Here is a 288,358-nt window from a genome sequence, read left to right as displayed (position 1 = left end):
TCTCTCATGTTTTTTAAGGAGCCCACATCCTTTCCTCCATTTGCTTAGTCACTCGACAAAGGTTATTGGATTTCTGCTATGAGTCAGGCCCTAGAGAAAACAAACGCTAAGCCGGTTTTTAATACCTGGTAGGGATGTAACGTCTTCAACAATAATCATAACGCAGATCTGTAATCCCTGAGTCATACTTTCAAAGTCCAAAGAACTTTGAAAACAGAAAGATTTTTCAGAAGTTTGCAACACTTGTTGGACAGCCAACCTGATGAGACTGATCGGAAGCCATTCATAGACTTTATTCCAATCATTTAAACATATGCCATGCATTCAGACCTATCACTGGAGAATATCAATATGTTAAATTTATAACGTGCTGCCTCAGACTCGATGAGGGCATTACGAGCATGAGAATTCTCAATTCCAAAACACTTCTGGCTGCAAGAGTTTCTGTGTATGAATTACATGCCCGTATAAAGAGAGAGGCTGGTATGGAAACAAAATATTCATTAATATTCACTGAGTATCCAATACCAAGCAAGCACCTTACAGGCACCATCTTACTTAATTAAACCTCGGACAGCTCAGAGAGGTAGGCACTGCAACCCCCATTTTCCAGAGCAGGATACCGGCCCTCCACTAGGTTAAATATCTTGCATTAGGAAGAGGCTTAGCAAAATTCAAGCTCCCGTCTGCTGATACATGTGTACTGGTCTATGTATCAAACTGCCACTCAGGAGCGACTGAGCGTGAAAATGTGTGTCTGAATCTAGCTGGTAACTAACTGATGCTAGATCATAAGAGATATATGAAAAAAGTCATAAAGACATATGGGCTCATATGTCTAGAAAATGTCCTGGAGGGGCACGCAGAGGAGGCAGACAGGCGTATGGCTTCAGAGGTTTAGGGACTACATCATACAGGAGGTGGAATTTGAGCTGATTCTTAAGGAGTGGGCTATCTCTTTGCTCGTAAGCTGATAAGCATGTTCAGTCTTTGCTTCATGGAAAGCAGACTCCTGGACTGGGTTCTGGCACCTGTTTTTGTGTAAGCTTTCCCCCAGGGTTCGTCCCCGTTGTGCTCCATGAAAGGGGGTGAGCTGGGGCTCATGGTTACGCAGAGCCAGCTCCCTCGGGGGTTCAAAGTGACCCTCTGGGTTCGGGGCCCACATGTTGGGCTGGCGGCACAGAATTTGAAGCGTAGCATCCAGGCCACCTGCCAAAGAGGTGATCCTGGGGATCTCATAAAATATATTTTATTTGAGCAAGAGGCTTATTTTTGTCCTTCATGATTGTACATCAAACTCCTTTTATACGTCTTGAAACAATGAAAAGGGTTTGTCTTGGCTTTTCAGGGCTTATAAGAGGCTTGCTTCCTACGGGACTCCCTGAACACTGGCCTTTGCCTCTCTGGGGCATGGAACATGCTTCCACTGCCAGCATCGCCAGGGGCACATCAGTTTACCACCTGGAAGGAGCCAGCGGATGCGAAGGTTTGGCTCATAATCTGGAGCGGCAGAATGCTTTTAGCATATCTGTGCTGGGGTGGAGGTGGTGGGGCTAAGAGAGAGGATACTGCCTTCCTAGCAGATCTGAGCTATTTAGTGAGAAGGAACAAACAGGAAAACTATGACCAGGGAGGACTCAGGCTATAGTCATAGCTGAGAACTGGAAAAGGTTTCCAGCAGCGTGGTACCACTCTGGGGGCATCCCCGACCAGGGCTGTACAGGCTGAAGGACGGAACGCTGGGCTACCTAGAGGGACCACTGGTGGGTGTGTGACCACTGTGTCCTCTTCTATCCAACGAGGGCGAGAGTGATGGGCCAGATAATCATTAAGTTTCCTTCGAAATCCATAATTCCTTGCGTCTGTAATTCTGTTTTAATTTCACACTTACAATATTTCAGTTATAAAGCCAAGGCAGGATATATATACTCAGATAATATACATCAAGACACAAATTTTCACTCTCAGTCACTCCTGAGTGATCTGATACATATATCAGCACGCATCTTATCAATAGATAAGAGCTTGAATCCCAGCTAAGCCCTTTCCTTATGCAAGCTATTTAACCTAGTGGAGTATCCTGCTCTGTGAAATGGGGATTTAGTGCCTACCTCCCTGAGCTGTCCTGACGTTTAAGTGAGATGATGTCTAGAAAGTGATTTGCATATATACGTGCAAATATATATATATATATATACACACACACACACATATACATACATACTTACATACACATTTAGCAGATTTAAGAGGCAACCAGGGAGAGGGTTTTATCAGAGGATAACCAAGTACTGTGCTGTGACAGGACGATCAGAGTGTGAGGGGTTAAAGTGAACTGCAAGCTCTGCTCTGAATTGAGCACTCTGAGCAGCAGCCCTAATCTCTAATGGATTTAATAAGCCCACCCTGTGATGGCAGGTGCATCTGCCAGACTAGGGCAGTCAGCGTTAGGTTTTGGCTGCCAGCCTAAGGATAATTATCACCCAGCCAATGAGAGAAAAGCTCACTGTGTGCACCTGTAATGGGAAAAGCACTAGGCTGTCTAGTTTCCGAGCTGACACAGAGTGGAGCCTCGTTCCACCTGTGGCTTCTCCCGTTCCCACTCCAGGTCTGTTCTGTCCAGTGGTAAATGCTGGTTAATAAAAGCATCTCAGAGGCAACATGGTGCCTTTGCGGAGCAGCAGTCTCTCCTTGGGCCCGAGGCTTTGTCCATATACTGTGCTCTTTCACAGCTGGGGATAGGGTGGATGGGATATAAAATTGGAAGGTGACTCTAAAAGCATGAAAGTGTGTATTACCACATTTAAAAATGTCATTTAAAAACTATGTAAATAACAGCATACTAATTTAACTGCAGGGTCTGAGAAATGTTTAAGCTGATCACAGCCTGGGCATAACGAAGCTTTTCAGGAGCAGCCACTCATTTCCCAGACTCATATGGATCACCTCCATGTGCCAGGCGGTGCTAGAAGCAGGGATTGCTAGATTTCCCCTCTGGGCTTACACCACTAAGAGGAGACGGACATAGAGAGATCATTATAATACCATGTGATTCAACGTGGTAGGTCCTTGGACAGGCACTGGAAACACACGGAAAAAACAAGAGATGGGTTTAGTGAAGTGTGTATGTGTCTATACGTGTGTGTGTAGCATGCAGGCCTTCCTGTGGTGACAGTAAGGATGCATCTAAGACTGGCAGGATAAGTACCCACTCATTAGCTGACAAGGTGGAAATGAAATTCTGCCATTTCAGGGGAAGGTGCAGAATGGCCAAGCCCCAAGATAGACATTGTGGTGGCATGTCTAGAGGAGAGGTTCATTCATTCAGCAAATTGTTATTTATCGCTGCTGTCTACCAGCACCTGTGAGAAGGCTGCCTCTCAGTCCTGATGAACAAGAAGACAGTCTTGGCCCTGAGAGATTTTACATTTTGGTTGGGGAGATAGACCGAAAATAAGTAAACACATTCTTTACAATGCAAATTGTAGTCAAGTTAGTAAACAAACAGAGAATGTGGCTATAAATCAATGTCATGAAGGAAACAGAGACAGAATTGCTGGGGAGAGACATGGACAGGGTCAGCTCCTAGAGCAGATGAGGTTTAAGCGGACATCAGAAAGGTAGGAAGGCATCCACCCACCTCCTGGCCTCATCTGCTCCCAGCTCTCAACTCTCCAATGGTTCCCACAGCTACAGTAAAATTCAGGGCCCAACCAGGCCCCACTGACCTCTCTGACCCCACTTTCTACTGCTCTGCCCCTTACTTGTGGCCCTCTGGGCACACTGTCTCTCTTGCTTTTGCCTGAACTCTCCAAGCGTGTTCCCAGATAGGGGATCAAGTGTCTACTCCGCCTTCTGCTGGAATGCTCTACCCCAGCCGTTCCCAAGATTCACACTCTCAAATCATTCATGTCTTTCCTCAAATGTCATCTCATCAGAGACGCCTGACCAGACCACCCTAGAGTAGACACACCTTGTCCCCTGCTACTGTCACCTTGCTCTGATTTGTTTTCTATAATGCTTCATTACCACTGCCAGGTATCTCAGCATCTATTTCCTTATTTATCTGTTCACTCCCAATATCTTCTGCTGGAAGATAGACTTCATGAACTGTGCATGTTAGACCAGGGCTGGCTTCCTGAGCATGTGACCTGCGCAGCTCAACAGGGCTCCATGCTTAGAGGGCCCCTGTGCTCGGTTTAAGACCCTGCTGCTGCTGCCGCCTTGAAATTCTTAGTAATTTTATCTCTGAGTGTGTGCCACATGTGAAGCCCAGTGTTACAGTGGGGCATGCACAGAGGAGAGGATGAGCAGAGGAGATACTCTGGACAATAGCACATGCACAGTTGTGGTCCAGCAGCAAAGCCCACATGCACAGTTGGCCTGGCCATCTGATGTGCATGCACACACCATGAGGCAGGTCAGGGTGCTCTGGGGCCTTGAGGCCGTGTCTAGGGCCAGAGTGAGGCACAGGTTGCTGACAGAGACAGCAACATGAGCAGCAGAAGCAGCAGTGGTCAGGGATGTAGGAGAGACAAGAGACTCCACTTAGGGGAGCAATTCTGGAACCCGTGGTAGGAGGCTAGTTTGCCCATCCATCTGTGGATTTTGTTCTTAAAGCTTTGCACAAATGTTAATTTTCCATTCCAAGTGCAGGACAGAAATTGCTCATGCTCAGACAGTAAGCTTTGTCAGCAAATAATTACAAAATAAAAAGCAGGTACATTGAAATTGCAATAAAGCATATCAGTGAGTTATTATAATTCTTCAGATTTGGAATCCCTGATTTTGATAGCTGCCGTAATATTACAACACAAATACTCACAAGCTTAGAGATCAAAATTAAATGTAAAGGTGTTGCATGCAATAGAAAAGGACACCGTTTTCATATGAAGCTTCCGATGAACCAATTATTAACAAGGAAGATAATTTTTAATGAATGTTTCCTTCTAATTGAAGATACAGTGATTGAACGCATTAAACAGATACTTAAAATTAAGTCACTTCCACTTTCTTAAACAATATCCATAAAGTCAAAGGAAACATAAAAATACAACAGTGTAAATATACATGTAAAATTAAGTGTAGACTTTCCTGAAACTCATTTGTGTGAAGAGCTAAATCTTTTTAGAAAAATTATTCCACAAGAATCATCAGCTCTACATGTAATAAAATTTGTATTTTAAAACAATTTGCCTGAAATTTATCCCAATTTGTCACAGACTATAAAATACTCTGAACAGCTTATTAACAGGTACACCAGTAGAAAGATCTTTCCCAAAATTAAGCTTTTTCAAACATCATTTAAAATCCCACATTTGCCAACAGTGATTGATGCTCCTTCAATTGTATTTATTGAAATGAATTTGTTAAAAGTATAAATTTTGATGACCTAAGATATTAATTTGTAGGACAGCAATCCAGAAAACCTTATGATCAAGTTATTAATGTTACTTATTACATTATATAAATTTATAACATCAGAAACATTATTTTTCCAATATATAAGTATATGATATTACTCATGTATCATTATTACCCGTTACATTTTATAAGCAATAAAATATATTTAAAGGAAAAAGTTTTGTATTTTAGTACTTTTAACAACACTTTTTTTCTGCCTTTTGAATAAAGCCATTCTTACTTTGCACTTAGCCTCACAAATTAGGTAGCCAGCTTTGAGGCAGGATCCTAGCAAAAAGCAGAATGCAATTACAATGGTTCAAGGGACTTTAATTAAGGGAACACTTACGGAATGAGAAGGAACGCTGAAGGCGCCATAGATTAGCTGTGGTAGGAAAGATGTTGCCACACTGAGAGCTGTAAGAACAAGAAGGGAGAGAAGTGTTATAGATTCCAGTGAGAGCTAGGGCCATGGAGAATTGACAAGTAGGAGCTCATGGTCCAGAGGGATGTTGTCATTACCAGAATCCATGGGCCAAGGTCCTGGGAGTGGGGGAAGAATTACTCTGACTTCTCTCACCTCTCAACATCTAATCTCCTGCTACACCTTCCATTGGCCAAATCCTTACCCAAAGCTAGAAAACCAGGCAGCCTGGGTTGTGAAGTCTACAACTGTCAGGGGGCAGTTTTCTGGACCATGGAGCAGGGCAGAGAAGGACAGAGAAAGCATTGTGTATGTCTGTGTGTGTCTGTGTGTATGTGTGTGTGTATTTAGCACACAGAGGAAGAGGATTTAATCTGCTAAATCTGGGCTACATCCCATGCACCTAGAACAGTGCCTGGCCCATGGTGAGTGTTCAAATACCTGTTGAATGAACAGAAGAACAGACGATTTCATGTCTGCTTTAGTAAGTGTTAACTAGTAGTAGTTCCCTGTAGGTCATCCCTCCTTTCTTTCTCCTGAATGCTTTTCCTACTAATGTGCCTCCTTCCATGAAGCAGTATTCACAGGAGGAACCTCTGAAAATTCAGATGTCAGGAGCACACGTACGCAGCTACCTCTTAAGGAAAGAAGCCCAGTGGGCTCGGCCCTCCCCTGTATGAGCTCCTACGGCCAGGCAGTGCCCTTGTGGTGAACCTTGTTATCTCAGCCTCGACTGACCGGGCCAGCTCAGTATGCGACATGTAGCAAGAAACCTCTGCCTCTGAGGATCCTGGCAGGCTGTCTGCCCAACAGGGTGCTCTGTGCTCAGTCAGTCAGACCCTCCTTTTGGGGAAGGATACCTGCTGAGTGAGCAAAGAGGAAGCAAATCTTTTCTTATCCTTCAGGCTCTACACTAAGGACTAGAAATTGGGCAGAAAACGGCATTCATGGGCACTGCCTCTTTTCATTGGGAGCTCTCTTGGCTGATGAATTTGTGGGACTCTTGTATGGAATTCCATCTTCTCTCATATCGTGGGGGTGGAGGGCACATGTATTAAATGTTTAAGGCTACATTAAAGTTTTATTACTCTATTTTGCTGCTTTGAAAAACCATCTTTGTGCTATAATTCTCCGATCAGTAACATAGCGTTAGCTGTGTGTGTGTGTGTGTGTGTGTGTGTGTGTGTGTGTGTGTGTGTGTGTGTATTAATTCCTGCAACAGAAGGCATTTAGCCTAGTGTTTTACCTCTGGATTTATGAGGCACAACACAGTGGGAAATGTGCAGCCTAAATCTTAACAGCCGGGCAAGTTGAGGTGGGAATATAAAGCACACAAGCAATCAATACGACACTTTTAAATGAGTTTTGTGAATGTGCAGTTGTTTTAAATTATCCTTGGAAGCAGGAGATTAAAGCAAGAGAGTAGAAAGACAATGAAGGCTGAGGAGTGGGCATGCGGTCTCCTAATGAAAGAAGCTGAATGTCCACGTCCCGTCTCCTGTGGCCAGAGAAGGTTAGCTACTACACTGAACCGCGTGCAAGGGCTGATATTTGACTTTTTTGACCTATTCCATTTAAGATAATGACAGCTTCAACAACCTAGTTTTCAAAAAAAGTAAAGAGGAATAATTTCTTATGACTACTTACATACTATTACATAAAAAACACGTTTTCTGAAGAAAAAAGAAAATGCACATATACATATTTGTCTATACATGCACTTTTTGATTCTCAGAATTTTCACATCTGTTTACCGCACCCATCTATTCTTGCATGCTGTCTCCTTTATCGATTAGACCCCTTAGTATGTAAATCCTCGTTGTTTTCAATTCCCAGTCTGGTAATCCCAACACCCCTCCCATATCTGAGTATGGTTCTCATGCTTGTTTTGTCTCTTTAAACTGTTTTCTGACTTTTCATGCCTTGTAACTTTTTTCTTGATAGTTGGCTATGGTATACTGGGTAAAAGGAACTGCTTTTGAAGGAATTCAAAATATTAGAGACAACAAACAAAGGGGAAAGGATGCTGGCTGGCCAAGAAAAAGGATGCTTTTTAACTGCTTTATTTCTTAGATGAGTATTTCCCTATGAACGGGAACAGACATTTTTAAGAATTTGACACATTTTACCAATTTTATTTCTTCAAAAAGTTTATACTAATCTGCTTCCTCACCAACAACATAAAAGATAAACCACTTCCTGGCAATATAACTAACACAGGTGTTATCATAATTACATTTCACAATCTTGATAGGCAAAAATTAAGTGTATAATTTCAATTTGCATTTCTCTGCAAGTTGTATTGCATAGTATTAATGCATTATATTTTTATGTTTATTTTTATGTTTACTGTAATGTGCATTTATTCTTCTGTAAAGTATGGCATTTCATTAATTCTGAGACACTACTGATTTTAAAACATACCATTATTTTATGTACCACCAAGAGAATTTTCAAATATGCCCTCTGCTACTAAACTATATCACAAATACTTATTATTATTTAAAATACTGACTTTAGAGGTGTTAAAATATAGAAAGTGTGCAAACTGGAATCAATAAAATGTGATACGTATTAATGTTCTCATCTTTTTCTGTTAGTCTTCTTTTAATTATTGAATTCGTTGGTGATTTATTATAGCTAATTTTTCCTGTTTATCATTCCAATAACAATTTTAATTATGGTGTTTTTTAAAAATACATAGAAGTTAGTGTTATTATGTATAGAATCTATTCATCTGGGCCTAGCTCAGATCTCAGGGGAGGGCCTGCAAGAGACACCATCTTTTTAGAGCTGCACTTTCTCATCTATAAAATGATGACTTTGGACAAAATTATTCTGAGTTTTCTTTTTGTGCCAACATTTTGGGGGGACTACTGGTGAGTAATAAAATTAACTGATAGAGTTTACCTCCTTTTTGGCCTTGCCTATCTTTACTCAGTAAAAAGAAACATTAAAAGGCAGGGCCCAGTTGAGGAAGCCAGAGAAATAAGTTGCATGTAATCTTTAAACTCGGTATTTAACCCTTGAGGACATGAATGTCATGTAATAAAACTGGACAAAATAACAGAGCAGACAACCATACTCAGGCAACAGGAATAATCTAATTTAATGTCAGCCTTTCACTGGCAGATCTTTTTACCCCAGATAATGTTCTATTTGATTTTGTCCTGACTGGGCACCTAAATCTAACTACTGCCTTGTAGGAAAAGAATCTGAAAGAAGGAACAAGGAATATGGTAGCAGCACAATAACTGTTATTTATTCACTGAATAAATATTTATCGATCACATATTTATTCAGCACTCAGTGTTCCAGACACTGGGTTTGGACCTGTGTGTGGTCCAGGCACAGACTTTCCTCTCTAGGTGGGTGATAGATAAACAAACACACACTCATGCAATGGATTATTTAGGTACTGTGATAGAAATCTTAATTAGGTCTTGTGGGGATATGGGAGAAAGCATTTAATTTTGCAAGGATACCCAAGAGAGGTACAGAATAGCTGAGGCTGGTTCCATATTGAAAAGCAGAAAGTAAGAAGATGCTCATAAAGGATGAGCAAAAGCAGAGGTGCAGGGGCTTGACACCGCCTGGAGGGGCTGCAGGTCTAAAATGCCGCTGGGATGAGGCACAATATAGGACACAGAGGTGGCAGGCACATGACAAATATTAAAGGCAATTTAAACCATGTTTAAAAAAATTATGCTGGAATTTACCCTGTAGTGAGGGCTGTGGGAGGGTTTAAAGCAGTGGAGTGGTGTGGGCAGATTTACATTTTAGAAAGCTCATTCCATTATCTGCATGAAACCTAGATGATGAGAAAAGCTTGGAGAGTGGAGGCAAGGAGACTGGCGAGGAGATGGCTGCCGTGGTCCAGGAGAGAACTAAGCCAAAGCAGCCATAGGAAGGTGGGAAATGTGGCACTTCTGTGAGATGCTGGATCTGTTTTCTGTTGCTGTGGAACACAAGAGCACAACCTTAGCAGCTGAACCTAGCGCCGATTTATTAGCTCACAATTCTGCAGGTCAGAAGTCCGGGCCTGGTGTGGGTATGTTTTCCGGACAGGGTCATACGAAGCTGAAGTGGAATGCCAGCCAGGGCTGCTGTTCTCAGCTGGGGCTCAGGGTCCCCCTCCACCCTCATTTCAGTTGTTGACAGAATTCACTGCCTTGCATTTGGAGGACTGAAGTTCTAGCTTTCCTGCTAGCTGTCAGATGGTAGCTACCGTTAGCTCCCCAAAGACATCCTTCACCATCTGCAGCTCGCAGCGTGGATGTTTGCTTTCCTTAAGTCATCTGGATCAATTGTTTTCAAAAGATTTATGTATTTGGATTGGGTCCATGCAGATAACCTTATTTTCTTAAAATCAACTGTGCCATATTACTAACCTAATGACAAGAGTAAAATTTATCATATTCACAGTCCCAGGGATTGATTATGCATGATTCTTATACGGCGGGAAATCTTGGGGCCATCTTAGAGTTCTGCCTACCACACCTGGTACAAAACAAGCACCAGAACGAAAACGAGACTAGATACAAATTGGTTCCTAATTGCACGGGGGAACCGGGAAGAGAAAAAGACTAGGTGGTTTGTGTGACTGGGTGGTGTGGTTCACTAAGGTGTGGAGTACAAAAGGACAAAAAGGCCTGGGGTTCCACTTTGAACTTCGCAAGGTTGACATGTCTGAGGGCTATGCAGGGGGTCCAGGAGGCTGTATGAATTACAGGAGAGTAGTTGGAAGGAAATACAAGATTTTTAGTCATTGATACAAGATGCTAGGAAAGACATGAAACTGGATGAACTTGGCTTTATTTTAATTGTGTCAACCTCTTTGCACTCCTAGATTATAAATTCCCTAAGGGCCGAGTCCATGTTTTCCATTTCTGTGATTGGGTGCCTTCCATAGAGCATGTACACAAAAATGTAATGGGTGGGTGGATGGATGGATGGATGGGTGGAAGGGTGGATGGATGGATGACTACGCAGGGAAAGTATGCCAAGCACTATAGAGTTTATTGAATCCTCAAAACAATCCCACAGAGTAAGCACTTTTCTTACACAGAAGAGGAAATTGGAGCCCAGAGAGATTTCTTAAAATCCTGGATCACACAAATGGTCAACAGGAGAGATGAACTACAAATCCTGGACATCTGACCTCAGAATCTAAGTTCTTAAACACTAACTGATACAGCTCTTCCCCCAATCCCCCCATCTTGCTGAAGAGAAATACCTCCTAACTGGGGGAAACAGAAAACCCAGTGGGGGGAAAATGGCCTTTGACCCTTGAGACATGAGCTGGACTTTGGCAGCAGAAGCCGGGAAGCCTGAGTAGGGTTGCCAGACTTATCCAATAACAACAGCGGATGCACAATTAAATTTGAATTTCAGATAGAAAGCAACATTTTTTTTAGTGTAAATATGTCTTCATTGGATAGCCTGCTGCAACTGGGACAGAATTTCCACTTTCCCATGTAACTTTTTACCTACATACTTCATAGTTCATGCTATTCATCTCTGTGGGAACACCCTACCCTTTCTTTTTGCCAATCTTAATGGAAAAATCCACCCTTCAAGGTTTATTCATGTTAACTATCAACCCCTTCATACAGATGAGAAAATTGAGGCTTGGATCCCAGTTACACAGCTCATTCATTCACATAACTGGGACTTCAGGGTCTTGTGACAGTGATTTTCATTCTTTTTCCGCTAATGCACACCAAGCCCGATCTTAGGCCTTCCACTTTGACCCTCAATGCATAGATACCTCTCCCTCTTCTCTGCCTCTCAATATGGCTCCTGAATTCAAGTTTACTCTTACTGTTCAAAATATGTAAGCCTTATTTTTCCAACAATACTTAAGTTCTCTTAAAACAGGAATCTGCCTTATGTAACTTTTTCTTTTTCCCCTCTTTGTACATACCCAAGTCACACTGATGAAATTTCCAAAAATCCTGTGTAATGGTCTCAAAAAGCCACTCAGGTCTGAGCAATCTGCAAACTCCTGTGAGTTCTTGCAGGGTGAATTGCCAGTACTTGTGACTAAAATTGGTTTTGTTTTTCATAGAATGCCAGGAATTGCCTGCTTTCAAAATGTGGTCCAGTATTGCTCCTTGTTATCTCTAGGTTAGCGGTTTCTTCCGGGTAGACATTCCCACCCACTAAAGAAATGTCCAGAACAAATAGCCAAGGACTAGACTGATTTATCTAACGGTAATTATTCTCTCATCGTTACTCAGCAACACAGCGCTTGATGACATCTGCAGTGTGCTAGGCATTTTGTCAGGCAGTGGGGATGAAAGATGAGAGAAACATGGTCCTTCTGCTCAAGGAATTCACAGTCTATTAGAAGTGATTCAGCTTTGCACAAATGCCAGAATACAAAGCATAACAGATAAATGTTGTGGAAGTTCAGAGGTGGGAGATATTTACCTCCAGCCTGAAAGGAAAAGAAAGTAGAACTTCGATTTTTAACCTTGATTCTGCTCTAAAATTCATACAGCCGGTCCTGATATATTAATTATGTGGATTGTAGCCTCAGAATAATTACTGTGATTATCTCAAGAATTTTAAAAAGGACTAAATGTTAATGTGAAAAAATGACAAACTCAACGAGAGGCATTAGAGGAAGCTGTTAAGTACAACTGGAAAGGTTAAGAGCGCCCACTCCCTCCCATCTTTAGCTCCTTCTCTGCTCCTGGGAGAAGCAGCATGACTCACTGGCTCCCTTTTGTAATCATTATTCTTTTGCTCACGGCAATCTTACGGAATTAATCTCTCTCCTTCTCCCTCTCTTCCCCCCTCCTCTCCTCCTAACCTTACAGGCATGTCTGTCTCCCATGTCTTATTTATCCTAGTATCCTTCAGCAACCGCCTTTCCTAATTTATCTTTTTGAAACTTTCTCTTTTGTACCTTTGTATCATTCATTCACCACTCATATCAGCCAGGACAAACTGGTCTTTCCGATTGTAATTTGGTAAGTAGTGATCAATGAATGAGTATTGGATTAAATAAGTAAGCTATACAATAATACTACTACCTTGCATTGGAGTATCACTTTCTGGTTTTTTAAATAGTTTTTGTGTGTGTGTGTGTGTGTGTGTGTGTGTCTCTCTCTCTCTTTTTTTAGTTTTGAGATGTAATTGACATACAGCACTGTGTGAGTTTGAAGTGTACAGCATGTGATCTGACTTACATATATTGTGAAATGATTAGCGCAATAAGTGTAATTAACATCCATCATCTCATATAGATACAAAAAAAAAGAAAAAAATGAGTTTTTTTCCTTATGACGAGAACTCTTAAGATTTACTCTTTTAACAACTTTCATATATACCATACAGCAGTGTTAACTATAGTCATCATGTTGTACATTACATCCTTAGTATTTATACTGAAGGTCTATTGATTATTGTATTTCTTCAATACAGACTTAGAACTCAACTCAACCACCTTAAAACTGGACAGATGCCCAGTGTTTCTCAGGATCCTTAAGTTAATTCTACTGAAATCCCTGATCTAGCTCCTCGAAGAGCCAGCTCAAACCTTCCCATGCCTGGCAGGGACAGGCATAACCCTGACCTCCACTCTCCTCCACTGGATTTTGATGGCACCAGGGACAGCCCATCCAACTGCTGCTGTTCTTGATACTCACATCCTCAGTAACTGGACTCTTTCAGAGGAGAGTTGCCAATTATTATGGAAAATAGGCATTGTCCTGTTTGGTCCTATTACAGACCTATAACTATGCCAAACACCCTGAAGGAAGATATGCCCTAATCATCCCTGAACAGGTCCCTTTAGACTTAGACATCCTCCAACTGTTCTTACAAAGATCTCCTTGGATTTATTGTGCCTCCTTACTACATTTAATAGGCTAGGTCACCAGGCTGTAGACATATCAGAACTATTAATTGCACATAAATCTGTCCCAAATGACAGTGTACCCAACTGAAGCAAATAGTAGCTGTAGTAAAATTTATAATTATTAGAACAATAATCAAAATAAAACAGGGTTCTCTCAGATAAGTCCCCCATTAGGACCTTATTCCAAACATTTGGCATGGAAGATTCAGGGATTTAAGATTCTCTAGTCTCTTGATTTTGGAAAAGTCCACCAGTGGCAAGCCTTACTCCAACAAGTCATTCAATCCTTGTTTGTTCTTAATGCCATTTCTAACACTGCTACTGCTCTTTCAGCTACCGTGCCAAACATTGTTACACTCAGGCCTTCCTCCCACATCCCCGCATTCACATTAAACTCCCTTCCTGACTTCCCCCAACGGAAACCCTTGCTCCTATTAGGGACCCAACAGTCCTTGGATGCCATAACTATCCCCTGTGGACACAAGCCTATATACTTCATTGGAGGTACATTGGTTGCCACATAGTTTTTAATTTTTACAGCCCTCATTGATACTGGATCCCAGATCACCTTGGTATTTAGTAAGACTTCAAATTTTAAACAGGGGAATTGCTTAAGTATCAGCAGTGTCACTGGGCATTGAGTCTATGGAAATTAAATCTCTCTCACCCTTACACAGGCACCATTAAACTTAAAAACTCTGTAAAGCATTAACCCCAATGAAATTGCCCAATCCTCTCATAGGTATCAATGCTCTAACTGAAAGAGGTTCACACTGGTTTAGGCCCAAATCCATTGCCCTAACAACTGGTCACACTAAGTGGATCTTGGTGGATCTGCCATGCTCTAATAAAATTGTAAACACCTTAAAATATTATATTAAATAACACATTAATGAATTAAGACTCATTGTTCATGATTTACTTGCAAAAGGAGTCCTCATTCTCATCATTTCTCTCTTTATTAACTCTATCTAGCCTGTCTGTAAGACAAAAATAAAAAAGAATTGTTGGCATGATATATTCAAAGTCATGTAAGAAAACCCCACAACCTAGGATACTTTACTCAACAAGACTATCACTTAGAATAGAAGGACAGATACTAAGAATTTCTCAGACAAGCAAAAACTAAAACAATTCAACAATACTAAATCTACCCTAAAAAAATGGAAAGGTCTTCCCTAAATATGAAAGAAGCAAGAATCTATAGGAAAGGGAAAATCACAATAGGAAAGGCAACTACATAAAAGGATTAAAATTCACCTAAATAAGCCAGTACATAGATTAAAATCAATCAAAAATTTGTGTAAAAGCAATTATAACTGCAATTAACAGAAAAAGGATAAGCATGAAGATGTAAAATATCACATCAAAATCACAAAATGTGGGGGAGGGGAGTATAAAAATTTAGATCTTCCAGAATGTGTTTGAACTTGTATGACTATCAGTTTAAAGCAAGTAGGTATAGTTATGAATCAATATACTTAAAAACTAGGGTAACCACAAATCAAAAACATACAATAGATTCACAAAAACCAAAAAGGAAGGAACACAATCATAATATAAAGGAAACCATCAAACCACGAAAGGAAAAACAAAAAGAAGAAATGAATAGAGAAGAAATGAATAGAGAATAACTATAAAAGCAACTGGAAAACAAGGTTTAAAATGGCAATTAGTACCTGTCTATCTATAATTACTTTAAATATCAATGGACTAAATGCTCCAATCGAAAGACAAAATGACAGATTGGAAAGAAAAAAAAAAGCACCTACAATATGCTGCTTACAAGAGACTCACTTCAGGGCAAAAGACACACACATACTGAAAACGAGGGGACAGAAAAAGATATTTTATGCAGATGGAAATGATAAGAAAGCAGGGGTAGCATTACTCATATCAGATAAAGTAGATTTTAAAACAAAGGCTGGGGTGGGGGAGGATATAGCTCAAGTGATAGAGTGCATGCTCAGCATGCACAAGGTGCTGGGTTCAATCCCTAGTAGCTCCTCAATAAATTAAATAAATAAATAAATAAATAAATAAATAAATAAATAAATAAATAAATCTAATCACCTACCCCCATACATACAAAGAAAAAAAAGGGAAAAAAATAAAAGAAAGACAAAGAATGACATTATATAATGATAAAGGGATAAATACAAGAAGATATTATACTCATTAACAAATATGTATCCAATAGAGGAGCACCTAAATATATAAAACAAATACACAGACTAAAGGGAGAATTGATGAGAATACAATATAATAGTAGGAGGCTTTAACACCTTGGTGACATCAATGGACAGGTTATCAGACAGAAAATCAATAAGGCAACAGAGGTCCAAAATGACACAATAGACCAGTTAGATTGAATTGATATCTACATGACACTACAATGGAAAAAAAAATCACAAACACACACACACAAATTTCTTTTCAAAATGCATGGAAAATTCTCTAGGATAGGCCACATACTAGGTCACAAAACAAGCCTTAACAAATTTAAGAGTACAGAAATTATTTCAAGCATCTCTTCTGACCACAACTAGACATGAACCACAGAAAGAAAAACAGGAAAAGAATGAACATGTGGAGACTAAACAACATGCTACTAAAAAAATGGGTTAACAATGAAATCAAAGAAGTCAGAAAATACCTCAAGACCAACAAAAATGAAAAACACTATCTTACAAAATCCAAGGGATGTAGTAAAAGCAATTGTAAAAGTTCATAGCAATCCAGGTCTTCCTCAAGAAAGGAAAAATCTCAAGCAACCTAATGTATCATCTAAAATAATTAGAAAATAAGAAAAAATAAAACCCAAAGTCAGCAAAAGAAAATAATAATAAAGATCAGAGAGGAAATAAATCAGAGATCAAAAAAATAGGAAAGACCAATGAAACCAAGAGCTGATTTTTTGAAAAGATAAAATCAACAAAACTCTAGCCAGGCTGACCAAGAAGAAGAGAGGACCTAAGTAAACAAAATAAGAAATGAAAGAGGAGAAATAATTGATACCACAAAAATACAAAAAATCATAAGAATACTAGGAACAGTTATATCCAACAATTGGATAACCTAGAAGAAATGGACAAGTTTCTAGAAACATACAGCCTGCCAAAACTGAGTCAAGAAGAAACAGATAATTTGAACAGACTGATCTCTAGAAATGAAATAGAATCTGTAACTTAAAAAAAAAAAAAAAAAAAAAAAAAAAAAAAAAAAAAAACTACCTGCAAACAAAAGTCTAGGACCAGATGACTTCACTGGGAAATTCTACCAAACACACAAAGAACCTATCCTTCTCAAACTATTTCAAAAAACTGAAGAGGAGGAAACACTCCCAAATTTGTTCTATAAAGCCACAATCACCCTGACACCAAAACCAAAGACACTACAAAAAAAGAAAATTACAGGCCAATAACTTTGATAAAAATAAATGCAAGAATCCTCATCAAAATATTAGCAAACTGAATCCAACAATACATCAAAAGGATCATACATCATGATCAAATTGGATTCATTCCAGGGTTGCAATAATGGTTCAACATATGCAAATCAATGCGATACACCACATTAATTAACAAAAGCAAAGGGAAAAAAAACACATGATCATCTCAATAGATGCAGAAAAAGTATTTGACAAAATTCAACATTCATTCATGATTAAAAAAAAAAAACTCTCACCAAAGTGGATATAGAAAGAACACATTTCAACATAATAAAAGTCATTGATAACAAACACACAACCAACATGATACTCGACAGTGAAAAGCTAAAAGCCTTCCTACTAAATTCAGGAACAAGACAAGGATGCCCAGTCTCACCATTTCTATTCAACACAATATTGGAAGTCTTAGCCACAGCAATCAGACAAGAAAAAAGAAGTAAATGCTATCCAAATTGAAGGGAAAGAGGTAAAACTATCACTATTTGCAGGTGACATATTACATAGAGAATTCTAAAGTCTCCACACAAAAATTATTAAGCTAGTAAAGAGCCAGAGAATCTTTTAAAGCCAGGAATTATGTAATGAAAAGGATGGCTTAGAAAACTTGACATGGCAGAGGGCGTAGCAGAAGAGCTAAGGTAGGGGGAATATACAGTTGAAAGAAGACATAAGGGTGGGCTTGTTTCTGCAGTGGACATTCCTTATAACTCCCTTTCACATTTAAAGTAGCACATGCTCACTATAGCAAATTCAGAAAATACAGAAAAGTAAAAGATGAAAAACATCCATGACACCAATACTCCAAGGTAATTATTATTAACATATTTATTTCCAGGTATTTTTCTAGGCATACATGCTCTAGGTAGACTGAGAGATAAAGAATAGATAGATGTATAGATGAATAGATAGATGTATAGATAAATAGAAAGAATTAACAGAATTAACGGATAAAATTGGAAACACATCGCTTGTTGTTTTGAATCCTGGGCCCCCCATCCTTGTCCCCATGATCATATTGAGAATGTTTCTCCCCTGCTGCTAAACATTTCTTTAAATTGCCACATTTCTTGTTGATTGAAATATGATGTAATTTAAGTAATTTGCTAATGGTTGGATATTTTCTTTGGTTCCTATTTTGTTTTTGTACTTGCAAATAGTGCTGCAGGGAACAACCTTGTACTTTAACCTTAGCCTTTGTCTCTGAATATTTCCTCGGGTTTAATTTCTAACAGCGAAATTAATAGTTTAAGGGGTATGAGCATTCTTAAGGTTCTTGATCTGTATTTCTGAATTGCTTTCTGAAAAGGCTGCAAGAGTTTGCATATCCACCAGACTTGGGCAAATGTTCTGCCAGTGGGTTATACATTCTGCATCAGCTTTTAAGTATCCAGCCCTGAGTTGTGTTGATTATGCAGTTTCAAGTTGGATTTCAAATATTTTGACTTGGATCATGTGTAAGATCAGGACAGCTCTTTCTCGAAGCCAAGTTTGTGCAGTGGCCTGGGCATTTGATAAGAAACTATTTATGTTGTGGGAGTAGAAATGGAGGCTGACATCATTGAGCTCATTGCCTGACAGAAAGAAATGCAACTTGGGGAAAGCTCTTTGCGGTAGCAGAATACAAAATTAATGTACGGAAATCTATTGCATTTCTTTACACTAACAATAAAATGTCAGAAAAGAGAAAGTTAAAAAAAAATCTCATTTAAAATTACATCAAAAAATATCTTAATAAACTTAACCAAGCAGCTGAAAGATCTATATGCTGAAAACTATAGTTTCCTTCATCAATGTTTTAAAGATGAGTCAAAGAAATGGAAAGATATTCCATGTTCTTGGATTGGAAGAATAAATACTGTTAAAATGGCCGTGTTGCCCAAAGCAATCATTAGGTTTAATGCAATCTCTGTGAAAATACCCATGACAGTTTTCACAGAACCAGAAGAAATAATCCTAAAATTTGTATGGAACCATAAAGTCCCAGAATTGCCAAAGCAATCCTAAGGAAAAGGAACAAAGATAGAGGCATAACCCTTCTAGACTTCAGACCATACAACAAAGCTATGGTAATCAAAACAGTGTGATATTGGCACAAAAACAGACATATAGATCAATGGAACAGAATAGAATCCAGAAATAAACCCCCGGTCATTTAATCTATGACAAAGGAGGCAAGAATATACAATGGAGAAAAGACAGTGTCTTCAACAAGAGATGTTGGGGAAGCTGACAGCTACATGTAAATCAATGAACTTAGAACACTCCCTTACACTATATACAAAAATAAACTCAAATGCTTTAAATACTTAAATATAAGATATGACATTATAAAAACTCCTAGAAGAGAACATAGACAAAACATTCAGACATAAATCATCACAGTATTTTCTTGGATCAATCTCCCAAAGCAAGAGAAATAAAAGCAAAAATAAACAAATGAGACCTAATCAAACTTAAAAGTTCTTGCACAGCAAAGGAAATCATCAATGAAATGAAAAAACAACCTACAAAATAGGAGAAAATATTTGCAAATGATGTGATTGACAAGGGGTTGATATCCAAAATAAAAAAAACAGCTCAACACAATATTATAAACCGACTATACTTCAATTTTAAAGAAGTTAAAAAAAAAAAAAAAAGACCCAGCTCATACAACTCAGTATCAAAAAAAACCTAATCAAAGAATGGGCAGAAGATCTAAACAGACATTTCTCCTAAGAAGACATACAGATGGCCAATAGGCACATGAAAAGGTGCTCAATATCACTATTAGAGAAATGCAAATTAAAACCTCACACTGGTCAGAATGACCATCATCAAAAAAGTCTACGAATAATAAATGCTGGAGAGGGTGTAGAGAAGAGAACCCTCCTATGCTGTTGGTGGGAATGTAAATTTGTGCAGCCACTAAGGGAAACAGTATAAAGATTTTTTAAAAAACTAAAAAATGGAACTACTATATGATTAAGCAATACCACTCCTGGGTATATACCTGGAAAAGATGAAAACTTAATTTGACAAGATACATGCACCCAAATGTTCATAGCAACACTATTTATGACAGACAAAACAAGGAAAGTAACTATGTGCCCATCAACACTGGCTTAAGAAGATATGGTACACACACACACACAGTGGAATAATACTCAGCCATAAAAAAGAATAAAATATTGCCCTTTGCAGCAACATGGATGGACCTAGAGAATGTTATAGTTAGTGAAACCATTCAGACAGAGAAAGGCAAATATTATATACTATCACTTATATATGGAATCTAAAAATAATACAAATGAATCTATATACAAAACAGAAACAGACTCAACAGACGTAGAAAACAACCTGAGGCTTGCCAAAGGGGAAAGTAGGGGTGGGAATAAATTAGGAGTATGGGCAATTAACAGATACAAATTACTATACATAAACAGATAAGCAACTATATAGCACAAGGAACTATATTTAATATCTTATAATAACCTAGAATGAAAAATAATCTGAAAAAATACATATATATATATATAACTGAATCACTGTGTGGTATATCTGAAACTAACACATACTGTAAATCAACTATACTTCAATTTAAAAAAATAATGGTGCCTTGTGGTCAATTATCAAAGGTACCTAATTAAGGACAGTTTGGTAAATACTATTAAATTTACTGACTCTATTCAGCCAGACACAGGAAAGTTCTTTATAGTTATTGATCTAGATAATGTTTTACTTTATCCCCATTTCTTCAACACCACAGCCACAATTCGTACTTACTTTTGATGAGTCCCAAGGTACATTCACTAGTTTACCTATGGGGTATGTCAATAGACCACCACTGCTCATAATCTATGCAGATGAAATCTTTAAGGCTCACTTTGCTCTCACTCTGCTATGGCATTACACTGACAAGTCCTGAGAGAAGACACTCATGGGGCTATTCACACAAGACATTTGAACTGTTGTCCAGACTTTGACTAACTACAACTGAATCATTGCACCTCAAAAGGTCCACAGGTCCATCACCTCAGATTTTGTGGTACAAACTGGTCTGTGTAAGGTCAATTGATAATGCAAAATTGCATATTTGCAAACAATTTTTGGTATTCTCCACTCCATTACTCTCAAGTCCAAAACCTATCTGACCTAACTGGCTTCTGGTAACAATGCATTTCCCATCTACACATCTTATTAAAATCTATTTACATAGTCACTAGAAAATTAGTTCAATTCAAAGGGTCCACTCCAACAACAGGCCCTCGGGGCTACCCAAAAAGTCATCTGTGATATGCAGAATCATGGCCCCTCAAGGATGTCCTGATCCACAGAACCTGTGAACGTTAGATTATATGACAAAGGGGAATCATTGGTTGCAGATATAATCAAGGTAATAATTCAGCTGACTTTAAAATAGGGAGATTAACCTGAATTATTCCAATGTACCCAGTATAATCACAGAGATCCTTAAAAGTTGAAGAGGGAGCCAGCAGATAAGGTCAGAAGAAGAGACGACAAAAACAGTGCTATGTTCTGGATTTGAAGATATAGGAAGGAGGAAATAAACCAAACCAGAAATTCTCTTATACCTTCTGGAGCCTCTGAACCACATGGGATGTCACATGACTCCATATGGATTTCTGGAGCAAATAGCCACCCTCAATAGCCAAGAGTTACTCCTCTTGCAAGACAACTCTTAGAGGCCTATTGGGCCCTTCTTGATCCAGAACTACATGAAGTGTGGGGTCCTTTGGAATCAACTGCTCATTCAACCTTGGGTCATGGAACTAACATCCCACAAGTACTTAGTACTTATGATGGCTTAGCACTGCCATCATAGCCCTCTTTTTAGAGTGGAAATGGTACTTGTGAATACAGCACAGACTAGGCCCTCAGGAATACTCAGACTATAGTGGATGTGGCTTCCCTTGCCACAGTCCATAGATCCAGGAGAGGTTACCCCTCTCCCAGCCCTGTTGGCAACTTGGGGGGCCCTCTGGGATAAACTGAGTCCAGCACAAAGAGAGTCCATTAATTTTATGGATGGCAGCACAACCATCACATGTAATGGAGCCCACTTGAGAGCTGCTATTTCCCATCCCATTGGTAGGATATTCCTGTTAAAGGATGGGGTCCAATTTTTGGCCCAATTAAGGGATTCAATCATAGTTACTTTGGTACTGGAAGATGCCCTCAATAAGGATAAATCCATTGTTCGTGTTTCAAGGATTCCTGTGCAGTAGTTAACGGTTTTGTTTGGTTTAGTCAGTAAGGCTCAAAATAGACTTTAAATTCAGGGTCCTGGGACTGAGATTCTACTACCCCAGCTCAGTGCCAAACACATGACTTAGGCTCCTTTCTGCCCCTGCTGTCATCCTTACTTGCTTGGAGCAGTCAATTAGTCCACAGCTTCCCAATAAGAAGTTACACCATAACTTCTAGAGGCAGAGGAATACTGCTCTTTGGTCTTATTTATAATTTCTCAAGCATAAAACTTTGCCTTAAGTTTTGGGTCTAGTCCAAGACTCATATCAGGAGCCCCCACCCTCCACCACACCAGGGTTCTTACAGGTGCTGTTCACAAGTCACAGTCAACAGCATAATCACCCCAGGAATGACCACCTCAGCCCAGCAGCCCAGTGCAGCCCAGATGGTGACCTCAGCACAACCAACAGTCCCAGCCTTAACACTGGTGCCAAGGGGTCCTGCTAACACAGTCCCATGTTGAAACCTGCCAAATAAAGATTCTGCTCCCTGATCTTCTCTTCTCCCAAACCTAACCATGGCTCTGCAGCACACCTGTATCCCCTATAACTTCCCAACCTCTTTTTATTCTTTCTTACTTTCTGACTTACTCCTCAGTTCTTGCTTAGCTTAATCCTGTTCCCAACCAACTGATGCCACCTCACCATGGCTATTATGGCCTGCTTAATGAAAGACCCCAGCCACCCTGCTTATGTAAGTCTCTACAACTCCATATCCTCTCCTGCGCGATGTACGGACACCCAGCAAGAAGCTGCTTATTACTGACAGGCCCTTCCTTGCCTGACGTACCCAAGCCCTGATGAATGGCACTGCACAGGGGCTCACCTTTGCTCATTATCTAACCTGCTGCATCAAGGAACTCTCAGATTATTTAGATTTGTGTTTGACCCACTCTTTTCCCTCTTTATGGGATTGCTTCTTGGTCTAAGCAAATTACCTGACCTATCCCCACTGGTGCCCTACAATGTGCCCCTCCCCTTAGGTATTTAACACCTGAATTGGGTTCTCCATCTCCACTAATGCTACACAAAAGCCTAAAACTCTACTCCTCTCCAATGCTTAATAGTTGAGGTCTGGCTATAATAACTGCTCCTATGACCACCCGCACATCACTCCCCACAATGCCCCCTACCACCACATCAGCTCTGATTTCCTCTCATCTGGCAACCCACATTTCATTCTTCACTATTCCCCTGTTGTAATCTCCATTCCCCACTTTCCCAGGCCTGATGGACAATATGCATGTAAGAGTAACAGAGCATGTCACCTGGAGTTAAACTGCCATCAATGCAGGACCTGCTCCCAGGCGCCCCAGCCTAGACAACTGCTGTACCACTAATTTCTGCCCCTTTGCAGATCTGCATTATTCGTCTCAACTACTTGTCATCCCCTCCAGCCACCCTCCAGCCCAGCACTCCCTCAGCCTCACTAGGTGCTTCTGAATTAACCTTCCCTCCACAGATTCCTTACCTTTCCCCGCCTCTACCAGTAATCAACATTACATTCAGCTGTGTCTTCCCCACCCCCTGCTAGGAATATTTGGCCCTCACATGTCTGCTTTCATACAGATCTGCCCCCCAGAAATTCCACGCTGGGCTACTGGTTCTCCTGTGGCACTATTCCTTCTCCCCGGGTCCTAAACTACTCCACCCCTTCTGCCCCATGTGACTTGGCCTGTGCCCTACACACATACAGTACCCAGGTCACTCTACACCGAAACAGAGAATTCACTTCTCTCATGGAGCCTTCCCTCAAAAGGGCCAGCTTTTACCTATCATATTGGACCTTATCACAATCTTTGGTATAACAGGCATAAATTTAGGTGTTTTCAGTTTTGCAACACAGACTCAGAGAGAACACACAAATGCCACAACTCCTAGAAGACCACATACAGCCCAAGCCTTAGATGCAATTAGTGAGAGAAAACTCTCTGGTTGCTATGGTAGCTGATCTACTGGCATCTCAAGGAGCACTGTGTGCCTTGAAGGGACACTCCTATTCCATGTGGGTCAGTGGTACTGGAAAGATCTACAGAAAGTTCAACAGATAAAACAATGAACCAAAATTGTCAATGTTATTACGAAAATACTTTGAGATTCTCTGGACTCCATTGATTTCTTCTCCTGGCTATCTCTTTTGCTGACTCCCCACTATCTTCCAGGGAGCTGTCATAACAATTGCTGGCCTTATTATTTTGGGTTGGCTTGGCAAATTTAGTTTTTTTCCAAGTACATATTTATTTACAGGAAAACTGGGAGGTTGCTGTATTAACCCAGATACCTGGAATTACAATGAACGTAGGTGAGAAACTCCATCCCCCAGTTGACATTTGATTTAGTGCTGCTAAACTCTAAGTCTCATCTCCTGCTGTGTCTGTCGGTGCTGGTACAGTAAGGTCCACACCGTTCCACTCCTGTCCTAAAGCTCATGTGTGCTCTTGCTGCTTCCTTCAAACTTCATGGCGGTGGGTGGGCTCTCCTCCCACTGGCAGTACTTTCCTCTCTACAAAATGCTGGTGTGCCGTCTACACTATCACTTCTGGACCTTCTCCACCAGACCCATCTCCTTCGCTCCTCACCTTGGGACTCCCCTGTCTGCGTGAGTCTTAACCCTTTCTTTGATCATACCAAAGGACTACTCTTCAGGGTTTTGACATCTGAAGCTAAACTTGGAAGGAGGCTTCCCCATTTTATAACAGAGTTGCTCTGACATATTATTACAGTTAGTTTACTGATGAGCAAATTGAAGAACTCTGATATCATCCTAGGTGATTATTAGACCCTACCCCAAAGTTAACACTAATATGATCATAGGTCTTTGAAGCCACATTGTTTACAATAAACTCGAGCCTACAAATCTTTTGGTGTGTGGTAGGATGCCAGCCAGAAGATATCTCTAACTGGAAATGACATCTTATAGTTGTGGCGAGAATTAAGAGGGAAGCTTTTAAACCACCTGAAAGTGTGGGGCGGGTGGGGCTGGGGCTTACTGCTTGGTCCTGAAGTGCTGGTGTTCTCATGCTAGGAGATGGTCTCCCAGGAAATCGTTCCTACTCCTGCTCACTGTGTGGCCAAATTCTTGTGATCAGTTTGTGTGACCATCTATCTCATGGGAAAAAATGCTTCAGCTTTCTTCATCCATGACAATGGTTTTTGGGTGATCAAGGACACAGTAAAACCACAGACTAAGAAAACTCAGATCATGACGACACCCTGGAATATAAGGGTTACCAGACACAGCAGAAGAACCATACTGCGGCGTCTTTGCCGATACAAAATTCCCTAAAGCACATTCATCCCACTTTTCTTCCAGGAGAAGGTCGGTATGCTGAACATGATTGATAAGTCTCTTGGTAGAAAGAGATCATGGCACTTTTTTCAACTGTGACCTTAGAGGAGCTTAAGATGATAAATGAGGTGTGTGTGGGCTCCAGTGTATACCATGAAATAGTAAAATAACAACAGATCTCCTGTCTTGAGTGTCTACTATGTGCCAGGTAGTTCACACACATCATCTTTTAATCCTTACAAGTCTGTGAGGTAATTACTACTGCTGCCCTCATTTTACAGAAAAGGGGACAATTTCAAGGTCATTTAGCTAGCAAAAGACGGAGAAGTTTTCTAGTCCATGTTACTCTCCATATCTGAAGTCATAAACACTGTCTTTCCTTCTTAAGATGTCTGTGATGGGCAAAATGGTGCCCCCTCCCCCACCCCACCCCCAGCAAAATGTGTCCACATCCTGATCTCCAGAACCTGTGAATATGTCACCCTACAAGGCAAAAGGGATTTTGCAGATGTGGTCAAGGAAAGAATCTTGGGTTGGGGAGACTATTTTTAGGATTATCTGGATGTGCCTAACATAATCACAAGGGTCCTTGTAAGAGAGAGGCAAGAGGATCAGAGTCTGAGGAGACATGACTGTGGAAGCAGAGTTTGGAGAGATAAGGCCATAAGCCAAAGAATGAAGGCAGCCTTCAGAGGCTGGAAACGTCAAGGAATGGATTTTCCCCTAGAGCCTCCAGAAGAAACACAGCCCTGCCAACTCCTTGATCTTAGCCCTGTAGACCCATTTCAAACTTCTGACTTTCAGAACTGTAAGAGAATAAATTTGTGTTGTTTTACAATGTTATGTTTCTGGTAATTTATTACAGCAGCAACAGGAAACTGTTACCAAGTCCCACTGTACTGTAACTGTACTCTCTGGTATCACTATTTATCTTGTAGTATATAAATGTGTGTGTGTGTGTGTGTATGTGTGTGTGTGTAATGCTCAACCAAAATTTTTACTCTTATTTTTATCCCTCTATATCTAACAAATCTTAACCTTTTTTTTTTTTGTGCCTATGTTATACTAGGCACTATTCTAGGCACTTTACAAGTAAAGACTCATTTAATTTCCCTAGCAACCTGTGGTAGCGATAGCTTTCCATACAAAATGTGCATTTCCCTACAATAGTGCAGAGTTGTTTCTAGAAATTGGTTGCTCAACAGAGACTACATTTTCTATAGTATTTCATACATCTAGGTATGGCTATACTAGTTTTCGGCACTGAAATCTGAGCAAGGGGAATGTGCTTAGGAAGGATGTACGCCTCCTCCACTCTTCCTTTCTCTGCTGCAGAGACCGGGGAAACTATATATTAAAAATAGGGGGACCATAAAGTAGAAGCAGCCTTGGTCCCTTTTCACCATTGCAATCTTTTAAGAGGAAGAAATAAACTTCTATTATGTAATTTACTGAGACTTGTAGATTTATCTTTTATATCAGCCAGTGTTACTTTCACTATACTACACCCCTATGAAGTATACATTATTAACCTCGTGTTTAATGGTAATGAAATTATGGCTCAGAATAATGAAATAACTTGACCAAAGTAACAAATTTGAAAGTGGAAAAGGCAGAATTTTGACTTCAAAGACCACTGTGCTTCCACAATGCTACATAATATCTTATATAAAACTGTGTTCCTTTAAGGAGCCTCCATGCTGTTTTCCAAAGCAGATGCACAAATTTACATGCCCAACAGCAGTGTAGGAGGGAGGGCTGACTTTTCTCCACGTCCTCTCTAGCATTTATTATTTGTAAACTTTTTGACAATGGCCATTCTGACCCATGTGAGGTGATACTTCATTGTAGTTTTGATTTGTATTTCTCTAATAATTAGAGATGTTGAGCATCTTTTGATGAGCCTGCTGGCCATCTGTATGTCATCTTTGGATAAATATCTATCTAGGTCTCGTGCCCATTTTTTGATTGGGTTGTTTGGTATTGAACTGTATGAGCTGTTTGTATATTTTGGAAATTAATCCCTTGTTGGTCAGATGGTTTGTAAATGTTTTCTCCGTTTCTGTAGGTTGTCTTTTCATTTTATTGATGATTTCCTTTGCTGTGCAAAAGCTTCTAAGTTTGATTAGTTCCCACTTGTTTATTTTTGCTTTTGTTTCCATTACTGTAGGAGATGGATCCAAAAAAAATACGGCTGTGATTTATGTCAAAGACTGTTCTGCCTCTGTTTTCCTCTAAGAGTTTTATAGTATCCAATCTTAACATTTAGGCCTTTAATCCATTTGAGTTTACTTTGGTATATGGTGTTAGAGAATGTTCTAATTTTATTCTTTTTCAGGTAGCTGTCCATCTTTCCCAGCACCACTTATAGAAGAGAGAGTCTTTTCTCCATTGCATATTCTTGCCTCTTTTGTCATAGATTAATTGACCGTAAGTGTATGGGTTTATTTCTGGCTTTCTATGCTGTTCCATTGATCTATGTGTCTGTTTTTTGCCATTATCGTATTCTTTTGATTACTGTAGTTTTGTAGTGTTGTCTGAAGTCAGGGAATGTGATTCCTCCAGCTCTGTTCTTCTTTCTTAAGACTGCTTTGGCTAGTTAGGGTCTTTTGTGTTTCCATACAAATTTAAATTTTTTTTCTTCCAATTCTGTGAAAAATGCCATTGGTAATTTGATAGAGGTTGCATTGAATCTATAGATTGCCTTGGGTAGTACGGTCATTTTAAAATATTGTTTCTTCCAATCCAAGAACACGGTATATCTTACTGTCTGCCATCTTTAATTTCTTTCAACAGCATCGTATAGTTTTCAGAGTACACGTATTTTGCCTCCTTAGATATGTTTATTCCTATGTATTTTATTCTTTTTGTAGCGATGGTAAATGGGATTGTTTCCTTAATTTCTCTGATATTTCATTGCTATCTTATAGAAATGCAACAAATTCCTGTATATTAATTTTGTATCCTGCAACTTTACTGAATTCATAGATGAGCTCCAGTAGTTTTCTGGGGTGCCTTTAGTATTAACTATGTATAATACCATGTCATCTACAAATAGCAACAGTTTTACTTCTTCCTTTTCCATTGGGATCCTATAAAAGGATCCTTTTCTTCTCTGATTGCTGTGGCTGGATTTCCAAAATTATGCAGAATTAAAATGGCAAGAGTGAGCATCCTTGTCTTGTTCCTGATTTTAGAGGGAATGCTTTCAGCTTTTCACCATTGAGTATGATGTTAGCTGTAGGTTTGTCATATGTGGCCTTTATTATATTGATGTATATTACCTCTTTGTCCACTTTATGGGGAGTTTTCATCATAACCAGATGTTGAGTTTTATCAAAAGCTTTTTCTGCATCTATTGAGACGATCATATGGTTTTGATTCTTCAATTTGTTAACGTGGTGTATCACACTGATTGACTCGTGGACATTGAAAAACCCTTGCAACATTGGGATAAATCCCACTTGATCAGGCTGTATGATCTTTTCAATAAATTTTGAAAGTCAATTTCCTAGTATTTTGTTGAGGATTTTTACATCTATGTTCATTGGTGATATTTTCTTGTAATTTTTTTAAATTATTTTTGTGGTATCTTTGTCTGGTTTTGGTATCAGGGTGATGGTGGCCTCAAAAAATGAGTTTAAAAGTGTTCCTTCCTCTGAAATGTTTTGGAATAGTTTCAGAGGGATAGATGTTAAATCTCTAAATGTTTGATAGAATTCACTTGTGAAGCCATTTGGTCCTGGACTTTAAACTTTAAAAACAGAGTTACCTTAGGATCCAGCAATCTCACTCCTGGGCATATATCTGGAAAAATTGTTAACTTGAAAAGATACACACACCCCTAAAGTTCACAGCAGCACTATTTACAATAGGCAAGACATAGAAGCAACCTAAATGTCCATTGACAGATGATTGGATAAAGAAGTTGTGAGATATATATATGTATATATATATAATTTTATATATGTCTCATATTTTATACGTATATAATGGAATACTACTCAGCCATAAAAAAGAATAAAACAATGCCATTTGCAGTAACATGGATGGACCTAGAGATCATCATTCTAAGTAATCCAAGAAGAGAAAGAAAAATACCATATGTTATCACTCATATGTGAAATCTTAAAAGAGACAACATTGTAAAATGACTGTAACTCCATAAAAAAAAGTTTTAAAAAAATTAAAAAATAAAAATACAAAAAAAAAGGACAGTATAAACTCATCTACAAAACAAACAGTCCCACGTAGTAAACAATCTTATGGTTATCTGGGGAAAGGGTCAGTGAGAAGGGATAAATTTGGGAGTTTCAGATTTGCAAATGTTAGCTACTGTATATAAAAATAGATTTTAAAAAACAAGTTTCTTCTGTATAGCTCAGGGAATTATATTCAATATCTTGTAATAACCTTTAATGAAAAAGAATATGAAAACAAATATATGTATGTATATGCATGAATGGGACATTGTGCTACACACCAGAAATTGACACATTGTAACTGACTATACCTCAGTTAAAAAAAAAAAGAATAAAAATAATGTCATTTGCAGCAACATAGTGGACCTAGTGATAGTCATACTAAGTGAAGTAAGCCAGAAAGAGAAAGAAAAATACCATATAATATCACTTATATATGGAGCCTAAAAAAAAGGACACAAGAACTTACAAAACAGAGACAGATTCACAGACATAGAGAACAAACTTATGGTTATAGGGAGTAAGGGGGAGGAGGAGGAATACATTGGGAGTTCGGGATTTGCAGATACTATTACATATAAAATACATAAAGAACAAGGTCCTACTGTATAGCACAGGGAACTCTATTCAGTACTGTAGTAGCCTATAATGACAAAGAATATGAAAAGGAATATACATATAGATATGTGTAACTGAATCACGTTGTCATACACCTGAAACATTGTATATTCTACCATACTTCAACAAAAAAGTAAAAACTTTTTACTTTTGAACTGGTGTTCAATTGTCTGTTGAACAAATCCATTTAGGAAAAAAACTCTGAATCATAGATTTTAGGTCTAGAGGCACTTTAGAAATTATCTTTCCTAAATCTCTTATAGTACTTCAAAGATGAGAAAAGGGAGGCCTAAAGTAAGTGGCCCATGTGAGGAGACACAGCCACCTCCTTGTCTTCATGCAAACACTCCTATGTGTCAGCTTGCTTTTTTACCCCCCAGGAAGTGCTTTTTTTTTTCATTGAAGTAGAGTTGATTTACAATGTTGTGTTAATTTCTCGTGTACAGCATAGTGATTCAGCTATACATAAATGTGTGTATATATATTTCCTTTCATATCCTTTTTCATTACAGGCCATTACAAGCTATTGTAATGTTCCCTGTGCTATACAGTAGGATCTTGTTGTTTACCTGCTTTATAAATAGCAATTAGTATCTACAAATCCCAAACTCCCAATTTATCCCTCCCCACACCCTTTCCCCCTGGTAACCATAAGTTTGTTTTCATCTTGCCTTTTACTCAAAAAATGGTTTTCAAACATTTTTATATAATATCACCCATGACCACTGGAGGTAGAGTCTCCTCTTTAGAATTTTTTAAAAATTAACTATTTTTAAAAAAAACTCTCTGAAGCTATTGCACATCATAAGATATATATTTTTTCTTAGAATATATATACCTTGTTTTATATATGTGTATACATACATATACACATATGTTTTGTTCTAATCTTGGTCTCTAGTTCTATTGAAACTAAGTTATCTTCATGCTATAAAAATAAAAGTGGCAGAGCACTGAACAGATGGAGAGTTAAAAGAATGAGTTGAGGATTCCACATCTTGGCAGTCTGAAAATATGTTCTACTATAGTAAACATATTTTTAGCAAACAAATAATGGCAACCCACATGTTGCTCTCTCCTAGAACTCTCTAGTTTGGCTTATTTGTTCTCTAAGTATAGCTGAACTTCTTTGCAGTGAACGACAACTTCCCCCACTTTTTAAGCCTGAGAGTGAATTTAAGAATGCCAGAGAACTGGGTAAAATTGTAAAACTACAATTATGATTTTTGCATTGGATGAAATGTTTCCAGTGAGATCAAAACACGGGTACAAGAGGGACTGTTCTGATTTCTGTCACTGAGCTCATTTTTTAATTTAACATAGAAATTCTAATATGGAACGATTTCTCCAAAAAGCCATAATTTAATAATGACAGCTCTAGGAAAGGGAGGTCTGAAAATCTGAATATACAATGTACCGGGAGATAATGGCAGTCTCACTCTATTTGTGATTCTCCATGATAAATCTTGATTTCAACTCAGCATCTTAGCATCAAAGAATCTCAGTGCTAGAACGGAACTTGGGGGCATAGAACAAAGGGTCTCCTCAACTGCAATTACCTGAAAATTACCTTACAGCTAAATTTGCATACTAAACATACTATTCATAGTAGTTTTTCTGCAAATACACTTCCAAGCTAAAGATCAATTTTTATTTTTTTATTGAAGTATACTCAGTTTATAATGTGTTAATTTCTGATGTATAACATAGTTATTCAGTTATATATATGTATTCCTTTCCATATTCTTTCTCATTATAGGCTACTACAAGGTACTGAGTTCCCTGTGCTATACAGTAGGACCTTGCTGTTTATGTATTTTATAAATAGTAGTTAGTATCTGCAAATCCTGAACTACTAATTTATCCCTCCACCTCCCCTTTCCTTCCCTGTAACCGTAAGTGTATTTTCTATGTCTGTCTCTGTTTTGTAAATAAGTTCATTCGTGGTTTTTTTTGTTTGTTTTTTTGGTTCCATATATGAGTGATATCATATGGTATTTTTCTTTCTCTTTCTGGCTTACTTCACTTAGTATGATGATCTCCAGGTCCATCCACATTGCTGCAAATGGCATTATTGTATTCTTTATTATTGCTGAGTTATTCCATTGTATAAATATTCCACAACTTCTTTATCCAATCACCTATCGATGGGCATTTAGGTTGCTTCCATGTCTTGGCTCTTGTAAATAGTGCTGCTTTGAACATTGGGGTGCATGTGTCTTTTCAAATTAGTTTCTTTGGATATATGCCCAGGAGTGGGATTGCTGTATCATAGGGTATGTCTAGTTTCGGTTTTTTAAGGAATCTCCATACTGTTTTCCATAATGGCTGCACCAAACTACATTCCTATGAACACCACACAGTCAGCATGAGGGACTGGCTGAATGTATGAAGGGCAGGGACTTAGTGTAAGTTTACAGACCTATACTTACTGGGAACTCCTCCTTCAGGAGTAATTGCAGTTCTGAATGGGGAATAGAGGTCAATGGGTTACCCACACCAGCTGGCATACGTTAGGCACGCCCAGAGCTGGTCAGTATGGCTGTGGCAGCCTTGACCATCTGAAGGCATCACCGACTTACTAATGCTCAATTTGAGGTGGCTGAACACAACTTGTCCCTGTAAGAAGTTGGGGAACACTGGCTGCTCAGGGTCACATAACTAGTTAGCATGCTAGAATCTTCCTCCTCATCAGAACTAACCAAACGGATTGTTCCACCAACTTAGAACTGCTAGTGAGAAGCTGTCATTCTTATCTGTCTGGACTGGGCCAGAATCCCCCTGTTGAGTCAAATTAAGCCAAAGGCACTGCTTCTGGAAATGCCCGTCTTTGTTTCCCTTAAGTTTAAACTTTGCGACCATACTCTTCCTAGAACTCAAAGACTTTGATTTCCTAGAATCTGCCCTAAGGGTGGTAGCAATTACCTTGTCACACAGCCTAATCTACACTGCTTTATATCTGATTTTCATCCTTGATTAAAGTAAACATTCTTGATGAATACTTCAGTTTCTTCTGTCTGTACAGGAATTTCACCTCTATGCAGATTTTCCCAAGGTTTCTGAAGACTAACAAAACAGAACTGTGGTCCTATTTCCTCATTCATGGCTGGGCCCCCAGGGGGTTTGAAATGGCTTTGAATACTTTGTTGTATTTACACAACAAACACTCTGGGTCCATGGGGCTCTCAGTCGGACACATCAAGGGTGTTCTGAGAGGCAAAGCGCAGGGACAAGCAGCATAAGGTTCATCCTTGTTGTAGCATGTAGCAGTACTTCACTCAGTTTCACTGTATGGATGTACCACAGTTTAATTATCCATTCACCAACAGGCATCTTGCTTATTTGCTCACATTTGATGGGCATCAGGACTATTTCCTTGTTTGGCAGCTATGAACATTCATGTACAAGTCTTTGTGTAAGTATATTTTGTTTTTCTTGGATATATACTTGGAAGTGGAATTGCTAGGTCATATGTAAATTTATACTTAATGTTTTAAAAAACTGCCAAATTGTTTTCCATAGTAGCTGTACCATTTTAAATTCCTACCAGCAATGTATGCTAATTTCTCTACATCTTCCCCAGCATTTGGTGTTATCATCATTTTTTTTTTTTTAGCAATTTTGGTAGGGGTATAGTGATATCATTAGTTTTAATTTGTATTTCCCCAGTGGCTAATGATGCTGAACGTGTTTTCATGTGATTATTTAACATTTGTATATTTTCATTGATAAATGTCTGTTTGTGTCTTTTGCCCATTTTTTACCTGGAAATTTTTAAATGTTGAGTTGAGAGTTCCTTATATACTCTTGACAGGAATACTTTGTCCAATAGGTGATTTACAAATATTTTCTTCCAGTTTGTATTTTTGTCTCCATCTTTATTTTAATAAAGTTGTTCACAAAGCAAAAATTTTTAATTTTCATTTTCATGTTGATGAAAATATATTAATTGTTCCTTTTATAGATCATACACTTAGTGTTAAGTCCAAGAGCTCTTCATCTGGTCCCAGGTCCCAAAGACTTCTCCTATGTTTCTTCCTAAAAGTTTTAAAGTTTTGCATTTTCCATTCAGGTCTATGATTCCTTTTGAATTAATTTTCATATAGGTTTTTGTTTTATTTTGTTTTATTTTGCCTTGTTTGCCTATAGATGTCTGCATTAATCAGCTTAGGCTGTTATAACAAAATATCATAGCCTGGTGGCTTAAATAACAGAAATATATTTTCTCACAGTTCTGGAGGCTAGAAGCCTGAGATCAGAGTTGGGTTCTTGGTGAAGGCCCTGTCTCTGGCTTGCCCAGAGCTCCCTTCTTGCTCTATTCTCACACAAGGGAGGGAGGAGAGAGGGAGGGAGAGAGATGAGAAATCTAAGATCTCTCTTCCTCCTTCTTCTTATAAGGACTAGGACCCTATCTTTATGGTCTCATTTAACCACAAATACCACCTAAAAGCCCTGACTTCCAAATGCAGTCACACTGGGGTTAGAGCTTCCACCTATAAATTTGTAGGGAGTGTGGGTGGGATGGACAAAATTCAGTCATAACAACATCCAGTCGCTCCATTCTTGAATTGCTTGTGCACCTTTGTCAAAAACCAGTTGGGCATATGTTGCAGGTCATTTTCTGGGCTCTCTGTTCTGTCCCCTTGATCCATGTGCTTCTCTGCCAGTCTCATACTGCCTTGATTACTGTAACTATGTATTAAGCCTTAACATTGAGAAGTCTTTATTCTTTATTCATACTTTATTTCTATTTTAAAAATTATTTTGGCCATTTTAGTACATTTCTTTTTTCGTATAAATTTTAGGATAAGCTTGTCTATATCTACCAAACCATGCTTTGGTTTCTGTAGGAACTGCATTAAATCTGTAGATCAATTGACTCTTATGGGCTGGCTAAACACATACACAAGCCTAGAGGGAAACGTTAAGGGTGTGTAGAAGCGCGGCCAGAGGGGCAGGAGGACCAGGATTGCGTTTATCAGTGGCAGTCCTGCTCCTGGCTGATGCAGTGGGAGCTGATCATCTATGCCCCTGCTTCTGGATCCTCCTGTGGGTACTTGTCAGCCCACGAGAGTCCCAGAACAACCAATTATCAGCCTTGAATTTGAGTCCTCTTTGTTACTTTTCTGTGTAGCCCTGGAGCAGGGCAACTCTCAACTTTGGGACTGGTCTATCCTCAAGGACAATCTCCAACTCCCATTGACCTTGGGCTACCAAACTACTCAAATGCAGCATAAAGAGAACATGCCTTGGGAAATGGACCCTCTCTATTATTAGCTATGATTTAGACCTAGTCCCTCTGTGGAGCCCTTGGTCCCAATAAGCAGAGCTGGGAAAATGTTCAGGACTCTTTTCCCCTTTAGCTGTAAGTCTAGGCTACTCACTGCCTCGGAGACCACGGAAGGCTCCCTTTCCCTGAGCCCCCCTATTGATACCCTCGTGGTGTCTGCCTGACTTTCTCAGGGCACAGATAACCCTTCCTTAGCCCCACAGGAGAGAGAGTTCCAAAGCCAAACACAGAAGGCAAAAAGGGACAAGCCAAAGACACACCGTGGCATTCAGATTCCAGCACTGTTTTGGGTTTTTTCATCATTTTCCTTAGCACCCAACCCTGCGGCTCTGTTTTCCAGGGACTTGATCCAAATCAGTGCTTCAGTGTTCCACGGAGGTGGAGCTGGGCTGAGGGGGAGGGTAGCCTTGGTCTCTCCCTAGAGGCTGCCTTTCCCCAAGCTCATCCTAACTGTGCTGCTAAATCTGTTTGCCTGTATTGGTGGAGAAATTGAGTTTCATAAATCATCATGCAGCTCACGTGGGCGCTAACATCAGATAAACTGCCTGACAGCCTGGCTGTAACAAATCATTGCTTGTTGCTAGGCTGCTCCTTAGAGCTCTGAGAGAAAGATTCCATGGCGCAATAACAACCAGTTATGTGTCCCAGGGGCAGCCAGAGCCACGGCTTTCGCCTTTCAGTGCCTTTGCTCATGTTGCTGCCTCCTTTTCAGAGAGACCCCTCTATCCATCACCAAACCCAGCTCAGCTGCCTTCTGTGACGTCTCCCTGCCCCCCACCACTGTTCCCGCAGCAAAAGCATCATGAATCATTCCACTTCCGCTGCCCTAACAGCCCTCTTCTATTATTGTACTTCTAGCATGATTGGTTTTGTTCCTTATTAGATAGTAAGCTGTGGGCAGTGGGGAGCCAGGGAATGTTTCTGAGCTGGGCAGAAACCTAACCAGATTTGTGCGTCAATCAGATGACTGATGGTAATGGAGCATGAGATAGTGGGGAGAAAAATCCGAGGCTGAGTCACCCGGGAGGTGGTTCTGACAATGTGAGGGATGATGGGGGTGGATCCAGTGCGGGGGTAGTCAGAATAGAGAATATTGACTTTAATTCCAATGTGTTGGTACGTTTTACCTGAAACATGTGATTTAGATCTCTCCATCAGCAAAACAGGGAGGGGATTGCCGTGGATGGATTAAATGAGATCAGGCATGAACAGCACCTCGCCCGAAGCCTGGCACTTGGTGGGGGCTCAGGAGCTGTGCGTTGCCTCCCTCTGTCCCACTGCAGCAGCCACAGTTCTGGGCTCTCATCATTCTTGGGGCGGGGGTGGGGGAGGGCGAAGAGTGATGTGGAAGCCAACCAGGGCAGAGAACTCATCAGTTCCAGGTGAAAAAGAATGACCTAAATGAAGGCAGATGGATGGATGGCCTTCTCACTTGCAGCTCAGTGGTATAATATATCTACTCATCCAAGATTTGAATTTTAACCATGGACAACAAGAGTCCAAGTTTCTACGCTAGAGAAGGTTGTTAAAATGCACAGAGCAGAGAAGCTCTTTAAGAGACAAGATTCATGGTGGTCTTTTCAAAAGGAAGCAGAAGATTTATTATAAGCACAGGTTCTAACGTGTGTCGTGCCCAGTGCCCTCCCTCCTTAGGACAGGGAGGAGGAGAGATGCCAAGGGCGTTCAGCTGGGTGCTCGCTTTAAGCCCCTCCCTGTGTCCTTCAGTCATGGCTGCTTCAAGCTAGGAAAGGCCAGAGTAGTCATGCTGACCATCAGCAACTTGTGTGTGCTCTCCGAATCTTTGCTTTTCTAAATCTACAGTTTGGGAATAATCAGCCTTTCCTTTCCTACCCCACAGGGTTTTGTCAGGATTGAGGCCAGGGAATAGGAGCTACGACCTGGTGTTACGTATCTACCCTAAACCCACCCATTGGCTACAGAGAGTTCTTTTAGAAACACTCACCTGAGTTGGTGACTTAAACCTTAAAACAGCTTCCTCCTGCCCTTACCAAAGTCCACAATCTTTAGCAGGATTCACAGGCCCCGGCATGCTCTGACCCTCATTTGTCAGCTTCAACTTGTGTTTTGCCTCCCTTTGCTCCCTGTACTCCGGCTGCACTGGCCTTATTCTTAGCTCCCTTAAGATGCCATACTCTCCCAAAAGTTCTAGACCTTTGAACATATTGTTCCCCTGCCTGGAAGACCCTTGCTCTTCATTTTCACTTGGTTAACTCTCATCCTTCTTTTAGAATTCAGATTAAATTAACTTTAGTCATTCAAACCACAAGTGTTTATTAAGTAACTACTGTGTAGATCATGGGGACAGTGACTAGAAAGGGAGATCCCACAGATCTCATATTCTAGCAGTGGGGGGACAGAGAAAACAAGCAAGCAATGAATGAACAAGATAATTTCTTTTGGTGGCTGTTGGAAAGGCAATAAAAGGATAATGGGATAGGGAACTCCTGGCTCCCAGGGGGAGGGGGGGTCAGGTGGTAGAGGGCCATATACCTTGATTAGATCACCCCTTAGTGACCTGAGCCATGACATTGATAAAAAGGATACTCCAGAGAGAGGCAGCAGCAAGTGCAAAGGCCCTGCAGCAGGGACAAGCTTTGTAAAGTCAAGGGGAGGAAAAGGAAGCCTTGTTCATAGAGCCCTGTGATGCAGAGAGAGGAGGATACCACAGGGCAGAGAGGTAGGTGGGCAGATCATCTAGGGCATTATAAGCCATGGGTAAGGAGCTTAGATTTTAAGTATAAAAAGAAACCCTTGGGACATTTTAACTTATATTTTAAAAAGACTACCTTGGATGCTATGTGAAGAATGGGTAGTAGAGACAACAGCGAGAAAGCATGGGATGCAGACCTTTGGAGATGCCTACAGGAGGTAAGGTGGCCAAACTGGTGGCACAGACAAGGGTGGTATTGGTAGAACTGAATAAAATTGGGGTGTATTTTAGAATTAGAGCCTGTAGATTTTGTTCATGGATTGGATAACAGGGGTGAAGAAAACAGAGGTGGCAATATAGAAAGTAAGGGACAAATACCCCTGGGGGGAAATTAAGTCTTCTTGTAGAAGACTTCCCTGATCTCCAGTCCTGGTTAGAGCTTTTTATTGGTTGCTCCTAGAGCAACCTGTAGTTCTCCTTTGTTAAGACTCCTAACATTTTTCGTTGCTCAGTTTTTGTTCAAAAGATTTCCCCCACCAGACCTGAGGGAAGGAACCCACCCGTCTTGTTTCCCCAATGCTTTGCACAGAGCCTGGCATATAATTGTAATTTATAATGTAATGTAGTGTAATGATATTAACACTTTAAGGAGCAATTTTGCTGTGCCAGATAATATTCTGAGTACTTTACATGTATTAACTCATTTGATTTTCACAACAATCCCCTGAGAGGGATACTATTATCACATCCATTTGACACATAGGTAAATTTAGGCACAGGGAGAGTTAAGTAAACTTGCCTAAGGTCACACAGCTAGCAAATACCAATAAATGAATAAAGTTATTTTACAAACAACAGATTACTGATGCTTCGCTCTACCACAGTGAGATACGCTTGTGTTCCCCTCAGCAGTTTGAGGCCAGCCAGACTTAGACCTGGTTATGGGGTCATTATCTGGAAGCAAAGTCAGCAGGCTTTTAACCATCCAGAGGCTAATTGAGAAAAGAAGGCTCTATTATGGAGACAGCATAGCACAGGGGTTGAGAGCACTCACTTCGGGGCCAGGCTGGCTTGGTTTGAAACACATCTCTGCAAATTACTGTGTGAGACTTTAGCCAAATTACTTACAGTCTCTCATGCCTCAATTGGTAAATCTGGGCACTACTAACAGTACTTGCCCTCCTTTGGACTGGATGTGACAATATTTGTAGAATCCTTAAAGTATAGTAGCTGTTACGGGAATGAACTGTAGGTTGTCTATAGGAAATCCCAAGGAATGAGAGTTCTTTGCTGTCTGTTTTCTCCATAGGGCATTCAAATTCTGAATTAAGATGTTAGAATCTAAAAACCAGAGGGGTTAGAGCTGACTAACCTAATTCATCCCCTCTAGATCATATAGATAAGCAAACTGGGGCATGCTGTGAGGATGAGTGGATGAGAGAGGACAAAATCCTGGGAGCCTCTTAGAGAAACATGAAGCCTTCTGTATGTTAGAGCTTTAAAAAAGATGTTACATATAATATCCAGAGCTAGAAAAATCAGGCATCTTTATGATTGAAAAAAAATCTTCCCAATCATTTCTGAGACAATCTCTCAATTTTCTGTGATTTGAGGGTCAAAGAGCAGGGATGATTACAGTGTTCACTTACTTTCTAATTTTGTTCCCCCATCAATCAAAAAAAAGAAAGCTTGAGCATCTTTGATTTTCTTTTCCTTTTATTCTGTCTTTCAGTCCTCTGGTGGAGGTGTTAATGAAAAGTGAATTGGCCAAATCCCAGCTCATCAGGAGGAGACAGAAAAGGGCTAAAAATTCATGGTAATCAGGCCTCAAGTCATCAGGCTTGCCCATACTGAAGCTGACTTAAAAGTAAGGTGTCCGAAAAGGCAGTTCTTCCATTTCTTTAAAGAGCCTTCTCCAAGTTGCATTCCTTTCTGTTGGGCAATGAGCTCGATGACATCAACCTACATTTCTACTCCCACAACATAAATAGTTACTTATCAAATGCCCAGACCACTGCACAAACCTGGCTTCAAGAAAAAACTGTCCTGATCTGACACACGATCCAAGTTAAAATATTTGAAATCCAATTTGAAACTGTGGCCTGGCATAATCGACACAATTCAGGGCTGGATACTTAACAGCTGATGCAGAATGTATAACCCACTGGCAGAACATTTGCCCAGGGCTGGTGGATATGCAAATTCTTGCAGTCTTTCCAGAAAGCAATTTAGAAATACAGATCAAGAACCTTAAGAATGCTCATATCCCCTAACCCAGTAATTTCACTCTTAGAAATTAAACCTGAGGAAATATTCAGAGACAAAGGCTAAGGTTAAAGTACAAGGTTGTTCCCTACAGCACTATTTGCAAGTACAAAAACAAAACAGGAACCAAAGAAAATATCCAACAATAGCAAATTACTTAAATTACATCATATTTCAATCAACCAAATACGTGGCTGTTTAAAGAAATGTTTAATAGCAAGGGAGAAACATTTCCAATATGATCATGGGGGGTAGGGGCAGGGGGGCCCAGGATTCAAAACAACAAGCAATAGGATTCCAATTTTGTCAATCAGTTCTATTTACTTATCCATCCATCCATCCTCTATCTCTCAACCTACCTAGAGGATATACGCCTAGAAAAATGCCTGGAAATGAACATGTTAACAATAATTACCTTGGAGTATTGATCTCATGGAAGTTTTTCATCTTTACACTTTTCTGTATTTTCTGAATTTCCTATAGTGAGCACGTGCTGCTTTAAATGTGAAAGGGAGTTATAAGGAATGTCCACTGCAGAAACAAGCCCACCCTTATGTCTTCTTTCAACTGTAAATCCTCCTAACTATATACTCCCCCTGCCTTCAACAATTCTGCTACACCCTCTGCCACATCAATTTTTAAAAACCATTCCTTATGTTACATAATCCCTTGTTATCCCTTCGCTGCCTATATAATTATATAATGGTGTAACTCCTTAACTTGGCCTTCCAGGTCTTTGGCAATCTGGTAGGAGCATATCATCTGTGCGTTTTTACTCGTATTTTCTTCCTCAAATCCTCAGATGCTTATGGAGTGCCAGCTCTGTGCCAGTTGGCTCCTTGCTTCCCCCTCACCTCCCACCACTCCCCGCATATTAGCCCTGCCCCGGAACAGTCTCAGTTGCTCCTACCTTCGAGTGTCTGCTCCTCGCCCGCTCCGCTGCAGAAGACCCAGGCCTCTTCTTACCCAACCAGGTTCGCTTGCCAGACGTGCAGCAAGTCAAGTGCTGAGACACTGAGGTTGGCAGCAGAGGGTTTTTTTCACAAGGCAGCCAAGCAAGAAGACGGGAGAACAAACATCAAATCAGCCTCTCGAAGGCAAGGGGCTTGGAGTATTTGTGGGATGAGGCTGAGGCGTGGGGAACTTGGGGAAAGGTGATAGGAAATAAGAAAAAGGTGAGTAATCATCGTTCTGCACAGGTACAGCTAAGCTGCAGGCTTCTTCACGTGCCTGTTCTTATAATGGAAGCGTTTGCGTGTTCTGAGGGTGGAGTTTTTGGCCTTGTGACGTCAAAAGGTCACTGAAGGGACACTCCTGTAAGCGCAGTTGGAGAGTTGGTGGTCCTAACCAGTCTTAACTGGCTCAAGCTTGGACTAGACACAGCTGACTCCAAGTTCCTGAAAAACAACTGGGGCAAACTTCTTGTGGTTTAGACTACGTGGCTCTTGGAGGACACGCACTTTTTTTGTAGCAACAATTAACGTGAGTTTGATCGGTGGAGGCCGGTTTCAGATTTAGTGGATCGAACTGATGATTACCCTTGGGTTCACTCCCAGAGACTTCAATTTATCTCCCCAACCAGAGCACATGTTCTAGGGATTTAGGGTAGGTGTCTTAATCTCTTCTTACTTAAGCTTTTCTGTTTGAATAATGAAAGTTCTAGTAATAATGTGTGACCTCCACATCCGCTGTAAAGATCAAAAGACTTAACACATGTTAAATGCTTAGAACAGTGCCTAGCATAATGGAAGAGTTCAAGAAATGTTTCTTATTTGTGTTAGAGACTGTAAATCCTTAAGGTAGGACACTAACTTCATTCCACTTTATAAACTCCCACAGAACCTCGCATCTTGCTTTGTCTTCAGCTGGGTACTCAAAGAATATTTGTTGAGAAAATGTATGGGGCTGAATGACAGTTATGAGAGCCTTTACCGACCACACCTCTCACGCTTCCGGGCACCCTGTGACTATAAACCGTACCCACATCACTCACGCAGTCAGTGCCAATGCCAACCACAGGCACAGCCTGCGCAGAGGCTGTTTAACCTGGCCCCAGGTTTCTTCCGCCCTTAAAGCCCTCTGGGGGTAGACAATGCTTTGGTAGCCTGCTCCCAGGTTTCTGCACTGTTCGTGTTTTTCCATGCAAGTTGCAGTATAGCTACCTAATATTTTCCAATCTCACTAATTTTTCTGGCCCCAGCCTGAAGAAAATCGCATTAAGCCTTTCATTTGAAGCCCACACATTGTACTACCGCAAATGAACGTCAGGTACTGTGAGTGGACGGCAGGGGGACCGCCTACGCAATTCATTTGCAAGTTAGAGGAAAACAAACAAGTGAAGGCAAAATATCACCAATTTATCTGCATAACCGTCGTGCACGAGGGACTGCAATAACATTTTCACGTGTTATCCTGCTGAAAAATGTTAAAAGGCATCAAGAAGCTGTGTGACCACGGTCAAATCAATCTGTCCCCCTAAGCCTTGGCTACTTTCCTCAGGCCACCTCTTCTCTGCCCAGATACCTCTCCTAGCCTGACCCACCTGTCATCTGTCTACTAGAAAACACCAGTTGCATGTGCCAAGTGGAGTTGATTATCTCCTACCCCAAACCCACTCCTGTGTCCCCACCATCCACTCAGCTGCCCGGGGCAGAATCCCTGGGGGACAACCTCACTACCTTCCTTTCCCCTCACGTAAAATTCATCACAAAACCATTTCAGCTCTACCATGCGGCCCTTGTTCTCCAGATAAGCTGCCACGACTTCAGGCCATTTTCACGTCTCACCTACTGTCACCACAACCTCCTAACTGGGCCCCCCCTCAACCCCCTCTCGGCCTTTCTAATCTAGTTTCCTCTTATAGCCCATGATCTTTTCCCAATAAAAGACTTACCTTGTCATTCTCTGGCTTTTAAGCCTTCAAATGGCTCTCCATGAACTCTATCAGATGCCATCTGGCCCCTGTGTCTCTCTCAAGCTCCGTCTCCAATCCATCATTGCCTCCACTGCACACCTGGGACTTCGTACACTGCATGAGAGGTTCTCGAAGGGTGATTCAAGTGCCTGTGGGGTCCCCAAGGCCCTTTCAAGGGGTCTGAGGTCAAAACTATTTTCATAATAATGCTAAGACATTATTTGCTTTATTCACTCTCATTCTCTCATGAGTATTTAGTGATGTGTTTTCCCAAGGCTACACGGCAAGCCATATTGCAATGGATCGAATGCAAAAGCAGGTATGAGGCTCCAGCTGTCTTCTATTAAGCCAGACATTAAAGAGATTTACAAAAATGTAACTCTGTGTCACCTTCTCAATTTCTTTTTTGTTTTGGAAAATGCATCTATTAGTCATAAAAAAAAATGTGTTATTTATGTTAGTACCTAATGGCCTTATTATTATTATTTTAGATTAATAAACATATTTAAAATGTTTAGTTTTAACTCAGTGTTTGACAGTAAATATCAATAGATATTTCCCATAGAAACAAAATCTTTTGGGGAGCTCTCAATAGTTTTAATGCTCTCAAGGGGTCCCAACACCAGAAAGTTTGAGAACTACCAAGCTAGCCCAATGGAACCACCCAGAGTATTCCAGAGCATCACGTTCTCGCTCTCTTTCTCCTTCAGGCTTCTTTTCAGTGACTCTCTTTGACAAGGATATCTTCCCCCGGCATATAACCTTTTCCCTCCTCCTCCCTTGGCCTACCCAGCGCTTCTGCACACTTCAGTACTAACCGTGAGAGCCACCCCTCGGAAAGGACTCCCCTCAGCTCCCCAGAGCAGCTCCAGGGCCAACTTTTACTGAAAGCGTCTTATATCTCAAGCATGACAATAATTACTTTACCTGAATTTTCTCTTCCCCTGAGTTAGGCTGAGGCAGGGACAAGAAGGGCCAGGAAGAGGGAGAGATACCATCAGTTTCAGTCTAGAGCAAAGGAGAGTTTGGCTGAGAGGGGTTTAGAAATCACTCAGGTCACACAGCTAGTAAGTGGCACAGTGGATTTGAATCCATTCTGTTTCCACTTCAGGTTGCCCAGTGGTGCGCTGTTAAATCTTCCATAACTGGTCCTCCAGAGAGCTGAGCCCTGACTGGTAGCATTTGGCAATTTCCCAGGTGTAAATACTCCTATGCTGGCCAGTTTCAAGCTACCAATGTGACATCACTGAGCACAGTGCTGCGGTAGCACGTAGCACAGAGCATTCCCAACGTACAAACATAGTCAACGTGAAAAACTCAAGAGCACAGGTAACAGTAACATGTAGTAACATAATTAGGAATCACAGTGATGAGTTTTGGATATTTTGAGTTTGAGTATATTTGTTTTAAATATAATTAAACATAATTTATTTAATTGTGGCTTTAGACAACCTAATTTTTCACAATGGCTGTGTTTAGCAACCAGCTCACAAAATTCCAGAATTTTTAACAATTGGCTCTTGTACCTTAGAATTAACTGTTCAACACTTGAAAATTTCAGATGCTCAGGCTCTCCTCCAAAACTACAGAGTTGACCTCTCCAGGGCGGGGCACAGGCTTTTGCATTTTTACCAAGCTCCTCAGCCTTCATCAAGCCCAGAGTCATCTGTAAATTCTTTCCTTCACTCACGTATTCAACCCACATTTATTAAGGGCCTGAGTCCTTCAGATGCTGTTTCCAGGTGCCAGGATGATAATACTGAATAAAAGAAAAACAATCTCTGCCTTTGAGGAGATGATGTTCAAGTGAAGGAGACCGTGCGTAAACACAGAAGCAGAAATTATCTGCTCTATGTGCAATTAGCAGTAACTCTTTGAAGAAAATGAAATGGTAAGGAATAGAAAGCAACGCAGGTGCAGTGAGTGGTGAAAGGTCTGAGGCAAGAGTGAGCGGGGTGGGCGTGAGGAGTAGCAAGGGGGGCAGGGTGGGTGGAGCACAGAGGTGAGTGAAAGGATGTGAGATCCAGAGGGAGGTATGGCTGGGCGGGGAGGGCCTTGGGGCCGTGGGGTCCGGCTAAGAGGCTGAGCCCTTCACCAGAGCTCCCAACCCAGCACCTCCACTGGCCCTTCCAGCCAACCCTGGTCTGCCTACTGGTCCACATTCCTACCAGACTGTATGCTCCTTTAGAGCCGGGACAGAGTCTATTTCCCAGAGTTTGGTGCAGAGTCTCATGCATCATACAAACTTCATGAATGTTTGTACTAGAGTAAAAATAGCAACAATCTAGCATTTATCTGGCTCAGCTTCAACCAGTCCAAACCCCTGGGACTGGAAAGCATAAACGTCAGGGATGCAGGCTTTGGCATCAGATGGGCTTGGTTTGAATCTAACTCTTGGACACAAGTTCATTCACTACTGCCCAGTTTCCTCCTCTGTAGGAGTACTAGTATGCACTTCAGAGGATAATCACCTGCAATCATGATTTTTTGTCTTGTGCTTAGCAAAGTGTCCTGGCCATGTTATCTAAAAGCTCCCCTGACACTCCTGGTCCCCACATCCTTGTTATTTTTCTTCATAACACTTATCACTGAGGTTATATTATATAATATTTATGGATTTGTTTATTGTCTCTTCCCTCTACTCTCTATCCCACTGAAATGTATATTCTGTGAGGGCAAGGGCTCGATCTGCTGCATTCATCTCTTTATCCTTGGCACCTAAAACAGTCCCCAGTACCTAGAAGGCCCTCAGTAAATACTTGAGAGATGGAAGGATGGGGATGGGTGGATGGATATGTGAATGAATAGGAATTGATGGATAGTTGAATAAATGGATGGGTTGATGAATAGATGGATAGATGGCAATGGATGGATGGATAGGTGGATAAATAGGAATGGATGGATGGATGGAGATTGGTGGTTGAATGGATTGATGGATGGAAATGGATGGAGATGGATGGATAGATGGATCAAGTTTGATAGTTGGATAGATGGAGGGAGAGCTCAATAAATACTGGTTATTATTAATAACTTCATGCTTTTCAAATACCCTCCTTTGGATTAGAGGACCCATTGGTTGGCTCACTTGTTCTCCAGAATCTTGAAACTGCTTTCTTCTTCCACACGTGGCAACTGCCATGGCCTCCTCCAGCTCCTGGCCTGTCCTCATGTAGTAGTTTCAAGTCCTTTGGGTGACACCATCTTCCCCACTGTGTTCTGGGGAGGTGAGAAATCTCCTTGAGAATTTTCTTTATTATTCTGCCAGGAAATTGTTCAGTCTGTTTCTAGGATCTGACACCCCAGAAGCTTCTCTGCTTCAGACCTGATGAAACCAACCTCAAACTGACAAGTTTCCCGGCAACAATGGGGTAATTGCACTTCAAAGCATATATTTAGCTCTTGTTTTCCATCTGCACAGAAAAGGTGGTTGATTGTTCTGACTTAAGAACAAAATCCTACCTTCAGATTTGTTTGACTTGTGCTCTCCCTTGGGAGAGTGAACATGGGAACAGAACATGGGGCTATGTTCTTGGTTATGGTGATTAGGAGATCAGAGCTTTTGGAATCAAGCAAATCCAGGCGTAAATCCTAGTTCTGCCCCTTATTAGCTCTATGCCTTGGGAAGATATTTAATCTTTCTGAGCCTAAATTTCATCTATAAAATGTGACTTCCTCCATTAATATGTATTTATTCAGCACCTATTAAGTTGTAGGCATTGTGCTAGACTTCAGGGGTACACCAGTGAGCAAAAGCCACACATGGCCTCATGCTCACAATCTTATACTTGATGTGATTGCAAAACCACTAAATAAATAACATTGCAAAGGAGAAGGACAAGGTGTGATAGGAACTTATAATGGGGATGTAACCCAATCTGGACAATCAGAGGTGTAACTGAGGCAATAAGGGTTAGACTAAGTTATGCAAAGAAAAGATGTGGGTAAGTGGGCTGCAAGGAAAGAGGAAAAAGTTTGACCTTTTACTGAGCTATGGTTTAGGACTAGAGATGAAGATTCTGTTTTCATAAGAAGTTTGGTGAGATTTTTGGAATAAACCACACCACTTTGGGGACCGGGTAATCAAATGCACAGAATTTGAGACAAGGCAATGATCCCAGCTTCTGCATGAAATTCTGACGTGTTCCAGTATTGGGAACAGCATTGTGTGAACTTGACTTTGGACCTTGCTATTGGGAGACTGGGCAGCTCTGGAAGAACATGGTAGATGCCAAGTGGGACTAGAGTTGGTTGAACAGTTTGTACACAGTTGTAACCCGAAGTGCTCTCAACGCTTCTTGTTGGGAGTGGAGGTGGTGAGTGCTAACCAAGTGAGGATGAGAATATAATCTTTTATATAAGGTGTTTTCTCATGAGTTTGAGATAGTTAAAGGGATAACACACATCACTAGTACAGTCATAAACAGAAGCAAAAAGTCTAACAGCTCCCCTAGTATTTGACAGTAAACTGATCATCCAGAATATGAATATGTTAACACTTTTTAAAATTTTTTCAGTAGAATTGATGTACAATATTACATAAGTTACAGGTGTAACTTGATTCACAGTTTTCAAAGGTTATACTCCATTTATAGTTATTATAAAACATTGGCTGTATTCCTGGTGTTGTACAATATATCCTTGTAGCTTATTTTATATCTAATAGTTTGCACCTCTTAATCCCCTACTGTTATATTGCTCCTCCCTTCTTCCCTTTCCCAACTGGTAACCACTAGTTTGTTCTCTATATCTGAGTCTGCTTCTTTTTGATTGTTATTTTCACTAGTTTGTTTTATTTGTTAGATTCCACATATAAAGCTATCATATCAAGATAGTATTTGTCTTTCTCTGTCTAACTTATTTCGCTTAACATAATGCCCTTCTAGTCCTTCCATGTTGCTGCAAATGGCAAAATTTCATCCTTTTTCTGGCTAAGTAGTATTCCATTCCACATTCCACATCTTCTTTATCTATTCACTTGTTGATAGACACTTAGATTGCTTCCATACCTTGGCTATTGTAAATAATGATGCTATGAATATTGGGGTGCATGCACCTTTTCAAATTAGTGTTTTCATTTTCTTCAATATATACCTAGGAGTGGAATTGCTGGATCATGTGGTAGTTCTATTTTTAGCTTTTTGAGGAACCTCCATACTGTTTTCCACAGTGGCTGCACCAATTTACATTCCCACCAGCAGTGTATTAGGGTTTCCCTTTTCTCCACATTCTCACCAACATTTGTTATTTGTAGACTTTTTGATGACAGCCATTCTGACAGATGTGAGGCGGTATCTCTTTGCGGTTTTGATTTGCGTTTCTCTGATGATTAGTGATGGTGAATATCTTTTCATGTGCCTGTTGGCCATCTGTATGTCTCCTTTGAAAGAATGTCTATTCATTTCTTCTGTCCATTTTTTACTTGGATTTTTTAATGAGTTATATAAGCTTACATATTTTGGGTATTAACCTGTTATTGGACATATCATTTGCAAATATTTCTTCCATTCAGTAGGTTTTCTTATTGTTTTGTTGATGGTTTCCTTTGCTGTGCAAAAACTTTAAGTTTAATTAGGTCCCATTTGTTTATTTTTCCTTTTGCTTCCTTTGCCTGAGGAGACAGAGCCAAAAAAATATTGCTGCAATTTATGTCAAAGAGTGTTCTGCCTATCTTTTCTTCCAGGAGTTTTATGGTTTCTGGGCTTATATTTAGGTCTGTAATCAATTTAGAGTTTATTTTTGTATATGGTGTGAGAAAATGTCCTAATTTCATTCTTTTACATGTAGCTGTCCAGTTTTCTAGCACCACTTACTGAAGAGACTGTCTTTTCTGCATTGTATATTCTTGCCTCCTTTGTCATAGATTAATTGACTATAAGTGTGTGGGTTTATCTCTGGGCTCTCTATTCGGTTCCATTGATTTATGTGTCCTTCGTTGTGCCAACCATTTCTAATTAATTGTCCATATTTACAAATTGTGAGATTTCCCATAAAATTCAGAAAAATTTTGTAACCGTGGGTCCACATCTCCCAAGAGGACTGAGTGGAGGCAGCTCCCTATAGATGGGCACAGTCTTCCCACAACCTGTCCTCTAGACTCCCTACTTGCCTGCTGTGGACCTTGAGTTTGAGATCATCTTGTTTTAAAGATGAAAGGAACTGCAGTCCACAGAAGTTTCCAGAGGCTGCCAGCTAGTTAAGAACTGCAGAGCTGATATCATAGTTAATATCTGAAAGAGTGCTTCTAAAGGCAGGATAGCAGGCATTTTCACTCAGGTGGGCATTTTCAAGCAATAATTCCAAACATGTGATGAACTGCCTTGTCCTCAAACAGCCTGGCCTCATAGCACTGCTTAATTCACATTTAAATTACACTGGGAACAAATACATTTCACAATGTTCAGCTCCAGGTTGCAGAGAAAAACATACTAATAGAGCTCTGCAATTACGAGCAATTTTTCTCTGATTCCCTCTCTTTCTCTCCCACTCTGGATTAATGATTGCCTTCACAAAGAGTCCACATGAGCTTTCAGAGCCAAAGGAGTAAACAGGAGGACATGCATTAACGTGGCAGGCTGGTTACCTCCCACGCCTGAGGACAGAGCTTTTAGAAATGGAATTTTTCGGATGTGCTGCTCCTACAAATGTCAGGTGAACATAATCTCCAAGGCAGTGGGTGTTGGGGAGAGCGACATTCGCGTTAGCCATGGAGGAAATATCCAGCAGAAGTAAAGAGGGAAGGAAGCATCAACCCAATTCAACTAAGCAGTAGAGGACTTACTGTGTGCCAGGCATTTGAGCACAATGCTGTCACAGGTATTAGTTTATTTCCTTCGCACAACTCACAAGGTTGTGAGCAGGAAAAAAAAAAAAATAAGTGAGGAAGGAAAGACACAGGAAAAAAAGCAAGGATTAAACCCACATTTTAAAATTCTGGGTTCATCTTGGTGATGTCAGGCAGGTCTGGGGTAGAATCACAGCTCCAGTGAACCTGGTGTGTGACTTAAGGTTAATTATTTAACGGTTCTGAGCTTTGTCTGTTTCTTGTCTGTTAAGTGCCATATGCTAGGTGCACGATACACTTATGGTTCTTTTCTTTCAATTAGACTATGTGGGGCTACTAATATTGAATAAAATTTAAAAAGCACTAGGGTTGGTGTTAGAAAATTTGGATTCTAGTCCCTACTCTGTCTGTCCTTCCCTGCTGCGACTCATAAGGGAATTATCTATTTTTTTCAATAATTAGAAAAACAATATTGCACATGGTAATACAATTCAAATTGCATTAAAGGTTATAAAATGAAAAGTGGGTCTTCTCTCCCCATTAAACTGCCATTGCCTTCCTCAGACCCAATGCCTATTAACATTTACTTGAATATCCTTCTAAAAGAGTTTTCTGTTATGAATAGACAACCACACATGCACACACATACACTCAAATGAGAACGTATTTAAAATAAGTCTCGGAGATATTGTGTGTTGGCCCATATCACCTCATTATTTCAATATAGCTGTGCCCATATTAATAGTCATTTAGGTAATTTCCAGTCTTCTGTTAATAATAGCAATAGCTAATATTTATGCATTGATTGGAATGTGCCAGGCACAATTCTAAGTACATTATGTGTATTAACTCATTCAATACAACCATCATGGGTAGAAGCTATAATTATTATCATCTCCATTTCCCATCTGAGGAAAACGATGCCCAGAGGACTTGCCCCACAGACACACAATCAGTGGCAGAAGTAGACAGAACAATGCTGTAATGCACATCTTCGTCCTCATAGTTGTGTGCCTGTTTGTCAGAATACCTGGCAAATGATGGCTCTTAAGAAAAGCAGCAGTGGAATCAAATTGCATTTTTGAGAAATCAATATGATAGCAGGGTGGAGAAAGGACCCATCTATAGCACCTGTCACACTCCACTGTGCATTTTTATTTTCTTTCCTGTCTCCCTTGTTACATTACAATCTTCTTGAAGGTGGGAACTCTGTACCCCAGGGCTTGGCACAGGACCAGGATATTGCTGACACTTAATAATGCTTGTCCATAATTATTGAAAAATAGAGAAGCCTTCAATGGGAGTGGTATTTGGTATTTGGACTGGGTTTCAAAGGGTGCATAAAATTTTGATAGGCAGATAATGGAAGAAAAATTACATACCTTGTGATAAGAAACAACAAAGGGATGACTACATAGGACATTTGAGAGTTGTCCAGGCTGGTTGGGAAAAGGGTGCATGGTGTGACAGGCCCACGGAGGAGACTGCAAAGGAAAGTTGGAGGCAGACGCGGGGGATGATCTTTGTGAGATCTTTTCTAGGTCACGTCCATTAACCTGAAGGATAAAACAGATGAGCATCTATGACTGCACCCACATAGAGCCACAATACCGGTGTCATACAGTTAAATTTTTTGAATCTCAGTTTACAAAATTGCATTTATCTCCACACCACGTTCTTTCCCTCCACTTTTTCACTTCCCAGTGTCAAACGGATGGCAGATTTGTCAATATCAGTAGCCTGAAGAAACATCTTATCAGTGCAGTGGGCATATTTTCAGTTTTCATTTATTTTAATCCTCACCAACTCCCTGAATTCACTGTCTGACATATTTATTTTTCTAAGCTCTGGGCCTGTGGGTCCAGGTTTATAGATGTAGCTTATAGATGTACTATTGAAATTCATTTATATGCAAACATAGCTCTCAGTGGATTTTGTTACATTTCTGTTCATCTTGAATTTCATGAAGTTACATAGACATCTAACATATATTACATTAAATACATGCTAACACTTTTCGACACTTGATTGTTGATTCTAGCTAATGTATGTAATAAAATTCAAATCAGACATTAGTTCTGCTAGCCACTCTTACTGGGCACCAGCACTGCCCAATACAACTGTAACGTGAGCCGTAAATACAACGTAAAATTTTCCAGTAGCCGCATTTTAAAAGTAAAAACACCAAACTAATTTAAATAGTATGTTTCATTTAACCCACTATTTCTAAGACATTATCTCAACCTGTAATAAATATTAAAAATTATGAGATGTTTTACCTTCATTCTTTTCATAAGCAGTCCAGAGTGTACGCTATACTTGCAGGACATCTCGCTCTGGACCAGCCATAGTTCAAGGGCAGAAGTTACATAGGCTAGAAGCTGCTATATTGGATTGTGTGAAAATAGAAGCCATAGGTTCCAGCACTATTAGGAATAACACTATTAGCTTGAAGAATGGTTAGAATGGTTTATATCTTCCCTGCTCCCTTCTAAGCAGTAATAATATAAAGCTTCTTTCTCGCTTATGATTATTTTGGGGAAAGAACTATTAAGTCTCTAGGCATAAAAGATTCCAGCCATGTGATCTCCTCAGGGGAAAGTTTTCCAACACCCCACATAGTGCTTCTCATCCCTGTATCTAAATCAATTGCATTTTGCAATTGTTGATTTGCTTCTTTACCTCCCTTCTGGATTCTAGGGAGGCTCTGAGAAAGCTTTCTTTTCCATATCTCTATAACACAAACAGAGAACAGAAAAGGCTTCAAATATTGAGCCTGTCACTTGCTGGTTTTGGAAACTTTATCAATCTGCAAAAAGGGTATAACAGTATCCACGTCACTAGATTGTCGTGAGGATTAAATAATATAATGTAGAACACTGACATATAGAAAGATTACACAAAATGTTTTCCTCTAATGTGATGTAGAAACATTGGCATGTAGACAGACTGTATAAATATTTGCTATAATCTTAAAATATTTTTTACTAAGCATCACATGCAGCATTAAATCTCCTCCTTCCCCTTTCTAAACGGTCGTATTTGCCACTTAGTAATCCCTTTGCTCATCTGGAAAGAGCAATGATGAATGCAATGTATTTTTCAAGGAGAATTCGCCTGGAAAATAGCCAAGATAGAGTGTTTCCTTTTAGAAATGGAATTACTCCATTAGGGACTTTAGCTAATAAATATTTTTTAAAAACATAATACATAAAAAGGAACATAGCAGAACCACTTAAGTATTTTCTAGTGGCTGAGAATAATAGCTTTGAAAAATTAAAATAACTATTGAAGAGGAGGCACTGAATGAATTTTCTAGGCTCAAAACTCTGGCTTACTACTATGAGATAGATGTTTATGTTTCCTCTTCAGAGATGTGCTTCTAAAAATCAAGTTATAAGAAACCATTCTTTAAAAACACATTTAAGTTGTTCAATAAATATTTATCTAAGAATACATATTTTATGGGGAAAAAAATCACCAGACTAAGAGCCTCTCCTCTCCCCTCAACTGAAAAAACATTCAAAAGCAAGGACATGTATAAATATGTATTCCCCCCCCTCAAAAAATTATGTTCAAATATAAAATGACTCTTTTTTAAAAACTCCCTTAAGGAGAAGTTTCTCAGATTTCAAATCCCACCTGTTTCACCCCTTTCCTTCCACCCCCTCCCCACTTCCCTTTGCTTCCATCTCCCTCCCCACTCCCCTTTCCTTCAATCCTCCCAATATCCAGTACTTCTTTTTTTAATTAGGTCTTTATTTATTTTATGGTGGTACTGGGGATTGAACTTGGGACCTCATGCATGCTAAGCATGAGCTCTACCACTGAGCTATGCCCTCTGCCTCCCTTGCCCCAACACTTCTTGAGGAAAGACTTTTGAGGCAGCCAAAGGTGATTTTCTTTTCACCTGTACCTCCAAGACAGCAGCAGAAATGAGTAAGCAACCTCTTCATAGATGCCTGGAGTTCTTCGGGATGTCCGTCCAGGAAACGTTATGGATACGAACCAGCTCTGCATTGCAGGAACCCCTTAACCACCCCCACCCCCCATCCCGCTATCCCCCCACTCCCGCCACAACTGGCTCATTTCAAAAGGGCAAAGGTGTCCATGTGTAAAATTCTTGTGGGAAATCTTCGCCAGATGTTACTGGCAATGGGTAATGGGTAATGCAATGGGTAATTTTTTTGTTGTTGTCCAGTGAAAAAGAAATGATTACAACTGATTGCATGCAGGAAAAGCTTTATTAAGTCACAGAACTGTTATAATTTTTTTTAGAATACTCAAACATTTTTAAATGACTTAGGAAACAACTGGCATATATTTAGTAAGCAAGTTCCACTTTCACAATTTTCTCTGCTCCCACCCTCAATGTTCAGCTATAGAATATTCCTTTATTTATCATGTTTAGTATCTCTGTCTCACAGTCATTTGTCAAAGCTTTTGTTGCAAAAAACATGTTTCTTCACAATTAAATACACAATGGGAAGATGTGATTAGACATTTACAGGACTTGAAATATTTAGGAATAATACACAATAATAGGATTACAAGAAGGGCAGTGGCATCTTTCAATTCTTTTTGCTATTGCATTCTTTTTTCAAACATTAATCTCTCAAGTCTGTCCAAGTCTTTTCCTTTAAATGCACGGCGCTCCTTTTCCCTCTCCTCTTCCAATGTCAGTATTTTAACAATTTGAGTTCTCTTGCCTGGGAAAAAGAAAAGCTATTAATTCACAAGGGACATTTATTGACTCCTAATTGTTACAACCCAAACCACAGCACAAAGTCAGTCAGGTACAGGTGACACATCACGATGGGATTGGTCCGTGTTGTCGGCACACTGAGGGAGAAGAAGGTCGTCGGGCTTCTCGGATTCGCGACTCACATGATGATGCACTTGCCCAGCAGCTTCTCGGCGGTCTTCGGGATCTGGGATTTCTTCTGGGGAGCCTGGGGGGCGGGCTTCTTCTCGTGGTTCAGCAGCAGGTGGAACAGCTCGTGCACGTTGATATTCATCTTGGCGGAGGTCTCCAGGAAGGCGCAATTCCACTCGGACGCGCGGGCGGCGCCTTCTTTCTCGGTCACCTCCCGGCGGCTCTCATCGCACTTGTTGCCCACCAGCACGATCGGGTACTTTTGCGGGTTGTCACCTTTGAGTTGGCGGATCAGCTCATAGAAGGGCTTCAGCTCGTCGAGGGTTTGCTTCTTAGTGACGGAGTAGACCAGGATGAAGGCGTGACCCCTGGCAATGGCAAGGCGCTGCAGGCCCCGGTAGCGGCGGCCGCCAGTGGTGTCGGTGATGTGCAGCGCGCCCACCTTGTGGCTGCAGCCCAGCACCTGGCGATAGGTATCTTCGATAGTCGGCAGGTACGCCTCACGGAAATTGCCGCGCACCCACCTCTGCACCAGCGCGCTCTTGCCCACGCCGGCGGAGCCGAGCACCACCACGCGGAAATCTCTGCTCCTTCTCTGGGGCAGGCAGGTGCGAATGACGATCACGGTAGGCAGAGGCCGCAGCCGCTTCATCAGTCGTTCCTTGAGGCCGAAGCAGGAGTTGCCCATTGTTGGGTATTGGCGAGGAGATGCGTGCACACCTTCTCTGGCTCTTGGCCAGCAGTGAGGGAAGCCTAGGGGGGAAGAGAGGAAGCGTGAGAGACGGGCGTCTAACCCCTAATGTCGCAGCGCCTGCCTGGCCGCCGCTCCTGGCAGACTCGCGGGGAGTGGGGGTGGGCGGGGCGGGGGAGGGAGGCGGTGCTTGTCTCAGCTCGCTCCCTAACCCCGCCCCCTTTTCCCCTCCCTCCTCTGCGGCGGAGCCAGGCTCACCGCCCACCCCAGGCACCCACGTAAGGCAATGCGGGCGGGGAGGAGGGCAGGCTCGCCTCGCACCTCTGCCGACACCTTACTGTTACTTTCGCAGTGACTACGCACCCATTTTTATTTTTTACGCCACACTACTCCACTCTCTACAGAATGCTGCAATAATGGTCAGCTTGCCAGCCCTTGAAACACACACATGTGAGCGATGTTACCAAACATTTCCTTCTCGAATAAGCCCTTGTCTTCTCTCCTTCGGAATTAAAAATCGTGCACGTCTCTGACATGGATCGATCACTGCGGGCGAAGGTAGGATGCCGCAGACCCTGCGATCCAGGGTGTGGTCACAGGGGCAGCGAAGGGCGCCCAGGGAACCCACAGAGCCCAGGATTCCTGACGCTAACAGAGACCCCTTACCTGCAGCAACTGTCCCTGGATACCCGCTTCCCCGGCAACGTGCCTACAGGTTCCCACCCCGCGATAGCCTAGGCAGGTTCACCCGCTAAGCCTCGCATTCAAGTGCCCGAAAAAAGGCAGAAGACAGTTTTTACCTCTTTCCAAGGTTGGACCCTCGCGGCAAACTCGCTCCTCGCCGAGGTGGTTTTGGCCGCGGCAGCCGCAGCGGCAATTGCGTAACCAAGCTCCGAGCGGCAGCCGGCAACCAGCGCGCTCGGAGGCTCGGGGCGAAATGCTCAAACAGTGGGACTGAGGCTGGTTTGCCAGAGCCAGGGGGCGCAGGCTGGGAGACTCCACTTGCACAGTTCGCAGAGGGGGGACTGGGCTGTGCGGGGCTGGCCGAGCCCAGACATGCCCCCCCGCAGTCCGCCCGGCGTCCCCCGCATGGGTACCCAAAGCCCGTGCAGGGGTGGGGGTGGGAGGCGGTCCTGGGTTCACAGGTGCCCGCCCATTGAGGGGGGTCTGCTTACAGCACTTGCGATGCAGGCATTTCTCACCTACTGCAATCCTCACCACTTCTATGCATTTTGCCCCCTGTAGGGTTAGCCTTTCCCAACCTCACCACCGTCTCTTCACTGCAGAATGGCCAGTTAGCATTCTCCCCACTACCAGTGCTAGGCACTTCACCGCATCTCATCCACTTCTCTCAGTAAACATTTGTCCAGCACAAAATCCAGTTCTGCCTTTCCAGGGAAAGACCAACGAACACTTCTGTTCTAAGAGACTTTAGAACCTGCCTTCTGGTAGGCTTTCCTGTGATAGAGGCATGTTCTTTGTTTCAGGGTTGAGGGGTACCCTCTAAACCCAGCGACATAAAGCAGCCATCACATCCATCACCACTATTTGTACAATATGTCTCATTTAGTCGTCATCACAAAAACCTCACAAGAGAATCAGGACAGGAATGCAGGCAGCCTTCTAGGAGCAGAGAGCGACCCCTGGCTGACAGCCAATAAGAAAACACGGACCGCAGCGCTAGCAACTGGATTTTGCCAACAACCTGAATGAACTTGAAAGCAGATTCTAATCTAGAAACTGCGCATGAGACCTGCTAACACCTTGATTTTAGCCTTAATTAAGCTATCCAGTTGAACCCATCCTGACTTCTGACTTACAGACCTGTGGGTTCTGTAGTTGGTTATTGTTTTAAGCCACAAAATCTGTGGTAATTTGTTACACAGCAAAAGAAAACTAATGCAGCAGGTAAAATTACTTATTCAAGGTTACAGGGATCATAAATGATGGACCTAGGCTGAAACCTAGTTCTCCTATCTCCAAATCTTGTTCTTTTTCTCCTATTATCATTCTGTGTCATTAAGCTGATACACTATATTTTACTCATTAGTGACATTTTTATAGCTTTTTTTTTCTTACCCAAAGGTAGAGATCAAGAGCACATGCTTTAGAGGCAGAAAACTAGGTTTATAATGTTTGTGGGGTTTTTTTTAAAAAAAAACTTTTCCTTCTTTTGAATACATCTTAATATGCCTGTGAGCTGTGGGAGCCTGGAGAAATTATTTTTCTGTAGGAGAAATGATACCTGTGAGAAAGAATCGAGAGGAAGATGCAAAGAGCTACTGCCTGAATCACTAAGTAGAAGGCATACAGAATGCAATAGGCAGTTCGTAAATGACAACTATTGACCTTCACATAATAATAGAGAAGACTGTATACATATAATCCTGGAGCCTCTGAGCATTTTGACAATGGCTTTTCGGAAGTTGGCAACGACTTCTTTAATCCAAGAAGAGCAGATTTCAGTCCGGAAAACATTGCAGGTTCGGGGATAAATAAATTGAGGGCAGAAGAACTTGGGGCAGGGAGGAAGTAGGGTGAGAGTTCCAAACAATAACAAAATCACTGCCCAGCCCTCCTAAGCCACAAGAATCACTCTGCCTATTGAAATTAGAGCAAATAAAAAGCCCTTAGGAATAAGAAAGACTAGGAAAGAGGCTCCTGAAAACACTGATATGGAAGATGAATGAAGCTGCCTTTGGAGACAAGACACTTAAAACAAACAAACAAGAAGAAGAAGAGAAGAAAAAGCTAGGGAGGGGGGTATGGAAATATATATCCCAAAGCTAAAGCCTTTAAATCCCAGACAGATCAAATTAAGAGATTATTACATAGAATACACAAAGAATGATGAAAATATGAAACTATAGCTTTTACATCCAAACCAGGTCTTGTACCTCAAAAGCCAGTATAAAATATTTTACCTTAAAAAGAGCCCTAGCCCAAGGAACAAGCACTGTCCTGGGCCAGAGGATTAAAAAAAATAGGCCAGACAAAAGTTCTGGAGCAAATATTGTCTAGTTAGGGTCCATAGTTTGGAGGTATATCAGGGAGAAAAGACAGTTAATTGAAACCAACACTGAGATGAATCAGATGTTTGGAATTAACTGACAAGGATTTTAAAGCAGCCATCATTAAAATACTTCAACAGGCACTTACAAATTTTCTTGAAGCAAATTAAAAATAAAAACTTTCAGCAAAGAAGTAAAATGTATAAAGAGGATCTAAGTGGAAATTATAGCACCAAGAATTACAATAACAGGAATTTTTAAAACTGCCTGAATGGGCTCAATAGTAGAATGGAGATGCCATTGGATAGAATCAGTGAACTTGAGAATAAAGCAATAAAATTTACTCAACATAAACAATAGAGAGAAAATAGACCAGGGGGAAAAATGAACAGAGCCTCAAAGACCTATAGTACAGTAACCCAAATCCCAACATTCGTATTATCAGAGTCCCAGAAGGAGAGGAGGAGAATGGGTCTAAATGAGTATTGGAAGAAATTTGAAAATTTCCGAAATTTGGTAAAAGACACAAACTTACAATTCCAAGACACAGAGCAAACCCCACCAGGATAATTCCAAGGAAATCCATGCCAACATACATAACTGAGTTCTGAAAACTGAACACACAGAAAAACTCTTGAAAGTAGCTATAAAGAAACAACATATTACCTATCAGAGGAACATTAATTCAGATGATGGCAGATATCTCATTTGAAACCATAGGTGCCAGAGGAAATGGCAGGACATTTTTCAAGTGCTGAAAACTGCAAAGTCTATATCCAATAAAATGGTCCTTGAAGAACAAAGACATGTTCAGATAAAGAAAAGCTAAGAGAATTTGTTGCTAAAAAACCTACCTTAAAGAGTGGCTAAAGGGAGTTTTATAAAAAGAAAGGAAATGATAATTTAGAATATCAGAAAGGGAAGTAGAATATCAGAATAGGGTAAAAATAGGGGTAAATATGATAAACCATCCTTCTTCTTATAAGTTTTTACAGTCATGATGATTGAAACAAAAATCAGAACATATGATACTCAAAGCAATGATATTTAAAATTGGGGAAGGCAAGGGGGCCTAAATAGAAGTAAGGTTTCCATACTTCATTCAAATGATAAAATGATACCAATAGATTATCATGTCATATGCGTATGTTGTAATACCCAAAGTAACAATTTTTTATACAAAGAGATACACTCAAACACACTAAACATAAATCAAGATGGAATCCTATAAAATGTTCCAATAAGCCATGGGGAAGGGGATAAAAGAGAAAGAGAGGAAAATCAGAAAGCAAATAATAAAATTGCATACTTAAGCTCAAATACAGCAAGAATTACCTTAAATGTAAATGGTGTAAATACATCAATCAAAAAAGGCAGATTGGCAGAGAGTATAAAACAAACAAACAAACAAAAAAACAAAGCCAACTCTATGATGTTTGAAGGGAGAAGAAATTCACTTCACATTCAGTGACATAGGTTGGTTGACAATAAGGATGTTTTTATATAGTAACATGGAATATATAGAAACAAAATTGAAAACAGTATTATTTACAATCACTCTACAGAAAAGTAATACTTTGTATATAATTTACAAAACACATAAATAATCTGAATGCTGAAAATTACAGAATGATAATAAGAGAAATCAAAGAAGACCTAAGTAGATGGAGAGACATCATCTGTTCATGGATTAGGAGACTCAACTTAGTAAGGATGTCAGTTCTCTCCAAACTGATCTGTAGGTTTAATACAATTCTTGTCAAAATCCCAGCAAAGGTTTTGTAGGTATAGACAAGTTTATTCCAAAATTTATATAGAAAGGCATAGTACCTTAGCTCAAATACTCTTGAAAAAGAGGAAAAAAGTGAAAAGAATCACTCTTCTTGATAGTAAGGCTTACAATATAGCTGCAATAATCATGGCAACATCATACTGGTGGAGAAGTAGGCATGCAGATCAGTGGAACAGACAGAGAGCCCAGGAATAGGCCTACACAAATACGCCCAACTGATTTTTGACAAAGGTGCAAAAGCAATTCAATGTAGGAAGGATAGTCCTTTTAATAAATGGTGCTAGAGCAAGCTGGATATCCACAGACAAAAACAAACAAGCAAACAAAAAAAGTCATCCTAAATCTCACACCTTGTATAAAAATTAACTTAAAATGATAGTGGACTTAAATGTATCATATAAAATTACAAAACTGTTTTTTTTTAAACAGCATCTTCAGGATTTAAGTCTAAGGAAAGAGTTCTTGATGCCAATAGAACAGTCCATGAAAGAAAAATTTGATAAATTAGACCTCACAAAAATTAAAAACTTTTGTTCTGTGAAAGCTCTTGTAAAGTTAATGGAAAGAAAAGGTATACACTGGGAGAATATATTTACAAGCCACGTATCTGGCGTAGGACTAGTATATATAGAATACATAGAGAATGCTCAAATCTCAACAATTAAAAAGTTCAATTACAAAATGGGCAAAAGACACGAATAGGCATTTTACTGAAGAAAACATACAAATAGCAAATAACCACATGAAAAGTTTTAACATCATTAGCCACTAGAGAAATGCAAATTAAGAGGCCAATGAGATATTGCCACATTTCTGTTAAAAAAGCTAAATTAAAAAGTAGTGGTAACACTAAAAGTTGATGAAGTTGCAGAGCAATTGGCATATTCTGCTGGTGGAATGTAAAATGGTACAGTCACTCTGGAAAAGAGTTCGCAGTTTGTCATAAAACTAAACATGCAACTAAACATACAACCCAGCAATTGTACTCTTGGGTATTTATCCCAGAGAAATGAAAACTTACGTTCACACAAAATGCACATAACTTGATGTGTCAATTTTGTACATAAATATTTATAGCAGCTTAATTCACAGTAGTCAAATACTGAACACAACCCTGCCATCCTTTAGCAAGTGAATGGTTAAACTATGCTACATCTATATTATGGAATGCTACTGAAAAAAAAAAGTATTGATACAGTCATTTTGGATGACTCTCAAAAGAATTATGTGAGTGAAAAAAAGCCAATTACTTGATTCCACTTATGGAACATTCTTGAAATAAAATTATAGAAATGGTGTTAGTAGTAGGGGTTAGAGATGAGGGACTATGCATGGAAGGAAGGTGGGTATGCTTGTAAAAGGGCAGTGTGAGAGATGCTCAGGGTGATGGAACTGTTCTGTATCTCGGCTGCGGTTATAGATATACAAACCTACACATATGATAAAATTCCATGGTGCTCAATACATACACAAATGAGCACAAGTTGAAAGGGGAAATCTGAAAAAGAGCAGTGGATTGTATCCATATTAATATGCTGGTTGTGATATTGAATACAGTTTTCCAAGATGTTATCATCAAGGCAGACTGAGTAAAAGTTACTCAGGATCTCTGTATTATTTCTTACAATTGCATGTGAATCTTCAATTATTTCAAAGTTAATAAAAACATTAATTTTAAGAAGCACTTGCCCAAAAACCAAAAACAACACAACTCTTGTGGCCCCCTGTTGCCTACAGAATTAAAGTGCAAACTATTTAGCTTCAAATTCCTAGCTGCCTGCAAACAGATCCCAAATTCCCTTTCAAATCCTACCTTCCACAAGTCCGCACACAGAAGCTTAATAATTGGATATTCTTGCGAGTTCCGGTGTCTGCTTCTCCACTCAGCTCATCCTCCACACCGATCCCCTCACTCACACACCACAACCCTGCCCTCCTTCAAGGTTCACCTTCAAATGGCACGTCCGGCGGGAAGGAATCCTTCCACTGAGTTCCCACGTACGTTTCCACCTTGTATTGCAGCTTTGCATATACTTGTTTTATATTCTCCACAAAGCTATGAGCTTTCCTCTGATGGAACTTAGACTCATTTATCTCTGATTCCCTCACAGATGCTAGTAAGCACTGGCATGTAGCACTCAGAGATGACCAGGATGGTGTGGGGTAACGGAGATTCCATCAAGAAGGGTAGAGGTCAGTGAAGGAGTTCCCAGATCTGGAGCCAGATGGCTTCTCTCCAGTCCTGGTTTCACCACCTGCTTGTAGTTTGGCCCTTAACTCTATCCTCAGTATCCTCAGCTGACAACAGGGAAATACATGGCAAGTGCTGACATGTTAAAAAGCATCTTCCTCAGTACCTGGCAGTGAGCAGACACTCCCAACGCTGCTGGAGTTTGGAGACCCGGTCTCCAGTAACTGTTCACTGACATACTACTTGTATGGACTTACACAAATGACTTGTTTTCCCCTTACATTCAGTTTCTTCATCTGTAAGAAAAGGGTCAACAGTACATAAGTTTGAAGTGAGATGAATTGACTTATTTTTGTAACATTCAGGCAGGGTATTGCTTGCGGAATGTGAATGAGCTAACATTCATTTGCGTCTTTGCTGTGAGCCTAATATAGTACACGTGTTTATTCATTTGGACCTTACACTATGAGTTTATGAAGTGGAAACTAATACTAAACGAATGCATTTGAGGAGACTAGGCACAGAGAGGTCAACTACGTGGCAGAGGCTAGGAAGTCCGGCTAGTTCCCGGACTCGCGTGCTTCACACCACGCTGCCTCTCTAGTATCATTTTGGGAGTCTGTTTTCTTCCAGTTTCTTTCTGGACTCCTCCCTCATCTTAACCTCTGTAGACAAGTAGTGGCAGTTGTGTTCCCCATCCTTCACAAGGGAATAGTATCTTCTTTACGGTTTTGATTTCCAGGATCAGGGTTGCTTCAGACTCTCTTTCCTTATCCCATTCAGGGATCTCCTCCCACTCCTACAACTTCTGTTCCCAGCCTGACTGCTTTCTCCTGGCACCCTGCTGCTATAAATAGCTCCTTGTTCATAGAGGTATCAGCTCTTACCTCATAAAGAAAGGAGCACACCTGGTGAAACTCCAGCAGCCCCTAGCCCACACATATCCTGCAGCATTTTCCCTTTTCTCCATCCAAAGTTGATGTCTTCACCTGCTTTTTCACCTGTGGTTCTAGGAGCAATTGTATTGACTCACCTGCGATGCTTGTTAAACCTACTAACCCAACTTACACAATGCTACTGTCAAATTTTTTCAATTACAAAAACGCAACCCACAACTACAGAATCGGACCCTATAGGTGACACCTGGGAGGTTGCAGTTTAACAAGCCCCTCAGGTGATTCTGATATGGAAGAAAGCTTGAAACTAACTCCTTTAGAAGCTCCCTTGATCCATCATCCCATCTCTAACCTAACAGAATGCGTGAAGGGGGTCAAAAGGTAAAAAGAAAAAAGAGAAGAAATACAAGAGGAAAAGCAAGACTGGATGAGAAAGTTATGAGTATGGTTTTGGGCATACTGAGTTGGAGAAGCCTGTGGAGACTATTTCTAGTACTCAGCTGGAACTATGGGAATAGAACTCCAGGGAAACATTGGAGCTGGGTAGATAGATTTGATGACTATATTTTCTGAAACAAGAACTGGGAACTATGGTTTGTAGTGGATTTTTGTGCTTCTCCCAGATTCAAGAAAGAAAATTTTAATACCAAAGTGTTGACATTCTTGGGTTATTTCAGTGTTTTAGGCAATTTGCTTAACTTCTTTATCCTCAGTCTTCTCATCTGTGAAATTGGGATAATAGTGCTACCTACTCTATAAAGTTCTTCTGAGTAAATAATGGATATTTAATGAGTAAATAAATATAAAATGCTTGGGACATAGTAAAAACACAGTAAATGTCAGCTATTCCTACTTATGGGGACAATAGGACTAAATATTTAAAAAAAAAAAAGATATGAAGGAAAGATATAGCTCAGTGGCAGAGTGCAGTGCTTAGCATGCACAAGGTCCTGGGTTCAATCCCCAGCACCTCCATTAAAAACATAAGTAAATAATCAAACAAATAAACTTAATTACCTGCCCTCCCCCCAATTTTCTTATTTTAAAAACAGGTATAAAGATTAGAAAGGAAGAAATAAAACTGTCTTTGTTTGATGATTACATGATTGTCTATGTACAAAATCCCAAAGAATTGACAAAATAAAAAACCCACCCAAAATGAATAAGTGACTACAGCAAGGTCACAAGTTACAAGATAAATGTACAAAATCAATTGTTTTCCCTTATACCAACAATGAACATTGGAATTTGATAATAATAACACAGTACCACTTACATTAGCATCAAAAAACTTGAGATACTTAGGTATAAATCTGTCTAAATATATACAAGATCTATATGCATGGAAATAAAAGAAACTCTAATGAAAAAAGTCAAAAAAAGATCTAAATAAATGGAGAGATATTCTGTGTTCATGGATTAGAAGATTCAGTATTGTTAAGATGTCAATTCTTCCCAACTTGATTTATAGATTCAATAAGATCCCAACCAAAATCTGAGCAGTCATTTTGTGGATATCAACAAACTGATTCTAAATTTTATATGGAAAGACAAAACAACAACAACAAACACCCAAATAGCCAACACAAGACATGAAGAACAAGGCTGGAGGACTGAGATTACCCAACTTCAAGACTTACTGTAAAGCTTCAGTGATCAACACAGCATGATACTGGTGTATTCTGCTATTGCTGGATAGAGTATTTTATAAATGTCAATTAGGTCGAGTTGATTAATGGTGCTATGTCAGTTCAATTGCATTATTACTCGTTTTCTGCCTATCAGATCTAACAATTACTGAAGGGGTATTCAAGGTGCTAAATCCATAATAATGGATTTGCCTACTTCTCCTTGCAGTTCTATTAGATTTTGCCTCATGTCTTTTGATGTTCTTTCATTAGGTACAGAGGTGACCAGGATGGTCACACATTAAGGATTGCTATGTCTTCTTAGAGAATTGACTCCTTTATCATTATGTAATGACCCTCTTTATCCCTGATAATTTCCCTTATTCTGAAGTCTAATTTGCCTAAAGTTTATATAGCTTCTTCAGTTTTCTCTTGATTAGCATTACTATTGTACATTAACCTATCTGTGTCTTAATATTTAAAATGGATTTCTTGTAAAATATATATATAATTGCATCATCTTCTTTATATACACAAACAATCCCAGTCTTTTAATTGGTGTATGTAGACCATTCATGCTTAATGTGATTATTGACATATTTGGTTTCACATCTACCATGTTTGTAGTTCTTTTCTGCTCATTGTACTTGTTCTTTGTTTCCCTCTTTTTTTCTGCCTTCTTTGGTTTTAACTGAGCATTTTATATAATTCCATTTTCTCTCTGTTAGCAATATCAACTTACAATATACATTTATAACAAATTCAAGTCTACTTTCAAATAACAATATACCACTTTGCATGCAATGAAGGCATCTTATAACATAGTATTCCCAATTAATCATTCTCATCCCTTATAAATTAATGCCATTCATCTCACTCATCCATACACTACAATCACCTAGTGCATTGCTACTATTATTACTTTGAACAGTTATCTATTAGATCAGTTAAGAAGAAAAATAAAAAATTTTATTTTACCTTTATTTATTCCATCTCTAATGCTCTTCTATTCTTTATTTTAAACCTGAAATCTAAAGAAAAGCTTTAGAGAACATGCTGTCTGGAGAGAACCTTGAAGGGAAAGGAGGATCTTGGGGAAAAGACATTATAGACAGAAGAATGATGCCCAAAGGGCACAGAGCCAAGAAGGCATCTATGGATGAAACAGCAGTTGAATTGGAATCCATCCTAGAAATCATCTGCGGTTTAATTACCTCGTTTCCTAGATGAGTAATTTGCCCAAGGTTACACAGCTAGAAATTTGCAGAACTGGGATTCAAACCCAGGAAGAGTGACTTCAGCATCTATTCTAACCACAAAAGGGTGTTAGGACCTGCTCGAGGTGGCTCAGCCAATCAGACACAGCCAGGACAAGGTCTCTGGTCCCTGTCTCCCAGGCCCTCACCTTCCATTCTCCCACAGGTACACATCCTGAAACATGATTAATGCTCAGAAATCTTACGGGGATTTTAGAGATGGAGTTAATGTAGTCTTCTGGGGGTCAAGGGTAAAACAAGGAATCAGAAATTGTATATTCTCAGGAGGCAGAGAGGATCTGTAGAGTTTCACTAATTACAGCTTTGAATAGGCTGCCAGCATAGTCTTCTTAATGAAATGAGCCAGAATCCTTCTTTGGAAACTTTCCTAGACAATCAGGTCTGTGTAAGTGAGTACTTACACCCCAGACCCAAGAGAACGCACCAACCAAGTGAAGCTACCCTGAGGAGGGGGTGGTGGGCGGACAGTGCCAGACACCACAGTGGGACTGGCAGAGGAGGGCCTGCTTTCTTTCCTAGAGTATTATGTAGCAATTACCAGTAAAAGATTGTGTATCCACATAACAAGAAGAATGGGTGTTAAAAACATAGCGCTAAAAAAAATCCATAGTGCTTACTGTAAAAAAGTAAGAAAATGGGATAAGATATATGGCACCTCATAATTTACATAAATTAAAGATATATGCCCACAAAACAATATTGTACATTGTTTTCAGGAACACATACATTCAAGATACATATTAAACACATTAGAACAGTTGCCTATGGGAGGCAAGGGAAGACAGTGAGCTATACAGGATGAAGATATGCATCTATATGTAATATTTAAATATATAACATAATTTACATATTTACCTTTATCATTCACACATGATCTATATAAGGATATATATAATTTAATATATTGTATATCCTTATATAGATCGTGTGTGTGTGTATGTAACAACCCTGAACACTGCTAAGAGGATTGAGGGCAGCGTCTGTAAATGATTCATTTTAGAAGGCCTCACCCTTCCTGGTATACAGTAGGCAAACAATAAATATTTTTGAATGAATGGCTTCATATTCAACTTGCCCAGTGTCCTGAGCATTACCTGCCAGGCAGAGCAAAGCCCTTTCTTCCCGCAGCTCCCTTGCTCCTGCTCCAAGTTCTCTCTTTGCCACTGTGTTCTGTTAAAGTGGCAGGAAAGAGCTGCCTAGAAAGAGAGGAATAATTATTAAAGAATGAAAATAATTATCCTCATTTTTTTAAAAGCACATTTTACACCCCTTTTAAGTAAAAGAGTTTAGTTTTGCAGCATATTCCCTTTTGATTTTTGCCATGTGCACAGTGTTTCCACTGTAAAATACTCATTGGTTAAACAAAGCATTTCTCTGTACAAGTCAGTAAAGAGAAGTAAGTTTTCACCCCTTTGTGTTACTTCAGCAGGACTCTGAATGCCATTGTGGAACATAATAGTATATGTTCTTCATTTCACTGTTTTAAAACAAAATCGTATTGAATTTGTTAAGTCTGATTTTTTTAAAACGATGTAAACATTTTATAACAGCTTCAGATCCACAGAATTATTGCAAAGATAGTAAAGAGAGTTCCCATATACCCCACAGTCAGTTTCTCCTATTATTAACACCCTATGTTAGTATGGTACATTTGTCACAATTAATGACCCAATGTTGAAACGTGATTATGAACTCAAGTTCGTACTTTATTCAGATTTCTGCTAAGAGGACCTCAGTACTTTTTCTTAAGGCCTTCAGCTGATTGGAAAGGCCCACTCACATTATGGAGAGTAATCTACTTTACTCAAAGTCTACTGATTTAATGTTAATTACATCTAAAAATTATCTTCATAGAAGCATCTAGACTTGTGTTTGACCAAACAGCTGGGTACCATGGCCTGGCTAAGCTGACATATAAAATTAATCATCACAGATAGTACAGAGAGTTCCCATATGTCCCATAGCCAGTTTCCCCTATTAGCAACACTGTACATTACTATGGAACATTTATCACAATAAGTGAATGAAATTGATACATGATTATTAACGCAAGTTCATTTTTTTATTCAGACGTCCCCATTTTCTTTCCTAATGTCCTTTCTATGTCTCAAGATCCCATCCAGTTTACCACATTATATTTAGTCATCATGTCTCCTTAATATCCCCTTGGTTGTGACAGTTTCTCAGACTTTCCCTATTTTTGATGACCCTGACAGTTTTGAGGATTTACCAGTAAAATATTTTGTAGAATGTCTCTCAAGTGGGGCTTGTCTGATGTTTCCCGCATAATTAGACGGGGGTACTGTTTTGGGAGGAAGACCACAGAGGCACGGTATCATTTCCATCACGCCACACAAGGGACACGCCAGCAACATGACTCATTGCTGCTGAAGTTGACCTTGATCACCTGGTTGAGGAGGCGTTTGTCAGGTTTCTTCACTGTACAGTTATTCTTCTTTTTCTCCCTTTCCATCAAGCCTGCTTTTAAATTGTAAGGCTAATTAACAACATTTCAGAGACTGGCCTTAAAAAATGAAACCTCTACAATTAACAAAAGGATTCCTAGAAAAGAGTGAGGTTTCCCTTCCCCTGCACCAACAGTGGGAGAGATGTTTCCTCCTGACTCGTGAAGATTGCACAAAGAATCTGATTTGATAAAGTTTTAAACTGACAAAACACAAGAGAGTCAATTTTGTTTTTCTGTATAATACGGAGATTTTCCAACTGGTTCTGCTCTTTGCTAATACAGTTTTTCCTGGATACATAATGTGAGAATACTGTAACATATCATAGTAATAACATACAAATCAAATGCAGAGATTAAGAAAAGACAATGAGCAGAATGGCCATCATTAAAAAGTCCACAAACAATAAATGCTGGAGAGGGTGTGGAGAAAAGGGAACCCTCCTACACAGTTGGTGGGAATGTAGTTTGGTGCAGTCATTATGGAACCAGTATGGAGATTCCTGAAAAAACTAAAAATAGACTTACTGTATGATCCAGCAATCCCATTCCTGGGCATATATCCAGAAGGAACTCTAATTTGAAAAGATACATGCACCCCAATGTTCACAGCAACACTAAATGCAATAGCCAAGACATGGAAGCAACCTAACTGCCCATTGACAGATGACTTGATAAAGAAGTTGTGGTATATTTATAGAATGGAATACTACTCAGCCATAAAAAGAAATAAAATAATGCCATTTGCAGCAACATGGATGGACCTGAAAAATGTCATTCTAAGTGAAGTAAGCCAGAAAGAGAAAGAAAAATACCACATAGTATCACTCATATGTGGAATCTAAAAAAGAGAAAAAAAAGAGGACACTAACAAAGTAGAAACAGACTTGCAGACATAGTAAATAATCTTATGGTTATGAGGGGAAAAGGGGTGGGAAGGGATAAATTTGGGAGCTTGAGGTTTGCAAATGTTAGCCACTATATAAAAATAAATTTAAAAAAATTTTTTCTGTATAGCATATGGAACTATATTCAATTGTCTTGTAATAACCTTTAATGAAAAAGAATATGAAAACAAATATATGTATGTATATGCATGACTGAGACATTATACTGTACACCAGAAACTGAGGCATTGTAACTGAATAAAAATACTTCAATAGAAAAACAACAACAAAAGACAATGATAATATTGGAGGAAAGAATTTCAACCAGGCAACTTGAAGACAGCTTCATGGACGGTGTGATGTCTGAGTATGGTTGTAAGAGATAGAGGAGGCTGAAGGAACATCGCAGGCACTACCATGAAAAGGAAAGGACAGAGCATAGGGAAGGGAGAGTTCTTGCTTGTGAGCACAGGGTGGGTAGAACTTCTGTGTGAGGCTAAAGGTTTTGCACTTTATCCTGTGAGCACAGGTGTGGAGAACACTGACATTTTGGGGTAAGGAGAAATATGATCAGGTCTGTTTTAGAAAAATAATAGGCTAGTATCTAAAGACAACTGGAAGGACAAGAGTTTGGGGGGGGGAAGGAGTTATAAGACATATGGAAGAACAGTAATTAGAGGAGGTGATACTGGAAATAGAGAAGAGTAGAGAAACTTGGGTGGTGAGGGTGGGGCAGAATAGACAGGATTTGGACCTGTGCCATAGCTAACAGTAGCAGAGACCGGCAGGACGCACACCAACCCCATCTCCTTTTCTTCCCGGGCAAACAGCTGGACTCCGTCCCCCGGCCTCCATTATGTTAGCTGTCACCGTGTGACCGAGTTCCAGACAAATAGAACGTGAAGGTGAAAGTCATGTGTGACCCTTCCAGGCCCATCTCACTCTCTCTTTTTCTCTACTCCCTTCCCCATCAGACAGGGCCTAACGTTCCCCTGAAAAAGCCCTCACTGTGGCCCACAAGCTTGTGGAGGTAGTCTTCTCAGTTCTCCCCAGACAGAGCTAATCTCAAAAATGCCACGGGGAACCTGACCTTCAAGGACAACTTGCCTTTGAGTTGGGAGGTGGCAGGTCTGGGTCTGGGGCCCAGGGCCCGGGTGCTGGAGGAGGGAAAGGGTCCTGCTTCTAACACTCCATAGGTTTGGGGGACTCAGAAATGCTTTTCATCTTAGAGGTGTGCACTGTTCTGTTTGGGGTCCTGGGAGAGGTAAGCTGGAGGGATGGGTGGGGACCCTGAGGCCTGGAGACACAAAGTATCTTATTCAAGGTCACATAGCTGCTTCTCCACCTTAAATGGTTTGCCAGCATGGTGTAGCAGATCATAAATAAAGTCTAGACTTAACTAGAACTCATTAAATCTAAGAAGAGAACTGAAACGGGCATTGTGGCCTCTACTCTATGGACAGGCTGACCCCACTCTCATTTACACATGGAAACTTTGAGGCCCAAACAGAGAAGAAGAGGAAGCTCCCACTCTTCCACAGAACTTACCGTGTGCCTGCAGCCTTCAGAAAGCTTTCCATGTATTGGGGGGAGAGTATAGCTCAAATGATGGAGCACATGTTTAGCATGCACAAGGTCCTGGGTTCCATCCCCAGTACCTCCTCTAAAAATAAATAAATCAATCAACCTAATTACCCTCCCCCCAAAAAAAAGAAAAAAGAAAGCTTTCCACATAGTAATCCATTTCGTCCTCACAGCAGCTCTACGAGGTAAGTATCATCTCCATTTTGCAGATGGAAGAAACAGGCACAGAGTGGACAAGTGACTTCAGAGGGGGTAACTACCCTAGAGTCACACATCTAATAAGTGGTAGAGCCAGGATTCAGATCCCTGCAGTCTCGCTCCAGAGCCGGTGCTCGCAGCCACCATGCTACACCAGCTCGGAAACTAGCGAGCATCCAGGCAGGCAGCACTGAATCTCCTTCCTCACGTGTGCAGGCTTCCCGCCGCCTGCGGGGCAGAGCTCCAGAGCAGTCTGCACTGGTTTGACGTGGACAAAACTCCGTGGTCAGGCCCAGCTTTCCCTCATCCAGCCTCTCTCCATACTGGGTGCCTCAGCACACCTCAACCCTGCCACCCCTGCCCTTTCCGCATCTGTGAGCAGCTCTGTAGCAGAGCGGGGAGCAGGTCCTTAAGAGTCAGAGCTGGGTTTGAATTCTGGCTCTGCAATTTATTGTCGCTAGAATACCCTTGGGCAAGAATATAATATCTTCCTACTAGGGTTATCATGAGGGTTTAATGCAACAATGTAGAAGAAGTGTTTAAACAGTGCCCCACACATAATATGCCCTTTTTAACAGCAGGGGAAAATATTGATATGTGAAATCCCAGTATTTCCAGCTTCAAACACCTTGAAGATGACCAGTCATACCCATAAATGGTGGCAACACCCCTCCAGGCTACGCATTCTGATTTAGGGTATGGAAGATAGCGATAAATAGCCATTGGAGCGTGCAGGACAGAACACTCACAGGGGCCGGGAGTGGTCAGTAAACCTTCCAGAGTAAGCGGCTATGAATTCAGACTCAAAGTGGAATTGATTCATCCAAGTAGAAATGAGTGGGCAAAGTATGGACAGATGCTTAAAAGCAAGAAGCACATAGTATTTTATGGTGGTGAATTTTGTTTAGGAATATGGGCACCACCAGGGGATCAGTGGGGCTCATGTTTGAAAAGGTAGCTTGGGGAAGGATTATAAGGGTCTTGGAATCCAGGCAAGGGAATAGGAGGTTTCTCCCTCCCTCCTTCCCTTTTTCTTACAACAACAATCCTAACAATGGCAACAGCAACGACAAAAACCTCACAGAGCAGAGCAGCCAAGGTACTAATCTGTGCTCTCAGATTAAAATTTAAAACCCAAATCTCAGCATACCACTTGCAGGTGATGGAGGCTGTGGTCACACAGAAGGGTCCTGGCAAGTGTGCTCCTCTTACAACAAAGATCTCCGAGGGCTGCGTGCACTCAGGATGAATCACAGCAATTTGCAGCTTTGTGTTGTTGGAGACATTTCAGTTCTGCTATTAGTCAGTTGGTGCTCAAAGAGTTCTGCCCTCTTCTGATCCAGGATTAAGACAAAAGACTCACCGGGGCCAGAGGAGGTGTAGGTTGGGTATGAACCATCAAGAGCCTCACAGGCGAGGACAGAGCGCACTTGAATGCCAGCAGGGCCCAAAGTCTTGAGTCAGGCAAGGGACCTTCTCCCAAGGTGCTTGATCTTTGTTGAATGTCCTTCTTCAAAATCTTCAGGTTACATTCTGTGTGCAGCTCTTCTTCTGTGTGTTCAACTTTGTTCTTTTATTAGCAGTTATTAACCACAGATCATTTTTCACTTTTATTTCATCGATGTCACATAAATTGTCACATCAACTATTAAGCCATTATGATGTGTAAACAAGCAACTCTGTAAGATCAGTCTGAACAGGGCATTCCTGATTTTTTTTTAATTATTGAAATGTACCTCACATTAAAAAACGTGTAAAAATCATAAGCATACAACTCAATATAATCCATCACCATAACCAATGGGACATTTTTGGCACCCCAAAAGCCAAGTTCAGGTCCCCTTCCCAAAACTACTTTCTCCCTGTTTAATTACTACACAGACTTTCAAAGCTATAGTTAAGTTTTGCTTGGTTTTTTCCCTTATATAAGTGGAATCATACAGTGTATATTCTCTTGTCTTGGGTTTTTGTGCTCAAAATAATGTTTGTGAGATTTGTTCATGTTGTATGTTTCCATGTTTTTTTTAAAATCATAATTGCTGAAGAGTATTTCACTGAATGAGGATACCACGATTTTTATTATGAATGGACCTTTGGGTTGCTTCCAGTTTGGGGCTATTACAAATAATGCTGCAAGGAACATTCTTGTAAATGTCTCTGTACACACATGCTTGTACTTCTGTTGGGTACACACCTAGGAGTGGGGTTGCTGGTCACAGGGTAGGTGTCCATTTCAGTTTGTATGTCCTTGATTATTAATAGATTGAGCAACTTTTCTAAGTATATCAGCTATTTGGATATCCTCTTTTGTAAAGAAGGTATATTGAATTGTTTGTATTACTTACTGATTTGTAAAAAAGTTTTTCATGTATTTAAGACACAAGTCCTTTGTCAATTACGTGCTTTAAAAGTTTCTTCTATTCTGTGGCTTACTTTTTTGCTCTTTTAATGACATCACCAGATAAACAAAAGTTCTTATTTTAATATAAGCCAATTTATCAGTATTTTCCTTTATTGTTGATGATCATTGTGTCATTTAATAAACATTTCTCTCTATCCTCACATTATGAAGATATTTTCTTATTTAAGCTTATAGAAACTTTACATTTAGAGCTACCGTCAGTTGAGAATTGATTTTTATGTATCTTGTGACATAATAATCAACTTTCTTTTCCTTTCCCCATAGTTATCCAATAGGCAACACCATTGATTGGATTATCCATTCCTCACTGGTTTTGTGTCAAGTTATAAGATCAAATGTCCATGGGACATTGTGCTGTACCCCAGAGACTGACACATTGCAACTGATGGAAATTCAATTAAAAAAAACAAAACAAGATCTTACTGTAGCACACACGGAACTGCATTCAATATCTTGTAGTAACTTGTAATGAAAAAGAATATGAAAATGAATAAATGTATGTACATGTATGACTGAAACATTATGCTGTACACCAGAAATTGACACAACACTGTAAACTGACTATTCTTCAATTAAAAAATAATAAAAACAAAACAAAACAAAAGAAAAAAAGATCAAATGTCCAAATAGCTGTGGACTTGTTTGAGGACTCTTTTCTCAGTCTGTTTGTCTATGTTTACACCAACATCACACTGTTTTAATTACTGTAGCATTATAGTAAGTTTTGCTATCTAGTGTGAAAGTTTGTGTTACACTTGCATGGTAGCCCTTTTTATTTCCATACTTATTTTAGAAGCAGCTGGTAAGTTTTTATTAAAAAATACTACTGTGATTTTTATTGGGATTGTAAATGATGGAGTTTACGTTTTACAAAGTTTTTCAATCCATAAACATGGTGTATTTCTCCACTTCTATAGGTCTTAGTTAATTTCTCTCAATATTACATTATTTTCTGTGCAGAGTTCTTGTACGTATTTTGTAAGATTTATTCATAGGTATTTGGTGTTTTTGTTGCTACTGTAAATGGTGTCTGCTTAAAATTTTTATTTTCTATCTTTTATTGCTATAATTGATTTTGTATCTTGACTTTGTATCCAGAAGCCTCGCTAAACTCACTATTTCTGATAATTGTAAATTATTAATTTTTCCTGCATTATTTGTAAGCAATAATAATTTTATTTCTTATGTTCATTATATCTTTTGTTGACTTTCTGTTCTTGTTGTACCTGCTAGGACTTCCTGTAAAATGGTACAAGGAAGTGGTGATACTGGGCATGTTTGCCTTATCCCTAGTCTCAGAGAAAAAGCTTTCAGCATCTCGCTGTTTAGTACAATATTTGGTTTTTTTTTCGCTAGCCCTTATGAAACTAAGGAAATTCTTTTCTATTTCTAGTTTTTAAGCAGTTTTTTCCTCCTCATGAATAGACATTGAATTTATTTAAATATTTCTTCACTTATTGAGATGTCCAGAACATGTATAACTTTCTTAGTGTTAATATGGCGAATTACACTGCTTTGTTTTTTCCAATGTTAAACTAGTCTTGCATTCCTAGAAAATATCCAACTTGATTTTGGTGAAGTGCACTTTTTATATATTGCTGTGCTGAGTTTGCTAATATTTTCTTTAGAATATCGGCACCTACGTTCATGAGTAATATTGGCCTGTGACTTTTGGTATCAAGTTTATAGGACCTCATAAAACAAATTGGGAAGTTGTCCTCTTTATTCTCTGGAATAGTCTTTGTGGAATTAGAATTATTCTTTCTTAAACGTTTGGTATAATTCGCTGGTGAAACCCAACTTTGTGGGAAAGAGATTTGGAAATAAATTTTAAAAAAAATTTATAGGACTAATTCTTATCTTCTATATCTTCTTGTATCAGTAAGTAATGATTTTTAAGGAATTTATACACGGCATGTAAAATTTCAGGTTGACAGGCAAAAATGTTTGTTATCCTCTTGTTAATTTTGTAGCATCTGTTGAGTTTAAGCAAACTGCCCTTCCAGCACCTAGCACAGAGTCTATCAGCTGGTAGCATTCAATAAATTACTTGAGGAATGAATAAATAAATTTGAGTGAAGCAGAAACACATGAAGGCACATTAACCAAATACTACTTACCATCATGTTAAGCTGGAAGGCACACAGTTGAAGAAGACCCTCGTCCATGCCGGAAGCCTGTATCTTTGAGGCCTTGGCCAGTGGTTCTCAAACCCATCAGACACAGCACCATCATTTAAAATATATATGTGTAACTCCCACTTTGCTATCTTGAAAAGAAATTCACAGATAGCCTAAATTTTTAGAAAATAATAGAATATTCTGTCGAATAGAAAATCAATAAATGAAAAGTAATTTATGATAAAAGACTGTGTATTTCAACCTGGAGATGTTCTGGCATGACTAGACCAGAGACATGATGAAGATGGCAGGTGCCAGCTCCTTGCTGTAACGAGTCCTGGTGGATGTAAGAGAAGTAAGACAATACTCAAACAATGTTTATTGTCAACACATCTTCTTTATATTGAACTTTTTGAGATAAAGGCTAAATGAGCATATTTGTGTGTGTATATATATAGGTAGAGTCGGTTTGACTGTGACAGCTACAAACGCAGACGGATACGGGTGTGTTGTATTGTTGACTCAAATGCCAGAAGCGCTGATGTTGACGATGGAACATTTCGAAGTGGTGAACAATTCTTGGTAAAGTTCTGAAACAAACCAAGTGTAGTCTTCTCTCGATTTACACAGGAGTTGCATTCCTGGAAAATTCAGTATGTGTCAAAATCATGTAAAATATCCTTTTAAATGTATGTAAAATGGAGTTAGGTGCTAGGCTCTGGTAACCATAGAGATTTTTACCCACATATACTTCCAACGGGGTGTTTGCAGTTTGCGTGGGGCTGTCTCCCTCAGTGTAGCACTTCAGTGGATTTGTTCCTTGCAGAGTAAATCCCAGTAACACCCCCAAATACGGCAATAATCAATCACCCTACACCCAACAGAGTTTCCACAACCCCCCTTACCGCCCCCCCGCCAGGAAGCACTGCCATCCTTGCTGAGAATCTGTGCCTGGTTTGTCTTCCTGGCTCTCCCCCAAAGTCTGTGACAGCACCATGCAGACACTGGAGGATACAGCAAGCCCCTTAGAAGGATCCTGAACTCGCATCACTCTTTCATCTTCATATTTATCTTTTATTATTTTTTAAGTTTCTTACTATCTTCCCCAGAGGATGTTTTGGTAAGTGGAAAACAGATACCCTTATAAACAAGGTGGGGGGGGGTCTGTGGGGTGAAGAGTGAGAGGAAAACAGGCAGGCAGAATGAAGCTGGGGTGAACCTAGCGGCTAAAACACACAGTCCCAGGGCTTGTGCATCTGCTAAATGTGAGCGGTAACCTGGGTTGTCCATTTAAAGAGGGACCCTCGAACGGTTACACAATTCCATTGCCTAGGAAGTAAAAACAAGGTAAGAACATAGACTCTGGAGAACATAGACTCTGCTTAGCTTTAACGTGGCTCCACCCTTTGTAGCTTTGGGCCCTTGAGTAAAGCACCGTGCACTTTGGTCCCCTTGCCTATAAGCAGGATAATAATCGTAACAATTCCTAGAACACCTAGCACTCGGTCTGCTGGGAGGGTTTGACAAGCTGATGTTCATCACGCGCTTAAAGCAGCACACGGTAGCTAGGTGTTCATGTTATGTGAGCATTTGCCAAACAAACAAGCAAAAACTCTCGCTCAGAGAAAACACAGCTTTTTCTAGCAGTTCCTCTTACTGAATGACAAGGGATTGAACTGCCCAGCTTGGATGCTCAGGGGAAACTCCACGTTCATCAGTTCCAACCTGCTCGTGCTACCGTGCTGGAAACTGCAACCAGAGGAGGGGAATCTAGTGGCCAGACTCACACAGCTAAGTTTGTGGAGGACCCAGGTTCCTGGCTCCTGTCTGCTGTTCTTTCTGGGACTCCGTGGCTGGAACTGGCCTGGGGTGGGGGGGTGCAGGGAATGGGCCCATGATCTCTGCACCTAGTGTGCCCGCAGGTTCCAAAGTCCCCCCTGACTCTTACTCTCCAAACTCCTGTTTGTCCCTAAGTACAGAGAGCAAAGAATGAAACAAGTCAGGTGTGAGTGGTCCATAAACTCAGACACTCAAGGAATATGCAAATTCAAGGTGGATTTCCTTTAAATAAATCTCTAACTTTGGGTAGGAGGTGGGATGGAGTGGTAGAGGGTAAAGGTTTTGGCAAGAATTTAAACCTCACTGTGTCTCGGCATCATCCAAGTAGACCCCTCGCCTCAAATTGTTCTGTGCTTGTTGTTTTCACGAAGCACCTGAGTCTTCCTTCTCCTGGCCCTGCTCAGACCTCATTGTTTTACTGGGGCACGATCACCAGGGGCTCAGATGTGTTCCCGCTCTGGTTCTGACCCCGTGCACTGGAACCTGCATCTGGGACTCCTGCCCCCTTGACCAGTGCTCTCTCTGCCACACCAGGGTGGGAACTGGCTGTGAATTATATAGCTGGACTTGTCTTAATAGCGGACTCTATTAAAGAACAATAGTTTTATCTCATCATGTGATTCAGAGATGGTTGCTAGGGAAACCACTGGGAATATGTTTAATTTGTAAATCCCGTAATTGCCCTAAATTAGAGTAATTCACGCTCTTGCTTCAAATCCATTTGGACTGAGCTGGCTGGGAAGCAGGTGAGGAGGAGACAATGATCACAGGTTGGCTCCCATGGCGACCTGTTCGCACTCCTTGTAAAGTGTTTTTTTACCACCGCTTTGTCAAAAAAGCTACAGGGATTAGAGAGAAAGCCCGAGGGAACATTATGGTGTCCTTCTAGTGGACCCGGAGAGCTGGAAAGCCAAAGAGGGCAGGCCCTCTCTTCTCACTAATTCAAGTGGTCGCAGCAGAGGAGGCGGGGGCAGCACCAGCAGTGATGGAGAGAGATGAAAGGACTCCTGCAAAGACTTTTTATTTTAAAATGGAGTCAGAATCCAAGCATTGTCTTTTGCAGGGGGCTGCTAACTAAAAATGAGCAGAATCAAGCTAGCTGAAAAGTTTTATCATCAGAAAAAAACAGGGTGGTTTAAATGTAGGATCGTAGTGTTCGATTTGGAAGCGGGCCCGGGATTGTCTCTGCCAAGCCCGTTCTTGATCTGCATCTGTATTCAGAGGGTCACCCACACTCTGCTCTTGCACATTTCCAACGACGAGGCGCTCACTCCATCCCATGGCAGCCAATTTTGTTTTTAAAGAGTCCTGATGGTTAGGAAATCTGCCTTACATTGAGTCAAAAAATGGGGTGCAGTGTGGGTGGCCTTTCCCTGCTTGGTGCAGTCGACTGGCTAAGTTCCCAGAGGCTTGTTTGTAAGCTGAGACGCATCCTTCTTCGGTCATGGATGCTCATCACCAACAAGCCGACCTGGCTCTGGGGCCCAGGACTGTCCATACGGCTGGGGACTCCTGCCTTCAGATGGAGGGGAGCAGCAATGGGGAACAAACAGAATGTTCCTGGCTGCAGCGCTCGATTAAGAACAAAGAGAACAGCCTCTGTCTCTCAGGGCCGGGCGATGTTTATCTCATTGTGAGAAAAAAAAACCAAAATCAAAGCACAGACCCTGTTGCCCAGCATAAATGTCAGATGAAATTCTTCCCTCTACAATATCAGAATCAATAGAGGATGACTCAGTGCTTCAGATGTCGCTCAGTCCAGTGGGGTCATTGTGCTCTCTTTCGGAAACAGCATCGTTCCGTGAATGCGGCTGAACGTCACATTAGCGCGTGGCAGCTGCAGCCCCCTGGTGACTCACGCTGGAGTCTGCAATCAGTGAGAACCCCCAGGCTGCTTCTCCTTTGTTGGTGCAACATCACGTGGCTCCCATCCCAGCTCCACTGGGACCGTAGATGTCCTGGGCTCCTTCTAGCTCCTTGTCTGCTTTTGTTGTCAAGTCTATGAGGTCACCTTCAGGATGTTAAAATTCAGGATCCCAGGGATTGCAGCCTCCTGTCTCCTGACTCTTTGGCACCTCTCCTGGTCTTTAAGGTCCCCGGAGGTCACTGTCTGTGGATAATTGATCTCATCAGCACAGTCCCATTCTCCTCAGCTCTAATTCATCCAGACCAGTATGTTTAATGAAATTAAATGTCTAATCTGCCTTTTATCAATGTCTATTCTCTCTTCCAATTCCTTGACAGAAAAGTTGAAGGAAAGGCAAGAGCTGAAGAGTCCTGCTCTTTCTTTGATCTATTTAAGCATCATAATTAGTCTATCTGATCATTTTTACCCGTGTGAGAGGTAATGGTTTAGGGTTTTGGAAAGAGACGTCCAGCCTGAGCATTTATATTTTGCATGGCGCTTTCACATTGTTTAGTACTGCTTGTTTTTGTGCTGCCTACTTGTTTTAACAAAGAGTTCCCAGGTCTAAAAAAATGGACACATTCATTCTATTCTCATTCAGTTCAGTCGCTCTTATGGAAAGTCTAGTTTTATGTGCCACAAAGCCATACCCAAGGTTTGCCTCATTGGAGGGAAAGAATCCAGGAAGAAATACGTGGTCATGAGTGACAACTTCGCAAATTTCAAACTATGAAAGAATGGCAGACGTCACTGTCAAAGGGGCCCTGGGCTCTCCAGGAAGCCCACATCCCAGACAAAAAAAAAAAAAAAAAAAAAAAGGATCCTAGTTTTCTCTCTGAATTCTGCTCAAGAATGACTAGGAAACTACCTACCATGTAAAACTGGGAAGTACAGAAAGGACATACTAGAACGCGGAGGGTGTGGGTAACCTCAGCCTTAGAGTAAGGAGCTGGAATAGGTCTGACTTAGGAAGCAGGGATGGGAAGACAGGCCTGGGCTCCAAGGCGGCACCTATGGGAACCCTATCAGTACTGGACACCGGAAGGCAGAGGAATGCACAAAGACAGCCAGCAGGGAAGAGGGAAAAGGATCCTTATGTAAATCGTGTGTGTGTGTGCACTTTTCCACTTCATAGCTGTGCGTCTCTGGTTAACTCACTTCACTTCTCAGATTCTCAGTTTCTTCATCTTTTAAAGGGGTCTTAAACAGGGATAATAATGCTTCTACGTCCCAGGATTATCTTGAGGCCCAGAAGAGGTCATGGAGAGTATTAGAGTATTACACCACCACTGTCTCCCTCCTCCCTCTAAGGCAGTGTCCCCACCCCTCCCACCCTGCCCTTGGTGTTCTACAGTCTACACAAAATCCACCCTCAGCTCGCTCTTCCACTGCAGTTGATCAGAATGAGGTGAGCAGTTACACCAAAGAGCAGCTAGCTGGCCTCAAAGAAATACAACATGTGAACCGAGTCCCTTGGAACACCTTCCTCTTTTGAGATTTTTCACCGAGAACTGAAGTTTTAATTTCATTTAATTTGATTAAATTGCCACAGCCACACGGAGCTAGTGGCTACTATATTGAACAGTGTAGGCTTATAGATTTACTCTCTGGAGAGGATAAACCAGAAAGCAAAGAGCTAGACAAAAACTGAAAAGATCTTTTTATTGTAGGAAAAATCCACACACCAAAGATGCTGTGGATTCAGAGAAAGGCTAAAGAAATATAAAGGAAAGAAATTATATTGCCTACAGGTATTCAAATACTGGCTGGGAAGTAGAGATGACTGTGAAGGCCAGATAATTTCAGTTCTGACCGTCTAGAACAAAATCCCCTGCTAGTAGAATTCAATAGTGAGGTGTTAGCAAGCACTTCCGGCACTGAGGAGAACTGGATACCACGGAGTCCCACTGCTATAAAGGGAATACAACCTGATAAGACACACCTTTTATTTTATTCCCAGGCTTGCAAGAAGTGATGTGTGACTCTCCCACATCCACACTCACCCTCTCCCAAAGATCTGAACACACAGTGACAAGTACAAGAGAAAAGCAGAGCTGCCCTGCTGGCAAATGCTGACATTAAAACACAATCAAAGTTAAGTAATAAGGTGAAGAGATTAAGTCTGGAATTCTAGTAGAGGGGCTAAAGTTTTCATAAGTAGATAACACCTTCTGGCTCTCAGCAAACGCAAATGCAATTCTGCTCTGGCAAGAAGCTTCCTCAATTTGGGTTTCTAGGATTTTCACAGATTAAGATCAACAAAATATAAGCTCTTAATCAAGTTTAACCAAAAACATAAGAAAGCAAATCACTCTGAGCCAGAGGCAGAAGAAACAAAGCACACCAGATTTAGATCTTCAAGGACTTTAAATATTAGATAATCATATATAAATGTGAAGTAACTATGTATGAAATCCTTAAAGAAGTGAAATATGAAGTCACAGACATAGAACGCACTGGCGAGACCATCAAAAGTTAAATGGTAAGTTTGAAGAAGTTAAATATAATTTTCATAAATGAAAAATATTATTATCAAATAAAATCTGGGGGATGAGAGAAATATCAAATATTATCAATTATCAAATAAATAGGGGATGAGAGAATTACTGAAGTGGAAGATAGAGTTGGAGAAATTAAACAGAATACATCCTAGGGAGAATTAGAAGATGATAAATGAGAAAGATGAATAAATAATGATTATAGCTTCCAGGTAAAGATAGCAAATTGAGCACATACATCTAACTTTTACTCCCTTCCCAAAACCCATTATTTTAAGATTTGTATCTTCTTTTTTAGATTCCACATATAAATGATATCATATGTTTTTCTGTCTGACTTCACTTAGTATGATAAGATAATCTCTAGTTCCATCCATGTTGCTGCAAATGGCATTATTTCATTCTTTTTATGGCTGAGTAATATTCCATTTTGTGTGTGTGTGTGTGCGTGTGTGTGTGTGTGTGTGTGTGTGTGTATGCCACATCTTCTTTATCCAATCATCTATCAGTGGACACTGAGGTTGCTTCCATGTCTTGACAATTGTAAATAATGCTAATGAACATTGGGGTGCATGTGCCTTTTCAAATTATAGCTTTCCCTGGAAACATGCCCAGGAGTGGAACTGCTGGATCATATGTTAAGTCTATTTCTAGTTTTTTAAGTACCTCCATACTGTTCTCCATAGTGGCTGCTCCAATTTATATTCCTACCAACAGCGTAGGAGGGTTCCTTTTTCTCCACACCCTCCCAAGCATTCATTATTTGTAGACTTTTTAATCATGATCATTCTGACTGGTGTAACATGATACCTTATTGTAGTTTTGATTTGCATTTCTCTAATAATTACCCAAAACTCATTATTTTAAAAAAATGATACATGCCCACAAGGATGGGAAGAATATGAGAAAAAAACTATAACAACAAACTTTTGGAAAAGGAAAGGCAGATGAACAAGTGATACCAGACTCATAAGAATTTAGAAAGTCAAATCCTGAATTGGTGATGAGAAAAATCATTGAAATCAACCCAGTTGGAATGGTAAAACAAACACAAGGAAAGTAGAAGGAAGGATATAATACAGAAAAGAGCATACATTCGTATAACAGGGAACAAAGATCCAAAAGAGAGAAACTGCCAAACCCAAAGGGCTTTGAAAAGACGATTAAAAATGGATTAATCTCTGGTGAGACTGAGAAGAAAAGAGAGAAGGTATGAATATATATGAACAAAGGGACATACCTACAGATGGGCAAACTTTTTAAAAAGTGGTAATAGAATACTCTAAACTACTTTATGCCTTTACATTAGAAGAAATGAAAAAATTCCTAAAAATATATTACTTATGAAAGTAACTGAAGAAGAAATGGAAACTCTAAATAGCCTTATACCAGCCTCGATCCCTTTTTTTTTTTAGTGGAGGTACTGGGGATTGAACCCACAACCTCATGCATGCTAAGCACATGCTCTACCACTGAGCTATTCCTCCCCGCTAAATAGGCTTATGATTTTATGATTATTAAATAAAGTGAAAGAGAAGACCAAAATATTTCTGCAAAGACTCAGATGATTTTATCAGCATGTGATTGATTATCTGATTATATGGAAGAGCAAATATTTAGGAAGTGCCAAGACATTTTGAAGGCAAAAAGATGAAAGAACTTGCTTTTCTGGATTGCAAGACTTACTAAAAACCTAAAGTAATTAAAACAGTATGGTTTTGAGGTCAGGATAATCAAATTGGTCAATGGAACAGATTAGGGAAATAGGTCTACATATATTATAGATGAAGACAGTGACGTTGTAGATCACGGGTGGGTCATTCAAAAAATGGGGCTGAGGTCACTGGTCGTGCATACAGGAAAACTTGAAAGATGAGCTTAATTCTCAGATACAAAAATTAATTTCCTATGGATCAAAATTTTAAATATGGAAAGCAAAGCTTTAAAATTTTTAGAAGACATTTCAAATATCTTGATAACCCTGGGATTTATCAAAAGGATTTCTTAAAAGGGACACAAAAAAATACCAACCAAAAAAAGGAAACACTGACAAAACAACCATATTAATATTATCAAAAGATCCTGTAAAGAAAGTGAAAATACCAAGACAATTGTAAGAGATATCACTGACAAGGACATGATCTCCAGACTGTATTTTTTTAAATTCTGCAAATCAATTAGGACAACTCAATAAAAAATGGGGATGGGATACAAATAAGCATTTTATAGACAAGGAAACACAAATGACAAACATGAAATCATTTAATCTAAGGTAAGGGCTGAAGTCACGACTTCCAGCTTCAGCCAAAGGCTGCTGAGGGGGCAACGACACTGCCCCCCACCAGCTCCTCCCTCAGTCCTCCTCTAAGAGTGATTCAACTTTACTCGCTGAGACACAGCCACCGGCAAGGAGAGGCCAAGGTTCACCCAGTAATTGTCAGGGAGGTGAACCCAGGGGCGAGTCACAATTCAGCCTGAGCAGGTCGTGTCTGGGATGCGGGTCCAGCCCAGTGCAGGGGGCAGGCACAGCAGGGGGTCCTGGGGGACCCTGGAAGTCAGTGCTGGCCGACAGCCCACTCCCCCTGTGCGCAGGTGCCCCAGCCCTGAGAGGCCAGACAGAGGGGTTAGAGACCAAAGCCAGGAACTCACCGTCCTTCCCTTTATCTTTTATTTGTTCAGCGGTCATGAGCATGGGGGGACCAGGCATGAATTCCCATCTCTTGGCTCCACGACATTTTGTGGTCTCAATTTGAAATGCTAAAGGGTGATTAAGGCTGGAAGGAAAGGACCACTCATGTGAGTGGAGAAGCTGGGAGCTGGTTCCTGCTGTGCCTCTGCCCAGCCTGTGACCCTGGACACGTTATGGCACCTGCTTTTCTCTTCTATTAAGAGAGGGACTCAGTTCTCACTCAGGGTGTTTCAACCCTCCTACTGGGGCCTTTGAAACTTGCAGGAGAAAGTTTCTGGTTGTCACAGTGACTGGGGAACCAAAATGCCAGTGGTGCCCCTGGTGAGACACCGGCTCTCCCATCCTGGGAGCCCTCTGCGTTTCTTCGTATTGTATGCACGTGTGATGTTCTCTCCTGCCAGCCTGGAGACTGCGGGACTTTGTGAAGCAAGCAAGTCTCCTCCCAGACCCTTCAGGACAGAAGAGTGCTGTTGTCCTAACTTCAGCATCTTGAGGGCTGCAGATGCTCTGTCCTCACTCCTTTCCTGCTTGGGGGCCGAGTCACCCTCACAGTGAGGTCTGGGTGAATTTGGTTGAAGTGGACCACTTGCTCCAGTTCTAGCCGCATTCTCAGAACAGCTCTGCATTCAGGGCCTGCATTCTGTTGGCCTGTGCAAAGCTGAGCAGCGCCCTCCCTGGGACACCTCGGGAATGCACACGACTGACTGCTTTGAGAAAATGCCTCGCCAGGTAAACACCCCATGGCTGTGGCTTGAGAGGATCAGACCACTGCCAGCCCATGTGGGTGACTCTGTGAGTAGTGGATGGAGGGACCCTCTAGGAGAAGGTGGCCCCATACCAGGGTGCACAGCTTGATGAGTGAGAACCAGGTTTCACTGCTCGCCTGCTCCCTTGGACAGGCACTCTTGTGCAGTGCACAAGCTGTACAACTGTACCTAGTAGCCCAAACCTCTTGTTCCCTATCAATCTGGTGACCCACCTTTGGCTTCACTCAGGATGAACTTGCCTTTCAGTGACTACCTTGTGGCTGCCTGAACTGGACTCTAGTTCAAAATAGATGGGTCCAGGTGTCCAGCCCCATGGCCTGAAATTCAAGGCTTTCTATACTCTGCTTCCAATTTGCTTTTATTTTTATTTCCTTAAGTCTTTTTGGGGGGGATAACTAGGTTTATTTGTTTATTTATCTATTTTTTTAATGGAGGGACTAGGTACTGGGGATTGAACTCAGGACTTTGTGTATGCCAAGCACACACTCTACCACTGAGCCATGCCCTCCCTCGCCCCCCAATTTGCTTTCCTATCCACTACACATCAGACTTTCTTATAGGCAGGCTAGCCTAGTTACTACTGCCTCCCAAATAATGCTCATGAAATTTCATCTTCACACTCTCACACTCTTCCTTTATCCTGCCCTGTTATCCAACTACTTGAAGACTCAGCTCATTTTCGCTTCTCTGGGAAGTCCTCTCAGATTGTCCCAGCTCAGAAATCACTGAAAAGCGCCCACTCTACTTCCCACTGGTCACTGTCTACACAGCTCATGTACTGAGAACCTAGAAGATCCCCAAGAAGATCATAAGTTTCTTGGAGGCAGGAACCTATTGAAGGGACCTGGCCCCCACGCTCTCTGGCTTAAGAACCTTGCTTAGTGAACTAAGTCAAACAGAGAAAGACAAATACTGTATGATTTCACTTATATGTGGAATCTAAAAAATAGAACACATGAACAAATTATGGTTAAACAGCAACAGACTCACAAATATAGAGAAAAAACTAGTGGTTACCAGCGGGAAGAGGGATGGAAGGAGGGGCAACGTAGGGGTAGGGGATTAAGAGGCACAAACTATTATGTATAAAACAAGCTACAAAGATGTATTGTACGGCATGGGGAACATAGCCAATATTTTATAGTAATGGAAAATGGAGTATAATCCATAAAAATATTGAATCACTCTGTTGTACACCTGAAACTAATATAATATTGTAAGTCAGACTATACTTCAATAAAAATAAATAAATAAGAATCTCACTGAGCAGTTACCATGGTAACAAATAGCTTTTCCTATTCTCTTGAATCAAAACAAACAAACAAACCACTGAAGAACAAGGAATCTAGCTCCCTGCCTGGGTTAGTAATGAAAACAGCAGGACAAGATTGAGGCCAAATCTGTGAACCTGGTTTAATCAGTTGCCCATGAACTTGGCCTGGGATACGATGGTCCCATCTCACAGAAAGTGCTTCATTCTGGAGATCCTGGTCCACCTGAGCCCTGAGTGCTGGGGCAGGAAGCACTCTGCCTCCGTGAGAGCTGGGAGACCGCAGGGGCTGGAGCTTCTGTAGCAGGAGAAGCAGCCTTGCCTTCCGGGGGTGGGGGAAGCCTCACCTACATGCTATCAGATCTGTGAGTTTAACGTCTATGAGTCAGATCTATGAGTTTAAGAAAGAGATGCTTTAGATGGTCTTCAGAATCTCTAGTGAGTTTGCACCAATCTCAGGCCACTTATAAACTCAAGTCCACCACAATTCAGCAGAGCCAATGTTTCAGAGCATGCCTCGAAAAGGGCATTTTTGCTGAATTTCCCTAGTAACACCGTCATTCCACAGGTCTGACTAGGCCCCTCTGCCCCGATCTGGGCACAGTGCTAGGCTCTGGACACACAGCTGGGAAAAAACCAGACAGACCTCCCTGCTCCCATGAGCTTCAGTCCACTTTTCACACGACCTCAGCACTTCAGCAGGTGTTCAGGCTACTGTGACAGGGAGGTCACAGGAGCCCCTGGGGTAGGGGACCAGCACGCATCTTTCAAACCCCTCTGTTCCAAGTGCGGTCCATGGACCAACAGCATCAGCACGAGCTGGGAGCATGACAGAAATGCAGAATCTCAGGCTCCTCCCAAGACCTTCCAAACCAGAAACTGCACCTTACTAAGCGTCAGGGAGAACCCTGTGTCAGTGAAGGTTTGGAAAGCACTGCTCTAAAATGCCACGTCCCACAAGCTGTCTTGCAAACAAGAGAGAGCTGATGGTCAAATAAGCTTAAGAAGGAGCCTGCCCGTTTCTCCCTCGCAGACTCAGGAGCCGGCACATGAAAGACAGGTGTCCTCAGAAAAGAAACTTGTTTAAAATGCCAGCGCTCCTCAAACTTCCTTGACAGCCCAACTTAGCACCTGCAAACATTCATTGGAACTAGTGTCCTTTGAAACACATCTTGGGAAAAACCATATTGGCCCCCTGGCAGTCACAGATTCAGCTCACTTGGTTTCAACAATCCTGGATGGAAAGAGCCCAGAGCATGGTAACTGGCAGCTTTGAGGCACAAACTTGAATGATGCCCACTGCTCGGCTGGGACTCTGGGCAAATGTCTCAGCTCAGAGGACCTGCTGGGTCAGGGTGCGGGGACCCAGGGACTGCTGGTCACGTGGCTGGGCTGGTCTCCACAAAGCTCATGGGGTAATAAAAACTCTGCGTCTCCGTGAATACTGGCCACCACATGAGAGATGAGGCTTTGAGATAATTTAAGTTGCTGTTAACATGCAGCGTGAGGATGCACACAGGTAACACTGCATTCTAGATGGAACGGGTCATTTGGGGAAACCCAGAAGCCACCATGAGCATCCCCTATTTGTCACTTCAGGAACTGGAGAAGGTCTTGGGCTAAGTATACCCCACAGGGGTCAAGAATCCACGAAGATGATGGTAACAGCTGACGCTCACGGAGAGTTTCTGACTCGCCGAGCCTACCCCGACCCACGTTCCCTTACAACAATGCAGTGAGATAAGTAGTGTGAACCATTTGACACATGAGGAAACCAAGGCACAGACTAGCTTCTCGCTTCAATCCCTTTTATGCTGAATGCAACTTCTGAGATCTAGGTGACAGGTGGTTGGTGGAGACCAAACCTGCCAGATGATGACGTGGTCCCCGGGCCCCCACCATCCCCTCCAGCCAGCCGCCAAGAGCTGAGAGCCTTGTCCAGAGCCCCAGCCGGGCAGTGGCCACGATTCCAATTTGTGCCTCAGCTGAACTTCCAGTTATCACGCTATGGTCTCATTCCGACTGGCAGAGTGGAAACCAAGAAAGTTTAATCTCCTTTGGGAGAATGTCTCTCCCGTCCCCACTTTAGGGGTGCCACTTCAGGTGTGAGGCAGCCCTCCGTGGGCAGGTGTCGTGGTGGCCTGGCGCTGGGAGGGCACGCCTGATTTTCCTGACCCTGCATTTCTGTCATGCCCCGGGCGGAGCCGGTGCTCCTGGGGCCGTCCTGAAAGCAGGGCATGGGCGGGGCGGCAGCTGGGACGGAGCTTGCTTTGGTAAGGCCTGAGCTCCCCCCGCCCCAGCCCCCAGCTGCTGCGTGTCCTCTGGCAAACCTCTTCCCCGGGCCCTCGTCCCTTCTCTTTAATGTTCAGAGTCACAATGCCCCTCCCGCCCCCACACAAAGCTGCTGAGCGTCTCACCTGGTGGGGGTGGCAGTCCCTGGCACTTTCCGCTTCAACTCACTGACCGTTTCTCATGAGGTCCTTCCCGGGGCTCCCTTGGGCTTGTGTCTGCTCCAGGCTGGCAGATCGCATCATGAGAGACCTTGCCTAATCACCCCTCTCTCTCAGGGACACGCAGATCTGCTGCTTCCAAATCACATGTCAGACCCCCAGGGGTGAGGATAAAAACCCTGCTGTGTGTTTAGACAAAACCAGGGACAAACTGTCTTTGCTTCTTGGGCCGACACTTAGAAGTAGTCCCGGGGCCCAGAGGTCAGTCACGCAGCTTGTGACGTTCTCCTCCCTTTGGGGCATGGCATAGTGTGGTGGTGATGGAGTCACCCGGGCACAGCTTGGGAGCTGGCTGTGTAACCCAGGACAAATGACTTAACCTCTCTGAGCTTCAGGTTGCTCATCTGTAAGTGGCGTGGATAGAGGACCTCTGCCACGGGGCTGCTGTGAGGTGCTGGCACCAATCAGTGCTTCCTAAAGGGTGGCTATAATTAATATTGTTACTTAGACACTGGTTACAAGAGGGGATTCTGGGGTATACAAACACAGAATACTTTGAAAATTTGCCTTTTGAAAACAACAGATTTCTCAAGGCATTTTTAAGAAGTAAAATTTAAAAAATGTGGTTTTATAAAGCTGACATTTTACATGAGGTTGGGCACACACAATAGAAAAAATTAACAAGCAGAAATCCAGGGCTTTTCAATCCCAGGACTCCCTCACTCGTGCTGGGCCCCACTGGCCTCTGCCCTTTCCCTCCTGGCAGTAGCCACTGGCATTTTAGTGCAGTGCCCCCTGGAGACTGGCAGGCTCCCCACTTCCCAGGTCAGTGGATGCCAGCTCTCCCCGGGAGCTGACCTGAAGCCCTCTCGCTGTACGCTGTCCCTGTACACCCAGAGCTGGAGGCCAAGCTGGGAAGAACTTTCAGTTTCATCACTAACTTCCAGGTTGCCTCCTGCCCTTAGTGCTGAACTGGAGAAGCAGGACTCACAAGGGCCTCAGGACAGAAGCCTGAAGCAGCGGGTCAGAGAGTCCACCCCTCCGGTGACTTCCTTGACCCTCCCATCTGCAGGTCAGTGTTGGGGAGGCAGCAGGAGAGGGACCACACTTGGCAAGGCCCTACTGTGAGCACGCACTTGCCATGTACTAGCCTTCCCATGACTGCATGGGGTAAAGGACACAGAGGCTGCGATCCCTGAGAGGTGAGCCAAACCAGCAGAGTCGGTGTTTGCCTTTCCAGCAAATAATGCCAATGTCTAGAAAACTCGGGGCAGGAAGAGATGTGTAACTGCTAGAAATGCCAGTGAAGGCATGTACGGAGTGGTTAAGAATGGGCTCTGGAGCCAAACTGAGTTAAACCATGCTCAGTTACTTCCCAGCTGTGTGACCTCAGGGAAATCGTTTAACCTCTCTGTGCACCAGTTTCTTCATTTTTTAAAATGAGGGTAATAATCATACCTAGCTCTTTGGACTGACTTGTGGATAAAGATGAATTGATAAATATTAAGCAATTAAAAATGCTACCTGGCACATAAACATAGTAGGGACTCCATTAATAGTAGTAAACTGTTGTTATTGAATTAAGTCCCATGAAGATAGGAACATTTGTATGTTTTGGTTACTGGTCTGCTTAAGAACAGTCCCTGGTACTTAATAGGTACTCCATAAATATTCTTTGGGTAAATGAATATTAATATTACAATCAGTTAAAACTTGTCTTTTGTCATACAGGCATTATTTATTTTGACCAGCAGAGGGCAGCAGATAGCTATGACTGACAGTAATTCTGGGCAAGGGTGGTTTTAAATGTTAATTTTGACAGCTAACGTGCTGTCCCCTCCTGAGCCAGCTGGTGTGTTGAGAGGTTGCTACTGCACCTGTAGGAGTGGCTCCTACCCCTCCCACTTACCTTTGCACAGGATAGGATGACTGGCAGAAATTCCAACTCACAATAAACCGTGGTCTGATTTTTTTCTCAACTTACTTTCAATTTCCTTCCTCCTTTCCTCTCTCCCTCTCTTCTTTCTCTCCTTCCTCCCCCTTCTCTAATTCTCTCTCTCTCACACACACACTCACTCCTCTGCATCAAACTAATATACTGTACATGTTCCCAAACTGTATCTGTACAGCTGCACCTTGTACTCCAAACCATGAAGTCTAGAGTGCATATCCTTAAACAGTATTCTTCCCAACCAATAAATGCTGCTAAATGTGGTATAAAAGGGCATCTGATTTGATAAAACTGGGCCCAGAGAGGTACTGTAACTTGGCCAAGGACACACAGTAATTAGTTGAAAAGTTAGAGCACTAGCCAGGGCATTCTGCTCTGTCCTTCAGGTCATCACTCACTTCCCCTTGTACCCACAGAGGTCAAGTGGTCCCCATTTGTTGATCCAATCAATGTGGCCATCAGCTCCTGGCCCCAGTTGCTGTTCCCCTGGGCTCTGGACAGAGATGACTGCTTCCCACGGCATCCCCCTGGGACGTCCAGGCGCAGGGGATAGTCAGAAACCTACTTGCTCCTCAGCAAACTCGGCCCCTGCTGACAGCTCTCACATTTCCTCCATGACCCAGTGAGAGTCCGTCTTCCCCAGATGACAGATCCCACCAGCAAAGTCAAAGGAGAGGACCTGGGTAGCCCCTGGGGAGCGGAGCACAGAGGCTCTGCGTCTCACTTCTGGTGTGGCTGGCACTGGACCACATCCCACAGTCAGCTCAGGGCTGCCCCAGCCTCAGCTCATGGGTGGCCCACTGCCACAGCCTCCTCAGTTTGCCTAAGATTCTGCCTTTCCCAACCATTATCCCAAAAAAGCTTATTTGGAAAAAAGTATTTACTTGAGATTCCTACTGAAAAACAAATTTCACATGAATTGATGAATTAAAAAAGGAAACTTATAAAGAAAATTTAGAAATTGGAAAAAAAATGGTGGACCTATTCTATTAGATTAGGGACATTTCCTTAAGCCTTATAGCAAAGGTACAAACTAGAAAGGAAAAGATTTAGATCTGATTAAATAAAAATTAAAGAGCTCCATGCCCCCTAGAAACATCAATAACAAAATTAATTGCAAGCAATCAATTGGGGAAAGTGTGGCTATGAGTATGAGAGACAAAGGATGAATATCCTAAACCAGAATGTCAGAGGAAAATGGATGAATTATCTGAACTGACAACTTAAAATGTAAACTCACAGGAATATAGAATATGTTCAATCTCCCTAGTCATAAAATAAATGTAAAATGCAACTTTCTTTTTGCATCTTGAAGTGGCAAAGGTCAAACCTGCAGAGTATCAGTGATGCTGCGAAGCCACAGGTCCCCATTCTGCTGGGGGCACGTTTCTGGAGGCCACCATAAGCTTACATGTGTGCAAGAGAAACACTTTCTTCCATAGCCTTTAGCACCGTGCCGTGTTTGTTACCTATTGCCCCCTCACCACCTTCCCTACCAGGTCAACATACACCTTGGTGAAAGGGACATTGCTTACCGGTCCATCCCAAGTACTTAGTACACACCTGGCCCATAACAGGGTAACAGACACTTACTGAGCGAGTGTCAGAACTTTTGCCCCAGTAATCTGACCCTTAGAAACTGATCTAAGGCAACCATCAGAGATCTACGACAAGATTTATATACAAGAATGGTAATTACAGCATATCATATCATAGTCAGACTTCACAAACCATTTAAAAGTCCAAAGTAGGGGATTAATAGACAAATGATGATACATCCTTATTAGAGACTACAATAATAAAGTCATTAAAATCATGTTGTAGATGATATAATGGCATGGAAAGAGTTTCTGGATAGAGTGTATTGTGAAAAAAGCAGGTTACAAAACACTGTTTTCTAGAGAATTTCTCCAGGAATCTTCTGTATATAATACCATCCTAATATATATAAAATACATATTCTATATACACATATATTTGATACAGGCATGCACATGCATGCATAGGAAATATGATATATGCATATATATACACATGCGTACATGCATGTAAAAACTTGTGTAAGAACACACTGACATTTTAAGTGTTTATCTCTAATACTTGGTATGATCAATGAAAAGTTAATTTTTCTTTTCTTTACTCTTTTATGTATTTTTCCAAGGTTTTTACAATAAGCCAGTTTTGCTATTGGGATCAGATAAGAACACAACGTAGCACCCACATTCCTCAAGCCGACCCTGGTTCCGGGAAGCTAACAGCCCCGCGATGACCGCCGTGCTCACTGGGGCTCCCTCCCCTTCTCCTCAGACAGCCTTCCAAACCTGCACACGAATCCTTGTCTCACAAGATGCCTTTAGGCGGACCTGGCTAAGATCCATAAATACGATTTGAAATTCCTGCCCATTCTTGGGAACAACTCCCTTTGTGAAGCATTTCACGAGCAAAGGAAAAGTCTTTAAAACAAATACTCAGTTCGTGTGAGTCTTGACCAGCTTCTGGCCTTTCGTGCTGCCTGTGCCGTTTCCATCCGGACAGTGTTTGAGAAACAGGCACTTGCGGTGGAAAGATCCACGTGTTGGGCGCTGTTGTCTGTGGCTCACTTTCAGTCTCTGTGTCCCTGAACTGGCGCGAGCTCATCATGGGAGTGAAGACCGTCCTGACCTTGAGTCCTCCGATGGAAAGAGTTGCTGGATATAGCAGCCACCTGAGGGAGCTCGGAGCCTCAGAGGAGCTCAGGAGAACAATGAAGACCAAAGGGGCCACGGAATCAATAAATGTACAGAATTTATTTACACCAGCATCCCCCAGGCTGTGATGCCAGCACATGTGCCCACAGAGGAGCTAGGACAAGTGCCCTATGTTGCTCTAGGATGTCATAAACACATAGCCTCCTTTACGGTTCTTAGAATCAGGGCTGGTGAGGACTTCAAAGATCACATATTTCAAGGGGGATGGGGTGTAGGCAGTTGCCCTGAGGGCAACGCTATATGCAGAGTTATGACAAGAACCCATTAAAAAGCAGTGATTATCATGGAGCAATTCCAAGGTCTGACTTTTGTCCTAAGAATTTGCTCAGTGATAGCTGTCATCCTCCCTTTGACCAGAAGAGGGCAGACACTTGCCATCGATGGAAGTGGAGAGCAGGCAGATATTTTTTAGGCTGGAATAACATCTCCCAATAAGGTCATTCTGCTCTAATGAGAGTTGCAGCTCAAAACAAAACTCTTAACAATTGTGCTGCAAATACACTACTGAAAATACAGGGAGGTTCGGATACTGAAGAGCTTTTCTTAGTTCCAACTTTGTCATTTCACCTCTCTGAACCTCATGTCTTTACTGTGTAGTCACTATGTGAATGTGAAGAGGTGATAGATAATTAAAGGAAAAATACAAAAATCACTAAGTTCCATATTACAAGACACATACACACAAAGAAAGAAGTTTAACTGCAAGTGTGTGTTTTTGTATGTGTGTTTTGTGTGTGTGCGTGTGCATGCTTGTGTATGAGTGTGTTTGTGTGGATATGTGTGTGCAGAGAGAGCTGGACAAAGGAGAAGTCTATGCTGAGGGAGGAATTCTCCAGCAGTTGAAACCAATCCATTTTGCACTGGGAAAGGTCTTAACCACTTTTATTTACATTTCAAACTGTGCTTATTTTAAAAGTTAAAGATGTGCTTTACCTATGGAATCTGTGTGAGGGAAAAGTGAAATTTCACAGGGATACATGTGAAGTTCTACACTTCAGTTGAAAAATACTGCTGAATACAAAGGAAGGTGTTGGTGATACAGGCATACCTTGGAGATGCTGTGGGTTTGGTTCCAGACCACAGTGGTGAAATGAATATCACAATAAAAGGAGTCATGTGAATTTTTTGGTTTCCCAGTGCCTGTAAAACCTATGTTTACACTATACTGTAGTCTATTCAATGTGCAGTAGCATCGTGTCTTAAAAAAGTATATACCTTAATTAAAATACTTTATTGCTAAAAAATGCTCACCATCATCTAACAGAAGGTTGCCACAGACCTTCAATTTGTAAAAAATGAAACATCTGCCAAGTGCAATAAAACAAGGTATGCCTGTATTAACACTTAATACTCTAAGTGATTTAGTGGTTACATGGTCATGAGAAGCAAAAAAGTAACAGGTGGATAATTTTTCAACTCTAGTCTCACTTTCTTAGGATGTTGAGCCCAGGAGTATTATTTTCTCACTAATCTGTGCCAGCTGGAGCAACACTGCAGTCTGAGTACCATAATCTGGAAGAATGAGGAACTAGAATGGAGCTAACAGGCCAGGAGGGAAGGGTCTGGAAACCACGTCTGGAGGAGGGGCCGAGGAGCCAAGACGGGGGCCTGGAGGAGAACAGTCCTGGGTGGGGCAGAACCTGTGAGAGGGGAGTTCAGTCAGAACAAAAGGGTCGAAGTCGCAAATGGGGTCTGGTCTCAACATTGAAGGGTCTTCTCAATAATCGAGGCCAAGTGCATGGTCATGGAGACAAGAAGCTCTGGACGCTGGACAATTCGAGGAGTTCCTGGAAGACCCCTCCGATATCAGGACAAGAGAAAGGCACCTGCCGGAGCAATCTCAGAAACCAAGTCATCCCTGCACACTGAACTCAGCCAGGCGGCAAAGCGTGATGGCAAGAGAGCAAGCACACCAAAGGCAGGATGGTTCCCACGGCACAAAACGATGGGAGGGCCTTGAAGCACAGGGATGGCGGCACAGGCTCCTGAAGGTCAGGCTGCCCCCGCACATTAGGCCTCACCAACTGCACTAACACCACCCGAGGCTGAAGGGCAGTGAAAGGAGCGGCGTCTGATTGAACCAAGGCAAGGACTCCCAAAGGACGTAGGTTTGCACAGCAGTCAGAGAGATCGGGATGAGCTGAGGGGCATTCTGTGGCTCACTCACCAGCCCTCCCCAGCTGGACTCCCACACGGCGCTCGGCACTTTTTAGGGAGCTCTGTGGATTTTCTTTGGAGGTACAGGGATGATCCCTCAGGCTGTATCATGGTTGAGATGTTATCTCTTTCAAGGGCACCCACTCCTCTGTGCTTTTATGCCTTGCCCGCCTCTTTTGACCTCCATGGTTACCAGACAATGGGAAGGAATAAGGTGTCTGGGATGATGGAGACACAAGCCATCCAGACGCTTTGCTGTAAAAGGCTGCATGGGAGCTGTAGTTCACTGACACTGCCCAGTGTACACCGGTCAGCCCCTTGCAGCTTGGTCAGTTTGAAAGAGCCGACAAAATCAAGTGTCTAGAACTGCCAAGATGAGTATGAGACCCAAGACCAACCTCCTCTCTGACATTTCTGTAGACCTTCTCAAAGTAGCTGCTGGGGACCGGAGGTACGGCTACCAAAGGCTTCTACAGCTCTGAGAGAAGGGCGGTTAAAGGACTCAGACATCAGAGCTGAGGCATCGTCCCAGTTCTGAGAAATGATTAAAACTACCAGACACTATGAGAGAAACCACTTATTTCCTTGTTACATTTTCTTCCCCTAAGGGGAAAATGCAGGAATAACATGGGTTCACCCATAGAAAATGGATCATTTTCTATCAGAAATAGTAATTGTATTTTTTACTTATTTGTTGAATATAATGATAAATTTTATTATTTTTTAAAAGCAGAAAGATGTGGAATTTTATACTTCTTTTCTATAATATTCTTCAAAGCTACTTGAAAAAATTTTAAGACAACTTATAAAACTGGTATACATGGCCAATAATTCTTTTCTCTTGGTTGATGGCCCTTAATAAAGGCTTTTTCTCACCTCTTGAAGGGTTTCTTGAAATTTCCAACTGATTGATTGAAAATAGTTGTGTTCAACCTGCACTGTTGAAACTGAGAACGCCTTCAGCAGAACTCTAACGCTTGTTTCATGATCGTGGAAAAGACAGAACACACAGAGGGACAGGCTACATCTTCTCTCCTTTTGACCTCAAATTTCTCTGACATCCATCTATTATTTCTCTCCTATCTCTGGATGAAACCTTTTACTCTTTCAAAACTAACTGATCAGCTTGTGTCCTTTATTCCAAGTCTCTGACCTTCCTTGGGGCTTATGCTACCAAATCATCATCCTGACTTCATGGCTCTCACCCCTCAAATTTATAAACTCAGTCTAGTTCTCTCCAGACTGAAAAACACAAGCCTTGCCTCTACTCTGGCTCCTCCTGGAGCACCATCCTATGTCTTTCCTTCTTAATGAGACCACTTATTGACTGCATTCTACCTCTAATTTCTGCCTTGGCTGTAAGATCCCACAGGTACAAACCACCGAATCCACCAGGCTTTATTAAATCTTTAAATGCTGTTCAATCTCTCAGGGTATTGAACTTTGTTTCCCCTTGAATCTGGGTGCTCTAGGAAAGTTCTAGTGAAGTCCCTCTTTTGACTCAACTTGCTAGACTTGACTTCTGGTACTTAACAGACTTTTTGGGTAATAGACTCACTTCCCCTCCAGAAGTCCCTAATTGTGTCAAGGCCCTCCCTCCCCTCACCCAGGAGGGCTTGAAATCTGACTCTGCCCTTGCTTCTCAGGAGCTCCACATTCAGAATGCTCAAACCTGTCCAGTTGCATCCTCAAAATACATCCCCTCTTCCCCATGTCCTCGACTACTGCCCTGGTCCCAGCCTTGGTGACCCCTTCGCTGGCTTGTCCAGCCTTTCTGTGCTCCAGTAGTCATTCTGCTCCTCTCGCTTCTCTGCCTAAAACCCCAGGCCAAGTCTGACAGCTCTTCCCGTGGCAGTAAGCACCCATCTTCTGGCTGACAGATGCCTGGGCCTCACCGTCCGCTCCTTCCGCGTGCCGGCCAGGCCTGCTGCCCAGCCCGTCCCAGCATTCCCCACTCCTTGCTTCCTCTGTCACTTCCGCACTGCTGTTCCCTTTGTCCTTTGGCCTCGGTAAAATCTTACTTCTTCTTTAAGGCCTATCTCTGGCCTCTTCTCTAGCTCCTTAGGAGAAACTCTCCCTCCGTCCTCTGGGACAGGAGATCATTCAGCAGGTTTTAAGACTGCGAGGCATGGGCTACATATAATTCCTGGTCGATCAGCAGTGGATGCCAAGTGCACTGGATTACACACCATCACGTTTACCAGGACAGGAAAAGGTCTGAGAGAGCAGCCAAGCCAAAGTATTTCCTCCCATCACTGCTTACCATGGTTTTAGCCAAAATCAGGGAAAAGAAAGGATGGAGAACGGGTGCTGAGGAGGTGGATTAAATGAACTGTGCCCCAAGCTTCCAGACATCAACGTCTGAAAACCAGGACACTCACAAAATTGTTTTTGGACTCCAGAAAGAACACATTTACGTGGCTTTAGAATTTAAAATGCACTTCCATATATGTTAATTGATTTAATTTGCACAGCCGCCCCGTGAAGCAGTTAGTTTATAGAATGCCAGTTTGTAGGTAAGGGAACAGCCAGGTCAGGTAGTTTCAGCAAGGTCACACTACAGAATAAATCACAGACCTCTGCTAGGAAACTGCGCCTTCCAACCTCAGATCCAGTATTCTCTCTCTCTGTTATACCATGTTGCCTCTCCAATGGCAGAGTTAAAATAAAGCGAAACAGGCTATTGGGGGAAGTGGGAATAGGCAGGGGGGTGGTAATATACTTCTAAATCATATAACATTTCTCCCCCACCCTTCCCATCACACATGCCAGCCTAGGGAGGTTAACCACCCAGTGCAGAAAATGTTACCTTAATTTCCGGAAACAGTATCACCCCCAAACACTCTGAATTGACGGCAAAATATTTTAATTTTTCATAAAGTTATTCCCCTTCCCGCCTCCCCCGCCACCCTTCCCACCCCATAGATGCCATGTGGAAAAGACTCTGCAGGCATGGGTGCTGGCTGAGCAGGAGGACGATGTGTGCATATACATACAGGTTTATTTAAATGATTGGATCTACACTTTCGGAGGCTGTTTGAAGCATCTTATCAAAAGAAAACACATTTTAAGCAAGAGGTTAAAAAAGCTTTTCAGACCCAAAGGCCATTTAATACAGTAAGTCCTACTTGGATAGTTTAGCAAACATTTTTTAAAACCCACATCCAACAGACTGGTTAGTATTGGATATACAGATTTGGTTTCAAAGCTGAAATGCCCCTGGTGTAATAGACCTTCTCATGAAAATCAGTTGCTTTATATTATGCCATAAAAAATAGGGACATGTATCTACTGACAACTTAAATATTAACTCAATAGGCTACTTGGTGATATAAATAGGGAAAAAAAAAAAAGTGGTCATGGACTAGGAGTGAGAAGACTATGACACCAGCCCATCCTGGGTTGCAGAGGGTGTTAAACGCTATCCTAGAATCTAAAACAGGAAAAAAAAAAAAGTCAAATATTCCACTCCATATAGAACCCCTCTGGCCCAAGCCATCCCCCAAGGAGTACACCCCAAACACATGAGGTTTACTAACCACCTGCTACAGATGTTACTATGTCACTAATTAACAATGATCACAAAAAATGTGTCATATCAGAGGTTCTGTTATCATACACAACACATCAGCGGCTGTAGGAATCTTCCTCCGAGAGCTCCCGTCGGAAGTCAAGCTGACAATGTCCAAAGCGCTGGTCCAAGAAACCACAGCTAAGAGACAGAGCGTCTGCTTGCTCGTGGAGCTCTCTGGCATGCCCCCCACTCCAGTTATCGGAGGGGCTGGGGCACAGGGGGCAGTCCCAGCCGGGTGCTGCAGCCTTTACTCCTGGGCCTCCTTGCGAGTCAACTTGTAGATCTCGGTGGGTCCGTCCACGTGGGTGATAGTGGTGGTGAGCTGCAGTTCCTCCCCACTGTGCACACCCAGATCGCCTGAAACAGGGTTTTTGGTGTTAGATGTGGTCAAGGAGGAAGGAGAAAGCTGGGATTCGTCTCCATAACAATTGCCTGATGCCAGCCCTCTTTCACATTCTAAACTTAGGGAGAAAACCGGGGCACAGGCACCCTAAAACCAGGGCTGACTCCCACCCTTTGCACTTGGACTTGGCAGTAATTTTTTTTTTAATCATTTTGTCTCGCACAGAAGAGATATTAACGATAGAGGAGTCAGCTTACTGCTGCTGTTATTCGTGGTAACGGTTAACAGTTAAATGAGAGCTCACTTTGCGCCTGACGCTATTCTTGGCTCTTTACAGGTGATCGCTGAAATTTGTCAAGTGCTTCTTCTGTGCCTATTGAGATGAACCTGTGGCTTTTGCTGTGTTTAATCCTCACAAGCACCCTCCGAGGCAGGCACTCTGGTCACGCCTGCTTTACAGGTGAGGAAGCTGGCAGGCAGGTCAGGAGGAGGAGCAGACACAGGAGAGTCTGGAACCAGCCCAAGGAAGGAAGGTCTGACTCCAAGGCCACGCACACATTCGCTGCAGACAACTTACAAAGCAGCTCTGGCATGTGAAGGCAAACAAGACCTGCCTGTATCTACCAGATTGGCCAGGGTGCTGTATCTAATGCCTTTAGGAACAATTAGGGTCTTTCTCCATCAGGAAAGAAGTACCAGAAATGTGCCCTGAATTTTCTGCTATCCCCAGAATTCTATCCAACACCAGTGTTTCAGAGTCATCACCAGTGGACAAAGGGATTCCTCTGCTAAAATAGAATAATGTGGCCTCTTCTCAACCAGGAGGAAAAAACATGAGTTTCCGTGTTAAGCCTTTAATAATGTCTGCTACCTGCCATAAGATAGTTGAGTAAATACATAACTGGCAAAGGGAAAACAGAAAACGCCCAGATCCAATGGTGCTCAGTCGGACCGTGTGCAGGAGCACGTGTACCCACATATTTGCAGAGAGGGGTGCTGGAGAACAAAAGGTTATGGTTATGTCTGTGATTTTGATACTTATACTGTACACATGACTTCATAATTTCAGAAACTGAAATTGTCCCTAGTTCAAAGCATGGACTAAAATACACACGCACGGCTTTCAGTTGGGATTCCATGCCATGCCTTAGAGGACAGCTCTGGCCCCACTCTTTGGGCTAGTATTTTGTCACTAGTTTAGGAATTGCTGGGCATCAATGAATTTGATGACCTTAGGACCCCAGGGGTGAGCCCGCCCACTGGCCCTGCAGGCTGCTTGGCTGGTGCCCTCATGTGTGCCATGTTGTATTAGATTTTTATTGTAGACCCATTTCCCAGTGGCTCTACAACTGAATCAGTCTTATGAAATGCTGGAATTGTGGGCTCTCTACCCAGGAGCGTCCATAGTCCCAGAAGCAGGGTCATTAGCTGTTGCAGAGACTGCAAACGGCATTTGGGTGCTGGCAAGTGTCCAATTCACAGGACAGGGGCAGAGCAGGTGCCAAAGGGGTATCAGCCCAGCCTCCCATACTTCCAGCCCTTGGGCCAGAGCACCCAGCAACACGGCGTGAAGGCTGCGTAAAGGCTTCAGGCAGAGCTGCCTGCCGGGGGCCACGCTGAACCCCTACTTGCATAATCAGCAATTTTCCCTGGGTTACTAATTTGCATTCTCGCTGCTGCAACTTTTAGTCCGTTCCTCAGTCAAGAACAGGCCTAAGCCTCAAAAGCCTTGGTCAAAGCTAGTTCTGGATTTGTGTATCTGGGTGAGCTACCAAAACTTCAAAGCCAGTTTCACAATCTACATGTCTGAGAATCATCAAAATTTCAAAAGAGCACCCTGACCACCCCAGTAGACCCATTAGCACCTCCAAGAGTTTACCTAAGGAATCCCTTTCACTGCAGACCTCTTAGAAATAGACACTAGATTATAATTCTACTCAGGTTTTGAACCAAAGGTGCCAAGTATTTAAGCTTAACATGTGATTCCAATTGCAGGTCCTAGAAAATGTGTATGACCCCACAGGTGCCATCACCCAAAGAAAGAGCCAAAATTACTTGGGCTTTTTTATTTTAATAGATACCTATATTATAGTGCTTGCCATATGTCTGACTCCATCCTAAACACTTTACAAATATTAATGCATTTAATCCTCAATTCCACCCCTTTGATGGAGGTACTATTCTCATTCTTTTGATGAAGCAACTGAGGCACAGAGAGGTCAAATAACTTTCCCAAGGCCCAAGTTGATAAAAAGTGATATGGGATTCAAACTGGAGCAGTGAGGCTCCAGAATCCAGGCTTTCAACCCCAGGCTATGCTGACTCTTTGTAAATATTCAAGTTTCCAACAGCCATTGAGACTGCCAGTGAAGGATGAGTCCACATAGAAGGTATTACCCTCACAAATATATACATACAATAATTTGGATGAATCGTTCAGCATATTAATTTTGCTCTTGTATCTGATAAAGGAGAATTTATAGCACACAGCATCAGTGCACTGATAATAAGGAGAACTATTATTAATGAGTATTTACTGCATGCACCAGTAGGGGCTTAGCATGCCCTGTATTTCCTAATAGGATGTGAAGACACTGAGACTCAAATAGGCAATGAATTTCTCAAATGTGACCCAGCCTGCTCCCTGCAGAGTTGGAATGAGGACCGGATCAATGGGATTCTGGCTAGCAAAATCTATGATTCATGTGCACTTTCTCTGTACCTCGAAGGCCAACACTCCCCTTAGGGATCTGATGGGAACACGGCAGTGACACAGCAGGAGCGGGGATCCCGCCATTCGTGTCCAAACTCCACCAACTCCTACTTCTGCCAAAGTCTCACTCCATCTGCTCCTCTCCCTATTAGCTCCTGCTGCTCACTGCACAGACATGCTCAAAGTCTCTTTCCACCTAAGATCGAAACCCCCCCCCCAAAAAAAAACCCTTCCAAAAATGTGATGTTTCTTATCAGTAGCGAGAGGAAGAATAAACAGAAAAAGGATAAATTATGAAAGGTTTAAAAGAAGAGAATTCTTTGGCTTGCAGTAAGTCTCTTTTCCTGGTTAGGATGTCAATTCATCTCAGCTAATTAACAGTAAGATGAAGGCTCGTTTCTAACCAGCGTGAAATGAGACCAATCTCTGGCACTGGATTTAATCTCAGAGGACTATCAGTGGATCCATATCTAGGGTGTCACATCCACAGATCTGTAGCTGCTGCCTGATTTTAATGACCTGGAAGGCATACTGGGGACCCAGAAGGCTACATACCTGCGCTACAGTGATATAATGACAAGCACAGCTTCCTAAGACTGGTGGCATTTTTTGGGGTGTTCCAAATAAAATTTTATTATTAAAAATTTTATCCAATTGAGACTTTATTTCTGCATTTCGTTTTGTTCTATTGTTTGAATAAGACATTCCTGAGACATTTACTGATTCGTTTGTTCCACTCTCAAACAGAAACTGAAATTTGTTTTGGGTTTTTTTTTTAAGTTTTTGTTACATTTATTTATTTACTTATTTTAATTGAAGTGTAGTCAGTTTATAATGTGCCAATTTCTGAGGGACAACATAATAGTTCAGTCATATATATGCATACATATATTCATTTTCATATTCTTTTTCATTACAGGTTACTATAAGACACTGAATATAGTTCCCTGTGCTATACAGTAGAAACTTGTTGCTTATCTATTTTATATACAGTAGTTAGTATCTGCAAATCTCGAACTCCCAGTTTGTCCCTTCCCACCCCTTTCCCCACCCTGGTAACCATAAGTTTGTTTTCTATGTCTGTGAGTCTGTTTCTGTTTTGTAAATAAGTTCATTTGTCTTTTTTTTTTAAGATTCCATATGTAAGTGATACCAAATGGTATTTTTCTTTCTCTGTCTTAAAATGACAATCTCCAGGTCCATCCATGTTGCTGCAAGTGTTTTTTATGGCAGAGTAGTATTCCATTGCATAAATACACCACAACTTCTTTATCCAGTCATCTGTCGACAGACATTTAGGTTGTTTCCGTGTCTTGGCTATTGTAAATAGTTCTGCTATAAACATTGGGATGCATGTATCTTTTTGAATTAAAAGATCATACCGATCTTTCTCAAACTCTTCCAAAAGACTGAGGAGGACTGAATACTCCCAAACTCATTCTATGAAGCTACCATCACCCTGATACCAAAGCCAGACAAAGATACCACCAAAAAAGAAAACTTTAAGCCAATATCATTGATGAACATAGATGCAAAAATCCTCAACAAAATATTAGCAAACAGAATCCAACAACACATAAAAAAGATTATACACCATGATCGAGCTGGGTTCATCCCAGGGACACAAGGCTGGTTCGGCATACATAAATCAATCAGCATGACACACCATGTCAATAAGAGAAGGACAAAACTCCCATGATCATGGAATTTTAATGACAACATTTGTGAATCTGTGGCTAGTTTAGTTTAAAAAAAAAAAGGAGAAACTGTTAATTTAATTCCAATGTTGCTTCACAGAATTTGGGAGAGACCCACAGTCTTTTAATATTAATAAGAGCTACCTAATTCTGTCCTCACAACCACTAAGGCAATTAACACCTCATTACCCAGATGTGGAAGCCAGAAAGCTCTCACACCACAAGTTCATATTTATTTCTTGAGGTCACACAGAGTATATATTGGAGCCAGGATTCCACACCATCTATGTCTACCTCCAAAGCTTATGTTCTTTCTATAATACTCTCGACTTCTTTTCTGTGGAATTTTTCCTAGTCCCACAACAAACTTTCTCCTATTCACCTTCAAAGCTAAGCTCAAATGGTAACTCTCTGTAATGGCATCCCTGGTTCATGGCAAAATGAGAAAATCAAGGAGAGTGTGGTATTTGTAAAGCTAAATTATTTCCATGCTAAGGGCTGTTGTTCACTCAAAGATTATATCCTTTTCTGTACTTGGGGTGTTAAAAAAATAGTGGATGGTAGGTTTTTAAAACCTTTTTAAAAAAGCTTTCTAAATAATGTAAATCACCGGCACAGTATCTGGCATGCAGTAAGTGCTCATTAAAACACCCACCAAGACTTCCTCATGTGGACCAGTCCAGCTCCCCCCTGCCCTGCTCCGCACGGCTCCGTCTAGCCCAGCACACCAGCACTGGGGTTCCCTACTGGGGTTTAGGGAAAAACCCTCAGCAAGAAAACAGGTGTGCTTCGGGGTGACTCAGCCTTTGAAAGTCCCCTCTGGGGAATAAGGCAGAGTGGTCTTGGTGGGACTGGGTTCAGCAATCCTGGGTCCAGCCATCTCTCAGTCCCTTTCAACCATCAAGGTGGTTTATACCAGGCGTGAAGTGAGCCATTTCCCATTTACCTCCAAAGCGCCTCCAGCCGCTCAGTGTCAGGCACCTCTGAAGAGGAGAACACAATAAAGCCTAGACATTTCGTGTGAAACCTTAGTGTTTATGGCCCGATTATAGCTCATTTGTTGAAGTCCTAATTCCCATTGCCTCAGAAGACGATGGTATGTGGACTCAGGGTCTTTAAAGAGGTGATTTGGTTAAAATGAAGTCATTGGGATGAGCCCTAATCCAACAGGACCAGTGTCCTTCTGAGAAAAAGAGATTAGGATGCAGGCAAACACCGAAGGAAGACCGGGTGAGGACAAAGGCTGTTGAGACCCACTTCAGAATCTGAGTCGAGCCCTGGGGGTAAGACCAACTCCATCACTGCGCACACGGCAAGAGGAAGCCAGGCTGGCCGCGGGTGCATGCAGGTCACCCAACACACGAGCCGGGGAAAGATCGCAACAAAAGGCAGCCCCTGTCAAAGCCTCATGACTCAAACCAAACGTCTACAGAGGCAACAAAAGCCAAAGCTACCTTTCCTGTGGAACAAGCAGCAGGGCACCTCAGGAGCCTCGGGATGCAAAGGTGACCTGCGCGGCAGCTCCCCAGACAAGGGCCCGGGGCTGCTGCTGGGGCTTCCTGCAGAACGAGCGGGCGAGCCAGAAGACAGCCAGCGCGGACAGAAAGGGAGAGGGACCTGCTGGCAGTCAGAGCGTCTCCTGTTCCCTCTGTCATAGGCATCCAGTCATCCAGTCAGGAATTCCATTTTTCACTTTCTTCCTAAAACCTTCTGACAGAGATTTTATAGATGAAAGAACAGAGAAGTGAAAGCTAGGACCAAGAACTGTCTGATGTCATAAGCCGTTCTGCCTGCTTTTTCCCCACATGACCTCGTGACTGAGGGGGTCTGGGCACGTGTCATGTGTTCAGGGTTTGACCATGTACCCCTGGGAGATGATGCCTTTGCTTGGGGCTGCAGCTCGCTTCTGCCTGGAAGACATCCAGAATGATCCACAGGTTGGTCAGGGACATGGGCAAAAAGAGCAGCTTTCATGAAAAGGCAGCAGGAGCAGGAATGTGAATGGTCACCAAAAGGGAGAGTCTTAAGAACCTTTGCTAAAAAAAAAAAAAAAAGTATATGTCTGTTTGTGTATATGTACACACACATGTATATATACACAATTGCATGTAACAGACACATAGTTTTTTACATATATATATAAAGATATATGTAAAATACAGGTAGGAACCCAGAACGCCACAGCCCTGCATCACCAATCAGCCGCTGACAACATGAAAACCTTCTGGCTTGGACACTATGAAGCTGTCCCGCGACGTCCCGCATTTCAGGAGGCTGAGGAAGAAGTCTTATCTCGCAGACCAGGCTACTAGCTGTGTCTCTGTCACTCCATCCTCTGAAACCCAGCACCGGGCTAAGCCCTAAGACACCCCCCAGTTCATGTCTGAGGGTCATCGTCCAAGCCACACAATAAGAGAAACAGAAACATGCGAGAGAAAGCGCTCTCTGGAAAAAGACCTTCTCTCGAGCCTCCTGCCCGCTGTGCTTCTCTCTGTCCATCCCTTGACCAAACTTTCAGGCTCTCTGCTTTCACTTCCTTCCTACCCTCTGCCCCCGACACTTCTCAGCATTTCTCTCCACCCCAAACAAAACTGTCTCTTTCCTTAGCCTCTTTGGCCTCAGATGCACTGGAATCCGCTTCAAGTTCCCGGAAATAGCTTTCCTCAGAGGTCCACCCAGGACCCATCTCACAAAGGCAAGAAGCTCCGCACACCTGGGATTCATTCTCCATAGCAAGAGATCCGAATTCTTGGCTCTGGACCTTAAAAGCTAGAGTGGGGAGGGAGTCCAAGCCATTTAAAAATAAAAGCTTTCCACAAGAAAGGAAAAGGAGCCTGGGAAGGCTGGGGGAGGAGGAGAAATGCCATCCAGAGACTCAATTTAAAAATATAGTAGGTTTCTAGGTCTCCATGTAATAGTCCAAACCAGCTCTTTCCAAGGAGCTTCAGAATCCTGGCACGTGCTCCGTAGTCCCTAGGATCTGTTGTGGGTCTGGCGCGGATGACAGAGGAAGTCAGGAGAGAAGGAAAGTGATGGGAGAACCCAGCGCGGGCAAGCCCCTTGCAAACGCACCGACACAGCACCACACAGGGACGTGCACAAGCTGCCAGGGGCCCACAGCGGGTAATGTCGCTGAGGAGGGCTGCTAAATCGTGTGACTCTTGTGTTTACGATCAGAACAGGGTCCCAGAGAGCCCGCCTGCTCAACTGCCTGCAGAATGGCTTTCAGCAGGGGCCCTACTGGCATTCTGGGCAGGACAATTCTGCACTACAAGGGACTGCTGTGCCTAGAGCTGGCCATCTAGCATCCCTAGAATCTGGCCACTCAAGGCCAGTGGCACGTCCCGTCATAAGTGACGATGCAAAACCGCCATGAACTTTTCTGAACACCTCTTGGCAACGGATTCAGGGGAGATGACATCCTGTTCAGAATAGCTTCTGAGATTTCTGTGAAATTACAAATCCAACTACCTTCCACAACAACAAAAATCTTATAGGAAAGAGATCAAGTGCTCTTCTCAACTGCAAGGACTGAAGCCTAGGAGTGGGGGGCTGTTGAACCGGGTGAGAAGCCTCAATGGGAGCTGCCTAACATTTGGCTTGCAACTCAAGCATCTGGCCCCCCAGAGTGGCAGGCAGCCACCTGGCCCCTGTGGGCTTGGCCCCGGCCCTGGCTTCCCGTGTGCCTGAAAGTGCTGGGGTCGGGCGAACTCTCACCAGTGTCTGGAAGCCCCTCACGTTGCACAGAATCGCCCGCTGGGCTTTGTGACAGGAGGCGCTCTTCTGCCCCTTCCTTGCTAACAGGAATACAGAGAACCACAGAACTCTATGTTCTCAAAAGACTTTAAGAGATCACTCACAGGTGGGAGAAGTGGTGCCCGGAGAAGTGAAGCAGTTTGCCAATAGCCACAGAGCAAAAACAACCAGAAGATTTTACGTACATGAAGTGCTACAGCACACAGCCAGGATTCAGTAACTGCTGCCCACCAGGATTAGCTTTCCAGCATCCCAGGAGGTCCAGCGATCGCTTTAGGCGGTTTTTCCCTGGAGGGCAGGAACCTCACCTATCAGGTTTCAGCTTAATACTCTCAAGTCAAGGACAGGTCCATACGGTTTCTGTCAAAGTCCAATAGGATGGCCACGAGGTGAAGTCAAGGTTCTTGTTGGCAAGCTCAGGATCCCTTCCTGCTGGCATCATGGAGGTCCACTGTGTGAGAGCCCACTCGCTCCCATTTCCATGCATATAGTAAAACACTGAGTGCGAGCAGTGGGAAGGAAGCTGGAGGCTGCCTAGCTCCCAACTTTCTGGAAAGGAAGTCAATCAAACTAAGAGTTGGGCAGGTAGGTAGGTAAGCCAAAGGTCTTTATTCTTGCCCGAGACACATGGCCAGAGATGGACCTGGTACTGAATGTGACAAGAAGCTGTGGAGCAGGAAGAAAGAGAGGCCTGATGTCCAGGATGCCTTTGCACAAAAGAGGCAGGTACAGCACTGGGGCCATATGGTGGCTGAGACCATCCCATACCCCTGATCCTCTGCACATTTGCCCTCCTCTCTCTGCCCCATCTATCATGTCATCACGCCCCTCTTTTTACCCCTATCTCAAGATCACTGGCCTGTCTGTAAAATGTGAAAGCTAATCTAGAACTCCTATTTCTAAAGCATGAACACACTCAACATTTTCAAAGAACCCTTAAGAACCAGTCCTTGCCCACCAGGAGTTAGTGTTCCAGGGTTCCAGCAGGAGAGGGAAGACACAGGCGAACTCATCTCCTACACCCACACAGTGAGTGTCACCTGAAAAATGTGACCACGTTCCTCCAGGACAGTTCCTTAGAACACTAGTTCCCAAAGATGCCTGGCAAAAGGGTTTTAGGGCCAGATGATTTCATCATTTGGAAGTGCTATTACCTCCACCCATTTTAAAAGACTCACAATACAAATTAATGTGCTAAAGGCATTAAGATATTTTGCAGTAAAAATCGCATTAATGCTGATTAAAGACCCAATGATTCTCAAACTTATTTGACTATTAAAACCCACCAACATCCCACGGCAACAATATTCCATTGAATGTAATTTGCCGGACTCCAACTGGGGTGATCAGAAATGTGTTTGTAGGAGGAAATATTTTAAATGGGCCTATGAGACGGGTAGGGTTTTATCAGACCCAGATGGAGGGAGGCAGGATATGAATCCATTCATTCTGCACACACTTGCTGAGCACATCCTGTGAGTAAGGCCAACCCTCAGTGCCATGCAGACGTGCAGATCTTAAAGTCCTGGTCTCTGCTCTGAGACAGAGTGATGGGCACTGGCTTTGATCTAATAAAGAGCATCTCCGGTTTGGGGAACAGCAGGTATGTGGGAGAAAGAGTAAGGGTGGAGGCAAACAGTGCAGGGCTAAGGATGCAAAGAAACAGGAGCCTCTTCCATGTTAACAGCACTGGCCTGGGCAGCAGAATTCACTTCCCTCCACCGTGGCTCGGGGAGAAACCCCAGGCAAGCCCCATCCTTCCCTGGGTCTCAGTTTCCTCATCTATAAAATGACTGAACTGGCTAAGTTCTCCAAGGCTTCCTGCAGCATCAACATCAAAGACAGCACATCTAGCACCTACAGGGAGGACAGTTACAGAGACAGATGAACAGCTGTTGGTTTGGATGTGTCAACAGGCTTGCAGGAAAATGAGCAGGGGGAAGAGGAAGCCAGCTCCGTTCAACTCTCGGGGCCAGTCCCCCTCCACTCACTATCTCAGGCTGTGCTTCTCAAACTAGAAGAATACATGTGGCATGCTTTCCAACAGTCAATTTTGCTCCAAAAATTGAGGAAAACACACTTAATTTTCCATACTAAAACTGGGACATGTTGTAGACTAGAATGCAATATTCCCAACATGTATTACAGATTTTTAAAAATGCAGACTTACAGAAATCTCTGCCCAGTGCTGGCTTTTTGTCTCCCTGGAGGTGCACGTTCACACATGGAGGAGAGTTTAACTGGGGAACCCAGAGCCTTTGCTTTCTAAGTCTTGTAGAGACAGAAGCCTGCTCGTCCTGAATAAAGCTATGCCAAAGAGACTGGAACTCACCATTGGACTGGTCTTCCCCATAGTTCTTATGGGACGGCGCGTACAAGAACATCAAAGCGAAGACATACAGGTTCCACATCCCGTAGATGCCGGTGAAAAAGGCGCTGTTCACTTGGACCGTGACGCCGCCCCACTTCCAGTGGCCTTCGGTCACCTACGGAAAAAGGAGTGACATTCAATTGGAACTGAGAAGAAACACAACTCCAACAGGAACGAACTAACACAAACACCACGTCTCCTCTATGTATGGGAAAGGGAAGGGCCACGTGAGACTCCATTTCTTAATCTGAATCATACTAGCATGAACTGAGGCTAACCGAAGGCTTACGACATGTGAGGCACAAAGTCAGTGGTTCTCATCCTGGCTGCACGTCGGCATCACCTGGGGGGTGTCTCCTCCTGAAACAGCAGTACGTTGAGATCCCTGACTTAATGAAACTGCACTTGAGTCTAACACTTACCAACAATAACTCCTCCTCCCCCATCTTCCCAGCTAGATGTAAGCTCCCTGCAGGCAGAGACCAGCTCTGCGAGGGCCCTAGCTTAAGTGCCTGATGCACCACAGGGCTGGTTAAACAAACAGATGGATCCTCAGAGTGACTAGTTTCCCTGGGTGGGGCAATGTGGAGAAGGCGAAAGCACAGGCTTAAAGTCACAGACCCCGGATTCAGTTCCAAGCTCCACCACTCACTTTCCCTTTAATGTAAGAGAAGTAAGATTAAGACTCTAAACATCAGTTTTCTTAAGTGCAAAACAAAAACTTGAAAGATTACTGAGGAGAATTAAGTAAAAATATTTCTAGAAATTTCCTGGCACACAGCAGACACTCAATAAATCCTATTTTACAATGTCACCTATGTTAAGTTACTCACGAAGAGAACTAGGAAGCTTTCATATGCTTTACAATTTGGCAAGAATGTTTTGAGGTTGCCTTTGTCTATGTTAATGACTCGGTAATGGTTTTAAGGGCTGTCTGATGACATCCAGTTTGCACGAAGAACTATCATGAGGACTGTTGAGCCAAGAGACTAATCATTTATGCCAACTCTAAGATCAGTGTAATGATTTTGACCACTTCTGCCTGCTACAGGAAACCGTAAATGAGAGTAAAAGAAAGGATTAGACTAGACAGACGCTCCTGTGATAGCTTAACGAGACTGTGTTATATAAACCATCTCCAGGAGCCCCTCCTTCTGGGATCTAAAGTGTGAGGTGGCAAGCTGCATCTAAATGTTAATGACTTTAACAAGCAGGCTGATTTCACCTCCTGTGTACCAGGCAGAGGGTCTCAATTCATTTGGGACCCCTAGCCTAACCCATGACCCATGGGGGCCCCAGGCAGAACAAAGCTCTAAGTACAGGTATTTCCTTCGGAAAGGCCTGGAGTGTCAGTTGACCAGGTTAATGGATTATAAACTTACCAGTTTCAGTTTGGCCTTGGTGATACATAATTTTCCATTTTTGTGGTTTATAGACAAACCACCACCATTAACTCTTATTTACTTTGGAAAATAACTCACTTTATATGACATGCTTAGGAATGTTTTCTGGCAAAGAAGGACTTCATAACCATTAATGATTTTAAAACAGTGTACCAGCATTCAAGCTATTTAGGACCGCTTAGCAACCTCTGCAAATGTCACTCTTCTTACGTGTAAGTACAGAATATCCTAACTTTATAAAAATTACAATACTTAGAGCATACTTAAGATGGTTTTTAATGTATATAACAGAAGAGGAGAAGGGGCCTTAAGATAGCTTTTGGAAATATATGTACCTGTCGTCATAACAAAGGGAGCTCTTCTGTGCGGTCACAGAGGGGAGGCCAGGCTGGGTGAACTGAAGGTAAGGAGGGGTAAGACTGCTCCCACTTTCCTCTGCTCTGTCATGGCAGTGGCCCCGTCGGCTAGGGAAGGGCCTGTAGGAGAGCCTCCCTCCTGTGATCCAAGCTGGGGACACTCAGCAGTGACAACTCTGCTGAAATGGAATCTTGCTGGGATCGGCATAACTGACCCATGGAAGGAAACACCTGCACGCCCGGTACACAGTGGTGCTCTCCAGACAGACGCCTGGTGAATCAACATAGACGGGGATGCAGGGATGTGCAGGAATGCCAGCACCGGTCCACGGAGGTAGAAAGAGGGGCTGGGAAGAGTCGCCTTTAGGAAATATCTGACTGAGAAGTTAAGAGAAGATACTGCATTCCGTAGTAAACCATAATTACACTTAAAAGTAAGATGAGCGGTCAATGGCTAGTGAGTACAATTTCATTTACACAGTGCTCTCTACTATGTTCTTCCATTATCACTCAAAACAACAGGTAATAAGTGTTAACACAGGTAATAAAGTGAAGATTTTTAAATATAATAACAAGGATAATAATAGTTAATATTTATTCAACACTAATGATACGTCAGGCACTTTACTAAGAATTTTTCATGGAAGGTATTATTTAGTCTGAATAACAACTCTGTGAGGTGGGTGGGTAATATTTGCACTCAAAACTCATGGATAAACTATGACACAGAGATTATCTTGCCCAAGACTGCTCAGCCAGGAAGTTGTGGTTCTGACTCCAAAAAAGGCATTCCTACCCATTATACAAAAAGGGTGAGTCTCTTAAGTTAGCATATGAAACAACTTTTATGTCAGGTCAAATTTCCCTTGAAATTCACTTAATTGACCATAATGCACATTATTACATAGATATAATATATTCACACACACACATACACAGGTTTCTGTATTCAAATCTGTATAGTAATATATATATATATATATGCACTACGGATCCCAGACGTAGTAATGTGTGGTATATAATAAACTGGATATATATGCAAGACACAATTTTACAGCAGAACCACTGAAATGAGATTCTTGTACCATGAGGGACACACTGGAGCCAGGGCTGACTGAGGAAAGAGTAGATTCATGCCCCCATTTCATGTTTGCTTTGGGACACATGCACCCGTTTCGAATGCAGTGGCAGAATTACCTATACTATTTAATTTGTCATCTCTAAATGTATTATTTCCTGCTGAGGGCAAAGAGCTGAATTTGCAGAAATGGACTGTCTACCTACTGTCACTCTACTGTTGGGAGACCTGCCTTCCCCTCTCTTCTCTCAATTATTCACGCCCGGAGCTCTCAGTACATTCCCACCAGTATGTACCACAACCAGCAGACTCAACAGAGCAGACCTTGTAAATCCAAAATCTGAATAATGGCAAGGCAAAGAGGTGACAGTCAGCCCTTTTCACTTTCGGATAGAAAAGTCAGGTAGCCCCAACCAGGGAAAAAAAGAGTCTCTCCTCTGCCTAAAATCTTATTTCTCAAAGTCCCTGTTTTTCCTGATTCCACATCTGAACAATTTACTTTTGTGTGAAACCACCCAATTACAGCCCTGTAGCCAAGTGAAGGTCAAAGCCCTTTACACACAGTAGTCTTGACAACCAACATTCCACTTCACAACAAGATTTCCAAATCCCAGACACAGGCTCTCTTACTGGAAACATTTCCTCTGTAAGTAGCAGAATGAAGTGATCACACACACAAAAAGAGCTGGGGACAGGCTCTCTGGGAGCCTCCTGCATGTGGCTTGACCTGAATGTCAGGCACCTGGAGTCCCCTCAGTGAAGGCCGGTGACCTTCTCGCCTGCATTGCACTTCTGTTCCCAACTGTCTGCCACCTCTAAATGGAACACCTCTTTCTTTTCCAGAGTGAAGGGGCTAAAACACCAGACTCTGATGTGCCAGCTTGGTTGCTATGACCGAGGCCGTTAAAATGGCAGGCATTAAAAGACAGCACCTCAGTCCCCAGCTACAAAGCCTCAAGGTCACTGCATTCCACAGCTTCCAGCGGCCTTTCATTCCTGGCCTCAGAGCTTCAATATCCTGGCGAGATCCCCTCGCATTATATTTCATGGGGCTTAAATGCAGGCTCTCCCAGCAAGCCTGAGAGCATAATGGGAGTTTTAATACATTCCTTTTACCTAAGGCTGGGATCCATTTCAAAAAGTTACCCAATAGGTTTTCTTTCAGGTGAGCTCATTGCTGAGACATTCCAAAATGACATTAAAAAATAAATCCTCTGATGACTGTATTAATACAGTACCTGGGACACTGAGAGTTATGCCTGAAAACGTCTTAGATATCTATAAATAAACGTTAAAAAAAAATAACCCAGCAGGGGGAATGTAAGGAGCTAATGGAATCCAAAAGCCCTCATTGCTACCCCCTTAGAGTTGAAATCCACTCCAGGCTGACTGTCGCAGCAGATATAAAAAGCCAGCCACCAACTGGAGCCCTGTTAGAAAATACTGGGGCAGTAGAATGTTAAGCTTTTTCTCCAAAGAAAAGCCCCAAACTCTGTGACTTGGAAGGCTGGCCTCCTTTGCTTCAAAAAGGTGCACTAATTAAACATGTCTAAGATTAAGTTCAGGCAACATGTAGCTGCCTTAAATCAGCCAATGTCCCTCTTGACTCCAGGTGGGAGGGACCCTGCAGAAACAGGAGGGTCAGCGGGAAGGGCTGGGGGAGAACACCTTCAGCTTTCTAAAGTGGCAGAAACATGTTAGGGGCAAAGGTGCCCTTCCTTCCTTTTATTATTCAGCTCATCTTCCTTAAGATTCCGCTTCTCCAAGGAGTGCATCCTGCTCTCTCAGCCTCGCAGAACGGACGGTATTAGGTGTCACACTGCATTACTGAGGGATCGGAGGACTGGAAAGCATTTGGTCACATGAGGGAATCAGCCAGGGGATAAGTCTGGCCTCAGACACCCTTGGTTGAGCCTCTGCTGGTTGAATAAAAAAACCATTCAGAATTTGAAATATTTTTACTGCATTTGGAGGGGAGGGTGTAGTTTCCAAGGTTTTATAAACAGTCTGCTACAAACACAGCACTGTTACAGGTCAAAGCAGAGGTGGTGAACAGAACTTCTGGAGATATGTATGTGTATTTGTTTTATTTTTCTCTACTCACTTCAGCCTTCAGCAGCAACATGAACACTGCCCAGAGGGTGTAGCCAACAGGGTTCCAGGGGTTAAAGGCACCCCCAAGTATCCTTGGATAAAATTCAAGGGGTTGGTGAACTGGAGCAGGAAAAAATTCTACCTTTATTTTCACTAGTCTCTAGCTGGAAGTTACCATTTCTGTCAAATATGAATGTAGAAATCAAATCCCTGTAGTATTAACACCACCTGTAATTTTGTCACCAATAGAAATCATATTTTTATACCAATTAGTTATAAACCTGAAGTCTCTGTAATAGGTATAACTGCAAATATATATCATCCATCCATCCATCTGTCTGTCTATCGGTCTATCTACCTACCTACCTAATTCTCTTTGAAATCCAAAGTATTTTATTTTGCTCATTTAAAAACATTCAAAGAAGAGTCCCATGTCCTTCACCTAAGGCGGCCTAGGGGGTCCAGGACACAAAAAAGCTTAGGAGTCTGTCTCGCAAAAGGAAGCCTGCTAGCAGAACAGGGCAAGTCTTATCCTAAGGCTTTGTCTGCACTACTAACATTCTCAATTTTCACCAAATATAGAGATGACAGAGCAATTGGCAAAGAAAATCAAAAGGACCGGATTCTAGTCCCTAAGTTACCAGATAGCCTTCAGCACGACCTTCACCCTTCCTGCCACTCACAAGAGCACAGCTCTTCTCACTCACGGTGTGCCGGGCCCTCTGCAGGTCACTGCGCAAGCATTACTGCGCATGGTCCCTACCGACACCTTCTTCAGGTGGTGCTACTATTTTACCACTTTACAGATAAGAAAATTAAACCTTAGAACCGTTAAGTAATCCATCCATAGTCCCACCCAGCAGGAAAACAGCATAAATGGGAAATGTCTCTAAAGCCATTAGATTTCATATTCTAGCAAATGGAATAACAGTTCTTATACTATTTAGCCATAAGATTTTTGTGAAGCTCAAATGGATGATAGATACATAATATGTATGACTTAAATGATACTTCCCACTTTCTAGAACGAGCTACCTATATTGAAAATCATTACTGAGAATTTTTCAAGTATGGTAAAATTATGAGTTTGGGAAATAACTGGCAGAAAGATAAGGCTCTACCAAGGGGGCTTTTGAATTACATTTCCTGTTTAAGTGGCAATATAATTGTTACGAAGAATGGCTGATGGATTGTAAAAGGATCTATGTTAATATTAGATAAAGATCAAATCAAATTAATACTTCCTTGTTCTGCTACAGGGCTTGAAAAGTTTATTCTCTTAAGTAAAGGAAACAAGTGCCTTTCAATCTAGCTGTAGGCTTCTACTTTATTTAGCAACTTTTTTCCTCCTACAAGGCTGTACTGAAAGGAAAATTCAGTCTACCTCTGGCCAAGTGATAACTAGTCCCAGATTAGAGCATCCTAAAAAAATGGCTTGGTCAAGACATGGAAACAACCTAAATGGCCATCAACAATATATGGTGGAATACTACTCAGCCATAAAGAAGGATGAAATAATGCCATTTGCAGCAACATGGATGGACCTAGAGATTATCATACAGAGAAAGATAAATATCATATGGTATCATTTATATGTGGAATCTTAAAAAATGACACAAATGAACTTACTTTCAAAACAGAAACAGACTCACAGACATAGAAAACAAACTAATGGTTACCAAAGGGGAAAGGGAGGGGATAAATTAGGAGTTTGGGGTTCGCAGATACAAACTACTATATATAAAATAGATAAACAGCCAAGTCCTACTGTATAGCCCAGGAAACTATAGTCCATACCTTATAATAACCTATAGTGAAAAGAATATAACTGAATCACTATGCTGTACACCAGAAATTAACCCAACATTGTAAATCACTATACTTCAATTAAAAAAAAAATAGCTTGGTCAGCTGCCCAGAATCATAGCCTCTCTGTTCCTTTCTTAGTAGTTCTATAGAATTTTCTCTGCAAAGTAGAGGCACTTTTCCAGGGACATTCTCATCCTGACCTCACAGGCTCCACTTACCTGACTAACAATGAAGAAGATGACAGTCATGGCAGCACAAGCCAAGGTGATCAGCATGAGGAACTTGAACCTGAAAATTAGCCCCTGTTAGGACAGAAAGAGCAGTTTAACATTCTACCAGCTACCATCCATCCTTTTTTTTAACATGTAAATCTATAAAAAGCTAATTTTAAAGAAATCTGTAAAACCAAATCCCTAAGAGTGACAGTAAAATAATTTCACAAAGTAACATTTCTCCTGCAGATGTGAATGTGGCTGAAGAATTTCTTCGGCCAAATATTTCCTAGGTTCTTATCTCTCATGAAACAGTGATACCAGAGTCCGGGAAATTATATGCACAGCACGTCACGAGGCTGCTAATTTCCCTGCTAAGCTGGTTATGCTTCTCTGCAAGGGTTCAAAGTTACCAAATCCAAGTTTTCTGCAGTTGTAATAAAATTCTGCTCCAGTGAACAAAAAGAAATGTGCATATTAATCAACATGAAGTGGATTTGGTTGAATTTTCTCATGTGTCGCTCCAGCCCTAGAGACAAGCAAAGCTCCCCAAAGGGCCCACGGTTTCCTGCAAGCAGGATTTGAGGGTACCTGTGTATCAGAGGATGCCTCCTGTTCAGGGGCTCTTATTTCCACTGCATATAAAAACCCTGTGGTTCTGCAGTTCCTGTTTCTCTTCACACAGAGGAATTAGGCCCATGCCTCCAAGGGCAGCCACTTAGGCAAGAGCCCAAGCGATCCTTGAAATATTAAGAATGTGTCACCTGCATTCGAGATTTGAGGATGTCGAGTGCTTCATCTGAATAGGGCCACGATCTATAAATAGAGATTACTGAACCCTATTGTGAGCCCCTGTTGGATGTTTTAGGGGGAATGTGGTCTCTCGAAGTCTGGAAATCAGATCACCTGGGCTGAACCCCAATCTTAAAGCTGATTCTCAGCAAGGGAACCTTAAGTAAAGGCTCCCCCCAAGCCAAAACCTAATTCTACCGTCATCAGATCTCCCATCTAGCACGCGCCTACATTCCATTCCGAAGCTGAGGAACCTGCTGAACAAGTTCACTCCTCACTGGGGATAGAAAGGCATTTATAGTACAGAAAACTCCAAGATCGAGACAGGCCAGAAAAGTAGATGTTTCTCAGAGTGGGACTTAGCCTCTTATTTTGCCCAGAGACCCGACATTACATGAGAATCTCTCAGCGTGTATTTGAAATAAAAGCTTCCAGTCTCCAGGTGTAGGGGGGTGTGTGTGTGTGTTTTCACATCAAGCAGGCGGCAGTGAGTTCCTGAATGGGTCGAGAGACGTGCTCACCTCATAGTGCAGCCGCCGGACTTTGCTCATGGCTGGCAGGGTGGACTGCTTCCCGCTGATGTTCCGAAACACCTGAAAGACCATGAAGCACAGAAACAGGAAGTAGAGGCAGAGGCAGATCCCAGCCACGATGATGAAGGCCATCTCAGGTGTCCAGTCAAGGAAATGGCAGGCTGGCCAAGGACCCCAGCACTTCTCCCCAGATCTGTGTCAATACTCTTTGTCTCTAGATATTTAGGTGATTTTCAGGGGGATAAAATACTAAAGCCTGGCACTCTAATATCCACAACAGAGAGGTTTTCTGACACAAAAGTACCAGTGAGGAATGTCCCAAATTGCTATCCAAGCTCTGTAAGAAGAGGAACAAAGCCTTGCTTGTTAGAAATGTAGGCTCTAGGGCTCACCCTGGACCTGCTGCTGAGTCAGAACCTGCCTTTTAACAAGGTCCCCAGCACAGCCATATGCATAGTAAATTTGAAAAGCACTAAAATATTGGATATTGGTTGTACAATACTGGTCAGGCAGAAAGCAGCCTTAAAGTCACCTCAAAAGTTAAAAACACAGGTGCCTAGGTCCCACTGATATGCAGAATGAGACTGTCCAGGGGCTAGGAAACCCAAGTATAACCAAGTCTGGGAACCACTGGGCTCATCCCTGGATTTGTATGAGGCGACTGAGATGCCCTGGCGTCCGGAGAGGATGGCGTGAGGGTTGGGTGCAGCAGCAGCAGCTGCAAGGGATGCTGAGCATGGGATTGAAGTTCTTGAAGTAAAAGCAGGGATGGAGTTCTATCTGCCATCTTCTGCCACCACAAGAAAAATCTTGTCAATTGGAACCAAAAGCAGGACACATGGCCAAGGTGGGAATTGAGGGTGGGGGGCAATACAGTCTGAGGCTGATCTTTAAAACTTAATCTGAGAACCATCAAGGCTCAGGGTGGAGTGAGCTGGCTTTGGGAGGCAGGTGACCAGACTCCAACTCCCTTCTGCTACAACCACACCCCAAGTTGCATATTTTTAAAATGTTAACAAGCGTGAACTCGGCATTTGTATTTCATTAAATAATATATCGAATGCAGTTTCTTCTTCCCTAAAATCAGTGGTGCCCTTGGATGAGAGAATAGAGTTATGCTGCAGGCCTTGACATTTGTTTGCCTCCCTGGACCTCCATCACATCTACAGAATGCAAGGGTTGCGGTGGATTTAACATGATAAATATTCCTGGTGTTGTGCAGCTAACATTTTTTGGTGGGGGGATGGGGGAAAGGAGGAGCTCAATACCCTCATCTTTAAAGCAGTGATACTACTGATCAGTTGGCTTACAAAATTTTTGTGATACTGAGAAGCCAATATAAACATCATGGCCAGACAAAGCATATTTACCAGCATATGACAAGATAATATCCATCACGGAAGAATACAACTCAAGCCTTTTTCGCCTCTCCAAGAGGACAGTCTTTTAATCTTGAAGCACTTAACATATTATTGTGGGAGATAAATTATTTAAATCCAGCATCCTAAAAGGGATAAGCTAAGACTGTCGCTTCTGCTTCACGAAGATGACTCAGACGGGTTTTATGCCAGCCAACCAGGAGCCTCCAAGACTCCTCTGGAACTAATCACCTTAGCCTTATCTCCACTGGGTCTTGGAAGTGAACAGCAGCGGCATGGGATGCCAGCACACCAAGGTCAGTGTAAGAAGTCTTGCACACAGATGACTTCAGAAACAGGCTCTCCCGCAGGGGCCCAGAGACGAATCTCCGTGGCTCCAGGGAAAAGCTAGTCATGCTTCAGTCTGTGGTAAACAAGTGTATAATAGATAATTCAGACAGGCAGCAGTAAGACCAGCAACTCTGATCCCTCTGCCATGGGGATGAGCTGCAACCTCTGTTTTGCCTGCTCTTACCTGGGGTTGAAAGCAAGCATTAATTCTTCTCATTATCTGCCTTAATTGTGCCGTTATCATTGGTCTGAAGATCAAAGCCCTGGCTGAGCACATATGGAGATCATCAGCGTGACTTAGAAAATGATCATGGGGACCAGGCAGCTACAGGAAGAAATAAAACCCTGAGCCCATCAAGGAAGGATACAGCCAGCTCTGTTCCAACATCTGTCGTCCAGATACTGTAGAAGGGATTTGTGAGTTGCACCCCTCTACAAAGAGAAACAAGATGGAAAAGCAAGACACTATTAATACAGAGGCAAAGGGGAACTTTCCTTTTTACATACTCCCAGCTTTTCAGCCTGGAGGGGTGGGGGCTGTATTTAGACTAAGTCACAGAGGACTTAAAGAGAGACGAGTTTGAAGAGTATGAACAGCTCAAATATTTTGCATCTGTAAAGAGCTCTGTCTTTGATCTCATCCCAGTCTTTAATCTGAGGATGTGACCATGGCCAATGCTTTCATCCCACAGGCTCCCGACCACCCCTCTCCTTTTTAAATACTTTTTCTAAAGAGCTGGGAGTGAACATGGTGACACTCATTTCAGCCCAGAGTCCCACAGTCCCCTGCTAACCTCTCACACATATCGAATATGAAGAGGCAGAAGGCACCAACAGCAATGGGTCCGACTTGCTTCCAATACCCTGCTATGTGGTTCCGCTCGTGCTGATCCTGAGAAAAACCAAGTTGAAAAGTGAGACAAAGACGGGGGAGGGCTAAGTGACTCCGCAGGTGAGCCAGTCATTGGTCATTCAAACAATCCTTGCTGACCACCTGCTGTGCACCAAGCATCTGCTAGACTCTAGCATACCAGGATGAGTGAGACCAAATTCTCTATGTCCCTGAGGAGCTCATTGTTGTTCGCCCTTCCACAAGGGAACAGGATGCTACGGGAACACAAAGAAAGGCCTTGTCCCTGTCTAGGAGGAAGATCTTTTCCTCTACCTCTCCAGGTTTGTCTACCTGGTCTAAGACTTGGACTGACGTGAGACAGATTAACAGGTAAAAATCAAACAAAAGTTTAATAACATGTCCCCAAGGGAGAGTCCCAGGAAAACTGAATAACCTGTCCAAATGGCCAAAACTCCCACCTTAAATATCACCCTCAGCTAAAGACAAAAGAGGATGTTGTGGGTAGTGGTTTGGGACTTCAAAGGATAAGAAGGCAATTCACGTGGAAATGGAAAGCAAATGTCTGGTAAATAAATGTTTGCTGGGTCCTGCAGAGATGGAGGAAACTCCCATCTTTTAGGCCCAGCCTAGAGCTCTCCCCAACCACCCCCAGCCCCCCTTCTTTGCAGATAGCTCCCATGATAACTCTATCTTTAATTCTTGGGCCCTCTACCTTTAATTCTTTAAGGCAGTCAGGGGGAAGGTCAAAGTTTCTTCCTGAGTCTTTTGGGTCTTGATTGTTTTCAGCTCGAAATAACTCACATGCCACAGAGATATTCTGGTTTGGGGTGGCAGGTTTTGTGCTCCAACATACCTTAGGCAGTGAAAGTTCTGTGGTCCACAAAATAACTCATTCACAGTTAAATTCCTACGTGATTTACCACTTGTGGTTGTTAAGATGGGGTGGTTCCAGAGGACAAAAGACTCAAAAGCAATAAAAATTTATCTAGTATGAGAGGTCTCTTATGATCAGGAAAATAGATATGCTCTATCTTCATTAGAAACAAGAATGGTTCCTCTTGATAGATACACAAAGGTGGTAAGAGACAGAAAATGGAGGATGTAAAGTGGGGAAACCAGGAAGGGTGAAAGACATGCCGTAGCACCCAGGCCAGGCAATCGCCCTGGCTGGCTGTCCTGCCGCTGTCCCTGAGCCCCTCCACACCCAGTCCCCGCTGCCGGGGCTCACTGTCAGTGCATCTGCTGGAGGACCCCTTAGGCCCACCCCAGCAGTGAGGAGAAGCCTCCCTCTCCTCTCATGGCTCTCCTGGGAAGGCTGCAAGACTTCAGAAGCAATGATCAAACCATAGCGGAATTTAAGAGTCCATCTACTATGAGGCCCATGTGCCTGACACAAGGACCAAGCTCCAGCTGGCTTATCATCTCTGCCACAGCGTGATGACTGCACCATTTTTATTTTTATCCGTGGTACCTTCAGTTCCTCTTGAAATACGATTTGGTGTCTGGACAAGCTGAGACCAAGGAGGTCAGCATTTCAGGGTAATAGGGGTTACTAGGCCACCTGGACATACTGCCAGCTGGACAGATCTGGTAACCACAATCTCTAGTGGTTACCTTGGTCCTGGGGACAAGCAGGGCTAAAGCCAAAGGACAAGAAGTAGTGATAATCATTAAAGTTTGTGTGTTTACGTTCTGCTAAATACTTATTCACATTATCTCATCTAAACCCCACAAAAACCCTGTACATTATCCTTTACACTGCATTTTATAGATGAGGAACCTGAGATTCAGAGAGATTACGTCACTTAGCAGCTAGTTTATAAGGGGTGACACAGGGATCTGAACCAAGAGTCCGACTCCAGGGCTCTGGAGCGGGCTCCTGTATCCACTAGTTCATTCGGCCTCACCCACTGTCTCCTCCTGTCCCCTGGGGCGCTTACCATCATGTGCTCGCCACAGAAGATGATCCAGAAGGAGAGGAGCACTGCGTAGAAGATGCCCTGACGGATATCGCCGAACAGCAGCATCCAGGTCCAGTCAAACCCGATGGAAAACCATTCCACTGGGATGTTGATAAAAGTCATGGAAATCCCCAGGGCAAAGATGACTCTGATGGTGAGAAAATATCAGGGAAATTGCTTTAATCCTCTGGGAGGCAAAACCTTTTTGATTCAAAAATCAAAACCCAGTTTTCGGAACTGAGATGATGTTACACATTGGGACTGAAACCATATGACCAGTTTCTTCACTCTCACAGTAAGATTTTACACGGAGATACAAAACATCTTCCTTCACTGGCACCACTGCAGAGTAAAGGACGGTTATGTTAATCTTTCTATATAGTAACTGAATGTTCTCAGCTTTATTTTGGTGCCACCTCAGATTGGGAGCTTCCTGCAATGTTTTTACCCTCCTTGCCTTCTTAACAGACTTCATTGAATATAATTATCCTCTCTTACCTATTCAGGGTATCATTAACCTGACCATTAAAAACACTCATTATTATGCTATCCTCAGCAACTATGAATTACATAAGCATATTTGTTTCAATAATACATGACTCCAAACAATATGAAGTATAAATTATTTTAGCTGCTTGTTTCATTTTTATTTTGCTTTTCCCCTGTTAATTGCCACTTTTCTACCAAAATATCATTTATTTTGTTACTGATTTATTCATACTTTCATGCTGTGTTTTTTAAGCACAGATCATGTACCAGCCATTTTGTTAGGGCCACAGACACCTAAATGAGCAGGACCAGTTCTTTCATTTGAGGAGGTATGTTTAGTAGCTGAGCCAGGTAAAGTGTAATAAGCAACTGAAGTGTGCACAGGCTGTGACCAGGTCTTCTAACTTTGATCGAGACAGAAAGTGAGCTGAGTTGTGAGCCAAGGTTAGGGAGGTGGAAGGGCATCCCAAACAGAGGGAAGAGCCTGGATGGAAGCACAGAGACCTGGAACAGCCTGAATCATTTGGGGAACTGCATGTGGCACACTTCAGGAAATGCCAGGACATGATACCAGAGAAATCTAAAAAAAAAAGAAAGAAAAGGCTGAGCTCATGAAGAAACTTGCATACTTCATTACAGAATTTGAAATTTATCTTATAAGGACTGAGGATCCAGTAAGAAGGTTAAACCATGGAGTGCCATGATTCATTCATTCATTCATTCATGTATTCATTCAACAAAGTCTTTTTTATTGAGCTCCTATTATGTGCCAGCCATGATTCCAGGATACAGTAGTAAATAAAGTAGGGTGAGGATCCTGCTCAGGGATGCTTGTATTCAGATGGGGTGAGGCATGATAATAGAGAATGAGTATTATGAAGAAGTATCATAGAGCAAGGTAAGTGAATGGAGAATGATGTGGTGCAATTTAAATAAGGTAGACAGGAGGAAGCCTCTAAGACAGACATTATATCAGGGCCTGAAGGAAATGAGATACCTGCAAAGGAGCACTTCAGATGACAAGAACAGCAAGTGCAGAGGCTGCAAGGTGAGTGCGTGCCGGCATGTCTGAGCACCGCCAAGGTGGATGGCGGGTGGTGGACAGAACAGGAGATGAAGTCAGAGGTGGTGAGGGTCCGGATCATCAGGGTTTACAGGCCAGCGCAAAGGAAATAAAAAGCCAACAGAGAGCTTTGAGCAGAAGAGTGATCTGATTTCTACTTAAAAGGAAACAGTCTGGCTGCTGTGTGCATAGAACGTAGGAAGCAAAATGATGGAAGCAAGGAGAGCAGTGGAAAGGCTGCTTCCAATAGTCCAGGTGAGAAATGAGAAATCTCGGTGAGTTAGTTTAGGGAGGTCACAGCGGAAATGGTGAGATCCCTGGTGTGCTGGAAGAGGGGTGTGAGAAAAGGAGAAGTGAAGGATGCCTCCTATGTGTTAGCCTGAGCAGCTGAAGGATGGAGCTGCCATTTCCTAAGATGAGGATGCCTGGAAAGAGGAAAGGGAAGGAAAGTGAAGTGGGGGGAAAACAAGTGTGGTTCTTTGTATGTGTTCTATTTTTGTGTAAGTTAAGATGTTCAATAAACAGGTGAAATACTTTGGTCTAGAGTTGGAGAAGCTGAGGTTGACCATGTAACGAAGAGTCACAGGGGTGTAGATGATTTTTAAGACCACAAGAGCAGATGAGACCACTTGGGAAAGAAGCTTAGCTAATGAAGAGAAGAGGTCCAAAGACTGAGACCTGGCTCCACAGTTTAAGGGCTTGGAAAGATGCCTGGAAACAGCCACAGTAACTGAGTGATGGTCAGCAAAGGAGGAGAAGAACCATGAGACAGGTCGAGGAGGCTCTATGAAGAAGAGGGAGTGATCGATTATGTCAAATGCTGATGAAGAGTCAACGAAAGGGAGGACTGAGAAATGAGCATTGGATTTGGCATGAGGCGGTCCCTGGTGATCCTGTCAAGAGCAATTTTAATAAGGTGTGGAATGGGCTCAAAGAAGAACAGGAGGAAACAATGAACAGACAAGATTTTTGAGGAGTTCTGTTGTAAAGAGGAGCAGAAAAAGGTGCGGTGGCTTCAGAAGGCAGTACAAAGAGTTTTGACTAAGAATGGGCGATGGTAGAGTGTGCTCGTATATTAATGGGAGCAGAAAGGAAAGAGGCAACAATGTGGGAGAGAAAAGGGGATGTATCTACAGGAACGTCATCCTTCTGGAGGTGAGAGGGGTTGGGATCAGTTAGGCGCAAGGCAGTTCATCCCCAGTAAAAGAGAGAAATATCTGATTCAGAGCACGGGAATGACGAGCAAAGACAGAACAGAGAGTGGGAACTGAGAGCAGTAGAACCCCTAGGACTTAATCACAGTTTGCAAGTGAAAGCTGAAGGAGACAAGGGAGTCCAGGATGATTCCTGGTCACATCACCAGCCCAAGTAACACACGGACCACTTGAACTAGACTCCAGCGAAACCAGGACCACGGCAGGCAAATCACAGGATGCCAGTGTTCCTTAAGAATGCTCCCAGGTCAGCTCTTACTTTTCCAGCAGCACTGGGGGTCGAGACATCATGGTGATCCTCCTCCAGTACCACACCATAATGATGAAGATGCTGGGGGTGAGGAAGGTCTTCATGGCAAACCACACCTTGGTGAAGCCTCCGTTTTGGTGAATGCCCTGCACAGAGACCAACCATGATTTTGAAAGCCAATATATCTTAGTGTTACTTCTACCGGCAGATGCATTTTGGGGAGAGGTCAATAGAGACCTTTTCTGCCGAACTCTCAAGATCAAGAGCTTTAACATCCACAGCATGTAGTGTCTTCATACTCCCCACCCGCCTCCCCTGACCCCTCCTCAGGCACTGCAGACAGGTAAATCAGAAGGCATAAAAATAGACTCACTCTGTCCCCGGGGAATGATTAAGAACATGATCAAAGATTTTTCTGTAACATTTTCATTGAAAAATTGGAGCTATCTTAGATGCCCAAAATGTTGGCATTGGTAAAATGTGTTAAGGTAAATCCATACTGTGGACATATTGCAAAGTGTATTTATATTGTATTCACAATATACCATAAAATTTTAAAAAGCAAGGAACAATTGAGTATGATCCCTTTTTTGTAAGGAAAGGATTTTATATATATATAAAATATATATGGAAAAAATCCGGAAGGAGATCTAGCTAAACATCAAGGTGCTTATTTCTCTAGATGGTAGGCTACCACAGGTGATTTTTATGTTCTACTGTGTGTTTACTTGCACTTTCTAGCTTTCTACAATAAATACGTATTTGTTCCTTAAATTAAAAAAATCTAAATTAGATTTTTAAAGTCTTCCTCCATGTTTTACTTTTTTCTCTGCTAAAGAGACAAAATGGAAAGAACCTAAACCACCACTGCTCCCTTTAACATCGGTGCTTGCAAGGTGAAACACGTAAAAAGAAAACTTACTTTTATCTTGGTGTTATTCATTATGCAATCATGATCATTATATTAAAACTTTGAAAGGACACAACAATTGCATTACTGTCCATTTCTATAGTCTCTCACACAAATTTATGATTTCGGCCATCATGGGTTTGTTATTATTCTTACTTCTCGGTGAAATAATTGAGACATGGAGATGCCAAGAGTGAGATGGAGGTTCCTCCCAATACATGCTCACAAACCAGTGTTCCTAGCCAGTGCTCTGATGTCACAGGCTGCCTGGATCAATCAGATTCACTTACCACCAGTCGAATATCCTTTATCTCTCCTATCCCAACGTTGATTTTCTTCTTCTCATTCACAGGCAGCCGGATGTTTAGAAGGTAATACTTATGAGCCACAGACCCAATTTCCATGAAAGGAAGGACATCACATTCATAGTATCGGCCCTCATGTTCCGGGGTCTGGAAGAAGAGTGGTGGGTTTGAGGCAGGGTCACTATTTCCAATAGACTATGTCTGAATTATCTGGCTTTTGCCTCAATAGCACCAATTCCAAAAAGTTAATGCTTAAACATATACCCTTGAGGTACAGGTAACAGGGTACACCAGAGGCATGGTATGTCTGCCAACTACCCATCTCCAAAAAAAAAGCCACAGTAAAACCCAAAATTTTAGGTAATGAGCAGAAATTTCTTTCTTCAACACCTTTCTCAGCTCTTCAATCCTTGTTAGAGCCTTGCATCAGACTACCCTTGTCTACCAGGGCTATTTGCAGGGTATCATCAGAGACCCAAAAGGCACTGTGAAACGGTCAACTCCTTAAATATTCAGGAAGAAGCCCTTGCTAATGTTCATCACATTCTTGGATGATGGCTAATTATTTACATGGTTTTGGCCTGCAGGAAAGGGTGTAAGAAGTTGAAAATATTTTCTTTTTACTGATTTAACCACCCAAAAAAAAAAAAAAACAAACCAAAAAACCCAAGGAGCCATTGGAATCTGGAAAGACACAAAAGGATGAAAGAGAATAATGAGATTAGTTTGCTAGAGATGACCTCTTGCCATTTTCTGCCTCAAAAGCTTTCCAACTGCCCAAGAGACAAGATGGCAGAAGGGAGCAGAAATTTTAATTAAAAAGTATAAATATAGCTCAGTTTCTAGGAAAGCCTCTTGGACTTCCTGCCAAGAAATTTAACAGGTCCTAGCCAGCACACGGCAATGGGAGATTGGCGAGTAGGGGCACAGCTTGCTTTTGAAAACTAACTTCTGCTCTTCTACCCCAGGACACATGGCCACGTGCCCTGGTCAAGGGGTAGGGGTAGGTGGGTAAGTGTGGACATGCAGAGGCATGAGCTTTATCAGCCAGGGACCCTTCTCTGATAAAGCAGCAGAATGTCTGTCTTCACTGTCATATTCATATATCAGCTTCAATGTTTGCTGGTACCTCCTGAGGAAGTGCTAAGGGAGACTGAATTTGGTGTTTCTAAGCCTGAATCCTCAGGACCTCCATCATTTTCTGTAAATCTTCAGAGTAAGTCCAGTGGAGAAATTGGAAGGACAATAACAAGGAGTCTGCCCTTTCTGTGATCTTGGTCAGAGCCTAGAGTGTAATAAACAGATCTTTGTACAGAGCAGGAGACACACACAACAAAAGCAGAGGCAGAGCAGGCAATCACCTGGCTTACGCACTTCTACTCTTTCCTGTCCCACTCACGGGAGACATCACTAATCAATCATGATCACTTTTCATCCTCTAGGTCTGAGGAGTGCTTATCAGAACTATGAGTTGCCTAGACATGGCATGTGAGATTTTAAAAATCCTTCTATAGAAAGAATCCTTCTTTTCCAAACCTCAGCTGCAGGCTAGGTAAGTCTTCTTGTATAGATCTGTCTCTCCCCTCTGCTCCTCTCTTTTATACTTACAAATCAACACTAGTATTAGGACTCTGCAGAACTACTGAAAACACATTATGGGCTCTAATTCAGCCTCAGATGAAGCTGCACTGAGGAGGCTGGTTACCCTCTGTGGTAACAAGAGGAGGGTTTTCTCATACGTCTCCAGTCAGGGTCTTATAGAAATTGAAAGTTTGGAGGAAACAAAACTTGTTTAGTCTAATGCCACTGACTGGGTACAGCATGAAGACAGGAAAGCTGTTGCCTCTGACACTCCTGAAGGTAGGCACCGTGCTGTGATAAGGAGGGCACTGGACTTCAAGCCAGGAGCCATCAATTCTAGTCCTGACCTCACCCCTTGCTGGGTACCTTAGAAGGTCACCCACTTCATTTGGCCTCACTTTCTTCCTAAGACAGAAAACAAGATGATTTAATAAGATGATCTCCAGGCTTCCTTCTAATGCCCCATCAAGGGCCTCTGCATGTCCTCCACTTCCCTGTCCCTACAAGAGGGTAACACCACCACAAGAGACAAATTTACCTAAGTCCGACAAACTAGAGAGACACACAGGATCCTGGGACTCTGGCCTGGCCTACCTGTCTCAGAGACAAATGCACTGTATCCTGCTGGGGCCTTTTCCTTCTGCACTGAGGTTCTGCCTCTGCCGGTATTTAGGGCATTTAGGAAGAAAGATTTCCTTCTCTCTCTTCCTCCCTCCCTTTCCTTTCCCCCATCCTCCTCAGCCCTCCAACTCCAACATGAGACTGGCTAATTAGGACAAATTACAGCAGGTGGCAACTTGACTTTTTTTTTTTTAAACTTCACAATCCACCAGGGACTAAAAAGCTTTAAAGCAATTTCTCATTTTATCTTCAGACTCAAGTCTAAATTTCACTGCAATCAAAAAGCATAGATTTGATGATTCATTTCCTTCACACTCTTCAAGGTTTAATATCTTTCTTGAAAGAGATCAACACATCCTAAAGCTAATTAAGCAACTGTCATTAAGCAGTTGCAGACTTCTTAATGACCTCCCCCTCACTCTGCTTCTCAGTGCCCTCTAAGTGTAGAAGTTAGGTGAGAAATGACTTTTCCCTCTTCTGAGGATGAAATACCATATCCAAAGCTTTATATCCTTTAGTTTAGGTATCCAAGTCTTACCTCTGAAAGATGCAATCAACTTGGCAGCGACAGCTAGAGAGGTTATAATTAAATCCCTCCATTGCATACAAAGATCTGAAAATATTAGCTATTCCTCTCTCTTGCCACCTTTAGTTTCTTGTTACCATTCATTTTTACATATAAATTTCCCCCAAGGGCCTACCCAAAACAGTTTCAAATGGCTTTTGGGGGGAGGTGTGGGGGGATATCTGATCATTCAGCAGAAGGTCTACTGAAGTCACTCAAGCTTTATCAAGCTTAAGAGAAGGAATTGAAATCCTGTTAAAACACAGATTCCTTCGTCCTTCACTGAGATTTTGATTTAGAGGTTTGGGGTGTGACCGGGGAATCTATATCTCCTACAAGCTACCAGGAGATGCTGATGCTGTCTGTCCTTAGACCACACTTTCTGTGGCTCTGGTCTAGGGAACCTGGGGAGGGAGACTTAAAAACCACCAGGTGCCCCCAAAAGTGCTCACGTGTAGGGTGTACGGTTTGCCCAGGAACGTTTTGGTTTATACCTTTCATCCTGGTGGCCCATCTGGTCAAACGTGTCCCAGGACTAGATTTTAAGGGATAAGGTCACCCTGCTTCTGTTCATTATCTCATCTAGTCCTTAGAAAGATTCCCATATGTATAAAGGAATTACGATCCCACTTTTGCAATGGAGAAACTGAACCGGGCAGATTAAGCAAGTTTGCCTGAGGTCATGCAGTCAGTCAGCGATACACCCTGGAACTGAAGCTGAGTGTGTTTTGCTCCACGTCCAGGCCTTTAACTACTGGTAATGAACCTGCCCCGCCGCATCTCACTCCTCTTCAGGGCAGGATGGACAGGGCGGGGGCATGGCACTCAGAGGCTTCAACCTGCCATTCAGACCATACCACAGGGCACCCTAACTTGGCAGTTACAGGCAAAAGTGAAGTTAGGAAAGGCCGATGTCAGGAGAAGAGAGCAACCTAATCAATCAGCAGAATGGGTGCTACAAAGTAGACCAAATCCTTCAGGAGCAACTGACGTGAAGATGCCGAGGGACGAGTGACATAATCAAGGAAGTGCTTCCCTGCAGTCTGGCCTCCCACGCACTTCACACAAAGAAAACAAGACTATTTCTGCCCCTGCAGGGACATCAGCGATCACCTGGCTGGTGGTGCTCCTTGAGAAACGTGAACAAGCACGAGGAGTGGTGACTGCGGCTCCGCTGCACCTTCACAGAGGCTTTCAGGGAGGGGGCAGGGAGCTGGGAAGGGGGACAGAATCTTGGGGGTGGGGGGAGCTTGTGTGAGGGCAGCACTTGGCATTTGAAAAGGTCCCTCCACTGATTCTGATTTAGTTCTTATACCATCAAATCCCATTGTCCTCTGAGGGTCACTGAGTCCATCCCTACATTTTAATCTCTCAAGAATCTAAGGCCTTTGTCCCAGAAAAACTTCTCATGCAGGATAGTGACCTTCCTCCATCAGTGGCTGAACAGGTCCTCCTGGAAGAACCAGGGACGGGAGAGACCTAAACGTGTATAAGAGGACTGGGAGGTCTCAGAGGAAGCGAGATTTCTCCCTCAGGTCCTCCTCTTATCTCTGCTCTTTGTTCCCTGGCATTGTTAGTCTTCACACCTGCAAGCTGACTTTGGCAACAGAGACGCCTAAGAAACAGAGAAGCACACACAAGCATTGATCCAATATGAGCAGATCTACACACCTAAAATTAACTTAGCAACATTCTTCAAACACTTTTAGGTAATAACCAAAGAACCAAGAGTTCATTTCTAGGGAGGCATTTCATAGAAACAACTAAATCACTTCAAATGCACATTCCTTCCTCTGCTCTTTCCTCCTGTGCAGGGGCATGGAATACCTACACTGCCCTCTTCTAAGACAAAGGACAAAGACTACTAACCTCCACGCGTCGTGCATGCTAAGAAACAAAGAACGTGCCTGCAAATTGTAAAGCAAATCTTCCCACGTACCTAGAAACACAATAATCACCCCATCAACTAGACACCAAGGGACCCTACCTTGGGGGAGGTGAAGGTACATTTGAGTTTCCGGGGCACTCTCTCACGGGCCATTTCAGTCCACTCAGCGAACATATCGTCGCGGTAAGCCAGGGAAACATCCATGGAAACTTCTGCATTTTCTCCTGCAAGAGAAAGGATGCGCAATTCAGAAATGGGCTTTGGGGAGATACTTTGGAAATAGTTTAAAAATTCTTATAGGCTCTGCCATGGAAAACAACCAAACAAAAGAGCTGTATCAGCTCCTATCAAATTCCAAATCTAACGCTCCAAACCTGAAGACTTAAAAGTCATAGGATGAATACTGAAGCTGGACACTGGGTCCCCTCACATAACCAACGGCTCTGCCAAAAAGTCAAAGAGCTCCCAAGGAAACTCTTCCAGAAACGGGGTCTCACTCTCTCTGAGGCAGCTCCAATGGTCAGATTCTGACTCACGGTCAGCACTCAGCCTGCTGTAACTTGCCCCACTGGTCCCAGGTCTGCACACAGGAGTCACACGGCAGATGAGGTCCTTCTTCCATTAAAGCGCCTTAGGTACTTGGAACCTGCACCTCATCTCCAGGTTTCCTCTCCTCTCTGATAAAAATGATCAAGTTTTTTGATCACCGCTCAGAGACATGTTTTAAGTACCTTGGGTATTTCTTTAGGACAGACTCCAGTGTGAAAGCATCCTTCTTAAAATTGCCCACCAAGAAGCTCTCAAATATAGGGTCTGCTGCTTCTCTAAAACTCAAAACCCCTTCTTGATGGTGTGGACAAAGTTGATGTAAGAGGTAAAGTGTTTTTTCCAAATTAAAGGCTTATACAAATACAGGAATATAGTAATAAGTACATAAGTGTGCAAATGAATGTTCACATATACGTTCTTATAAGTAAGGACCATGAATGGGTTCAACTCACCACAGAACTCACTAAGGAGATTAGATTAATAAAAATTCCATCTATCTATTTTGTGTGTTTTATACTCTGTTGAGCAAGTTCAAGAACTGAGGGATCTTAAAGGGGAAAAAAAGCACCGCTATGTATCTAACATGACTGTGGTGAGCCAGCCCCCACTGGGGTTATGAGACTGGGGTCAGTTCTACGCTCTGGAACCTGAACACCAGATAACAAGGGAAACAGGTAAGAATAACTGCTGTCTGGAAAATTAAGGCTTTTCTACCCACTGGCCCAGTGTGGCCTGAAGACAGTTTGACTGTGTGGTAGATCCCTGACTCTAAGGAAATCTAGGAAGAGAAAGAAAAAATGCAGGAAAGAAGGGATTTGAGGCCATTCTGATATAGCTGAAACCCTCAATGAACATCTGTGCCCACTCCTTTATTAGTACTATTTAAATCCTCAGTAATAATGATCAGAAAGAGAAGTAAAAAGACAATCCCACTTATAATCACATCAAAAAGAATAAATACCTAGGAATAAACTTAACCAAGGAAATGAAAGATTTATACTCTGCAAACTATAAAATGCTGATGAAGGAAACTGAAGATAATACAAAGAAATGGACAGATATCCCATGCTCTTAGACTGGAAGAATTAAATTGTTCAAATAACCACGCTACCTAAAGCTATCTACAGATTTAATGTAATCCCTGTCAAAATATCCATGACATTTTTCATAGAGCTAGAACAAATAATCCTAAAATTTATATAGAACCACAAAAGACTCTGAATTGCCAAAGCTATCTTAAGAAAAAAGAATAAAGCTGGAGGTATCACCTCCCAGACTTCAGATTATTCTACAAAGCTACAGGAATCAAAACAGCATAGTATTGGCACAACAACAGACACATAGATCAATGGAACAAAATAGTGAGCTCAGAAATAAACCCACACATCTTGGTCAATTAATCTATGACAAAGGCAGAAAAAGTATACGATGGAGAAAAGACAGTCTCCTCAATAAGTCGTGCTGGGAAAATTGGACAGCTACATGTAAAAGAATGAGATTACATTTCTTCACACCACATACAAAAATAAACTCAAAATGGATTAAAGACCTAAATGTAGGGCATGATACCATAAAGAAGAGAACATAGGAAGAACACTCTGACAGAAATCCTAGCAATATTTTTTTGGATCTGTCTACTCAGGCAAAAGAAATAAAAGCAAAAATAAACAAATAAGATCCAATTAAACTTAAAGCTTGCACACCACAAAGGAGACCATCAACAAAACAAAAAGACAACCTGTGGAATGAGAGAAAATATTTGCAAATGATGCAACTGACAAGGGGTTAATATCCAAAATATACAAACAGCTCATATAAGTCAATATCAAAAGAACAAACACCACAATCAAAAAAATGGGAAGATGACCTGAACAGACATCTTCCCAAAGAAGACATACAGATGGCCAGTGGGCACATGAAAAGATGCTCAACATCTCTAATTATTAGAAAAACGCACATCAAATCACAATGAGAAATTACCTCACACCTGTCAGAATGGCTATCATCAAAAAGTCCACAAATAACAAGTGTTGGCAAGGATGCAGATGTCACTGTTGGCAGGAATGTAAACTGGTGTAGCTACTACAGATAACAGTATGAAGATTCCTCAAAAAACTAAAAATAGAACTACCATATGATCCACTCCTGAGTATATATCCAGGAAAAATAAAAACGGTAATTCAAAAAGATACATGCACCCCAATGTTCATAGCAGCACTATTTTCAATAGCCAAGACATGGAAGGAACCCAAGTGTCCACAACAAATGAATGAATAAAGAGATGTAAAAATATTCACATATGTATAAACACACACCCTAACACAGACAATAGAATACTACTCAGCCATAAAAAAGAATGAAATGCTGTCATTTGCAACAACATGGACAGACCTACAGAGTATTATGCTTAGTGAAATGTCAAAGACAAATACTGTATATCACTTATATGTGAAATATTAAAAAATAACACAAACAAATGTATACAGCAACAGAAACAGCCTCACAGATATAGAAAACAAACGTGGTTATCCATGGGGAGAGGGAAGCAGGGAGGGGCACATAAGGGGTATGAGATTAAGAGAGGCAAATACTATGTATAAAATAAACAACAAGGATATATTATATAGCTCAGGGAATTATAGCCATTATCTTATAGTAACTGTTCATGGACTACAATCTGTTAAAAAAAAAACCAAAACCTGAATCCTTATGCTGTATATCTGAAACTAACATAATAGTGTAAATCAACTATACTTCAATAAAAAATAAATAAAAATAATAAATCTTCAGTCAAACATAGTGAATTGGCCACTTGTGCTTTCCTCCTCTCACTCCTGCAACTCCACAAAACAAAAACAGACAAAAAGGCAAAAACCAGGAAAGGAAAACAAAGGAAATTAAATCACAAGGGGGAAAAAACGGTAGTGGCACAAGCAGACCAGATTGAAACAATTTTTTTTAAAGATGAAAAATAAATGAAGTAGGATTTCCTGACAGCCACAGAGATGGGTACAGCTAAAACTCCCACAGAAGGGATATTCTGAAAAAGTGAGCCAACATGTCCAAAAGGCCCTTGAGCCACTCAGAACTGGAAAGCACCAGAACTGGAAAGCACCATATGACAGGAGACACAAGATGCTGACAGCAGGGTAACAGGGTCAAGGTCGGTACACAGAATCATTGGATCCCCAGTCCTCATCCATCTTCACATCTCCACTCAGTCCAAGGGGAGACTCTGGACTTGGGGGCACCAGGCTGTGCAGAGACCCAGGGCTGAGAACGGGGATACTAAGAGTCTGTACAAGAAACTGTTGGGACCTGGCTTGGCAGAGGCGATGCTCAGAGTTTGTATATCTTCTTGGTTAGGAGCCAGGATGGCTATAACTGCTCGTCGCTTGGCAGCCTCAGTGGTCAAAAGAAAGAAATGGCAAAAGCTCCCACCTGTGAGTTGAGTATTAGGCACCAAGGTACCTCCTTTCATCTCTAACACTAGGATTAGGAATTGGGACTTTCAACTCTGCTGGGAGGGTACCTCCAGAACCACAGAACTCAAGAGGACAAACTTGAAAGTTACCAGTTCACATACTATGCTCCCTGGAGGGCCAGGTTCAGGGCAGCACTAGCCTTAGACACAGCAGGAGGGGCCCTGAATCTGGCCCCCTATGTTCAGAGCCCTGCTCTGTCTGGCCCTTTTCCAGCTGTCCTCTTTCTCTTTGCACAAGAACCTTAAGGGAAGGGGACGTGCCCACCAAGAGCCTAATTCCTTCCAAGAGTTTCTAGAATTTGGTCCAGGAACTCAGCACCCCAGGATATGTGCCCAGACAGCTCTGAGCCTATTTCCACAGCCTGGTGTGCCGCTTCCCCCCGATTCTGTCTTCCAAAGGGGACTACATAACCACCTGGGCACCCCCGGGCTCAGGAGTGGTCAAAGGAACGCTGTTTGCAGGAGGATACAGAGACTGAGCTTGGGGGTTGGGGTGTCCACACATAAACACACTCCTTGCATGGCAGGGAACCAAAGAGTGGGGAGAAGAGGCATCTGGAAGCCCACACTCCCTGGTCAGTCACATTTTTTTTGGCACAGAATTCCAAGCAGTCCAAGAATCCTAAGTTCAAACCCAAACTTCCAGTTCATTATGAAGGTGAATTTGTTATAACTGGATGATAGAACTTATTTGGCTTAACAATGAGGTGTCCTGATTTATTACTTTAAAATATTTAGACACACGGCAGCTGTGCCTTCACTGGGACTCTTGCCCTGGGCCCCACCAATGTGGTTCAGAGCAGGTGCCTCAGGGAGAGACAGGGCCGGAGAGACTCACCTCCTGGCCTGCTTCCCACTATAAGAGTTAAAGCCACCTATTGGGAATCCCCAGGCTGTTTTAAAATATGCTGTTAAAAACAAACAAAATTTTTAAACACTGTTTTCACATACAATTACTCTGTATCAGGCGCTCATGACTTCCGTGCTTTCATTTAAATGACCTCATTAAACAGCTCCATAAAGTGGGCACAGGTATTTCCTTCTGATTAGTGAGTAAACCGAGGTCCTCAGATACGACGTGACTCGCCTGAAGTCACATGGCTGCTGTTAACATGAGAAAGACAACTATTCTGAAACCGTCTTAAAAGACAACCATCTTGTCTGTACTGCTCGAAGAAAACTAGCTAACTCGTGAGGAAAGGGGCCCCTCAAACTAGTCACAAAGTAGGAATAGGTACGTCTTGAGTAAAACCAAAGGCTCCCTGTGAACATTCTCCCCTCTGGTCCTCACACCCATCCCACGAAGAAGAGGTCACTTACATATATTGTCCAGAAATATTCAGCTAGTAAATGGTAGAGCTGGGACTTCGACTTCAGTCTGGATCACCCCAGACCCACCCCGCCACCAACTGCCACCTTCTATGACCTTTGTTGGTAGAAACAGAATTCAAACTTAACACTTGGATCACGCACACTGCGTGCAGGGGCACCACTCAACTCTGACCAGACACAACCTTCTACGGGAGACACACATGCAGTGTCCCTGGGAGGCCACAGGCACGGCTCATGGCATGTCTGCAATGGTCTAACATGAGCCTTCAGGGAAGAACCCCCCAAACCCACACAGAACCATTTCAGAAAACCGACTAGAGAAATGTTACTGATCCTCCAAGTGCAAAGCTGGAAGCCCAGGGACCCCTGGGTTCAGCTGTGGTTCTGGCCCAAACGAGGTGTGCGATCAGGGACGGGGAGCAAGCCCTGTGGGTCCGGGCAGCCGCCTTCGCTCCAGCCCGCAGCCGTCATGAGAGCAGTAGGTCGTCTTACCAGACCTGCTGCCTTTTCCAAGAGAAGCCAGAAATTCAGGTGGTTATAAAACATCTCTCAGTTTGTAAATGTCAATCACCAAGTCACCAAAACCAAAATAAAACATCTCTGTGCAGGTCAGCTGATAAGACATCAGGCAAGCTGAGTCACTCTTCGGGGGACACCCTTCACAGGCCCCCACACCAGCATTCTTTTCCTTCCATCCCACCATCAGGTGAAGTACTTTCTAAACCTCCTATTACATTCATGAACTTTATCACATGGTCTGCCCGATGCCCACACAGCACCTCCTGACTTCTGGTGCCGTCTGGGGCATGTGTTATTCCCGCTCGTGAGGGGAGAGGTCAAGACTCAGGAGGCTTCTTCCCTAGAAACATCAGCCTCGAGCTTCTGGAGCTTCATGGCCTATAGTTTGACGGAAACCACAGGGAGAAAAGCCGGTTCGAGTGGCCCCCTGGCCGTCCCTCACTGGACTCTGATCTCACCCCTCACCACCCATGGCTGTACCCTAGGGCCCCTTAGCCTGCTAAGTAGGACTTGCCTCTGAGGATTCTGTGATCATTAAATTAGTTACTACATGAAAACAATTTAGAACAGTGAAGAAAGCATGCATAGTTAGCTTTTGGGAAGTAAAAGTTAAGTCTTATGCCTACTTTTAATTCAGAATAATCACGAGGTTTCAGAGACATGGAACTTCCCACTATGAACCCCTATTCAAACCTGGAGCACAGAACTCACAAACAGGAAAGCACCGGGCAGAGGAGCCCAGCAAAGCTGTGAAGTCAGGCGGCGGAAGCACTTTCTCTTCTGCCTCCAATAGACTCGGAAACAAAGTTCAGCTTTAATGACTATGTTGTGTGTAATAAAACACCGGTCTCATGACTCCTGGGATACTGCGTGGGCAATACTCCCCTCCCCTCGCCACCATTCATGGGGATAATGAAAGTGAAGCATCCAATCTGAGCTCCCTGGGAGAATGGCAGGAAGGCCAAAGCTACCTCCGGCACCTGGAGAACCTTCCCTATAAAACAAGGACACTGGTTATACCAGTTCTGTCGGGTAAAGTTGTAAGGTATCAGCATAGGGAATTTATAGATTTGAAATGCATGGTTTTCTACACCTAAACCAGACCAGCAGCTTTGCTAGCCTGTGGGCTTCTGAGCTTCACATTTCTCAAATGGCTTTGGAGACACATTTTGGTTGCATGGAAAATTCATTTGGAATACTGAGAAGGGAGATATGGATAGATACTGTGGTTCATTACACTTACCATTTCCATCCTGTTATGGGGGCGGTGCTCTGACCTGAGGAACTGCACTCCAGGGTTCTATAGGACACACCCAGATGGCAGAGCATCATTACAGGCGGAAAGATCTGTGCCCTTCCACATGGGGAAGCATCGACCAACCATACCCTTAAGAAGCATTTATCTCTGTATGAGTTAAAGCACTCTGCCCTTCATGAGAAAAGTGTTAGCTGATCAGTTTTCTGAAGACACGTGCAAAGCCAGAGAGGTGAGCAAGTCCTTTGCATAAGCCAAAAATGGTGGGGAGACAAATAGCTAGCAAACAGTCTGAGCACCCCAAGAAACCTAGGGGTTTCTGAGGTTACCCAGAATGTAAGAATGGCCCCTGGCGAAGAGGGTGAAGTGATGGAAGATGAAGCTTCATTCAGGAAGTCATCAGAACGCTTCTCACTTACACTTTTGGAAATAGGTATTTGCCAGCCAGGATAGTATAAAGAGGGTGGGGGCCAAACAGATCTGCTTTTCAATTTTATCTTTATGTCTTCCCAGCTAAGTGACTTTGAGTAAGTCCCAATTTCAATTTCCACCTCTGCAAGATAGGAACAGTGGGACCTACTTCCCAAGGCTGTTGACAGGACGACTTGGCACACAGGCACTTAAAAATACTCGGTCTTTTCCATCCAGTCCCAGGATGGTTAGGTTATACTGTTGCTCAATTAACTGGAAATAAAGGGGAAGAGGGGAAGGGCAAGTTGCATTAAGGGGAAATAAAGAATTATTTTATGGTTGTCAAAAGCCTTTAGGTTTCCTAAGAAACCTTGATTTCCCTGGGCCCGTGCCCTGGGGAAAAAAAATTAAAGAGATTTCAAAATACTTCTGTGCATTCCCACGTTACATAGGGGAGCTGCCAGTCACCAGGTTTGTTTGGGTAACCTCAGAAAGAGGCCGTGCAGACCAGCCTCCTCCCAGCCTCCGGCAGACATATAATCTGAGGTTATTTATGCCAGCGTTCCTTCCCCGATCAAAAACTCCCTGACCCGGCTTGTATTTTCTTGACGCTTTCAATTAAGGAAATAACAAAACCAACCCTGTCCAGTATCCATGGTTAGGTCTGGCAAAAATGGACTTGGCTAATTATAAATTTGGTCCTGGCTTTTTTCTTAAGATGCCCCACAGGCCAGGCTATGAGTAGTTATAAAATGAATGAGTATAATTATTTCACAAAACAGCCCAACAGTTCAGTTTGCATCACCTCTCTCATTTTTCCCTGTCACATCAAGCATTTGCATTGTGGAGAAAAAGTTTTCACATGTAAGAAGACATTTTTCTAAGCATTGTCATTGCTATATTCTGAAGCAATATCCCCTAATTGAAGTAAGCTGTCTATGAAACATGATTAGACATGGGGGAACAGTCCTCAGATCAGGCTTTTTGCAAAGTGACACCTTTTCAGTTAGAAAACACCCACTTATCCCAGCTACGCCATGTTGGACTGCTTAAAGGTTATACATTTGGAAAAGTAGCTGGGGCATCAAATGTTTTGTAAACAAATGGATCTGCAGGACCACAAAATACAGAAAAAAAAAATACATCCTGGTGTTCACTGGATTGCAGAGTAGCTCTCTCCCCTTCTAACTCAGCACACTCGCCCTGAGGAGTCTCCTCCTCTCCTAGGACACCAGCCACCTTCTTAAGTTCAGATTTCCCTCCTGAGTTTCAAATCCGCAAGCCCACTTTCCACTGGATGGCTCTATTTCCATGGTGCAGAAAAGAAAGTCAAACCACCAAATTTGGTCAGTTCTCTCAACTCATCAAGTCTTGCAGATTTATGTTCTCTCTCCTCAGCACCACTCCTCTTGTTAAAAGCCACCGTCATCTCAGGTCTAGATGACTCAAAACACATGACCCAAGTCTGTTTTTCACACTGTAACAAGACAGATGATTTCTAAAACAATTTAAATGTCTTTACACTGTCCTCAGTCTAATGCTAAAACTCCTTAAATGGCATAGAAGACCAAGATGTGGCTCTTGGTTAGCATCCTAGGGTCTTATCTCACGAACCCTTCCTTACTCCTGCCCTGGAGACTGGTTACCTTGAATGTAGCCCGCCATCCCTCCCCAGCCATGGAGATGGGTTAGACAGAGTTCAGACTCCGGAGAGAAGCAACCTGTGATCGTGGTCCGCCTTGGCCACCTGGTGCCTGTGCAGCGGCAGGTAAGCTGCTGAACTTCTCTGTCTATAAAAGGGGGAGAACAGCATGCCTGTCTCCTGTGGTTATGAGGATTAAATGAGGTACCATGTGGATTACTCAGCACAGCCCTGGGATACAACAAGCACTCAGTAAATGCTGGCTGCTTTTTAAAGGTTGTTACTCAAGGTTACCTTCACTTAACTGTACTCGGGGTCCCTGTAAGCACACCTAGTTTTTACCAACTGCCCCCTTCGAGAGGGTGAATTACAAAAGAGGTTCTTTTCCTCCAGGCCGCAGGTAGTATTCTGCTCATAATACCTGGGCATCCCGACTCGTACCAGAATACCTCCTGCTCATCTTCGAGAGTTCCACAGATTCACTCCCACCTTCCCTCACCCACTGAGACTGCTGAAGTGCCCCTCCTCTGGCTCCCACAGGCCCCTGCGTGCCCAGCTCTGTAACATGTATCCTGCAGTCCACCCACCTGGCTACTTACCTAGATCTCTTTCCCTGGCCTCCTCCCACTGAGACTGAGAGGTTCCTGAAAGCCAGGGACTGTCTGTCTTCTTCACAGCTCTATCACCCATGTCTTTATGGAATAGATATTCATTAAGTTTTTGCCAAATGAATGAATGAATATCATCATCATTCTTTCTCCAACTACTCCTCCAAACCAAAATTCCCTCTGCCACTCCATTACCTGTATACCGCACATGTGTAGTCTACAGTTTGCTCTGTTGTGGGGGCATTCACTTCCTTTTCCATCCTGCCTGATTCCCTTCTCCCAACCCCACACATATGTATATGTATACACACACACACACTCACTCTCTCTCTTTCTCTCTCAGGAAAAGGGATGTTCCTCAAATTTGGCCCAAGGGTCCCATCAAGGAACAATATGCCTGTCCCCAGGACTGGGTAGAAAGGGAGTGAGCCTGTGGAAGGCACTGTCTCCTTCCTCCCTCTCCATTTGAATTGTAATATGGGGTTGTTCTCGTGTTCTGTTTGAGAGGGCTTGTGGGGTTAAAGGAGGGGACAGGATGGAACCACAGGGGCTAGAAACCAAATAGTTCTATGACCTGTTCTAGAGTTTAAGGATTAAGTAAAGCAATAAAAAGGTGGGCCTTTGAAGTGTGTATCACACCTGTCCAAGTCTACAGGGGTAAGAGAAGAGATGAATGACAGGCAAGAGATTCCAGAGAAGTAAGTGGTGCAGCACTCATTTGGGTGTGACACGTCAGGTCCCTAGGGATCTACTCAAGCCTAGTTTTCCAGGACAGAAAAGCAGCCCAAGAACTGAGACATCATAACAACTGGTGCTGCCACCATGACAGAATAATACACGTCTGAAACCTCTAATGCTAGATGGGCCGCCCGATCCAATTCACTCTTTCCTCTACCAGATGTTTTTAAGCATCTACTAGTTTCTATGCATAATAGTGGGGATAAGAAAGATATACAAGGCAAAGTCATTGCCCTCAATTGTTCACAGTAAGGTGGGGTAGGAAGGCATATACATAAATAAGAACAATCCCGTGTGGGAGGTACTACATTAGAAGTACATGTATACACTCAGCCCTCTGTGCCCACCATGGTTGCAGAATCTACAGACACAGAGGCCTGACTGTACTGTACCATTTTATGTGAAGGACTTGGGCATCTGTGAATGTTCATATTCCCTAAGGTCCTGGAACCAATCCCCCGGGGGTATCAAGGGACAACTGTAGTCAGCACAAAGATGTCAAGAGTGCTAGGGAGGGGACAAGGAATGCAGCATAGAATACATGTCCTTCTCGATTATCTTATCTGGAAGAGAGGACGTGTAACTGTGAATCGCAGGATGAGTATGAGTTCACCGAGTAAGGACAGAGGAGAAGGAATTATAAGCAGAGGGAGCTGCATGCATAAAAAGTCATGGCAGCACAAAAGAGCAGGATAGTCAGAGAAACAAGCTACTTTAATACAGCAAGGAATGAGAGAAAGAGTGGAGAAAACAGGAAAGGCTGGAGAGGAGGGTCAGATGACAAAGAGAAGAAACGTGCTCTAAATGCTGCAGCATTTTGTTCAGAAGGATGTTTAAGCAAGAGATCTGGCCGCTGTGTGAAAGGCAGACTGGGATGGGGCAGGAAGGTGTGGGTAGAGAGATCTAGAAGAAACTGAGGTCCACTGCCCTTACACAGTTCTCAGCATGCTGAAGATTATTTACTCTCATGGTAAGTATCACAAGAAGGATCTTCCCTGTTTTCCAAGAAATTTGAACTCAACAATGAACCAATCTTTTTCTAACAAAGCTTAAGAAATCAGAACCAATCAAGCCGGCAAGTGTTAAAACACTGGAAAGCAAATGTGGCAACAGCTCTTTTCTATATGATCATAATCAATATAAATGTGGAGTGAAAACAAACTTGACAGCCAAGGGAGGTAAACACACAGTGGGCTTCTTTGCTTTCTCCCTAGGACACCATGAGTGCACAGGGCATTTAGAATAGCTGATGCGATGGTTATGAAATCTACCTGCCTCCTTCTCTCTCTCTCTCTCTGAATGCAATTAGAGAAGAGGGCTTCATTCACACTGAATCTAAAAATAGACGATGGCAGAGTTCATAGACTGACAGCTGCATTCCCATACAGTAACCAAGAGAGGAAAGGGATGGCTAATTTAACTTAACAACTTCCAAAACAAACAGTGCAGAAGAAGTCCAGGATAAAGAGAAAACACAAAGGTCACGTCTTCAAAGGGCTGGAAGAGGAATGGGGTCACTGTCTGGCAGTTTATCAGTCCTCCTCAAATCCTGATGAAACTGGTGTAGTATTTTGCCCAGATCTGCCCAGAGTCCTTCAGACAAGAGCTCTGGCAGATGAAGCTCCTGAAGAAATCTAAGCAAGATCAGGCAGAAGGGCCAGGACGTGCCCTCCTAAATTTTTCCACATCACCCGGAAACCTAAAAGCTAAGAAAGTCACTCCATTTTCTAGATAAGATAAATGAATGCGCGTTTCTCCTGTTCATGGTATCTAAATTATACTCTGCCGAGCCTGGGGCAGGGAAAAAAAAAGTTATCCAGGAAATAAACATGGATCATTAAGGGGGAGAAACCAGGTGTCTAGAAGGAATGAACCATTTCTTTCTCTCCTTGGTCCTAAAATGTTTTAGCTGTCCTCCGCTGTCCGCCCTGCCCAGGGAGGGGATTAGGTTGGGCTTCAAAAGAAACAAGGGAGTGCCTGTGGACGGAAAGCAGATTCTCTCTGCAGCTCCCCCACAGACCTGTGCTGGTTCTCAGGGCGGCTGCCAGCCAGCTAAATGTCAGATCACCGGTCCCCAGCATTCCCGCGCCACGCCACCTCCATCGCCCTGGTGACTAAGCTGTTTCAACAGCTGTGTTATTGCTGGAGTCAGGCCAGTGTTATTCACACAGAGTATTTGTTTCGGACAGCTTACGTGGGGAATGACTGCACCCAGGATCTGGGGTTCTATTTGCAGATCAGGTTCTCCCCTAGATCATTCAGCCAGGGCATTCCCTAAACTTGAGCTTCAGGTAGCAATGGGACAATGCTGGGCTGCCGCTCAGGCTTCCAGGAGGTGGACGGACTCCTAACACTACAAAGAGGGTGGAGAAGGCCTGTGTGTCTGTGAGAGAGAGAGGAGGAAGCGTGATCGAACACCAGGACCCCTGGCTGGGCCCCAGAAGACTTCCACTACCCTTCCGTCAATAAAAGCCACTCCACACTAACCGGAGGCTCCTTTTTCTGCTCTTCCTCTCTTTTACTGCTCTTCCTCTCCACCATCATCCTCAGTCTTTCCCCTGAAATAACGTATCGTTCCTTCCAGGTAATGCTGGCACCTCCTTTGCCTCTGTCAGTCTCTCCGTGCATCTGGCCACAAACTTGCCTCTGACCATCACTAAGTCTGGACGGCGTCCTCCTGTGGGCTCCTCCCTCAGCCCCTGGCCCTCTCCCCTCTCTCGCTGCATTGCTCACCATCATCGATGTTCCCATCACTCAGGAAGCAGGGCGGGCCCTTGGACCTGCTCATCCCCTCAGGTCTCTAGTCTCTTGCTCAGCATAGCAGGTACTCTGTGCCTAACTGCTGAACAAACCAACCCAACTCCCTTGCATTGAGGGCTGACGGGAGGCGGACAAAGGCACTGCATTTGTGACCTTTACTCTCTGGGAAGGACCGAGTTCCACTTCTAGCCCCATCCTAGGCTGCACCCACCCAAGAACCCTACTAGCCTGCTCTCTCTCCTAAGTCCTTCTCACCTACGGCAATTGGGAGACATTTTCTGGTATTAAATAGATCACAGAAATGTGTTTTCTTATAAAGGAGGTCTTGCATTTCAAAAAGAAATAAAACAATGATTCCTAAAAGCACGCGTTTTTGAGGGCCTGTGACGTGCATTTCAGCCACATGGAGATGCCAGCCAGACAGAAACGATCATCTGCGATCTCAAAATGAGGAAACGGAGGCACGTGGTCTCAGGGTCAGTGTGGGAGGGAGGCAGGTTGTGAACTGGGTTTGCCTGACTCCACCACTCCAGTCCTTTCCCATTATGTCACTGGTTAGGAGAGGAGACCTGTTTCTCGCTCTAGGAAAGCCATAATTAGCTGTGCAACTGGAGAAAGTCACTTTACACATTGTATGCTTTCATTAAATACCGAAGTTAAACGTGTGATGACTAAGGTCCTTCCCGTCCTAACATCTCATGAATGTAGAAAACTAAAACACCACCAGTTGCTTAACTGCCTTCTGTATTTGAGGCACTGTGGTTAAAAACAAAGGACAGTGCAACAATTCCTGCCCTCAGGGCACTTATAATGGAGTTGATGCAACAAAGGATAAAAACTCGAGCTTGACTAATATGAGTTAAACAGAAACAAATACAAAAGTACCAGAGTACAGGGCAGTCCCGGAGGAAAAACAATGCCAGAACCATAAAAGGACAAAAGTGCACTGCAACAATGGTTTCTCTCTCCTCCAAAAAATATCTTCATGCTGCCGGCAGGAAAAGCCAGCGAGCAGAAGGGATCCCGTCTGTTTCACAGGAAAGCTTTGTTTCCGACAAGTTTCGTAAAGGAAAAAGTAGGCTAGAACAAGCTTTTTATTTCCAACCCCCTTCTCTTCGTTCCGTGAATGAGGAGGGGATGAGAATGACAGCAGGCAGCCAGGGAGAAAAATAATATGGCTGGTGGGTCCTGACCTCTCGGATTCCTGCCGACAGAGAAGCCCGAGAGGCAACATTTAATTGTGAAAAAACCAGCCTTGCTCGCCTCTTATCTTTTTCCTCTGTGACTTAAAACCCACAATTACTGGCAACCCCTCGATTCCGAGTCACTCAGCTGGTGGTGGCAGCAATGGCTGTGTCTGTAGCTGAAAAGCAAATGGGGAGTTGGATTTTACCTGCCTCGGAAGCCAGCCTTGTGCAAACACGGCCCTAACCCAGCTTTACGACTTCTCCCATTAAAAAGTTCACAGATGCCCTCCCGTCGGGAAGACCACCACGCGAGCAGTCCAGATGGAAAAAAAAAAAAAAAAGAAAGAAAGAAATTCGATTTCCAGCTGCTGTATAATTCAAAGGACAAGCTATGAGTCTCAAATCCTGAATTCCACATTTCATTTCAGCACTAGATAAGTGATTTTCAGTTCTTTTTCTTCAGGATCAAACTCTAAATTTCTTAACCAGGTTATTAAGGCAACTCACCAACCAGTCCTTCTATCTTTTGAGGGCTTATCTTTTCTCTCCAATATGGAATTCTTCTAAGAAATGAGTTCACTATCCTTTGCATACAACATATTATTTCACAGCATCTCACGGTGGAAAACATGGGTCTTAGCTCTGCCTTTCTCAGCTGCAAACCAGAAGTTCTCGGACCTCAAAGAAGTTGTCTCTCATATATCCCTCTGCTCCCTATCTTTTATTATTACTCTGTTTCCAAACATTTTAATTTACATGTTAATATATTTACAGTCAAATAGGATTAAATCATGCCCTGTGGGCATATTCTCGTTAAGGGAGCTGAGAATTTCCCACGTTTTCTGTTTTAAGGTGTGCTCCAATTGCTTAAGAGGCGGTCAACGTGCAATTCGGCACTTTTGGGGTCCACCTATACCATGAAGCTGGAGCTCTTACCTTGAGATTCGAAGACCTCTGAATCCCACAGGTGACCTTCAGGGCTTCAGTTGAAATATGAATACAAAATATCTGAATGGGGCCTTTGCACATTTTTCTCCCAAGGTCAAGGTGCTTGATCCAAAGTTAAGTACTGCCCTGAGGTAAGGAAAAGCCTATGGCCAGCATCCACCCAGGTCTTTGCTTTGCACATTTGGCCCTGCTGCCTCTCTTCCTAGGTTTCTATATTGTCTCCAGGACTTAACATTTTCTTCTCTCTGCTCAAGTACAAGAATAATTAATAATGCACTTTTACTGAGCATTTACTATGTGCACTGTGTAAAAAGCCTCATGTGTGTTATTCTAGTTTCATCCTTAAAACAACCCTATAAGGGTGGTACTACAATTTCATTTCAGTTATTTATTCATACCTTTATTATGGTATAATTCCTGTAAACTACACATATTCAGATGTACAATTTGATGAATTTTGATAGATATAAACTCCAATGAAACCACCACCACTATCAAGATAGCTAACATATCCATCACTCCCCAAAAGGTGCAAATTTTGAATTTCCAATTCATCTCTTCCCAGCCCCTGCTTTACCCTCTGGTAACTGTAAGTTTATTCTCTATGTTTGTGAGTCTGTCTGTTTTGTAGATAAGTTCATCTGTGTCCTTTTTTTTTTTTTTTTTTTTTTGATTCCACATGAAAGCGACATCACATGGTATTTTTCCCTCTCCCTACCTCACCTAGAAGGACAATCTCTAGGTCCATCCATGTTGCTGCAAATAGCATTATTTTCTTTTTTTATGGCTGAGTAGCATTCCATTGTGTGTGTGCATGTGTGTGTGCATGTGTGTGTATACAAACACACCACATCTTTATCCAGTCATCTGTCAGTGGACATCTGGGTTGTTTCCATGTCTTGGCTATTGTAAATAGCACTGCTGTGAACACTGAGGTGTATGTGTCTTTTCGAATAATATTTTCCTCCAGATGTATACCCAGGAGTAGGATCGCTGGATCATACAGCAAGTCTGTTTTTAGTTTTTTAAGGAATCTTCAAACTGTCCCCCACAGCGGCTGCACCAATTTACATTCCCACCAACAGTGTAGGAGGGTTCCCTTTTCTCCACACCCTCTTCAGCTTTCATCATTTGTGGATCCTTTAATGATGGCCACTCTGGTGTGAGGTGGTATCTCATTGTAGTTTTGATTTGCATTTCTCCAACAATTAGCAATGTTGAGCATCTTTTCACGTGCCTGCTGGCCATCTGGATGTCTTCCCTGGAGAAACGTCTATCCAGGTCTTCTGCCCATTTCTCAACTGGGTTGCTTGTTTTTTTTATATTAAACTATATGAGCTGTTTGTATATTTCAGAAATTAATCCCCTGTCGGTCACATCATTTGCAAATATTTTCTCCCATTCTCTAGACTGTCTTTTCATTTTGGTGATGGTATCCTTAGCTGCGCAAAAGCTTCCAAGTTTAATTAGACCCCATTCGCTTATTTTGTTGCCTTTATTTCCATTACTCTAGGAGCTGGTTCGAAAAAAAATACTGCTGTGATTTATGTCAAAGAGTGTTCTGCCTATGTTTTCCTCTAGGAGTTTTATAGTATCTGGTCTTGCATTTAAGTCTTTAATCCATTTTGAGTTTATTTTTGTATGTGGTATTAGAGAATGCTCTGATTTCAGTCTTTTACAGACTTTGCCCAGTTTTCCCAGCACCACTTGTTGAGGAGACTGTCTTTTCTCCATTGTATATTCTTGCTTCCTTTGTCATAGATTAACTGACCATAAGCGCATGGGTTTATTTCTGGACTTTCTATCCTGTTCCATTGATCTATGTGTCTGCTTTTGTGCCAGTACCAGGGTGGTACTACTATTATTTCTATTTTGTAAGTAAAGAAAATAAAATGTAAGGAAGTTCAAAAACTTACCAAAGGTGTCAATTTAAAACGGGTCAGGGACTCAGCCCAAACACTCTGGCTTCCCAGAACCAAATAAGGCTGCCCTTGGATTGTTTCTTTGCTGTCAGATGGTCGACAGTCACAAATTCCAACATCTCCTTTAAGACTCCACCCTTCAAGACTCAATTAAAAAACTATCTTCGCAGTGAGCTAATCATTTCTCCTTCTGTGTTCATGGAATGCTGAGCACTTAGCACTGAACACATCAGTATAAATGTTTGTTTCCCTCCGAATTAGACTGTGAGCTCTTAACTAATTCTTTTGAGTACATCTCAAGTATTCACTGTGCCTGGGGCTGTGCTAAGTATGAGGACACAAAGATGAACAGGATACCCAAGCTACAGTCCCTGACCTCAAGATTCAATCTTACAGGAGGGAGAGAAGTAAACAAAGAAGGGCCATGAGGTTTTCTGAAATTGTATTATGAAGGATAAGGACTGTCTTTGTACCTTAAATCCTAAGAAAAAACTGCCAGCACATAGTAGAAGCCCAATAAATGACCACTAAATGAACGTAGGATGTTAGGAAGGTAGCCTCAGAAGCTGGGCTGTTAAATTAAAAGATCTACCATTCCTTTATGAAAACGTTGAGGTTATTTATATACTGACTCACCTAAAAACAGCTTCCTGTGTTGGTGTCTATGATACATTTTTTAATGTCAGACTAAAAATACACTTCCAGTACACCAACCCTGTCTGCCTACCCAAGGACTAGAAATGAACACAAGGTAACACGTAACAAAATAAAAGACAAGAAAACTCACTCATTTCAACATTAAGCTCACCCACTAACAAAGGGGCATCCAACCCCACTGAACAGCACCTTCTAAAATGGTTCAGACTTGAGGGTCTTTGAAGTAACTGATTCACAAAGCCCAAGGAAAACTCATGAGATTTTTATAGAGCCCAAGAACCTTAAGTGAGTCATGGACTCTCAGCAAAGGAGACATAGAGTGGATGGGACCTTAGGGGTCATCTTACATAATTTCTCACTCAGACCAGGAAGCCACTCCAGAGCACTATGGACTCATGCCATAGATTCAATGGGATCAAGACGCTGGAATCCCAAGATCCCTTTCACATTATAAGCCCTCTATTTCTCGCCTAGAGAAGTTGGAAAAATCATTTAACCTCTCGTCCTCAGTTTCCTCATTCTGTCAAGAATTGTTGAGATGATCAGATGAAATGAAAATAAAGTTGTCTTACTCAGAGATGATTTGGTTGCAAGTCACAGGATTTACCCACACTAGCTTAAGCCAGAATCAGCTGAAAGGATACTAGGGTTTCTCAAGAAACTCAAGGGCATAAAGTGCTGACAAGCTTGAGGGAGTGGAACCAGGAAGAGTCATCACTTGCAGTTGATCATAATTACAACCCATGGTCCTTCATCTCCACTTTCCTCTTTGCATCTGGTTTTCCCACTTTGTCAACCAGCCTTCTCTGCCTCTCCATGCATGTGACAAATGATGGCTGCCCAGGTGGCCCTCAGGAATCTTCAGTTGAAATGCCAAGGAAGGTGGGCCTGGAAATAATGAATCCCAATTTCGTACAAAAGGAAATCGGACTGTTCCCCCTTGAGGCATCAGCTGTAGCTGGGGGACTAATTGCATGGCCAGCTGCCCACCCAACAGGTGTGGTGGAAACTCATACTCTGAGGGTGGAGAGCTAGGCAAGTTCTTTAAGAAAATGATATGAAGCTAAAGCAAATGGCTGGCAACATAGACAACCACCAGCATCTCTAGTACATGGGCATTTTGTAAAGAAACCCAACTCATGCAAGCTATCACTGTGGTCATCATTATGACTGTCCCCCTAACCAGCTGCCACTTGATTACTACCAGTGACAGGCTGCTCACTATTTAAAGAGAGCCTCTTCACTGTTGAACAACTCCAACTACTAGAACTCTTTTTCTATGTGATGGCAACTTTCAGATACTAAATTTAGATATTTTCAGTCTTCCCCCAACCCTCACCTTTAAAGAATGTGCATCATCTTGCTTGTTAGGTCAGGCCTGGGCTTTCCTTTGTGGTCATAATATGAATAACCAGTAAGGCAGAAAAGGTAGATTCATTGGACAATTACTTTAGGAAACAACCTAGACGAGAACAATTAAAAAACCAGAACCTCTCTTCCTTTGAAGAATTACTGCTACATCTCCTACTAACACCTACTAACTTATTAAAGCAAAAAAGGAACTGGAACCATCCTTAGCGTCAGTGTGTAGACAGCAGGTAGATATTGATGAAAAAAATTTTTTTTTCCCACTGCGGGATCCCTGGTACTTTTGCAAGTAGAATTCTGCTTTGCTGAACAAAGGGTTTTCCTTCCCCCACCTAACTTTCTTTTGCTCTGAAAAGCATCATTCAGAAAATCACCTCACTTCATGTTTTCTTAGGTCACCCAAAAGAATAAAGGTATGATTTCCTATAAAATAACCTCATACAATGAATATATATATATGTTCATGTATAACTGAAAAATTGTGCTCTACACTGGAATTTGACACAACATTGTAAAATGATTATAAATCAATAAAAAATGTTAAAAAAAATAAAGAAAAAAGAAAAGAAAAGAAAAGAAAAGAAAAGAAAAGAAAAGAAAAGAACCTCACATTAGCTATGTGATGACTGCCTGGTATTTAGATACTGACAAGAATATCCAAAGTGAGAAGAGGAGGTAAAAGCATTTTATATATAGGGGGGTGCCATCGAGGAATCTGCTGCTGCTGGTAGCTTTGCTGCCCACATTTTTCATTGATGTCACCAGGCTTTTATTTTAGTAACCAGGATATACTTGTTACGGATGCAAAGAGAATCTCCTCATTTATATTCTAAACTCAGAGCAGGAAATGAGACACGTGGGTGATCTGCAGCTGTGGCACTATAAACAGGACCAGCCTACCTCCTAGTCTAGATTCTAGACTGCACTACATTCCCTGAACTTGGGAGATTAAAAAAAAAAAAAATAGAAAACACACCATTTTAAAAGGACCAGCACAACTTTTGTCCAAAAACCTTAGCGGCCACTGTTTGGCAGCAGGCTCACGGGCCTGTCTGTGGGAGCTACTTGCTGCTGTGTTCCGTCCACCTCCCCACATGGTTGACATACAACCAGGAGGTCCTGCTCTGTCTCCGGCCAGCTGTGCTATAGTGGGCATGTACTGTAAGGTTTTTTCATCTGGTAAATTAAAGGACTGGTCCTTTAACGTTTTGGGGCTAATTACCGATTTGAAAACCTGACAAAAGCCACAAACTCTTACTGTCAAAATGCACATAAGTAACTATGACTAAAATTTCACACAGACTATCAAGGCTCACTTGGCCCTTAAACTCTACTCCCAGACTCCGGGTTGAAGACTATTAAACCCTCAGCGCTCTAACCTTTCTTCCAGGGCTCAAAGTCTGCAATCACACAGTTGATGTTCAGAAACAATAACTGCAAATTATTTAACACCATTTATCAGTGTTTTGCTAAGACTAGAGACCAACCAACACGATCTACTTCCCCATGTTAAACGGACCAGTATGCCATCGGATGACTGGAAGGGACTGGATATAGCAAACTGTAAACATTAATAAAAAATCTTGGGAAGGTTTTGAAAGAGCCCAACTCTGTTCCTTGATTGGACTTTTTTCGTTTGCAAGTACGTAATACAAAACCACTGAGCCATTCACAGGATCCAGACAGCTTAACGGTGATGCTGTCCAAGTCATGGACTTACACCCATCACACTCAAATAAAACCAAGCCAGAGGTTCCTGTGCTCCTGCCAATATAAACATATTCACAATGATTCATTCCAAAGTTGTGTCTGAAGATTCCCTCAAAGAGAAAGATAATCCATGAATGAGAGTAAACAAGCACGATGTCCCTAATCTTCACTCTCCTGGGTTAATCAACAAAACAAGAGTCTTCTCCCAAGATTTTAGTTTCTTTCTATTTCCGGTCAATAGGTAAAACTGAGTTATACTAGTAAATTCTAAGTTGGACCCCTGGTTTGAAGGGGACATACAACCTCTTAAGAGGAATGGCCATGTAAATTTAACTCAAACACTGACAACCTCCCTACCTTTACCCACCACCTCAAACCCCACTCCCGTTAAGTCTCCTGGATCTTTCTGGTGTGTTTTGAGATTTTTTTTTTTTCAGTTTTTTTTTTTTTTTTTGAGAGGGAGAAGGGAGGGAAATTTTGAAGTTTTATTTCTGCTCACATTGATTCTCATTGAGGCAGGTAAGGAAATTTGCAAGTAATTAAAAAAGTCTCGGTGACATCAACCTGCCATAAAAACTGTCCGATAAGAAACATTTCTTATAAATAGAGATTGTCACATGGTCATGAATCAAACAAGGTCTCTTCTAGGGGAAGTGGGGGAGTAGGAGTGGGAGGGTAGAAATAAGGGTTCTTCTCAATTACTTGCTTCAACATATTTTGTTCAAGAGGATTATCTGATGAAGCATGGAATTTCAGTTGTGGGAATACCCTATTACCAATGAACATTTCCATCACAGCGGTTGTAGTCTTTTGGTGTATAGACTCCTCTGTCCTATTAAGCTCTCTTTGTGGACTCTTCCCAAGAGCCATCAACAAATATAGAATGAAGAACCATGCCTCTTGCTAATGGTCAACACTAAGATCACAGATTATTTTTTTCTTCAAGAAAGTCATCCCTAATCATTTTAGATAATGTGACAGTTCATTTTTTACAGTTAACAGACTGTTCCTTTATTCTAATTGTCTTCATATGGTGTCTACCTAACACTCCATAATAGGCACACAAATGGAAGAGCACAATCATTTCATAAAAAGTCAAGCAATTTTCTCCCAGGACACTCAGCCATCTAACTGGAAAACCAACCAGGTAATAATATCATTAATCCTTTTTTACAAGAAATGTTTTCAGTTTGAAAGAAGAAAAATCACTCATCAGTTATAGAAACAATTCCATTGTTTCATGGAGTCATTTGCAAAAATGAAACAAGCAAGTTAAGACTTAATACTCAATTGCAGTGTACAGCACAGGGCTGAAGGCAAGACATAATGACTTTATTACCTTAAAACAGGAAAAAAAAAAACTGGTTTACCCCACCCTACACCATTTTTCAGTATTTCTTAACTTAAGAGATTTTTAGACCCCTGAAAATCCTAGATTTGCTACTCAAGACAGATCAACCTATCTTGAGGCTTTCTGCCAATGAATCTCAGTGTTTCTATTTCAACAGCCTGTAGATTTGAAAGCTGGGTAGAGACATATCAAAAAAAAAAAAAAATCCCCCTTCTTTGATCTCTACACCCAAGTTTCTCAAAAGAAGCCCCATGGAGAGTCTGAGGTTATGCTAAGTATGTGACTTGCAGTTGTAATCAATAGAGTGACATCCTGGTATAAGTGGGTTCCATTTTAGCCAACCCAAACCTGTATTTTACAAATACATATATAAATTGAATGACCAATAAAACACTTTAAAAAGAATGATGTATACCCGGCTCTAGAGGATATTTTCAAATAACAAAATTTGCTATTACACAAAAATTTTTCTCAAGGATTAACCATTCAGACACCAGATGTTTAGGCTCACTTTTTTCTGATACTTTTTAGTCTACTCACACTCCCTCCATTTCCTAAATCTTCAGAGCAAAAACTGAAGTCCTCTGTCCCTTTCAACTCTATAGAAGCACCATGTTTGTACCCCGGCAAACACATGAATTCCATTCTTCCGAAATATTTAGATAAAAGTAAGCACTAACCCAATCATAGATTTCAACAGACAGGTCTGGTAAGAATTTAACAGTCATCCCTTGTTATCCACAGGGGATTGGTTCCAGGATCACCCTCCACCCAAAACCCCAGCAGATACCAACATCTGTGGATGCTCAAGTCGCTTATACAAAACGCTATAGTACAGTGGGCTCTCAGTATCCACAGATGCCATAAGGGGCACTTGTAATCAGCATTTACTGAAAGGTCCATCTAGAAGTCTCTAGACTCACTTCGATTGGCTTTTCCTCTCTAGATCTCGCAGACTATTGTTTTAAAACTATCACCATTTACAAGTTGAACTGGCTACTACTTTTCATACTTAACTCTGAATGACAATTGCAGGTTTTAAAAATGTTTATGCTTGAAAGATGAAAAGTAGGGATTCTGTTTAAAATTGCTTTTTCATTCCATAATATATATGGAATATCTTCTTTCTCAACAATCAAATATACACATTCTCTAAACACTTTTATTACTATAAATTACCCTATACTACTGTCATTTTCCTCCCCAAAGACATCACTCTGATTAAATCTTGGACTTGAAACAGTGACCAGCTTTTAAAGTGAACGTCAATGCTTATTTAGTTTCTGAGGGACCGTCAAGATGTCAAACCCTAGCTAAAAGCTGTGTCATCTTAAACTGAAAGTTTAAGTGGAATAAACATTTAGTGCCAAGTAACTGTTTCATTTAAAACATACAGTCCTTTGATCATTTTACCTGGTCAAAGACCCTTCAAAGATTGGTGAAAACTCTGACCATACATATATTGAAAATCCTAACTTTAATTTCATAATCCAAATATGAAATCTCTTCGTATTATTTGAAATCTGAAACTCATTTCATAGACTGCCTAGGAAAGTTTAAAGAAAAAACAGGATTGGTCCTGATTTTTCCTTCCGTTCGAGGTAATACAGCCAGAGCTGAATCTTTGATAAACAGAAAGTCATCCACATATAATAGGATCTTGTTCACCAAACACCCAATCTTTTTCTTCTGCCCCATTTATTGCTGTGAGAAAGGCATCCAAACAACGATAAAGCATAAAAAAGTGGACAGGCAGTCACATATGTTCTTAACACAAGGTTCAGAGGAAAACCTAGACCTACTGGGTCTTATAAATATGATTATGATATTATAATATAATGATAATATAAATATGATTATGATTAAAATATATGTATACATGTGCATGTCTATATCAATCAGCAGAGACACACCATCCCTCTTTAACTGATGCTTTCCTTAGTGTTCATAAACAAAGGTAAAGAGAATAAATTTAAGGAAAAAAATATTCTCACAAATCCAATCTGTAACATTTTTCATATTAAAGTCAACCTCCCCCACCCAGTGCTACTGCTCAAGAAAAGTATTTTTTGATCTGGTTTTCTTGATGCCTCTAGGGTTTCAGTTATTTCATACATTTATCGAAGGAACTGTTGTCTATCTTGATAATTTTTTAGTGTACCTCCACTAAGTGCAGACCCTCATGTTACAAGAAATTTAAGGGTATTTTTTAAGATAAGAATCTTTAGTTTTGATGGAGATAAAATATATTTTGGAACCTGAAGGTGTACTTGGGGGGAAAAAAACATAAGACACATTCACATTTCATTTACACACAGAAATATTTTAGTTGAAAGCCTCATCAATATAGGCATTTTCGATGTTTGGAATTCACATTTGCTGGGTAGTGATTCACCTGTGAAGTTATTAAGATATGTAATAGGTTCTGACCACCAACTAGGATGGGGGTGTGGAATTTCCCACAAACCCAACAGTTCGGACGCCAGCAGGGTGTCCTATAATTCAACTCAGTTCTGACACAATCTACCCAGAGCATCCGATTCCAGGGGTTAAAGTCTTAGTCCCACAAAACTGCCCTCCACTTCAGATGCCAATCACAAGCCCAGGTCCCTGTGCTTCTGACCTGCCAGCCACAGACTGGAGGTCCCCCCATGACCTCCCCCTGGCTTCAGATGCCAGCTTCCAAGTTCAAGTTGTTACCTGTACTTCTAACCTACTAGCTATTAAATCAGACGTTCCCACGACTTCCTCCTTGGATTTGATTAACTTGCCAGAGCTGCTCACAGAACTCTGGAAACCCATTTACCACTAGATTATAGGTTTATTACAAAGGATATTAAAGGATACAATCAACAGCCAGATACACGAGCAAGGTCCCTAACAAGGGAGTTCCTATCCTCCTGGAGTATGGGGTCCAGCATGGTGTCCTGTGCAGGCGTTCTGATTTCCCCTGGAAGCTCTCCTTTTGGGTTTTTATGGAGGCTTGATTGATCAAATCTTTGGCCACTGGTGATTGATTCAACCTATAGCCCCTCTCCCCTCCCCTCCAATCATGGCTGTTCCCCTGACAACCAACCCCTACCCTCAGGTGCTTTCTAAAAGCCATCTTATTAACATCAACCCAGCTGTGGCTGAAAAGGGCTTGTTAAATATAGTAAGACACCTATTTCATCTTTATGGCTCTGAAGTTTTCGGGAATTGACAACAAGAGATCAAATATTATAACAAAAGTCGCTCCCATTGCTCTTAGCTCTAGGGAGAGTCCAAGGATTTGGGGAGCTGTGAGCCAGGAAATGTGGACAAGAACCAAATATGTACGAGAAATATATTCTGGTCATTTGAATGACCAAATATATATTTCTTAAAAACCCAATAAAATTATTTCTTAATTTCTGGTTTAGGAAAAATACTCGATTTGAATTTAAGACAGTTTTATTTACAGCGCTGAAGCTAAAAAGTCAACACTGAACTTTCAAATATATTTCAGATGAGTCTGGAGATTTCTAAAATATTCAATACACTGATTAAAAAACACAACTTCATTAGGAACTGGTAAAAACCAAAGTGGCAAATATATTTGAGTTGTTTCACATTACTAGGAGAGTTTCTCTAAAACTTTCAACCATACAACATTCACTAAACAAACTTAAGAATCTTTTTCTAAGATTTTGTAGTATAACTTTACTTTATACATTTATCATTGGCCTCTAAGATTTCACGTGAACTCAGCTGAAGCTCTGAGTTGTTTTACTAAATGATTTTGACGCCAAGTTCCAAAACCAAAATACACGACCAACTACTTTCAGCAATGCAAAAGGCAGAACGGCGAGACAACTCAGTGCTTTCCTTACGACCTGAAAACAGAACCTCACTTCAAATAATTGTCCAAGTATTAGACTACACTCTAGACAACAGTCCGTCACAGCAAGAGGCTGCCTGAAGGTGGAGATTAATTACTCTTCATCAATGCTGAATATCTGACTGCTACTGAATCAATGTAAGCAGTATACGAGCAGCTGGGATCAGAACGAGTTTGAATGTCAGTTTTACTGATTACTGAAATGTTATTTTAATAACAAAAATCTTATTTTGGAGTTGAGGGGAAGCACCTCAATCTGTTGTTTTCCATTCCTTTTTCGGTAGGAGAATGACACAATCCAAGAAATATTTTCACCCACAAATTCCTGCAAAGCTGCAGGTCACATACATGTAAGCACAATGCACAGCCTGCCCACTGGTAGCTCACAATTTAGTAAGAAGCCACACTAACAGTTCACCTGTGCAGACTGCAGGGCTGGCCATCGCCAGGCAAGAACAGACAAAAGTTGTTCAAAGAAGGATCAGTCATAATTGGTAGGGAATAGGGGTGGGAAATAATATGGAAAATAGCTGAGAAGCTTCCAGGGACCTGTGACAGGTGGGATGTCTTGAAGGATCAATAGGTTTTCAAAGAGGAGCCTTTTAACCTTTTGGAGGAAGGGGGTCATGAGGAAAGAAAGAGGTAGTAGGAATAAAATGAACAAAGGTGCAAAGGGAGGATTATTCCTGTTTGAGGATGCAGAGAATACATGCAGGCTAGCAGTGAAAGGTAAGGACGGAGAGGACTCTGAACGCCAGGCCTTATCTGTTAGTTACTGAAGGTACTTTGAGTAGGACGAGGATAAGATTAAAGCTGTGCTTTTTAAAATAAAGACCAATCAATCCCACTAACCAAGGTATAGAAGAATTGAAAAGAAGAGCTGAATTTCAGAAATAAGGCTGAAAGGATAATTATAATAGTTACTTTTTATTTTTAAAGTTTTTAGTAGTACTTATTATGTTCTAAGAACTTTACATTAACTAATTTATTCCTTAGCGTATTTGGTTAATCAGGAATTGTCATCCACATTTTACGGATGAGAAAGCCGTGGCTCAGAGAGATTCAATAACTTGCTCAAATTTGCAAAGTTTATAAGAGGTGGTGCAGGGATTTAATCCCATCTCTGCCAGACTCCCAAGCCCATGATCTTAAGAATTCGGCTATCCTGCCTCCTGGTCTGGATGCCAATAAAGCAATGAACATATTTCAAATGACCCTAGCTGCTTTGAAAAGTATGCCATTAGACAGGCAACCTCTATGATGGTTCTCCGTGAGCCCATTGCCTGATATTCATGCCCTGTGTAATATTCTCCCTCGAGTGTGGGCTGGACTTACTGGTTCACTTCTGACTAACAACACAGTGGGAGAGATGGGATACCACTTCTAAGATTGAGTGGCTCTATCTTTGGCACTTGTGCTTTTTCTCTGCCCTTCTCATCACTAGCCGGGGGCCTGGAGGAGGGAGGGGGGAACAAGCGGCCATAATGTAAGACAGCCCCACGGCGAGGCCCACGTGGTGAGGGACCAAGGCCCGCCAAAAGCCACATGAGTGACCACATGAAGCAGATCCCTCTCCCCCAGTAGAGCCTTCAAGCCTTCTCTTGAGACTGCAGACCAGACCAACAGCTTGACTGCAACCTCATAAAAGAGGCTCAGCCAGATTCCCAAATTAAGCTGTGCCTGGATTCCCGACCCAGAGAAATGGGGAGATGAAACATGTTTGTTGGTTTAAGCAGCTAAATTTTAGGATAATTTGTTACTCAACACTAATACAGCACTGATATTTAATTTCTGTTAAAGAGTAAATCTTTTCCTTTGTATTTGGAGCTGGGAGATAGAAGTCTAGGAACATTATACATCAAATACACAATAGGCAATCAGCCCAGATAACAGAGTGCTGTGTCCTTGACCTTCACACCAAAACATAAGTCAGTTAATCTACCCCTGTCAGCCTCTCTTGGCTCCTCTCATGACTGTCCTCATTCTCCTTTTCTTGAACACACTCTTAGAGCTAGGAACAGGGGACATGGGAAGTGCCACCGGACTACATCCGGCTGCTGTGCAAACCTGGACCTTCCCACCAGCCACTCCTCGTGTCTAGGACGCTCTCCCACTTGCTCCCGCCCGCATACTCAACTCCTTCTCAGGGTCCTCGCTCTTCAACACTCACCTCAAAGATCTGTTTGCTTACCTCTACACACAAACAAACATACACACACACACACCCCCAAGGCAGCCTTTCCTTTCTCTGCTCTAAAGCCTCTTCTTTATGCTCCCAAAGGTCCCAGGTATACCTCGGTCACAGCACCCAGCACGACACTAAGTGCTACAGTACAAACTATACTGTAATGACTGGCTACCTGCTTGTCATTTCCACTTGACTGTAAGCCCCATGAACGATCGTGTCTTCCTATGTATCCACACGTCCAGCCATCAGTTCAGTACATGGCAGTGCTGGGCACTCAGTAACAGTTTGAGATAATGGGTAAGAAACTGAATGAATTGAGGGGAGGGGTAGAAACTCTGCATTCTGAAAAATTATTTCAGCATCACCAGTTCCAGATGAACTGTCTGTCAGGCACATACACTACTCCAACTCCTAAACAGTAAAATGAACGTGATTATGTATCAGGGGAATTGCTGATACAAAAACATTAGAATTAGAAATAGTGCTTTAATTCATAGACAGGCCCCAGGCAGAGCTGTCTTTAACACATTTTTTCTCTTTCACTCTCAACCCCTGATCCTGCTTCAGTTAAAAAAAATGTTCTCATCTTCTCAACATCAGATTCCCCACACTGTCCCCAGATGCCACAATCACCTCCACCAATCACCCAATAATCTCTTCCTCATGAAATGTTCAACTGCTTCATGCCCTCAAAGAGTCTTGCATCACAATTGGGTAAGCTAAAAAAATAACCTGGTTTTCTGAGAAACTGGATGCTCGTGGGTTGGTATTCCCATCTTGGCAGGTAGATTTTTCTAAGGGGATGACTTCACTCAAAGTCCAGCGGGAAAAGACGTTTGGAAATATGGGACCTCTCGGAAACCCTCCAGTCCCTCCACTGGGATGAGTTCCTCCAGGCACTAGAGAGGTGGTGACGCGTGGTTAGGACAGGGCTCTGGAGCCAGGCTGCCTGCCTTTGAATCCCAGGTCTTGCACTTTCTAGCCTGCTGATCTTGGGCAACCTCACTGACGCCAAAGTTTTCCACCTGCAAAATGAAGTAAGACCTACCTCTTGGTGGGAACTGGTGGGAAGATAAAATGGGTTAATTCAGGTAGAGTACACAAAAAAGTACCTAGTAAGTAGTAAGCAGTCAATAATTGTCACTAGTAATACTATGATTTTACTGTTATCATAACTGGCTCTGAAAAACCTGAAGAGAGAAATTCCCCAAGATAGGAGAGGGGTGGGGAGGGCGCACTTACTGATTTGATTGTTGAGCTTGAATGCAATGTCCAGCTGCAGGATGAACAGCATGAACTGGAACCAAGGACTCATCTCCATGGAGGGGAGGGGAATGTGCACAGAAAACACAATGTCATTGGCTTCGATTTCCCTTGGAATTGCTTCCTCGATGTCTCGGATCTTGTCGCACTGGTTGAGTCCCCAAGGCATTAACCATTTTGCCTTGTGATGGTTTTTACGGGCATCCACGCATTTCACTGACATGTAAGACACTGCCGTTGTGGGCCCTGGAGCTGAAAAGAGAATGTTTTTCTGTTTTAGAAGAACCATCCACTGAAGCACCTATTTCTGGCAAACATTCTTTCCTCTATTGTCTTCTCTCCATTTTTCACACCGCCTTCTATAACTTGGATACAGTAATTTCGAAAGCTCTCCCAAATTCAGGGGAGGATCCTTCAGTGACCTCCAGAGGTGTCAGAGAGCATCCCCAAGAGCCTTCCCATTGTTTTCAAGCATTGTTATTTACTGAAAGAATACATTTACAGCTAGTTTTGCTCAGTTACCTCTTTGCTCCAAACCAATGTCACAAAAATCAACTGTGTTTCAATTTCTACCTGCCTAAGGATTTGGAGGGCTCTGGGCTTCACAAAACACACTGTCTGAAGTCAGAAGCCCTGGGTCTGAAGGCTGGTCAAACAACTTACTCTCAGGTAATTTTGCATAAATTGGTTAAATCTATAGTAGCTTCAGGATCCTCATCTGAGAAAAAAGATGGTTGGCTTCTAAAATTCCACCAAGGCTGTTGGTTTTTAAGATTCTTCTTAACTCTGAAATTTTACAACATACTTTTGATTGAGAAAAAGAACTATTTTGACTCTGGGCCCCCACTTACTCTATCCAACAGAGAGTGGGAACCAAAACACTGACCCTTCAAATGTACACTAAAATGTGATCCATGCATTTCAAAACGGATCATCAAACTTGAAATATGTAACATTCACAATTTTGTGATTATAAAATGGTTATGTAATTAGAACAGACAGTTTGCACAATACAAAAATGTTAAAGTTCAAAACACCATTTACCCAAAATCCCACTAGAGGGAAGTAACCACTGCTGGAAAAGTATCAAAACGTTATCTGTCTTTCCTCTGAGTATGTGATTAGATAAAAATTTATATGAAGAGGAATTAATGTGTATAACTTTAAAATACATACTAATATTAACACATAGTTTTACAAAATAGGACCATACCATACATAGTAATGTAGCTTTTTTTTTTTTTTTAATTCACTTAGCAAAGCAGAGTAGCACAGTGGTGAAAAACAGCAGGTGTGGAGCCAACCTGCCTGGTGTCAGATCCTGACTCTCTAATCTCTGGTTGTGTCACCACTGATCCAAGCTAGGAAAGTTCTGGGTGAATTACTAAACCTGTCTGTGTATTAAAATTAATATCTCTTAAATGGCAACAATAATAGTACCTACCTCTCCGAGTCATTGTATACATTGAACAAGTTAACACTGAAAGTATTCAGAACAGTGCTTGAAAGCACATAAAAAACAAAATTAATTTTAGCTATCATAAATATTTTCATATATAATTAAACATTTTCAACTAGTGGTTGCAAAATAATCACATGATACACCAATTTTCCTACACCCCCACTTGGTCTGTAAAGGTTTTGTATAAATAAGAATAATTCTTTGCCTAATATGTTTTGTTATTAATTTATCTCAACTTTTCTATCTGCTGTCTCGATTTGTTTATGGCATATTTTAACACAGATTTCCAGATTTCATATACATTTCATATAAGGATTTCACACAGAATCTCTTTTCCATTATGTTTTCCCCATGCTTCTGTGTATTGAGACTTTCTTATCCCCAAATTCAATAGCCACCTTTACTGCTTTCTAGTTATTTTTAACAATTTCACTTTTTAAAATATATAAATAGTTGATGCACCTGGAATTTGTTTTGATATAAGAGATGAGGTGAGGATCTATTTTTATTTTCCTAAATATTTAAATTATTCTTTACTGAACAAACTCTTTCTTGTTGATTTATGACATCACCTTATCTCATGTACACCAACAGATGTTTCTGGACAATCTACTCTATTCCATGCATTGGACTGGAAACTCATGGCCCAATACAACATGGTTTTAAATCATGTAATTTGATGATGTGTATCAATATCTGATAGAGTAAAACCTCTCCCCAACTCCATTTCATATTTATATCTCTGCTGGGATTTGACGGAAATTACATTAAATCTATAAATTAATATGGACAGAGTCAGCATCCTTTCTCAGCATTTAGTTTTACTATCTAAGAACAGTGATTACTTCTCTATTAACTGGAGTCCATGTTGATATCTCTTTGAAAATTTTCATAGTTTCTTTCATGTAGATCCTTTTACTACAATATATTTTAAAAAAACTATTTATAAAACTTTCCTCTGAAAGTTAGTAGTAAAAGGAAAACATTACAAATTACGGTTTATGCGCATGGTTTAGGTATGTTAAATTTCATGCATAAGACACTTGGCACACTGTGCTTTCAGACCTTTTATGAACAGAAATCGTCTCTTATTTAACAAAGATCAAAGAGTACCTGGAGGAATACGTAAAGCGAGAAGTCACTTAAGACACAAGAGTGTGTATTATTAATATTCTGCCCTACTTCTACTGCTCAAATAGACATTTTTCTATTGATCTGTTGGTAAATATCAATCCTAATAGTAAATTTTGAATAGTAAAATGTTATGTTCTCAGAAAGTTGTGACAATGCCTGCTAAAACTTACCAGAAAACATAGCACTGCTAAAGTCTAGGTGAAAGTTTCTTCATTCATATCCTGCACACTGCAACACAGAGCCACCACTAACCTATGCCAGGGAAGTTTCCCTTTGAAAGTTAAAACTGTATCATGAAGACATTTTACACCTAATGCATCTAAAATCAGACATCTTGCTTATTATTAGAAATATGAATCAATCAAACTTTGGTTATCCTGACTCAGCTAAATAGCCCACTGACACTAGAAAGACCAAATGGCACATTTAACTAAACCCTTTTTAATGTGGTTGGAGATATAAACAGGGAGACAAAAGTCATGAATTCTATTTTTGCCTAACACACTCAAACTGACTATTTGCAGCAGAAAATAGTTACTGCATTTTAAAACTTCTATTCTTCCAAAATGAACCTAACCTTTTTTCATTTTTTTTTTTTTCCTTTTGAAAAACAAGTCTCTCCCCTCCTTTGACTGAAATGAAAAATAACTAGCCGAGTTCCTCAGTTAAGCTCCAAAACCACATTCCAAACTTAATAACAGAGAAGCTGAACGCTTTACGGGCACAAAGGCTGCATTTTTAATGGACATAGTGAACCCCTGCCTTTGTAGCAGCCTGAATTATTTTCATTTTTTCATTAGTCTAGTGTTTCTCGCATAAAGAAAAAAGTCCCGGGAATACTAGTATTTCATAAAGATCATGGCAATGAACTTGAAAAAACCTCAAATGCATCTCTGAGAATCACAAATATTTTTCTTTGCTTGAATAAATCAGTCTTTTAGTCTCAAAAACGTTTTGCATAACTTTAAAAACCAGAAGATAATTCAACATTTTCAATTTTTCTAGTTGTGTTCAAAAGGCAAAACATTTGCATTGTTTGAGAAAGTAAACAGACGATCTGATATTTAAATATGGACAGTTAATGTTCTCCCAATATGTTCACAGTTCTAGACAATTCCTACTCCAGCTAAAAGTGAATTCCTAGGTATCTCTTATGTAGTAAGTATATCAAAGTGAACTAAAAACAAAGCTTCTAGCTGGTTGCCTACTGTAGGTGTTTTCATCAGCTGTAGCCAAAAACTGTGACTATATGGATCACAAAACAGGGTCTAAAACCAAAAGAAGTTTGATTTCTTTCTTTAAATTAAAAAAAAAAAGTGACGGATTTTATTATAAGAAAAAAGAATGAAATGGAAGAAGCTGAAATTATTTGTAAACTTTGAACAAGCCACAATCAACTAACCAACAGTTATATGCAAGGGAAACCTTCGTTAGTCACCAGCGTGGTTCTAGGGATTAATAGTTTGTGTACTTAAGAAGGGGCTGGATGGATTCAGGTCAACAAACTGAGTCATGTTTGCTCAGGTGAAAGCTAAAAATAATCACTCCTCAGTGTTCCAAGGATAGTAATGTAATATCACCCAGCTGCCTAGGCACACATTACAAATGTCTCCTCTCCATATCCATAGCATTTAGTTGAAAACAAGGGGGCCCAAAGCTACTTCTACATCAGTACAATTTAGTAGGCAGAGCAACGCGGCCCAAAATGAATATGCCCTGGCACTGTGGATCGGTTACTTTATGGCAGGTTAATACAGCATGTAGAGTAGGAACAGAAGTTAGAAAGCCACAAGTTACTCTTTGAAAACACCACCCGAGTTTGAGGCCAGTTCTATTTGCCATGTCAAACATAGGCCATTTGTTATTCTTTTTTTTAAATCTGTATTTCAACACAGAATTTTTAGCCTCCACCTCTCCACTGCAGCAGAGAACTGTGAAATCTGACACCACACAACATTTAATTTTAAAATAAAATTGATATGAAATCAGTAAGACTTCTAATTCAAGGTTATGGAAAACTGCACACAGTCTGAAGTCTCTTTGAAAACTGTGTCCCTTCAATTACATACATTACTAAGACTCATACTGCATTCACCAAATATGTCTTGAGTACCTACTATGCACTAAGCCCTGTTAGGTGCTTAAGTGAGCCTAACAGACATCAGTCACTTGGAATACATAAATAATGGGGAAAACAGACAGTACTTAAATAATTACAGGAAAAAGTAATTATAGTTGTAGTGATACTATATTTATTACCCTGACATTACCTGAGAAAGAGCAATAGTCAGATATTTAGAAGGTAGGAGAAACAAATGCACTAAAATGAGGCAACGATTCCAGTCATCATTACAATTGACCTTGAATAAAAGTGTAACTGAACAATGACTAAACCTGTACTTCTTTTGGAAGAATATTCATTGACCCCAGTCAGCTTCCTGTTACGGCATCTCAAGGGCTGTCCAGTTTACAAATTACTATCCAGCCAACCACTACCGCTATCATGCTCAAAGCTGAGTCAACATCAAATCATTAGCCCCTACTCCTGCCAGAACCTACAATTAAAGAGCTGGATAGAGATACAAGACTTGGTTGCCTCCTAGAAAAGTTAAAATAAAACTAAAACAACACGCTGACAGGACACATGGTCTCCGTTCAAGCCAACACAGACTATTTATTTCTCTGCTTTATTACAAGTAAAGATTCCTTTAGCAATTATCCAGGAGTATTACTATTATGTGGGCACTGCGTTACCTAAAGATAGTGACAAATGACAGTAGTCTCAGAACCTGAGTTGCTCACAGTTGAGTGTGGGAGGCTGAGAAGTTGGCTGAAAAGTACATCCTGATTGAAGCGTGCCCCTACAGATGCCTGCACAGGACGCATCATCCCTGATGAGGGCTGGGAGGGCTGCTTGCCGGAGGCCGGGACTTAGACTTCAAAGAGGCAGGTTTCGCTAGCCAGGCGGGAAAGGGGACTGGAGTGGGGAAGGCACTGAAGACGACCATGTGCTGGGTCAGTGGATATCCAGAAAACCACACGTCAGTTGTCCCTCTGTATCCACAGAGGACTGCTTCCAGACCCCCACGGAGACCGAAGTCTGAGAATGCTCAAGTCCCTTCTATAAAATGGTGCCACACAGTCGACCCTCCTTATCAGCGGATCAGCCGTGGCTGGTCCATCTGCAGATACTGAAGGCCAACTGTATGGTCCACGTTTGAGTATTAAATTTAAAAGAGATCAATTAACAGGTGAAAATGCTGCACCATCCAAACCTTGCTCCAGCCCTTTGCTTTCTCTGACCAGTGGTCGAGTTCTCTAGGGGACCTTGGCTTCTGCTCCCAGCAGTCTGCTTCACTGACACAGCAATGTAAAGGAGAGACCCACAATTTTATTTGGGAGAATCTTTCCTTCTAAGACCCTGTAGGTATCTTGTAGGTAGCCACAGGGCCAGACACGAACAAAGGGTGGTCAGGAAGGAATGGAGAAGCTCCTTCTCCTGTTGTGGCAATGGGGTCTCCAAAGAGCCTCTGTGGTCTGTAATCAGGAATAGCCTCCACCTAAATTAGAGGAAGCCTGTCTGCCTTGCAACAAAAATGATATTTCAAGATTAATCTGCTTTAGGCTCCAAGGGGAAGAGATGTGGAGAACAGACCAATTAAAAGGGTAATTCCTGTTTATAAGCATTAATAACCAGAACCCCTCAATTTGAAAAAAAAAATATGATTTTAAGTAAAAATGGTCAAACATTTCAGAAATATTTTAAATAATTTTATTTTTGCAATAGCATTTTAGCTAACAAAAGTAAAAAAAAAAAACTATACACACCATTTTAAAAACATGTAATCATTTCACAGTGTATATTAGTCAAATAATTATTCTATCTATACACCTAAAACTTATACAGTGCTGTATGTCAGCTGTATTTCAATAAGACTGGAGGAAGAAATTCAACAATTGCTATCAGATACTTTCTACTGACTCAAGAGGGAGGTTGATTTAACTCTTTAAACCTAGTCTTAATTCAAAATCTGCTGTCTTAATCTCTGCACCTGTGAAAACATGAATAATTGGTGTACTTATCTATTTTTTTTTAAATTTATTTATTTTCTACCTTGTTCCCTAAACATTTTGGATTACTAGGAAGTGAATATAAGACTATTTTTTCAAAAGAGTCAAGGCTGATTTAAAAGGTTAGAATTAACGTTTGGGGCACTAAGAATTACTCCGCCTATGTCTGTATCTCTAAAAGGAGAAGACAAAAGCTGGGTAACTTTAGCCCTCACAACTCTCACCTGAATTACAGCTAAATGGTTCAGTGTCATTTCACTTTGTAATATGAAGGAAACTTCCATTGCCTGGCTATGAACGGTATTTATAGGAAGTTCATAAAAGACTATACACTCAAGTTGGTTCTAAGCTTTGCCTATCTGAATATCTGTCCTTACCTAGATGAGAATTTATATGAAATGCATTGGGTATTTAAGGCCCTTGGACAGTTCTAGGGTTCACTTAGAATTTTTTGATTCCCTCCCACGGAAGGGAGCAGGGAGAAGCGGACAAGGAAGAGGAACATAGGTGGCAGAAACCAAGGAGATTGGATATTTACGTAACTACAATTTTCATTCAAAGGGCCCTCACAGAACTCACTGAACATAAAAGAATCTCCAGCTAAATGTAGAAATTACCTTTAAATGTAAAAACTGAGTTCCCTCAGAGATTGTGCCTGTCTTTCTCACACTCAGAAACCTCCCACTTTAATTCTAGTTAAAAGGAAACACGTGGGGTATACTAGACAACTGAAGTAGCCAGATTGTACTATATGGTGGAGTTGTGAGGTTTTAGACAGCTAGCGATTCCTTGAGACAATTCTGCTTACTGTTCCCTTCAGGTAAGTTCCTAAAAAGATTCCTTAGTGTCTACCACAGCATGTATCTAAGTTTTAGAATGTCTCCTAATAATGACCACTTCAAATTTTTCAGCTAAAGAACGTGTAAATACTTGTGTTAAACTGACTTAGTGCTTCGGAATTAACTGACTCGGTCTGTTAATTCCTTCACTGAAATTGCTCTGAAGTTAAAATGGTCAGACAGTCACTCTGCCTCTGCGACTGACTTTGAAGATGAAATTCTTCCATGTTTCAAACATACCAATTAAATCTTACTAGATTACTAAGTGAAATATTATTTCACAATTCAATCTCAATTCCTGGAGAACCAAAAATGCGTGTGCAGGGCCAAAGCTCTGGAGAGGTAATTTTTGGAATTATCCTAACCATGCCCTAGTGTGTGTAGTGGGGTACACTAAGTGACTTGCAATTCATTCTTGCCAGCAATTTTCAGTAAGTAGTAGTTAATTATGCTAACATCTGTTCTAGGAAAGCTAAATTTTTAAACACAGCAGAACATTCCTCTACACTAACCTACTACCACCAAAACACACAAATACACACACATCACATAGCAGAGCTGAATGCAAAGCAATTTGTACTGTACATACACAAGTCAAGCACGTATTTAAAAACAGTTCCGTACAATATAAACTTATAAATAAATGACAGACATTTTGACAGCAAACTTTCAGAAATTGTAGGAAACACTTGTGTAACTCACTCTGACTTAAAAAATACTGCATAATAGTGTATGTTTACATCTTCGGCTGATGAGGATTTTAAATGCTTAGCCTGCAACCTCAATTGTTCTGGAGCCAAAGATGTAGCAGATTTGAAGAATAGAAGAATTGCTCTATATTTGTCAGAATCTACACAGCAATCAAGCAGCGCCACTTGGCTTCCATTACTTGCCTGGCTTGGATCCCGTGGAATTGAGGAGTGTTGGAACCAAGAGGAAAAAAATTAGAGTGCTTTGGGACACTGAGCCAAATTCTTACATAGTATTTGAAATACCATGGTAAACATGAAGTTACTTTAGGCTCAAGAGTAGTGCCAGTTTTTTTTTCCCTTTTTGAAAAAAATAATAAAATGCATAAAGGGCCCTTCCAGAGACTTAGCTTATAAAATCTGCCAACCATTAGACGTGCTAATTGGAGAAGCAATCCTGAATTCCAAATTCAGATTAAGACACTGACCCTCAACTTTGGTGTCTGGCAACAAAGAGAGACTAAATTAAGAAGCTCAACAGAAGTCCACCAGGTCACTAATTCTAACCTCTAGCTCTGAATACCTACAATGACTGTTTCTCCATCACTCCAGAAATACTCAAAACAGTAAAAACTAAATACACATGAAGGGAACACAAAAGACCTCCACAGAAAAACCAAATGGCTCATCTGTTGACGCTATTGCTCATTGCTCGGCAAACCAGTCATCTGGGCTGAATTTTTGACTTTATGCCAGTGCGTCAAAATCACCCACCATTCAGCCAAAAGGCTGTGGAATACAGCCAAGACCACCTATGGAAAGTGAATTATAGCATCTTATAATTTACTACCTTGGCTATGATCTCATAAACCCAGCATGGAGGGCAAACCAGCTCTGTGTGGGAAACCTCCCAGAGCCCCAATAGAGGCCCCTAGAGCTGCTCTGGCGGAGCTCTGGGGGTGGAGGTGACACAGAGGTGGCCAGCTGGCTGTACAAGCAGGCCAGTCTGCCACCGGCACACCTTTGGAGAGAAACTTTAGGGCTAGAAAACCCCCAAATTCAGTCTTCTAGGAGAAATGGCTGCTTTGTTCCGAAGTATCTTTTGTACTGTATAATAATTTCACACACGTATTATTTAAAATGTGTTAATAGACATATATGATTTATAAATTACAGATATCCTTTTATCAGTATTACCAATGTTAATAATGAACACCAACACTAACTAATATGTGGATTGCACATTGTATTTTACAAAGCACTGTCAGACACTTGGATCGTCTAATCTTCACAGTAAACAGGTCAAGTTGTTATTATAATGGTCCTCGTTGCATGTGCATAAGATTGGCGGTTTTGTCCCACCAGTCAGTGGCAGAGCTGGGACTAGAACTACGCAGTCTGACTTCATATCCGGTGCTCCTTCCAATATGCCACATTGTCTCAATTGCCAGTTTATTATTAGCCCTCACTATTTATTAGCTCTCTCAAATTACTGAGAGGTAATATGCAGAGCAGAAAGATGGATAAGGAAGACTGAATAGGGCCATAAGGAGCTCCACAGACAAGGCATCGCCCAGCACTGGGCTGAGCAGGGCATCCCACAAAGGGAACCAGTGGGACAGCTTCTCTGGAAGACGACAGTCAGCGACAGATGGCCTCGGCAGAGTTCCAGAAAAGGAGAGTGGAATAACGGGCTTCCGAAAGTGCACTGAACTCACCTGAAATAACGGCTACTCTTCCATATCTTACTGGAGTTTTGGTTGTAACTTCAAATTCCAGGCCAGCAGTCTGGAGTATCAGCCTAGAGAAGACCCGACCCAGGAGCATATGACAGAGCTGCATGGAAGTCTGTGACAGACTGTGCAGGCAGGTCAAGGGCCAAGGTACAAATGAGGCTGACTTCAGAGCAACGTAAGGAAGAATTCACTGGCAATTCCCGTAGGCAGACAATGGCACAATCTGACTCAGGAAAGGGTGAGCTCCCCATCCATGGAAACATTCAGGAAGTAACAGAATAGATAAGAGCCTGAACTAAGTGAGTTTTTCTCAGCGATAACAAAATGGTGAAGTCTTCTATTCATACATGTGGAACACTAGAAAATGGAGACCTTAGGGCCCAATAAAGAACTTCATGTAGTTTCTTTATGTTTCTCCATATTCTGACCCATTTTGAAAGACAGATAAAAGCGATTAAAGGAACAAAAGTACAGAACATTCTGAAGAGTCAAAATTTTAGTGTTGGACAGTACAAGCCGAGACTAAGGTCAAGCAAGGTCTGTTAATGACTTCATCTGGAATTTCACAAATGCCAAGAATAATCATATCCTCTTCCCGGATTATTCAAAGAAAAGTGGGACCTTTTACTCTGTGAATTCCCTAGAACTGGAGGTAGAGGTACATGTTAAGGGTAAACTGTAATTTTAACAGTCACATCTCAGGAACTGGATTTTTTAAAGTGTTGAAATAACAAAAGTAAAATCACTATATACTTGTTAAAATATTTTAATATTTTCATCAGTCCTAGGTGGGAACTCAGGTGCCACCTCCTTCATTCAATTTGTTAAATGCCAGCATCTGAGGTCTCCGCCAATTTTCCTGCAGTAACAAATGATCCTTACTTCCTCTGATCCCAGTATCACCTGCTCTATGTCTTTATTATAGCATTTTACTTTATTTGCAAACATAGTTCCTGGATCTACAAAATCATAAACTCCAGTGGGGAGGGACCATGTTTTATCCCTCCTTATGGAACCAAGCATAGAGGTTTGAACATATAAGTACTCCAAACCTGAAACGGACTATTTACATTAAAGTGTCTTTATGTCATAATAAACTTAACATTAAGTTATGCTCAATTTACCAAATAAGCTTTTATCAAAAACTTATTAAGACATCATTTTTTAAATGCCCTAGTGGATGAGATCCATGGCCTGCCCATATCAAAGTACAATTAAGACTAGCATTCAGAGAGAGTTTGGGAAGAAGCCATGGCTGCCTTCCATGATGCCAACCTCCCGATGGTACACACGGGCTCATTTCCACTTATAACAGTTCTTGCAGATCTTTATTAACCTATATATGAAATGAATACTGAATTTTGAGGATCAAAATGAACTTGTCCTAAACTGAAACACTCACTCCAAGAAAAAGGTAAATTTACACATCAAAAGAATGTGTGTGAGAGACAACAGGCAAGCAAAAACTTTTTGAAAGTTTGAAAAATTTCTTTTGAAATTCTGAAAAATTTCTTCCAAAGGGTTTGTAACCAATATTAAAACTATGGGAGCATGCTTAGACACCACTCTTTAGCCTGTTTCCTGGAAACTGAGGTTCTCAAAGGTAGGACTTAAAGTTATTTACCCTATATCTGAAGGGATCCAGGCCTACATAATAGAAAGAAAAACAGGAGACAAAGTGAGATAAAATATTCACATCTTAGCCTTAAATGTACATCATAAATGGCAGTATATTTGAAGCTTTTATAACAAAATCTGTATTCTTAAGAACCTACCTAAGAAAATTTGGGGCCATTTTGGGCCATCCTCCAAATAAGTCATTCCCTTTTAAAGGCATCAAATCCTACTTTGGAGATCAAATCTACAGAACAGGCTCAGAAGACAGAAACCCGGGCAAAAGACTCTTCCACTGCATGTACGATCTGTTTACCCAGCACTCTGAGTTTTTCTCTCTGGTCCAATGAATTACATATGAAACTTATGGGGAAAAGTAGCAAAGAAAAACAATGGAAGACTTCTGGTCTTCCTGTGGAGCACAGGATGGGTATCAGAAGTCTTGAGATGACACCTGGAGCTTCTGAACGGTGACGAGCAGTTTCAGTTGTGACCGAGGGAAGAGCTAGTTAGGAGGAAGAATTTGCAGCCCCTGTTGATTAACGTGGGATGTGTGTGAGAGAAGTCAAAGATGTCCCCAAGTTCCTCGCACAGGCAGCAGATGGATGGCAATGTCATTTGCTAGGAGAAGAAACCAAAGGAAAATGAATGATACGTCACATGACAGGCAGAATATATAGAAGCTCTAAGTACAGAGCTTGTTAAATCAAAGAGCTCAGTTTGTACTGGGGGGGGGGGTGTCACAAATAAAAGGTCAAAACATGAATGAGTAAGATTTGGAAGAGGAATTAGATTTATTCTTGGTGGTTCCAATGTTGAAACTTCTAAGACATAAAATCTGAGATCAATAAAATCAGACAGTCCAAAGTTAACCAGACCGGTTGAAGACAATGAGTTGCCCACACCTGTGTGAGTAGAAGTACTCCTGCTGGTGGCACCGGTAAGTGCAAGGAGCGCAGAGGACACACGAGCACTGGACGGGGTGGAAAGGTGGCCTCTAGGGCCTTCTCCATCATCACAATCTGTGGGCACTCTTCATACACTTACAGCGCCAGTTCTGGGCCACCGATGGTCTGCTAGTCCTGAACTACACAAGTGTGAGGATAAGAATCTTAGTGGAATGAATTATCCCAGGAATCAGGATTGTGGAGTTCTAGTCCTGGATATGTCACTATCCAGGCAAACTGTTCGACCAATCTTGGGCCTCAGTTCGCTCAACTGTAAACGGCAGTATTTTAACTGCTAAGTATTCCTAACCTAGAAATTCTTTCACTCTAACGGAAATTTATATGTTCTATGTTATGGTGAAAGTCATTCTTTTTAGGTTAAAAAAAAACCCTTAAATTAGGATCACTGTATATGCCAATAGTACAGGCTGCCAAGCCTTGCCCATCTAGGCCCCTTCTCCTCTCATTTTCTGTGTATTTTCACATCTGTTAGAGGAAAAGACCTTAATCTCTTACCCTGTTCTGTTCTTTGTAGAGGCCAAAATGGGCTCTGGGTGTTTTCTATCTTCCAACAACTGGTGTAATCAACAAACTGTTCCAGAAAATAAGGGCAAGCTACAGCCAACTGTATATGTAAAATTTCATACCGATAAATTCAGCACCATGAAATATACCCCTATAATATATACTATACGAAGGTGGTCCAATCTAATCATAATGAAACCTTTTAGGGAAAAAAATCAAAACTGCATTCCAGTTTCCAGCCAGTGGCCCATACACTCACAGTATAACTCAACACAAAGACATTCCAATACAATGAAATAATTTGGAGCATCTCCAACCTCTATTTTTCAGGATGATAGAAATAAGCTCAACAGAGCTGAGTCTGTTATTCAGAAGAAATGGAAGTCGTGGCAAACACTGCCGTAAGCCAAAAGATCATTGACGAAATTTGTTAATGAGGTATCAATTCATAACATTCACTCGTATATTCATTTAAACCGCTGGGTTCTTAATATATTTCAAGAGTTGCCCAGATTATGGAAAAAACATTCCATAACAGAAAGTGACAATTACAGTGCAGCAAGGGAAACGCTTTCACAAGAAGGGTTCTTTAGGTTGCTACAGGCACCTACAAAAATGGGGGGGAGGATATAGCTTAGTGATAGAGTGCGTGCGTGGCATGCACAAGGTCCTGGGTTCACTCCCAGCACCCACACTAAAAAAAAAAAACTACTACCACTACTACTACTACTAATAATAATTTTAAAATACATAAATAAACCTAATTATCTCTCCCCTAAAAATTTTTTTTTAAAAAAATAGGCATCTACAAAAACACAATAAGAAAACTTAAAAGCGAGTCAGAAAAACTTGGGTTCACATCCCAGCCAGTTACTAGCTATTTAGTTGGGCAATTCACATAACCTTACAAAATGCCAGTTTCTCCTTTGTAAACCACCTTAAGTTTGTTGTAAAGATAAAATGGTTGATAGAGAGGGCCTATCACAGTACCTTGCACAGAGTGAGGCCTTAGTGAATGTTAAGTATTGATACTAACAGTGCTGTCAGCAGATAGAGAAGATTCTGGTGGGAGATGGCAACTTACTCCTTACTCTCTATCCTGTCTTCCCCCACCCCCTGCAGGATGTGCTCATCAAGATTCAAGGAACTAGAAGGTCTGAATTTGGGGTCTTAAAAGTGAAGGTTCTCCTTGCAGTAAAGAGACCCAACAAGCAGAGATGATTCTATCAGAACCTTAACCTGAACATCTAAGAAGTCTTTCCCCAAGAAATACCCCAGCGATATCCTAAGCAGCCTGTTGTCTGAACACATAATTAACCCTTAGTTTTCTCCTCAGTGAAATGGGACCATAATATCTCTTTCCACAATTGTTTTCACAAATTATTAGAAAATAACTCTAACCAAATGTATTGACATGTCTTCCCCACCTGCTCTCCTCCTCCCTGCAGAGAGAGAGATGGCTGGGTTTGCTCGCTCTGCTGCGTGCCCTCACCTGTCCTCCAACGAGGGGTTCGCCTATTGCTAAATGGAGTCTTTGGGTTTTCATGATACACAGTCAAGAGAAAAGAGACAAACAGAAGAGACGGGCTTGGGTTGGGGAGGGAATTTTATCAGTGGCGGTTTGAGGGGTATCTTGGAAAAGAGAGGTTAGAAGCGTCAAAGTGGTTGGGAAAGACGAGGGAGATTTCTAGAAGTACTGCTACAGATTATATGTCTTCTTTACCATGTTTCACCATATGAATAGAGAACTGAAGTTATCATGTCATTTTAAATTCATTTTTGGTGGACTGTCCATTTGTTTGACAGAATCACTAATGCAAGATGGATCGATTAGGTCAGTCATGTCTTTGATAGGACCAATACTGAAAAAATTAAGATAACAGGTGCAAAACCTTCATATAAACCTTTAGCAGGATTTATTTAATAAGCATCTGACATTGGGAATATGAAAGGGATGAACATTTTAGAAAGGCATACTAGGATTATGGGATAGAACATATTAAGTTAGAGCTACAGCTACAGGAGATCATCATTTTATTTCAATATTCTGTTCAGCGTCTGGGCTGCTTACAATCGGAGAGCTGCTGATGCCACTTCCCATTAGTATTCTTGGCTGCCCTGCCCCCATCCCTCTGCCCCAGGGTTTCTCAACCTCGGCATCACTGAGATTTGGGCTGGCAAAATGTTGTGGGGGCTGTTCTGTGCACTACAGGGTGTTTGGCAGCATCCCTGGCTTCCATCCACTAGTTGCCAGTAGCATCTTCCCTCCTCCCCGCAAAAGTTGTGAAAATAAAAATGTCTCTAGACATTGCCAAATATCCCCTGGGGGGCAAAATTACTCCTAGTTGAGAACCCTTGATTTATCCCAACCACCCAAGCTTAGAAGGAAAATTCATATTGCACTAAGCCGTTCTATGACACTCCCTTTTCAGAGAGTCTGCAACTACAGGGATTCCAAATTCTCAACAATCCATAACCATTATAGGTGCCTACGTGCTGGCCTGGCTGCATCCTGCACTGGGTTGTCATCTACAAATTATAAACAATTAAACAGCTACCACTTGTTGGATAGTTCTTATGTGCCAGGCGGTGGGCTAGGGGATTAACTGGATTGATTCTCACTCTTATACAGCATTAAGTGGTAGATATCTTTATCTCCATGTAGAGATGAGTAAAATGAGGCTCTGAAAATGTAAATAACTCAGCCAGGGTCACAGCCAATAAGTGGTTGAGCTAGGGTCTGCACCTAAATCCATCTGAGTCTGGAGCCTCTCTGTCTTAGGTCACACTATTTCTAATGAGAAAAACCAGTGCAAACACATATGGGACCCACATTTGGCCTGAGTTACAGGACTTAAAATGGGGAGGCCGGTGCATAGCCTGCTGTAGAACTCAGTGTTCTCTGAACTAAGCTGATCACCAGTAATAGAGATGTGTTTGTTCTAAGGACACTAACAAGTTGATTTTTGAATGATAGATTTTCTGAAAACAGGAAAATGGTAGTTTCCTCTGAGTGGAAACAACAAGCAGTAGCTGGTTGCCATGGTAGCAAAGGTAAACTTAATCTTGACTGAGAATACAGTCACCAGACAGGGACAGCAAGCGTGGTAAGGAATCCTGCCACACAAGGGTGTTCTCACCTGGAGGAGAGAAAGTCAAAGGAGAGAAGTAACAGTCATCCTCAATCATCTGAAAGGAAAGCAGCACATGTTCTAGATTACCCCAAAAGGGAAATCCCGGATTCACGACTGGAAATAACAATGTGGTGATGGAAGCCAGTTTTCCACTGAATCATAAAGAAAGAACATTTAACCATCATAGTGTTTCAACTAGACTGAAAAATTAAACAGTTTTAATTGTTTATTGAGCAACCGTCACTGGAATAAAAAAAATGCTGGCAGGGAGGCCATCTCTGATGGGGAGACCGCAGTGAGCATTAAGGTTAGACTAAATAAATGCCTAGGACCCTTACAACACAAGAATCTCTAAAGAATTGGGGAATTGTGGATTCCTGGTGAAAACAGACAAATGGAGGGTGGGGAAGGTGGGGTCTCCACGGGGCAAAGAGCACCAGCAGTAGTTTATCATCATAATAGGAGAGGTAAACGCTAATCCTGCCTGGGAAGAAAATACCACTTAGGTGAAAGCAGAAAAAAAGGAGAAAACTTTGCAGGCTATGGGGATTTCATCCTTCTGTTCTGAATAGATGACCAAGAGATAAGGCAATAGGGATTAAAAAAAAAAAAAAAAGCCCCCAAGCCAACAGCTCTTTCATCTTCTAAGCCACTGTGACACCTCCTTCTTGGGATTTGCAGCCACCTCTCACTATTTGGCTTCAAAAATCCACACAATTTTTTTTTTAATAGACAACCAGGTAGGGGGGAGCTAGAATAATAGTTGATAAGCTTTCTTCTAAACAGTAATATTGTCTTGGTCTCACTATTCTTTTTTTGGGGGGTCTCACTATTCTTGATTTGCTGTCAACCAACAATTCCATTATAAAACAACTCGGTTCAGGGAATGGACGGGACAGGGCTAACCTCTCAGACTTTCCTCTTGGAAAACCAGCCACATTGTAACTTTGCTGGGCCCGTCTTGGAAAATAAAGTTGTTAACAAAGTCAACTTCTGCTAAGGCATAAACGTCCCTCGTAAAAGGGAGGTGCTAAAAAATAACAGGTTTTCGGGGAAAAAAAAAAACTACACTGATTCATCTTACCATATTAAATATGAGTAATACCTTAAGACAATTTTCCCTATCTCTTCATCTCCAGGGCACTCAAAACATTTAGGTTCTCATTATCTTACACCATTAAGTGGGTACCAAAGATTATTACCCTCCTTCGGTTTCTAAGAAAGCAACTACAGAAAGATTAAACAAGTAAGTTGTCCATGGTTGCTCAGGAAATGGAGATGCTTGGAGCTACCCGTTCAGTGCTTGTTTTAGGGACTTAGTACTACAAAGTGATTGAATCCCAACTCACCAAACCCCCCAAGTCTCGCTTATCTCGTCCCCATCTCTCAAACACATATGAAGTTTTCATTAACTAAGCACAAATCCACCACCCGGTAGGTCTTGGACAAGGGTGTCCTACCAGACCAGCACCATGTCTGCAAGAAGCCTGTCACCACATCTGACTTGGTTTGCCAACAAGAATTGACCCACTACTTTCTGTATCAAGTGAAGTTTATTCTCTCTGGTCACATCTAGGAAATTTTTAACCCGTCGATTAGCTATTAACAATCGGTTTCACTCAGACGAGACAGAGGACAAAATAATAATGGTTTTAAAAAAAATGCCTCCACCATTCTGATTACAAAGGAGGCATGATTAACGAAGTTCCCTTTGTGCAGGCTCCATTCTGAGAGCCAGAGAAAGAGCTTCCCATCCCCCCCCCTTTTTTTTGATTGCTGAGCCTTCTCCTCCTTGTCTCATCACCCACACAATCTGTTCGTAGCCCAAAGAGACAATCCAGCCAGTCTGTGAGGAGTTCCTAAAACATTTATGTCATGAAAGCAGACGGGATGAACAGGACCTCATCTCACAAAGGATGATGGGACATTCAGCAAGAGTCCACAAAGGGAAATACAGACGGAAGGCCCTAGGCTGAATGCATTTGCCCACAATGTCTAACACAATGCCCATCCTTATGGGTATTTGTCAACCTTTGGGCAATTTACAGCCAGCTCCAGGTTTCGTCCCCCAAACTCCACTGCTTTTAGAACATACGGTTTTTAAAGAAAATACAATTAACAAGCTAAAGAAGTCCAAGTCAGAGCTTTAAGGATCCTTTAGTCTCTCTAGAACTTTAAATATGAAAACAGCAAGTGAGACAAAGATTCTAGTTCCAGCTCAAACACATCAGTGGGCCAAGATGCATATAAAGCACTTAGCACATTGCTTAGCACATAGTAAGTGCTCAGTTAGTATTATCTAATAATTTTACCACATCTTGCTGTTTTATTAGAGATATTTTATACATGTCCTGCCTGTCTACTCAGCTAAAACAATGTCACCTTTTTGTCACTGGTACGTTACAAAAGATAAGTGGTTTCATATACATCCTCTTATTTACAGATTTACAGATCAATTAGGATATAAACAAAATACTAAAAGCAAACCTAGTCTTATAGGTGGCAAATGGTAGGTTCCCATGAGATCTCAACTCAGTAACTTTACATCCAGTGTTTTCTTTCCATAACACAACAGATGAGTAGATTTATCATGTTTTGTGCCTTTATGTTCCCCAGAACTTAGCAAAGTGCTAAATTATACCTTAATCACCATCTAAACAAATTTCCAATCTGCAAGTAACCTAAAGACTCTGAGGATTTATTTTAGTGCCTTTAACGGAAAGAAAAGAAATAGGTGGAAAAGGCCAACACATTTGGCTTTGAAAAAGACATGTCTCTTTTTATTTGCCAAGGGAAAGCATTACCAGGTCCACTTAGCAAATAAGCAAAGGAAAGAAGCATGAGGGATTGAATGATCTGTCTGTCTAACAAGGCAGACTGGGCTAGAGCCAGATCTCTTAATACTCTGCTCACAGTTTTTTCTATTAAGCTTGTTCTTATTTCAGTGCCTTGAATGACACAAATCTTGTCTTGAATTATGTATGTCAAGTTGTGCTTCCAATGACTACCCACACCTCAAAGCCCCAGGTCAAACTCCCTAAGTCTTCAAAAAAATCTTTTTAATCTAATCTAAAAAATGCTTTGGACACTCAGTTTATTTCACCCAACTTTGACCTTAACAACAAACTGTCTGATTTTATCTGTCTTGTCTCTCCAATCAAATTTAAGTTGCCCAAAGGCAAGATCCATGTGTGTATTCCTTCTGGAGCCCATGGCAAGTCCAGTTCAGGGATTATAGTAACATGTGCCAGCTCATTCTTTGTTCTGCCTCAAAGACTCCTGAATGTCCCAAAGAAGCCTTGAGCCATCATAATACCTATTCAAGTTTCCTAAGCATCTCCCTCAAGATTAGTCTGCTTGGGCAATCATTAAAGCTTCTCCTGTGCCTTCAAGAACCCCATTCTGGCTGCTGGGACATCCTGTTGCCATCCATTTCACACAGACATCCAGCTCAGCAGGAGTACATGTTGCAATGAGCTTCGCTTCAAAGCCAACATCCTGGCCAAGTTCCAAAAATTGTCAGTAATGATCTTCACCACCCAAATGATGCTCCAACAGTGGTACAACACACACACACCCACCCACCCCATTTCAACTACTGCTTCAGTTGGAAAGGCTGTGCCTAACAGAGGTTGGTTCCGCACCTGATTTTATTTTTTAATTGTTACCCCAAAGACCTATTCCACCAAACATGAGCAAACTCTCAAATACGCCTTCTGCAATACAGTAGTGGTCTCCATTAACCTATCTTTAAACCAAAGGCATACTAAGTGCATCAGTTTGGGGTCTTTTGGTTATAAGAGAAAGGAAACCCTATTCAAAGTTGCTTAAACAAAAATTAAATGAATCAATTAGTAAGGTGAAGATGAAAAATGTCCTGATCCTTAGATAGTGGTTGCTTGAGAAATCAAATTATATCAACAGATCTCATTTCCTTACACTCACTGAATTCTCTTATATTTTATTAGCTTCATTTTCAAGTTTCATTGGAAGGATGCCTGCAGTTCTAGGCTCATGTTATCTGGGTTCAGTTTCAATAATAAAACGAGAGGACATCTCTTCCTGGTAGTATCCATAGAAGTCTCAGAGTTCACTTTGATTAGACTAAATTGAGCCATGTGTCCCCTGTGGCTTGGTCACATTCCCATCACTGGAGTCAGAAGTGAAGCTTCTCTTAAACCTCACGGACTGAGAGTTGGAAAGGAGAGATGCCACAAAGGAAACGCAGGGTCCCACTATCAACAGAATTAGGCTGAACTATCCTCCCTTGTAAGTCTTCCCTTTTCCCCTGACTTTTAAGAAGTTGTATTACAAGGATGATCAACTTTGAAAATAGCATTTTAAAGGAAGAAAACAAACAAAAGAAGCTAAATAGCCAAGAAGCATATGAAAATAGGTTCACCCTCACTAGTCATCAGAGAATTGTAAATTAAAAGAAAAATATATTGTTGGCACATTGGCAAAAATCTTTAAAAAAAAAAAAAAAGGAATACTCAGTACTGGCCTAGATGCAGGAATATGGGCACTTCCAGGCTTGACTTATGAGGTGTGCAGTGGTTATCACTGATCTTGAAGGGCATGCTGATGATTATCATCAAAATCTTTAAAAGTGGGCATGACTTTTGACCTAAGATAAATTCACAGAAGTGAAATCGCTAAGCAAATAATTAAGGGTATGGATAAAAATTTGACTACAAGGAAGGTTTTCCCAGTACTGCTATTACACAGCCCCCAAAATGGAAATAACAGCAGTGTTCGCAACGGGAGACTGAGTAATTTAATTATGGTAACTCATTCTATGGATATCAACACCCAAAATGGCCTTTCAGTGCATATTTACAGGAAGACTTCAATAAGGGAGAAAGGCACACCATGAAAGAGTTACTGGTGGGTAACCACACCACAGCATCCTTTACCAGCTAAAACTAGTAAATTAGTTCCACTGTCATCTCCCAGGTGCTCCTTGGCTCCTTCTTTAAGATTTACCATAGGATTCTAAAGAGTCAGATTCTGCCCAGGAAAAGATCAAAATATCTGGACACCCTCAGCAGGCCAAAATTTGTTGATCCCTCAAAGAGATATTTTTTACACGTTTCCTTAACAATTGTCTGAGGGAGGAGCTGAGTGTTACATGGGGAAATTAAAGATGGGGAACCAAAGATGGCATGTTCTTGTCTTACAAGATAGCTCAAAAAGTAATGTTTGGTTAATACACAGCAACTTCCATAACAAATAATTCTCTATATTAGAAAAACTAAGTTTTTTTTCCTGTTTCTTCCTATAATCATGTAGCAATTAATCTTCAAATCCTCAGAGTAATTCCACCAAAAACAAATCTCACGAAACCAACCCTTCTCAAATAAAAATAACCATAAACACAGCTATTCTCCATTTCAGTTTCTATGACTTTAAAATGTGAATATTCCTGGTGAACTGAGCCGTCTTAGAGTGCTGTTGGTAAGATCAACTGAGATAACTTCTATGAAAGCGCTGTGAAGAAGGATAAAAGCACTACAGAAATGTGAGTTCTCAGAAGTATGAATCTGTCACCGAGGTTTAACACACACTCAACAAGCATCTCCAAGTCTGTCTAGTCTTTGGCTCGGCTGTAACCTTCACGGGCTTGCCTCATAGTCATTTCTGAGAACCAGGCGCTGGCCTGCAAAGTTTCCCTGCGACACAAGGACGCGGCCCTCTCTACTTTCACACTGGAAAAGTGATTATAAAAGGGCGGTGTTTTTAGCTGTTGAAACTTAGGTAATTTATTTAAATAATGGGGAGAGATGTCAAAGATAATCCAACAAACAGACGGACATGCCTGGTATGGACTGGAGCCTGAAATGGAAAAAGACAGCAGCATAAACAAGCAGAGGGGTTAAGGGCTTCATATTATCTCATTCAAGTCACGGCAATTAAAAATCCTGGAAGATGTAAACTTTTGAGAGTGTGAATTCTTTGAGAATTAGCACCCAGTACTGCTATTAGCAATATTTTATAGCACTCCAAATAAAGTATTGCTTTAAAAAAAAAAGTGTTTCTTGGTAGGGCTATGCCTCTATACTATGAACTTACATAGCATTTTTCTTACAGTCTCTTTCCCATTTTGAAGAATGGGAAAAGTTTAAATAAAACATGGATGGGTCAATAATAAGTATACTGAAGTTCTCTTCAATGCCCTTCTTTTTAAACCTCCACCCCCAATTACATCCCTCCCTTGAGGATATTTACAATCCTCTATGACACATGCTCCGTACCTTCTTGGTTCAAGGAAAACACACCTACAGCATTTCAAATTAACTACTGACCCTTACTCTCACACTATAAACAAACTCTTTTCAAAATCTCAATTGCATTGTGTCCACATTGATTAAAGCTTGAAGCCTGGTGACCTCATGTGGTGTTAACTTCTCCCATGCACCAACAGCATTCTGCCTTTCTACTCAATTACCCCCTTTGGTGCCAGAGGATCGCTACCCAATGAACACACACAATGGACTTCTGCTTCATTACACTAACCAACAGCAGGATAGAAATAAGCAGAAGAGGAATAAACAAGCTAATTTATCATGAGGACAGAGCAAGCTTTCACCAGTCTCGCCATGGAAAACTTCAGTGGTTAACAGGAATATCAATAGTCTGGGGGTGATGTTTATGATCTTACAGATTATAGACAGAGCCAAACAGAACCTCAGTGATTAAAGAATTCTGCAGATTAGCAGGTGTGAACACATGCACACAAAACCATGCCTTAAAACTCTGGGGTCCTGCATAAAACCTACCGAATAATTCTTTTGGGAAGCACAACCCAGGGCTTTGGATAATGTGGACTGACACCCTGATAATTTGCCCCTAGTGTTCGACCTAACTGTGGGGCCCCTCGTATTCATCTTTGACGAGGTGGTAAGGAGGGACCCAGCCCCTTTGTCAGAGGGTCTGGATGCCCCCCTCATCAGGCATGGCAAGGGCACAGCGGCTGATTGAATTAACAACCTTGGAGGGCTGCAGTCCCGGTTCCCAGACATTAGCACCATCATCCAGAACAAATTAAAAGTCTCACAGCAATTAAGCAGATTTTGAAAATGAATTTCCCATGGTTCAGTGGCTCAACAAGCAATCTTCAGTTAAGTATTAGAGAAGAGTTTTAGAAGGAGGAGAGGGGGAGCTGACTGTTGAATTTCCAAAGTAAACATACAACTGGCAGAGGCATAAACAATACACTTCTGAGCCTCTGCTAACTAGACTTTTACATTTCTTTTATAGAAAGTTGGAAATAGTCACAGAAAGGTGAAAGAATAAAAAATTAACCAGCAATGATATTAAAATGGTGGATTTTAGGCAGGTCCTTTTTCTTTTTCCTTGATGTATATATATTTTTATTGAAATATAGTCAGTTTACAATGTTGTGTCAATTTCTGGTGTACAGCATAATGCTTCAGTCATACATAAACATACATATATTCGTTTTCGTATTCTCTTTCACCATAAGTTACTACAAGATACCAAATATAGTTTCCTGCACTATACAGCATGAACTTGTTGTTTCTCTATTCTATATATATCAGTTAGTATCTGCAAATCTCTAACTCCCAATTTATCCCCTCCCACCCCCTCTCCCCACCTGGTAACCACAAGTTTGTTCTCTATGTATGAAAGTCTGATTCTGTTGTTTTTCCTTTAACTTTAATTCATTTAACACCATTATATTCTTGTTCAAAAACAAATAAAAATTGTAAGGGAACAAAAATGCATATTTCTAGCCACTAGGTTTTAATTTCACACAAGCAATCTAAATCTGACTCTAGAACCATGTCTCTGTTCAAAGCAGGCAGAAAATCTTCTATGTCAGCCTCCCAAAGGACTCAGAGTGATTTAACTCTGGGAACTCATTCCTGGGTTAAAAGAATGAGACTCATAATAAAATAATACCTAGCATATTCTATGTATTTACTATTTGCAAGTTACATTCACATAGTTATCATTTCACAGATTATTTCACTTAATCCTCAGAGCAATGTCACCAGACAAGTACCATCACTCCCATTTTACCCAGCTCTGAGATTAAGTAAATTGTTCAAGGCCACATAGCCAGCAAGAGCTACAGCCAGGATCTCTATCCAGTCCTTCTGAACTCAACGCTCTTGCTTACACTCAGAATAGCAAACTCCCATTTCCAGTGTGCTTTTACCTAGCCTTTAGAGCGACAGATGGGTTCACAGCACACACACACACAAGTCTCATTATGCTGATGTGATGACCCACCTGAGGAAGGACTCCTGTTGCCTCTTTCAAGCCCCTGTTTTCTCTCCATCACCACCACCCTCTCTCCCCTGACTCTATGCCAGCTCTGTGTCCCCTCCCCAGTACTCCCACCTCTAGCTGGAAGGTCTGGCTAAGAACTCCAAGTCTAGCTTTTGTGTGACATTCTCCTTGGTTTTTGCTTCCTCCCCTTTCAGTTTACATCTGCTTCTCAAATCTCTGTTCCCACATCTCCACTTGGCTCCAAAAGTCAACAGGCCCAGGTTCCTCTTTGCCTGCAGGCACACATTCAGCACAGCATGTCTCAGTACTGTTCGGGAACCTGGAAGAATGTGTGGATGAATTCATTCCCACCCACCAGCTCTACAAACTGAACACAACGGAATGCAGAGGTGGTTATTTGAATGCCTTATGCTTTCTTGTCAAGGGCAGTTACAAAAGCTGACATCATAAATACATTACTGATCTCTAAGAAGGAACCGTAAATATATCTGCAAAATTCTTAGAAGGGAAACTTAGAAAGATGAATCTTCTATCTTTAAAAGTTTATAGAAAATTAAGCAAATTATGTGGTCTTCTTAAAGAGGACCCTAAGAAGCAGCCCTCATGGAGCAGAAGAAGCACATTTACATCTTAAAGATAATAGTCACAAAATTCCACTATGGCGCAACATTCCCATGTGAATATTCAAAATTCATGTACTAGTGTGTGTTTCCTTTTTCCCAGCAAACTTTATCAGTCAGTATGGATAACCAGTCACAATCAAATATGGCCAAATAAAGACCAAATACATAAATAAGACAGTAGTAATCAGTATAACAGTAGGCATAGATCATGAAACACTTCACTGGTGGTCAGGAAACTTGGTTCAAATCTTACTCTTTCACTGCGACTTCTCTGGGCCTTAGTGTCCACAACATAACAAGAAAAGGTCCCTTCCCAAAACTCTCCAAATTTACAATTTTATAAATCTAAGCATACAGACCATAAAGGTGACATAATCTTTTAAGTTCAAGTGAGTTACAAGAAGTCTCCTCTCATTTAAATTACAAAAGAATAGCCCAGAATAGAGTGTTACAAATTTTAGGGCTGGCCTTAAAGTTGAAGCATTTTAGCCACCTCTGCAACAGGTCCAAAATGCAAGGCATTTATCTATTTCTTCAAATAGTATCACTGGGCACCTACACTGCACTACCCCGTGGTACACACTGGAGAGAAAGGAGAGAAAATTAGACCATCCTTGTTCTCATGTAGCTTATAGACTTATACAGATTATATTTCAACTTTATTATTTCTCTATAATTCCTTATAATATGATAATTCTAGGTAAAGTTTCAGTAGTTAATATTTTATAAGAAAAAGATCATTTTTTCCTTGAAGCTTGACTTTCAAGAGTCTTTGTCATTTATGTTAATCTAAAAGCAAAAACATTTCCCAATGGATGATGACTTCAATTTTATAATGTAAAACAGAAGAACAACTGGGATTTGCTATGCAGCAAGCATGGATGGAATCTCTCTCCTCCACGTATGGAGTGATATTCATTTAGAAGTCATGCTACCTGGGCTCATCTATGCTATAAAGAGCCCTGAGTACTGGCAAGCATTTTAAAAGGCAAAAAATTAAGATTCAAATTAAACCTCGGTGAAAACTACACAAGCTAGATCAAAAAGTAAGTTAACTGCTCTAATTCCCCAAATGTGTGGATGACATGTTTCCTGAACTGCTGGCCTGCATGGATTATGCTTAATGAGAAGCCTACCAAGCAGGGTTGCTGGGTTTCTAACTTCACGTAATCCACTAAGAGGCAGAAATAAGCTGCCATTGCCCTAACTAAACATGGGATGACTCAAAAAAAAAAAAAAAAACCTCAAAAAGTTAATTAGTGATGACTTCTAATTCAGGGAAATGGCTAATATAAACTAACTGATGTATCACATATGCTCAGGTAACTTACGTCCTCTCATTCAAACCCCACAACCTCCTGTGAAGGAGGAACTTTTAGATGAGGAAACTGAGGCTCACAGCATGTAAATGGTTTGTCCACATTTGATAACAAACCAGGTCACGCCCACTGATCAACTCTAAAACCCTTGCCATTACTTATAAATCTGATCACTGTGAATGGAAGGATCAGTAAGTTTATCAGTGAACAGAGGCATCATATGGAAAACCTTGAGCCAACACCACGTTGTTTTGTAGTGTGACAACTTCCTAAGAATCTTATAAGAAGCCCAAGTCATTAAAGGCAACTTTCAAAATCACTGTAGCAGTGCTGCTTAGCTGGGAGAATGACTCTAACTCGAGTGGATGCGGAGGGAGCTGATGACTCCCCAGAACAGAGCTGGTACCACTGCCTAACCACATCCTGACCCAAAATTGGATCCTCTCAAATACACAGTAATGCTGAATTTGTTCAAATCCCAAGCATATTGCTCACCCCTCTCCCAAATTATATTTTCTCTCTTTGTCTTTTTTAACAGGTGGGTGGCGTAGTGGACAAGGGGCATGGGAGAATTTTTCTGATATCTATAAAAGTATACAATGCTAATTGAAAGGTGACCTGAATATACTTTTAGTTTAAAAATCTTGGGCATCTACAAACTATCCTGCTTCTTTCTCTTTCATTAACTATTATCCAGAAATACTATGTTCTCATAGAGCAAAACTCTGGGGTCTGTTTGGGCATGTTCAAAGAATGGTGCCGGCCCGGGATTTGACACCGGCTGGCTCATGAACTCATGAACCTGCAGATGCTGTACAACAAGGAGGAAGGGTGACTGAAAGGATGTCTAAGGTCCTGGAGCGCCCATCACAGACAAGTCCCTCCCCACCTCACCCATCCCCCACCTCACAATGCTGAAGAAGCTGATCCCTTCTAAATTCAGGTGTGTTCTTTAAGTGACAGCAAGGCCTCTGGTGCAGTCTTTTCAAAGCCTCAGTAAAAATCTTATCTACAACTTCCCTTAGCCCAGGCATGCAGGAGCTAAAGTCAGAGCCCGTTTCACACAAGCCAGAACTAGCTCACAGAGCAGAGAAAAGAAAGGAATGTGGGTACGTGTCTTTTCCACATTTGAGGCATTCCGGTCTCAGGCGAGTTACAACCTAAATGAGGGCAGATGAAATATACGAGAACTCAGAGTAAAAGGAACAAAAAAAGACCTGATCTGCCCGGAGAGAGGGCTGGATTTCACAAATATGGATCCCAACATTTTGGTTGTCATCACCTGAAGGCAAGCAAGGTTAAACAAAGACTTAAAAGATTCATTACAGCTGAAAAAGAAAAAAAAAGAGAAAAAGAAAAAAAGAAAAAACATTCATTATAGCCAAATCAGAGGATGCTGAAAAACACAGTGCTTTGTGACTCTGCTTAGTTTCAACAAAAAGAAAAGAAGAGGAAGAATTTATGGTGTCATACTCACATCTCTGAAATCACAAAAATATGCTGGTTAGTCACAACAGCATGGGGCCCTCAACATTTTAAGCCCTATTTTGACAATTTGAATTTTCTACTTGCAATTACCTTCAGAGTGAAGAAAGGGCAGAGACAAAGGATGACCAATTTTGTTGTTTCTTTTGTATGTAAAATAGACTTTAAAAATATAGGGCATGTCACTTCCCCCAGACTACAACTTCAGAATTATGCCTGCCACAAACATCTCCTGAAAGCACAAGTTAGTCACAGAAGTTTAGACAAGGAAGCTTCAGAATGACGAAGTCTTAAAACCAATCAGGAGGATGGCATTTTGGTTGGGTTAGTAAGCACCATAGTGCATGGATTTTTTTTTTTCAAGTTTTAAATTTACATTTCCTCAAGCAGGAAGGAGGAAGGTAATGTACCACACCCTCAGCAAGCAAGGAAGAAATTTAGTTTTGTTTTTGTTTTTGTTTTAAATTCTGTGGTGTTCTTTAAAATCCACATAGAACAGCTTAACATTGTATATAATCCTATTGCTCCATAAAAGATTGGCTAAAAATATTAAGTACCCAAAAGCAAGCAGAAGACAATAAAGTCATTGCTATTCTATTTTCAAGTAACTGAAAAGTCAATAGAACTGTAAGAACCAAAGTTGGGAATTTTCTGCACATTAGCTCTATGGCCTCAGACAGAAATTAGATGGTCTTCCTACTGAAAATGAGGAGATGTATGTTTGGAGCACTGACTGGCATTAGAACCTGAGTCTAAAAAAAGGCTCTGCCTTTAATTGTGTAAACTGAGTCCCTTCCCTTTCTTGGGACTCGGACTCCTCCTCAGAAGAGGCAGGACAGGATGCTCTCCAAGGCTCTTTCATCTTTACAATTTAGTTACAACAAGCAACCACTTCCATTCAGGCCAAACATCACCAAAGCAGACAGAGAGTGGGCCCAAAAAGCTGCATTCATAACAAGTGATAAGATCACTCAATGGGGGCTATGACGTGTGACATGACTTGCCTATATCCAGAGACCCCAGAACCCTGGGCATGCTCCCCCTCTCTCCCTGGGTCCTACCACACTCCTACATCTCTCTGCTGCCCCTGAGTTTCTGTGGCAAATCATCCCAACTGTTGCAGACTTAGAAAATGGCATAACCAAGCTCTACTAAAGTTGTATATAAAGCAGAAGTAACAGGCGTGGAGTAAAATGTACATGCCATAGGACAATGATTTAGACTCATATTCTTATACGATCATTGTCTGCAACAATATAAATATCTACCATTTGGGGAAGGCTCATTTTGAGACATTCAGTTATAACAGGAATTCATGTTAGAGAGCAGGCTGACCTCTCTCTATATTTTCAAACCAAAAATGAGTAATGCTTTGGGTCATTCCACTTCCCTCCGCCTAAGCAGCTCCATGAATCTGGAGGTGTCTGACAAAGTGCTGGTGACTCAAGGAAGAAAAAGAATAGAAAATAAGCAATGTCATGGCTAAGTATCTCCAGATCTAAGAACAGAGAGGAACAGGGAAAGAAAAGAAGGAGAGATTGATATGGGGTTAGGCAGATGGTTTCAGCAAAATGTCCTCTGGGAATCACATCTCTGGTTGGTCTGGTTCAATGAGAAACCCAAAGGGTGCCTTTTCCTCCTGACAGTGGACTCCTCACTACAATCATCCATGTAATAGGAGGCCTGTGTCTTACATCAGAGTTGAGGGCGGGAGCCAAGGAGCTTTTGTGACTTATTTGAGATCATGGAGACCACAGATCATCTGCAGAGTTAGAGCCAAGCTCTCTACTACATGATGAGACCAGGGACTCTCTCTGGGAGGGACTCAGCCCAAAACTAAAAGCAGCAGTTAACTGGCCCCCAGTCAGCTCTTATGAGCTTAACCTTATTAATCTGGGGCTTGGGGAAAAAAAAAAAAAAACTGAGCCAATCACTTACAGGCCCATTACCTCCTGCATAAAGAAAATTCATAATGCCTTGCCAAAACAAATGTAATAACTTGGTGTCTTCTTTCAATTACCTCTGCTTTCTTAGAAACATGTATCTGTGGATAAAGCCTCTGAGTTAACCCAAGGAATTACCTAGAAGATTAAGAAGGCCCTATAATTCCTTGGGCCAGTGAAGAAAGAATACCCTTTACCAGGGAATATTAAAAGAAGGGAGTAGGAAGGAAAAAGAGGGAACAGAAAGCTGCACTTGAAGGCTGGGGATTTAAACAGGCATAGTAGATAAAAACACAGTTTAGCTAAGGGTGGGAGTGAGGGGTGTCAGCTCAGTTTGATGGGGCGTTGGGGCGAATTGTGCTAAAAGGCTAAAGAACCTTAAGATTTTTGTATCCTAAAATCTATGAGTTGCTCTTTTCTGTTATTTATCAATCCTTTTAGATTAGCCCAATTATGAAAACGGAAAACGCAAACCACTTTATCATTAAGTTTGAGAACTTCAGTGCATCCAGCTGGTCCTCTCAACTCCCATCACTGTCCTCCACTGGGGACTTTCTCTGGGAACCATTCACACCTGGCACGTGTGTCTATTCTATTAGGCCACCATTACAACACCTTAGAGAAGACACAAGACTTAAATGAAATAGACACGATCATTTCACGTCTTGATGCTCTCTGTCGCCCGTCATCTCTTAGAGCCTCCATCAAAACTGAGGGCAGCAAATCTTTCAACAGAGAAAAACCATCAGCATTTTTTCCAAAGAACAAAATGTACCTATTCACAGTGTCAGCATGGAAGCCTCTGGTTTGAAATACCCTCATTATCATGCATGGGTGTGTATATAAGCAAAAATTATCCATTGGGGAAACAGTTTTCAACTTTCAGTAAGAGGCTCTTCTTTCAACTGTTCTATCATCACTGCCAATCCACACCCTCTAAAAACCTCTCCAACCCCAGGCGATTTCTCCTCTCCTCTTCCTTTGGAAAAGTCCAGACTTAAATAACTGTATAAATATATTAAAACCACTAACTAGAGAAAATAAAATCGAGTAATCTTCCTTAAAGTAGCAAAACTCAAACTTGGCTTAATGGTTAATGAACATGGCTGCTTGGCCAACTGGATGATTCACAGAGTTATGGGGACTGGTTAGAACCTGTAAGAAACTGGTTGCACTGGCATTATGCGGACTTCTCAAAAGCTGGCCTCCCTTAGCTAGGGCAAGGCACTCTTTAGTAAGCACAGCTGCACTCCATTTCACTTATCAGATTTGATATTTTTTCCTTATAATAGGTTACCCAATGGTTAAAAATGAGAAATTAGTTGCATTTGTAGTGTTACTCATCATGTCTTTCTACACTCAAATCATTTTTATTCAGCCCTAAAAGTCAAGGCTTTGGGAGGTGGAGGCAGGAGCACCTACTGGCTGATAATTCTGGCTCTGATGTCAAATTGACTGGAACGCAATCCCAACTTTGACCCTGACGAGCTAGGTAATCTTGAGCAATTTTAAAAGGCCTTCCTTCTTGCACCTCAGTTTACTTACATGTAAAATGAGCATAACAGTACCAAAAAGTCTTGCACATAGTGTCCATTTAACACATGTTAAACAGTATTCATGATTTTATTAATATATTTACTTCAAGATGAAATATTCATATAATTACTTGACGATATAATTAACAGGGCTTCCCATTTCACACGTTCTCAAATTCCCTGCAAATGAGTGAGAATTATCGTGATGTTAGAAACATAGTAGGAAATCTTGCTAGTGAACTTGGATTAAGAGGGACTCTTTCCTACCTCTGGTTCCCCTTAGGTTACTCAGGCTTTAAATCTCCTCTTCCTAAGCTCCAGCAGCCCTCTCCTGGATACACAGTAAGCTCTAATCAATACTTTGCACGTTAGGTAATATACATGAGCTCCAAGCTAAGGACCTTCATACAATATCAAATTGTAAATCTCCACAGAAACACCTTTATGAGGAAGATAAGGTAAGAATCTTTACTCAGTCTATATGGATTTAAAAGTAAATTTTAAAGGCCACATTATTGCAAAATATCAACTAGCCAGGAAAGGCTTGAATCTAGATCTGGGTTCCAGGCAGGGAAGTTGAAAACCTTACAAAGCCACATTATTATCACAAGTAAAAGGGAAAAGGGAAAGTTCCAACAGAAGGCTAGACAGGCTGTACTGAATGATTAGATGAAAGCATGATTAGAGATTTCTAGCATTAGCATGATTTTGCTGCAATAACCAAGTAGATAGTTTAGTGTTTTTGAAGTTAAATAATATAATTTCAATTACAAAAAATTTCCCACTCTTTACAAAAGAATTTTTGAGGTTCTTTTGTAAAGTACACCTACACACCATGTTAGATACTCTGGTAGTTAACAAAGAGGAAAAAAAATGACATGGTTTATTATACATTGGAAAGCAAACCCTTATATACTCTGCATAAGTGTGATTTTATTTAATTTCTTAAAATCCTGCAACTTTCAAATAAATGATAGTAGCAGAAGCAAAACCTCATACGAATGCACCACAATTAAAACCATCCAGAAAAGTAGACAAGTCCATGTAAAAATTGAGAAAACTGATTATATACATGTGTATATGTATGATATATATATATATATATACACATAATATTCTCAACATTAAAAAAAATTTTTTTAAAGGCTGCTCACATAGTCAGCCTTTGAAAGAAAGCAATCTTCCCTAAAGAAAGAGTAATGATCAATTTGTTGATACTCACTTGGATTTAAGTTTGGAATATTCTCATTTATGGCTGTGCTTAAAACAATGCAATAGTTTTCTATTCATGCAGTCCTGATCTTCATATGCTTACCAGTTTTAGAACAGGTGGGAACAGTGACCTGCTTTTTCAACCATTATATCCCCAGACATGACTAATTTGAAGCTGAGCAAATTGCACATAATGGGCCAGGGAATCAAGTTCATGATTCTGAGTCGGCTGCACTCTTGTTTCAGGGCACATGGTCTCCTTCTCCTCCCCCCTTCCACCACCCCTGCAGCTGCTTCTCCATGAACTAAATTCACCACACGTGAAATCAAAGGGAAATTATTTTTTAAATTTTCTGCAGGCTTATTTTTAAGGAGGATAAAGATTAAGCATATCTTTAAAAATATTTTCTTTTCCTTCAGGGGTTCTTAAATTTTTAAATTAATTTCAAATGCAAAATGAGTTAGCCATCTAAGAAACCTCGATACATAAGAAAACAATCAGATGCATGATTTTATAATGGCTCAAAGTTTTTACAAAAGCATGGCATACTTCACTGAATTCTTAAGACCTCAAATTCTACCACATAAGATACTGCTTTCCAGAATCATCTTGCAAAATCCCATTAAAGGTTTAGCAGTATATAGACACTGGCCCAAAACAAAACAAGCACAAAAACAAACCAACTAAGAAAAAAAAAACTTGGTTCTAAGAAAGTTGTTGGAGTGGGGAGGTATTTAAGTTGACTAATCAAAAATCCAATCCCTCTTATTTGCTTTTTTACCTAATATTTAAATCTTCCCCATCAATTCTAGAAAGCTACAACCAAACACCAGTCTAAATGTCGTATAAAATTGTCTGAGCACTCAAAAATTCATACAATTTTATAACTGAAAGGGACCTTAAACAACCTACCAGTGAGGAGTTTGAAGCCTTCTGGTTAAATGAAAAAGTCCCTGCACACTTTGTGCACATGGTTTGTCATGATTGTTTGGGCTGCTGGTTGTTTGTTTTTGTTTTTCATGTACGTGTTTGGAGCGTGTTTGGAGCACTTACACTCTTACTATCAGGAGCTTTGCCATTCAGCTCCTCCCGTTCCTAGGCTGCCATGTTTACTTTCATCCAGGACAACAGTGATCAAGTAACATTATATATCAAGGCCAATTCAAGGGGAAGATTTCACTTTCTCACTTGGCCTCTGCAGTGAATTAGGAAGACACTGTACACCCGCGACATCTGACTTCTGACAGATCGAAGGAGCTGAGCAGGGAAGAGTTGTCTTCTCACTGGGGAGGGTGGAGGAGGAGGTTTCAGAACTTTCCTTAGACTTCCCAGCCTACACACATTGCTACTTCCAAGCTGATTCCACTTGCCTACTTTGTTGAAGGTCCATCCTTTGCTCAGTTTCACCTGCTTTCCAGTTTAGGGAAGTTTGGTAGGAAAATTTATCATGGAACTTTTGTTTATATTTATATCCATGTTTAGGTCTTGTAGCATACCTAAGTTCTTAGATTTGTTTAATAGCAAAAAAAAAAATTAACTTTCTGATTGAGATAAAGGCTAAGCCACTATTCAAAGTGCTTAAGGTGAACTGGATTTGATCTTTTCAGCTTTCCCACCAGAACCTGGGACACAGCCTTGGCAACTGAGGAAGGGGGTATTAACTAAGAGGTAAACTTACAGTTTCTCCCAAGAAGTGTTATACAGAGCTGCTTTTTTTTTTTTCCCTTTTTCAAAGAAAACTGGAGCCAAAGCAGTTCATTTACTGAGGGGATCTAGACCTATCACTAACCTTTTGAGATAGTTATCAAGTGGGGTCAATACCAAGTTTTCTAGGGGGGAAAAAAACTCTTGGCACCACTTATTCCAGACGAGCCCTTCTTTGAACATACAACTGTTCTGATCCCATGGAAACTCCAGTGTCCAGCAGCCACTCACTAATGCCCGTGGACCTTCTCCACAGTATAAGATTCCAGAAATTATACTAGTTCCAGAAGTGCCCTAAGAATCCCACAACAGCAGATAATGGGCTAGATCAGCTTTAGAAAAAGAAGCACACACCAACACACACCAGGGAACTATGTGTAATGGTTCGCTGCTTGTGCAAAAACCTCAAAGAGGATGAAGGTCAGACAGGGATAATAGGCCAATTTAATTCTGAAAGCACAAGGTGCAAGAAATTTTAATTATGGTCTGCCACTGAAATCACACAAGATCCAATGGCATCTAACTGCAACTGCTCATCAAGGGAGACAAGAGGTGTAATTGTAACCGCTGCATAATCACTGTGAGGGCACAGGGAAGGCTGCCTTCAGCTCCCAGCAGAGAATGTATTAAGAGCCTCGAAAAATCCAATACAGGGAAACATGGAGATTGCACGTAGCTAAACAGGAGCTTATAACAGCAGAGCCAGGGTGGGGAACAGAGGGAGAGTGTGTGTGTTTTGTGTTGGGGGTGGGGGAAGAGTTTGAGGATTCCAAGAATAAAAAGATTAAGCTATTTGACCCAAATTGAGGGCATGAGCTTGGAAAACTCTGAACCTCTTTCTGTTTTGTGGATACATACACAGAGAAAGGCACGATCTCTTCCAGAAATTCTCTCCTTGGTGAAGCTTCATCCATTCTCCTTTGTTTAAACAGCTTGGATGTTACAGTGATTTACAGAACCAAACTCCCTTTCATTTGTTCCCATCAAATTCAAGTCTGGAGACAAAATGACACGCACACGCCTCGAGATGCCCAAGCCTGTGCAGCTCTCGCGACCACGACAACCGCGATGACGCCCGCGCTGCGCGGGTTCTGGAAAGGGACGCGCGCCAAAAGCCCCTCTGTGGACTCTCCTCTCTGGAAAAGTTTTATAAAAACGCGAAATAAAGAAGCCAAGCCTCCCGTTCACGCCGGTTGTGAAGTTGGCGCTGAAGTTTGTGCTGGGACATCCTAAATCTCGAGGGGGAGGGGAACGCGAGTGTGCGGAGAGGCGGAAGGATGGATGGAGATGGAGACACGGAGAGAGGAAGGAATTTTTCGAGTGGAAGGTCCCTGAAACCATCTTCTTCACCCGGAAGCCTGTTTGGCTCGGAGAGGTCCGGGCGACGCACGCCAAGGGAGGTCTTCTAGGGCGGGCGCCGTAGCCGGGAAGCCGGGGAGCTATCACCTGCGGGGGGGCTGCGGCGGGGGCAGGGGCTGCTCTCCTAGGCGCCGGGCAGGACCAGGGACTTCAGACTCACCGGCTCTCGGGGCTCTAAGAAGTGGGGGAGGGGAATTCGCGAGAGGGCAGGAGGCCAAAAGCAACACCTTTCGGATACGCTTTTCCCCTCTGACCTCTCTCCAACTTCCCGCAGCGCCAGCCGAGAACTTTCTCCCACCTCACCTCACCCCATCCAGGCTCCCCGCCAAGGCTCGGACCTGCAGACGGCCACTGCGGGAGGTGGGGCGGGGGTGCGGCGAGGAAACCGAAGGCGCGAAGGTCGGGACCCAGAACGCAAACTCTCTGCCCCCAGCTGAGACAACCAAATGCGTTTACATATGCAATGATCACAACCCTGTAACAGGGCTCCGGGTCTGCGCCCGGCGGAGTTCTCCGACTCTTCGGTTGGTCCTTAATAAAGTCCATTACGTTGCCCTCCGGGAGCTGATTGAGAGGGAGCCGAGAGGAAAACGGGGGAACGCGGGAAAAAGCGGGGGAGAGCAGCAATCAACTTTGTAACCTAGCGCTTCCTCGCGCGATCCGTCGCCATGCTTAAAGATTCCCACCCCCGCCACCCCCCACCTTCCTTTCAAGTGGATACTGAAACTAGGCCAAAACTTTTTCCCCTCCTTTTCTCTTAGCCACTAGACTGGATTGTGCCCCACGGAGCCCCATGGAGCTCTGCTTTCTTAAGCACAATAGCCGGACTAATTAGATCATAGAAGCAAGGCAGTGATACTGTAACAAGTAGCCCGAGAGGCAAAGAGGGAAGGGGCCCGAAAAGAGAGAAAGGGGGAAAAGTTTGCAGCTCTCTCACTTACCAATCAAGCCTCCTACCAGAAAGGCGATGATTTGGAACACGAGCAGAATCCCACCAACAATGCACAGCTTCTTGGTGCTCATGTTTTCTATAATTGCCCCAGCCATTTTTGCGCCCCCCTTTTTTCTTTTCTCCTTGAAATAAATGTTTTAGGGTGTGCTTTTTGCTCCCTCTCCCCTCACGCTCCCTTCTCTCTTGCCTCCTATCTGGACGCTGCAAAACTTCAGGGGTGCGGGAGCGCTGCGAGAATGGGACCGGGACGGAAGGCGCCCGCACGGATTCCCCTGGCGCAGCCGGTTCGGGCTCCCCCAATGCCCGGAGCTGTGATTGTGGCCGCTCCGCCGCCTGTGGACGCTTAAAGGAGCAGGGAAGCGGATCACATGACGCCGCCTCCCTCCCTTTCTTCCTCCCTCCCTCTCACGCTTCCTCCCTCCCTCCCTACCTCCCTCGCTTCCTCTCCCCCTTGCCCGCCTGTGCGGGGCTCTGAGCTCTGGCGGGTGCTGTTGTCCAGCTCCCGGGTTTGGGAGGCAGCCTGTCCTGCCCGGGGCTGGTATCGCTTGGGGGTGGATGTTGTTAAGTGGGTTCCCCCTACTCCGCCTCCCACACGTTTCCTCTTCTGGTGCGAGATTTAAATCACCCGTGGGCAGCTTTGCAGACCTTTAACTTACGCGTTGACTTTAGGAAATGGTCCCCACCCCCGACTGCTAGAACTCTCTTTAGGAAGGAGGAGGAGAATTTTTTAAAGGGACCCAATAGATGCTTAAGTCACAGCACGGAGATGCGGAATAAAGTCTCAGCTCGGCTTCCTTCTGTCTGATCCCAGCCTCGTTATTGGGCAAATAACCACCTAAATCCCCTCACTGCACCCCTTGAGGAAACCTGCTGTCCGGCCAAGTCAGGCCACTGTTCATTACCACATTATCCCCTACTCCATAGGCTTCCAGAGCCTTGACCCTGGCTCTTGCCTTGAAAGAAAATATACTCTATTCCATCGGAGTTCAAACCTCATTTTAAAACCAACAAGTCTAAAAAATCTCTCTTATTTTCCAAACCACCTCCATGTAGTTTCTCTGGGAACTGAACCCCTACAATTCCTGTATTTACTTTCTTACCTCCTATTGCAAGGACTTGTGTGTACACGTTTGTCTCCACCATTGAGCTGTAAACTCCTAGGAGATAGGGACCAGGTTCTATTCATCTTTGTACCCCCTAGGGTGCTTAACAAAATTCTAGCTCTAGTAGGTCCTCCGTAAACTTTTGTGGAATGAATAAATAAGTGAATGTGAAAGCAAGCCCATGGTGTGCATTTCAAAAGCCTAAAACAGAACTTATTTGATTTAGACGGAACACATATTAAGTTACAATGTTTGTTGTCTCTTTGTGAGGGTATATTTATATTTATACTTAACTTCAAGGGGGAAAGGCAGGTGGGACTCTAGAGATTTCCTGCTCTATCAAGCCTAAATTCCTGGACTGGGTTGTTCCATGTTTCATAAACTGGCCACTTGGCCAGTACAACTCACATTGCCCAACAGACCCTTGATTTTTTAACAACCCACTCCCACACATACACGGTTCCTGACACCCACCACTCCTTACACAACTGGTTTCCTGTCCCTCCCCCTCTTCTACACCTCTTCTCATCAAGAGAATATCCAAGTCCTATTCCCTCCTCTACTCTGTTCCTGAACTTCCATTGCCTTTATAGAAGATGCCATGCAGGTTACACTTAATAGAGGTGTTCATTTCTAGTCTCCAACTCGACTAGGCACTCCTTAAGGACAGGTACCAAACTTTATAAAATTCCATCTCCTTGGCATCTAACAGTTTTTAACAGTTCTGGGGATATAGGTGCTATTTACTCACTGTTTTTCCTTCAACCCTTTAACCAACAGGTACATATTCCACCCTTAACCTGTCCTAAGCTTTCTTTTCTAAGCACTTGAGGACACCAAGGTATGAAGATGCTTGCCCCAGTCCTGGAGGAGCCCCAGTCCAGTTGTTTTTCACTGAATAGTGATTAACAGCCTTGACTTTAAAGAACATCAGATCAAATGGGAAGAAGCAGAGTTACTGTCAGTAGTATCAGTCATCATTTTGACTGGTACCCAAATACAGATAGACCAGCATGGGTTATTTGCACTCCTTCTTTACATTTTCAGAAGCTGACATCATTTTGTTTTTTTCCTGACAGGAGTAGGTTCCAAAGCATCATAAAAAGAATGTCCTTCTCACCTCTACTGTTAGTTAACTCCACATTCTGCGTTCTCATCTCAGCAAGCTGCCAACTTCCACACATTTAAAGTAGTTATGCCTCTGTGTTAGAATTTCTTGTTTAATACCAAGGGACATTTCTAAAGCAAGGCTAATAGGACTCAATATCAAGATTTACTCTCCATTTGATACTACATTTCACTATTTAAGAAGAAAGAAGTGGTGTCCTATGCACTTCAAATGGGTATTGAATCTATAAGACATTCTTGGCTAGTTGAACTGGTTTATTCATTTAAGATTAGTGAGTCCTCAACTCATTTTTCTATCAACTGCTAGAGCACTCCTCATCACCTCAGATCCCAAATGCATCTCTTTAGAATAATAGGCCTAACTCTTTAGGTTCCAGTGTCCACATCTGGAAACTAGAGGTTTGGAATTAAATACTGGTTCTCTACCAAGGTGATCCCCTATTTTGAAAGGACATTTATATAACCATTCTTCTAGAAAGAGATATTTTTAATTGCTAATCAGTGCTTCTAACTTGCCTTATTTTACCAGTATTGCCAAAACGAGTATAGGGCAGACACCCGCAGTATTTATCACCATGAACTGCTTTAAAATTCACAATGTCTGAATGTTTGAATAATAAAAGTAACTGTTGGATCCATATTTCCCAAGGGAATAACACAGACAAGTAGAAAAGAGCATGAAGGAGTGTTTGAGTAGGCTGGATCTGGGGGAGAGTCTAGATCCCAGCTCTGCCCTATGGTGCTGTGTGTGATCACCACAGGCTGTTACATAGTCACCCACTCTGAGGCTCAGGTTTCTCATCTGTAAAATGGAGATGATAACAGTACCTACCTCAAGGTATTCTTGCAAGATATGATGAGGATGACCATTCTGGTGAGGTTAATGATGACATGATGATTATATTTAGGATCCCTTAAGGGAAAACAAAAACCTTATGTTAAAAGATAGTAAAACTGATCACTAAGTGGTTCTTCCTCAGCTCTAAAATTTTATCATATTATAATTATTTTTGGAAGCATATTTTAGGAGCAGTCTGGGTGATTAACTCTATTTGACAAAGGTGCTAATAAGGCCAACTAGCATTGGTTATAAGGCCAACTAGTATTGGTTATTGGTTATAATAATAATAATAGTATAATAATATAATAATAATATTATTATTCCCAGTATTGAACACTTAACAACACTCAGTGAACTTTAAACACAGAAACATTCTATTCTAAAAACTGCTCCCAACCACTAATAAAACACTTCTGGGGGGTAGGGTCACTAGATAAAGTGTCCAAAGGATGGATAATCCAAGGGTGCGATCCATCTCTGCCAACCAAAATCGATCATTCCAATTCCATGTCACTAGACTTTAAGTTGGGCATTCTGATGTATCCATTGCCTTACTTGAAGGGTTTAGCATATGGAAGGTCATAAAGATGTTCAGTGCATATTTATTGAATGGATGAGTGAATGAACATATGAATAAATAAATATCTAACTGAAGGTGGATTCACTGCAACTCCTCCCTGTCCCTCAACTGCTCATTCCTATCTAGCACGTACTGACTAAATGCCTACCTGGCACATTTTTCCTGGGCTGAAGTTTACACACGTACCTATACAGGTGCTTTGTTGTCACCTTTGGCTTGCAAGCTCCTAAAAAACAAGGAGAGTATGACCTGAGCTTCTGTGTCTCTCACAGCCCTGGCACAGCAGCATGCACAGAGGAAGGCTCAGTTCCTCCAGTTGAGAAAGCCCATTTTGAAAGCCATGGGCAGCATATCATTATTGTCATTGTTGTAACTGTAACACAGAAATCTGAAAGAATTGCATCTACCTACTCAAACATCTAATTTACTTCTCAGAGGGACCTAACAAAAGTAATAATCCCACTCTGAGGCTTCTCATTCTTATAAATAGCTTTTATCCGTAAATGGCATCCCCGTGGCTCCTGTGTTGTTGGTATTTTCTTATAGCTAGTGCCTACGAGTGTGAGCAGGCATTCTGGGTTCACACTCTATTATTCAGTGTCACTTCTCTCTCTCTATACATGTATATACACTTATATATTTTTCCAGTTTCTTTCAAAAAGCTTATTTTTTTTCCTATACAGAACCACCCTCCCCTTCTTTCTCTGAGTCCCATTGTCTTGTATTGTGTGTACATACAACACCTTTTCCAGCACCTCCTTTCACACACTCACCTTGGGTAGGAACCAATTAGAACCCAGGGCTTGGAAGACCAATACTTCTACCTGATCTTTAGATGAATTTGTTTAGTTAATAAATACCCCACTACTCCCTCCCTTTTTACACATCAGCACCTGACTGGCAGGTCTCCATTTCAACTTTTCTTTTACCTTCTTTGTACATTTCAACATTAGGTTTATTCATCGCCATCTTTAAGTCTTACTAATTGTATAGATAAACTTGAGGAAATTACTTACCTTTTTGAGATTTATTTTTCTTATTTCTTAAAAAAAAGTGATAATACCAACCTCATAGGTTGTGGTAAGCATTAAAAAAAATAATGTTACAAAGTGCTTAGCACAAAGCTGACAACACAAAGTGGGCATTCAACAGAAAATATTTTGTGTGTTTTAAAGGAAGAGGTTTCTGTTCCCAGATAGCAAAAAAAAAAAAAAAAAAAAAAAAACTATAAAATACCTAATTACTGTCTCTTATGAAATTGCCTCTTTGAAATTGCAACCTGGAAGGGCAGGTAAGAAACTTTATAGATTTCCAGAGGCCTCTGGTGGAAAGCAGCTGACAACCTGAAGTAGCCAGCCAACCCCCTGCTGTTGCTCAGGCTTGAAAGAGGCTTTGGCAGAGAGCAGATGTGCCCCAGTGTTCAAACCTCTGAAGTCACATGTGCTGGGTTCCTGGAGCAGAGGTGGGGGAAAGGGCCTTTTCTCTTCACCTGTTTTCACAGTAAAAGTCTAGTGGGGTCTGAGCTGACTGCTCTCCCCAGCCTGCCATGCCCTCATGACCACCCTTCCTCTGCATCTCACCTTGTACTTTGTCATGCTCACAAGCTCCTGTCCATCTGCTGCTCCCCACCTAGAGGGGCAGTGGGAGGAGAGCCTGGTCAGTGATCCTGTGATGCGTAGACCACGCTCACCACCGTAGCACAGAGTCGGCACACACATTTTGTTGAATAAATGAATGACGCACAAACATGTTCCAGTCCCTGGCAGTCCAGGCGTTCAGGAAGTGGCCAAAGGCAGGAAGAGGGGCTCAGGCTTAACCTCAGCCCCAGACCATCTCGGGTGAGAACAGGCCCTGACTTGGACCAAAGCCCAATCCTTACACCATGCTAATTGTAAATTAGCTCAGAATCATCACTAAGTAGCCGAGCATGAAGGACAATCTCCAATAAAAACAGCTTCAGGTGTGTCTTTGTGTAATGTGGGAAAGTAGAGGTTGTATGAGGATAAAACACATGAAAGTCAAGGACCTTCATATTTCTTTCCCACTAATTAAAGGAAACTAGGATGGCTGGGAGCGAGGGAGCTCAGGTGATTCCACAAATGTCAGCTACAATGGCAGCCAATAGCCCCTAATAATAATGCCAATAATTGTAACAGCAACAACAATATGAACTTGTATGGATTGCTTCCTATGTACCAAGCACTCTGCTAAATGTTTTACATATGTTATCACCATTAAAACACACAACAGCCTTATCAGGAAGGCACTATTTTTTATCATTTTAAAAAGGGGAAAGTCAGTTCAGAGAAGTTAAGGAATATTCCCTTGGCCACAGAGCCAGTAAAGTGGGGAGTTAAGATTCTACAGTAGACGGACCACACCATTCATTCAATCATCATATACGTACTGAGCTCCTGCGTGTGCCAGGAGCTGCTCTAGACGCTGGGGGATAGCAGTGGGCCCGGAGCAGGCCTTGCCCTCATGCAGCCTACGTCAGAAAGCCTACTCTGAAGCCTCGATTCTTATCTCCTTTATGTCCTTTGAGCTCACCAGAGAAAAAACCCCACAAGGCTGTGGAAGTGAGGAGAAATCACGTTATCACTGGGCTAAGGGGCCTCACTCCTGCTTTCCCATGTTCCCTGAGGAGACATTCATTTAGTTACCCCCTTTTCTACCGGTTCTGAGACAGGCACTGTTTTAGTGTTTTCAGCTACTACTTTGTTCATGCGCTCAACTCTGTTTTTTTTTTTCTCAGCACCTTACTCTCCTATCACACTCCCTCCAATAAAGCCTTAAATCTTTGCAAGTCTTTCCTTGCTTAAATCTGCCACTAAGGCTTTTCCAAGTTGAAGATCCATTTTCAAGTCAAATGACTCAGGAAAGTAATTGTTAAGCATAATTTCAGAGTGTTTTGAAGACATTCTTGAAGAATACAAATTACCAAAAGACATTCAATGCACAAAATTAATTTTTGCTTAGCTAAGCTGCAAACTGAGTCTGAAAATTTTTTTTTGATATTTTGTTGTCTTTACCCAAAATTTTAAGCTGCTTTATCAATATTATTCATCTTACTGTATAATTTCTATGGGAAAAAATTCCTGACCTCTGATATATGTCTTACTTTCCTAAGAAATCTGATACCTGAAGGATGAATTTGATGATAATTTTTTCATTTGTTTCATAAGGATTTATTATGCATTTATCATATGCCAAGTATCTGGCAAGTGCCAGGATACAAATACACAAAGGACAGATATGCTCTTGCTTTCATAAAGTTTATACTCTCAGGTATATAAAAGGATTTTGGTGATGCAATGACTCTATTCGCCAAGATAGTTAAGTCCTAAAGAACCACCGGTATAAGAGGCATGAAAGACACCTCAGATCTGAGAAAGGGAAAGGACAGGGGCTGCGCTCTTTGGCTGGATGTACAAGGCGCTCCACACTCTGGCTCCACCCAACCCTCAGAGCCAGCACAGAGCAGCGGTGAAGAGCACGGGCTCTCGAGCTAGATTACCTGGGGTCCGAATCCTCGCTTTGCCACTTACCGGTTGTGTGCCTGGGCCAGTTAGGGTAATCATTTAGTCACTCAGTACCCTCATCTGTAAAATGGGAATTCTAATACCCTCCCCAAATATGACCATTATGAAGAGTAAATGGGATAATGTGGGTAAGTATTTAAAACTATCTGAAACATTTCAAGTAAAATGTATTTGCTAAAATAAAGAAATAAAAGCAAGTTTTTTCCTCTTTTACTACTGCCACAAGGGCACCTTGGATTCTGTTCACGTTAACATTTTGATAAATCCCCAAAGCACCATGTGTTGTTGGATATATATCTGTTAGTAATTATTATTAGTATTAGTAGTATCATTTTCATCCTTATTAATTTATTGGTGCTATCTGCATAATTATTGGAGGTAGTATGAGAAGCAAGGATAAAGATCACATGGATCTGGGTGGAATTTCTTGGGCAAGTAACTGGAGCTCTCAGAGCCTCAGCTAAGTCTCCTGGAGTTGATGGCATCCTCGCAAAAGCTATGGTGAGGACTGAGCACATGCGATGTATAAAGGCAGTGCCAGGCATTTGATAAGCACTCAGTAGTGTAGAACTAGAGGAAGAGGGGGAGGAAGAGGAGGAGAATAATCTTAGAGGTGGCTGCCATTATTTAGAGAACTGAGGTTCAATGCCCTCAACCTGCCTTCTCATCATTCCCTGTTCAAGGACTCTTCCTCCCCCTGTGCTGTGTTCCCCTCAATGCCAGTTTCCTGTAATCTTTGTTGACAACTCTCTTTCATCAAACAACCCTACTCTTACAGAGCTGAGGAGCTGTCAGTTGGAAAGAATGGGCTACAAAGCCTCCAGGGCTGCTTGTTGAAGCTCCATCTTTCCACTACCACACATTCTTTGAGATACTTTTTATCCTCCTGCCACATAAGCAGATACAGTGTCTCCTTTGTGTGAACCCTCATACAGCTGTATCTATTATATCCCTTCACACGTGCTATTTGATATTGCCATTATTTGGGCACTTGTCATATCTGCTCCAGTAGGTCACAATTTTTTTTTTAAGATAGAAGGACTGTGTTTTACTCAAAAGATCTTTTATTTAATTCTAGTAGAATCCCAGGCTCTGTAGTGATTATTTCAGATCTTAGCTACTTCCTGACCTTTGCCTCATCACTTCCTTCTCAAAACAGGTGTTCTATTTCACTGGCAAAGTTGGGGGAAGGAGTCATGAGACATAAACAGTCTCAGCCTCCAAACTCATCAATCTTTTCTGATGCCTGATCTCCAAAGAAGCAATGAACCAGTCTTGGGCAAAGCGTACAGCTTTACTTACGCATACTCACCTTTACTTACGCTCTTAGACCTATTTTAGAGAGCTGGCCAGCATAGCCTAAGAGTTAAGAGCATGTGTTCTATTTAGCCCCAGCCTCCAGGGTCAGAATAAAGATTAAATGAGTTAGCATGTGAAAAGCACTCACTAGATAGCGCACATGGTATAATTCAGTAATTGTTAGCTATTACCTTCCATCACCTTCTACAACTTGCTCCTTGAACGAACTTCTTTCATACCTTTCCTCAATCTTACTCTCAAATCCTCTGCATCCTAAAAAACATCCTTCTGAACCCTGTATTCTCCTCAATCCATCATATTCACTGGCTCCTTACCTTTGGTTATGAATCACACTTCTGGAAAGAATACTTCTTATTTGCTGGCTTTAAAACCTCACTTCCCATTCCCTCCCTGACCTACTGCAGACAATTTAGATTCCAGACCCAATATTCCCCTGCCTCTACTCTGACAAAGATCACCAGTGACCTCTTTGTGTTCCCTAATTGATGCCACTGAAATTTAACACTCTTCCTTTTGGAACAAGCTCTCCTACCTCCCCGGGTGACTTTACTTTCTCGGTTATCCTACTGCTCCAACACCCCCTTCTATCTCTTTCACCAGCTCCATTTTCTCCACCCACTCCTTGAATGTTAATATTCCTGAGTATTGTCTCCTTTAGCTCATCTCTTCTCATAGGGTCTGTGACCAAATCTGGATCTTCAACCCTGACCTCTTGACTGAACCACAGACTCACAGAACTAATCGCTTTCTAGACATCTATGCCTAGACAAACCGCATGAACCACTATATAGTTTACATGCATAAACCAACCAGCTGTCTTCCCTATCTCACTTAATGGGCCAATTTTCCAACCAGTTACCTAAGTTACATGTCTCAAAGTCATCCTTGATTCGTTACCCACACATCCAATCAATTATCCGGACCAGATTCTGCCTCCCCTATTCACAATGAGCTACCATCTCCTCTCCATCCTCCCTACTCCTCTGCAAGTCCAGACCCTCATCTTCTGTCCAACTTGGGACAATTGAAGACTTTTCTTACCAATTCTCTAATCTTTGGTTTCTTTTTATAGATAATCCAATCTGCACAGTTTCCAAGTGTGATCATTTTAAAACACACTTCTGTTTTCCTCACTTTCTGAATATAATTCTGCAGTATCTTCCCATTGCCTACAAATAAAGCCTACTTTTTAAGCCCATGTCTAGCAAAATTTCACTGAATACTCTAAGATCTAGTTCCTTTGGATCACCTTTCGTCCCAGACTCACCAAGGCACTTCTTTGCACCTCACTGTGAATAATTCTCAGTCTAGCTTATGTCTTTCTCCTTGTAACATAATCATTGGGATAGACCAGTTGACCCCTAGGTGGTGTCACCAAGCTATAAACTCGTGGTATTTCTCCTGTTGCATTATCTATTTAAAAGTGCTAGCTATTCAGACACCCAAATGGAAACCTAGAAATTAGTCTAGACTTTTCATTTAAAAATGTACTCAACAGACACTGACAATACTACCTGCCAGACATCATACATTATGCATTATCATAATAACAGCAAACATTTATATCATACTTACTATGTGACAGACACCGTTTGAAGTGAGATAGATAGATACAACATATAAATACATAACACTTAGAACAAATACAGTATGATAGAAATATATACCTCAAATAGTTGTGAGGATTAAGGGTTCTAACTATACTCATATATATCACTTAAAACATTTTATCCTCACCATAACCATTTGAGATGCATACTATTGTTCTATTTTAGACACTGGGGAAACTTTAGTTTGGAGAGGATTAGTCATTTGCCCAAGATCACACAGCTCATAAACACTGGATCTGGGCTGTGAACCCAGTCAGTGTTGCATCAAAGTTCATGCAAGTTAACAGTTACTCTCTTCTGCCTTTGATTCAATTAACAGTAACAATAGCATCCCTTAAGGCTTCCTATGGATTAGACACTGCTCTGAATACATTACATGTATTACTTCATTCACTCTTTATAAGGAGGAGGGTATAGCTAAGTGGTAGAGTGCATGCCTAGCATGCACGAGGTCCTGGATTCAATCCCCAATACCTCCACTAAGTAAGTAACTAACTAACTAAATAAATACACAAACAAACAAACCTAATCCTTACAAGACCCTCTGTGAGGTAGATGTCATTCCCCTCCTTGATTACCTAGACAGATAAACTTAAAGAAAGCCAAACAAAAATTCAAACTGGAAAGCCAGAAGAATCTGGAAGTGACTACTCAGTTCAAGAGTATGCCTTTACTCTTTTAAAACCTTGTTTCAGAATTCCTTGCAATTTTCAATTTCTGAAGTCACAAACTTTGATGTTTTTGAGAATGAGGGTCTCATTCATTCAACCACCTACCTATTCAGCAAATGTTTACTGAACACCTACTGTATGCAGAACACTAAATACTTCAAAGAATGTTTCTTCTCTCAAGAAATTAAAAATTTAGAAAATGAAAAGGACACTAAAGCCAAGAAGTACAATAAAGTGTGACAAGCAGAATTATAGAGAGGTTACAAAAACAGACTCTAGAACCAGATAGACTTTGTTCAAAGCCTGGCTTTGCCACCTACCTCCTGTGTGATCTTCAGAAATTCATGTAAACTACTTATGCCTCTTTTTTTTTCTTCATAGTACCTACATCATATGACTGCTGTCAAGATTTTATGTTTTAATATATGTAAGACTTTGATCACTGCCTGGAACACGGCAGCACTAAGTAAAGGGCAGCTGAACTCAGCAGTAGTAGCAGTAGTTGCCTTTGTAATGGTATCACCGTACTAGGGTACACTGGCATTGGGAAACAGGAAACAAGAGTGTTTATTTTATGTTGGAGAAAGGAAAGAAGTTCACATAAATCTTTAGAGAAAAAAATTACTCTAGATGAGTTTTAAAAGAGGAGTTGGTGGTCTCCAAGTAGGCAAAAAGGAAAACTATAGATTGGCAAGGTTAAAATCGGGGAACAGTAACTCCTAAAATTCCTACATCTGACTGAAGAGGTGGTACAACTGTCATTGTGTCTCCACCATATTGCTTTGGAGAGCATAGCCATGGGAGACAGGAACATAGTAAGGGTGGAGATGCGATGTTCTCATTATGATTATAGATCCTGAAAGCTATCATTTGAAACCATGTTTATTATTGGACTGGGAATAATAACACCTTCTCCCATGTTTGTATAGCACCAATTGTGTACAATTTTAAGATAATATCTTAGTAATCTTCTCAACCTTGGAGGTCTGGCCAATTATAATTATCACTATTTTCCATACGTGAAAGCAGAAGTACAAGAAAGGGAAGGTATAAACCCATGATTGCTCAAAAAGTTACCCGTGGATCTAGCAAAGGGACTCTAATTTACAGCTCAATGAAGGGTCCAGAATAACCAGATCATACTGATTCCACACTCTCCCTCCATTTCTCTCCTTGCCAAGGAAAAATAGAGCAAAATGTTGTTGCTAAAAAGGCTAAGGTGGAGTTAAAGACAATTAGAAATAGTGAGGGGCTCTGCAGAAAATGTTGGATGAACTACAATATGGGTTTCTGACGATGAGTGGGATTGATGTATTGGAGATAAGTTAGGTTGTTTGCCAGAAGGAAACGTGGGTTAAAATTTAGATTGATGTATATATGACTTACATATAGTAAACTACATAAATCATAAGTGTACATATTGATGAATTTCTACAAATAAATATTATATTTGTTTGCTAAAGATTCCATAACAAAACACAACAGACTGGGTGGCTTAAGAAATTAATTTTCTCACAGTTCTTGAGGCTGTAACTACAACATCAAGGTGCTGGCAATGTTGGAGTCCTCTGAGGCGTCTCCCCTGGCTTGTAGATGGCCAGTCTCTTTCTGACTTTTCACATAACCTTTGCTCTCTGTGCTTGCACCCCTGATGTCTCCTCTTTTTCTTATAAGGCCACCAGTCATATTGGAATAGGGCTCTTCCCAAATGGACTCTTAACTTAACACCTCTTTAAACATCTTATCGCCAAATACAGTTACGTTCTTAGGTACGGGGCGGGAGGGGGGATTGGAACTTTAGCATATAAATTTGGAGGTGGACATAATTCAGCCATAGCAAATACATAGACAAGATACAGAACTGCCTCGATCAATATACAGACATTTCCGTAACGTCAAAGGGCTTTTCTGTGCTCTCTTCCAGTCAATCAGTCCTCCAGTGCTAATCCTTTCTCATCTTTATCACCATCGATAAGTTTTTTCTTCTTTCTGAACTGCATAACCTGCATTTGTTATCTTTTTGACTACTATTCCTCCCCACAAAATGTCTGTGAGATTCATCCATGTTATTGCACGTAGAAGTATTTTATTTCATTTTATTGTGTTATTATTTTATAATTACATAATATTTTAGTTGCTTCCAGGTTTTGGCTGTGGTGATAAAGCTGCTGTAAGCATTCTTGTATATGTCTTTTTGGTGGACATAATCATTCCTTTTTGTTAGGTATATAGCAAAAGTAGAATAGGCTAGCCTATAGATATATGGGTATACTTGATGCTAATAGATACTGTAGAATAATTTTCCAAAGTAGGTATGCCAACATACACTCACTGGCAATGTAAGTTTCAGTTGTTCCACATCTTCATCAACATTTAGCATTATCAGTCTCTTTAACTTCAGCCATCCTGGTGTGATGTATGAGTATATATTATTGGAGTTTTAATTTGTATTTCCCTGATGACTAATGCTGTTGACTTTTGGTCATTTGATATCCTCTTCTGTGAAATGTCTATTCAAGTCTTTTTTCCATTTTTTTAAATTGACTGACTTTTTTTTCTTACTTATTTACAGAAGTTCTTTGTATATTCTGGATACAGACCCTTTTTCAGGATTTGTATTGCAAATATCATCTCTTAGTCTGTGACTTGTCTTTTCTCTTTTTAAATGGTGTCTTTTCATGAACAGACGTTGTTAATGTTAATTAATTCAATGTTTCAATCTTTCCTTTTACAGTTTGTCTTGATGTTTCATTTTTAGAAACCTTGTCTTTCTCCAAGATGATGAAGATGTTCTCCTGTGTTTTCACCTAGAAGCTTGATTGTTTTATTTTCACATAAAAGATTACGATTCATCTCAAATTAATTTTTTATACATCTATCCAATTGACCCAGCACCATTTCTTTCCCCCAGAATTGCAGTAGTGGCTATGCAGCAAATCAGATGATGCTATTTGTGCCCGTCTTTTTCTGGGATATGTATTCTGTTCCATTTGTCTGTTTATCTCAACTATGGTAACACCAGACTGTTTTAATTATTGAAGCTTTATGTTAAGACTAACAGATTTGTTCTTCAAAATTGCCTTGGCTCTTCTAAGTTATCTGAATTTCAAATAAATTTTAGAATTATCTTGTCAATTTCTACAAAAGAACTTCCTGGGTTTTGACTAGGCTTGCATTGAACCAATTTGGCATGAATTGACATTATATTAAGTTTTCCAGTCAATAAACGTCGGATTTCTTCTACTGATTTGGGTCTTCTTTAGATTCTTTCAGTTGTATTTTATATTTTAAGGGAAGAGGTCGTTCACTGCATTTGTTAGTTTATTCCTAAATAGTTGGATTTTCGTGTTATTATAAATGGTAATTAAAATTCTTTTATTTTCTGGTTTGGTACTGATATATATATGAAATTGGTTTTCTATATGGACCTTCTATCCAGTGACCCTGCAAAAATTAATTTATTTTTATAATTTATTTGTAAATTCTTTTGAATTTTTACATTAACAGTCATGTCATATATAAATAATGACAATTTTACTTCTTTCTTTCCAAACATTACAACTTTTATTTTGTTGTCTTGCCTTTTTGTAATGGCCAATTCCTTCAGTACAATGTAAAACTGAAAAGACACCTCTATGATATTTATTTTGGAAATGTTAGCCAGTGCAATTGGACAGGAGAATAAAGAAGATGAAAGAAGGAAACAAACTTACAATCATTTGTAATCGATGTAATTATAAACCTAAAAAATATAAATAATTCAAATAAAAAATTATGTAGAGGAATAAAAATTCATTAATCTGGCTAATCACAAACTTAGCATAAAAGATAATCACTTTAATGATTATCTGTCAGAAAGGAGAATGAAAGGAAATGTCTCATTCACAATTACTATGAAATGCTGAAATTCTAGGAGTTAATGTAACAAAAAAGCACAAAAATTAAAAATTCTTCTGAGGTACATAAAAGAAGAGTTAAATAAATGAAAAGACATCCTTAATTTGGGTAAAAGGGCCAATATTTAAAAAGGCATCAGTTATCTTTGAATCAATCAAAAATATGAATCAAGTTTTTGGGACTTTTTTGAGACTTGAACTAAATGATGTTAAAATCCATATGAAAAATATATATGTAAGAAAAAATTCTAAAAGAGAAGAATCATGAGGGACATGACAGAAAAAGTATTTAGAACTGTATTTCCCTGACCATTGATTAGACAATGAGACAGATAAGAGAATCCATGAATAATCCTGAATAATTTTCAGAATTTAATAAGTGATAAAAGTCAACTTTAATAAATGAAGAAAATATGAATTGTTGAATAACTAATATTGGTAAGACTAGCTGAACATTTAAAGAACATGAAGCTGAATTTTCCCTCTTCTCCTTTTATACTAAGATGTAAAAAATGAAACTTAAATGTGAAAAAAGAAACCATAAAATACTTAGAAGAGAACATGGGATAATATTAATTCATTAACAATTTTGGCCTAGGAAAAATCCTTTCTAAGCATTTTTCAAACCTGTAAGCTATTCAAGAAAAGTTAATATCCAAATTTATATCTTAATATTTTAAATTATTATCAATTTTAAAATTCTATGTATAAAATGGAATCATTTTGCTGTACACCAGAAGCTAATACAACATTGTAAATCAACTATACGTCAATTAAAAACATAGTTAAGGTCAAAAACAAACAAACAAACAAACAAAACTCAAAGCAGTAAAAAAAAAAAAAAAAAGGGCCAAATGAAAGATAAGAACAGATTGGAAAAAATATTTGTAATATGTATGACAAAGCATTCTTTAATATACCAAAAATTTCTCACAAATAAGTGAATAAAAGATAACCCAATAGAAAAAATGTGCAAGGGAGTTCATGGTAAACATCTTAGTAGACAATTAACCATATTTCAAATTGTACAAATTAAAACAAGAATAAATTGTCATTTTTTTTCTTTCCAATTGAAAAATTAAAAGATTATGTAAGCCCAAGGCCACAGGGAAATAGGTATTTCTATGTATTGTTGATAGTATAAATCACTATAAACCTTTTATAGGAAATTTATCAACATGTTTCTGAATTACTGATGACGATATCCTTTGACTTCCATCTTAAAATTTATCCTACTCAAGTACTTGCAAAATTTTTCAAAGATATATGTACAGGAATTTCACAATTTTTTCTGTAGTATTGCTTTTAATAGTGTTATGGGCTGAGTTGGGTCTCCCCAAAATTTGTATGTAGAAATCCTAACCTCCAGTATCCCTGAATGTGACTGTATTTGGAGACAAGACTTTTAAAGAGGTGACTAAGTTAAGATGAGGCTGTTAGGGTGGGCCCTGATCCAATCCGACTGGTGTCCCCATTAAGAGGAGATTAGGACACAGAGATACACAGAGCAAAGACCACATGAAGATAGAGAGAAAACTGCCATGTACAAAGCAAGGAGAGAGGCCTTAAAAGAAATCAACACTTAGAATGCCTTAATCTCAGGATTCTGGCCTTCAGAACTGTGAGAAAATGAACTTCTGCAGTTTAAGCCTCCTAGTCTGTGGTATTGTGCTATGGTAACCCTAAAAAACTAATACAAACTGTAAAAGTGAAATTTTTTCAATGGCTTATAAAAGGTAGAAAATGTTACCAGTAGTTTTCTCCTGAAGTTGGGATTATAGAGTAGGGAGGATATAAGGCAAGGAAATTTTGTTTTACCTTCTATCTCTCTATTCTGTTAATATTTAAAATATTGAAACTTTATTACTGTTGTAATAAAACAGTTCATCTTTAGCAATGGAGAACCTGTATCAATTGTAAGTGTGTGTCAATTTTTAAAGTCCCAAAAAATGCAAAGAAATCTCTTTTGAGAGCATACAAAGTTTCTCTTATTTTACTTATTTTTAATTTGCTGTTTCTTCATGATCTAGCTTTAAAAATAAGTGTAATTCATTTTGATTCTTTTGTCTGGTTCAATTGCTACTCATTTATCAGTATTGCTTTCTATTGTTTTTCTTTCATAAATCTTTGCGGTTATTTCATCTTTTTTCAAAATTTAAGAAATCGTAACGTTATGCACTCAAGAACTGCATTAAAGTATTTAGAAAAATCCCTTGGCTTAAAGTTCAGTTCTTTATTTTTCAAGAAGACATCAATCAACCTACTGTAACATGAAACAAATAATAACCACACTGTTGTAATAACCCTCTCTTTTAATTACAGTCTAGGCCAGAGGGTTAGGGATAAATATATGGTAGATAGCACTGTTATTGGGCAGTGTTCCACTGTAGACTCAAGTCCACAGCTCTACTTCAGATCTCCTTAGAAATATGATTCTCAGATAACTAAAGGAATACAAAAATAGTATAATCACCAATTATTAGTTGGCCTTAAATGTCAGTATAACTCTATCGACAACATTTGTTCCCTTTATTTTAGAAGAATATTATTGAAGCCTAAGTAACTATCCCACTCTGGTTAAAAACATGGTAGTACGAACAAGTTAATAAAGGGAGAACATGAAGTTTACTTAACTCACCTGAAGACTGTGCAGATGTTCTTTAAGCAGAGAGATTCATTCTCTGAGTGAACGAGATGCACTAACTGACGGGCAGGAACATCCCTGGGGCTTACCCCTCTACACCCTCTCACAATTGGTTTGCATCAGCTACAGCCTTCAATGACGTTATAATTCAATTGAACAAGCATTATTTTATGGGCCTCCTATGGGTCTGGAGCTTTTGTTAGGTTCTGTCAGGGCAACAAAAGAAGTAGATGAAATCTGAAACAGCCGAGGCTCCATGGAGAACATGAGGAATCAGATACCAGCAGTAGCTTTAGCCTGCCTCGACCAGAGGGGAGGCCATCCTTGCTGCAGCTTTTAGTCTCAGGGGTAGGAACTGCAGAGTGAAAGGACAGAAGAGGAAATACCATGTGACTTGACGGAAATTACACAAACTATTACCTTAAAGGTCCATGTTTAAAATGCATTAATTACCTATAGCTTACTCACTTGGTCATTCATCTTGTTCAATAAATATTTATTTGGTGCCTGTTGCATGCCAGGCAGTATGCCAGACACTGGAAATATAATGGTACATCACATGGCCTTCCTGACTTTCAGGAGCTCACAGAGAAACAGTTTTGATGAAAAGTAAATTAATGACTAGATTTCCCAAATCTTGAAAGATAGCTGGAGAAATCCTAGTTCATGTGCAAAGAAGGATTTTTTTAAATCAGCAATGGATTCTTAGTCCGTTGTTGAAAAGCTCAGCTCGTGTTTACAAAAATGCTTAGCCCAAGGTTAAGAGAAAGGAGAAGAGAGTGGGGCCTCCTGCATTTGAATCCTAATTCTGCATCTTCCTATGTATGTGAATTTGTTTAAAGTTCTAGAGTGTCTATGTTCGTTTCTCTGTCTGGGGATAGCAAACTGAGGATGACAACAGTGCCTAACTCACAGAGCGGTTATAAGGATTCAGTTAGCTATACATGTGAAATTTAGTAGTGCATGGCTCATAGTAAGCTCTGTTATATTTACATTTAGATATTTCAGATTTAAAGATATAGTACCAGCTTCCACAGTCAGAAAGAAAACTAAAGTGAATTAATTAAATTTAATAAATGTTTAGGCATCATTACAATCTAGGATTATGTCATCTAACCAATTACAGCTCGATTTTACTCATATACTCAAGAGGGGATACAGACGCATTTTAATGTGCTTGGCACAACATGGGGAAAAGCTTCCAATAGTTAAGTCTCCAGGTACCATAAGGGATTATACATTATCCCTGAGCACAGAAGACTATCTATTATCAGGCACTGTGCTAAGTGCTTTGCCAACATTGGTGATCCAATGTCTTAACTATAAATGTGAACTCTAAGCAGTTCTGAAAACCAAACTTCCATAAGGCTATTTATAATTTGTGTTTATCCCACTTATGTGAGTATATTCATATGTTTTACTGAAGAAATGCTAATATGTATGATAGATTTGAGTATTCTACAGAAATAATTCACTTACTTCCTCCTGAAATATATTTCCCTAACTCTGAACTTGGCCATATGGCTTGCTTTGGCCAATGGAACAGAGTGGAGGTGATGAGAGTGGGGACTTTAAACCTGCTTGTGAGGTTTGGGTTTGGTTTGTCTCTGGCCTTTCTGTGATTCACCCTGAGAAACCCTGTCCCAGGAACTGCTGGTCCCAGAAGAACAAGAAGAAATGCACAACAGCCTCCCCAAGCTTCAATCTGGGGTGAACCCAGCCAATCATAGCTAAGCCCAGATGACCCCACAGCCCAGAGTGGTCATTCCAACTGACCCACTGATCTCTAAATAAAAAAGACAAAATATAAATTAAAAAGATGGCTTTTGTAAGCTATTGAGTTTTGGAACATTTAGTTACAAGGAATTATGGAGGCAGTAGCTAACTAATACAACGTATTCAATTTTGGACTCTGGTGGGGGTGTTGCATAATATTCAATATGTTCACCATATTTCCTTTGTAAACATGCTTTCTAAATTTTGAAACACATTAGGCCTTAGGGTTTTGGATAAGAAACTGTAGTTTTGCATTTTATATAACCATTACAACACTCCAATGAGATATTCCCTGTATTCTTAAATATTAGGCTATTCTGCTTTTCATAGATGGTGTTCATTTCTAGTAAAAAAAAATGCAACACACACACACACACACAATGATTTACAGTTATACCTATTGTCTTTACTGTTAAAAATTTTCTGATAACTTCTAATCTCAATTTTTGGGAAAAAAATCATAAACACTCTGCATTTGTTGAGATAGTCAATTTAGGGTTTTTTTCCCTAAGAGATTAAAACATTAGAAGGGATATGGGTATAAAACAATCATTTTAGTGGTAGGAATAAATTAAATCACTCAAAGCTAATATGTGTTAACTGTTCCTTGTCTAATGTTGCTGTGGATTGACTGCTAATATTCAGAGTTCACAATAAACCACTCATCTTTGCCATGAAGGCTAATTTTGATTTCAAGCTCATTAACTGATTTCATAGATTAAACCAACGACAACTCTTGTGGTATTTACTTCTGGGGGATTTTCACTGAGTATTAAGAGTTCCTCTGACTAATGTTAGTCATTAGTCAGTCTTTTCTAGAAATTATCTGGTTGCTAAATATTAAAAGTAACAAATTATATTAATGGTTTTATCACTATCGGAAGTTTGAAACTTTACCTTGTTTAAGGCAAGCGGGCTTCTTAAGTCTTGTTTCATTTCCTGGTCAGAAGCAGGTAACTGACTCTTCTTTAGGTGGAACTAAATTTCATAAAATAAGCATAAGACAACATGAAATAAAATTACGAATTTTAGCTTCTACTAGAGGTGATTCAGGCTCTTTCTAGGTTGAACAATTAGGCTCTTGTTACCTCCCTGAGACTTACTACATAAGATAAATATTCAATTTTATGAAAGTACACTGACTTCAGAATTATGGTATCTTGCCAGCGAAGATAGATTCCATCAAAAAATTCTAAGGCTAATTGAATTGAACAGTAGAGGACAACAGCAAAGTCAACAACCAGTCATTCTTACTTTTCATATTTCTGTGAAACTTTGAAAAGCAATGGAATCAACATTTTAGTACATAAATGAGCATTCTAATGATAAAAATTGACTTTATAGTATTTTATTCATTTTTCTAGAAGTAAAAAGAAGGCAACTGATTACCCACAACCTCAAATCTAAAATATATCAAGTGAATATCAGTGTATTGTAGAAAAGTATCAGTAGGAGAATAACCTGATAGTTTGGAGTAATTCAGACTTTATTCTTCGTTTATATAAGCTATGCTTAGACTTGGAAGATGTAGTGGATTAAATAATTTGTTGTTTTGATTCAGTCATAATAGAAATGATTGAATTCTCTGAATTTCTTGTTTTTCTCCTACTTCGGTTTCTATATGTCTATTATCTGATTTTTATATGTATAGATGACAGAGAAGTAATTCCTGAATTAACTGATTTCCCCATGCACTCTTTTCTTTGTGTCAGATAAATGGAAGGGAAATTCTCAGAGGCCAGGAAACACACAGGGTTTCTAATCTTTGGTTGAAAAGCTGGAAAACCTTAGTTTTATTAGTCACTAGGTTAAAATGTTTAAAAAACAAAACAAAAGAAACTGATATACTGATTCACAAATTGCTTTCTTCAAACACTTTGGGGTCGACATGCGTATATGTATCATCTCTGTTTTGAGCTTTTCAAATCTAAACAGAAAATGTAGGTTCAGGAATATCTTCAAGGGAATGACAAAGGTTGAGAGTAAGCATTTGCTTGTACTTGGTTGAAAATGGATCTTGGGAAGAGACACACATTCTGCCTATGTCTGTGAGCAACAAGGGTTGGGGCATTAATGACTTCACTGGTTTCATTTGTTGGGTTTCTTTGGAGGGAGGGAGCAGTGGAGGAGGTTGGTTCCTTTGTTTATTTTACAAGTGACCCAACACTATGCTTAAAACAGCACCAAAACTCAAGGGCAGGTCTATGCAATTCAGTCAACCTGTAAATGACATTTGTTTAGGGAGTTGAAAACCATGTCTGCCTTTGATTTAAAACTTTCTGTCAAAACAAAATGAAGATATTTTGTTTATTCTACCCTTCTCAAGAATAAGTTGGTTTTCACATTGACATATACTTTTTAAATGCGAAGATCTCTGTTAGCACTGGTACAGGTATTGATCAATCAGAACAAAGGCCAGCCTTAGACCACCACCTTTAGGCTGAATTAAAGGTACCTGCTGACTATTAGCCCTACCTATTAGGCTTCCTCAATCCACTTCACTCTTTACCAACACAGTAGTGGCCCAGAGAATCATCATATGAAGTTTAGAACTAAAAACAGAAGTAATAATAGAAGTCACTATAAAAACAAAAAATAAAAGGACTAGCCCCTCTGATCTAGATCTGAGATCAAGAATAATGTTGTAAGAGGGGAGGGTATAGCTCAGTGGTAGAGTGTGAGCCTAGCACGCACGATGTTCAATCCCCAGTACCTCCGTTAAAGATAAATTAAAGATAAATTTAAAAAGCCTACTTACCTCCCCCACAAAATAAAGAATAATATGATAGAATTACTGCCTATTCACTGAGGAGAATCCTTTTATTGATGCTGAAAATATCTAGGGCACTTCAAATCAACAGCCTGGGGCTCACTAAGTCCCTAGAGGATTATGAATATTAGGTTTTGGTCTAGTATTTTTGTTGTTACGGCCTGTTTCTTAAAATCTTTTTATAAATCAGGATTTGTGGGGTTTTCAACACAAATTTCGAAGGTGTATGAGTTTGTTTACTCTTTTTAACATCAAAAATTACTTGAATCAAGAAAGAAAGGTAGTATAACCCCTTGACAGTCAGGCTTTAAACCTCTCCTACACAAGGCTTACAGCTGCAATGGTGTTCATATACAGCATCTCGCTAATTTTCTCAACCCTTTAAGCGTAATTGTTCCTGGTAACCATGAAGAAATTTAGGCTCAGGAAGCTAAGTGACTTACTACAAGGCACATGTATCATAAATAGTGGCCCAAGATCTTGAACCCAGCTCTTCTGTCCTTCAGCCCACACTATCTCCTGGACAGACACACTCAACTGGAAATACAGTTCTGGGTTGTTAGTTCTGAATGGTTAGGAAGTCATACCAAAAACTCATGCTCCTCCTCTCCCCTTGCCCACACATTTAATATTTTCCATCAAGTGAATATGGCTGTGGAAGCCAGTCTTTGGGGAGGAAATAAGGCAGTGGCCATAGAGAGAGTACCAGCCTGGGTCAGGGGAGGTAGGTTATGGAGATGGAGGGAGGAACTGGTGCCAAGAAGCCAGTCCTGCCTACGTGACAAGTGTAGGTGTCCCACTTCTTATCTAATACTGGCTCTTTACTTCTCTGCAGCCTGACCGCAGGTGTCCCCAAAGGTTCCTAACCTAAGAATCACCCAGTTTGCAGTGACTGGGAATGGCTCTGCTGAGCTACTTGCTTTTCCTTTTCCCTTGATCCTACTAAAAAATACTGCTTGCAACCCCATCACTTTGGGAGCAGACAAAAGAACCTTTGAGAATCTACCTAAGAAGATCTCTGCGCCAATTGCTGACAGTGGTCAATCCTGGGAAGATTTCAACTTTTAATCACTTTTGTGGTATTTCGATTTTTATGATTGCATATTAGTTCACATTAAGTAACATAACTAAATACTTGAAAATCTCTGTAAGCTCTACCAACTGTGCAATGAAAAAAGTCAGTATTTCTGCTTTTTGACATATCTTGGTAAAGCTCTCATTGACACCTTATACTATTACTTTCCTTTTTACAACTTTATGTGACAAGGCAGTTTTAAAGGCAAGACAGGGTGGTAGTAACAGTCTACGATCTGAGGTCAACTGACACCAATTTGTGTCCTGGCTCCTTCAATAATTTGCTATGTGACCTTAGGTAAATCATTCAACCTTTCTGAACATTAGTTTCCTATAATAAAAATTGACTAAATAATGCCTATAAGTTCTCCCTAATCATTCACTGATAGACTAAATCATTATTTCTATTGTATAGCATGGTTGCTGGTAGTCCCTAGGTGTCCATTCTCTTTATCTTTTACTAAAACTCTGAACTACAAAAGATATTCCCCAGCCTCCCTTGTAGTCAATGGGATATGAGCAGAAGTAATGTTTGCAACTTCTGGGTGGCTCCTTTAGAAGTAAAAAACATGTCTTTCCTTTGAACCCTTCCCCCTTTCTGCTTGCTGAAAGCTGACTGAGGAGACGTGTTCGTAATCCATCACCCACCTCGAGGAGAGGGCAACACCATCAGGAATGACAGAGACAGAAGGAACGTGGACCTCTCATACTAGGAAGCTGCCTTATGACCATTTATTGTCAAAATGTTCTATGAGAGAGAAATATGCTTCTATCTTGTTTAAACTGCTTCTGACAAGTTGGGCTTTTGTTTTAGTAATCAAAGTTGGACTTGTGGCCTCTTTGATGGCTTCACACCTCTTGCCCAGGTGGTGAGACATCTACGGAAGACAAATTTCTGTCTCAATGCCTTGCACTTCCTTGGAATGAGAAATTTGTCTCATTTGGCTCCTTTCAACTTGTTTAAGAATTGTTTTTCACTATGGTGAAACAAGCCAGGACCCACAGTTCAAAGAAAAATTCTCTACCAGACATGCAAAATTCAGGAAGTCCTATGTAGAAGTTTCTGACCTTGACCCCTCAGCCCCTCACTCCTCACTTTACTGTCTTTATTGCATGCATCACCATATTTCTACCTCCTTTTGAGTCTCTGTGGCTTAAGGCAGCGTTTGATTTTTTTCCAGGTTATAACCTTAGCTCCTTTTCCTGCATAATGCTTTCTTTCATTATGAAACCCTCTCTAGGCAATGAGATTCTGAGTTCACACCTTCCACATAGCATTCCTCTCCAGACACAGCCTAAACTCTCATCTTGGAGGGCAGCTCCTGCTCAGGCTGCCACTATCACTGGGGTAAGTTCCACACACTTTCTGTTTCACTCTATCAGCTTTTATCACTTGTCTAGCATGATAGTATTTGTATTTTTGTCTGCCCATCACACTCGTTCTCCCCTCTTCTTCTGGTAACAGAATCCTACATAAGAGTCATGAGATGACCAAATAAGCTTTATGGTCATAATGGACCACAGTCCATAATCTATGTTTCTAACCTCTGCAAAGTCACATGGAGAGAGATGAAAGGATGTTATTTCCTTTCTGAGTATCCCAATCAGTTGTATGCTTCCTTCAACTAAAGCAAAAAGCTTAAGTGGAAAAAAACAACGTCGCAGGTTTGTTTTACTAGAGAAATGTCCACAATGTTCTATGTGCGTGCTATGTCTTCAGAGCAAATCATCCTCAACTAGTGTATTTTTTTTTTTTTCTGTAAAAAAGTCCATGTAAAAGTCACAACATTTTCAGCAAGGTAAGCCGTCTTTGTTCCCTGGGTACTGTTGACTGAACAAGGCAAACTTGAATGGGCTTGATGTGAAGGAGGCCAGGGTTTTGAGGGGACTTGGCAATATCTGTGCCCAACAAACGCACACAGAGAGGAGGAGTGGAACTCTCAGACTATATCCTGAATGGTGTTGAACATCTCATTCTTGAAAGTATAGGATTAGAGCCAACAGTGGCTGACTCCACAGCTCCCCAGTCACACCTCCATGTTATTTCTATTACCTAAAATACTTGGAACAAACTCATTACCAAAGATAATCTGCAACTGACTATTCACTGCAATCTTAAAGAACCTTACTAATACAATTAATGTCCTACCTAAGAAATAATATATATAATATAATTATATAAATATTTTATATAAAAATATATTTATAGAAATGAATGTATATTAATCATATATATATATATATATATAAAGAAGTTATGATAGATATTACCTAAACTTAGTTATATATTCCCTGGGTTACCCAGGAAAGTTCTGGTTTATACCTATTGTCCTGGCATAATTATTAACAATGCCCATTTCAGTTTCAGAAGAGTTCCAACATGGTCACTCTAGCTAGATTAGATCCAAAAGAGATCTGTTATAAGACAGAAGATAATTAAATGTTGAAATGAGGTGGGAACATTAGAAAAGGTTATATCATTTTCTTTGTTGGAAGCCTCCAAAATTTATTACTCAACTGAACGTTCTGAGAAAATGTGTCATATCAAAGGGCTAGACAATGAATTTTGTTTCTGATGCTGTCAGAAACAAACAAATTTCAAAATATGTCCCAGGTAAGCCGATGGTCATAGGGATAAAAAATTCATGTTAAATATGTCCAGAAGTTCCTAATTTTTGCTTGGATCATGTTAATGTTTGGTCTAATGTCTTTAATGACATCTTAGCTATGTTCTTGATTTTCATTTACATCTATTTTTGCAAACCATAGGCAGATGTCAGGGTCTACTCAGTGTCTCTAAAATAGTTTCTGAGTCATTCCCAGTTACCTATCATATTGTCAGAACAATCACAGAGGATACACAAGCAAAGCATACCAGGGGTTGAAACTGAAAATGGAATGCTGTCAATGCCCAGTGACTTATGATCCAATGGCTTTTTGCTAAAGCTGTCTTCACAGGTTTCAGGGTACTATCTAGATCATACATCCTATTTCTTGGTGTTTCATTTCATCTCTATTGCTTTAAATATAAGTTCCTGCTGCCTTAGTTTTTGTGCGTAGACTAGTAACAGTTCCCCAGTAGTCATTCTCTCTTTTCCTATGGTAATAGTGCTTTCCTCCTCTAGTTCACACTTTTTTGCTGGTAACATGGCTACCAGCTAGAGACTAAGAACATTTGTCAGCCCCCTGGGAGCCAGGCATGGCCATCTTGCTAAGTCTTTGACTTCTGAATTTGAGCAGAAGGTGTGTATATTATTTCTACATTACAGATAATGACACTGCCGTCCCAGGGCCTTGCTACCCCTAGTATGGTCTTTGGGCTAGCAGCATCAGCATAACCTGGATGCTTTTTAGAAATACATAATCTCAGGCCCCATCCTTGGGTCCACTGAACCAGAATCTGCATCCCAGCAAGATCCTCAGGTGGTCTGGATGCACAACATTTGAGAAGTACTGCCTTAGTAGTGGATGATGGAACAACAGGATAGAAAAAAAATCCAGGTCTCAATTTCGTTGAGCAAAGCTGTCTACTGGCCTGGTCTGCCCACCTGCAGACTATTACGACAGAGCACAATAAAATTTTATCTCATTTAAGCCATTGAATTTGGGGGTCTCCTTTTGACCTCTAACTTATATTTTTTAATTCCTTGTAATAGCAAGCCTACTTTTTAAACCTCTGCCAGAGTCTTTTGGAGAAAGAGATGAGAAAGGATATTTCCTTTCTGAATATTCTAGAGTACTCCCTCCACCCTTCAGGACAGTACCTAAATTTAACTCAATCTATGTTGATTTATCTGGGACTAGGAGAGTGGGGAGTGCTCTTACCCCATCCTCCTGAGTATCACTGCACATTCCAATGATCATTTTTGGTCTCCTCGAGGATGCTGAGTTAAGAAGCTCGATATAAATATTAAATGAACTGAATACACAATGTCTCCGGAGATGGTTTCATCTTTTCTTTTCTTTCTTTCTTTTTTTTTTTTCAGAAGATCCAAATCCTAACTAACAGCATTAATCAAATAGACCACATTTATTTTAAAGTACATTAGGGCATGCTTGTCCTCCTTTTAATATATAGACTCTCACCCACTATTTAACAACAACCATTCCTCCTTACTTATTTCCTCCCATCCCTGATTTGGTAAATGTATTCTCTAGACTTGCAATTCCCGTGCTTCAATCCAACAAATATTTACTTAATGCCTTCAGAGTGCTAGGCATTATATTAAATGCTAGAAAAATAGCTGTGAATAAGATAAAATAGATCTGGCCATATATAGCTCACAGTCTAATTGGGCAAAAGACCAATGAACAAGTAAATACATAGCTGAAGAATGTTAAGAAATGGAAAGTACTTAAAATACTTGCAATAATGTTCACTGACTGAATAAATGAAGAAATAAATTAACCATTAACACCTTCTCTCCAAGCCTCCACAGAGATGGGGACAAAGCTGCCTTATTTCCCTTTCCTGCCTCTCTCGCTGTTTTGGGCTCCTATTGGTCTTTATGCCTGTGCAAGAGAAGCTGGATAATTAACCAGCTAAAAATAAGGGCTTACAGTTAACGCATATGGAAGATGACTGGAAAGGAACTTGGCAAAATGAAAATAGTTGCACTTGGTGGTAAGATTGTGGCTTATTTTATTCCTTTCCTTGTCATTAAAATATTGATTACACAATACACTAAAATTGGAAATAAAAAGGGCATGTGTATGGGTATGTTAATCTTCTTTTTCACTTTATAAGGGAAGTGCAGTTGCATTTTCAGCGCAATACCAGTATCTCATTGGAGTCCACTGGGACCGACTAATGTCAAATTCCTTCCTTCTTGTCTTACAGAAACAAGCCACTGTGACAGCCATTTACTTGTACTTGGACTATAGAAGGCCCAGATTTTCATTTCTGTATTGCCAAACAACTCTGAGTTTTAAATATTATCTTCACTTAGTGCTCATACGTTAGTAGTCTTCTCTGAGGGCATCAACCAAAAGTCCAGGCCTTTTTCATAACAGTTCACTGATCTTCCTTGAAAATCCATGGACAGTGGACAGATCAGATAGTGGAGTGGCAATTAATGAAATAAAGAGGAAATTGCTCAGGACAGGAGAGAAAAGGTGAAACAAACAGAACAGACTACTGCTGAATAGGGCACTTCTGAGGCAGAGGTGCTGCCCAGGGAAACCCATGCTGTTGATCTATTGCTGCAAAAGGAGCCTTCCCAAAAGTGAGTGGCTTAAAACAACAACAGCCATATTTTTGCCCACGATTCTCCAATTTGACCACGATTTGGGCAGATAGCTCACCTCTGCCCCATATGCAATCGGCCAGGGTGGCTCACCTGGGCTGGAGGATCTCAGACAGCTTCACTCATATTTCTGGAGCTCCAGCTAGGGTGGCCGGAATGGCCGGGGGTGGCTGGGTCTGCTTCTCTGTCTATGGCCTTTCTGTCCAGCAGTAGATGGACTCCTTTACATGGTGTCTTGAAGGGCTCCCAAGGGAGTGAAAATACAAGTTTCAACGCTTCACAGAGCTTGGTGCAAACTTATTTCTCTTCCATTCTTTTGGACAAAGCAAGTCACAAGGTCATCCCAGATTTAAGAGAAAGGATAACAGACTCCACTTCTAGAGGAGAGGCCCAGCACATATGTAGGAATAGGAGGGGTTGTTGGTGGTCATCTTTGCATGTAATTTACCACACACTGTGAGTCACCCTCAGTAGTACCCACCAAGAATCCACAACTATCACAAAACTTACAGGGCAGAGGGGAGATTAATGCCACAAATGTGTATAGGTAGGAAACATAGTTACCCTACTCATCTTTAAGACCATGATTACAACTACTACAACTAAAAGGTCTAAAATATGTTAACTGTAACAAGATAATATCACATAAAATCATTTGATACATCCACCTGCGAGGCTGGTGTCATTTCTTAACTTACAACTAAAAAAAAACTGAAGCTTTTTTCTTTGTTGTATCTTCTTTTAGCCTACATTTTCTTTGAAACTTATATGTATTTATATATTTCTTTATTCAGTTTATTTAATTTGTTTTGATTTATTGTATGTATTCTTATAAGCTGTCCTAATTCTGTGCAGTAGATATATAGATAAAAATATAGTTTGCTACATAAATATGTCACTATTTATCTATCTTGGATTCAAGGAAGTTTAATGACTTATCAATTATCACACACTTAATGCAAGACAGAACCTAACCTGGTGCTTAACTTTTCTGGACCTAAGAGAACTAAAATAATAAAATCCTAATTGTATTCTCCATTCTAGGTTTTCTTAAACTCTTGGGTTACACCAGGCTCACATGATTATTAAACACAGAAAACTGAATATAGTAAACAATTTTATAAAGTAATATCTTATTTCAACTTGAATTTACTTTGAATTTAATTCAGTAAATACTTACTAAGTGATTGCTCTGTGCCAGGTACAAATCTGGGTGCTTGGAGCCCTTCAGTTAACAAAACATGTTCCTGCCCATAAGGAACTTACTTTCTAAAAATGGCATCCTGTAAACAAAAACCAAATCATTTCATTGTGCAGAAAAGGATTTGCAAAATGAGATTGTGCAGGACATTAAGTGGGAGATTATGATGATTTTATGGTAGCATCTTTTTGAAGTTTTGTCAAAAGGAATTGAACTCTGGTTTTCTCTCCTTGGGTGAGAAATCTGTGTGAGCTTTACCTCTGGCAATATTTCTCTCGGCCTTGAACTCCTCTGGGCACTCAAAGCATAGCAATGATTTCTACATAGATTCACCATTTATAATCTGAAGATTTCTCCCTGTCTCCCCCTCCTCTCCTTTGAGGCAGTCTGAGAAGACAGACACTGATGTTTCATGGATGACCTTTCATTTTATTCTCACCCTTCACAGTTGAACACAGACACAGGCTGAGGTTCAATAAACATCCATTTGAGGCCACAAATCTGCCACTTAGGGGATACCTTCTATCATCTCACAATTTTATTTATCACTTTTTTTGTTACCGTTTTCCACTCTTTGTAAAATTAGATGGGCAAATGCAATAAACTGTCCATCTAACAGCACAGATAAAAATTGTTGCCATCCTGGAGGCACCTCCATTTGAAAGTTCAAACTTTTGCTCACTGGGTGATGTGTGGAGGTCTAAAATTAGCTCAGAACTGTCATTTTAGGAGTGTCAATGTGCAATGTATAAAATTTCATACATTGAAAAGATATAACTATGAAAATTTGAGAACCACCTTTGTGAGACCAGCTGAAGTTCTTGTAACTCAGCAAAGCAGGCCAGACAGATACTGCAAAGCAACCTGTAACAATGCAGGAAAGCATGGGACAAAAGCCAAATAAATGATATCAGGACTAAACTGATGGACAGGACAGGCAACAGGGTGTTTTGATGCTTTGATGTACAAGGTGCTTGAAAACATTGACTCATTTGATCTTTCCTATAACACAGCTTTAGTGATAAGAATGTTGACTGAAACACAAGAGTAGTTAAGAAACTTGCTTATGACACATGATCAGAAAGAAATAAATCCAGTTTGTCTAACTTTAACGCTCAAACAATTAACATTTGCATTGATTACCAATTCAAAGTGCACTGAATTCAGTTGAATTGAACATTTTCCAGGTCTTTCTAGCTTTTGCATAAGGCTTTGATGATGCCACAAAGGAACTTGCTTGGAATTAGAAATACCTGAGTTGGAACCTGGATTCTGCCATTTCCTACTGATAGCACTTGGAGCAAGTCAGTTTTCATCTTGAAAACAGAAATATGATACCTACCATGCGTGGACCGTGTGGGTTTAAGCAAGGCACCTCAGTGAACGGAACTCACAAAGCTTACCTGGTAAAGAGAAGGCTTGAGTGAAAGAATATAAGGTGAACATGGCGTGATTGTGATTCCCACTCCATCTGAGGCTGAAAACAATAGAAACAATAGTTATCCCAGTCTGCTTCTTACATGTTCACAGGCTCAAAATGGAGCTTGAAATAGTTTTCTAAATGAGGTTTGGGAATTCTTTGTGGATTCCAATTACACATCCTATTGCTGGACCTCATTAGCACACGTAATTGAAAACTGACTCTGTGTAATGAGGACAACTGGAATCTCCGGCTTGGAGGCAGCGACTTTGGTGTTACTGATTCCCCATTCTCCCAAAACACACCCGCATCCACCCCTCAAACACACAGCCTCAGGAGCAGGGGAGAAAGAGCCAGAATTCTTCCATTACTACATTTCCTGTGATGTCAGCCTCCACAGGAGCTTTTGTTTCACAACGTATGTAATATGTGGATAAACAATGGCAATATGAAGTCTTATAGGAATCCCTGATACTGGCTTCCTCAGAATACGCATTCTTAACAGAGGACAATATTATCACCAAGGAAGTGAAAATTGGTTCCTAAAGGGTGAGAAAAACCAGACACTACAATGGTTTGTGGCCTTTCGCAGTGCATAAATAGATATACAGTGTATCTGTGGTATTAAAAGTTCCTGGCAAGTGGGCGATTAGGGGAAAAAAAAAAAAAGAGTGGGAAACACTGCCTTAGGGAGAACATAAAGTTCTCCAGCTCAGTTTTTGATTCCAGGAAGAAGACAGGAGGCAGGACTATTCTCAGTGCTCCATTCTATAATGGCAATTTCAGGGGTTCCAGTTCATCGTGACAGTGGTTTAAGAGAAGGGCTCTGAGACAGGCTGCTTGCTTTGAAGCCCAGTTCAACCATTTATAGCTGTGTGACCTTGAGCTAATTAACTAACCTCTCTGTGCCTTTTGTCTTTCTTTTCACTTATAAAATGAGTAATATTTCACACTTAAGATTGTTGTGAGGGATACAGGACCCAGTTTATATTCATAAAAAGAGTCAGCAGAAGCCACTCCTACTTTTGTGAAAGAGTTCTGGTGTCCTTTAAATCCACATTCTCTAGGTGACCAAATTCGGGCAACATACTTTTTTAAACTTTGAGGATTTTGAAAAATAAAGAATATATAGAAATAGGTTATAGAAAAGAACAGATCTAATATATATTCCCGCAACATGAAAAGTTAATTTATGTTACCATTTTGTCATATTTGCCTTAGCCTTTTTTATGTATCAAATATTTCAATTACACAAGGAATACATATACACATATCCCTTTTGTCCTCTCTGTACCTCCAGTCATACCATGGTGAAGCAAAATTTTTTTAGGTGCCCATTGCCTGCCAGGTATACTTTCCTTAGAGGACTTATGAATGAGTATGCCTGAGAGACCAGCCATCCTGTGAAGCATAATCCTCTATCCAGACAAACTAAACGTCTTCATTCAGGTTAAGACCCAAATTACATTTTCCCCACGAATTGAAGCAATGTTTCTTGGGCACCTGTGGTGTGGGAGATGTTTTTGAACTGGGAGCCAGAACTGTAGCACAGGCCCAGAAGTCAGCTGTTCAAAGTGAATATCTGGGTAGCTGGAGTAAGTGAATTAAATCAGTTTCCATGCTTCAGGTGGCATTCCAGATGTTTCTCATGAATGGTAATGAATAACCCACTTCCCCTATTAATAACAAACCCCATGATGGCATTTGCAGATGACTCCGTCCTTTTGTTTTTAGTGTGTAGGTCTCAGCAAAGGAAGATGTGAGCTTCTGGGTTAGGATCAGACCTGGGAACCACAGTGGTTTGCACACTGGCCAAGTGTCCTGGCAGTGGAGAATTCTGCAGTCACAGATGCCTAGGAGGCAGAGGAGTGAAAGTCTTGAGTCCTGAGTGAGGCAGCTCTAGGAAGCTGGCATGGCCTGGGTTGCTTGGGACTAGGCTGTGACCCAAGGGACTGGAATCTAAAGGAGAGGCAGAAGGCTGACTGTCCTCAGGTGTGGTTATCTACTCATCCGGTGGAACCAAGGGAAGGATCTGTTTAGGTAACGGGGGTTGCAAGATAATGGTCACTGCCCAGAATGGCGTGTTCTCTACTGAGGGTGACTCTTGTACTCGGCATTTGGCTATGAGGAGGGAATGCTATCTGGTGTCCATGCAGAACTCTGAAAAACGGAGCTGTGGAGGGCCCCACACCGCTGTAATTACGGCCTGAATGGTTTCTCTCTCTCTCTCTCTCTTTTACTTTAAAAGCAAAATAAACATTTTAAATGTTTGGATATAATCCACTAAACTGTAACTATTAATAATGATAATAACAATACTGCTGACTGTTTTTAAGTGCTTCTCAAAGGCCATGCCCAGCACCAAGCTATTCTCACAGCAGCACAGAGAGTCAGGAGGAGGTATCTCCACGTTACAAGTCAGACCTAGTTTCATTCACTCCCTTGCTCCCTCACCATCCAGAGAACATTTACTGAGCCTTTTCTATGTGCTTGGCCCTGTGCTGGTGCCTCAAAGAGTTTACCATCTACTACAACTCACAATAACTAAAAGTCACACTTTTATTTTGCTCACTTGAAATTGGTGGAGGAGAGGGTGGTCCCTAAACCAGAGAGGAAATGCTGTGCATTACTGTCAAAAGAAAAAAAGAAAAGGTCTCAGTTTCTACTTCCAAAGGAAGTCCTGTGGGGAGAGAATGGGATGGTGAGTATGTGAAGATAAACGGAGAGCCTGCAGAGGAGGAGAAAAACCCTGGCTCAGTGCCTCTTCCTTTTTCTCCAGCGCTCCTTCCTTGGGTGCTGCCTTAGCGCTCCATGCTAACTTATACAGAGCAGTACTTGTAAAGCACTTACTTGTCTGTCTCCAACAGACTGTAAATTGTAGTCAGACTCCTAACAGGCATAAGATATCTTAGCTTTTTTTCCCCAGTACCTGGAACACTTAAAAAAAAAACAACTCATTTTAATTTTATTAAAATGAACAGAGAATGAGTGAGTGGATGCATGGATTTCTCTTGGGCCATTCTCCTGTGCACATATCATGGACACACAGATTCACGCAGAGGACATAATCACACAACTTCACATATATTCCTAGGGAGATGGGAATGCTGTTCTCATTACCGCAGCCCTTCCTCGGCTGGCCCAGCCATCTGTGTGGCCACCTCTTCCACCCCCACTCCTCAATCAAGGCCAATTCTACCGGCTCCGTCCCTCCCACCGCCACCACCATGCAGTGCTCCCTCTCAGCTAACCCAGGAGACACTGGACTACCAACAGGTTAACCTTCTGGCAGCTTCCAGAAGTCCTGGCATTTTGACTCTATATGGCCCTAGAAGGGATTTTGCCCAGCATTAGTCTGTTTCAGGAGAAACACTTATCTGGGGGCATTTTCACCTGGCTGGGGGACACACCCCCACCAAGGTCAGACTCTTGAAAGAGAGACTCAGGTGTAGACTGCTGCAATTCCTCAGAGATCGGCTGTCTGTTCAGGGAGGTGCGAGGGAGCAGTGGAACCAACTTTGTTGTGCATCTTTGATGTCCTAGACATTCTGCTGGATGCTTAGATGAGTTAGCTCATCCACTCACGTGAAAATGAATGTTTCTACATAGGTGCTATGATCCTCATTTTGCTAATGAGGATGCTGAGGCTGAGAATGGAAAGGAAACTTGCCCAAGGCTAATAGTTAAGAACTGACTCTCTGAGGAGGGTCATAATTCAGAGTCATAATGCTGGGGTCACTAAATATGTTTTCTTTTCCCCTTCCTACTAGTATCTATTACATACACAAAATACATTCCTTAGTATCACTGGGAATCCAAAGATAGATGGGGTAGATCCGGTCTTCGTTTTTAACACACACCTATTAGAATGTGAGAGAGTGATACAAGTGCATACAACGTTATGAAATCTGCAGAAATGCTCTCAAAGAAGTGCAAGGAAATTTCTTGTAAAGTCAGAAGAAGAGAACACTTCCTAAAATGCAACATTTGAGTGGGGTCTTAAAGGGTGAGTACTATTTCACTAGGAAGAGATGATCTGTCAGGAAGGGAAAACCTTTTCTTCTACCCTCTTACATCCAGTAATTGGAGACCTGTGAATCAAACTGACGAAAAGAAAGATGCATATGATAAAGGACAGATTTTCATTCACTCAGGTATGTATGAGAGTTCACAGAAAAGTGTGACTCAAAACCAATAAGCCTTTTTAGGGCTTAAACTTGGATGCAAACAGTGCCCGCCCCCAAAAGGGTACAGAAGATGTCATTCCCAAAGACAGCAAAAGATAAAGTAAAGATCCTCATTGTCACAGGCAGTCTCAGCACCAGCCAGGCAAAGAGGAAAGATGGCTAAGCCCCCTGGAAACCGGCAGTGGTCAACACGATGCCAGCTGTAAATGGAATGCCAGGCTCCTGTATTTCTGTTAAGGTGACTACAAATTCCCAGGGCCCCCGACATGACGGTTGACTGCCTGCACATGCAGGTCCAACAATCCTCACCCCCTGACAGCTGGAAACTCAGAGAGCAAATGCTCTCACTAAACCAGGCCCCCAGGACACACAATGAGACAGACTGGACACGGCCGCTACCCCTGGGAAGGAAAGGATCTATGGCCAAGAGCAGTCGAAACTGAGAGTCGCCCAAGAGTCATAATGCCCCAGAACTAGTTCCACCAAATGTTTTCTCCTACCAGTCTAAGTTAGAAAGAAAAGACAAAGAGAACCTCTTACCACTCGTTTTCAACTGGACTCCAAGCAGAAATGCAGGAGACAGAGCAGTAAGGAGAGCTTGCCCTTGCCAGCTTCATCAGAGGTCCTGAGGTCTCAGAACCAGTTTCCAGAGCACACCGTTAAGTCCCAACAATCCCATCCTTGTTGCCAACCTGTCAGGAAGGGAAAACTTTTCTTCCACCTACCCTCTTAAGTCACTGGGAGTCTGCAAATTAAACGACAAAAGACAGATAAGCAAGGGAAAAGATAGATATTTTATTCACATAAGTACAATGCATGTGGAAGTTTACACACAAAAAATGTGACTCGAGGTGGTTAGAATTTGGGGCTTATGTAGTATTTTAATAGGGGAAGGGGAGGGCAAGAAGGAAACATATTGGAAAACAAATGATTTTAGGGAAAGATAGATAAGCCCTCAGGAGAACAGACAGGAGACGTGAGAGTTTAAATGTCTGTTTAGGCGTGGTGCTGATTTCTATTTGCCATTGATAAGAGTCAAACTTTTCTGGTTGCCCTCCAAAGGAATTTTTGACAGCTGAATTCTCTTGAGTTCTTTTAGGAGGCTCTGCTCTTAGGCAGATAAGAGGGTTAAGGAAAAAAAGACTTCCCAAATGCCATCAGTTCAACATAATTTTTTATGCTACAGTGGAGTATTCTGGGCCCCTTCAATGTAGAGAAAGGTGATAATGTCTTAATATTTATTACTGCTTTGCGAACAAAATATGCCAGGAATACATATTTGAGTGAAGCAGGATGTTTTGACAGTATTTCTGACTCCCCAGCATTTGGAGACTTGAAAAAGTCAACCATTAATTTCATAGCTGCTGCTTCTCCTTCTGTTCATTATATTCATCATCACCAACTTGGTCACTCTCCCCTGAGCCTGAGGTCAGAAGTAAACCGAGTGTGAGGAACAGATACAAATATTGGGTTGGCAAGTGATGATTGGCACACTACTTGATTTTTATGTTAAAAATCTAAAAGCTTAGTTTTTTTTTTTTAAAGGTCATAAAATAGGAGTAAGTACTAAATGCCTATGGCATTACAAATATTTATGTTCTCATCTTTTAAGCCATGGGGAAATGTCTTTTTGTCTTCCAGAGATTCTGACCTAAATATAGCATGTCCAAGCAGAGTGACAGGGCCATTTAAAATAAAATTCTGAAAGGAATATATCTAAGGCTTATAATCTAGATAGGTTTATAAAATACAAATAGGTAGTTGGATATAAGAATTAATTTCTGGGTTCTCACATCTAGGAAGGAGCCTTGGTCCTGGCTTGCCAATCTCAGGCTCCAAAGTGGAATGATGAATTTTCTAAGAAGAAACACAGGTTTAGATTTAACTATTGGAAAATGAGGGCAGCAGCACATCAAAAGGGGACCCCTGGAGTGAGAAGCATTAAAGATAAATTTTTCCTGAAACCGTAAGAGCCTTGCATTTTGACATGTTTTGCAACTGACACCCAATGAGCCCTCAGGGTATGAAAACAGTACCTTTTAAAAACATATTACCTTAGACTTATTCGGAGAAAAGGAAGAGGTATAATTATCAGATTTAAAATTTTTTTTAACATTTAATAAACTCTAAATAACCTAACCTAGTAAACATTCTTAAAATTCGTGCTTCAAAAAAGAATAATAAGCATTGTAAGTAGGATAATTGATATTTTCATGACTTCTAAAAGCCTTTTCATGGATATTTCACTTGAAAACAATAATATCAACTTTGGTATTTTCACTGATGTCTTGTAAATTGGCAAGTCTAAAGAAATAGGCCAGGGCTTGAGAGAGAACAGGTTTTGCAAATTAATCTTTTTCCTGATGACAGTGTTTAAAAATGAATTTGTAATGCAAGTCCTTTCTTGTAAGAGTGCGAAGTGAAGAAAACAACAGGCAGTTCATAATAAAGTGAAAATTAAAAATGAAATAAAAATACACAGTAGGACCACCGATAGCCTCTCAGGAGCATCTGTAGAAATTTGAAGAAAGCCCTCTTTCTTTAGAATGTACTTAGCAAGGCCACAGAGCAGACAGCGCGGCAGGAGAAGCATGGCTGGATTTTAGGCCCCATGTCCTGTCCACTGGGCACCCTTGTACAAGGCACAACCTGCAGAGTAACATGAAAATACCCTGCTCTTTGTGCACACACACACTTACATGTGCACAGACTGCCCCTGAGAAGAGTCTGTCTTTTTTGTTTTTTTAAATTCTTTTGGGGGAGGTAATCAGGTTTATTTATTTATTTTAATGAATTTTAATGGGGATTGAAACCCAGGACCTCATGCATGCTAGGCACAGCACTCTACCACCGAGCTATTCCCTCCCCCGCAGCCTCTGAGAAGATATTCAAAAAATTAGCAACACTGGGTACCTCTGGGGAGGAGAGTCGGGTGAGGGTCAGAAGCAGATGTGTTTCCTTGAGTAGCCTTGGTGCTCTCTGAATAGTACGTTATTGTATGTATGTATTACTTATTAAAAATAGAATAAAAATACTAATGAAGTTTTTATTTTGAAGTAGAGGACATAGAAAACGCACAAATGAGTCAAAAAACACAGGTGCCATGTAGAGTAATGAGAGCGTTTTGGTGTTAAGAGAAAAAGCACCACCTCTGCTTGCAAGGACCAGGAAAGGCTTTCTAAGGGAAATGGTGCTGGTCATCTGTCTCAGGGCCTGAATAAAATTTCACTGAACAGACAGTCGGGGTCCTGAAGGAGGCGTTTCACAAGGAAGGAGAATGGTAAGAGCAAAGGCCAGAGGTCAGAACGGGGACCAACCCCCTGGAGAACTCAGTAGGCCTATTTGTGGCATGGTGGGTCTGCACAGGGAGGGTGGTGGATAGAGTTGGCAGAAATCTGGGGTCATAATATAGAAGACCTTGGTTTCTAAGCTGAGATGAGTAAAGTTTGCAAAATAAATTTAAAAAAGAAAGATTTGTAGCTGGAGATGGAAAAAGAAAATTAACAAAAGTGCTTATTAGCTTAGCAAATACTGACAATGTAAGTTATCTGAGGTTGGTAGTCTTTTAAAACCTTTTTTTTTTTTTTCAATTTTTCTACACTAATTAGAAACCCTATTGAATTTTAACCGCACTAGAACCTAAAAAGCTTTAATCCCAACTCAGCTAAGTAAGAAAACTGCAACATAACAATAAATAAGATCAAGAAAGAAGGGGGAAAGCATCCAATGATGACCAAAAAAACTGAAATCAGAAAACACAATTCTCTAGATTACAGGTCAAGTTTTGAGTGATTATGAGGCAAATGAAAACAGACTTCCAACTCTGAGATTAGGAATTTCTGTATTATAGGAGTTTCTCTTTTTAAATCCTTAAACATATTAATTTAAAATTTTGTATGCATAAATGCTTTTCATAGGTGATTTTCAGAAAATGAACTGTGGATATCATATACAGATTCTGGAGGAATGGAAAATATATTTAAATTAAAATGAGAAGCTTAAATTGGATAGATGTGAATGAAATGCTTCATAGAAGGTATCCATAGAAACCACTTAAAATAAAGAGAAATGTTAATTCTCTTTGTAAATTGAGCTCCGAGAATCAAAATGAGAGTGAGGCATTTAGTGTAGGTGCAAATACACTTTGGTCTTATCTATGTGAAACACACTAACTGACAATTATATTTTTTTGGCCATGGTCTCCACTGATAGTCACAATCAATTTATAGCCATAGAGTTCATGGGATTCAGCTGGTAAAAGAGCGAAGCTACACTGGCCCAACTTGTTGATTCAATCAAATGTGTGATCAGCAGACCATCAGTGCAGTGTCCCAAGCTTTCAGCAGTCTCTTGACGACATGAGAAACTGAACTTTACCAACCACTTTATAGTGATTACATAAGACATTTGGGGACACCACTAAAAATTTCCTGCATGGACTTCCCAAGAAAAGTCTCCATTTCCCACATTCTATTCTAGGTCTGTGCATAAGCAGACATGTTTTACATTGCTACAGTCACAATGTTTGGAATTCAGTATTCTGCTTGTGTGTGTGTGTTTTGTTTTGTTTTGTTTTTAACTAATCTTAAACTCCTAATTTATCCCTCCCCCATTCTCTTTCCCCTATGGAAACCGTAAGTTTGTTTTCTATGTCTGCAAGTCTGTTTCTGTTTTGTAAATAAGTTCATTTGTACCATATTTTAGATTCCAGACATAAATGATTTCATATAGTATTTGTCTTTCTCTTTCTGACTTACTTCACATAGTATGATAATCTCTAGGTCTATGCATGTTGCTGCAAAAGGCATTATTTCACTCTTTTTCTTCTCAGTAATAGTCCATTATATAATACACATCACACCTTTACCTAATCATCTGCTGATGGACATTTACCTTGCTTCCATGTCTTGGCTATTGTACATAGTGCCGCTATGAACACTGGGCTGCATGTATCTTTTCAAAATAGAGTCTTCTCTGGATATATGCCCAGGAGTGGGATTGCTGGATTATACGGTAATTTATTTTTCGTTTTTAAAGGAACCTCCATACTGTTTTCCACAGGGACTGCATCAATTTACATTCCCACCAACAATGTAGGAGGGTTCCCTTTTCTCCACATCCACTCTAGCATTTATTGTTTGTAGACTTCTTAATGATGGCTATTCAGACCAGTGTGAGGTGATACCTCACTGTAGTTTTGATTTGCATTTCTCTAATAATTAGCAATGTTGAGCATCTTTTCATGCACCTATTGGCCATCTGTATGTCTTCTTTGGAGAAATGTATATTTAGGTCTCCTGCCCATTTTTAATTGTGATGCAGGAAAACGGATGTGGGGCATGAGGAGGGCCAAGTCCCAGGTCTTGGCTGAGCCCCTGGGATGTGCCCTGCCAAGTGTGGGTCCTTGGCTTCACGCAGGGAAGAATTCAAGTGCGAGCCACCGTTGAGTAAAGGTAGACTTACTTAGAGAGAGACATATTGCATAGAATGTAAGGCAAGAGAAAGGCAAGGAAAGAGGTGTGGGAGTTGGGTGCTCAGGTTAAAGTAAAAGTAGGTACACACTCCATAGACAGAGTGCAGGCTGTCTCCAAAGGGGAGAGAGCACAAAGGGCCACTAGGCGTGGGGTTGTCACTTTTTATGGTCTCAGTAGCTTCACACGCCTACAGGTGGGATCAATCCAACTGCCTGGGGAAGGGCTGAGATTGCCAGGAATTGGGCCACCTTGGCCTTTTGCGGTTAGCCTTGGGGCTGTCATAGTGCCTGTGGGCATGTTATTTGATCACGCTGTTATAATGAGCACATAATGAAGCTCAAGGTCTGCTAGAAGTTAAACCTCTTAATCCTTAAGGCCAACTGGGAGTTGAATCTTCCACCATTTTGGTTGCTGTCATTCCTTGTGTGGTTGTGCCCTGCCCCCTTCCCTCCTGTCTCAATTGGGTTGTTCATTTTTTGTCATTGAGTTGTATGAGCTGTTTGTATATTTTGGAAATTAAGCTTTTGTTGGTTGCATCGTTTGGAAATATTTTCTCCCATTTTGAACGTTGTCTTTTCATTTTGTTCATAGTTTCCTTTGCTGTGCAAAAGCTTATAAGTTTGATAGTTTGATTAGGTCCCATTTGTTTATTTTTGCTTTTATTTTCTATTGCCTTGGGAGATCTGCTTCTGTTCTTTAATATGTAAAATGTAAACATTTTCTAGTTACATTTCTTCTTAATTTTTCTTTGTCACAATCACAAATGATATCACTGAGTTGATGACCATTTCAGAAATGCTAACAGTAGTAATTCATTCTTCCAAAAATTTTACTTATTTATTATTGTATTATTTAATTATTTTATTTGCAGGGAGAGGTAATTAAGCTTATTTCTCTTTGGTGGAGGTACTGGGGATTGAACCCAGGACCTCGTGCATGCTAAGCATGTGCTCTACCACTTGAGCTACACCCTGCCCCCTGTAATAATTTATTGTTGCTAACTGTCTCGTTTTTTTCCTGCTTCTCCCTGTTATAGGTAGTTCTATAATTAACCACTTTTGACTTCACTCCATAATCCAGGTGATATTCTCCAGACCTGCTGTTTATAATAATAGCCTTACACATTCTCAAATATTTTGGCTACGTAACACTTTTATACACTTATGAATTATTGAGGAGCCAAACAGATTTTTTATGTCAATTATATCAACCAAAACTTATCATTTGAGAAGTTAAATTGAGACATTTTAAAAATACTTATTTTAAAATAACAAATTCATTATATGTTAACATAAATAACTTAATTTTTATAGAAATAACTATATTTCCCTAAATGAAAAAAAATTAGTGAGTGACATTGTTTAACATTTTGAAAGTCTCCTAATGTTTATGTCAATGGAAAGCAGTTGGATTCCCCTATCTACTTCTTCATTCCATATGTTGCAGTATCTCACTTCATGTAGTCTCTGGAAAACTGAGTAAAAAAGGCATGAACCTCTTAGCATTATCATGAAAACAGTTTTAACCTGAATGGGTATTGGTTATCTTCAATCACACTTTGAAAACTCACTGTGCACACCATGTAAATATGCAAAACTATTACATGGCTAAAGGGCAACGTAGTTTGCTGGTCTGAGGTCCTTCTCAGACTTCCCAGAGAAGAGTCTTTATTTATTTTGCTGTTCTAAGAAACTGCTAACAGAGATTGTTCATTGTCAGTGTCTCCCAGTTTACCTTCTCTGCAGTTCAGGAAATATTCACTAGACGCTAGCAAATAAGTTTCAAATTTAATAGCAACATTAACTTTCCTCATTAGCATCAAAGTATTTTAGAGCTAGAAATGCTGAAAGAGAAACCTGTATCATCTGGTCAGTTATGAGATGGGGACCACCAGCTGTATGCAAAAAATATTTAGGTGAGATAACTGTAGGTAGTACACAGGCAAACATTAAGTAACATTGAGTAAGGGAGTGAGAAAGCTGTCTCCTGTTGGATTCTCTTCCCACCTGGTTACCTTGGGAAGTCTCAGCTTGTTTTTGTTTGTATGTCCTTCATACACCTTAACTAATTTGCAGCATCTTTAACTAACTTGCATATTTTCCAGTTTAACATAAGTTTAGCCTAAATCTTAGAGCCTTAGGCAAGCAACAGTATTTAGCTAGAGCTTAATGGTATTGTCTTCATCATCTTATTTTTATTACTACCATCTATTTAGAGCAAGTCATTTCAGTTTTTAATTTAATGATGTTTAATTTAAAAACATCTGGTTTTTAAAAGTGCGTTGATTTAAAGAAAATAGTTATTAAAAACAGTATGCATAATGTGAGCAATGAAGTGAATGACTGAGTTTTGGAAAAAAAACTGATTTAATTTTATCCTCAATTTACAGGTAGGGAAATCAAGGCTTAGAGAAAATTAACTTGCTTGAGGTGACCACAGTAAGTCTTAAACCCTGACCTCCTTACTCTCAATCAGGAGTTCTTCCTACTACAGCATAATGAGTGCTAATGTCTAACACTTAATCGTCTGCCCCTGAAGTCAGACAAATTCAGGTTAAAACCCATACACCATACCTGGCTAGCTGTATAATCTTGGACAGACTTCTTAGCTTCTATCACCTCAGTTTCTTCACTTGTGAAGTCAACATAATTCTAATTTCACCTGAAGGTTTTGCCAATATTAAATGAGATAATATTTTAAATGGTTTGAAATGACTCCTGGCTCTCAGTAGACAGAGCTATTTTTATTAGCTGAAGTTACTCTTGGTGCACTGCAGAGCATTTGGAGCAAAAGAATCTTCATAGCCAGGGCTTGGCTCCAGTGTGTGTGAACTGCATCTGCCACTTGGATCCTTAATTAAAGGCTGGAAATCATTGCATTTCTCTGGAGGAGCCTAACACGCCTTTGGTTGCAGGGAATGAAGGTTAAACGTGTTAACTGGGAAACTTATGCAACCAAGGGTTAAAATAGCCTTGAAGTGAAAAACCGAAGAAGAATTCTGGCCTCTGGTGTGTGATGCAAAGCCAAGCGTGTTTGCCTTTGTGAGCCCTGGAATGCTTCTGGTGAGCCTTGTTTGTTGTGGAAACTGACATGATCAAAGTGGGGAGAATTAAAACGATGAACTCCCCAGACAGAGCCTTGAACCTGAAGTCTCACACTGAGGACAGACAAGCCAGTTGACAGCAGCTGGGAAGAAAAGAAATGCATCTCTCTAGTCGGACCAGTATGGCTGGTAGATAAAGACCCAGGATGGGGAACTCTAGATGAGAATTCAGATTTGGCAGATTTAGGGTAGTGAAATGGAATGTTGACCTTGTGGTCTTTAGGATTCTTGCAACATGAAGGTTGTGGTTTTTCAGATGTCAGTTTTTAGAGTGGAGTTACTAAGTGAAGCAGGCACTTTTAGTATTAAAGCATTTGGGGGTGGGGAAACGGTGCTAATTGCCGTGAGATGCTGTGCCAATTGTACTGGAGTGTTCTAAGGCATGATGTCATGCTTCTTCCCATATTAATTTCCAAATGTTGAAAAATTCTCATTATGGTTAAGTAGAATAAGTGTCCCTAAGTGGCTGGCATGATTTTGGATTGTTTGCTCACTTGGTCCTTTATCCCAGGATGAGGATTAGTAAAAACTCTTTGATATTCTAGTAAGTATGAAATGACCTTGGAGTCCCACCTGTTGCTAAATTAGGAGGCCTAATCAAGGCATTCACAGAATCATAAAACAGAAGGGCTGGATAAGATTTTAAGGAAGTTCTGTCCTACTCACGTATTTTAGAGATGGTGAAACTGAGGCCCGGGGAGAGAAAATTACTTGCTCAACACTACACAGAGACTTCTGCTTTTTAGGCCACTGCTCATTTGTTGTCATGCCAAAGAATCCCCAGCAAATAGACTACTGGCCTAGAATAATACCCACATGAGAGAGTCACCTTCTGGGCATCTGTAATTTGAAATGCTGCAGGAGTATCACTCTTTTTATTTTTGAAAATTATAACGATAATCCTACTTTTTCTTTTCTTTTTGTTTTGTTTTTTTCTTTGTGTGGCTTATCTTTTTATCTCTGTGCCTCCCAGGGCATACTTCACCAGGACTCTCCTGGACAGAGGTAGGTAAATGGCCAATGAAGTTTTTATAAAGATCACTAATACATTCAATACTCTGCACACTGAGAGAATTTAATAATCATCACACCTTACATTTGAGTGCTTTGCAAATCCAGAGTGCTTTTTAATCACCTCTCCTTTAATCCCTATACAGTCATACTGATACAGGAAAAACGAATGTGGGGCGAGAGGAGGGCCATATCCCAGGTCTCAGTTGAGTCCCTGGGACGCGCCCAGCCAAGTGTGTATCCTTGGCTTTGCGCAGGAAAGAATTCAAGAGGGAGCCACAGTTGAGTAAAGACAGATTTATATTTAATTAGGTAAAAAAAATTTTTGTTATTAAAAATAGGTTAATATAAGACTGGAGTTTTATTCTCTGAAATTCTGCTTTTGATAACATATTGTGTGTGATTCTTTGCCTTTACGTGATTTGTATTCACTTTTAAAATCTTTGGTTAAGTAAATAAATATTTAACAAATTCTAAAAGTTCTTTGTACCTCCAGCTAACTTTGAGATGCTTTAAAGGAACCCTGAGGTATCTTAGATATTAAATTAACTAGGATTATTTGGTATGTTAAGTTAAATATAATCAGTCATAATTTTAGTAATTGCAAACAAGTCTCTTTATCAATTACAGGTGTTTAACCACAACTTTTAAGTCTTTTGTCATTATAGACAGTTGAACTGCTGTTACAAAGGTGCTTCATCTTTAAGAAGATTCATCGGAAGTCTATGGAAACAGTGGGTTATACCAGTCCCACATCAAATGATGGCTTTGCGAGGATTCCAGCCCATACCGCCCTCTGATGCAAAAACAAAAGGCTGTCCTGCCCCTGGGGCCCCCAGATTAGGCATTCAGAGATTTTTACTCCCTAATAAGCAGGGTCAATGCCCCTACTCAGCCTGGAAGTAGTTTTGGAAGATGGACCCTCGCCTTTCTGCACCCCCGTAAGATTATGGGAGTAAAAATCTCTGAGAGGGGAATGAGACAGAAAGGAAGGGGGCAAGGCACAGCCATTCAAGGAATGACACAGCAATTAACATCAAAATGGTGGAAGATCCAACTCTCAGTAAGCCTTGAGTCCCAAGATGTTGGGAGACTTGACTTCCAGTAGACCTTGAACTTTATATGCTCACTATAATATAACATGGTAAATATTAACATGGTAAATGCCACTCCCACAGGCGCCATGACGGCTTTGAGGCTAACCATAAAAGGTCAAAGAGTGGGCGGTGGCGCAATTCGTGGGAATCCCAGCCCCTTCCCCAGGGTAGTTGGAATGGTCCTCCCACTTGTCAGCATATGACGCTACCGAGCCCATAAAAACTAGCAACACTGCGCCTCTTGGCCTGGTCTCGCTCCCTCATCCTCGGAGACAGCCCACACTCTGTCTATGGAGTGTATATCTACTTTTACTTTAACCTGAGCACCCAACCCCCACACCTAGTGGCCTTTCTCTCACCTTCTGAAACAGCCTACATTCTGTAGTCTGTATCTCTCTAAATAAATCTACCTTTACTCAACTATGGCTCGCTCCTGAATTCTTTCCACGGTGAAGCCAAGGACCCAAACCTGGCAGGGCACGTCCCAGGGACTCAACCGAGACCTGGGACATGGCCCTCCTTACACCCCACATCCGTTTTTCCTGTGTCAATATGAGGGAGGCAGAGCAGTTATTATTATCATCCATGTTATGGATGCACTAAGTGAGACAGAGAGAGCCTTGTGACTTGCCCCACTCCACACAGCCCCAGAGCAGCTGAGAGAGCCCAGCGGGACCTTCAGCCCCTCAGGACCCTCTGTTTTGGCAACTCTCACTGTGGCATGCAGAGGCCCAGACTCGCTGATTCCCCAGATTACATTCTCTGAACTATTGACTTGGTGGGAGTTTCAGGAAATTCTACAATTAGGTAGAGGGAGGGTCTAGGAGAATCAGAGGGACCTGCTCAGATGGGGCAGGGGAGGGGAAGGCAGTCTGGAAATCTTGCATTAAAAAAGGTAAGAGTCAGCGAAAAGTTTAAGTCTGCAGAACTAAGAGATGAAGTCCCAGGAAGAGGCTCCTTCTTACTCTTTCTTGGGGCTCCCAGCAACTACTTCCTCGAAGCAAACGTTTGACACTTGCATTTCTTGTTATCTGCCTAGCAGGAGCACCCCTGCCCTGGAGCGAGGCGGAGTTTGGGCTCCCTTGGCATCCAGGCCCTGGCGCCATCCAGCGTGGAGTAGGGGAGAGCCTGCAGGCCTCCTGTCGGGAAGCATGGGGATGGGAGGGGAACGTCGGCCTCACATCAAAGCCATCAGAGAAACCCTGAGGGGTTATTGGCTTGCTCTTCTCAGAAGTGGCTTTCTTTTCCCCAACTAATTTCCTGCCCGGGCCCTAACCCAGGTCCCGCCCTTTCCCACCCTTCTTCCAGATCCACTCCACGTCAAGCATCACTAAAACAGGCTACCAGAAAAAGGAAGCTGGGCCCCGCGGGTTTCCGTTTGTCTTTGGAAACCACTTACGAGCAAGAAGTGGGGCCCACAAATGTGTACCCGTCAGAAATGACCCTCACCCCACCCCCACTCCAGTTGAGTTACCAAATGAGGCCAATTCATTCTCTGGAATGTAGCGGCCCAGGCAATGATGATTGATACTGACAGGGAAGCTTTCATGTAGCAATATCCCCGGCCACCGGCTGTGAGGCAAAGAGAAAGAACTCTCTGGAATTCACAACATTCCCCCTCCAATTAATCCCCAGCCACCCCGCTGTGTGTGAATGGGTTGTGCTGGGGATTCGTGGCTCTGATGCAGGGGGATTTGCTGATTCCTTTGAGCCCCCTGAAGAGAGGTGATATGGAGAGCAGATAATCAGCATGCAGAGCTGGGCGACGTGATGAATTGGCTCGGCTGGGCCTGGCTTCACTATTTGTACACTTTTAGGCACCTCGGAAACTGGGTTTGCAGACAAAACCTATGCTGAGGGGCCCTCAACCCCCGACCTTTTGTGGGCCTGGATAGCAGCGGCCTCTCCCACTGGCTTAAGATGGGAACCTTGTCTCAGAAAGGAGGAGCCAGAGGCCAAGGGAACAGAGCTCTGATTCTAACCTGGCCTGCCCTGCCCAGCGCCTCGATCCAGCTTTAATTCTGTGTTTTCATTCTGCGGAATTGCAGTTTTCAGTCTAAGTCCACTGCCTCTCAAAATGCTGTCTACGTTTCGCTCAGCTCCAGGTTCACCTCTGTGAGGCCATCCCGACCAGCAAGAGTATGTTTTCAAAGTATTGTGACTGTCCGACGTGTCTTCTGATTTGCTGGGTCTGTCTCTGTTTACTTCAGTGCCTCACACAGGGCTGAAAAATAATAATAGTGCCCGACTAAAAAGTAGTAACTAACGTTTATTGAGCACTTACTACATGCCTGGCACTCAGAGTTTATGTGCATTAACTAATCCTCACAGCCATCTCTGAAGGAGGCACCATTTATAGGGAGGGAAAAAAAGGCTGAGGCCTTCCTAACCTGCCTGGGGCCACAGACTGGAAGGAGGAACGAGTGAGTGGGCAGTCAGATTCTCTCCGCACAACCTCTGGGTCCCACAACCCTCGTCTCTGTTTAGACTCTCACTGCTTCCCACCAGGTGTGCCTGCCACAGAGCTTCTTGTGTCCAAGCACACAGACCCTCAATCCCCTCCACACGGCAGCCAGGGGGAGCTCTCTGAGACACCCCACAACGGGCCACTGCCCTGCTTGAGCTCCTCGAAGATCCCCATAGCATCTACGAGAAAGTTCAAACTCCTCAGCTTAGCACACCAGCCCCTTAATGATCAGGCACCCGGAAAGAATTAAATAAAGATGGAGGCGATAATCCTAATTACCTCTTGGGGGACTTTGCCAGATGGTGCTGTGAAGGGAAAGAGGGCCTCTTCCTCAGACTCTGGAGTTACTTGTGGGCCTGGCTCCCTGAGGGCACTCCTCATGGACACCGCCCCCATCCTGTCATTCCTGGCAGTTGCCACTCTTCACTTGCCTTCCTGGGTACCTCTTCTTTCATTCAGGACACAAGGTGTTGGATGCAGATTTTACTTCTGGTTCCACTACTGAAAAGAATTCAAGATGAACACTGGTTTTTAAGGGTTTTTGTTGCCAGGAACCACAGGGCACTAGACAAAAACTGTGACAATATCCCTAACTAGTCAATGCTCACTGTCAACCAATCCACATTTTCATACCTTGCATGCCAATAAATTACCTTTTAGACACTACATTTCGGTTTTCCTCCATCAGCTGACAAATGAACCTGCGGGCTCTCCCACGGGCACTGCCTGCCAGTCACTGTTCAGTTTTAGCAGCAGCGTCTTTGTTTTCCTAGCAGTGTTATTACAGTTATTTAAGGATTTCATTATAAGCATCCCTATCCTTACAAAAACACATAAAACTGAAATTTTCAACTTATACTTATTGAAGTGCTGTGATAAGTGTGGGGGGACTGTGGTGAACAGGACAATTAAGGTCCCTTCATTACGCTGAAAAAGACAATGTACAAACAAATAAATATGCAAAAGCATGGTTAGCAACATAAGGAAATAAATCAGGGTGATATGATAGAGAATTGGTAAGGACTGTTTTAGATTAGTTAGAGGAAGGGCTTTCTAAGCAGGTGACATTTGAGCTGAGATCTGCATTGTAAGAAGGATCTATTCATACAAATAATTGGAAGTAGAACATTCAGGCAAGTGCCAAGGACAGAGGTGAGCAGCCTGCTTTCTCTGAAGGCATAGCAAGGATGTTAGAAGGGCTGAGGTATTCTGAGCGAGCAGGGGATGGGGTTGGAGATTGGGCAGGAGATGTGAGTAAACAGATCTTTAAAACCATGCAGGCCAATGGCTTTCAAACTCTTTTATGTGACCTACAGTAAGAAATATATTTTATGTTAACAGTCCACTGGACACACTTACATATACCTACACCTGAAAGAGAAGTTTCATGAAATAATATTTATCCTTACTGCAAACAATAAACTTTGATATTTTCTATTTTATTTTACGTTAACATGCTGATCCTGAATAAGCAGTGCATGGATCTCACAGCCTAGAGATGGCTCGGTCTGGAAAGCTCTGTCCTGGATTAAAGCAAGGAATTTGGATTTTATTCTCAGTGTAATTGGAAACCTTTGGAAAGTTGTAGGCAGCAGAGTAACATGATCTTATTTACATTTTTTAAAACTGACTCTGACTGCTGTCTGGAGAGCTGGCTGTATGAAGGTGGGCGCGAACCGCAGCTGGGAGACCCGTTAGGAAGCTGCTGCGCTTCACCTAGAGGAGGAACCATGGTGGCTTGGAGAGGAGCGGCAGCAGAAGACACTGAGAAGAGTGGATGAATAATATGGAATTTGGAGGTAAAACCAACACTGGATGTGGAATGTAAAGAAGAGAGAGGAAGCAAGGATGACTCCAAAAGTTGTTTGGTGGTTTGTTTTTAGCAATGAGTGGTGTAGCCGCTTGTTGAGATGAATTGGGGGATGATTATATTTTGGAGAATGGCAATATTGTTTTAGGTATTTCAAGTTTAGGATATCCGTACCTACAATACATCTTATTGGAGGTGGTAGGTAGGGAGTTAGACATACCGGTAAGGGTGCTTTGGTGAAAGATCAATCAGTGTTGGTGATGAAGCTTTAAGAGGCAGTGGCACATGTATCTTGTTTAAAGCCATGGGATGATAGGTGTGACCTAGCGAGAACGTGTGGCTGGAGAAGAGCAGTGGGCTTCCCACCTTCTGGACCACACCAGCAGTGACAGGTCTCCCAGAGGAGTACTCCGTTCTGAAAGTGATGTTCCCTGAAACACAATGGAATAGGAAACATCATTAGATATACTGGGTAACAAATAGTCATCCATGGAACTTGAGGTGGACAACTGTGTGATAAATTACAGAAGAAAAACTAAGTCTAAGAACATATATGACTGGCTCTATTGGACCTAAAATGTAATAATAGAGTTTCATAATTTGTTTAACTTTCTGGGGATAGAACACGTCTCATATTGCTTGCATGACTTCATGGTGAACTTCTACCCAGGTAATTTTAGTGCCTACTGTTTCTTAGGAATTCTTTACAGAAATAGGGGACTACCTATGTCATAGAATTTATTCTTTGACTCCCCTTATTTAGAGCAATGTTCTTATTCTCTCGCATCGATGTTAGATGTTCTAGTTGAAGGCGTTTATACTCTCATTCAACCTGGCTTTTCTTCCTGGGCTGGAACACATCTATTTTCACCTCCCTTGGTAGGGAGAGTCTACCCTTGTCTCCCATCTCTCCCTCTCTTGCAGTCAGGCAGGGTGTCAGAACGACTTAATTGTGGAAGCCATTCTAAGAAAAAGAAGACTCTTTACTTTCTTCCTTCCCTTACCTTCTCTTCACTTTCCTCCCCTTCCTCCCTCTCTTCCTTCCTTCTTGTTTCTTTCTCTATCTCAAGGGCAGTGGTTTTCAAACTTCAAATGAAAGTCTAAGTTAGAGCCCCAAATAGAAAATAAACAATGGACTAATGGTGCCATTTTCTTCCCTTTGTAGGAATCTCATCAGCAACTTCAGGAAATCTAAGGGCTCCACAAATCATCACTGAAGCGGATTCATTTCTTCTTGGAGGAGACTTCAGGTAAGAGAAGTCTCTAATACCTGTGAGCCAGTTGTTTACTCAGAGAAGGCAAATTAAGATGATTTTCTGTGACAGGATCACTGATAGGATTTCACCCTAGAGAAATAGTGGAGAGCCAGAGAGCTTACACAGATTGCCTCTTAAAGAGAATCACATTTCATTCGTTAATCAGAAAATACGGTTTACTTAATGATTTAAATAATTTAATAAAAAAAGCTGGTGTGTTTTTTTTCAAAAGGCAATGTAGTTTAACTAATGCTCATTTTGAAATCAGAAAAGTTGATTTAATCTCTGCTTTATCTCTTACCAGCTATAAGCCTGACATAAGAGCAAATAATGTAAATTCTCTGAGCCTCAGTCTTCATCTATTAGTTGGGAAAAAATTTTTCCTCATAGGTTTATTGCAAAGACTAAGTGGAAATAACATGCAGAGTACCTGGTACCTGGGAGTATTTGTCATACAGTAAGTGGGCCCTTCATGTAAGACAAATAGTTATTATGATTATACATTTGCCTACCTTTGGTGACAAAGGTTAACCTGGGTTAGATACAGCCTCCAACCCTGTAAATGCTAATGAGAGGTCTGGCTGATTTTAAAATGGAGCATGACGCATGTTTAAGGGCCAAGTGAAATGGGTTTTGTAATATATAGTCATACTTTGGATGCTTCCTCCAAAATTCAAGTCTGTTATACACCTAAGGAAATGAAAAAGCCAAAAAATTCTGGCAGCTGGCCTAACGGCCTGGATTCCTTTGGGTCAGTATAGTTTGTCCTCTTTGTTCCTACTTAACAGAAGTTAGGTCCTGACCACAGCTCATTTTGACATTACTTTATCCCTCGGATGCCTCCTTGAGTTTTCAGAGCACAGAACACAGAGAATAAACATAACCAAGGCATTATGTTTATGAAAATGGGAGTCTGCATAACTAAAATTGAGTTTTATTCATTCATTCTTTCACTCCCTCAATAAATATTTCCTGAGTTTTGTGTACTGGGAACACATATGTACAGACACTCTATCGTGACAATGACAAGACAAACAAAACTCTGCCTTCAAGTAGGGTCAGACAATAATAAATACATGAATAAATATTTCAGGGTGTGGTAAGTGTGACGAGGAAAGCAAGCATGGTGCTGTGGCAGAGACTAACAGCAGTGAGTAGTTAGAGAAGGCTTCTCGTGGGAGACAGTAATCAGGATGAGACCAAAATGCCAGCCAAGTGAAAGGTCAAGAGAGAAGCTCTCCGGAGAGGCAACAGCAAGAATGCTGAGGTGGGAAAGAGCTGGAAAGGTTTTAAGAACTTCTAGAGAGCCAGCACGATTGTAGTATAACGAAGGAAAGAGGGGGAGAGAAAGGCAGGAACCGCATCACACAAGCCTGTAAGGTATTTGAAGATTTTCTAAGTCTATGGGACGTCACTGAGGGCTTTGAGGTAGGGGAGTGACATGAGCTGGTATACATTTTCCAAAAAAATCATGGTGGAGAGGACAGACGGGAAAGGGGCAAGAGCAGGTGCACTGGGACAACGATGAGGTGGCATGGGTGGTGGTTTAGAACAGAGAGGACTAGAGAGTTTCAGGATTTATTTGGGATGCAGAGCCAACAGGACTTGCTGATAGATTGTGAGACGTGAGAGAAAGGAGAAAATCATGGTTTCTGGGTTTATCAAGTGTTCTGGTGGTTCTGTCAGTTTCAGAGAAAGAGAAGATTTCAGTGTGATCCGTTTAGGAGCTGGGTGAGGAGGGAATCACAGGTTCCATTTTGGAAATGTTAAGTTTGGGATGTCAGCAAGACAAGCAAGCAGTATGCCAAAAAGTCAGCTGGATGTAGAGGAGAGTCTGGAGCCCAGAGGAGACTGCTAAGCCAGAGACAGAAGTTTGAGATTCTTTGGAAATTTGTTTGTCTTCAAATTCAAGGAGATGGATAAAATCATATAGGGAGAGGAAGAAGAAACAGCCCAAGATTTGGCTTTGGGGACTCCAAAATTAAGGTGATTGGAGAGGAAAAAGATTTAGCAGAGAGAACCAAAAAACCATGGCCTTGGGTTAGGAGGAAAATCGTAAGTGATGATTGTAGGAAAAAAAACCTAGGAGAGGCAAGTGTTGTGGGAATAAAGTAGTTAACTGTGTCAGAATCAATTTGTAACCCCCAGATTTCTTTATATGATAGTCTACAATACCCATCTGGACAAGATTGATCTTGGCTAAATCTCTTATGAGTGTCAGATGGGCAATTTATTTAACCTTTCTCTTAAAGTTAATATAGGAAATTCATTATTTTTCAAATCTCACCTTTATTGAGGTATAATTGACTTATCTAATTTTTCTGAGTGTTAGTTTCCTCATTTGTAAAATAGTGCAATATATGCATTTCATAGGCATTTGTAAACACTGAATAAGCTAATTACATAAACTACTCACAGAACACTAGGTATACAGTGCTCAATAAATAGAAGTTATTATTATGAGATAGCATTACGCTTAGAAACCAGAGGACCTACATTCTAATGATTTCAGTGTAAATCCTACATTTAACAGTTGTTTTGGGGGGCAATAATAATTATTTGAATTTCAATTTTGTTACCAATAAAATGGGGAAAATAATTTCTGTCCTGCCCTTCTTTCCCGTAGGGCTGTCCATAGGATTAAATGGAGTAGTGAAAAGAAGGAGACTCTATGAGCTGTCTAGTGCTAAGGAGTTATGAGGAATTTGTCCAGTAGAATTTCTTTTTGTTCAGCTTTCAAATCAGTCATATGTCTACACTTTCGGAGTACTGGGAGTAGGTTTGAAGGAGGCAACAGACAAAACTGAAAAAATGAAGCTTGTTAGCTAGACCCAAACTTATCAGATTTAAGTTTCAGCTCTCCAATACTCTGTTCCCCTTATTTTCTTTTGAAGGGATCTGCATTAATACAAGAAGAAGCAACTGGCTCCTGAGGACATCCTTCCCAGGATAGTCAATCCACCGTGGATGTTCCAAATCTAGCCTTTGATAAGTTGAGGGTACATGGCCAGCACTTATCCATAGGAAGAGGAATTCTTCCCGTCCATGTTGTGACCATGTCTCCTCAGCTCCCCATGACTCAGGAAGAGATAAGCTGAATGGGAGAAGGGAAGTGAGGAAGAAGAAAACAGTGGGGAAATAGAATGATGCATGGAGAGAGAGGAGTGGAGGAACTTTTAGAATTGGAAAGAGGAAACACCATCCTCAAATTAAATTTGCTGGCATGGGAAGATCCTGGAGGAAAGGGGTTCTGGAGGGAGGGGATGTTGAAGTGCCTCTGGACCAATCATAAAATGTTTGCTAATTAAAAAACCAACACTAAAGAGATGAAATGACTAATTCAGGGTTACTTATAAAAGCTGACACTTTCGCAGTCACTGGTGATTTTCTATGGTGTTTAAAAAATAGCAAAACCTTAGGGGGTGGATATAGCTCAGTGGCAGAGTACATACTTAGCATGCACAAGGTCCTGGATTCAGTCCCCAGTACCTCCATAAAAAAAGTTAAATAAATAACCTAATTACCCCCACACACACAAACTAACTAAATAACAATTTTTTTTTAAAAAAATAGCAAAACCTTGACATTATTTTGACATCTGTTTCTGTCTCTCATACTCAAATTCATCAAAACAGATTATTCTGAATATATTTTAAAATACATCCAGGACCTGACCGCCGTTCATCGCCTGCAGCTCTACCATCGGAGGCAAGCCACCCTCAGCCTCCCCTGAATCAGTGTGGGCTTAGGCTTTCCCCTGGACTCCGGGGAGGCAACAGTCTCCTCACACAGTAGTAGAGTGATCTTTGTAAAAACTCAAGATCATGTTCTCTCTCTGTTCAACATATTCACTGGCTTCCCATCTTACTCAGAGTGAAGTTCAAAGAGCTAACCATCACCTAGAGAGCCCTGCATAATACCCCCTCCCCCATGCTCCTTTCATTTTGTATCCCACCACTGTCCCCATGCCCCCCTCACTTCATTCCAGCCACAATCTCTCTGCTATTCCTTTGACAAAAGCAGCATGCCCCTACCTTGGGGCCTTTGTACTTGGTGGTTCCCTCTGCCTGAAACATTCTTCCCTCAGATATCTGCATGGCTCACTGCTCACTCCTTCAGGTCTACTCCAGGGTCACCTTATCAGAACACCTTCCTGGCCAGCTTCTTTAATTCGTACACACACACTCCGCCCTCCAGCCCTCTACTCCCTTTTATTCCCTTCTAGCATTGTCACCTTTGTACATGTTTCATATTTGATTATCATCTGTCCCCATACACTGGAATATAAATTCTATGAAGAAAGAGATTTGTCGTCTTTTTCAATCCTTGATTTCTAAATCTGGCATATATTAGGCACTGAACAAATGTTTGTTGAATGAATGAATAAATGAATCAAAACCTGTGACTCAGAGCAAAGAAGCAAAGACATCGGGATTTTAAAAAGATGTGGAGATAATTCTTAATTCTGTCATTTACCAGCCATCAGCTTTTAGGTACAGTATCAGACTCAGTTTCTCCAGCCTATTATGTGTGGATGGTACCTGACTGCATCCCATACAAAGTTGTGAGGAGTAAAGGAGACATCGAATTTAACTGCTGGACCCTATATACAGTATCATTCTCGTAACACTCTTGTAAGGCAGGTGTCATTTTCCCATTTAACTGGGACCACTCTAAAGCTCAGAGAGTTGTTATCTAGACAGTAAAGGGTGGTGTTAGGGTTTTCAGCCAGTGTCCTGTGGCCCTTACACTCACATCCTTTTCACCATGGGCCACCTTCAAATGTTGGTTGTTATTTTCAGGTCAGTATGAGGAGCCAAGTGTGGAAGAGAGTGTTGCACATTGAGTTGTTGACATCAAATCTTGATAAAATGGGAAAGAAGGGATTTTAGCAAGTGAAACTTTTCTCCTTGTTGTGGTTAAATCTGGCAAAGAAAACTGTAGCTGACTCTCCTGAAAGACTATAGCCACTTCCTCAGTCACTGCTGGACCACTCAGAGCCACCCTGGAACTTTGCAGGGATACCTTCATTTCCTCTCTTCAGCAGATGTGGGCTCTGCCATTCACTAAAGAAATGCTCTCCACTTTGCAGGCTTCCTTCAAGTTCCGAAACATGGAGAGAGAAGAGGCAAGCCAAAGCAAAGTCCTGGCTTTCTTCTTCTTTCTCAGCTCTTTCTGGTCCTTTCTAATGTATATTGTGATCGCTGCCCAAGGCTCAGAGAATTTCATTTTTAGTTCTTCTGCCTCCCAAGTACATTCTCAGTGAATGAGGTCTTCTCCCCTTCATGGTTTCTGGGCCATTTGGGTCCAGATGGGTCACCTGTCTCAAAGGGATGCCACTGATTCTGATAGAAAGCTCTATGAACGTGGGTCTCTATTTCACTAGCTCTTATTTTCATTTTGATTGTACTTGTGGGGAGAAGTGCTATTTTAACACAACAAATCACTTTAACCAGCAGGGTTTCCCATTTGTTTCTTAGCTTAGGTTGGGTGGCAAGTCTGGTCAAGTAAATAGGTTTCTTAGAACAATAGTTCTCGTACTTTTCATGTTCAAGGTATTTTTAGTGGCTCAACTTGAAGGACTGTCATCTGACAACAGTAAACAAGTCAGCAGTCATTACTGATCAGTCTGATCTACAGGAAATAGAATTGCCTCATATTGTAGGGTTTTTTTTCCCCAGCATTCCCTTGATCTCACAGAACCACTGTTACTGTTTGATAGAAATATTGACTATCCTGACTACTCTCTTAAATACACAGAAGAGAATGTTCTCAAGTGTTCCAGTAAATGGTTCTTTCCTTAGCACCTGTTTGAATCCGTGATACAAACCTTTCTGGTTCACAGCAAGTTTTGCTCAGCCCTATACTGTGTTGCACAGCCCACTGAATGCAATGCTTAATCTGACAGGCATTGTCGAATAGAGTATCTTTAGTGATAGCCAAAATGTATTGGGCATATTGATCACAAATAAGTGGCAGTTTTTTTGATTCATACATGTTCTGTATCACACTGCTTATAAAACTTTGGTCTGGACAAATGCAGACTGAGATTCTGATTTTCTCTGTTCTCTTTTATTTTTCTCTTTTACATATAACTGTGTTTAACTTATGCTTTTGCCAAGGTGATTTGCAGGGTTTTGGTTTTTTAGCTGCCCAAATACCAATTTTTCTTTTCTCTAGGTCCATGAGGTCAAAAAACAGTAACATCTAAATACAACTCTGGTTTTCAATAAAAGAATCTAGTATGCGGAAATTTTATTTGTGAAAAAAATTGAGTTTGGTCCTAGCCACTTGGTAATTGGATGGGATTGGTCTGAATATATATTCCTTCCTCTGTAAAATAGAGATAATAATGCTATCTATGTATGAAGATTAGATAATATGTGGAATACATGTGCTACAGTGCCTTAGTATTAATTTCCTTTTCTTGATGGCCAACTCTTTTTCTGGGTACCTATATGTGTCTGCTGTTGCTGCTATCTGAAGGACTTGGGTCAGGTCTAAAGGATGGATGAGTTGGAACTGACAGCCAACCAGTAAGCAAGAGTGAGAGGCTGAATTTCTGAAGTGGTAAAAAGATGCATATTAACTCTAATCTTCATAAGATGTTTAAACATGCCCCCCTCTTTGTATACACCTTGATTTAAAAAATTTTAAAGACAATCTCAGTGATTCCTTTCTTCCTTGGCCTGAGTTCTCCTAATCCTGGGCAGTAAATCTGAGGAAGAATGAGAGCAAGGCAGGGAAAGTGGGGGAATAGTCAATAAAAAGGTGCATTATCAAGCTGGCAATATGTGATATCAGGTGACACTGTTACCTGATTTATGTGACTTTCTTCTAAGAGACTGTAAAAACAATTGCTGCTCAAGTCAGTCCTTCGAAGAAAGGAAGGAAGGAGAACTTATCTATTAGCTCCCAATTCTCATTGGTCAAATGCTTGCTCCCTGGGACATTAATTCTTTTACATTTCTGGGATCAGCATATGTGGTACCTTACAGGTCTCATGTCATCTCATCCTTCAGCATCAACTGGAACAGGAGCCAAGATGTGATTGTACAGGCATGTGTAAGATGCTGTTAGGTTGTGGCCACATGAAATGAGTCAGAGTGCAACCAGAGTTTGTCAATACTGTGACAAGTCTGGCAATGACAGAAGTGGCTTAGATCAAGAGAATCTGAAGCAACCATAAGTGGTATAATATTATAATACAATCCACCCCCTTGCACTATTCACCTCAACCCATGTGCTCCTGTTATATCTGGCTGCCATTCTAAAATCAGAGACCTCTCTCTTTCTTTTTCTTTCTTTCTCTGGTGGGAACAACATGCTGTCAGCTTCAACTGATTCCAAGGTATAATAAATATACTCTCCCTTCTTCACCATCTATTCTAGAATTCTCTCACTTCAGTTGCTTGCCTGCTGAAGTGGCCTCATTTCTGAGGGTATGTATCCACAGTGGCCTGGCCTTTTCAGGCTGTGGTTGCTACAACTGATCATTTTCCAGGTATAAAACCACCAACAGATACCTCAGTGAATTCCTGGGTTGCTGACACATCCCTTTTTATACCTATTGTATAGCAGCAATTCTGGATTTTTTCTCATGATAATGAGGATCAATTACCCCTGACAAGACATTAATACCTTTCTTTGCCTGATGTTTCTTGGTGTAAGGAGCTCAAAGTGAACAGGTAGGTCATACCTTCAAGTTCAGTAAGAACTTTTCTGTGTCATTTGAGGGAAGCATTCTCCCATTTCAGTCTACCTATTTGATCCTCAGGAGACACAATCTCTATCTTGCAGAACCCAATATCAGAAAGAACAAATTCTGTGAGTTTTAGAAATTGTAGTGAAAGAACCCACCTCTATTTTGACCCTGTGCTTCCCAGATCCCTTTATTCTTGGTATTTAGGATAAAGCATCACTGTGTATCTGCCATTTATCAGCACATACCCTGTATCCTAGAAGATAGCAATCAATCCCAAGATGGTGCCTTAGGTGAACCTTCAACAAGGCTTTACAGTGTTTTATTAGACAGCTGCTCCTGGTGAGGGGTGTGCACTGAAGAAAAGTGGTTCCTGTAATTGTGCTTCTATTGTAGCACTTCCTTTGGCATAAATAGGGATCTCACTCCAGGGAAGTGTTGAATGGAACATGATGCTGATAGATCACGCATTCTGTGAGGTGGTTGGATGGTGGTGCTGAGGAAAGTGCAAGAGAAGGAAAACTAATATTGTTAGCAGATTTCTATTCAATGAGGCCAAATTACTGCCCTTTTCATGGTAGAAGTGGCCCATTGTAATTGGCCCACTGCTAAAATCGAGGTTGCCTCAAGGGGATGGTGCAATATTGATGGCTCAGATTTGGTATCTTCTCCTGGAAAACTGGATGCTCACCATGGCAGTAGCTATATCAGTCCTTTTTTAAAGAAAGAGTTTTATATTTTTATTATACTTGGGCAAATACCTGGGAGTAAAGTTGCTGGGTCACATGGAAGTTATGTCAGTCTTGATTAGAGGAAGTCCATGCTGTTAAATGCATTCTGTGTCTTTATTCCTCCATGTGGCCATTCTTTTGATTGGCCCATTTCATGAGGCTTTAAGTTGCTAAGGAAAGGGGCAAACTGATATCTATAGGAAGAGTCATTCAGTTCCCTTAACTACTGAAAGCTTCCTCTGCAGGGAATACTTTTTGATGAGCATTAGTGTGAGACATAAGATTTGCACACTTTGTTCCCATTTTTATAGGTTTGTTTATGGACCTCCTCCCCACCACTACTTGTCTTAAACCTCCAGTGTTATTTGTTCTCAGCCCCTCAAATAACTAGCCAACTCTTGCAACCACTTACTAGGAGTCTAAGTACCTCAAGCTACATCTCCTTCCATTAGCACTGAATGACCAAGTGTACTGCTAGCAGATCTGGCCACTGGAGCATTTCTCTCCACCAGTGTATTCTAGAAATACCCTTGAGTGGAACCGTAATTGTCTATTTCACCAACATATTATGCCACCCAATCTGTGAACCAATCCCAACCTCTTTCTTCTGGTGATGACTGAAGGGCATCCCTCTATGAGCTATTGGTTTGAGCTTCAAAAGAGGCATTGATACAACAGGGGTAGATGACTTGGGATTCTGGGATGGTTATACAAAGTGCTTGTGCCTTCTTGAATCACTTGGGCCCAATCTCCAATGTACCATTTCCATAGAATAATGGATTGTGTTGCACCTGCTTGAATTTATAACACAGTGGATTACACAATATCCAGCATATAATGGGCAACTCTGGTCACATAGTCCTTGATATCAGTAATCAGTCCCTCCCAAGGTCCAGTAGAATGCCAGCTATTGATTTTCAAACAGAAAATCTGCTGCAAAAGGTCTGGCCTTGCTCGCAAGCTCTAAGAGACTACGTGGCAACTTGCCTATTGGGGTTTGCCTGGTCCTCCACTCAGTATCCTCATCTGTTACCTTTAGTGTACAGCCTGAAAGGGTAGGTGGTCACAGCTTCAACTTGCTGCCAACTCCTCTCTTCCTCGAGTCCTCCGTGAAATTGGCAGCCTTCTGAGTCACCTGATAAATAGGATGGAGCAGTGTTCCTGAGTACAGTGTAACCCAAAGAGGCCAACTTAGTACTGGAAGTTGTAATTCTTAGTGGTAGGAGGTGCAAGATCCAACAATCTGTTCTTATCTTAGAGATGTGCTGTCCAGTAGAGTAGCCACTAACCCCATGTGGCTATTTTAAATAAAGTTTTAAAAATATTAAACAATTTAGTTTCTCAGGATCACTAGCCACATTTCAAGTGCTCAACAGCCACATATAGCTAATGGCTATTTTATTGGGCAGCAAAGATACAGAGTGTTTCTATGACGGCAGAAAGTTCTATTGGATAGCACTGCTTCGAGGCCGTGTCCCTACAAGTCAGGTTAAGATTTGAACACAGGTCTCTATGGTGCTAAAGCCCATGGTTTTCCTACTTCAGCAAGTTGCAGAGGGTCTGGGTCTAAGCAGATGCTTTCCTGCTATTGTATTTAAGGGCAACATGAGCAATCCATTTGGATTTTTGTGCAACTGAATTTTGGTTCATGCAAAAATTCCCTTTGCATTTCAACAAATGAAAAAGGCTTTTTATCTAAAGGCCAGGTCTGCTGTGGCAGCTCCCCATATCTGACCTCTCTTTCTGGGCCACAGTGGACTCAGAAAGCAGATTTCTTTTTAAGGAAAGTTTTCATACAGCTCAGAAACAGTGTGCATTTTCAAAGAAACAGGGCTGACTAGAATTCTGTGGCTGACAGCAGAATCTCTGAATGCTGCAATTCTGCATTTCCGTCTGCACTCCATGAAAGGCGAGGATCATTGTCCCCACAGAATGCAGCTAAATGACAGCTGGAGCATGAATGGACAGGAAAAACATTCTCTTCCCTCTAATAACACCACTTATAGCAGACAGGGAGGTTCTCTTCTGAATGTGGTAAAGAGATGCTGTTATGATAAGAGTAATTATTATACATTAGTTAAAATCCCATTTAAGGGAGTGTTATATTGCTACTATTTTAAAAGAGGTTTGCTAACCCTCCAAGTTGGAAGGGGAAATTAATCAGTGTCCGTGGAAGGATCTCCAAGATAAAAACAAATTAAGCCTCCCCATCCTGCCTTGCCTGGGTGTCCTTGAGTTGCTGCTTCCTTTGTGACAAAGATAGTATTTGGTCTGATCTATTCTTATTGAAGAGAAAGGATGGAACATTTGCTCAAGGGCGTCTGATATGCCAGACACCATGATAGGTACTTTAAAAGAAGAAGGCACCTTTGAACTAGGATTTCCCATTGTTCCCACCCAGTTCACTGGAGAACATTGCTAAATTGAGGCACTTGACCCCTAGAACTATGTTTATGACATAAATTGGATCATCTGTTTTGGGTGGCCCCTCCCAAGCCATTCCTGATTATTTACTTCCATTTCATTACAGCAGGCAAAAGAAAACAGGGGATTAAAAAACACACTACAGTTATTTCTTTTAAGCTCTTCCATGAATACTAAAGACATTTGCTTCAGGGTTGTTGGCTTGAAAAATATTTTTAAAATATGGCAGGTCCAATTACTACCTGAAATTAAGTGCTATTAACTTTTATTCTTTGTCTGATCCCACTGGCTATAATAGTTCATCATTTTTCCTATCAAATATTTTGAACTTGTATCCCAGATTTTCTGAGACAGACCTCATTTCATACACTGCAGCTATTGTCAGGTAAGGCAAATTACAGCATATGTACTTAAATGCATTTTTATTTTATAAATCTTTGTGAGATTTATTGTGTAAATAAATTTACAAATAATAAAAAAAATCTATGGCACATGCTTAATTTTAGCTTCAAAAAAAATACATTCACCTATCACCCAGATCTTGACCTATTCCATATATTTCAGTTAGTTTTGATAACTATGTTAATTTTAGACCATTTATATAACCTCACTGCAACTCAGGTTTGTGTGTGTGTGTGTGTGTATGTGTATTTAACCATAAAAAAGGATAAGAAGCTTCACCACATAGGGTTCTATGAGGATCAAATGAGATGATGTATAAAAGCATTAGTGACTTTCCCTTCCAGGCAAGATTGGTTTAACAGGGACCAGATTTACCCTCCTGGCTGAAACAACCCAAAACTGGCTAAAATATATGAAGCAGTAGTTTTTAAGACAGTGGGCAATAAGCAACAAAGGACAGTAATTCTTGAGAGACAGGAAACAAATGAGGTGAGCTCTGCAGTTGTCACAGCCTGCTGCCTTTAAAGAGTTTCCAGGCAGTGCAGCAGGGAGGCAAAGTAAGTTTCAGGGCAAAGAATATTACCAAGAATAATGAATGTCATTTTATAGTGATAAAGGGGTCATTCCATCAAGAGAACATAACAGTCTTAAACACATATGCACCTAATGACAGAGCTTCAAAATACATGAAGCCAAAACACGATGGAACCACAAGGAGAAACAGATCAACCCACAGACAGGTTTCTTTTCTAAAACAGCTTTCAGTTTTGACTGGGAGGAAAGAGTAATCAATAATGTGATAGATTAGAAAACTGAAAATGTTTTAGAAGTAATGCTATAAAAATAACAAATGAAAAAATGAACAAAGAATAGCTAAGTTTCATTCACTAGAGAGGAGATTTAGATAATGGAACATTAGGAAAACTGGGAAAGGACTTGGATGGGGAGCAGCAGAAGTGGAGTTCTGTGGGGAGGTGCTGGAAGTGCAGTGGGTGACTTGCATATGAGATGATAGGATAAGGTATTTAGACAGTAGTGTCACAGGACAAACAAGGGAGAGAGACGCAAGATGCCCAGCAAAAATATTTCTCTCTCCTTGTCATAAATACTCTTCAAACTATTTTGTGAGACTTCCTCCCTTCAAGGTTAAACCAGATGCTCATTATAATCCAATTTCACCTGGACAAAACTCTAAAAGGATGATGTATTGGTTAGGATAGGCTATAGCCCAAAATTCAGTAGTGTAACACAGTAAACATTTCTTTTTCTTTCATGTAACCATCCAATAGAGTTCTGCTGTATATGGTCATTCAGGAGACAGGCTGCTTTTGTCTCATGTTTGTGCTTCTCCTTCCACTTTCCAAAGTCTTTTTAGCTAGTGGATGGGGTAGGAGAGCCAGGAATGCATGAAGGAGGTTTTTACATTTCAGGTCCAGAAGTGGCTCATGCCACATAGGTTCACATTCCCCTCACAGACATGCAGACACATGGTCTCAACTAACTGCAGGATGTGGTCCAGCCATGTGCCCAGACAAAAAGCAGAACACTGGTATTTGTAAACATTAGCAATCTCTACAACAGATGTCCTCATCCCATCTATTTATTGATGCTCTGGGAACCACTTTGCTTTGTTGAACACTGGCCCTAAATTGTTTTCTAAGTGAATTTAGTGTTTTTACTGTAGTAAATGCTCATGGAAAGAATCTGAACTGGAGTCAAACATGAGTATTTTCTAACACCACTGAATGGCAATAAAACATTATACAAAGATATAAACAGGCTGATATAAAAATGTATCATCAAATCTCAGAATGTTAGAGGAGAGCAAAAGAGTCTTAAAAACCATCTAATTCAGTCTCCTAATATTGCAGATAAATAAACTGAAACCAAGAGAGGCTAAATTATGTGTTCAAGTCTCTGAAGATAATCAGTAAGAGAGCTGAGGTCGAAACATAATTGGTATGACCTCACGCTTTAAATTACCAACAGGAATTTAACACATCAAGATAAAAAGTCTACATGTTCTATTTCCAAAAGGCACAGAACAATTAAACAGTTTTGAAATCTGGTAGTCTTTAAATTATACAGCTGCATAAAGGATACTCACTTTTATTTTTGATAGACATTTTTTTTCTTTTGATTGATGAGATAAGAGTCTACCAGAGACGTGCCTGCTGTGCATGAGTGAATGAATTGGATTGTAACAGCAGTCAGGGTGGGGCTCTTTCTTTAAGAAACAGCTGGCCAATTTTCTTGGTTTTCATAATTACAAACACAGATCAAGTCAGAAAACTGACAATGTATAGTCCTTCGCTTTTAGGGTAGCAGCCTTTCTCAGTGGGACACACAGACTTGCTTTGTAGTGCTTGTTCTTCTCCTTGGTCTGATCCATCTGAGTGCTGCTAGCTCCCTTCTCCTCTTCCTCTTTTGTACACACCCCAATACCTGGTTCACTTGGATTTGACACTAGGGATTCCATACAAGTGGATTTTTCAGACAAATGAAGTCTACCTGCATTATCAAAATATATATAGCACTTAAAGCAGTGTCTATTGTATAATAGGTACCAGGTATATATTCGCTCAAGGCATCACAGCCTACATTGTGGAGGGGGTGTGGGAGGGCAGATACTAATAGAAAACACAAGTGTATTTTCTAACATAGTGAGTGAAGGGAAAGTACTAAGTGCTATTGTAGTGTTAACAGAGGAACCAGATTTATCCTGGCACTGTATTATAGAACTCTTTATATTTTAGTATTTCTCTCTGGTATATAAGTTTTTTGAAAGCAGGAAGCATGTCTTAATTTTCCTTACGTAACTGTCAGCACAGTATCTTGAGCATAGCAGGGGCTCAAGACTACTTTGGAAAGAGAGATTAAAGGAAAGAAAGAAAAAAAATCTTGATTCTACAGGTATCACCATGAGAATATAAAGATGTTGGAGACGAGTATTCTGCAGGGGGTAGAGAATTAAGTTTCCTGGTGACCCCTAGGTGCAGCGCCTTCTGCATAGAGGTCACCATCCCAGTGATTTCAGGCATCTGCAGCTTAATGAGGGTGTATCCATTTATGCATTAAGGCTCATTCACCTTATTCAAAGTAGTCCCGCAGGTCTTCCCAGAGGACTTGTTTGCTTATTTTATACAGGATTCTTAGAATACTGCTGATATGTTTGATAATCAGGGAGTCTTGGTTGGGGGGGTGCTTATCTTGGAGAAAGGCAATGAGCTATGTTTGAAAGCAGGCTTTCTTCCTCTCATGGGAGTTAAACAGTTTGAAAACAGGCTGCCTTCAGCCTTGACTGGAATCCAGGGTGAGGGAGAAATACAGGGATGCCATATCAAAGGGAGCATACTGTTCTCCTGGCCTGAGGGTGAGTTCATTCCACAGGTCACCTGGTCTGAGGGAGCTGCTCCCTGTGGAGCTGAGGAGAAAAGGGAGGAGCAGGTGAGCCTTGCCCCAGGCCACACAGTGGCTGAGCCAGGGACCACCTGTACGCTCCCAGTCTGACACCCTACACCATAACAAATGGGAATTTGAACAGTATGAAATGACTTTTAAAAATCTATAAATAAATAAGGAGAGAGAAGGAGGAGACTGTATTGTTTGAACCTCCAATTTTAAATTGTGTTGAAAGCCTATTTTGAAATAAGGCAATCAAAATAGGTTTAAAATGACAGTAATACCAGCAAATACTTGTATGTTATTTATTATTTGCAGGGAATTATTCTGGGAGTTGTAATAAGTTCATTTAATTCCCACAAGATGTCCTGACCTGGGCTCAGGGCCCTGAGGCTGCCCCAGAGGAGGCCAGTAAAACCAGGGCTGCATTGGGAAGTTGGAAGAGGGCAGATAACTGGGCCATGCCAGGGTGTGTCAGTGAAGGAACACAGGAGTGTCACCGCCCAGGTCCCCAGCAACAGTCTATCAATAACATCCCCAAATAGAAAGCATCAAATAGCCCAGGCCTTGGCTTTGAGTTGTCACTAACCCAGGTGGCCAGCTCAGGAAGCATTAGAACATTTTGCTCTTCTAGGAATAAAAGAACCACAACTGTGTCCTTGAGTCTGTTAAACAATGTTAACTAGAGGGAGGGGTCAGGAGAGAGGTAAGTGTGGTGGTTTCTGGGCAGGAGATGGGAGAAACCACATGGCTCATTTGCCCGGCACTAATGGATCTGAAGTGAGGAGCTTTGATGCCACGGGGACTGCTGTCTTGAAATAGGAAGAACGGAGAACAAGGGAAGTCCATTAGTGTCATGTTTGTATTTCTCCTCCTCTCAAGCTGGATTTTAGGCTCACAGGGAGAAGAGACCAACAATTTCTATCCTCAAGAGCTTTGCCCATTAGTGTCAAATTCTCCCAAGGGGGAGACAGCAAAAAAACCCAGCAGTGTAAACAAAGGATTCAGAAGCTTACCAGAAAGCCTCTTTCCTTTGCCCAGGCCATAGCTATGACGTCTTAGGAAAATGATCAGTAGTTGGTAATCATGGCAGGTGCTTCTTTCCTCACCCTCTCTACACTTGCAAACTCTTGGCAAGAGATGGCCTTACCTTTATGGGGTCTGAATCTAGTCCCACTAACTACAAAGTCATAAAGAGTCATCAAAATTGCAATGTACCTTTGCTCTGGTCCATCATTAATTTTACCAAAACAAAATGGTTTGATCTACAGAAATCAAAAATAACAAAATAAAGTAATACAAGTAAAATAAAAAATAATGTATAATATTTATCAGCACCTACTCTGGGCCAGGTAGTTTTAAGTGCTTTACAAGCTCTAACTCTTTAACTCTTACAGTGCCAAGAGGTAGAATCTGTTTATATATCCATCTTCAGTCGAGAACACTGAGGCCCTGTGGGGCAAGTAGTTCATCATCTATTACTACTTAAAAAACCTGCTCCAACACTATGATTACACTCATCTCCTGCTTTTTTGGGTCATGATTCTGGACAGGGCATGACAGTCAAGCTCTGCTTTGCTCTAACAAGTCTAGAACCACAATTGGGATCACTTGAATATCTAGAGGCTGGTCAGGCATCTCTCTCTGTAGCGGAGTCTCCACATGGCCAGCTTGAGTTTCTTATAGAACGGTGGCCTCAGGGTAGTTGGACTTCTTCCATGGTGACCCAGGCCTCCAACGGCAAGTGTTCAATAGACCTGAGCCGAAGGCTTCTTATGGCAAAACCTCAGAACTCCCAGAAGGTGACTTCTAATGCTAAGACTAGCCAAGATTCAAGGAGAAGGGAATAGAAGAAACATCAAAGGACTGAGAATCATTTTAAATCTGCCACAGTAAGTAATCAATCAAGTGATATGGCCAGTAAGTTGGAAGATAGCATTGACTCAGACACTTAACCACTACGCCAAGTTTAGCAATCTGGTAATTGAATTTATGTATCATTGAGACAAACCCAGTGGATGACGGATATTCTGACATTCATTGTAATTCAGTTGTTTGGAACACAGATTACATTTTCTTGTAAACAAATGTGATGTTTCTTCCTTCTCTCCCTTCTTTAAACATTTGTTGAACACTAATTTCGTGCCAGGCATTGCCCCAGGTTTTAGGAATACAAAGCAAACAAACTATTGTCCCTACTTTTGAGTCTCATGGACTAATGAGGAGGGACAAACATCTATTAATTACTGTCAGTGTGACTAGCATTGTATGATAGGAATATGGAAACTGAGGAAGAAACACATTAACTCTAGGGGCGTGGGAAGGCTTTTTAAAGGAGATAAGGTTTGATTATATCTTAGAGGATTAAGAGGAACTTGCCAGGTATTATGGACTGAATGTTTGTCTCCCCTACCCAAAATTCATAGGTTGATGCCTTAACCCCAGTGTGACTGTATTAGAGATAGGCCTTTTACCAAACTAATTGAGGTTAGATGAGGTCACAAGGGTGGGGCCCTGATCTGAAAAGATTAGTATTCTTAGAATTAGAGACACCAAAAAGCTAGCTCCCTCACCCTCCTTCACTCCCCTCCCACCCCAACAAACCAAGGAAAAGCCAAGTGAAGACATAACATGAAGGCAGCCTTCTGCAAGCAAGGAATAGAGCCCTCACTGGAAACTGAATAGGCCAGAACTTTGATTTTGGACTTCCAGAAACTGTGAGAAAATAAATTTGTGTTGTTTAAACCACCAAGTCTATGGTATTTTGTTATGGCAGCCTGAGCTTTTTAAGACACCAGCTTAAAAGGAAAGGAAGAATGTTCCAAGGAGAAGCAATGGCATATCTAACTGAAAGGAAACTTAAAAGAGCATGGTATATTTAGGGAACCAGCAGTAGTTCAACAAGCCTGAACCATAGCGTGTTTGTGGGTAGGCAGTGGGAAACAGAGCAGAAAGATGCAAAAAGGTGGGTGTTTTGACCTTGAATTGCTGAATTAACCAGCCCTACAGCTGCCTGACCTCTAGATTTCTCCTTATGTGAGATGTTTCCATATTCTTTGAACCACCATGACATGTTTTCTGTTCTTTGTTTTCAAGGGCATTGAATCATTCAGAATGAATTTTGACTGCATTTTACAAAAATCCTAAAGTAATCATTACTCAGGCCGGTGTTTCCTTTATTGTGTTGTTTCACCATTATCAATATATGACTTGGGGATCATATTACAAGGACCAGCTATCATTGGAGATCATGTTACAAGGACCAGCTATCATGTCTACATTCCAACCAGGGAGACAGGAGGATACAGATCACATGTCTTCCCTTTTTACAGACAGAAACCACATTCTACACTCCTACTTGTATGCCATTGGTCAGAAGTTAACCACATAGAAGCACATATGTGGAGGCTTGAAAAGCTGTCTTTCCTTTGGATGGTTTTGCTTCCAGATAACAATCTGTGGACTTATTACTAAAGAAGAGGAGTAGGGATATTGAGAAATGCTTACCTGTTTCCATCACCTAGAGACTCCCACTAATTCATCTAGATGATAATGCACTTACTTATATGAAAGGTGATGAGTGGAGTGGAAATGGATTCCCAAAGGGGGTTTTGTGGGTTACTGTGAGGATAATTCTGGTGTGATTGAACTTTTACCATCGTTTCTGATGTGCAATCAGTTTCCTGATGGAACAATAAGTATTCATGCCCAATGTACCTAAGATGGCTTTCCTGAAGTTTTATAGGCTTTTCATGTAGCAATCCTTGTTGAGAAGGAAGAGACATAAAACAGAGAGAATATTTTTCTCAGTAGGATATACGTTCTGTTATTTCATAGTATTTCAGTCTGTAAAATGCTTCAGTATCATATAGCCTATGTGGATAGAAAAAGCAAAAGCCATATTAAAGAGTCATTCTACAGCTTTTGCACAGCAAAAGAAACCATCAACAAAGTGAGAAGACAATCTATAGAATGGAAAAGAATATTTGCAAGCCATATATTTGGTAAAGGGTTGATATCCAAAATATATAAATACAACACACCAGCAAAAAAAACAAAAACAAACAAAGCCCCCCAAACAATCCAATTAAAAATGGGCAAAGGACCTGAACAGATATTTTTCCAAATAAGATATATCAAAGGTCAACAGGTATGTGAAAAGATGCTCAACATCACTAGTTATTAGGGAAATGCAAATCAAAACCACCATGAGATACCACTTCATGCCTGTTAGAATTGCCATCATCAAAAAGATAAGAGACAACAAATGCTAGTGTGGATGTGGAGAGAGGAAACCCTCGTGACTGCTGGAGGGACAGTAAATTGGTACAGTGACTATGGAAAACAGTATGGAGGACCCTCATAAAATTAAAAATTAGAAAAAGAAATGGTAAAAAAAAATTAGGATTTGGGGTTTAACAGATACAAACTACTATATATAAAATGGATAAACAACAAGGACCTATTGTATGGCATAGGAAACTATACTCAGTACCTTGTGATCACCTATAATGGAAAAGAATCTGAAAAAGAATAGATATACACATGTGTATAAGTGAATCACTTTGCTGTACACCTGGAACTAACACAACATTGTAAATCAACTGTACGTCAATAAAAAAATTAAAAATAGAAATACCATACAATCCAGCAATCACAATTCTGAGACTATATCCAAAGGATATAAAGACAGTAACTCAGAAAGATAATCTGCACCCCCATGTTCATAGCAGCATTATTTACAACAGCCAAGACATGGAAACAACCTGTGTTCATTGACAGATGAATGGATAAAGAAATTGTTCCATATATATATGAAAATTCTATCACTTGCAGCAACGTGGTTGGACCTTCAGGGCATTATGCTAAGTGAAATAAGTCAGACAGGGAAAAACAGACACTGTGTGGTTTCAGTATAGGTCGTGTGTGTATATATATATATGTATATATATGTATATATACACATACATACATACATACATACATACATACACAAACTCATAGAAAAAGGGATCAGGTTTGTGGATACCAGAGGCAGAGGGTGGGGGGAGGGGGAATTGGAGGAAGGTGTCAAAAAGTACGAACCTCCAGCTATAAGATAAATAAGTACTGAGGATGTAACGTACAACATGATGACTATAGCTGACATTGCAGCATATAATATAGTATAAGAAAGCTATTAAGAGAGTGAATCCTAAGAGTTCTCATCACAGAAATAAAAAAATTTTTCCTTTTTTGTTGTTTTCTTCTTTTTTTTTTCTTTTTATTACATCTGTATGAGAAGATGGATGTTAGTTGAACCTACTGTGGTAATCATGTCACAGTATATGTAAACCAAATCATCATGCTGTATTCCTTAAATTTATATATTGATACGTGTCAAGTATTTCTCAATAAAACTGGAAAAAATTGTCATTCTGGTTTAGGAAGGAATTCTGGTTATGACTACTGCAGCTATTGGACTCTTGTTTGCAATACTCAGGTAGAATACACCAAGTTTAGGTATTTACAATAAAGCCTAAAGAGCATCCAACTCAGGGCTGGAAGGAGATTATTCAAGGACTGAACCTACACTGGAGAGTAAGAAGCTACATACTTCACGAAAGCAGTATGATTGTCACTTTCTTCTCTCCTTCTCCCTGAGGAATTGGTAAACATCCTTAGACGGTGTGTTAGTTTCCTGGGGCTGCTGTAACAAAGTACCATAAACTAGGTGGCTTAAACAACAAAAAATTTAGGGTAGACATCTGAGGGCGGGGAGAGAGAATCTGTTTCAGGTCTCTCTCTCCTAGATTCTGGGGGTTTGCTGGCAATCTTTGGCTTGAAGATTGCATCCTCACTGTGTCTTAACATCTTCTTTCTTCTATGAATACCCGTCTCTATGTCCAAATTTTCCCTTTTTTTAAAAAATAAGGACACCAGTTGTATTGGATCATGCAAGGACACCCTAATGATCTCATATTAATTTGATTACGTCTGTGAAGCACTGAGGTACTGGGGATAATAACTTTGTGTGTGTGTCTGGGGAGATAATTCAACCCATAACAGATAGGTGTTGGTCTGAGGAGAGACCTTTGATTTTGATATGGTTTAGATTTACCATCTTGTGGCTTCCTTTGATTTTCTTCTGGTGCCCCTACACTCTTTTTTCCCCAAGTTACTCTGTGCTTATTAGGGCACTCAGTAGTGATTGCTTATGTTATTACTGAGAATCCACATTAAGTATTCAAATTTTATTATCAATATCACTGAGACTGATTCCCGAAAACCTGCTGCAAAATGCCGGCTGCCTGGTTTACTTTTTACTGTGGGGATAGTTGCAAGGTATTTCACCTTTGCTTCCCTCATTTCCTCTCAACTCTCTGGATGCCTCCTCTATGCCGCCATCCCCTACACAGAGGTTAACTTTCTTTTTTCTCTATTTGCTGCAGTGAAGGGGAACTTTTAGAGAGAAAAGTCATCTTCTGCCTAGAATCTAATCTCTTCCTCCCTAAGCTACTGCACCTTCTGTGTAACACCATTAAACGTAGCCTCGGGGTGCTCAGGGACCAGTTTCTATTTGCTATTTCTTTTCCAGGACAGTGTACTCATACGTTCCTGTCTTATTTTGAAATAGTGATGTTTCCTGCCATGTGCAATATTCCTCAGCCCATCCGCAGTCCCCTAATTGTGAGAGTGATGCTTGGCTGTTCTTTGAGCAGAAGCGGCCACTGAGTGGGCCAGCGTGGCCCCAAGCTGGTACCATCGTTGGCTTGTCTGGAGATGTTCTTGTGAGGGGGGCTCACAAATCTGTATGAATTGCTCACATTGGTTCACTTTAGGATTCCATGCAGATGATACAGTGAGTACAAACCAGACAGGTGGAGAGAAACAGAGATGCAGTGAGAAAGTCTGAAGGACTTGCCTGGGCCCTAGAGAGTCTAAAGTCCTGATGGCCTCTTGTTCCTGCTCCAGACACTATAAACCCTGAAGATAAACTCTCTCCCTTTCTACACGTGGTCCTTGCTACAACAGCAACAACAACAACAACAAATACCACCACCACCAAAAAAACAAAACTCAGATTTCTAACCACTATTATTATTATTATTATTATTATTATTATTATTATTAATCTCTTGAGGCTCAGAGACTTTAAGGGATTTGCCTCGTGTCGCACAGCTGTTAAATGGTGGAGCTTGGACTTAAGCCTGATTGTTCTGATAACAAATGCCATATGCTTTCTACTTCAAAGTACTTCACAACAGTTAGTGAAAACATTCTTAGAAGCAAAGCACAAGGATAACACTTCTTACAGGGGTTTTCTTCCTTTTAGCTCACTAATGTCATTGGATCTTCAAAGCAAACCTGTAGAGGAGAGACATGAGAGGCAACTTTATCTTCAGTTTTGAGTGCAGAAATTGAGCTTCTGGAAGTTAACTGACTTGACCAAGTCCAGAAAACCAAGAAATAGTAGGGGCAGTGATTAGGATTATGTCTTTTTTTAATACCCAACCCAGTGTGTGGCACATATTTGACATTCAGTCCGTTTTTAGGAAAGAAGAAAATGAAGGAAGGAAAATTGGGAAGGAGGAAGAAGAGGAAGGACAAAGGAGAGTCTGTTTTTATAACCTCAAGTTACAGTCAATATGCAGAGAGCAAAGACTTCGTGCTGTTTACCATCCCTTCAACCTAGAGCCCCACCCAAGCCATGTTCAGCAATCCTCAAGCTTATTTCTTGGAAGGTCTGTGTTGGGGATACCTAAGGCCTCAATAATTCTTGTCCTCAGTGAGTCATCCTCCCCTCCATCCGTTTATATAACTAGCCTAACCACAGCCATTGTTGCTGATTACATGCTGGAAATGACCTAGCAATGTTTTATTTAATGATCTCCAATCATTTCCATCTGGTCCGTGGGTGGCTGCACAGTCATTATTCATCAATGAAACTTTACAAACACACATTTGTAAGTATATAATAAAACCTCAACAATTTACACTAATTGGAGGGAAGGCCCATATGAATTAAGAAAAAGTAAGAAATGCTGTTTTATTACTTCAAACTCATGACGTAATTAACCGCCTAATGAGCATGTGGCATGGTGGAAAGAGCACTGTAATGGGAGTCTTGTGAGGTGGATGTCCTTAAGAAGAGAGGTGAGCTGAACAGAGGAGACACATAGTCTAGGTCACACAAGATGCAACACTGGAGCATGGTGGCCACATTTAAGGGTCTGGCTCTTAGATCTGTAGGTCCATAAATATGAAAATATTGGTACTGCTAGCAATGATCCAGTCAGCAAGGCTAGAAGACTGACCCCACACAATAAGTAAATGAATCATGCTAAACAAAATCGTATGAGCCCTGAACATAAAACTTAATGCTAACATTGTTAATTTTGTTTGAAAGCCATCTTTCAGGTGGACCAAGTCTGTAAGTGGGCTGATTAGAACATTATCTCTCATGTAGGAAAGTGCTTATGGTAAATCAATTTTGATTCATTAGGTTGCATTTTGTTACAAGTAACAGAAACTAAAATTCAAAATAGGTGAAATGAATGGAGGCATTTGATAGTTTCTGCACTGGAAATTGAAAATTGGAAATCCAAAGTAGAATGAAACCTGGAGTTGGACTGACTTAAGCACTCAGCTATATAATCAAGTTCTGGTTTTAGTTATTTGTTGTGTGTATGTGTGCAAATGCTCATGTGCCTTGTCTCTGCCTTCTACAATTTCATATTCATTCTAAGGCTGGATTCTCTTATGGTAGCATAACAGATACATTGGCTTTACATCTGCACACCACATGGCTCAGAATGGAATAGGACCAAGACGGGGTGGAGAAGGAAGATAAAAGGAAAGGAGAGGAGAGGAGAGAGAGGAGGACTAAATGTTGAGAAGGCAACAGTATTGTCCTAACACATACAACCCTTAGGTGCATGGGAAGCACAGAAACAGAGAGGGAAGAATTCCCTGGGTGAAAATGACAGACACTACCATCCAGTTCATGGCATCGCCCCTCTTGGGCAGAGACGGAGGCAACATGGCTGGTTTACATTCTTTCACTGCCCTTTTCTAGTTCCCACGCAGGCTAGGCCTTTCCTTCCATTGTCATCTTTCTTTAGGAAGATTAAAATAAAATTCATTAGGCCACAGCTCTTTTTCCCTCATAAGTTGTATTCTAATTACCCCTTCCTGAGATTTCATTCCAATTATTTTGACTAGACCTTGAAATATCCATGTTTATTAAAAGCTCTTTGGATGGTGGACTTCTCCCAATTTTATGTATATTCCTTCCTTCTTTCTCCCGAAGAAGTTACTGGTCAACAAGCTCTGGGGACATTAAATCCATTTAGTAAGCCCTTTCTATGTGGCAGCCACTGAAATAAATACCCTAAAAGGCCAAAAGATGAGCTGCAGTCCCACTGTGGTGGAATGTGGGGACCAGAATCAGAGATTGACCTACCCTGGGCATATGCAGGCTTTTCCCTCATTAAGAATCAAGCTCTTTCTTTCTTTGATGTCTCTTAAGTCTTCGATGAATCAGGGAAGATCTCTGTAGCATCTGAACAGTCCCTGATCTGAGGTACAATTAATGATCTTTTATCACATATGTGTTTTTCTCAATTAAAAAAAAAAAAAAAGAGGTCCAAGCGTTCTCAATAGGAAAGAAAACTAAGCAACTTCACCAGGTGTGGGCAGAGTCACACTTGCCTAAATATGGCTGTTTTGTTGTTCCTCTCTACTTGGATTGTCAGAGGTGAGACACGACAGTGCCTACGGAGCCTCCATCCCTGTGTGCAGTGTAAACAGAAGACAGTTAAACTCATTCAGGGAAAGTTTCAAAATGCCGCTTACACGTGTGAACCAGTGGGCATAACTGAGAAAATGGTGCTGACTTCCCTCGTCTCTCAGTCTTCTCGGCTACAAAATGGGTACAGCACGACAATGTGCACCAGGCTGGGACTCAGCCCTGGGTTGGAGTCTCAGGTTGGCCACTTGCTAGCTGTGTGACCTTTCATCTCAAATACTGCTGTTTGTTTTCCATCTCTAGAAGTTTTACATGAATCTTTTTCATATTCTTCAGTTCTTACCATGCTTATGCCTTCCTCTGCTTTCTTGAACATATGGCATGTATTTATAGAAACCATCTAAACATCCTTGTCTATTAATCATATCATTTGCGGCATTTCTGTATCTGCTTCTATTGACTAATTCCCCCTGCCGCCCCCTCAAGTTTTAAGTCATATTTTCCTACTTCTTTGAATACTTATTTTTCTGGTAGGTGGCAGACATTGTGAATTTTATGTGGTTGGGCACAGATTTTTTTTTCTAATCCTTTAAATATTTTTTAGGTCTTGTTTTGGGGGATGCAACTGAGTTACTTGGAAACAAATTAATTCTTTTGACTTGCTTTTAATTTTTTTTTTAGGCAGGTACAGAACAGCCTTTAGTGAGCCTGATTTAGCCCCACTGCTAAACTAAGGTGATACCTTTTGAGTAGGTACGTGTCAGGCGATCTTTCTAGTCTGGTTGCAAGAATGCAAAATACTCGCAACCCTGGGTGAGCTCTGGGAGTGCCCCTTTCTGACAGTTCTCTCCTTGCATTGCTAGTTTCTTGCACACAGATGCTGATTAGCTCTCAGCTAAAGATACAAAGGGAACCCTCTGCAATGCACGTCTCTGGAGCTCCTTTCTGTGTGGCTCTCTCCTCTCCAGTACTCTGCCCCAGAAATTTTAGCTGTTTCAGCCTCCCAGACTCCAGACAGTGTGTCCTCAAATGGCTGGGTTCTGTTTGGTTCCTCTTCCCTTTGGTATAACCTGGAAGCTTTCTGCAGACAGTGAGGTGGGGCATCCCAGGTAGGGCTCACCACCTTTCTTGTAGGAATCAATGTCCTGCTCTGCCAGTTGCTGAATGTCTGAAAAATATCTTTTCATAGATTTTGTTCAGTTTCTTAGTTGCTTAAATTGGGAATGTGAATTTAGTCTCTGTTACTCCATCGTGGCTGGAAGCAGAAGTCCACGTCTCCTGCTTTATGAACCACAGCTCCACTGCTCAGTCCTCAATTCCTTCAGCTATAAAGTGGAAATGGTAGCAGTATCTATTTATAGTGTGGTTGCGAGAATTAAGTAAAATAATCTGTGTGATGTACTAAGTATATTGCTTGGCATGTACCAGCTAGCTATAAAATCCTAGCCATGACGATGAAATTGGTGCTCAGCAGACATCTGCTTATGCCGAACTCAAAACCACGAGTCTCTCTCTATGCCACAAGTTTTATGTCCACAAAATGACCAAGGTCTGTTTTTATTGCTGAGTCTGATCTGGGATTTATGAGGCTCTCCCCTCTGCTCTTTAGAGTAGTCCTCGGTAAACTATGACCCACGGGCCAGATCTGCCCCTCTGCCTGTGTTTTGTGAGTAAAGTTTCAATGAAGCACAGTCATGGCAGTTTATGTATTGTCTACAGCTGCTTTTGTGCTACAAAGCCAGCACTGAGTAGTCATGACAGAGATCAGATGGCCTACACAGCCGAAAATATTTACTATCTGGTCCTTTTCAGGAAAAGCACGTTAACCCCTCTCCGTGGGTTGGGACAGACAAGTCCAAAAGACATCAGCAAATTCCTGCCTCTTTACATCCCTGTCCCTGGCTCAGGAGAATGGGGTAGGAAAAGGTGCAGCATGTATCCAGGATCTACAAGCGACTTCTCTGGAAGAGCTTGGAGTCCATGAGATTCATCCTAGACCAGTTCTTCTGTGGGTCTTAACTTATCTTGATTAACTCTCCCTACTCCATGTAAGACCCCCACTCTTGTTCGTAGTCAGGAATTCCTGGAGTCCTGAAATGTCACAGACTAGTTAAAAGTCACAACAAAATTTAAGAAATGATGTGGGTTTGCTCCTGATGTTTTGGCTTATGAATAATTTTTATTTTATAACAGAAAGGACATAATCCCTAGCGATAGTTCCCACGTGGGGTAAATTTAGCTTTATTAAAAACTCATGAGAGTATCCTTATTTTTCTCTTTTTACTGCCCATCAATTAGCACTTTGCCCATAGACATATGTTTGGGAGCAAATGCTCCATGTGTTCCTTTTAGTTCCTGGCTCACCTCTCCCTGGAGTTCCTGACACTTCAGTTCAGGGTCTGGCTCTGTGCCTCCCTGTGCTCCGTAGTTTAAATCCTCCGATTACATCCTCCTGAGGTACTCTACTTTCACACGGGTAATACTTGTTAGACTGGTGACAGTCACTCAATGTCAGTTTTACTCATTACTTCACAGGGAGTAACCTGATCACTGTCCCATGCAGGGTAGCTTCCAGATGCCTTAAATATTTATTGAATGGATTTCATTTTAATTTTGGGCTGATTTTCCTTCGGAAACGTTCTCTCATTAAATGTGGCCTTCTCAGCCTCTTACACTCCTTTCTCCTCCGGAACTCAGGGACCAGAAGGCTTCTCAAACCGTTCCCTGAGCCATCCCCATGGTGGAGGACAATGAATGAGGACTCCAGGGGAACCTAGGAGTGTAGGTCTAAGCTGCCCACCACATATGGGAAATTTCTTTGAAGTTTCATGTTTTAGCTTGAAAATTTGTATGAATGTTATATTCTGCCCCATAATATATTCATTTGTTTAGTAGAAAAGATTCTTTTTTTCTTCAGTTACTTAACAACATGAAAAGATGATCAGCATCACTAATCATTAGGGAAATGCAAATCAGCACACTAGGTAAATGCAACAACCACAATGAGAAACTACTTTACATCCATTAGGATGGATTTTATAAATATATATAAAAAAAAACTGGAATGTAAAATGGTGCAGCTGCTATAGAAAACATCATGGCAGTTGCCCCCTCACCAATAAATGTAGAATATAGTATAACCCAGCAATTCCACTCTGCGTATATACCCAAAAGAATTGAAAACAGGGACTCAAACAGATATTTGTACATTAATGTTCACATTATTCATTATAGCCAAAAAAGGGAACCAAGCCAAATATTCACTGATGGATAAATGAATAAAAATGTGATATATATATACATATATATGTATGTACACACACACTGGAATATTTCTCAGCCTTAAAAAGTAAGGAAATTCTGATTTATGCTACAACATGGATGAACATTGATGACATTATGCTGAGGGAATAAGAAATAAGCCAGATCCCAAAAGACAAATATTGTACGATTCCACTTATATGAGGTGTCTAGAATAGTCAAATTCATAGAGACAGAAAGTAGAATTGTGGTTACTAGGGCAGGGGGAGGGAGGAATGGGGGTTATGATTTAATGGGCACAGAGTTTCAGTTTGGGATGATACGAGGGGTCTGGAGATGGATGGCAGTGGGTGGCTGCTCAACATTGTGAATGTACACGATCCCACAGAACTATACACCTAAAAGTGGTCAAAATGGTCTCTTTTATGTTATGTATATTTTACCACAATAAAAAAAATAACAGCGATAAAGGTTTATTTCAGAAAATTTAGAAACTACAGAGGGGTATAAAAGAAGAAAATATTAATCACTTGAATTTTCATCACTGGAGATAAATTCTAAGAGTTTGATACATATTGATCTTGTCCTTTTCATGCACATGTACAAATTTTTAATGACTGTAGAGTCATGCTGTTTTGTATTTTTATAATCAGGGATGGGAATTCACATTATTGAGTAACTCTGTGTGCCACTTTCACTTACTTTATTTCATTTATCAAAAATTCATTGTGAAATAAATAGGTTTTATATCTCCATTTTGTAGATGAGGAAACTTAAACAAGTTTCTCATGTTCATTTAAATGGAGAGAAGAGAGTTTAAAGCAAGTCTGTGTAACCACAAACCCATATTCCTTCCAGGATTCTACTCTACATATGGCACTGGGAGGCAGAAAAAGAGGTTCAGAGACCTGCATTACACTCATTTTACAACAAAGGAAACTGAGGATTGAAGAAATTAAAGTGAGTTGCTCATACGTTTAGACATTACAAGTCTAAATCCCAAACTTTCACAAGTATTTCATGAAGCATGAGATGTGGTTTCCTCTTTACAGGGGTGTCTCCATGCTGGAGAGATGTCAGTTGTCCTTGGAATCCTAGTCTCTCTTCCAGGCGCAAGGTAAATCAAAGTGTCTCCTTTGCCCAAGAGTGGTAGAGATTTTTGCTTTCCCTTCTCCTTTTACAGCTCGATAAGACTCGACTCTGAAGTCTTGGCTGCTGCTAGGCAGGAACGTTCTGTTTGTTTTGGTCCAGAGTTCCTAATACAAGTCCTTCCTGGAGATGGAGGTGGAGGTGGAGATTGGGAGTGGCCAAGTAACCATGTGGCAATCCTGCCAGCTAGTGGCCACCCAGAGTATGGGTCTAAACCCAGGACACTGCCACCTAGGGACTAGCTACCCGTGTTGACTCAGTCAGAGGGCATAGGCTTCCCCACTCGGCTTTATGAATGATCAGAGGGAAGGAGGCTCAGAGGGATGAAGTGATATGTCCAAGGTGTTGATAGAGTTGGGATTGGAATTCGAACTCTCTTGAATCCCAACTCATGTAAGACATTTATTAAGCATGTTCAGCAACAATGAGAATGGGCTACCATGTGCAAGATTATTCCTATTTTTCACAGCGATTCTCCAATGAAGATATGTTTTTATGCCTATTTTATTGATGATAGACTTAGGCTGGAGATATTATTTGTCCAAGCCTACACAGCTATTTGGTAACAAGATTAAGATCCAACAATGAGTTGGATTCCCCGAGGCCAAAGCATCAAGCCCTCACAATATATTAGTAGATACAAGTTAAGTCTCTGTCACAGTTTCTTCCAAATACTAGATAGATCATAAATGGTTTTTGATGATACATACAGAAAAAAAAACTATTGTTTTGGCCATAACTAAAACCAGCATAAACTGAAAAAATAAAAGCCATCATGGAAGAACTAGTGTTGGAAATGAGGCCTGAAGGACTGATAGGATTTCAGAAGGAGAGTGATCTGATAATAAAAAGCACCGAGGAAGAGTGAACTGCATGAGAAAAAGTACAGGAATAGTTTGGGAAACAGTAAATAATCCGTTTTGGCCAGAATCAGAAGATAGGCTGTAATTTGGAGAGCTAGGAGATATGAGCTAGTTTGGGCACCTATTGCAAAGGACTTGGAAGGGGAACTTGTTTGTTTTTCTTGAGCAATTGGAAGTGATAGAAAGTTCTGGTGAACAAGAGCATGGCATGTTTGAAGCTATACCTTAGGAAGTTTTTTTTTTGATAGCTGAAAATGGGTTGGATTATAAAGTGGCAATCCAAAAAGAGAGGAAGGGATGGGTGATATGTCATATGAGGAGGGGTGCTGAAATATATGCATGTCTAGGAAGGGAGAGGGCCAGGACATGTGATATCCTGTTTGTTAAGAGTAATAAAAATAGCAGAGTTTAAAAAAAGCCTTTATTCACAGTATCTATAAAATCAACAAAAATACCATTTGCCCGCATAGAATCATTATTTTAAAAAATAGGTGTGATGGGTGTGGTGATGGAGATTACAGAGGAAATTAAGGGCCCCCACCCCAAGCTACCCTTTGACACTGCCACTGACTACACTTGACCCCCTATAACTGAGGTGAGTCTTTTAACCTCTTGAAATCTCCCCTCTCCAGAACTGTGATCCACTACAGTTTCCTGGGATTTGACTAATTCTGGTCTTTGAGGGTGTGAATCAAAAAGGGGAGAGAAAAGATTCCATTTTTTTAAATTGAAGTATAGTTGATTTACAATGTGTTGTGTAAGTTTCTGGTGTATAGCACAGTAATTCAGTTACATATATATATATAAATATTCTTTTTCACATTCATTTTCATTGTAGATTATTACAAGACAATGAATGTAATTCTCTGTGCTATACAGTAGGACCTTGTTTATTTATTTTATATATAATAGTTTGTATCTGCTAATCCCAAACTCCTAATTTATCCCTATCCCCCTTTCCCCTTTGGTAACCATAAGTTTGTTTTCTATGTCCATGAGTCTCTTTTTGTTTTGTAAATAAGTTCATTTGTATCATTATTATTTCATTCTTTTTTATGGCTGAGTAGTATTTCATTGTATATATGTGTGTATATACATATATATACCACATCGTCTTTATCCAGTCATCTGTTGATGGACATTTAGGTTGCTACCATGTCTTGGTTATTGTAAATAATGCTGCTGTGAATATTGAGGTTCATGTATCTTTTAAAATTAGAGTTTTCTCTGGGTATATGCCCAGGAGTGGGATTGCTGGATCATATAGCAACTCTATTTTTAGCTTTTTAAGGAATCGCTATACTGTTTTCCATAGTGGCTGCACCAAAATACATTCCCACCAGCAGTGTAGGAGGGTTTCTTTTTCTCTATACCCTCTCCAGAATTTATCATTTATAGACTTTTTAATGATGGCCATTCTGACTGGTGTGAGGTGACACCTAATTGTAGTTTTGATTTGTATTTCTCTGGTAATTAGCAATATTGAGAAGAAAAGATTTCATTTTTGATGGTTCCGACTGAGTAGTTCTGGACTGTGGCCTAGGCATCTATATTTAAAAAAAAAAAAATTCTCACCCCTGGCATAGACAAAAGACAAAAAAGAATTAATAAATTTAGGAAATACCCCAAATTTGGAGATGAGATAAATAAATCACTCCAGCAAAAGACAGAAAGAAGATCAAGTCAGCAAGGTAGAAAGAGAGCCAGGAGTGTGCATTGTTACCAAATTCAAGCAAGCAGAATTTTAAAACCAAAGATTTAGTTAACAATATGTAATACTGGGAATAAGACAAAGAGAATAAGACCTGAAGAAAGTCCACTGCATCTAGTAATAAGGAATCACTTGTAGTCTTAGATGAGTGAAATGAATGATGAGTGAAGAAATGTTCCAAGGAGAACTTACTCCATGTGATGTTAACAAGTGTTCTGCAGAAAAATGGTTCTATGGTCAAATGTGCTTGGAAAATATTTGATGAAATTAATAGTGTCCATTATTTGGCTATTCAGAACTTTTAGTTTGCAGATATGCATTGCCCTGTGGAAATAATTCTGAATAGCTATCAACTTTTTAAGAAACTGATGTATTTTATACAACAGAATTTTGGAAATGCCATACTAAAGATTTTGACTTTGCCTGGGTTTCATATTTTCATGATGGAGATCTGAATGTACTTGCAGGAAGAAAAGGATTTTTTAAGAAGACTGTGAAGATGCAGAGAAAAGTAATTTTTTATAAGGATTTAAGATAAAATGGGAAGAAAACACTCTTTGCTAAAAGCAGAATAAGATAGAATTTCTCTTTAAGTAATGGGCTGTTTTTTAAAAAGATAAAATATACGGGAATATGCTTAACAGGAATTTTTCAAAACCTGTGTGATGAGAGAGAGAAAATACTATTCAAAGACACATAAGTAGATTCAAATGAATGATGTCTTAGTATGCTAGGGCTGCCCTAGAAAAATACCACAGATTAGGTGGCTTAAATGACAGAAATCTATTTTCTCATAGTTTGGGAGCCTGAAAGTTCAAGATCAAGGTGTTGGTAGAGCTGGATTCCTCTGAAACTCTCTCCTTATTTTGCAGATGGCCACGTTCTCATCGTTTCCTCACCTGGCCTTTCTTTGTGTTCACATATCCATGCTGTCCCTACCTCTTCTTATAAGGACACCATTTCTGTTGGATTAGGGTTCCACTCTTATGATCTCATTCAACTGCAGTTACTTCCTTAAAGGCCAAATACAGTTGTGGGTGGGGTGGAGGTGGGTGGTCAGGGCTTAGACATATGAATTTGGTGTGTGTGTTGTGGGGGGACACAACTCAGTCCATAACAAATGGAAAGATGTTTTTTGTTCTTGTTAGGGATGCTTCAACCTTATTGATGTGATCCCAATAAAAATCCCAATGAGCTTGTTATGCGATTGGACAAGTTGGTCCTAAAGTTAATATGGAAAAATAAACAGAGTAGCTAGGAAAAGAGTGAAAAAGGAAACTTCTGAGTAGAGCCTAGCCTTATCAGATATTAAAAATACAACAAAGCCTCTATAATTAAAACAATATAGAACAGGCATATGAATAGACAGATAATGGAAAAGAATAGAGAGTCCAGAAATAGGTCCAACTATTCAGAAATAGCTAATGTATAATATGATAAAGGCAATATCTCAAAATATTGGGGCAAAGATAGTCTTTTAAATAAAGAGACATAATTGGGACAATTAGATCGCTCTGGAAGAACGTTAAAATTAGAACTATTTCTCACAGCGTACACAAGAATAAATTCCAAATCAATCAGAGCTTTAAACATGAAACCAAAACCAAAATATATGACAACAAATAAATGCAGATGAACTTTACTATCACCTGAGTGTAAAGTTTTCTAACTATGACTAAAACTCCAGCATAGTAAAAGAAAACATTGATTATCTTAATTTAAAAAGTAATAAAAAGAAAGAAAAATTTTGCTTGACAAAAAATGTATGATAAGCAAAATTAGAAGAAAAATGATAAACTGAAATAAGGCATTTTTAAACATATCACAGATAAAGGGCTAATATCTCTATTTACAAAGAACATTTTAAAATTAAGGGGAAAAAAACCCCAAAAATCCTATAGAAAAAAAAGGGCAAAATACATGCAAACATAATTCACACAAAAAAGATAAAAACTGTGCTCAACTTCAGTCATAACAAGAGAGATAAGTATTAAAATTGCACTGAGATGCTGTTTCTCACCCATTTTATTGGCCAGAATTCCAAAGCTTTGAAATTCACCCTGTCGACAAGGTTATGGGAAATAGGCACTCTCACATATTGCTGTGGGAATGAAAAATTGTACAAGTCATAAGGGGAAGAATCTGGCCACATTTCACAAAACTGCATATTCATTAACCTTTGACTCAGCAATCCTACTTCTAGAAATTATCCCCAAACACACACGAGGTTATTCACTGCAGCACTATTTGTGGTTGCAAAATATTGGAAACTACCTACATGTCCAAGCTTTGGAGTTAGTTGGATAGACTATTGCACATACAGGCAATGGAGAACTGTGCAGCTGTAACAAAGAATGAGCATGGCATCTCAGAACGGATGTGGAGTGACTTCCAGAAGACGTTAAACAAAGACAGCATTTAGAGTGTGCCACTCTTCAGGTAAGACAGAAGGGAAAACATACACACATCTGCTTATTATTATTAGAAAAATTAGAAGGAATGAATTGGAAAACAACTGGTTGGTTACCTACATAGGGTTGTCGGGGATAGGGACCGATGGGAGTGACCCTTCTCTGAGTATCTTTTGTATCGTTGACTTTTGAAAGCACTTTAATACTCTACAAATTTGAAAAACAAAAATAATTATCAAGAAGGGGGAGGGCTAAACCTGAAAGCAATTGAAAACAAACAAATCTAATTTTATGTTAAGTGACTATAATCTTGCAGAAGGGAGATAAGACAGGGAAAGGAGAGGAAAGGGAAAGGCGAAAGAGAGGGAGGAGAAAGAAGGAATTCAAGTTAATTAATGAATACAGTATTTGACTACGTACCCTTAGTCATGGCCAAGGTAGGGTGTGTATGGTTGTGTGTGTTGGGACAGTGGAGTAGGGGAGGTGAGGACTGGAAATAAATCCTTAACTCTTTTTTGTAGTTTTGTTTATTGTAGTAGTACTGGGGAAATTCTGAAACTACCTTAGATGTATCACAGAACTGAGCAAATGAATACACAGTATGTTTTAAGAATCAGGAATCTCTGTCTGTGGAGAAGTGTCATGCAGATATGGATTACAAAAGAAAATAAAAAACTCCATAGGCATGAATTGGAATTGGAAGCATCAGTGCAGACACTTGATTTCTTTGAAATCTGTGTGTGTGCATCTTTATATGCCTATGTATTTTTATTTTTATATTTGTATATATTTTTATGCATATATGCACACTTGTATCCACGTGTACGCATAGATCTCCTATCTCTGGCTGAAAGAACCAAGAAGCAAAGGTCCCCCTCCCCCACAGTAGGAGTGAGCGTCCTGATCTCTAACACCACTCCCCACTAAAAGAAGTAGGACTCTTCAGAAAAAATGACTGATTCCCAGAATTGGAGCAGGGTAGGTACAAGATGGACCTGGAATATCTTGTTACACCAGATAGTAAGAAATATTGGGAAAAAAATTTCACAAGGATATGGGAGCTAGCTTTGAAGGGCTCCCACCAGCCAAATCTAAGTAGCAAAATAATTAAGTACAATAATTAAATCTAAACCACTGAAAAGCACAGTAATTCATGAGTCCATACTGATAATAGATAAATGGGAGGGAAGAAAGGACTCTTGCTTACAGCAGAATGCCAAGGATTGATTATTCTGGAGTGGAAAAAATCATAAATTTTGCAACCATCATAGTGAAGACTGGATTAGACAAGCATCATCAAAACATGATAAACCTAGAGGGAAATTTTGCTCTGGAGCAGGATATTTGTATGGACTTTTAGTATATTCTCACAGATTGCTTATTAGTCCCATGGAGGAATAAAAAAAAAAAACAATAAATAGTTAGTGGGGAAGTCAGACAACACCTTGACCAGGTGATCAAAATTAGCAGGACAGAGAGAAGTCATGGGCTCCAAATGTAGTACTCGAGAAGGACATAACATCACCTATGCATCTGTTGGCTGAGAAAGAATTTAATCACGTGGAAACATAAGACAATCATAAAATGATAAATTTTATGTTTTTAAAAAAGGGAGGTGGGACTGTATTCTTCAAAAATGTGAATGTCTTAAAAAACAGACTGTGGAAGTATTCTGGACAAAAGGAGTCTGAAGAGATTTGACAGCTAAAAACATTTCCAATCCTTGACTGGATCCTGTATTGGAGGGCAAAAATGCTGTAAAGGATATCAGTAGATTGGCTGATAATACTGGAATATGGGCAATAGATTACATAACTGATTATCTGAGAGACTATCCTTACTTTTGGGAATAAACATTGAAGTATTTAATGGTAAAGGGCCATGATAGCCAGCCATACAAATGGAGTAAAATGTTAGAAAGTGGATAGATCTGGATAAAGGGTATATTTGTACTATTCTTATTTTTTCAACTTTTTGTAGATTTAAAATTATTTCCAAATAAAAGTCAATGTAAAAAATGGCATATTTTATAAGAACGTTAAGAATAACAGATGAGGCTCTAAAACACTATTTAGCAGGTGGGACAAATGGATGCAAACTATTATGGCAATTAGACAAAGCCCTCTAGAAAATATTTGCTTGATTTGCTAAGTAGACAAAGAGAAAATAAGCTTGTAGTATTGTACAATAGTTGTTTAAAGGCTGCCTAAATGTCTTCTCTTCCTAGTCCATCTGTTTCAGATGCCACAGGAAAAGTTATAAATATTTCAAAATAAATCAACTTGAAAAACAATTAAAAACTTTTCATTCTTAAAAACAAATAGCACTGCTTATTCAATCAGTTATAATGTAGCATTCATTTGGCAGAGGAAAACAAGATTAATTCAAAGATAAACAACAAAGCTAATTTCTTAGATGACTAGCAAGTCTAACGGAAATTATTTTCAACTGGGAAATCCCTAAGAAACCTAAGAAAACATTAAGAAACTTCTTAAATGGGAAGTGATAATTAATGTTTAGTGTCAAAGGACAAACATTCTCCAGCTGCTGTTTGCATGGCATTATATCTTTGGCAAGGTATTTTTTCCCCTTTCACTTGTGCATTGTTTATTTTGAGCAATTGTTCATGAAATCAGACATGTTTTGTGTACTTCTTACCTGTCTCTGAGGTCTTTAGCCACTCATTCCAGCCCCAGGTATTAAGCAACCAGCTGTGCATGAACTGGGACCAATTCCTCACAACAACCTGGTATCACTTTGCCTTCTGCCTTCTCTTCATATACCTCATCTCTGCCCTGTAGATACTGGCATGAGACCTCGAAGACATGCTCAGTGTCCACATACGTGCAACTCACATGTAAGGAGGGAATTAATACCCCACTGGATAAAACTCTGACACTGGAAGATTGAGCCAGTCTGGCTGGACTGTTCTATGAAGCAACTTTTTATATGGCCTCTTGGAGGAAGGTACTATAGGATCTAGAATTCAGTTTTGTTTAACAGCAAGAGGTTGACCTACTCAGTAATACACTTCTTGGATAGACTCTCACTCTTTTCCTGCCTGCTTTCCCTTTTCCCTCAGTCTTGCTCCCTGGGACTGCATTCTATAATAAAGTATCAGCATGTAAGCTTTGCCTCAAGCTCTGCTTTTTGAGAAGTCCAGGTTAATACAGTTATTAGTTGCTCAATGAATATTGGGAAGTATGGGAAAATCAAAAGTATTTAGTTTGTATTTTTATTCTGAGGCTTAGCACCCTCTAGTGGAAACTATTTTTCAAGTTCAATCTTGCCAAGACAGCCCCTAAAAGGTTTGTGTGTGTGTGTGGGTTAGCATTCCCAGGCAGAACTACGTCTGGCTAATACAACAAGAATTAAAGAGAGTTGTACTCTGGGTTTTGTCCATTTCTGCTGATACCTGGAGAAATACTTATCTAATGGAAAAAGTTAAGACTGACTGAACCCACATCATACAATGTGCATTAAACAAAAAGAGGAAAAAAAAATCAATTCTGATTATTTTACAGCCAGACATCTGATGGACTTTTCAGAGAATCTTCACCAAAAATAGATTTTTTTGGATGTACCTTAGGTTGCTTTTGCCCCGTGTGATCTGTGTTCTTCTACTGAGCCAGTTGTTAACTGAAAGCCCATAGTCTTGACCTCTGCCTATTCTCAGAGCTGATTTTAAGTACCCCTTCTTTATCAGTGAAGCTTTAATTTTTCTCAAATGCCCACCACACCCTGCCTGTTGTTGATCTCAGAAATCTTGTTCACCTGTAAGAGATAGTTATCTTTTGTTCTCACTACCCCATGTCCTCATGTGCTTTTTGTGGCAATGGTACCTGATTTTGTTTTGGGATATGTAACCCTCTTCCATTTTCTTGCTGAAGATGACTTAAGCCTCAGGCTACAGGATTGAATTAGAATATTTAATCACCCTAAGCAATAGTAATTGGTTCAAGACTGGGCATATGCCCAAATCCAGACCACAGAGGATAAAGAGATTTGATTTTGAATTTTTGTTCAACTTTTTGGGAAGAGAATTTCCTCTTACACGGCACTGGTCTTGCGATGGTGTCAGCCTTAAGTTGTCTAGGAGCCTCTGTGCAAAGTCTGAGAATGTAACCAGTCAGGAGGAAGTGGAATTGAGGGATGAATCCTGGTGATACCATC

General features: G+C 41.1%; 2 protein-coding genes and 2 long non-coding RNA genes across 8 annotated transcripts; all 4 read right to left on the bottom strand.

Annotated features, from left to right (window-relative positions):
- Nucleotides 1–54,652: 54,652 nt before the first annotated feature.
- DIRAS3 (DIRAS family GTPase 3) lies at nucleotides 54,653–57,118 on the bottom strand. Its single transcript, XM_010989012.3, has 2 exons — nucleotides 56,795–57,118; nucleotides 54,653–56,056 (listed from the first exon to the last, which is right to left on the bottom strand). Exon 2 carries the CDS (start codon nucleotides 55,989–55,991, stop codon nucleotides 55,311–55,313), a length of 681 nt encoding a protein of 226 aa, XP_010987314.2. The 5' UTR covers nucleotides 55,992–56,056; nucleotides 56,795–57,118; the 3' UTR covers nucleotides 54,653–55,310.
- Nucleotides 57,119–67,905: 10,787 nt separating this feature from the next.
- On the bottom strand, nucleotides 67,906–199,522 carry WLS (Wnt ligand secretion mediator). Of its 5 annotated transcripts, none has more exons than XM_064493471.1 (12): nucleotides 199,162–199,521; nucleotides 162,609–162,881; nucleotides 132,978–133,102; nucleotides 128,209–128,370; nucleotides 127,018–127,154; nucleotides 123,972–124,140; nucleotides 121,973–122,070; nucleotides 121,547–121,610; nucleotides 119,458–119,601; nucleotides 118,151–118,234; nucleotides 111,154–111,307; nucleotides 67,906–67,985 (listed from the first exon to the last, which is right to left on the bottom strand). In XM_064493471.1, exons 1-12 carry the CDS (start codon nucleotides 199,265–199,267, stop codon nucleotides 67,963–67,965), a joined length of 1,539 nt encoding a protein of 512 aa, XP_064349541.1. In that variant the 5' UTR covers nucleotides 199,268–199,521; the 3' UTR covers nucleotides 67,906–67,962. The 5 variants fall into 5 exon arrangements, with proteins under 5 accessions (XP_064349541.1, XP_010987315.1, XP_064349539.1 ...); XM_010989013.3 differs by lacking the exon at nucleotides 67,906–67,985 and adding an exon at nucleotides 76,842–77,105 and having other exon boundaries at nucleotides 199,162–199,522; XM_064493469.1 differs by lacking the exon at nucleotides 67,906–67,985 and adding an exon at nucleotides 76,842–77,054 and having other exon boundaries at nucleotides 199,162–199,522.
- Nucleotides 199,523–216,631: 17,109 nt separating this feature from the next.
- LOC135322868 (uncharacterized) lies at nucleotides 216,632–228,669 on the bottom strand. Its single transcript, XR_010383792.1, has 3 exons — nucleotides 228,554–228,669; nucleotides 219,181–219,261; nucleotides 216,632–216,862 (listed from the first exon to the last, which is right to left on the bottom strand). It is a non-coding gene; the product is annotated as an uncharacterized LOC135322868 (long non-coding RNA).
- A 1,331-nt stretch (nucleotides 228,670–230,000) lies between these two features.
- On the bottom strand, nucleotides 230,001–249,569 carry LOC135322821 (uncharacterized). The gene is made up of 4 exons (XR_010383724.1): nucleotides 249,364–249,569; nucleotides 247,613–247,834; nucleotides 234,722–234,926; nucleotides 230,001–230,051 (listed from the first exon to the last, which is right to left on the bottom strand). It is a non-coding gene; the product is annotated as an uncharacterized LOC135322821 (long non-coding RNA).
- Nucleotides 249,570–288,358: the final 38,789 nt, after the last annotated feature.

This window comes from Camelus dromedarius, chromosome 14 (assembly GCF_036321535.1).
Source record: "Camelus dromedarius isolate mCamDro1 chromosome 14, mCamDro1.pat, whole genome shotgun sequence".
NCBI lineage: Eukaryota > Metazoa > Chordata > Mammalia > Artiodactyla > Camelidae > Camelus > Camelus dromedarius.
This window is presented reverse-complemented; position numbering and strand designations above follow the sequence as displayed.

What these genes read in the sequence shown, in the direction of transcription:
- WLS (XM_010989013.3), bottom strand. Translation starts at nt 199,267, where the DNA reads ATGGCTGGGGCAATTATAGAAAACATGAGCACCAAGAAGCTGTGCATT. An exon ending in GTACCTTCACCTCCCCCAAG is followed by an intron (nt 128,371 to 132,977) that starts GTAGGGTCCCTT and finishes CTCTTCTTCCAG; the next exon opens with ACCCCGGAACATGAGGGCCG. An exon ending in TAAAGGATATTCGACTGGTG is followed by an intron (nt 127,155 to 128,208) that starts GTAAGTGAATCT and finishes GTCTCTGTGCAG; the next exon opens with GGCATTCACCAAAACGGAGG.
- DIRAS3 (XM_010989012.3), bottom strand. Translation starts at nt 55,991, where the DNA reads ATGGGCAACTCCTGCTTCGGCCTCAAGGAACGACTGATGAAGCGGCTG.